Source organism: Pristis pectinata, chromosome 29 (genome assembly GCF_009764475.1).
Source record: "Pristis pectinata isolate sPriPec2 chromosome 29, sPriPec2.1.pri, whole genome shotgun sequence".
Classification (NCBI taxonomy): Eukaryota; Metazoa; Chordata; class Chondrichthyes; order Rhinopristiformes; family Pristidae; genus Pristis; species Pristis pectinata.
This window is the reverse complement of record NC_067433.1, coordinates 2,120,504-2,401,031: the sequence shown is the minus strand read 5'-3', so window position 1 is coordinate 2,401,031 and position 280,528 is coordinate 2,120,504. Positions and strand designations below refer to the sequence as shown.

The 280,528-nt window shown below is 48.2% G+C and overlaps 5 protein-coding genes across 11 annotated transcripts; 1 reads left to right on the top strand and 4 right to left on the bottom strand.

Moving 5' to 3' along the window:
- Positions 1–9,252: 9,252 nt before the first annotated feature.
- On the bottom strand, positions 9,253–63,981 carry LOC127584436 (vinexin-like). 2 transcript variants are annotated; one of them, XM_052041247.1, is made up of 21 exons: positions 63,745–63,981; positions 47,346–47,404; positions 45,953–46,204; positions 44,741–44,822; positions 43,601–43,749; positions 41,013–41,076; positions 39,751–39,792; positions 39,236–39,314; positions 34,946–35,060; positions 32,894–32,947; positions 32,574–32,672; positions 29,484–29,530; positions 24,128–24,273; positions 23,237–23,310; positions 20,346–20,392; positions 19,659–19,773; positions 19,274–19,399; positions 12,614–13,765; positions 11,461–11,567; positions 10,337–10,443; positions 9,253–10,232 (listed from the first exon to the last, which is right to left on the bottom strand). In XM_052041247.1, exons 2-21 carry the CDS (start codon positions 47,355–47,357, stop codon positions 10,171–10,173), a joined length of 2,931 nt encoding a protein of 976 aa, XP_051897207.1. In that variant the 5' UTR covers positions 47,358–47,404; positions 63,745–63,981; the 3' UTR covers positions 9,253–10,170. The 2 variants fall into 2 exon arrangements, with proteins under 2 accessions (XP_051897207.1, XP_051897208.1); XM_052041248.1 differs by lacking the exon at positions 45,953–46,204 and having other exon boundaries at positions 63,745–63,980.
- Positions 63,982–75,153: 11,172 nt separating this feature from the next.
- Positions 75,154–101,416, bottom strand: LOC127584269 (serine/threonine-protein phosphatase 2B catalytic subunit gamma isoform-like). Of its 3 annotated transcripts, XR_007958368.1 has the most exons (15): positions 101,263–101,397; positions 91,388–91,585; positions 90,498–90,622; positions 89,153–89,264; positions 87,277–87,422; positions 86,214–86,353; positions 83,982–84,059; positions 81,884–81,978; positions 81,604–81,729; positions 81,168–81,233; positions 80,418–80,499; positions 80,056–80,153; positions 79,644–79,673; positions 77,888–78,423; positions 75,179–76,926 (listed from the first exon to the last, which is right to left on the bottom strand). XR_007958368.1 is itself a non-coding variant. In XM_052040917.1 (14 exons), exons 1-14 carry the CDS (start codon positions 101,321–101,323, stop codon positions 78,041–78,043), a joined length of 1,740 nt encoding a protein of 579 aa, XP_051896877.1. In that variant the 5' UTR covers positions 101,324–101,397; the 3' UTR covers positions 75,179–78,040. The 3 variants fall into 3 exon arrangements, 2 of the variants coding, with proteins under 2 accessions (XP_051896878.1, XP_051896877.1); XM_052040917.1 differs by having other exon boundaries at positions 75,179–78,423; XM_052040918.1 differs by lacking the exon at positions 79,644–79,673 and having other exon boundaries at positions 75,154–78,423; positions 101,263–101,416.
- Positions 101,417–111,546: 10,130 nt separating this feature from the next.
- slc39a14 (solute carrier family 39 member 14) lies at positions 111,547–151,665 on the bottom strand. 3 transcript variants are annotated; one of them, XM_052041271.1, is made up of 10 exons: positions 151,605–151,665; positions 141,015–141,156; positions 139,442–139,667; positions 136,822–137,008; positions 136,094–136,263; positions 123,310–123,432; positions 117,255–117,443; positions 116,153–116,363; positions 115,548–115,732; positions 111,547–114,783 (listed from the first exon to the last, which is right to left on the bottom strand). In XM_052041271.1, the coding sequence occupies exons 3-10, from the start codon at positions 139,664–139,666 to the stop codon at positions 114,640–114,642; spliced, it is 1,434 nt and encodes a 477-aa protein (XP_051897231.1). In that variant the 5' UTR covers position 139,667; positions 141,015–141,156; positions 151,605–151,665; the 3' UTR covers positions 111,547–114,639. The 3 variants fall into 3 exon arrangements, with proteins under 3 accessions (XP_051897231.1, XP_051897229.1, XP_051897228.1); XM_052041269.1 differs by lacking the exons at positions 136,094–136,263; positions 151,605–151,665 and adding exons at positions 125,925–126,094; positions 151,302–151,381; XM_052041268.1 differs by lacking the exons at positions 136,094–136,263; positions 151,605–151,665 and adding exons at positions 125,925–126,094; positions 151,242–151,364.
- A 4,387-nt stretch (positions 151,666–156,052) lies between these two features.
- piwil2 (piwi-like RNA-mediated gene silencing 2) lies at positions 156,053–227,375 on the bottom strand. Of its 2 annotated transcripts, none has more exons than XM_052041266.1 (23): positions 227,333–227,375; positions 225,743–225,969; positions 221,563–221,671; positions 217,502–217,628; positions 216,587–216,787; positions 214,764–214,874; positions 213,985–214,102; positions 212,369–212,493; positions 203,087–203,167; positions 199,490–199,603; positions 196,518–196,706; positions 194,249–194,333; positions 184,672–184,761; positions 183,234–183,374; positions 182,334–182,447; positions 178,677–178,865; positions 177,873–177,974; positions 175,050–175,166; positions 170,534–170,622; positions 168,035–168,140; positions 166,803–167,059; positions 165,287–165,394; positions 156,053–163,557 (listed from the first exon to the last, which is right to left on the bottom strand). In XM_052041266.1, the coding sequence occupies exons 2-23, from the start codon at positions 225,959–225,961 to the stop codon at positions 163,401–163,403; spliced, it is 2,949 nt and encodes a 982-aa protein (XP_051897226.1). In that variant the 5' UTR covers positions 225,962–225,969; positions 227,333–227,375; the 3' UTR covers positions 156,053–163,400. The 2 variants fall into 2 exon arrangements, with proteins under 2 accessions (XP_051897226.1, XP_051897227.1); XM_052041267.1 differs by lacking the exon at positions 227,333–227,375 and adding an exon at positions 219,975–220,023 and having other exon boundaries at positions 225,743–225,766.
- A 3,955-nt stretch (positions 227,376–231,330) lies between these two features.
- Positions 231,331–266,440, top strand: dbnlb (drebrin-like b). The gene is made up of 16 exons (XM_052040725.1): positions 231,331–231,481; positions 248,061–248,116; positions 249,511–249,623; positions 250,152–250,226; positions 252,146–252,304; positions 252,827–252,904; positions 253,616–253,767; positions 254,589–254,643; positions 255,809–255,883; positions 256,913–257,024; positions 258,917–259,009; positions 260,125–260,190; positions 262,517–262,629; positions 262,778–262,891; positions 263,611–263,731; positions 264,869–266,440. The coding sequence occupies exons 1-16, from the start codon at positions 231,399–231,401 to the stop codon at positions 265,009–265,011; spliced, it is 1,608 nt and encodes a 535-aa protein (XP_051896685.1). The 5' UTR covers positions 231,331–231,398; the 3' UTR covers positions 265,012–266,440.
- The last annotated feature ends 14,088 nt before the right edge of the window (positions 266,441–280,528 follow it).

The window sequence follows — 280,528 nt, the reverse complement described above, 5'->3', positions numbered from 1 at the left end:
GATACAAACAAGCTCCAGGGCAAACCTTGAACCTTGGCTTGGTGCTGGCTTGTTTTGGGATGTGTCTGCTGTGTGATCTCAGGGCCATTTCTCTGAGGAACATTTGCTGCATCAACACCTCACACCATGGTGGGAGGTGCCCACTAGACAACAGTTCCCAGTGTTTCCTCCTCCTTGGGTCCATCGCCCTGCCTCATTCCATTCTCCCTCCCCCCTGCTCTGAAATACCGGACTGTCAACCCACAGGGTCCCAGGAGAAATTGGGGAAATTTGATAAATTTGAGCAGGCCACGGGTAACTTTGTAAATAGAGCTGGTTCCCCAGGGCCTCGAAGGAAGGGAGCCCGGCCGGGCTGGAACCTGCTAACAGTCTCTCTCCGTGAGGCCGGCCTGGAGATGAATGTCACCTTACCGGTTCCACCAACGTTCTGAGAATGAGTTGAATGTAATCCAGCCTCACCCACTGACACAAAGGCAACACTCAGCAAGTCAGGCAGCTCCTGTGAAGAGGAAAACAGTTAACGGTAAACTCAATTACCCTTATTACATCTGGGAAAAGTCAGAGATTAAAGGGTTATAAGCAACCAGTGGTGGGGCGGGGGTGCAAGAGGGAAGTGGTTAACGCCTGGAGTTGTTGAACACAGTGTTGGGATGTGCCCCGTCAGAAGATGAGATGCTGTTCGGCAACCTCATTGGAACAGTGTAGGAAGTGTGTCAGAGGATCAAGGGAGCAGATGACCAGAAACTTGGGTAGCGTGGAGGTAATTGGGTTTGTAAATTACCCCTCAGTGAATCAGAATCAAAGGGGAAATTGGATTGATGGGATTGCTTTGGGATCTAGCATTGACGATGGACTGAATGTCCTCTGTCGTAATATGGAAAGGGGAATTGATGAGGGGTTAAATTGCAGGGGTACAGGGTAATAAGGAGAGGGGGAATGGGATTACTCCCCTAGGTGCTGGCATAGACCCGAGGGGCCCAATGGCCTGCTTCAGTCTCCCAATCTGTGCTGGTTTCCTGGAGTATTGAGATCACATTGCGGGCTCCAGCTTGTGGTGGACAATGAAACTGCTGCTGTACCTGGAATGTTGGAGGCCCAGGAGAGTGGGACGGAGGTGGTCACAGGTCCACAGGAGGGGACGTGGGGAGGTGAGGGGGTATTTTGGAGGGAATGGTCCCTTGGCAGTGCCGAAAGGAGAGAGGGGGTGGCAGATGATCCATTGGGTGAAGACTGGGAGAATCCCACTGTGGTTGCGGAGAGCATTGGAAGTGAAGGGAAACAGCCGAGAGCCCTTCAGCCTCGGTTGGGGTAAAGGCAGAAGCTGACAGGAGGGGCTGTGTCTGGGTGGATGGTGAGAAACCTCCCCCCACAACAGAGACATCTACAACCAGAGGGCAGAGGTTGAGGGAGAGGGGTTAGAGGGGACCTGAGGGAGGGAGAACATTTTCCCCAGAGGGGGTTGGAATCTGGAATGCACTGCCTGAGGGGGTGGTGGAGGCAGAGACACAACACAGGGAGTTGTGGAGACACGAGGGAGTGCGGAAGCTGGAAATCTGAAGCAACTCAGTGGGTCAGTCAGCATCTATGGAGGGAAATGAATCCAAGACCCTTCATCGGGACATTGGAGCAGTGGGTAGAGCAGCTGCCTCGCAGCGCCAGAGACTCGGGTTCGACCCTGACCTCCGGCGCTGTCTGCGTGGGCTTCCTCTGGAAGCTCCAGTTTCCTCCCACATCTTGAGTTTGTGCAAAAACCGTATCTTTAAGTCCTGATGAAGGGTCTCAGCCCGAAATGTCGACTGTTCGTTTCCCTCCATAGATGCTGCCTGACCTGCTGAGTTCCTCCAGCATTTCGTGCGTGTAGCGGAGAGTTGTGGACACAGCTCAGCACAGAAACCAGCCTCCCCTCCGTGGACTCTGGCTACACTTCTCGCTGCCTCGGTAAAGCAGCCAACATAATCAAAGACCCCACCCAACCTGGACATTCTCTCTTCTCCCTCGTCCCATTGGGCAGAAGATACAAAAGCCCGAAAGCACGTACCACCAGGCTCAAGGACAGCTTCTATCCCACTGTTATAAGACCATTGAATGGTTCCCTAATATGATAAGATGGACTCTTGACCTCACAATCTACCTTGTTATGGCTTGCACCTTATTGTCTGCCTGCACTGCACTTTCTCTGGAACTGTAACACTTTATTCTGCATTCTGTATTGTTTTACCCTGTACTACCTCGATGCACTGTGTAATGATTGATATGTACAAAGAGTATGCAAGACAAGTTTTTTACTGTACCTCAGTACAAGTGACAATAATAAACTAATTTACCAGTTTAAGTATCTGGACAAGTATCTGAATCATGAAGGCAGAGAAAACCATGGACCAAGTGCCAATAAATGGCATCAGTGTAGATAGGTCCTTGGTGGTCAGAATGAGCAATGAGGGCCGAAGGGCCTGTTTCTATGCAGTTTTACTCTCTATCAGAACCTCTGGTAGTTGGCGTTGTCAGAACACATGTAAGAGTGATGGAGAAACTGAGAGAATGGGATTGGGCCCTTCTCAGAAATGGCATCATTAGGTGTGGGAGGCGATGGTTTATGGTTGAATTTGGTTGCCGCACACCCCAGGCAGGTCGAGCCACTGAGGAAGGAGATACCAAACCATGAACACAGGGAAACTTAAGAAATTCTAGTGAATTGCAGCGGGTTACAGGTAACAGATTTGTAAAAGAAACAGCGGTTTCCCTGTTCAGCCTGAGAACAGGAAGTGAGAAGCAGTGATAATGCCTCAGCTTGATTCCACACCTCCCACTGAGACGGGTACAGTTTAGACCCACACAGTTTCTCACAACACCACCTATGATTTGGGAAAGGTGCTGGGGGGGGGGGGTGGGTGGTGGAGGGTCGGGGTTGGGGGGGGGGGGGGCTCAAAGGAGCCATTTACTGTATCTACTGCATTCGGTGCTCCAAGTGTGGCATCCTCCACATTGGTGAGACCAAAAGCAGACTAGGTGACCGTTTCGCAGAACACCTGCGCTCCGTCCGTAACCGCGACCTGCATCTCCCCGTTGCCGGTCGCTTCAACTCCCCCTCCCCCACACTATCACTGATATGTCAGTCCTCGACCTCCTCCACTGCCAGGAGAATTCCAAGCGCAAACTGGAGGAACAGTACTTTATTTTTCGTCTTGGAACCTTGCAGCCTAACGGCATGAATATTGAATTCTCCCACATTAAGTAATCCCCACAACTCCCTCCCCCCACCACCCCAAACCAGGCTTCTCCTCTTCTTCCCTTTCCTCACCTTTTTTTTCCTACCTTTTCCTCCTTACCTTTGACGCCTCCTCCAGCGGATCTGCTCTCCCCTCCTCCCCCGCACCTGCCCATCCCTGTCTCTTACCTGCAACTACCTATCACCTCCCTGTGCCCACCCCGCCTCCCCTCTTTTGTCCACCTATCACTGCTCTGCTTTTCCCTCCTATATACTGGGCTTCCCCTTTTCCTATCCTCAGTCCTGAAGAAGGGTCCTGACCCGAAACGTCGACCGCCTGCTTTTCTCCGCGGATGCTGCCTGGCCTGCTGAGTCCCTCCAGCATCATCTGCAGTGCTTTGTTTCTCGAGCCATTTACTGTAACAGGAAGAGATTGCTTCAGCCGCCATCCCACCGGTTGGTCGGACTGTACCAGGAGCAGGGACCTTTGTGAGGAGACCGGCCAACGTGGAGAGTGACGATAGGAGCAAGCAGGAAAAGGCAACATGCAAATTAATGGAGGTTCAATGTGAGAGGATGGGGGAGCTCCCAACAGGAGAACGTTCCTGGTCAGAGAAGGCACAGTAACAACAGACTGAAGGATGGTAAAATTCCAACAATTCAGCACCCGGCTCAGTCATTGATCTGGAATCTGAGCCGAGGGTCCAGAGTGCGGGGCATGTATCCGGAGCTGAAGGTCTGGAATGCAGCTGGAGCTGGGATCTGGAGCACCAGGGGTCACGAGCCTGGGTGTGTCTGTGGCCAGACACAGGGTCTGGGGTGCCGGAAGGGTGTGTGTCTGGAGCCAGAAGTAATTGGTTTATTATTGTCTTGTTTGCGGGCCATCCAGACGGATCATTCCTTATAAGGTAAGATTTCTTTATCAGTCGCATGTACATCGAAACACACAGTGAGATGCATCTTCTGCGTAGAGTGTTCTGGGGGCAGCCCGCAAGTGTCGCCACGCTTCCGGCACCAACACAGCACGCCCACAACTTCCTAACCCGTACGTCTTTGGAATGTGGGAGGAAACCGGAGCACCCGGAGGAAACCCACACAGACACTGGGAGAATGTACAAACTCCTTACAGACAGCGGCAGGAATTGAACCCGGGTCGCTGGCGCTGTAATAGCGTTACACTAACCGCTACACTACTGTGCCTGCCCATAAGTACATAAGTACTCTGGAGTGTGGCTGAAGCTGTCAGCTGGAGTGCTTGTATCTTTCCTTAAGCTTGGTAGGTTCACGGGAAGGTTTATTACACTGATGTGTCACGCGTTAAAAAGTGGAATAACAGTATGTTTGGGTATTAATTGAGTAACATCCAATAGTTCAGAAAATCTGTCAAATCAGCTCCACCAAGTTCCCAAAGGTGCTGGATTATTGGAGTTTTACTGCAATCGTCTAAAGAACCAAAGAGGAAACAGGAGTTTCCTTCACCGTGGGACGGGCTGTGGGACGGGCTGTGTTGTGGGGCGGGACAGGCCGTGGGACGGGCTGTGTTGTGGGGTGGGACGGGCCGTGGGACGGGCTGTGTTGTGGGGTGGGACGGGCTGTGGGACGGGCTGTGTTGTGGGGCGGGACGGGCCGTGGGACAGGCTGTGTTGTGGGGTGGGACGGGCTGTGGGATGGGCTGTGTTGTGGGGTGGGACAGGCCGTGGGACGGGCTGTGTTGTGGGGCGGGACGGGCCGTGGGACGGGCCGTGGGATGGGCTGTGTTGTGGGGCGGGACGGGCCGTGGGACGGGCTGTGGGACAGGCTGTGTTGTGGGGCGGGATGGGCCGTGGGACGGGCTGTGTGGTGGGGTGGGACGGGCCGTGGGATGGGCTGTGTTGTGGGGCGGGACGGGCCGTGGGACGGGCCATGGGACGGGCTGTGTTGTGGGGCGGGACGGGCCGTGGGATGGGCTGTGTTGTGGGGCGGGACGGGCCGTGGGACGGGCTGTGTTGTGGGGCGGGACGGGCCGTGGGACGGGCCGTGGGATGGGCTGTGTTGTGGGGCGGGACGGGCCGTGGGACGGGCTGTGTTGTGGGGTGGGACGGGCCGTGGGACAGGCTGTGGTCCAGGGTGTGGAAGCAGATTTTCTAAAGGGAGGTGGATAAAGACAAAACAGAAATTTCTGCAAGGCTGTGGGTGAGTGCAGGGGGAGGGGAGAAATTGAAGAGCCCTTTCAAAGGTCCAGCACAGTCAGGATGGGCAGAATGGCCTCTTCCTGTGCAGTGGACTTTTATGAGAAACATGGTGTTGGTATTAGTTTATTGTCACGTGTACTGAAATACAGTGAAAAGATTTGTCTGCGTGCCACCCAGGCAGATCATTCCATGCAGTGCATCGAGGTAGTAAAAGGTCAACAGAATGCACTGGGCTTGTGTGAGGAGGGAGCTGAGGGTAAGGCTGGGACCCACACTAGGCAAGGATGCCTTCATCTGACAGAAATCGGTAGGGAATCCTCAGACAGTGTCTGGGCGACACAGTGGCGCAGCAGGTAGTGCTGCTGCCTCCCAGCTCCAGGGACCCAGGTTCGATCCTGACCTCCGGCGCTGTCTGAGTGGAGTTTGCATGTTGTCCCTGTGACCACGTGGGTTTCCTCTGGGTGCTCCAGTTTCCACCCACATCCCAGAGACGTGCGGGTTGGAGGGTTAATTGGCCACTGTAAATTGCTCCCAGTGCGTAGATGAGTGGTGGAATCAGGGGAGAGGGAGAGTGGGGGGAATAAAATGGGATCAGTGTTAATGGTGTTTGATGCTCAGCATGGAATTGATGGGCTGAAGGGCCTGTGATTCTGTGACTTTCATCGAGTTCATTATTATTGTGGGATCTTGCTGTGTGCAAAATGTCTGTCGTGCCTCCTACGTTAGATCAGTGACGAAGACATACTTTGCTGGCTGCGAGGTACTTCAGGACACTGGGATTTTTGCACGGTCCTCCCTCCCTCCTTGGCAGAGAGGCGGAAATATCACCAGTCAAGGGGAACAGAGAGCAGAGGGAGCCACAGGCTGTGTTCACAGGAAGCTGAAAGTCTCTCAACCATTGCCAGCATAAGGCCACATTCTCTGACATAACATCCTCACACAGCACACAGAGCAGCACTCGTTCCTGTCTCACTGGGTACTCTGCACAGGGAGAGGCAGAGAACTTCACTTCAGAGTCCATGGGCGCTCTCGACCTCAGGGCTGGGCTCCTGTTGACTGAGGTCAGGAGTCCGGGCGTTGGGCAGGGTGTTCCAGGATTTGGACCCACCCGCGATTCATTTCCAAGTCAACTTGCACATAAGGCATCAACAATGTGCTGGGGAGCTCAGCGGGTCGAGCAGCATCTGTGGGAGGAAAGAAGTTCTCGACGTTTTGGGTCGAAACCTGCATCCCACAGATGCTGCCTGACCCGCTGAGTTCCTCCAGCACATTGTGTGTTGATAAAAGTTAAAGCATCTGCAGTCCCTTGTGTCTCCATTGTACAAAGGGGCTGTTCCTGTGCCTTTGTTAAGACCTCCGGCCTGGTTAGGAGGTGTAACCTGCATCCTAAGACCAAGTGTGCGCCGGGGTCTCCGATATCGAGGGCTGAACTCCCCACCAAGCTCCAGAAACCACAGCAGGCAGTTGAAGAGCAGAACAGAGTTCTTGGCATTCCCTCCTGGAGTGAAGAGGTGGGAACCTACCACCCCCACAGGGACGGCCTTGGATAATCAAGGCTGCCTCACCATCACACCTTCAGAGCCGCACAGAGGAGCCAAATCAACGCAACCATCCTGTCATCTCATCCGAGCTTCTGCTGTGAGAGCAGAGTCAGCAAGCACACACTCGTGTGTTCAGTTCTGGGCCTCTCCCTTTAGGAAGGACCTCAAGGCTTTGGAGAGGATGAAGGGGAGAGTGGCCCCACGAATGGGGAAGGTCGGTTTGTGCGGAGATATTGGAGAAGCTGGAGATTTGTGTTCGTAAAATCCAGGATGAGCAGTTGAGTGGCCTTCACCTGTGCTGACCCATTCGTCATTTTAGTTTGAGATGATTAACAAGTGTTTTAAGTTTTGAGGATGTTTTACTGGCATGAACGCAGAGATTCCAACATTTCCCCACAGGCCCCCTCTACTGACAGCAGACAGAGCAAGGGAGATGAGGTCCCAGTACCTGTCAGTGCTGCCACCATTGTCCAACAGACTCGTAACCTGGCGCCCCAGCAAAGGTCTCTCTCTACGTATACATGGTTCCCTTTCCTCCCTCATTCTACTGACTTCCTGCTGCCTCCCTCTCACATCTGCCCCTCTCTCTCTCTCCCTCTCTCTCACACACCCTCCCTCTCTCTCTCTCCCTCTCTCACACCCTCTCTCTCTCACACCCTCCCTCTCTCTCTCACACCCTCTCTCTCACACCCTCCCTCTCTCACACCCTCCCTCTCTCACACCCTCCCTCTCTCTCTCACACCCTCTCTCTCACACCCTCCCTCTCTCTCTCACCCTCCCTCACACTCTCTCTCTCACCCTCTCTCTCTCTCACCCTCTCTCTCTCTCACCCTCTCTCTCTCACACCCTCCCTCTCTCTCACACTCTCTCTCTCTCACACTCCCTCTCTCTCTCACACCCTCCCTCTCTCTCTCTCACCCTCCCTCTCTCTCTCTCTCACACCCTCTCTCTCTCTCACACCCTCTCTCTCTCTCTCTCACACCCTCCCTCTCTCACACACCCTCTCTCTCTCTCACACCCTCTCTCTCTCTCACCCTCTCTCTCTCACACCCTCCCTCTCCCTCTCTCTCTCTCACACCCTCCCTCTCTCTCACACCCTCCCTCTCTCTCTCACACCCTCCCTCTCTCTCTCACCCTCCCTCTCTCTCTCACACTCTCTCTCACACACTCTCTCTCACACCCTCTCTCTCTCACACTCTCTCTCACACCCTCCCTCTCTCTCACACACCCTCTCTCTCTCACTCTCTCTCACACTCTCTCTCTCACACCCTCCCTCTCTCTCTCACCCTCCCTCTCTCTCTCACACTCTCTCTCTCACACCCTCCCTCTCTCTCACACTCTCTCTCACACTCTCTCTCTCACACCCTCCCTCTCTCTCTCACCCTCCCTCTCTCTCTCACACTCTCTCTCTCTCACCCTCCCTCTCTCTCTACCTCTGGTATTTCATTGTCCCTTTTTCTGTCTGAGCCGTTCTCACTGTCGTGGGAAGGTCCCTGGAGTTGTGTGTAGGTTGTACGACCACCAGTAAAGCTGTGATTGGACAGGGGTGACCTTACACGGTGGGCAGAATCTACCCCCACCCCCCCCACCCGCCCTCAGGAGGAGGTCTCCCATCTCCTGTTGTTTCATGGGTTTCATTTACAACCTTGCAGGAAACATCCCAACGTTCCTGACCCCACCAACCCCTCAGGTCCCCCTGCCCCAGGCTCAACCTTCCCTACACTGGACATCTCGTACATCTTCACCGTTGGCAGCCGCCTGCTGTCTGCGCCTTAAACTCTACAAGTCCCTCCATAAATCTCATCACCTTTCTCCCATCGGTACAGTGGCTCAGGAGCAGAGCCGCTGCCTCCCAGCTCCAGTGACTCGGGTTCGATCCTGACCTCCGGCGCTGTCTGTGTGGAGTTTGCACGTTCTTCCTGTGACCGCACGGGCTTCCCCCGGGTGCTCCGGTTCCCTCCCACATCCCAACAACGTTCTGGTAGGTTAATCGTTGCTGCAAATTACTCCTTAATGTAGATCGAAGGTAAAAGGAAACAATGAGTTGATGGGCTTGTGAGGGGTTCCGGGGAAATGAGAGGGCAATGGGACTGATGGGTTACTCCCCTGACAGCTGGCATCAGATGGGCTGAATGGCCTATGTTACAAGAATCTCCCTCAGTGAAGGAGCGTCTGGTCCTCCCCTGAGATCCTTCCGGTTGAAACTTTGTTTGGGAACTGTGCTGTCCGAAGGTTGTTCTGCCCTGAGACTTGTGATCGTGCAGGGAGTCCGACTGTCTACAGGGGGTTGCCAGTCTCCCAGTCAGCTCGCCGTATTACTGATGAGAGGAAAGAATTTGATTCTGACATCGTTTTATTGAAAAGCAGCAGGGATTTTACAGGTTGAAGCTGATTCAGGCACCGGGCGCCCACACGGAGGAGAGGGCCGATCACTCCTGTGTCCGGCGTTCTCCCAACGTCTGGGATCGTCCTTTGCTTTCTGCACACCTGCCACCTGCTCAGTGCAGTGTCCGGCTGCACTGCTGGTCACTGCTCCCCACTCCCCGGGTTCGAGCCTTCCCCACCCCAACCCTCCCCTCCCTTCCCCTCTCCCAACAAGGTGGAATCCCCGGATCCTCCGTGAGATCCGCAGCCCATTAATGTCGATGAGCTGCTCCCGTCGGGTACTGACCCTGGCAGGAGGTAGATGACCTCTCGCTGATGGATGCCACAGTGGCCAGTCTCTGAGTGGACTCTGCTGTGACTGCTCCCTGCCCCTCTGGAGCGAGTCAACCCTTGCCCGGGGACGGTGGGGTCAGCAAGGAAGTTGGGGAGGGGGGTCAGTGGGTGTTTGGTGGGACTACACTCCACCCCTGCCCAACAGCCCCATCCTACGGGGGGGGAGGGGGGGAGTGAGGGCAGCTGATCAAAGCTGGTGTACGCCCACACTGGGGGCGAAGCTAGATTCGGATGGACGTCACAGGTCAGTGGGTGGGGAAGCCCGCTGCCTGTGGAGAGATTGGCAGAGAGAGGGAGAGAGAGAAACAGAAAGAGATAAGAACAGACAGAGAAGGAGAGAGGGGGTTAGAAAGATAACGAGAAAGAAAGAGATAAATAGAAAGTGAGATATGGGAACAGATAGAGAAGGGAGAGAGAGACAGAATGGGGGGGGGGAAAATGGAGAAGGTGAGAGGCATAGAGGGCGCGGGGGCGAGGGACGGAGACTGAGTGACGGCTCAGCCTGTGTCCCGGACATCCTGTGGCCGGCGGAGGGTCACACCGGCTGTACGTAGTTCCCAGGGAAGGTTCCGAAGCCGTTAGTCCGTCGCGACGTTCCTGTCGGGGAGAAGCGAGAGGTCCTGGTGAGCGAATGAGAGTGTTCGGTTTGCAGCCCCAGTCCTGCCCCAATGCCCCGATCCAGACACGGTCGCACCCCTTACCCACAAACCAGCCATCGTCACATTTCTCCAGGACGTCCACCAGGTCTCCTTCCCTCAGCTCCAGTTCGTCGGTGTTCAGAGGCTGGTAGTTGTAGAGCGCCCGGTACCTGGAACGGCGACAGGGGTCAACAGCTTCACAGCACCAGACCAAGCACCCCAAACAGGCTCTCCTGCAGGAAACCTGCAGCCTTCCCCCACTCCCCTCCCGCTGTCCCTCCCTCGATACCCGGAACACCAACACCAGGACCCCAATGGGTCAGTCCCTCCCCCAGACCCCTTCATTAGAGCTGTACGTCACAGAAACAGGCCCTTCGGCCCATCATATCCATGCCAACCCTTTAACCCGTCTACACTAGTCCCATTTTCCTGCACTGGGACTGCATCTTTCCACACTTTGTCTACTTATTTCCGTCTAAATGTCTTAAACACAGTGACCGCATCTGACACCACCCTCCCCTCTCGCAGCACGTTCCAGGTATCACCCAGTCTCTGTGTAAACAAAAAACAACTTGCCCCTCAGATACCCTTTAAATCTCCTTTCTTCACCTTAAACCCACGCCGCCTTGTTTTTGATACCCCTCCATGGACAAAGATTTTGACTATCTCCCCTAATCTTCCATCAGATCACCCCTCAGCCTCCTTCGCTCCAAGGAAAGCAGTCCCAGCCTGTCCAGTCTCCAATCCAGGCGACACCCTGGGGAATCTCCTCTGCACCCTCTCCAGTGCAGCCACGTCCTTCCTACAGTGTGGTGACCAGACCTGCACACAAAGCTCCAAGTGTGGCCCCTCTCTCCACCCTCCCATAGAATTCCAACCCCGCTCCCTGAGCCGTCAGCAGGACACCCTTCCTCCCCTGGCCCACTCTCTGGGACTTGCCCTTCCCCTTGGCTTCCTCAGTGGGACGGCCTTCCCTCCGAGCCCCTCGGTGGGACAACCTCTCCTTTGGGGCAGCCCTACTGTCGATGGTTGGACCTGAACTCTCTGGTTTCTGCAGAAGGTGCCCCGCCCCACTGGGCATTTAAAGGTAAATACACTGGTCCCAGCCCGACCCCCACCTCTAAAACCCCCCCCCACCGTCACTCCCCAGAACGTACGGGAGATCAGCGAAGGAAATGATTACTCACGGGCTCCAGCTAACACCAGCGGCAGACTGCGGCGCCATCGACTGGCTTCCTATTGGCTTGGCGGACATTATGCGGGACTGCAGGTTGGGGTCAGAGGGCATCTGGCACTGTCCAATGAGCAGAGAGGAGGGGTTACTCCAGGAGAGAATAGAAGGTGTGACCACATGATGCAGGCAGGCTCAGACAACACTCGGAGGCTGGAGTGGGGTCTCTGTGAGAGCAGGGAGCACAACTGGACAGGATTCCCCATCAGAGCCAGGCTCTTCTCCCAAGCGCCGGTCCTTGTAATTCGGGAATCACCAGCCCCTCCCACCCCACCTACCCACCTCGGGTCACACAGACCTGCTCCCACGCCCTCTTCCCTTCCCCACCCCCATCTGTCTACGGCTGGTGGAGCAGATGGGTTTACAGGGCAGTCCCGTACAACACCATGTTCAGCCCCTCTTCTAAAAGCTGAAGGGGCTGCTCCCCAACTTCTGTCCACACTCCTGATGCCCCAGAGGGAGGAGGATTCTCCTCAGCCTCTCCTGACTGACCGGTGGCCATTAATGGCTGCAGGCAGTGTGAGGTGGTCATCCAGCCCCTCTGCCCATGGAGACACAGCAGCCGCTGGCACACCTGAGGTTGCAGTCGAAGGTTGGTACCTCATACTGCAGAGGGCTGTGATGGTCTATTTCCGGAGACACAAGAGACTGCAGATGCTGGAATCTGGGGCAACACACAGTCTGCTGGAGGAACTCAGCGGGTCGAGCAGCATCTGTGGGGGGAGAGGAATTGTCGACGTTTCGGGTCAAAACTCAGATGCCGTCCTGATGCAAGGTTTCGATCTGAAACATCGACCATCCCTTCCCCCCCATAGGTGCTGTTCAACCTGCTGAGTTCCTCCAGCAGATGTTTGTTGCCCCATTATTGGTATTAACATTAAGATCATGACTGCCACTTTCAGGGGTGCACAGTGAGAGGCAAACTCAGCCCGTGGTCACAGGCACAACCCACACCTCCCTGCCTGCTGGAAACATTCCAGAATGATCTGGTGTGTTGGGTCTTCAGTATTTATTCTTGGATTTCTGTCAAGGTTTGTGAGTTTTGGTGGGCTTTTTTTTGGTAATGAGTGAAGTTTGAAACTTTAATTATTTTCAGTTGAAGGCCTTACCTGGGGTGGGTGTGGAGCAGAGGATGTGGTTGCCATGGTTACTGGACTTGGGCCAGCCTGTGGAGTTTTCTGCAGGGACCAGGTGGGACGGGCAGGTGGGGAGCCCGTGTGCTGGTTGGTTGGCAAAACCAGTGCTGAGTGCTGATTGGTGAGTGATGCAGGAAGTGACGGCTGATTGGCTTGTAGTCTAGTCATTGAAAGTGAGGAATCCACATTTGGGCTTGTAGGTGAAACGTGGGAGTAGGGCTGGGCTCGGGAGGTGGTGTGGATCTGGGCTTGGGGTGTTGGTGCGGAGGTGGGATAGTGCTGGGATGTGGGGGTTGGTGCGGAGGTGGGATAGTGCTGGGCTTTGGCTATTGGTGAGGTGTTGAAGCAGAGCTGGGTTTGGGGAATAGGTGAGACTTTTGGGTTAGCTTGGATTGTGGGGTTTGGTGTGTTGGGGAAGTGGTGGGCTTGGGAGGTCGGTGAGGTGGTACGGTAGGGCTGGGTTTGGGGAGTGGGTGAGGCGTTGGGATAGTGATGGGCTTGGGAGGTTTGTGAGGCATTGGGGTAAGACTGGATTGGGGAGGTTAGTGCGTTGGCATGGTGCAGGTTTATGTGAGTTGGTGAGGTGTTGGGGTAGGGCTGGGCTTTGGAGGTCGGTGAGGTGCTATGGTAGGACTGGGTTGTGGGGCTTGGTGAGGGGTTGGGGTGGTGCAGGTTTTTGGGAGTTAGTGATGTGTTGGTGGTGGGCTGGGCTTGGGAAGTTGCTGAGGTGCTGGAGTAGGGCTGGACTTTGGTAGCTGGCAAAGGGCTGGTGTAGGGCTGGTTTGGGCTTGTCATTGAAATGGGGGGTTGGAACTTGGTGGTGGGGCTTGGTGAGGTGTTGGAGAAGGGCTGGGATGGGGGCATCATTGGGGTGCTGGGGTGGAGCTTGGTGGTGGGACTTGATGAGGTGTTGGGGTAGGAATGGGTGCTGGGGCTTGGCGAGGTGTTGGGGAAAATGGGATTTGGGGAGGTTGGTCCAATAGAAAATTCACTGGAGACTTTGATCTTTGGCCACTTCACCACCTGCACATAGTTAGCTGGAAAGATGCCTTGTCGATTGGTCCCAGTTATTCTACCCTCGAGCCAATTGTCGTCAACTTGTCTGATGAGTGAGATAGTTTCACCCTGAAAAACAAACAAATCAGAGGATGGACATCTCAACATGTACCTTCTCTACCCTGCCCACTTCCCCCTCTGTAACATTTCTGACTCAACGATCACCTGGTTAAACCATCATCCGCACCTTTACCTTTCGGGTTGAAAATTGCAGCACCACCCTCAGGCCATCCTCATCGACTTGTCATCCAAAGCCCCAGTTCCAAACTTGCCCCGTTCTATTCCATCCATCACCTGCCCTTCTATCACCAGTGCTCACCAATTTACATTGGCCTCTGGCGGCATCACACCGGTTTGAAAATCTTTCTTTTGTTTTCAGCTGCTGCTCCATCCCTACAATCTCTACCACCTCTATGCTCAATGTTCAGGTGGGTTGGATGGATCCAATAAAAAAGAGGGCAGTTGGAATATGAAATAGGCAGTGTTGTGAGGGGGGAAGATGTGCTTAAAAACAGGAGCAAATGAGGCAAACAATTGAACTGAGTACCACAGAGGGGCTCTGGGAGGGAATTGGAAGAGCCAACATATGGGTCGGTTGTTGAGAAGTGAAGAATAACGGTAACGGAAGGGGATTTCAACTCCTCTAAATGAACTGTGTCCACAGCAGAGCCAAAGCTGCAGCATCCTTGATGTGCATTCAGAAGAAATGTTGTTAGCTGGTAGGTAGCAACCCTAGCGAGCCATGGGGCTAGTTTTAGGGAATGAAGGTGGGAGGGTTTAGAGGTATTGATCATAGTTGGTTAGGTTTGGAAGCGTTACACTAAAGCACAAAGAAAGACCAGGACTGAGGATTCCTGGTGGGATAAGGTTTTTACTGGACTGAGATATGATTTATCTGGAAACAGCTTTGTGAAGGTGTCGGAGCAGCGAGACGCGTTCAAGCATAAGAACATGGCTGTCAATGGTATAGATGTAAATGCAGGCAATGTGGTTGACAGTGAGGGAGAAGTTACAGGCTGTAGAAAGGTAGTAATGGATAGGTTAGGTGGGCATAAGCGTGGCAAAGGAATTGAATCTGAAAGGTGTGGGAGACTGCATTTGGGAAAGGCACATTGTAAATGGTAGAATACCAATTACAGAGGAACAGAGAGAGTCCATGTCCTCCGTTCTCTGTAGTTAGTGCTTAGTTCACACTGGAGTACACTTCCTGGTCTACACACATCTTACTTAGACTACACTGTTCACAGTTCAATGTGCATGGAAGGCAAAGAGTGGTTGTTGAAGGGTCGTATTCTGCATGGAGGTTGGTGACCAGTGGTGTACCTTAGGGATCTGTTCTGGGACCCTTACTCTTTGTGATTTTTATAAACAACCTGGATGAGGAAGTGGAGGGATGGGTTAGTAAGTTTGCAGATGACACAAAGGTTAGAGGTGTTGTGGATAGTGTGGAGGGCTGTCAGAGGTTACAGCGGGACATAGATAGGAATCAAAGTTGGGCTGAGAAGTGGCAGATGCAGTTCAACACAGATAAGTGTGAAGTGGTTCATTTTGGTAGGTCAAATATGATGGCAGAATATAGTATTAATGGTGGGTCCGAGTCCATAGGATGCTCAAAGCAGCTGCACAGGTTGAGTCTGTGGTTAAGAAGGCATACGGTGTATTCATCAATCGTGGAATTGAATTTAGGAGCCGAGAGGTATTGTTGCAGCTATATAGGACCCTGGTCAGACCCCACTTAGAGTACTGTGCTCATTTCTGGTTGCCTCACTACAGGAAGGATGTGGAAGCCATAGAAAGGGTGCAGAGGGGATTTACAAGGATGCTGCCTGGAATGCGGGGCATGCCTTATGAAAGGAGGTTGAGGGAACTCAGCTTTTTCTCCTTGGAGCGACGGAGGATGAGGGGGGACCTGATAGAGGTGTATAAGATGATGAGAGGCATTGATCATGTGGATAGTCAGAGGCTTTTCCCCGGGGCTGAAATGGATGCCACAACAGGACACAGGTTTAAGATGCTGGGGAGTAGGTACAGAGGAGATGTCAGGGGTAAGTTTTTTACTCAGAGAGCGGTGGGTACGTAGAATGGGCTGCCAGCAACGGTGGTGGAGGCTGATACGATAGGATCTTTTAAGAGACTGTTGGATAGGTACATGGAGCTGAGAAAAATAGAGGGCTATGGGTAAGCCCAGTAATTTCTAGGGTAGGGACATATTCGGCACAGCTTTGTGGGCCAAAGGGCCTGAATTGTGCTGTAGGTTTTTCTATGTTTCTTATCACCGTACATCAAGTGGCAAATGGAATTTAATTCAACAGGTGTGAGGTCATGCATTTGGAAACAGGTGACACGGCGAAGGTATACAAGGTAGATCACGAAGGATCCGAAGGAATCAGGTGGTTGTGTGATATTAGTCGTTGTGGAATACAAGAGCAGGTCATGCTGAACGTGTACAAAACAGCAGCGGCACCTGGAGTAGTGTGGACAGCCCAGGCACAGAGAGGGTGAATTAGCACAGGAGATGGTGCAGTGGAGATGTGTGGAGGTGTTGGAAGGGCTGAAGAATTCTCGTTATGAGGAAGGAACCAGATGGCTGGGGTTGTTTTCTTTGGAACAGCAGATGCCAAGAGGAGATTAAATCTAAGTTTATATAATTATCAGAGTCCAAGACAGACCTGATTCCCTCAGCAGGAAGGTCAGTAACCAGGGGGATAGATTTAAGTGAATTGATGGAAGGGTTTGAGGGGAATTGAGGAGAACTTGTTCCAGTCAGTGAGAGGTGGGGTGTCTGGAGCCCATTGGAAAAGGTGGTGGAGGCAGAAACCTTCAGACATACGGAAGGTACCTGGATGTCCACAAACTGTTGTGGTCTCCGGGGTGACAGAGCAAGAGCTGGGAGTGGGGATCGTCTTTCTCAGCCAACACTGTGTCATCAGTCTCATAAATTACTGTGATTTTATATGCCAAGCTCTTGCCTCATGATTCACAGATCATTAAAATTAGAACACAAGTTTTACAAGGACCTGAAAGTACAAACTTGCCTTGACCACAACAGGAGGACTGTGCAGAGTTTGGTCTCAGTGTCACAGACCATCGATGCCCCACAGAACCAGGTTCCTCACTCACACTCCACACTGACCATCTGACACTCATTTATACTGATCCCACTTTTTATTCTCCAAGTAAACCTCACATGGGACCGCACCACCCTGGTGATTGAGGAGGTTTGAGGGGAAGCCTCTTTAACCAGAGAGTGTGGATCTCACTCCTACAGGGCAGAGCAGATGAAAGCGGAGTTACTTTCAGGAGAAGCTGTGGTAGACAATTAAAGTGCAAGGGCCACGATGAGGTAGATTGGGAGATCAAGAGTTCATCTTTAGCACGTGAGAGGTCCATTTAAGAGTCTTATAACAGCGAGATAGAAGCTGTCCTTGAGTCTGGTGGCACGTGTTTTTAGGCCTTTGTATCTTCTACCTGATGGGAGGGGGAGAAGAGAGAATGACCAGGATGGGAGGGGTCCTTGATTATGTCGGCTGCTTTCCCGAGGCAGCGGGAAGTGTAGACGTGGAGGGAAGCAGATACAAAGTCCACGGAGGGGAGGCTGGTTTCTGTGACAGACTGGGCTATGTTCACAACTGTCTGCAGTTTCTTGCAGTTTTCGGCAGAGCAGTTGCCATACCAAGGACTGGTATGAATGGGTGCTTGATGGTCAGTGTGGACAATGGGCCGAAGGGTCTGTTTCTGAGCTGTGTGACTCTAATTCAATGTTACCCAGAGTATGGGGGTCCTGTGTAGCACACACCTCCCCCTGACTGATCCCACTACTGGTCACCTCAGTGTTCTGTGCAGTCCTTAGAGCTCACGCGGGGCATCGACACCGAGTGCTCGGACTCGTGGGTTCCTGGACCCCACCAGTGTACGCAGCCCAGTCCCACATCGGGCAGAACCCGGCGCACACGGATTTAGTGAACCAGTTGACATGATGAATACAGGAACAGGCACCATGCAGTGTAATCGATCTAAGTCCTGTCACAAGCAGGTAAACAAATTATATCTGTATCTCTTGGGAGTTTGGAAGGACAAGGAGTGACCTTATTGAAACATTTAAGATCCTGAGGAGTAGATCTTGAGATGTTTCCACCAGTGGGACAGTGTTGACCAAGGGGACAGAGTTACATGATAAGGGGCTGGTGAGGATTGTAGGAACTACTTCTTGCAGAGAGTGGTACCTCTGTACCCCAGGGATGGTGGAGACCAGATCACTGGGGGTACTCCTTGTTAAAGAGATGAATTGTTGAAAGAGGGTTGTGGGGAACCAGCACAGGGGAGGAGACGAGGCTTGGGGCAGCTCAGCCATGGTTGTATCGAAGGGCAGGGTAGGCTTGAGGGGCCGAGTGGCCGCTCCTGTTCTTCTGTTCTTGAGTATGCAGCCCATTCACAAACCTGTGACTGAACCTCTGCTCCCACCAACACAATGTGTTGTGCAAGTCCGTGCCATGTCAATCCCCACATCTCCACCAGAAGGAGCTGAATTCACACAGGCCAGGACAGGCTGCGGGAACTTCCAACTGCAGAGAGTGGGAGAGAAAGGAAATGGGCAGAGTTGGAGAAACAGAGAAAGAGGCATCTGAGACAAACAGAGACAGGCGGAGAAAGACAAAGGCACAGACTACAGGAGACACGCAGAGGCAGGAATACAGAGAGTGAGAGAGATAGGTGGAGACAAACAGAGGGAGCGAGAGAGGGACACACACACACACACCTCTCTCTCACACACGCACACACCTCTCTCTCTCTCTCTCTCACACACACACACACCTCTCTCACACACACACACACACACACACACACCTCTCTCACACACACATTTCTTTCACACACACCTCTCTCTCTCTCTCTCTCACACACACACAGGGGAGGGGAGAGGAACGGACAGTAAGACACACACACAGAAGTCTGCAGACAGGCAGAGATACGGAGAGCAAAACACAGTTGGAATCAAACCAGAAATTTTCAAAGGTTTAGTCCAAATTCCTTGTGTTTGTCCTTCATGATTCTACTAATGAAACCCAGGGTCCCATCTGATTTTTAAGCAGCTTTCTCAATGCCTTCAACGTTTGCCGCCCACCTCCAGCTCTCTCTTTAAACTTATTAATTGACTTTATTGTCTCTTATTCTTTCCAGTGCTGTACGTCACTGGTCTGACCCTGTCCTCCTGATGTCTGCCACTTTCCTTCTCATTGTTTAGCACAATTCTGAATTCCTTATCACCTGTGAGCTTTGCAACTTACCCTGCCTACCTGTGTCCGGGTCGCTAACCCTTTCGAAGGAGCAAAGGTCCCGGAAGCCCTCTGTGTTTCCCTCTGCTATGAAAAATAATCGTTCACCTTCCATCTGTAGCTCGGTAATTTAATAACCACATCGCCTTTGCCCTTTTAGTCCCAAGGGCTTCAATGTTGTTCGGTGAGCTGGGTGCTAGTTACACAGAAGCACATACAGGCACACGCGCACACAGGAAGATGGAGAACATGCGACAACACAGGCGTGGCACACACTCAGCCACAGACGGTAAAAACCACCCACCTTGCGGAAGGACAGCTCCATATTTGAGTCTCCTTTGAAGTTGAAGGTAGCTTGAGCTTCTCCATACTCCACAAGATGCATGGGAGGGCTTTTAATTGGGGTCGGTCTCTCATTGGCAGGAATAATCTGAAATGGAAAAGAACAGGAATAGGGTTTGTGAGATCCAAGCTGTCAACTACGAGGGATTCCTCACTGCACAAGCACGGTGTCCAATACACTGCCACTCATCCAGCTACCTTCCACTCTACTGCAGAGGGCCATAGGCCACCAGCGAGAACCTAATACTCCACTAGGAACCGTGAAGTGTCCAATAGTCTACTGGAGCTCCCAGCCACCTGCTTCTCTGAGAATGGAACACAGTGTAAGAGAAGGAGGGGTGCTGTACCTCAACGTAAGATGTGGGGAAGATTCCGAGTCTCCCATGATGCTCTCCCTTCATCCAGTTTTGGTCGAGGACTTTGTGAATATAAACAACATCTCCCTTTTGAAGTGTGAGTTCTCTGCAGAACAAAGGCCAGAGTTAGGGTGAGATGTCACACAATGCAGGGTGTGGGAGGTAACGGTGCACAGAGCTTCGTCAACAAGATCCTGAGGAAGTGAAAGGTTGTCCTGAGAGTGTTCTCAGAGCACAAGTGAGGGAGGGAGGGAGAGAGAGAGAGAGAAGGTGAGGGTGCCTCAGGGAAAGGGCCTCGAGGAGGGTGATGGAGACGGAGACTGTGAATCTTAAAGGGTGAAGGTTGGGGCTCAGTCAGGGATGGGACCCAGCTTAGGGGTTCTGGGTGTCGGGTGGGGTGGGGAGCCCTCAAAGGAAGGGAGGGCAAGAGAGATAAAGAGAGGGAGAAAGGTAGCATGGAAGAGGAGTGGGAGAGACCTGCAGCCTTAGAGGGAGGTTTGCCTTAGAGGGATTTTCTCTGAATCAACCTTGCAGGTCTGCATCCGAAAAGCATTGGTCTCTTAACTCTCCCTCTCTCTGATCTGAATGGGCATCAGGTGCAGTGAGAGGCTCACTCATGGAGAGACTGCCACCAGCTTCCCACCTCCCACCTCACCATTGCCCACCTGCGCCACTTACTTCGGAGACTGGGCTTGGAAGTCAAACTTCGCCCGCGCTGCCTTCATCTGTGGGAAGAACACGGAGGTGATCAGGAGAAAGGTCCATGGGGAATTTTACTCAGTGTACGCAGTAACGTCACGTCCTCGTAAATCCACTCAGCTACGTTAGAGTCAGGAGTCACACAGCATGGGTCCATTCCAGCCACAGAGTACACATTCGCACCAATCCAAACTAATTCCATTTTATTGTCTCCACGTTCCCCCGGATTCTACCACTCATCTCCACACCAGGAGCACTTCACAGTGATTGATTAACCTACCAGCCCGCACGCCTTTGGGAATGTGAGATGCAGGGTTTCAATCTGCTGAGTTCCTCCAGCAGATTGTTTGTTGCTGCAGATTCCAGCACCTGTGGTCTCCTGTGTCTCCGCATGCCTTTGGGATGCAGGAGGGAACCGGAGCACCCTGAGGAAACCCATGCCGTCACAGGGAGAATGTGCAAACTCCACACAGTCAGCACCGGAGATTAGGATTGAACCTGGGTCACTGGAGCCGTGAGTTAGCGACTTTACAACTGCACCATTCTGACGTCCCACTGTTCCATCAAACACTCCTGAGCAGGGACAACATAGTAAAACTCCCTCTGCACTCTCCAATAAAACACTCCTGGGAACTTCTGATGCTCCTTGTAGCAATCATACAGATACTGGTCCTCGCTGGGTTAAGACAGGGCTCTGCTCCTGAGAACGGTTCATAACCCGAATAGTTTGCAAGTTGGAAATATGGCTGCCCAGCAATGTACTTAAAGAAAATGTAGACCAACCAAGGGCAACGTGTAGTTAAACCAGGGCAGTAACTCAGCTATTCAGATTTCTCTGCAAGGTGCGACGATATTGCCACAGACTGAGTTCCCACCCAGCAGAAGATGCCTGCAGGAGCCGGCAAATCCATCCCACCGGTCTCCCAAATACCCGTTCGTATGTACAGGCTGTACATAGGTTGGGTGTTCATAACCTGGGGAGGACTGTACATTGTCTTAAAGAATGCAGCTGCTGGTTCACAAAGGGAGGCCACTTAAGAGATTTAATTGGAAACTGACAAGGCAATCTCTTCTATTGATACTTGTAAAATACTTTATCAAACAATGTAACATCCATTGACACTTTAAGGCTATTGAAACTAGGCATTGTATATGGGACATAGTGATTCTGTACCATTGTAACTACACAGGGAAAACAATAAGTAAATGTTCATGTTATTTGACCCTCATTGAAATTGTTCATTTCTGACTTGGAGAGATCAGTTTACAGACAGTTTTCAGGAGTAAAACCCTTACATAACCTGGGGACTGCCTGTAATTCACTTACATTCAGCTAAGAAGTGAGGTAGATTCCTGTTTTATCCATCACCACTACACTGAGGGCTTCAGCCTGGATTGTGTGGCCACATCTCAGAAACCGAAGTGAGGGTTACTCCCTGATTGAAGGATTCTCAGATTATGAGAAAGAGACTTTGGATAGAGAGAGGAGAAATCTTTTGGACCATGAGTTGAGAACCTGTGGGATTCAGTCACGGAGTTAGTGACTGAAGCAGAGAGCAGGACAACACTTAAGCAATGGTTAGAGAGGTGTCTGAGGGATGGGGGGGGGGTAACAAGATAGGGGAACAGGGCAGATACCTGGGATGAGAACACTATTTTGAGGATGGGGCTGTATCAGGACATGGGCATTTATGCCCAGTTACTTTGGGTAACTCAACCCTTCAGATTTCTCTTCAAGATGCAATGACATTGCCACAAACTGAGTTCCCAGACGGCAGAAGATGCCTGTGGCTCCACAGCCACTGGCAAATCCATCCCTTTGGTCTCCCAAATGCAGGTTCATATACACCGGCATGAGTACATAATTGGGTACACAGTCTCCATGGTAACACTGGCAACAGCTGGTGGGCTTGGCAGGTTTCCTTTTCCAAAGACAATGGGAATTAGTTCTTCCCTGGTGGCAACCATAGCTCACTGGCATTCAGTTTCCTAACCCACGGTGTGATTCAACCCAGGGGTACACCATCACTGCCCGTTACCCTGCCTGCCAGCCATGAGGCAGGGCACCGCCTCAGGGGTAGATCCAGACAGACAGTCCTTTCAGGTGAGACAGAGATTCACCTGCACCTCCCTTAATATCATCAACTGCACTTGGTGCCCCAAGTGTGGCCTCCTCCACATTGACGAGACCAAACGCAGACTAGGTGACCGTTTCACAGAACACCTGCGCTCTGTCCGTAACCGCGACCTGCATCTCCCCGTTGCCGGTCACTTCAACTCCCCCTCCCACCCTATCACCGATACGTTAGTCCTCGGCCTCCTCCACTGCCAGGAGAATTCCAAGCGCAAACTGGAGGAACAGCACCTCGTTTTCCGTCTTGGAACCTTGCAGCCTAACGGCATGAACATTGAATTCTCCCACTTTAGGTGATCCCCACCCCCCCTTCCCCACAACCCCCCCCCCCCCACAACCAGGCTTCTCCTCTTCCCTTTCCTCACCTCTTTTTTTTCTCCCCCTTTTTCTTTCTCTCCCTGCCTTAGACCCCTCCCCCTGTGGATCTGCTCTCCCCTCCTCCCCCGCACCTGCCCATCACTATCTCTTACCTGCATCTCCCTATCACCACCCTGTGCCCACCCCACCTCCCCTCTTCTGTCCACCTATCACTGCTCTGCTTTTCCCTCCTATATATCGGGCTTCCCCTTTTCCTATCTTCAGTCCTGAAGCAGGGTCCTGACCCGAAACGTTGACCGCCTGCTTTTCACCGCGGATGCTGCCTGGCCTGCTGAGTCCCTCCAGCATCATCGTGTTTTTCATCCAGACAGACAGGTGGACAGTTGTCCCTCCTGCCCCACTCTGCTTCCGCCATTACCTTTGATATTTCTGAGTTGCTGGATCTGTCTGTTCCATCAGGACTGTTCCCATTGTGCCCAGAACTCCAAGGTCCTACACAAGGAGAGAAGGAAGGTGAGAGCGAGAGAGAGCGAGAGAGAGAGAGAGAGAGAGAGAGAGAGAGAGAGAGAGAGAGAGAGAGAGAGAGAGAGAGAGAGAGAGAGAGAGAGAGAGAAAGAGAGAGAGGGAGAGTTACACTCATCAACCTTTACATGAGCTGTTAACCTGGCTCATCTCTCAGCTACACCGGGTGGAGTGTGGGAGTTCTGCTGGTTACCTGGGACAATGCTTCTCCCTCAAACAATCATTAAAACAGGGGACCGGGTCTTTGCTGATTGTGGATTTTTCTGTGTGCAAATTGGCTGCTGAACCTCCCACAACATTTCTTCTTCTTAGGCAGTTGCTCAGGATCGAGGATGACCTACATCCACTCTGGTCCGTGGTCTCTGAGATGGCTGACAGGGCCCACAGATGGGTTTGCTCCTTCTGCTGCTTAAGCAGAGTGTCCATGTGCTCCTGATACATGGCCTCGAGGTTCTCAGTGCCATCCCGGACACTCCTTGTCAGTGATCAGAGATTGTCAGGAGTCAACTGCAATGTTGCATTCCTTCAAAGAGGCCGTGAGCACATCCTTGAACATCTGCCTTTGTCTGCCTCGTAATCCCTTCCCAGAGCTTGGAATAGAATGTCTCTTTGGTGAGTCTGGTGTTGGACATGTGAGGGATGCGACCAGCTCAGTAGAGCTGACTGACCGTAACTAGGACATTGACCTGGGACAGGAGGAAGACATTGGTCCCCTTGTCCACCTACAAACCTACAGCAACTAAGGTGATACAAAGTGCCGTAGAAATCCAACTTTGTTTCTGCCTACCTTTTGAGGATAAGGGGTGATCTGTCCTATCTTCTCCAGGATGATCTCTTCCCTGAATGTTCCTGTTGCTGGGCAACACAGCACACTGGTCATTGGCCTGGTGATTGACAACTGACCTCCCCCAACCGTGAGGTGAGGTCATTGCCCTGGAGAAAGATGAGGAGAACAAAGTTTAGGGATTTAGATCTCACCCTGCTCACTGCTATTGGTGACATTCCAGTCCTGAGGCCCAACCGTCTCCACAGTCTCTTCATCTACACCACAGGGAAAACCTCCACAAACACTGAGAGAATTCAGGAATTTGCTGCAGGAAATTTGGCCAAAACCATTATTCCGGGATGGGGCTGGACTTAACTCAGAACATGGATAGAAACTTGGGAATCATGGGCTACACTAAAGGTAGCAGTGGACTGGTCACAGCATCTGCAGTTCCCATGGCAACTGCTCTGCCCAAGACCGCAAGAAATCACAGAGAGTTGTTGACACAGCCCAGTCCGTCACAGAAACCAGCCTCCCCTCCATCGACTCTGTCTACACTTCCCGCTGCCTCAGGAAAGCAGTCAACGTAATCAAAGACCCCTCCCACCCCAGCTATTCTCTCTCCTTCCCTCTCCCATCGTGCAGATGATACAAAAGCCTGAAAGCACGTACCACCAGGCTCAAGGACAGCTTCTACCCACTGTTATAAGACTCTTGAATGCACCTCTTATACAATAAAGATGAACTCTTGATCTCTCAGTCTACTTCGTTGTGGCCCTTGCGCCTTATTTGTCTGCCTGCACTGCACTTTCTCTGTAACTGTAACACTATTTTCTACATTCTGTTATTGTTCTTCCTTTTTTGTCTTATTTACGTACGGAATGATCTGTCTGGATGGCACGCAGACAAAGCTTTTCACTGCATCTCGGTACGTGTGACAATAATGAACTAACTACCGTAAGACTTCATTTCAATTCTGTGTGTAAAAGCATTGATTAACAGGAGTTAACACAAGGATTATAATATGGTTAAGCTGAGTTATGGCACTTATAAGAAGGGGAAATCATGTTAGACAAATCTACAAGAGCTTTTTGAAGAGGTTGCGTCAAGGGAAACCAGTGGCTGTAATATATCAAAAGATTTAATGGAATTTGCACAAACGGTTCCTCATATAAAAGTGGGCTCATGGGGCAGTGGGTAACAGATTGGTCAAAGGATGGAACACAGAGAGAAGGAATAAACCCGTTATTTTTGGGAGGGCAGACTGTAGCTCCTGCAGAACCACAAGGAGTGGTCTTTGCCCCCAGTTATTCACACTTTATATCAACAACTTGGGTGCAAATTCAGGGTGTGACATAGGCAGGATTGACAGCACAAGGTTAGGCAGGAAAACAAATTTTGAAGAGGACACGGAGTGTCTGCAAAGGGATTTAGAAAGTGAGGTTAAGCAGGAGGGTGAAATCTAATGTGGGAACATATGAACTTCTGCAGTTTGGTCAGAAGAACACGGAAGCAGAGTGTCCTGGGAATTCCGGTGTGCTGGATTAGATTTCCACCAAGGACCATCTCAGTGGTGGGATCCCAGCTGCAAATATTTCCATATCCCAAAATAGTCTGGACTGAGCCTGAGTTTGGGGGCTGGGCTGGGTGAGGACCAACATGGTCTCCATTGTGGCCTGTGCATTGGTCCAGGACAAGCACAGGGGCAAAGATGGGGAGGAGGGTGGTCTTGGGCTGGCCAGGAGGGGTGAAGATTGCAGCCAATGGTCAGGGAGGAGAGGGCAAAGATTGTGGCTGAGGAATGGGGAAGAAAAAGTGAAGATACTTGGGGAGGAGGAGGTGAAGACGGAGGACAAGGATGAATGATCAGTCAGGTGGAGGAGATGGCTGGTGGAGATTGAGGCCTCCATCAAGAACCTCGAGGAATCGTAGAGGGGGAAGGACTGGAGGATCGAGCTGAGTTGATCATAGATTCAGGACATTGGGAGTTTCGGTGCATTAGAGGTTGGGGCATGGGCTTCGGTGAATTGGGTGCTTCACTGGGGGAGATGGGAGGTTGGAGGCCAGTGTGAGGAGGGTGCCAGAAGAGTGAAGGAGAAGGAAGGGACTTGCCTGAGTGGGATCCCTGCCCTGTATTCTGGTGTTAAGTCCTGGATGAACTGGGAGTGACCGCCACGGCCTAAGTCTCCCTTCACTGGCTTCAGGGTTTCTAATAGTAACAGGGTTTCTGGGCAGGTGTTGTAACTGGTGAGAGCATTGCTAGTGTTGGTGTTTGGAGGGTTCTAGGTCATAGAGTCATACAGCACGGAAACAGGCCCTTTGGCCCAACTGGCCCATGCCAACCAAGATGCCCATCCAAGCTGGTCCCATTTGCCAGCATTTGGCCCATAACCTTCTAAACCTTATCTATCCATGTACCTGTCTAACTGTCTTTGAAAAGTTGTTATTGTACCTGCCTCAACCACTTCCTCTGGCAGCTCGTTCCATATGGATACCACCCTTTGTGTAAAAAAGTTGCCCCTCAAGCTCCTCTTAAATCATTCCCCTCTCACCTTAAACCTATGCCCTCTAGTTCTTGATTCCCCAACCCTGGGAAAAAAGACTGAGTGCATTCACCCTGTCTCTGCCCCTCATGATTTTATACAGCTCTATAAGATCAATTCTCAGTCTCCTACACTCCAAGGAATAAAGTCCTAGCCTGTCTGACCTCTCCCTATAACTCAGTCCGTCAAGTCCTGGCGGCATCCTTGTAAATCTTTTCTGCTGGACCTTGTGGTGCAGGAAATAAACGTGCAGGTAAAACCCATCGTTAGGAAACCAAAAGCTAAATTCTTGCAAAGGAATTGGAGCACAAGAGCAGGGAGATTTGCTGAGACTGTACAGGGCAGTGGACAGGGCACATCTAAAGTACCGTGTGCAGTTTTGGCCTCAGTACCTACAGTGAGATTGCTGGGCCTTAACTGACTGGGGTTTAGATGAATGAGGTTATCTCACTGAGGTGCACTGTTCCGGAGGGAAGGTGCGGAGCTTGGGCTGGGAGTCTGTCGCTGGGGGAGGGGGCTGGCAGAGGATAGGGGGTTGGCTGTTCAGTACAGAGATAAGACCATAAGACAAAGGAGCAGAAGTCGGCCATTCGGCCCATCGAGTCTGCTCCGCCATTCTATCATGAGCTGATCCATTCTCCCATTTAGCCCCACTCCCCCGCCTTCTCACCACAACCTTTGATGCCCTGGCTACTCAGATACCTATCAATCTCTGCCTTAAATACACCCAATGACTTTGCCTCCACAGCTGCCCGTGGCAACAAATTCCACAGATAAGGAGTCATCGGACTGGGCAAGGATAGGGGGTCAGTTATGAAGTTTATGAGTGTGAAGCCAACTCAAGAAGCCCTGTGTCTTGGCAGTCAGCATCAATCCAACGTTGGAGCTGCTTTCCAAATAAAAGATCAAAACAATTTGTACTTGTTCAGACGAAGCACAATTTCAGTGAATCGTTCCTGGTACTTTAACCCTTGGAGTACCAATGTCATGGAAATAAACCACTCCCTCCCAGGCCAATAGATCCTTCCTGATCTGCGGTGTCCGGAACCACTGACAGTGTGTGGCCAAACCAGGAGCTTCTGTCCATGACAGCCTTAACCATCATTTTCTCTACCCGACACCATTATGAATATCCATCAGCTGCACAGTGAAGTGGGGCCTTAGGTTGGTGGGTTGTCACTACCTGAAGAGTCTGTGTCACATATTACACCCTATTGGCTGTTTGACCTGTGTGTGCCACTCAAATGAGGACCAACAGTGTGAATGATTGTGGGTCTTGTTTCCTTGGTGATTTCAGTCCAAGTGGGTTCGTGTACACCTCAACTATAAAACCCACACCACACTTCGAACTCCAATCCTTCCTGTTCACTCTGAAGAGGGAGACCGCACATTTGTGTGCATTGGTTCAGTCTCCATTGAATTAACTGCTGTGATTTACGGAGCTAACAGTGCTGATGTCCTTGTGACATCGGGAAATGGTGTTTGAATTTCTATCCCACCCAGTTTGAAGGGTTTACAGAGGGAAAGGTCATGGACCCAACACAGATCTTTGGGGGGAGCCACAGTCACATCCCGTCAGTGTAAAAGATCAAGATGCTGGAGGAACTCAGCGGGTCAGGCAGCATCTGTGGAGGGAAGTGGACAGAGGGGAGGCTGCCTATCACTCCTCCTCACCTGGATCCACCGATCGCCTCCCAGCTCTTGCTCCACGCCTTCCCCTCACCTCTTTATACCAGCTATCTCCCTTCTACCTTTCAGTCCGGATGAAGGGTCTCAACCCGGAACGTTGACCATCCATCTCCCTCCACAGAAGCTGCCTGACCTTCTGAGTTCCTGTGTCCACACTCTGCCCCTTACCCTCCCCTCGCTGCGCTCACTCCACAGCCAACAGTTTACCGTCAGCTCCACACACTTCAACTTCAGCCAAACACCCTGATGAGACGTTATCAGATGCCCATGGAGCAGTGCCCAGTGCCCAGCTGTAGCCCAGCTCCTGTAAACCCGACCATCAAACAGGTTGTCCACACAAAGCCCCTCCGCGCTCCCAGGTCAGAGGCTCCTGAGAGGACATCCTGCCATCAGCTGCTCAGCTCCCATGCATCCCTCAACATATCCTTCCATCTGGGCCAGTGTTACCCAGGCTGCCTCCAACAGTGAGGAACCTGCCCTCCGATGTGGGATTTGAAAGGATGCGATAATGTGTATCACATCATTCACTGACACACCCACTACCCCTGACTGTAACATTGACACACTCCACACCGTCCACTGTAACACTGACACACCCCAAACCCCTCACTGTAACACTGACACACCCCACACCCTTCACTGTAACACTGATACACCCCACACCCCTCACTGTAACTCTGACACAGCCCGCACCCCTCACTGTAACACTGACACACCCCACACCCCTCACTGTAACACTGATACACCCCGCACCCCTCACTGTAACACTGACACACCCCACACCCCCCACTGTAACACTGATACACCCCACACCCCTCACTGTAACACCCTGATACACTCCGCACTGCGTCTTTGCACGGTTGCTGGACTAGGGCAGCGTTGTACGTGTGGCAGTTGTCATTCGGTGAGGTGTAACTGGAAGGGGAACGTACAGACAATGAGAAATGTTTGGTGAGGATGCGTCTGCGAGGCTGTCTGTGTGGGGCTGGGTCATTGTGAACTTGGAGAGGAGACCTGATGAAGCAACACTTGTGCTCAGCTGTGAATGTCCATCGCCGGGCTCACTGGCGATTGAGCCCTGCCCTTCCTTCCCTGCCCATGCCCACACCCACGCCCACACCCACACCATACCTGCGCCAACTTACCTGGTGCTCTGAGGGTCTCCTCCCTGCTGCCGGCACTCCGAGCTCCCCTGGAAAAGAGCAGACAAAGACGTGTTGGAAAATCCGAGCTTGGAACCCAGGGGAGACAGGGCGGAATGACTGGAATGGGGAATTCTTGGAAGTTGTCAGTCGGTGACACTGTCAGCCAGCATGTCTGCACAGGGTCCTAAGCTCCTCCCTGTATCACAGCTTCAAAATCTTAAACTAATTCCTTTAGCATATGATGCAGTCAGTCACTTGCCTCAGTTCCACAATAGCCGCACTCATTGACACCAAATCCTTAATCCTTGTGGTCTCTACTCTGGGTGTGTTTGGTGGGAGTGGGGAGGGAGCTTTACTCTGTGTCTAACCTGTGCTGGACGTGACCCGGTGAGGTTTGACGGGTCGATGCAGAGGGAGCTTTTCTCTGCATCTATCGCATGCTGTACCTGACGAGAATGTTTGATAAAGCGGCATAGAAGAGGTTTACTCTGCCTCGGGAGTGTTTAACTGCACAGTGTAGCCAGAACTTTGCTCAAGTCGAGTCGAGTTTATTGTCATCTGCAGCAACACTGTGAGGTACAGGTACAATGAAACTCTAGTCTAGGTGCAAGAGTTCTCCTGCAAAAAGTCACCTCTCTCTCTGCACCTAGTCCTTGCCGTACCTTCGCCGGGAGTTTCTGATTGGGACAGCATTTTTTTAAAATTTGTTCATTTCTCGGGATGTGGGGATTTATTGCTCATTCCCAGCTGCCTTTGGAGCAGTGGCGGTGAGTGGCCACCTTCAACCTCTGCCGTCCTCGTGGTGAAGGTGTGGCCACAGTGGAGGGGTCCTGCATTGAGACCCAGCCATACTGAAGGAAAGGCAATGTATTTGCAAGTCAGGATGGTGCACAACTTGGAGAGAACAAGGAGGTGGTGGCGTTCCCAAGCACCTTGTCCTTCTCGGTGGCAGAGGTCACAGGTTTGGGAGATGCTGTGGGATGATCTCAGCCAGTAACTGTTGTGTGTCTGTAGATGTCCCAGACTGCAGCCCTGTGTGCTGGCGGTGCAGAGGGTGACTGTTTCTGGTGGTGAGGGGTAGCAGGCAAGCAGGTACTTTGTCCTGGATGGTGCTCAAGTGTTGGAGATGGACTCATCCAAGGAATTCCAGCACACTGTTACCTTGTGCCTTCCCAGCCTGTGACCTGCTCTGGCAGCGACAGTGTTTATGTGCTGGTCCATTTAAAGGTTTGGTCAGTGGTGAACCCCGGGGCACTGATATGGAGAACTCAGCAATGGGAATGCCATTGAATGTCAATGGTAGATGTTTCTCTGGAGATGTTCATTGCCTGGCATTAGTGACGTGAATGTTACTTGCCACATATCAGCCCAAGCCTGGATGTTGTTTGGGTCTTTCCGTAGGCAGACCCGGGCTGCTTTACTTGCCCAGGAGCTGTGAATGGAGTTGAACATTGTGCAATCGTCAGTGAAGATCCCTTTTTCTGACCTTCTGATGGAAGAAAGGCCCCTGAAGTAGCTGAAGATATTCGGGCCCAGGACACTGCCCTGAGGAACTCCTGGGGATGGGCTGATTCACCCCCTACAACCATAATCACCCTCCTTTGTACAAGGTGAGACCCCAGCTGCTGGAGACTTTTCCCCTTGATACCCATTGACCAGTTTTACCAAGCCTCTCTGATGTCACCTATTCAAATGCTGCCTTGGGTCGGGGAAGTCACTCCCTCCTCACCTCCTTGGCCCTTTGGTCCATGTCTGGACTCAGGCTGTGGTGAAGTCTGGAGCTGTAGTCCTGGCAAAACCCAGGGTGGGCATCGGTGAGCCGGTTTTTAGTGAGTAAGTGCTACTGGCTGGCGTAGAGGCAGCTTTGTTCTGTATCTGGAGTAAAAAACGAGCTGCTGGAGGAACTCAGCGGGTCAGTCAGCATCTGTGGAGGGGAATAGACAGTTGACGTTTCAGATTGAGACCCCCACAGATGCTGCCTGACCTGCTGAGTTCCTCCAGCAGCTGGTTTGTTGCTCCAGATTGCAGCGTCTGCAGTCTCCTGTGTCTCCATTGTAACCCATGCTGTGTGCAGCCAGCCCTGCTGAGCAAATCAGTTGATTCAGAATTGACTCAGGAGGACTTCTCCTTCCAACACTGAGCTGACCAGCAGGATGCCAACCGTACGGACCCTGTAAACCATGTTCTGACTGAGCCTGGGCCCTGCTGAGTGAGAGACACGATACAACCGTATCTGAGTGAAGCAGGTGCAGTCGGTTAGTACCTGAAGAAGGGGAAGTGTAGTGAGGGGCGCTGTGAGGGACCCAGAGCCAAATAAACCACAGGCTTCAGCAAGACTTGGCATCCATTTCTGCCAGATTTAGCAAACCAGAGAGGGGATTTGTGCAACTTGGCCATTTTAGAGAAGCAATTTCAAACAAAATTTGACATTGCGCAAAAGGAGGAGATATTGGGGCATGACCAGAGATCTGGCCAAAGTCAGCGGTTTAACTGAGGGTTTTAAGGAAGGAGAGTGGGGAAGGGGCAGCAGAGGGGTCACTGAGCTTGGGATCTCGGCAGCAGAAGACATGCGCCAAGGGTGGTGAGATGTACGTTGGGTAATCGAACAGCCAGAATTGGAGGATCTCGGAGGTTATAGCAGGGAAGAGGGTGCAGACACAGGGAAGAGGGTGCAGATGCAGGGAAGAGGTTGCAGACGCAGGGAAAAGGTTGCAGACGCAGGGAAAAGGTTGCAGACGCAGGGAAGAGGGTGCAGACACTGGGAAGAGGGTGCAGACACTGGGAAGAGGGTGCAGACACAGGGAAGAGGGTGCAGACACTGGGAAGAGGGTGCAGACACAGGGAAGAGGGTGCAGACACTGGGAAGGTGAAGCCATGCAGGGACTGGTAACCAGCGGTGAGAATGTTAAAATCGAGGCTTTGTTGGAACGCTCAGTGGGCACAGGGGACGGATGAACAGAACCCAGTCCTGGTTGGGGCACAGAGACCAGCAGAGAGGGTAGAACGCGGGTGATCAACTTCCCTGCTGAGCTTTGGAGTTAACGTTGGAACCGTGCACCGTTGCCCAGGCGACACTCATGGCGACACTACCTGGGATCCACCGTCTCTCTGTGCCAGGCGCTGCTTGATGTTCTGGAGGTCGGAATCTAACTCGGCTTCCAGCTGGATCAGCTCCTCCTCCAGGGATGCCTGTGCCGAGAGGGAGAGGGATGGTCAGGGGGCTACAGTAGTGAAGAGCGGTCTTCGTTTGGAGCACCGTTGGGGACCTGCACTCACCCACACCAGCCGTGTCCTGCAGCTGGAACTCACCCCACAGAAAAGGTCCGCGGAACATTGTAGGAAGGTTCCAAACTGGGCAAGAGGATTAGGGGGGAGCGGTGCGGTGATGACCATTCAGAACTGGGTCTTACCTCAACGGAGGAAACCTGGCTCCTGGTTGAAGAACTGGCCACTGGTGACTCCGTCTGTCAACAAGAGAAGGGAATGAGGACTGGGGGTGGTTGTCTGAGAGCCATTCCAAGCAGGAGACACTTGCACCCAACCCCAGCACCCTGTGGCACTCCCTAATGTTAATCCATCTCCCTCACACTGTCACCCACCAACTCCTCGCCCCCAGTGCCCTGAGCACTGGTTGTATCTCTCCTGGGTCAAGCACCCAGGCCTTGTGCCAGGCCATCATGTCCCTCATCTTAACCCCTCTGCCAAGGGAAACAAAACCTTTTCACGTACTTTATTTAGACCCCTCAATTTTATACACCACAATTAAGTCTCCCCACAAAAAGAACCCCAGTCTGTCTCATCTCTGCACATAGCTAGAACGTTCCAATTCCAGCCATTTCTCCATAAATCTCCGGGTCACCCTCTCCAGTACAGTCACGTTATTCCTGTGATGTGGGAGCAGAACAGCGTGCAGTATTCAAACTGTGGTGTAACTCGGGTTTTAGACAGATTAACCATAATCCCCCATCTATGATATGCCTTGGCTAGCGAAGGAAGGTACCCTGTGCGCTTTCTTAACTGCCCTGTTAATCTGTGCCGCCACCCCTGAGGATTTGTGGACCCACCCCCCCCAAGGCTCCCGTTCCTCCCCATTACTCCCCATATCCATCCAAATATTACCATATTGCTTTTATGACACGGAAGGAGGACATTCTGCCCATCGAGTCTATGCCAGCTCACAGAGCAATCCCATTGCCCCATTTATTCCCCCATAATCCATTCTCCCCACTTTCCCATCAACCCCTGCCCCCAATTCCACCGCTCAGACACACACACAAGGGGTAACACAGTGGCCGATTACCCCACCAACCCAACCCTTGGGATGTGGGAGGAATCAGGAGTAGGTACAGGTAAATGGGATTAGTATGGACAGGTATGATGTTCAGCATGGACATGATGGGCTGAAGGGCCTCTCTCTGAGCTGTGTGGCTCCACGTGGAAACCCACGGTCACAGGGAGAACGTGCAAACTCCACACGGACAGCACCGGAGGTTGGGATTGAACCAGTGTCTCTGGTGCTGTGATGTAGTGGCTCTACTAGCTGCGTCCTTGTGAGGCCATAGCTTCTACTCTCCCCATGTTCTTCAGCCCTGCAAGTGCACCACCGCACCTCTCTGAATTATATTCCAATTGCCATTTATCTGCCCAGCATCAACATCGTCTCCAGTCTGAACCCTTCCTCTCACTGCCAACCACACAGATAATTTTTGCATCATCTGCAAATGACTCTATCAACTTTTCCTACATTTAGGTCTAAATCGTTGACGTATGTTACAAAACACAAAGCACTGAGTCCGGAGCCCTGTGCAGCCTCACGGCTAACAGCCATCCAGTCACAAAATCACCCGTCAGCCATTCCCCAATCGACATGAGTCCAGCTTCCTCACACTGTCACACCGAAATCCCTCCCTCACAACACCCTCAGCATTTCGGTTTTGTAGCCTTGAAGTCACAGTCCCTCCCGAGGGAGAGAAGGAAAGGGAGACGGTGACAGAGAGAGGTCTGTGCGTTGTGTGTGTGTGTGTGTGTGTGTGTGTGTGTGCGCGCGTGCGCACGCGCTGTGTGTGTTGTGTCTGTGTCTGTCTCTGTGTGTATTGTGTGTGTCTGTGTGCGTGCATGTGCTGTGCATCGTGTGTCTGTCTGTCTTTGTGTGTGTGTCTGTGTGCGTGTGTCTGTGGTGTGTCTGTATGTCTCTGTGTGTATTGTGTGTGTGTGTGTGTGTGTGTGTGTGTGTGTGGTGTGTCGGTCTGCCTCTGTGTGTATTGTGTGTATTGCGTGTGTGTGTGTGTGTGTCTGTCTGTCTGTCTCTGTGTGTATTGTGTGTGTGTGTGTGTGTGTGTGTGTGTGTGTGTGTGTGTGTGTGTGTGTGTGTGTGTGTATGTGTGTGTGTGAAAGAGAGAGAGACGGACAGGGACGGAGAGGAACAGAGTCGGTGACGGAGGGAGTGGGGAGCACACACTGACCTGTTGATCCTGCTGCAGAACTGAACAGTGTCCCGGCTCGTAGTTGAAGATACTGTTGTGCTTTGCCTGCAGCCTGTGGCTTTCGTTGGGCAGTCCTCCTGGTCCCAACTCCCTCCTGTAGCCCAGGGAGGAAATGCCAAATAACGTGTTATGGTTGCTTGGGGAGGCGAGAGTGAGTCTGCGTGTGTGTTTGTGAAACTCTGCATCTCACAACATGTTGAGACTGCCGTCTCTGGCAGGGCTCAAAGCAAACACATAGCTCACATTCCAGAGCCACTGTTTCATAGTTATTGTGAGAAGCAGCAATTCAGACACTTACTTCAGCGCCAGCTCCCCCTCCACTGGCCCAGGTGGCTTAAAGGGACCTAACCCACCTCTGTCAGGACAGGAAGCCGTTCAGCTCGAGCCCGGACCGGGGTGTTGGAGGGGTGGGATGGAGGGGCAGAGAGGTAGGGGAGTGGGAGGAGTGAGCGGGTAGGAAGGAATCAGGAAAGGGGGCAGGACTGGGAAGCAGGAGAAGGAACTGGGTGGGAGGAAAGAGCGGGGGCGGGGGGGGAACATTAGACAGAGAGCAGGAGAGGCCAATCGGCCCTTCAAACTGCTCTGCTGGTCAGTAAGACCATGGCTGATCCAGTCTTGGCCTCAGAACCACTTCCCTGCTCTCCCACACTCACTGACTCTAAGCCTGTCCGTCTCTGCCTTGAATACGGTTATACAACACAGAAACAGGCCCTTCAGCGCAACTGATCCCTGCTGATCGAGATACCTACCTGTGCTACTCCCACTTGCCTGCTGTTGGCCCATATCCCTCCAAACCTTTCCTGCCCACGAACTTATCTAAATGTCTTCTAAACATTGTACCCACCTCTACCACTTCCCCTGGCAGCCCGTTCCATACACCCACCACCCTCTGTGTGAAAAAGTTGTTCTCGGGGTCCCCTTTAAATCTTTCCCCTCTCACCTTAAACCTGTGCCTCTAGTTTCAGACTCGCCTACCCTGGGAAGTAGACTGTGACCCTCCACCTTATCTCTGCCCCTCATGATTTTATAAACTCTACAAGGTCGTCCGCTCCAGGGAAAACAGTTCCAGCCTGTCCAATCGCTCCTTATAACTCAAGCCCTCCAACCCTGTCAATCTTTCCTTCACCGTCTTGAACTGAATCACATCCTCTAGCGCAGTGACCAGAACTGCACACAGCACTGCCAGTGCAGCCTCATCTGTACAACTGTGACATGACATGCCAACTCTCGGTCAATGAGGGCAAGCACACCAAACGCCTTCTTCACCCCTATGCCTGTCTGTTCCACCACTTTCAGGGGACTATGTATTCAGTGACTCCACCTCCACAGACCCGGAGTGAAAGTTCCAGATTCAAAGCCCTCTGAGAAGAAATATCTCCCCATCTGTGTCTTAAATGGGTGGCCCCTCGCTCTGAAACTACATGCTACTTCTAGAAACCCCCACCAGGGGAAACATCCCTACCTGTCCATCCCCCTCAGAACCTCATGTTTCAGTAAGATCACCCTCATCCCTCCAAACTCCAGTGAGGACAGGCCCAACCTTCTCAACCGTTCTTCCTACGTCAGCTCCTCCACCCCAGGGAACAGCCCTGGGATCCCTGCACTGCCGCCAATGAAGCACGTCCTTCCTTCAGTATGGGAGACCAGAGCTGCGCACACAGCTCCAGGTGTGGTCTCACCAAAACTTCTCCCTAGTCCTTCCAATAAAGGCCAACATTCTGTTAGTGTTGCTAAACCTACAGCCCACCCTTGGCGTCTCACACGCCAGCACCCCAGACCCCTTTGTTCCATAATATTTTGTATTCCTCCCAATTTATCTTTTCATCCTTCCTTCCAGAGTGAAGAACCTCACATTTTCCCCATCCTTGCCCACTCACCTGACCTGCCTATGTCACTCTGCAGGCTCTCTGTAACCCTCCCCCATCTTTGTGTTACCAGCAAACCTGGCCACGCCACACTTGGCTCATTAGCATGGACTGTAAATAGTTGAGTTCCCAGCACTGAACCCGTTAATTAGTGACTCCAGTCCTGTCCCCTATCTATGCCACTGTGTCACCCCGCGACCTCATGCCCTTGTGCAGTGACCTTTGGTGTGATTCCCTATCCAACTGGTTATTACATCCACAAGATGCTATGGACCAAGTGCTGATACGTGGGTTTAGTGTAGATTGGTACTTGATGGCCAGCGTGGACATGTTAATACTGTATTGCTCTGACTCGAGCAAACTAAACACAATTCCCTTCGTGGAATCACGTTCACCTGCTTGATTGTCCGGTGATTTCCCAAATGTCCTGCTCTTCCCTGCTTAATAATGGACTCCAGCATTTTCCCAATGAATAGTTTCCTGTCTTCTGTCTCCCTCCTTCCCTGAATCATGGTGTTACATTTACAGTTTTCTGATCCTCTGGGACCTCTCCAGAATCCGGGGAATCTCTGCAGCCACTTCCTTTCAGACCTGAGTATGCAGATTGTCGGGACCAGGGGACTTGCCCGCTTTTAGTTCCAATGGTACTTATTCTCCAGAGGTCGAGATTGTTCGAAGTTCCTTCCTCTTCAGCCACTTCATTATTCATTGTTACTGGAACACTTTAGTGTCTTCCACCATGAAGACTGACCCAAAATAATTCCTTGGAATCTCTCCTGTTTTTCTATTTCCGGCTATTAATCCCTGGACTCAATTCTGTAGGAGACCAACATTTACCACAGCTAAATGTATATAACTCCCTTCCTCGTGCAGAGGGCGGCAAGTACATGGAACGAGCTGCCAGGGGAAGTGGTTGAGGCAACTACAATAACAAAGACGCTTGGACAGGAATGTGGATAGGAAAGGTTTGGAGGGATGTGGGTGAAACACGGGCAAATGAAACCAGTTTAGATAGGAATCTTTGTAGGCATGGACGAGCTGTGCCGAAGGGCCTGTTTCTGTGCTGTGTTACTCTATGGATCTATAACTTTCAAAGTTTTTGCTGTCTGCTTTTATTCTCAGTCTTTTCTAGTTTACTCTCATTATCTATAACTTTTTTAAAGTCAGCCTTTGCTGGTCTCTAAAAATTTCCCAATCATCTGACCTGCCAATAACCTTCGTCAACACTGTGGCCTTAACTTCCCTTGGTAGGCGATGGGTGGTCCTCGCAGAACCTTCCTTCCTCACTGGAATGTACCTTTGCTGAGATTTATGAAATCTCTCCTTCAGTGTCTGTCACTGTTGATCTACTGTCTAACTCTTTAATCTATTTCCCAATCCACTTCGGCCATCTCTGCCTTCATACCACTGGAATTGTCTTTGTGTAAGTTCAGGACACTCGCTTCCAGACCCAAGTTTGAAAGGGATTTTGAAATTCTTCCATACTATGAGCATTCTCTCCCAGGAGATCCTTTACTATGAGATCATTCGTTAATCCTGCCTCATTGCACAACATCGAAGAAGCCTCTGGCTTGTGAGAGGGGGAAGGAAGGGGCAGGAGAGAAGGGATGGAGGAGAGGGAGAGGAGAGGGAGGAGGAAGGGGGAGGGAGGTTGAGAGGAGGAGTGGTAAGGAGGGTGGGGAGGGAAGGAGGAATGAGAGGAAGTGAATGGAGGAACGTGTGGGGGATGACGGTAGGAGTGGCGGGGTGGAGGGATCAGGGGAGGCGGGGTATGGGAAGTGGGAAGTAGGGGAAGGAGGGGTTGGAGGAAGGGAGGGTAGGAGGGAGGAGGGAGAGGGGGTGGGAGGTGTCGTTGATGGAAGGAGGGAGGCATGGAGGGAGTGAATGTGGGAGGAGGGTGAGAGAGTGGATGGCGTGGAAGGAAAGAGGAGGGAAGGAGGGAATGTCGGATGCAGGGGGGGTTGGCAGTGTGAGGGACGGTGGGGGGAGGGGGAGGGTGGCTGGGAGGAAAACATGTTATAGATTGAAGCCCCAGTATCCTGACTTGAGTCACAGAGTCACACAGCACGGAAACAGGCCCTGCGGCCCAACTGGTCCATGCCAACCAAGATGCCCATCCAGGCTGGTCCCATTTGCCCAGGTGTGGCCCATGACCTTCTGAACCTTGTGGGGATTGAGATCCCACCTGTTTCCAGGGATTTAAGTCCCAGCTCTCTTGCCTCCACAGAGTTTTATCACACATAACTTTTCCACATTGATGGAACCGTCCATTCCACAATGATCCACACAGGTTCAGGTGTGGACAATACCACACTGACACACACAGGCCCTGCAGACCAGCTCACACTGCCGTCCCGTCCATCCCGTCCCATCCCCAGTGACTGCACCTCGGGAAGGAACCTACCATTCGGAGAAGAGGCCGAGGTCATCCAGTGCACTGTCAGGTGTCAGGTCCCCGTCGGACAGCTCCACCGATCGTGGCCCTGCGGAGAGAGGCACCGAGTGAAGTGAGCTGTGGTTGGGGGTGGGGGGGGGGGGTGATCTGGACCGTGTCACAGTCAGGGAGACAGTACAACGGGATGGTTCACTTCACTGAACAAAACCCAACAGACCCGTGACAATGGGGGGGGCGGCATAAGTCATGGATGTGTGTGACACCCTGCTGGGGGAGTGGGGGAAACGGTGGGGGAGGGGGGTCAGTGGGGGGAGGGGACGGGGGGTCAGTGTGGGGGTACAGGGTGGGTCAGAGGGGGGGAGGAGACAGGGGGTCAGTGGGGGGGAGGGGACAGAGGGATTTGTTTCATTTGGCATCACAGTCAGCACAACATTGTGGGCCGAAGGGCCTGTTGCTGTGCTGTACTGTTCCGTGTTCTATGTTCTATGTTCCATGTACCAGCAATAACTGAGGCTGAAACTTACTGTCCGATGGACCAGTGACGTCATCGGTTTCGAAGTGATCCCCTGTAACAACAGGACACAGAGCAACACACGGGTCAACACAAAGCCATTCAAATTATCTCGACAGTGCCAAGTTTTCCTGACCTTCTCCCCGGAAACCCTTCACAGGTGGCTCTTCCCTCTGCAATCCCCTCCCCACCTTAAATAAGGATGAAGGAAAGGCAGAGCAGAGGGAGAGAAAGATGTCAGGACAGAGAGGGAGGTGTTGGGAAGTTGAGCAGAAGGGTTACAGGGAGCAGTGAATGCCAGCGTGTCCTTAACATGATCGCTCAGTCAACCCTTCCCAAACCCAGAGTTCACGGCCAGAGCAGAACTACTCTCGGAGACTGGGTCAGAATTCACATGGACAACTAGTCATGGATCACGAGCAGTTCAAGCTCACTCTCCTTATAAATTCTATTCTATCATCTCATTGTTGGAGAACCATCACACACAATCCTTCAGTTGATAAAGAAATGAGATGTTGAGCCAAAGAAGTTCACTTATCCAAACAGAACCAGAGAAGGACATCCACTTCCCCTTCAACCAACAAACAAGGCCTGGGTCTGAGTCCATGAACCTTTGCAGAAAGTCCCTGGAGTTCAGTGTTCACATCGGCTGGGCAGGTACGTGCAGGGAGATCCAGGTCTGCCGCAGTGATTGAACCTGGGCTCACAATGAGGCAGTGACGCAGTACTGAGGGAGCCCCTCATCATCAGAGGGCTGGTACTGAGGGAGCCCCTCATCGTCAGAGGGCTGGTACTGAGGGAGCACCATACTGAGGGAGTGTCACTGTGGGAGAGACAGTACTGAGGGAGTGCCACACTGTGGTGGGGGGGGGGGGGCGGTACTGAGGGAGGGGCAGTGTTTATTCCACAATATCACTAACCCGGATTATCATTTGACCTTTGATGCTGTGGGCGTTCACACTGAGGAAATCAGCCGTGTGCTTCCTTGACGAGCTCCCTCAGCCCGTCCCGTCACCTCGTGCGCTGCCTCAGCCCGTCCCATCACCTCGCGCGCTGCCTCAGCCCGTCCCATCACCTCGCGCGCTCCCTCAGCCCGTCCCGTCACCGAGCTTCACTGAAGCTTTGGGTTGACCTGTGGGATGAGCTGCGAGCTCAGCCTCTCCTTCAGCAATCTCCTCCCTTCCCTTCCCTTCCCCCCACCTCCTCCTCCTCACTCCCCCCTCGCCACCCATCCTTCCCCCCCTCCCCGCCCAGATTCTCCGTGTGAGCAGGTACCTGTGGGCTTGCAGTGAATCTGGCTGAACATCTTCTTGTACCAGTCCCTTGGCTTGTTCACACTCTGTCCAACACCGAGAGCACGGGGAGCGGTGAACATTGAGCAGAGGCAGAGCGAGGGGAATAAAGAGAGAGAGAGTGAGAGAGAATCAGAGAGATTAGAGGGTAAGCAGAGCCAGAGAGAGAGGAGAAAGAGAGATAAAAAGACAGGGGGACAGAGGGAGGCCAGAGAGAGAGAGAGAGAGACAGAGAGACAGAGAGAGAGAGAGAGAGAGAGAGACAGAGAGACAGAGAGAGACAGAGAGAGAGAGACAGACAGAGAGGAGAAAGAGAGATAAAAAGAGAGGGGGACAGAGGGAGGCCAGAGAGAGAGAGAGAGAGAGAGAGAGAGAGAGAGAGAGAGAGAGAGAGAGAGAGAGAGAGAGAGAGGGAAACAGATAAAGAGAAAGGGGGAAGAAAGAGAGTGGGAAATGAGGGGAGAGCCGGAGGGGAGAGAAACCGGAGAGGTGCGAAAGGGAGAGAGGAAGGAGGTGGGAAGCAGTGAGAACGTTGCAGAGTGAGGGGGGGAATAGGGAGGGGGGATGGCAGGTAGAGCGGGAGAGAGAGAGGAAGCAGAGAGAAAGAGAGAGGGTGTGAGATCCAGAGGGAGGAGGAGGAAAGGAGTTGGAAAGTAGGAGAGAGAGAGAGAGAGGGAGGAGACAGGAAGAGATTCAGGCAGGAACAGGGGGAATGGGTGTGGGGAATGTGGGAAGGAGGGAGCAAGAAACAGAGGGTGCAAGGAGACATTGAGAGGGAGAGGAAGAGGGAGGGATGGAGGGTGGAAGGGAGGGAGAGGGAAGGGGGGGAGAGACATACAGAGAGTCAGTAACATTCCCCCTCACACACCTTACTCTGTTATCTCTGCTCCCCGAACTTTGAAGAGACCCTGGCCCCTCCCCTTAGCCAAGGAACGTTGTTTGCCATTAAATGTCTGATAAAGGACCTGACGAGCAGAGATCCATTGGAACTGTCCCCAGAAGGTGCAGTCGTACCGTGAAATCCCAACACGGACATCAGCTGTGGACAGAAATCCCAGTAGGCCCCGGGTCTGTCTCTCTCCATGTCCCCCTCCCTCCCTCCCCCTCACTAGTTGTCCCTTCCTCAACAGGAGGTCTCTCTGTACAGGTGCAGTCCCTCTCTGTACAGGAGTAGTCCCTCCCTGTACAGGTGTAGTCCCTCTCTGTACAGGTGTAGTCCCTCCCTGTACAGGAGTAGTCCCTCCCTGTACAGGTGTAGTCCCTCTCTGTACAGGTGCAGTCCCTCTCTGTACAGGTGTAGTCCCTCTCTGTACAGGTGTAGTCCCTCCCTGTACAGGTGCAGTTCCCCTCTGTACAGGTGTAGTCCCTCTCTGTACAGGTGTAGTCCCCCTCTGTACAGGTGCAGTCCCTCTCTGTACAGGAGTAGTCCCTCCCTGTACAGGTGTAGTCCCTCTCTGTACAGGTGTAGTCCCGCTCTGTACAGGTGCAGTCCCTCTCTGTACAGGTGCAGTCCCTCTCTGTACAGGAGTAGTCCCTCCCTGTACAGGTGTAGTCCCCCTCTGTACAGGTGTAGTCCCTCCCTGTACAGGTGTAGTCCCGCTCTGTACAGGTGCAGTCCCTCTCTGTACAGGTGTAGTCCCTCTCTGTACAGGTACAGTCCCTCTGTACAGGTGTAGTCCCCCTCTGTACAGGTGTAGTCCCTCTTTGTACAGGTGCAGTCCCTCTGTACAGGTGCAGTTCCCCTCTGTACAGGTGTAGTCCCTCTCTGTACAGGTGTAGTCCCTCCCTGTACAGGTGTAGTCCCCCTCTGTACAGGTGTAGTCCCTCCCTGTACAGGTGTAGTCCCGCTCTGTATAGGTGCAGTCCCTCTCTGTACAGGTGTAGTCCCTCTCTGTACAGGTACAGTCCCTCTGTACAGGTGTAGTCCCCCTCTGTACAGGTGCAGTCCCTCTTTGTACAGGTGCAGTCCCTCTGTACAGGTGCAGTTCCCCTCTGTACAGGTGTAGTCCCTCTCTGTACAGGTGCAGTTCCCCTCTGTACAGGTGTAGTCCCTCTCTGTACAGGTGTAGTCCCCCTCTGTACAGGTGCAGTCCCTCTCTGTACAGGTGCAGTCCCTCTCTGTACAGGTGCAGTCCCTCTGTACAGGTGTAGTCCCTCTCTGTACAGGTGTAGTCCCCCTCTGTACAGGTGCAGTCCCTCTCTGTACAGGTGCAGTCCCTCTCTGTACAGGTGTAGTCCCCCTCTGTACAGGTGCAGTCCCTCTCTGTACAGGTGTAGTCCCTCTCTGTACAGGTGTAGTCCCCCTCTGTACAGGTGCAGTCCCTCTCTGTACAGGTGCGGTCCCCCTCTGCTGAGGTTGTGCCGTACACGGTCTCCTCACGGGCATCTCTCCTGGTACTGCTGTTCCCTCACAGAGGGGGAGCAGGCAGTGACCCACAGTCAAGGGGATCTGAGTTCAGCAATTTCATGAGTTGCTTAGTTTGATATACTAAGACCTGCTGAAGCCTGTGGTCTAAGGGTCAGCACACTAATGGGTCTCACCACGCGATCCCAGTCCCCCAGCTCACTTACCGGCCTGGAGGCTATCGGCATTCCCGCTTCATCTACTGGACCAGCCCCATCGTATTTTACCCAGATCCTTTCCTGTGCGGATTTGTTTGCCTTGTACGTTGTTCCAGGCTCCACCTCGGGGTGTGGATGACAGCCATAGGGCACAGTCCCTTCCAGGGATGAGACAACCCAGTCATGAATACACCTCCCGCTACACCATCCCATCAAACATCCCAGGGCTGTTCAGGGGGAGTTCTACACCACTGGCTACACACAGAGTAAAATCCCTCTGCACTGTCCCTGGCAGTATCCCAGTGACACACAAGAGTACCAGAAAACAGGAGCAGGAGGAGGCCACTCAGCCCCTCAAGGCTGCCCTGCCATTCACTGTGATCACTGGCCTCAACACCTCTTCTGTACCAGTTCTTTCAAATATTTATCCATCTACATCTTAAGTATATATGCCATGATCTGGCTCCACCACCCTCGGGGACAGAGAGTTCCGAGAATCACCCCCCTCTGAGAGAAGACATTTCTACCCACCCTAGTTTAAATGATCGGCCTCTTACTTTGTAACTATGTCCCCTTGTTCACCTCTCTCCCGCCCATGAAAACATCCCAACATCCACTCTATCAAAGCCCTCTTAGGATTTACCAGGATCTTATATGCTTGAATAGAGTAATCTTTCACACACATTAGACGCAGAGTAAAGCTCCTTCATAACTGTCCCATCAAATATTCCCAGCACTGGTTGGATATAGAGTAAAGCTCCCTCTACACTGTCCCATAAGATACCCCCATGGTTAGCAAGCAGACCCAGGTCAACACAGATTAGTTCCTTCCACATTGTCCCACTAAATGTCCTCAGGGCAGTGTAGAAGGCAGATCCACAACATGGCTCAGATGCAGAGCAAAGCTGCCATCGAATATTCCCAGTGCAAGTACAGGAAGAGGGAGCTGAAGAATCATAAAATCTTATAAGGAGCAGGAGGCCTGCACTCCAAAGCTATCTCCTAATCAATGAGCTGATAATCCAACACCACCAGACACCCATTCCCGCGATTCCCTTGGACCCCAAAAATCTAATGGTCTTAATTCACCAACTTGAATGCAATGTGCCCTAAAGCTGACCTTAGCCCGTTGTCCAAGTTGTCACGTACCTGTAGTGAATACTGCATCCGTGTCTCCAGGGGGAGACGGTGGGCTCAACACATGTCTTCCAACCCCATTAATCACTGGAACCTGAGTGGAGAGGGAGAGGGTGGTGAGACAAGAGTAGGGTGAGGGAGGAGGGGGAGAGGGTAGGAGACATGGGAGGAGAGAGAGAGAGAGAGAGAGAGAGAGAGAAGGGACAGTGAAGAGAGAGGGAGCAGGTGAGTGAGGGGCTGGTGAAAGGGGGGGGAGAAACAGAGAAAAGAAAGAGATGGAAACGGAACGGTGAAGGAGAACGAGAGAGAGTAAAGTGGAGGGGAGGAGGGAGAATGAGAGAGAGTAAAGTGGAGGGGAGGAGGGAGAACGAGAGAGAGTAAAGTGGAGGGGAGGAGGGAGAACGAGAGAGAGTAAAGTGGAGGGGAGGAGGGAGAACGAGAGAGAGTAAAGTGGAGGGGAGGAGGGAGAACGAGAGAGAGTAAAGTGGAGGGGAGGAGGGAGAACGAGAGAGAGTAAAGTGGAGGGGAGGAGGGAGAACGAGAGAGAGTAAAGTGGAGGGGAGGAGGGAGAACGAGAGAGAGTAAAGTGGAGGGGAGGAGGGAGAACGAGAGAGAGTAAAGTGGAGGGGAGGAGGGAGAACGAGAGAGAGTAAAGTGGAGGGGAGGAGGGAGAACGAGAGAGAGTAAAGTGGAGGGGAGGAGGGAGAACGAGAGAGAGTAAAGTGGAGGGGAGGAGGGAGAACGAGAGAGAGTAAAGTGGAGGGGAGGAGGGAGAACGAGAGAGAGTAAAGTGGAGGGGAGGAGGGAGAACGAGAGAGAGTAAAGTGGAGGGGAAGAGGGAGAACGAGAGAGAGGGGCAACGGGAAAAGCACAGAACACCAGAGAGGGAGGAGATGGGCAGATTGAGAGGATAAAAAGCACTCGACAGAGACCTTAAAAGTGAAAGGCAGGAGCAGAAAGGGAGAGATGAGGTACAGAGAGACGATCAACAAAGAAAGGGAAATAATTATGAGAAATGATGAGGATAGTGAGAGACGTGCAGCCACCAGCACTCCCCTCAGTGTGGACAGTTACAGCCCAAAGCCCACCGGTTATGTACCCTGCTTTATACCCGTACTTGTTAACCATGCGGCCCAGTGTTATAGTCACAGACCTGTGTACACCAGCACTGCACTCCGTGTTACACAGGGACAGAGGCTGAGCTCCCGTACTCTGTGTTCCTACCTGCAATGATTCGGACTGGCAGACGCTGCCTGTCACCGGGGTCACTGGGAGCTCCTTATTCAGCTCTGTCTGAAGCCCCCCAGGGGTGAAGTCATCGAGTGCGGGAGGGTCCTTTGTGTCAGGACAGCATTGGGTGATCGGGTCTAACCGGACAGGCGTCCGTTTCTGGAAGGTTCCACTTGCTTGCTCCACCAGCTGGACAGTTGTGTGCTTGGAAATCAGAAATACTTTGTTCTGCAATGCAGGAGCATCCTACAAAAAGATCGGAATTAGGGGCTGAGTGACAGCAGGAACACCAAGCTGTTGGTCAGCCTGTTCTGACCAGTGGGGGGAGAACTTCCTTTTACCTTTTAACTAAACTTACAATATCTCCTGTCATCCAGGGTTCCTGAACCTTGCCGTTCTTACCTCTCATCCTTACAGGAACATGCTGGTCCTGAACTCTAACCAGATAACAATCATGTCAGATGTGGATTTAGCCCCACTCCCAATCTACTCTCCCCAGCTCCTGCCTAACACTGTTGTAATTAGCACCCTAATTAAGCACTTTCACCCAAGGACCCAGTCTTATCATCTTAAAACTTACAAAATTATGATCACTGTTCCCAAAATGCTCCCCCACTGAAATTTCGATCACCTGGCCAGGCTCGTTCCCCAACACAAGGTCGAGTACGGCCCCATCCCTGGTTGGACTACCTACATTTTGTTTCATGAAACCTTCCTGGATGCACCTAACAAATTCTGCCCCATCAAAGCCCCTGGCACAAGGGGAGTCCCAGTCAATATTGGGGAGGTTAAAATCACCCACTACAACAACCCTGTTTTTACATCTTTCCATGATCTGCCTGCACATCTGTTCCTCTGTCTCCCGCTGGCTATTGAGGTGCCTGTAGCATTATCCCAGTAGAGTGATTGCACCTTTCTCATTCCTGAGCTCTATCCGTATGGTCTCTGCCCTCCACGGTATCCTCTCCCTCTGGCGTGACGTTCTCCCTAATCAGCATTGCGACTCTTCGACCTCTTTTATATCTCTCTCTGTCACATCTATAATACCTGTACCCTGGATTGTGGAGCTGCCAGTCCTGCCCTGCTCTCAGTCAAGTTGCTGTAATGGCTGCAATATTGTCGTTCCTTGTACTGACCCAGGCTCTCGCATCTGCTTTACTTGTTATACTCGCTCTTATTGATCTTATGTGTTAACGCAGGAACCAGCAATGTTCTCCGCTAGGATAGGAATCAGCAGACCCAGGAACCGGATCCAGGAGGAGTGTTCCCTGTTGTGGGAGCAAGCAGTACTGGTGTTTAGGGAAGGAAGGAATGAAAGCCCTGTCCCTCCTGGCACGGGACAGTTGGATAAATGTGTTGAAGCCTTGAGCCTGAGGTGTTCACTTACCTGTGACTGCATGTTGTGGAGTCCAGCGCGTGTTCCCGCTCACAAGCTCTGTTACACACCTGCCCAGAGCAACACCAAAGGGGAGAAGCATGAGAACATAGCAGCCAGGCAAATGCAGAGTCAGGATGTCTCCCCTACCCCGTCCAACACCCACCAACCCCAGTCGGGCAATAAACAGAGGAAAGGAAACATACATCAGTATTCTCAGTGGTCCCGTTGTCTCACAGCCTAGTTTGTTCTCAGTCATAATCATCCCTCTCTCTCTCTCTCACACACACACACACACACACACACACACACACACACACACACACACACACACACACACACACACACACACACACACACGGCGATCATGGAATAGTCATCCAGGGACCAGGATTAGTGATTCAGAGACAGGGGCTAGTAATCCAGAGGCTAGGACTAATAATCTAGGGACTGGGATTAATCATCCAGTAATTGGGTTTTGTAATCCAGAGGGATCAGTAAACCAGAGACCCGAATTAGTAATCCAGTTCACAAGATCACAAGACATGGCAGCAGAAGTAGGCCATTCAGCCCATCGAGTCTGCTCCAAAGAAAAGGAAGTTCAGCAAATTATCCTGATTTTTCACCTGCCTGTCCTTCTTGCCATCCTCACTGCACACTGTCTTACACTTGTTTCTATAAACCTCCTCCCTTACCCTAACATCTTGTATCCTATCATCCTGGTTTCCATCCCCCTGCCAGATGTTTCCGTCCCCCTGCCAGTTACAAGGGATTGGTAATCCAAAGACACTAGACTAGTAATCCAGAGATCACAGGAACACAGGAAAATAGGAGCAGGAGTAGGCCACTCGGCCCCTCAAACCTGCCCCACCATTCAATGTGACCATGGCTGATCTATGCTGGTCTCAGCTCCTCTCCTGTCCTTGTTTCCCTGAACCCTCAGTTCCTTGATCTTTCAAATGTTTATGTCTCCACCTTGAATACCTCTCATGATCTGGCCTCCACCAACCACAAGGACACACTCACTGCCCTCTGAGATGAGGCATTTCTACCCACCTCAGTTTTAAACAACAGGTCCCCTATTTTGTAACTATGTCCCCCTGTGCATGACTGTCTCACTTGTGAAAACATCTCAGTATCTACTCCATCTAAGCCCCTCGGGATGTAGCAGGATCCGTAATCCACAAATACAGGTCTGTGAACTCGCAGTCATCCACAGATGGTGGACTAGTAATCCAGTGACCAGGTTATTAATCCGGAAACACTGGGGCTGACCTGAGACTGACAGTGTTGTAGACACCGCTCAGTGCGTTGCAGAGTGAACTCCGTACATGTTCTGGATGTGGCTCAAAGCCAAGGCGTTCTCACAGGTAGACGGTCACTGTCCCATTCACCAGGATCTCCCAGTGACCAGTACAGGAGGCCTTTCTGCACCAAGGCTATTCTCATATCAATTCTTAGGCTTTCTTACACACAGGTCATTTCGCCCATCGTCAAAACCAGCTCTCAGAGCATTCCCATTAGTCAAAGTCGAGTTTACTGTCATCTGCACAAGTCCATGTGTGCGCGGGTGCAATGAAAAACTTACTTACAGCAGCACCACAGGCACACAGCATCAGATAAGCAGCGTTCACAAGAAAAACATAAATTATACATAAATTATACACAATTTTTTACAAGAAAGAACACATTTCCAACAAAAAAAGTCCATTTTAGTGCAAAGTGATCAAAGTGGCCATAGTGTTGTTATACTGAGGCAGTGATCAGGGTTGTGCTGGTTGGTTCAAGAACTGAATGGTTGAAGGGAAGTAGCTGTTCCTGAACCTGGTGGTGTGGGGACTTCAGGCTTCTGTACCTCCTGCCGGATGGGAGCTGTGGGAAGATGGCACGGCCCGGGTAGTGGGGATCCCTGATGATGATGATGACGGACAGACGGATGGACGGACGGACGGATGGACGGATGGACGGATGGATGACCTCATTTCCCCACCGACTTCCATTTACTTAACCTGTTCTCTCTCACATTTCCATTGACTCCTCCTGACCCTCCTGCCATTGATCCACACACCAGGGCTCATCTAACCTACTGACCCGCTCGTCTTTGGGACGTGGGGGGGGAACCGGTGCACCCAAGAGAAACCCACGCGGTCACAGGGAGAAAGTGCAAACTCCACACAGACAGCACCGGAAGGCACGCCAGCAGCTCTACTTCATTAGGAGTTTGAGGAGATTTAGTATGTCGCCAAAGACTCTTACAAATTTCTACAGATGTACGGTGGAGAGAATTCTGACTGGTTGCATCACCGCCTGGTACGGAGGCTCCAATGTGCAGGATCGCAAGAGGCTGCAGAGGGTTGTAGACTCAGCCAGCTCCATCACGGGCACAGCCCTCCCCACCATCGAGGACATCTTCAAGAGGCGGTACCTCAAGAAGGCGGCATCCATCACTGAGGACCTTCACCATCCGTGACATGCCCTCTTCTCATTACTACCATCGGGGAGGAGGTACAGGAGCCTGAAGACCCACACCCAACGATTCAGGATCAGCTTCTTCCCCTCCATCAGATTTCTGAACAGTCCATGAACCCATGAAAGCTACCTCGTTATTCATTTTTTTTGCACTATTTATTTATTTTGTAATTCACAGATTTTTACGTCTTGCACCGTACTGCTGCCGCAAAACAACACATTTCACGTCATAAGTCAGTGATAATAAATCTGGTTCTGATTGTGACTGGAGGTGGGGATTGAACCTAGGTCTCTGGAGCAGAGCAGTTTGGTTTCTGTAAGTCACTGAATGATCCATCCCTCATCCATTCCGACAACGCTCTCTGCCTCAGTGCACCGATAAACCAGTGGCGATCTGGAGATGGAGGCATCTCCCAGTGTGGATGTGTTACAGTACGAAGTGGACTCTCTCTACTGTGGGCAGGGTGGGCCAGCCTCCACGTGAAGGCACAGAACGTGTGATCTTCCGAGATCCCAATCACTTCAAACTGGGTCAGCCCGTGGAGGGCATAATTAATGAAACTGACCCAGATGTCAGCAGGAGGTGAGGTGCAGCAGATGAAAGGGTTGGGATGTAATGACTCATCAGTGTGAGTATTTTTATTCTGTACAGGGAAGCTTTAATTAAATCCTGACTCAGGGTAATTAATGTGTTAGTGACCAAGTAGGCCAATTATTACTGAATTTAGTTCTAGATTAAGTTACTGATTCAGTTTAATCATTAATCTCTTCCCAGCCTCTCTCCAAAGAGGAATTGTAAACTCCATTCACAGCACGGTATTAATCCGGTGATAAAAACAGGGAAAGTGCCTCAGAGTTTAAATGGATAAACTGAGCTTTGGAGGGGAAGTAAATGGAGAATTCCATAGCCCCAGGTATCCCTGTGGATGACCAATGCCTCAAGGTAGCAGCTTTTAAACAGGTCCCATCAAACTTTCCTGGACTTGGACCAAGAGGACTGAATTTCAATCACCAGAAACCCCCTCCCTACTCCCAGTGACTGTGCGCGCCAGAGTCAACGAGGCAAGATCTAAACACTGTGCAAGTTCTGCCTCTGACCTGTGCTAAAACTGAAGTGTCGCCATTCTCTGCCCTGAGCCTCATTGGCACCATCTCCTGTTCACATTAACCCTCCGACGACTGACCCACACTGGCTCCTTGTCTCCCCCTTGTGCTCAGATCCCGCCATGGGCTCGTTCCTTCTGCAACACTCCAGCTCTACAAATCTCCAACATGACACAACAGCAAGGCACTTCGGGACATTTTACTGTGTGAAAAGCACTCTATAAACATTTCAACATTTAAAAGATACTTGGACAGGAAAGGTTTAGAGGGTTATGGGCCAAACATGGGCAAATGGGCCTAGCTTAGGTGGGTATCTTGGTCGGCATGGACCAGTTGGGCCGAAGGGCCTGTTTCTGTGCTGTATTGCACAATGACTCTAACTAATTGTTATTGCCAAGGCCTCTCTGCCGGTACAGCTCTGGCACCTTGTATCTCCAATGTTAATCGCTTCACCATCAGATGCTCCAGTCATCTGTCTAACTGGATGTACAATCGTAGGCACCCGAATCACCACGACAGTGTAGCAACACCGTGACCACTTCGCACTACAATGGACTTTGTTTTATTTTGTTCTAATTGTGTTCTTTCTTGTAAAAGCTCCGTATAATTTATGTTTAATTTATGCTTTTCTTGTGAATGCTGCTTAAGTGACGCTCTGTGCCTGTGATGCTGCTGCAGGTAAGTTTTTCATTGCTCCTGTGCACACATGGACTTGTGCAGATGACAGTAAACTCGACTTTGACTTTGACTTTTACCGCTGTGACTTAGTTTCTTCTCTGAAGACTCCAGGATGTCACCCTTTCAGCAAGGAGTATTCAGACAGTTAATAGTGGGCATTACAGGAGTAAATGTTAATCATCACCAAGTTGATGCCATCTATAAAAGAGTTAATTACTTTATAGTAGTGAGTTAGTGCCGGGTGTGCTGTCTTCCAAAGGGACAGGGAGGGAGGTAGAGGACGTGGCGGAGTGGCTTTGCTGATCAGGGACAGTGTCACAGCTGTAGAAAGGGAGGATGTCCTGGAGGGATCGTCCACTGAGTCAGTGTGGGTGGAAGTCAGAAACAGGAAGGGAGCAATCACTCTGTTGGGAGTATTCTACAGATCCCCCCCCCCCCCCCCCAGTAGCAGCAGAGAATCTGAGGAGCAGATCGGGAGGCAGATTTTGGAGAGGTGCAAAAATAACAGGGTTGTTGTCATGGGTGATTTCAACTTCTCGAATATTGATTGGCACCTCTTAGTGTAAAGGGGTTTGTTCGGTGTGTACAGGAAGGATTCCTGACACAGTATGTAGACAGGCCGACTAGAGGAGAGGCCACACTGGACCTGGTACTGGGCAATGAGCCTGATCAGGTTTCAGATCTCTCGGTGGGAGAGCATTTTGGAGATAGTGACCATAACTCCTTGACCTTTACCATAGCCTTGGAGAGGGATAGGAGCAGATGATATGGGAAAGTATTTAACTGGGGGAGGGGGAATTATGATGCTATTAGGCAGGAACTTGGGAGCGTAAATTGGGCACAGATGTTCTTGGGGAAGTGCACAGCGGAAATGTGGAGTTGTTTAAGGAATACTTGCATGGGGTTCTGGATAGGTTTGTCCCATTGAGGCAGGGTAAGGATGGTAGAGTGAAGGGGCCGTGGTTGACAAGAGATGTAGAGTATCTTGTGAAGAGGAAGAAAGAAGCTTACCTAAGGTTTAGAAAGCAAGGATCAGAGTGGGCTCTTGAGAGTTACAAGGTAGCCAGGAAGGAGCTTAAGAATGGACAGGAGAGCTAGAAGGGGGCATGAGAAGGCCTTGGTGAGTAGGATTAAGGAAAACCCCAAGGCGTTCTACACGTATGTGAAGAACAGGATGATGCCTAGAGTGAGGGTAGGAGCGATCAGGGATAAAAGGGGAAACATGTGCCTGGAATCAGAAGAGGTAGGGGAGGTCCTTAATGAATACTTGGCTTCAGTATTCACCTGGGAGAGAGACCTTGACATTTGTGAGGATGGTGTGCAACAGGCTGATACACTGGGGCATGTCGACGTGAGGATAGAGGATGTGCTGGAACTTTTGAAAAACATTAGGATAGATAAGTCACCGGGGCCGGATGGGATATATCCAAGGATATTACGGGAAGTGAGGGAAGAGATTGCTGCGCCTTTGGCGATGACCTTTGCGTCCTCACTGGCCACAGGAGTAGTGCTGGATGATTCGAGGGTGGCAAATGTTGATCCTTTGTTCAAGAAAGGGAGTAGGGATAACCCTGGGAATTACAGACCAGTGAGTCTTACTTCAGTGGTGGGAAAATTACTGGAGAAGATTCTAGAGACAGGATTTATGGGCATTTGGAGAAGCACAGGCTGATTAGGGACAGTCAGCATGGCTTTGTGAGGGGCAGGTCGTGCCTCACGAGCCTGATTGAATTCTTTGAGGATGTGACAAAGCACATTGATGAAGGTAGAGCAGTGGATGCGGTGTACATGGATTTCAGTAAGGCGTTTGATAGGGTTCCTCATGGAAGGCTTATTCAGAAAGTCAGGAGGCATGGGCTCCAGGGAAACGTGGCTACGTGGATTCAGAACTGGCTTGTCCATAGAAGACAGGGGGTGGTGGTAGATGGAGCGTATTTTGCCTGGAGGTCGGTGACCAGCGGTGTTCCGCAGGGATCTGTTCTGGGACCCCTGCTCTTTGTGATTTTTATAAATGACTTGAATGTTGATGTGACGGGGGGGGGGGGGGGGGGGGGGTCAGTAAGTCTGCAGATGACACGAAGGCTGGTGGTGTTGTGGATAGTGTAGAAGGTTGCTGTAGGTTACAACAGGACATTGATAGAATGCAGACCTGGGCTGAAAAGTGGCAGATGGAGTTCAACCCAGATAAGTGTGAAGTGATACACTTCAGGAGATTGAATTTGAAGGCAGAATATAAGGTTAATGTCAGGACTCTTAGCAGTGTGGAGGAACAGAGGGATCTTGGTGTCCATATCCATAGATCCCTCAAGGTTGCTGCGCAGGTTGATACATTTGTTAAGGCGGCATATGGAGTGTTGGCCTTCATTAGTCGGGGGATTGAGCTCAAGAGCCGCGAGGTGATGTTGCAGTTCCATGAAACTCCAGTTAGACCACACTTGGAGTGTTGTGTTCAGTTCTGGTCGCCTCACTACAGGAAGGATGTGGAAGCTTGGAGGTATAGGGGGGATGTCAGGGGTAAGTCTTTTACACAGAGAGTGGTGGGTGTGTGGAACACACTGCTGGCAGAGGTGGTGGGGGCAGATACATTAGGGACATTTAAGAGACTCTTAGATAGCCACGTGAATGATATTAAAATGGAAGGCTATGTGGGAGGGAAGGGTTAGATAGATCTTAGAGCAGGATAAAATGTTGGCACAACATCATGGGCTGAAGGGCCCGTACTGTGCTGTAGTGTTCTATATGTTCTATGTTACCACCTTGTTCATGTCTAAAACAGGAACATAATACTGTCCATTTCTGAACTGTATATATATCAGATGGTTAATGCTGTACAGTCCAAGTTGTTATATATATCAGTGAGTTAGTAATTCTAAATAGTGTTTTTCATCAGTGGGTTAGTGCTGTGTAGTTCTGTGTGGTTCTGTACATCAGTGGGTTAGTGCTGTAGATCGCAGGGTTAAGCCTGTGCAGAGCAGGGTGGTCCCTGTGCAGTTGGTGAGCGGCTGATTTACTGTGCCCCGTGTTATTGTGCTGTTGTTCCAAGATCTGTTTCTGTTTGAGCCCTGTCATTCCCATTGGTTGGATCCGGGAATTGTGTGCAGATTTCCAAAGGCCAGTATTACTCATTCTTTTCCATAACACCAAGCCAAACCACTCTATCCCCTGTTGCTAGGAGACTTGGCCTTCTTGGAGAATGGTTCTGGGATGGCTAAGTCCGGGAGGGGGAGGGTGACTGAGTCACCATCTCTTCAGCTGAAAAGGCAAAAGTAAATAATCTTTGGGCTCACTGGCTCAGGACGTCCCACTGTCTCACAATCAACGGAGTATGCTTCACGGTTACACACTGTCCTGATGTAGGACAGCAAGCTCCCAGAACCTTCGCTGTGACAGTGGCTAGGTAATTGGTCAATGTGGCGAGGACAGAGCGATTAATATTAGGGGCTGGGGGGAGCTCCCTGGACTTCTCCAGGTATTCCCACAGGATCTTTTCCATTCATGAGGCATCAGGTTAACATTTTTTTCCAAAGGTGGGACAGCTGGCAGTGTAGCAGCCCATGAGTACTGTACCTGCATGTCAGCCCTGACTACTGGCTCGAGTCTCTGGGGGGTGTTGGACATGGTATCTGACACAGTCAAAGGACTGACAGAAAATCCCAGGTCTAGATCTCCATCGAAACGAGGAGCACACAGGGTAGGGTAAGGCAAAAAAGGAAAGCTTATGAGAAATACCAAGAGTTTAACTCTGCAGAGACCCTGGGGGAGTGTGGAAGGTGTGGGAAGGAAATTAAAATAGAAATCAAGAAGTGCATCTAAATGTGTCTCAGTTACCCTCCGAGGCAACTCCATCAGGACCTAACAAACCTGTGACCTGTACCTCCATCTACGAGTTTGCAGATGACACCACCATAGTGGGCCAACTCTCAAATAATGATGAGTCAGAGCACAGGAAGGAGATAGAGAGCCTCGTGACATGGTGTCAACAACCTTTCCCTCAATGTCAGCAAAACAAAAGAGCAGGTCATTGACTTCAGAAATGGGGGAGGTGCATATACTCTTGTTTACATCAACGGTGCTGAGGTCAAGAGGCTCGAGAGCTTCAAGTTCCTAGGAGTGAACATCACCATCACCAATAGTCCTGGTCCAACCACGTAGATGCCATAGCCAAGAAAGCTCACTGGTGCCTCTGCTTCCTCAGGAAGCTAAAGAAATTCAGCAGGTCCCCTTTGAACCTCACCAATTTTCATCGATGCACCATAGAAAGCATCCTATCTGGATGCATCATGGCTTGGTATGGAATTTTTCTGTCCATGACTGCAAGAAACTACAGAGAGTTGTGGACACAGCTCAGCATGTCACGGACACCAGCCTCCCCTCCATGGACTCTGTCTACACTTCTCATTGCCTTGGTAAAACAGCCAACATAATCAAAGACCCCACCCACCCCAGACATTCTCTCTTCTCCCCCCTCCCATCAGGCAGAGGATACAAAAGCCTGAAAGCACGGACCACCAGGCTCAAGGACAGCTTCTATCCTACTGTTATAAGACTATTGAACGGTTCCCTAATACAATAAGATGGACTCTTGACCTCACAATCTACCTCACTACATTTTCTCTGCAGCTGTAACACTTTATTCTACATTCTGTTATTGTTTTCCCTTGTACAACCTCGATGCACTGATGTGATGAAATGATCTGTATGGACGACATGCAAAACAAAGCTTTTCAGTTACTATTGTCACTCGTACATGTGACAGTAATAAACCAATTTACCAGGAAGGTCAGGGGCACCAGGAGTGTGGGAGCAGCTCCACTTCAAATTCCCTAACGTGCTGTGCACTGACCTCACTTGGCATTATATTGCTGTTGCTGAGTCTAAATGTTGGGGCACCCACCCCAGCAGCCCAGTGGGGGCACTTTCACCAGAAGGACTGCAACAATTCGAGAAGACAGCTCACCACCGCCTTCTTCAGGGCAATAAGTACCGCTTCACCCAGCAATGCCCAGATCCCGCGGGATGAATAAATAGATAATCAAGTAAGGAGGGTTCATGAACTAAAACTGTCAAGTAATATCAGGAAAAACCTTTAAATAAAAACAGAACTGCCTGACATACCCAACGGAGTAGGCAGCATTTGTGGAGAGAGACATGGGTGAACGTTTCAGGTCATTGACCATTCACCAGAGCTGGAAACACAAGAAAACTGGTGTGGTTTAAGTTGGAGACAAAGTGTCTGGGTTGGAGAGGGCAGAAAATGTCCATGGTAGGTGGAGACCAAGAGTGACCAGGTTCTGAGCTCTGCATTTGAGGGAAATCTGAAATCAAAGAGAATGTTGGAAAACACAACTGATCAGGCAGCATCTGTGGAGAGAGACAATCTGGGTTAATATTATGGATGGGTGACCTTCTATCAGAACAGGACAGTTCTGACACAGAAAAGGCTGGTTATCTGAAATTGTTGAATTCAGTATTGAGTCCCAAGGACTGCGACATTTGCATATGGAAGATGGGTGCAGTTCCTCAAGATTACACCGGGCTTCATTGGAACAGTGTTGGAGGCCAAAGACCGAGGTCAGGGTGGGAACTAAAGTGACAGGGTCACTTTATGGACTGAATGGAGTTGTTCTGCAAAGAAGTACAAAGCCGTATAAAACCTTGGTTCAGCCAGATTAGGAGTATTGTGTGCCGTTCTGGTCGCCCCAATACAGGAAGGATGTGGAGGCTTTGGAGAGGGTGCAGAAGAGGTTCACCAGGATGTTCCCTGGATTAGAGAGCATGAGCTGTAAGGAGAGGTTGGACAAACTTGGATTGTTTTCTCTGGAGTGTCAGAGGCTGAGGGGAGTCCTGACAGAAGTTTATAAAACTATGAGAGGCATAGATAGGGTAGACAGTCGGAATCTTTTCCCCAAAGACAAGAGGGCGTAGCTTTAAGATGAGAGGGGGAAAGTTTAAAGGAGATGTGTGGGGCAAAGGTTTTGTTTTTCCACAGAGAGTGGTGGGTGCCTGGAACGGGCTGCCAGGGGTGGTGGTGGAGGCAGATACGACAGTGGCAGTTAAGAGGCTTTTAGACAGGCGCATGAATATGCAGGGAATGGAGAGATGTGGACCATGTGCAGGCAGAAGGGGCATCATGATCAGCACAGGTATTATGGGCCGAAGGGCCTGTTCCTGTGCTGTACTGGTCTATGGTTAAGTCAGACAGACTGCATTTGGTTTCTCCAGTGTGGTGGAGATCACATTGGCATCACCGAAAGCAGTGACACTACGGAAGATGTGCAAGCGAATCACTGCTTCATTGGAAGGACTTCCGGGTCCCTGGATGGTGAGAAGGGAAGAGGGGAAGGGACAGGTTCTGCATCTCCTGCAGCTGCACGGGAGAGCAGCTGGTGGAGATGGAGGAGTGAATCAGGAGTAACAGGGAATGCTCCCTTCACCATGCTGACAGAGAGGAGAAGGGAAGATGTTTCTGCTGGGGGTATCTTGTTAAAGGTGAGGGAGATCATGAAGGATGATCTGCAGAAACCGGAGGTAGGTGGGTGGGGGGTGAGGACAGGGGAACCCTCTCCAACCTCTGGCTGGGAGGTGAGAGCAGGAGAGTGAGAGTTGGGACAAATGTGGGTGAGAGCCCTGTCACTCATGGCAGAGGGGAAGTCAGGGTTAAAGATAAGGGAGACTTCTCAGAAGCAATGCTTGGGAAAGTCTCTTCGTCAGAGCAGATGCCACAGGGACAGAGGAACAAAGAATAGAACGGAATCTTGCCAGGAAACAGGGTGGGAGGAAATCTAGTCAAGGTACCGATGGGAGTATGAAATAAAAATAGAAAATGCTGGAAAGGGCAGGTAGTATCTGTGGAAGGAGAAACAGAGGTAATGTTTCAGGTCCCAGACCTGCTCCTATTTCAGATTTCCTGTTTCTGTTTTATGGTTTTGCTTTGCTGAACGAGTCCGTGGGCTTGCAATGGATGCTGGTCGCCAACCTTCCCCCTGAGATGGCAATAAGAAGTCAGAAAGGGAAAGGGAGGGGTTCCCGGGACTGTGTGAAAGGGAGATCAGGCCGCAAAGGTATTGAAATGTTTTGAGTTCTGCATGAGTGCAGGAAGTGGGCATTAATGCAGCCATCAGTGTACTAGGAAATGGGACAAAGCCAGGCTGTTTCTGTGCCCTATGCCTCTATGGGGCTGAGTCAACCTAGGAAGAAGTGAGTTCCGTGGGCAAGGATGAAACAGAGGGCCAGGCTGCGTGGTGCTGTGGGGCTTGGAGAGCATGTAGAAGCGGCTGTGTGAGGTTGGAGGTTTGAGACCAGAGACTCTGCAGGGAAGATCTCCTGAGGAAAGTTAGATCACGACTGATGTTCAGTGGTGTGGTCCTGTCCAGTGGGAGGTACCCGAGAGCTGACGTTCTGCCGTTGTAAGGTGGAGGCAAGTTCACAAAACCACAATGGCATCGCCCTCGTCAGCAGGCTTGATGACAATGCTGGGGTTGGTCACTGGCAAGCGGAGTGCCCCAAATTCAGAGGAGGACAGGTCAGAGTGAGCAAGGGAGGTGGAAAAATTGAGACAGTCAGTGTCATGTCAGCAGTTAGCAACGAACAAGAAAACCTTTCGGTGTTCTACAAATATATGAAAGCGAAAAGGTTAACAAGGAAAGTATCGTGTTAGTGACTGAAGCGAGGGTGGAGGTGGACGACAAGTTTTCAGTTCATTCCATCTGTCTCCAGAGGTTTTAGAGGCATTGATAGTAAAGAGTCATTGAGTCACACAGCACGGAAACAGGCCCTTCAGTCCAACTGCTCCGTGCCGACCAAGATGCCCATCTAAACCAGTCCCATTTACCTGTGTTTGGCCCACATCCCTCTAAACCTTCCCTATCCATGTATCTGTCCAAGTATCTTATAAATGTTGTTAATGTACCCACCTCAACCACTTCCTCTGGCAGCTTGTTCCATATACACCCCCCACCCCACGCATGAAGAAGTTGCCCGTTCTCCCCGTGACTGCTTGGGTTTCCTCCGGGTGCTCCGGTTTCCTCCCACATTCCAAAGACGTACGGGTTAGGAAGTTGTGGGCATGCTGTGTTGGTGCCAGAAGAGTGGCGACACTTGCGGGCTGCCCCCAGCACATTCTCAGTAACGCAAAAAGACGCAGTTCACTGTGTGTTTCAATGTACATGTGACTAATAAATAAACATCTTAAATATCTTAACATCTTAAATCTCTCCCCTCTCACCTTAAACCTATGCCCTCTAGTTCTTCATGTTCCAACCCTGGGAGAATTCACCCTATACACGGTACACATTCACACTACCCACGCTCCTCATGATTTTGTACAGCTCTATAAGGTCACTCCTCAGTCTCCTACGCCAAGGAATAAAGGAATAAAGTCCCAGCCTGCCCAACCTCTCCCCATAACTCAGGCCCTCGAGACCTGGCAACATTCTCCTACATCTTCCTTACACACTTTCCAGCTTAGAGTGAAAGAGGGAGAATGTGAAGTATTGGGAGAGGTAAACACAGTGAGAGACGCCATATTAATGGGTCTTAAAGTGAACAAGTTGCCAGATCTGGTGAAATATATCCCATGTTCATAAGAGAAGCAAGAAGGGGCAGGAGGAGAGGTGGTTGAGAAGGCATTTATTGGCTGAGGCACCGAGTTCAAGAGCAGGGAGTTGATGTTTGAACTGTACAAAGACTATCTGTGCTACAGTGAATGTGGGCACAACCCTGGGTGGGTGTGAGAGCACTAGAGTGTGTGCACAGCCCTGGATGGGTGTGAGAGCACTAGAGTGGAGGCACAGGAGAGTTACAAGGACGTTGTCCGGGGTGCGGAATTATTCTTACTGCTGCTTCTTTTTCTTATGTTCCCACAGGAGACTGGCCAGACTGAGAAAGGAGATGGAGGGGAGATTTAACTGAGTGTATAAAGTTATGAGAAGCCTCGTCAAGAGGAACAGGAAGGAGCTACTGCCCTGATCAAGAGAGATCGGTAGCTTGGATTTAAGGGAAATGCCAGAAGGATCAGAAGAGAATTGAGATTTTGTTTTCACCAGAGTAGCAGATACCTGCCCATGAGGGCAGTGGAGACAGAGCCCCTCCTCACATTGCGAAAGAACTTGGATCAACACTTGATGGATCAGCAGCAAAGAACAAGGGAGTGGGAGAAACCTAAACAGCGCAATATTTTGCCAGCATGGACGTAATGGGCTCAATGGCCTCTTCCTGCAATGATACAGGTTCCTTGGTGAGACCTTGGTGAGTATTGGGGCAGTTTGGTCTCTACCCAACAATGGATCTACTCGCCATAGAAGAGGTGAACCAAGGCTCACCCAACTGATTCCTGGGAGGGCAGGGCTGTTGTAGATTAGATTAGTTTATTGTCACACACACAAATTCCTTGTTCTCATGAAGCTCACACAGTAAACAGTGTACGTGGTGATACTAAACGCGATAACAAATACAGCGACGAGTGTAATACAGCAGGATGGTGCAAAGACTGTGGTGCAATCAAAGTAGTGCAAAAAAACAGGAGAAATTGGGTTGACTACAGCTGTTTTGAAGAATGAGAGGGGATCTAAAGGGAACGTACAATCCTGAAGGGGCTGGGTGTTTCCCTGGGCTGGGGAATCGAACACAAGGGGTCATAGTCTCAGATTACAGGATAAAACAGTTAGGACTGAGATGAGGAGAAACTTCTTCACTCAGAGGCTGCTGAGCCTGAGGAATTCTCTGCCTCAGAAGTGTGTGGAGGCCAAGTCACCAAATATATCTTAAGAAGGAGGCAGTTAGATTTCTGGGCATAAGGGGAAACGGGGGCTAAGGGGAGAGAGCTGGAATGTGGTCGTGATAGAGAAGAGCAGCTATGATCGCGTTAAACTGAAGGCTGAAAGGCCCCCTCCTGTGTCTGTGATTCTGAGGTGAGTCACCACTGCCTCCTCAAGGGCATTAAGTGTTGGTCACACCACTGAGATCCACGTTCAAAACAGAGTGAAATGAAACTTTGATGAAATTTTCACGGCAACAACTTGATTATTAACTGAGGTCATGGTTACTGGGGCACATTAACAAGCAGTGGCCTCACTTCATGGACTAGAACATGAAAACATCTCACAAACTAGGTAACTAGTTAACCAATTACTTTTCTTTTACCATAACTTTCTCATTTAATGGCTAATCTCTCATTAATGCACGTTCTCTCTGTGACCGCGGGTTTCCCCCGGGTGCTCCGGTTTCCTCCCACATCCAGGTCGGTGGGTTAATTGGCTGCTGTAAATTGACCCCAGTGTGTGGGTGAGGGGTAGGATCTGGGGGCAGTTGATGGGAATGTGGGGAGAACGGGATTAGTGTGGGATTAATGTAAATGGGTGTCTGTGGTCAGCAGGGAGTGGGTGGACCGAAGGGCCTGTTTCAGTGCTGTGTCTGTGGCAGAGGTGGGGCACAGAGTGGGAGGGTGTGTCAGGGTTAGAGAAAGTGTTGGAAGGAAAGGGATAAACCAAGGGCGGTGGCTGCCTGTGTGCTGCAGAATGGGGTCTCCTGCCTCTGGGTCAGAGACAGTTCAAGTCCTGCTCCTGCCCCTGGGTCAGAGAGCTGATGGTTCAAGTCCCACTCCTGCCTCTGGGTCAGAGAGCTGACGGTTCAAGTCCCACTCCTGCCTCTGGGTCAGAGAGCTGATGGTTCAAGTCCCACTCCTGCCCCTGGGTCAGAGAGCCGATGGTTCAAGTCCCACTCCCGCTTCTGGGCCAGAGAACCGACGGTTCAAGTCCCACTCCTGCCCCTGGGTCAGAGAGCCGATGGTTCAAGTCCCACTCCTGCCCCTGGGTCAGAGAGCTGACGGTTCAAGTCCCACTCCTGCCTCTGGGTCAGAGAGCCGATGGTTCAAGTCCCACTCCCGCTTCTGGGCCAGAGAACCGATGGTTCAAGTCCCACTCCTGCCTCTGGGTCAGAGAGCTGACGGTTCAAGTCCCACTCCAGAGACACGAGGACAGAAGAAACCCAGACTGATGCCACAGTGCAACACAGAGGAGAGGCAGCACTGTCTGAGGTACCGCCCTTCAGATGAGAATCTCGTGGAGATCCAAATTGTTTTGAAGAGCAGAGGAAATCTCCCTGATGGCAGCATCACCACTGGTTGTGGGATCTTGCTGTGCACACATTCACTGACATACTTCTATCACACTACACTGGGTGCAAGGCAGTTTGTGGTGTCCCTAGGCAGTGAAAAGTGCTACAGAAGTGAAAGTCATTCTTCCTTTGAAACCCACGGGTTCACCCTGTCTGCAGTGAGGGCCTCTGGGTGCTCAGAGACCAACCAGCTCAGCCCGTCAGCATTAATTTGAGTCTCTGGATAATTATCCAGTTGATGTGGGAGTCCACCTGCTCATCTCCCTCCTCCACACTGGGTCTGGTCTTGCCCAGGGACCTCAATCAGCCTATCCCCAACAGCAGGTCATACACTGGTCAACAACACCCTGCACTGTTGAAGAGCACCATCGATTGAAGACAACACACACACACACACACACACACACACACACACACACACACACACACACACACAGAAACACACGCACATAGGAACACACACACACATGCATAAACACACACACACAGAAAACTGCACACACAAACACACACACACACAACAGATTCGAACATACAAGTGCAACACAGATGTAAGCACACACTAATGTACAATTTCATACACACAGTCAAAACCACACACACATACCAACGCAGACAAACACACACACAAATACCTATGTATGCACAGACACACATGACCAGGGACACAAACACACACACCAACACATACACATTAATGTAAACACATCATTCACATAACCACAGACACATACGTGTACAATACCATATCATGCATATGGAACCACAGACAAACATACACACAAATGCACACGCACAAATACCTATGTATACAAGACACGGGCACCGACACTGACAGACACATGAAGTGACACACACAGTGCGACAGACACACACCCTGTCACGGTGCAGCTTAATGTGAGTCAGACACTGTTTGTTGATCAGACTGACAGACCTCTGGAAACAGTAGAGCGGCAGCCCAGCCAAACACATTCTTCCCCAAACCAGCAGTGGAAACTATAAAAACATTTCCTTTGAGTCCTGAATTTTGGATAAAACATTCACTTACAGTTGCTCTGATGAAGCCTTAGTCCAGCTGAGCTCAGCAGACAGTGTTTGCTTCTCCTATCCTCAAGCTCTTTCTCCCTCCAGCAGCCGGGCTAAAGTCCTCTGATCAAGTTCACGTTTTGACTGGAGCTCTTTTCTGTCACTCATGAAGGTCAGTTCGTGAGGGCGTGTATGTGGTGTGTGTGTGTGTGTGTGTGTGTGTGTGTGTGTGTGTGTGTGTGTGTGTGTGTGTGTGTGTGTGTGTGTGTGTGTGTGTGAGAGAGAGAGAGAGAGAGAGAGAGAGAGAGAGAGAGAGAGAGAGAGTAAAAGACTTTGCAGCCACTGCACTCAGCTGGAGTCCACAGTAGCTCGGGGAGTTACTTGCATCCGATCTGGCTCTGGCACAGGGCACTGAGCTGGGCTTTAACCCACTCCGTGCTTCACTGACCAGCTGAGATGGGAATCTCTTCCATTCCTGCCTCCCAGTGATCTCAAGCCAATCCTCTTCCGGTGTGGACCAGTTCTCCGCAGAGGGGCGGCTGTTGGCATTGGTGAAGCAATGAGGAGTAAACGCCAGCTGCCCAACGACATGCAGAGTGATGGTGTCCAACGAGCCAACACGGTGCCGACTGGGGTCAGTGGAGGCTGTGTCATCACCCTCCGCCTGTCCCGGCACCCACCGCCTGTCCCAGCAGCCTCCGCCTGTCCCGGCACCCCCTCCTGACCCATCAGCCTCTGCCTGTCCCGTCACCCCCTCCCCATCACCCACCTCATTCAATGGAGTGGAAATGAATCATCCCCACACACTGCCTAAGAGGAAGACTATTTCACTGTGACAGCCATCAACTCCCTGCACCAATGACGGTGGATTCCCTCTCTCTTGCTTACAGAGCGGAGGCCGAGGGTGGTCCCCAACCTTGCTCCCCCTCCGCCCCCGGCACTGACACTCAGGGTGGTGGCAACGTTCCCCAGTCCCACCCCGATCTGGCTCTCTGGTGCTCTGACGTACAGGCAGGCTGCCTGGGGACATTACACCACTCCTGCTAGTCAGGAAATAGTTAAACTCAAGATACAACTCATTCTGAATTTAAATGAGAGCACCCCCTTCATACAGGAGTAGTGCGCAGGGGTCGGATCAGGACTGGCATTTAGAAAGTATGACTGTGGGGGAGAAGCCAGAGATAATCCCCTCCCAAAACACTAGTGGGACAGAGGGTTCAATCGAGAGAGCCACACCCAGTGACCAGCATCCTTATGGCTGCGTCTGTGACAGCACAGCACTGACGTCTCAGGATTGAGTGAGCCTAACAAGGACTCAGTGTCCCAGCACCGACTGTGTGTACATCAGGCACTGAATGTCCCAGAGATGACTGCATTGACTCCTAGTACTGACTCTGTGTGCGTGTTCGTGTGTGTGTGTGTGCGCGTGCGTGCATGTGTGTCTGTGTGCATGTGTGTGTACATGCATGTGTGTGTGTGTGCATGCGTGTGTATGTATGTGTGTGTGCATCTGTGTGCACGTCTGTGTGTGTGCGCACATGTGTGTGTGTGTGTGTGTGTGTGTAACAGGGACTGAGTGTACCAGCCCTGACTGTGTATAACAGGAAAAAGTGTCACAGCCACTATATGTTACAGGACTAAGTGTCCCAGTGAATTGTCTTCACAAATGCAATTAAATATTGCAGAAATACTCAAAGAGGTAATTGTTCAACACACTGAAACTGTGTACATGTCGAGACTTTAAACTCCTGCTGCGGATGGAACACTCCGGACTGTAACAATATTACGTTGTTACGAAGCCGGCACACTACTTTACTGTTCAATGGGGACCCACACACGGATACAGGGAACAGTATGCTCATCCTGACTGGACACTCAGAGTTAGTACTGGGACACAATCATTTACACATACTGCTTCACTTCAACTCCAGAAGCCAAATACGGATGGAAAAGACTTACACATATCTCCTCTTCATCAAGAGTTCTGCAGGGACAGATCCCATTGTAGTGGCAGAGTTATTTAGGAAGAAATTAGCCAAGCAATGTTTCATACTGAGTCTGGAACACTGACTCCCAGAGAGCTTCAGTGACTGTTGTGATGGACCTTTCAGCTCAAGCCGAGTGGTATGAAGGAATGAGACTGTTTGACACCACTCTGCTACATGAAGAATGTGAAGTGTGTAGATTGAAACTGGGGAATCATCATTGGGAACAACCTTCTAGTCAGCTGTGATTTGCACAGATAGATCTCAGATATCACACAGGGACCTTGATCAGCTGGGTAAGTGGGCTGAGGATCGGCTAATGGTGTTCAATTCAGATAAGTGCAAGGTGTCAAACCAGGATAGGACTTGTACAGTGAATGGTAGGGCCCTGGGGAGTCTTGTGTCTTGGAGGGACCTAGGGGTGCAAGGACGTGGTTCGCTGAAGGCTGTGTCACAAGTAGGCAGGGTGGTGAAGGAGGCGTCTGGCACGCTGACCTTCATCAGTCGGCATGCAGTTGGGACATTATCTTGCAGTTATACAAAATGCTGGTGAGGCCACCCTTGGAGTACTGTGTTCTGTTATAGGAAAAACCTCATTAACAGTGCAAAGCAGATTTACATGAATGTTGCCAGGACTTGAGACTCGAATCCTAGGGAGAGGTTGGGCAGGCTAGGACTTTATTCCTTGCAGTGTAGGATACTGAGGCGTGACCTTATAGGGGTGTATAAAATCATGAGGGGCGTAGAGGGTGAATGCACACAGCCTTCTTTCCCTTTTTCCCTACCAAACCTGCTCCCCTTCGTACTTTGCCTGTAACCTATTCTCTCTCACACGCCCACTGAAGGGTGTTGGGGGCAACAAGGAGAGATCTGAAGGTGAACAAGGACGTGAGTTTGGAATAAGGAGGTTTGACAGAAAAACATCCAATGAAAGCAAAACTAAAATTATCTACTAAATAACTAAAACTATTATAAACTAAAACTACGTTTATCAATAAACAGAGAAACGGCTTGATTAGAATCATAGGTTAAGATGGGAGATGATACCATGATACCAACAAGAAGTGATGTCGTCGTACCAACATGGCCCCGGCTGTAGAGTGACCTGCAACGTTTGAGAGGGGGCAGTTGAGGTGTCAGTGGCACCCATGGCTCTGCAGGCAGCATTAGACCTTCATCAGAGGCAAACCCTTCAGCTCTCACTCCAGAGACTAGAGCCTGTAACTGGGCCAACACACCCAGGGCAGTACTGGTGGAGCCAACCGTCGGAGGGACAGTGCTGAGTGAGGGTTACCAGAGGGGCAGTAGTGAGGAGGATGAAAAGCACGATGACGCTGGAGGAACTCAGCAGGCCAGGCAGCATCCGTGGAGAAAAGCAGGCGGTCCTGACCCAAAACGTTGACCGCCTGCTTTTCTCCACGGGTGCTGCCTGGCCTGCTGAGTTCCTCCAGCATCATCGTGTTTTTCATCTAGATCCCAGCATCTGTAGCCCTTTGTTCCTTGGCAGTGAGGAGGATCTGCACTTATAGAGTGCGACACCCTTAGAGGGGCAGTACGGAGGGAGGGTCACACTGTGGGAGGGGCAGTACTGAGGGAGAGTCACACTGTGGGACGGGCAGCCGAGGGTACTGGCCGGTCAGCCTGCCTGCCCGTCTTCCGTGCTTACGTGTGCGCGTAGGTGTCGTTGGAACGGGAGCACGCGGTCTCCGCGAGCACCCTGGCCGAGTTCCGCGCTCAGTGGGCCCCTCAGGGGATCGCGTGTGTCATGGACGAGACCAATATGATTTTGATATAAAGTATTGAGTGTTGCGGTAGGGGGCGTGGTGTTGAGTGGGTATTAGTTTTGCCTCGCTTCTTTCTGTATTAGATGTGCTGTATTAGATGTTGGGTGTTTTTTGTAGCGTTTTTAGTGAATAAACGTTTTGTAAAAATAAAAGGGGCGGTACTGAGGGGGGGTCACACTGTGGGAGGGGCAGTACTGAGGGGGGTCACACTGTGGGAGGGGTGGTACTGAGGGGGGTCACACTGTGGGAGGGGTGGTACTGAGGGAGGGTCACACTGTGGGAGGGGTGGTACTGAGGGAGGGTCACACTGTGGCAGGGGGGGTACTGATGGCCACATTTCGCGGCCCGTGTCCGGCTGCTGTACGCCGCCGCGGGGAGCCTCGTCAAGGTCAACGGGTCCTTGACGGTGCCCTTTCGCTTCGGGAGGGGGGCGCGTCAGGGGTGCCCCATGTCGGGGCAGTTGAACTCGGTCTGCGCGGAACCGTTCCTGTGCCTCCTTCGGAGGCGTCTGATGGGTCTGGTGCTGTGCGAGCCGGTGACGGAGGTCGTCCTCTCGGCTTACGCCGACGACGTCCTCCTGGCGGTCACCGACCCGGCGGACCTGTGGAGGGTGCGCGAGTGCCAGCGGGTCTACTCGGCCGCGTCCTCCGCCAGGATCAACTGGGCGAGGCATTCGGGCCTGCTGGTGGGGCCGTGGCAGGCGGACTCCCTGCCGGAGGAGTTGCGGCCCTTCGAGTGGAGCACGACGCACCTCCTCTACCTGGGGGCCTACCTGTCCCCAGCCGAGGGCTCCTGGCCGGCGAACTGGCAGGAGTTGGGGGCGAAAGTCTCCGCCCGTCTGGGGCACTGGTCGGGTCTGCTCCGGGCGATCTCGTACCGGGGCAGGGCGCTGGTCATCAACCAGCTGGTGGCCTCCATGCTGTGGTACCGGCTGGCCACGCTGGTGCCGCCCAACGTCTTCGTCGCCACCACCCAGAGGAGGTTGACGGACTTCTTCTGGGGCGGCCGGAGGCACTGGGTCTCCGCGGCGGTACTGAGTCTGCTGTCGGCGGAGGGGGGTCAGTCGCTGGTGTGCGTGCGCACCCAGCTGGCGGCCCTCCGCCTCCGGGCGCTGCAGAGGTACCTGTACGCAGAGGATCCCCCGCGGTGGCACGCGCTGGCCACCTACTTCCTCCGCCGGGGACGCTGCCTCCGGGAGGGGGCGCGTCTCCCGGCGGCGGGCGGCGGCCGAGCCGCCCCGCGGGAACTGCCCAGGTTCTACCGGGATCTGATGCGGGTGTGGGGCGCGGTGTCGCGCGGTGAGCGCGCGGCTGCTCCCCCTCCGGTCGCGGCGGGCACCGGGCCGGCCCCGCCGGAGTTGCTGGTCGGGCCCAGGGCCCGGCGTCTCTCGCGGGAGGCGGCGCAGCACAACCTGAGCCGCCTGGCGGACACGCCGACGGTGCCGTTCCGCGAGGCGCCGAGGCGGTTCTTGTACGGGCTGCTCCTGCACACCTTTCACTTCCTCGCCCTGGTCTGCCGGCCGGACACGCCGTGGCAGTCCGTCTTGCCGGCGGGCGGCGAGGGCGGTCCCCAGTGGGGGTCTCTCTACGTGGGAGTCCTCCCGCTGTACATCGGGGACCTGGGGTGGAGGGTGTTGCACCGGGCCGTGCCGTGCAACCGGTTCCTGAGCCGGTTCACCGACACCCCAGCCACCTGTCACTTCTGAGGCCGGGAGGAGACGGTGTACCGCGCGTACGCGGAGTGCGAGAGGTTGCAGCCCCTCTTCAAGTATCTGCGGGGGCTGCTGCTGAAGTTCTGGTTGCACTTCAGCCCAGTGCTGTTGGTCTACGGGCACCCGGTGCGGCGCGGGGAGGGGCTCGCGGCGCATCTCCTGGTGGGTCTCCTGCTGGGCCTGGCCAAGCTGGCCATCCACGGGACGCAGCGGCGGGCGGCCGAGGCTCCCAGCAGGTCGGCCTGCCTGCCCGTCTTCCGCGCTTACGTGCGCGCGCGGGTGCGCCTAGGGAGGGAGCACGCGGTTTCCGCGGGCACCCTAGCCGAGTTCCACGCTCGGTGGGCCCCTCAGGGGATCGCGTGTGTCATGGATGGTACGGACGCGATTCTTATTTGAAGTGTCACGTTGACGGGTGTAGAGTGTGTATTTGTTTCGGTACGTGTGTGTTTCGGTAGTATTAGTTTGCATTCTCTACCGTAGTATGTCGTTGCGTAGTTTCTTCTTTTCTGTATCAGATGTCGTGTATTGACACTGGTTGTCTTTTGTAGTGCTTTTAGTGAATAAATGTTTATTATTAAAAAAAAGGGTCACACTGTGGGAGGGGTGGTACTGAGGGAGCACCTCCCTGCTGGAGAGACATCACAGAAGAAGCTCTGCATTATTGGAAGGGCAATACTGATGGAGCTCAGGGAAGGCTGACTATAAGCAGTCACTGTTTATTTATGGTAAGGATTACTTAATATGTAACCATGAGTGAGTCACTGTTATTCAGGCTAGGGTTAGTCACTGTGTAACTGTAAGATTACTGTTAATCAGGGTTAAAGAGCACTTTCTGTGTGCCAGCACAGAGTCACTGTTATTTAGCAAAAGCCCATTCACAGTGTACTATTTTTTAGCAGGGTTAGGGGATTTTGGTGAGGTTGGAGCAACAGTAGGTAGGGTCAGTGGGGGAAACACTGTCCAAAGAGTCATCGAGTCTCCAGGGAACGGGAATGTTACAGGCATTGATATTATAGAGTCACAGAGTAATACAGCACAGGCCCTTCGGCCCAACTGGCACATGCCAACCAAGGTGCCCACCTAAGCTGGTTGCATTTGCCCTGGCTTGGCCTGAATCCCTCTAAACTTTTCCTATCCATGTACTTGCCCAGGTGTCTTTTGAATGTTGTTATTGTAGCTGCCTCAACCACTCCCTCTGGCAGCTCGTTCCATGTACGCACCACCCTCTGCGTGAAGAAGTTCCCTTTTAAATCTTTCCCCGCTCACTTTAAACCGATGTCCCCTAGTTTTTGGTTCCCTTTGCCAGGTTGTGAGTGTGATGCCATGGTTTATAAATGACAACAGGACCAGGGGACCAGCAGGCTGACTACGAAGGGCAGGCAGGCAGTGTACGAGTCCCCAGCTCCATCTCGCCCTATTGGATACCAGTGTCGGTGATGGTTCCTCTGGGGACTGTGGTATCATAAGTGGCTCAGCTGTGTGGGAGGGAGGGAGAGCAAGAGCCCATCAGTGACAGGGGATTCAATAGCCAGGAGATACTGTGGCTATAGACGTGACTCCAGGGTGGGATATATGTTGCGTGACTGATGACATCCTTGACCACCGGTACCAGGGCCGAGGACGTCATTACTGAGACAATATACACAGCAGCCTGAAGCAAGAGGGTGCAAGCAGAAGCCGTCGTCCACATTAGGAGCAGGAATGAGGTCCTGCAAGTATGCTTTAGAGAACAGTGAAGGTGATTAAAAAGAGCCTGAAAGGTTGTTATTTTAGGATTAAGATGACTCCCGGTGAGATCCTAAGATGACTCCCGGTGCTACCTGCCAATGCACAAAGCAACGAGTGGCTGAGGGGGTGCTGCACGAGGGACAGTTTCAGATTTCGCAGAGTTTGCTACCGTTTCTCAAAGCAGCGAATCGTGTGCACGTCAGACAGGTCACACTTCAGCAGGAACAACATCCTTGCAGGGGGTTTGCTGGGGCTTTGGGGGAAGGTCCTCACTAGAGATGGGAGTCAGGAGGGAGAGGAACGAAGCTGGACGTTAAAGTTAGAAATATGGTGAACAAAGTGGCAGGAGCGGAAGCGGGCAGCACATAGGCTCAGAGCGCAGAAAAATGTCAAAAGATCAAACTTAAAACGTTGTAGCTAAAGGCGACAAGATGGATGAATTCATTAGTGATAAGTGATCTAATCACCAGCATAGAATATGCTGGCAGGGTGACCAAAACCAGAAAGTAAATATTCCAGGGTGTGTGAGTCAGTGAGTACAGGTCAAAAGGAAGTGAAGCAGTACTATCGATAGGGGATAATGTCAGACCTGTGGTTAAAAAGGATCTTAGCTTCGCAGATTGTGATGGAGAATTAGAATCTGTTTGGGTGGAACCGAGAGACAGCAGGGGGTCCTAAACATTGGTGGAAGTTGTTCATAAGCCTCTAAATAGACAAACAGTAGCAAGATGTGGAGGAAATGGGGGAACTGGAGGTGCACGGACTGGGGATAATAATCGTCACAGACAACTTAAATCAACATGTAGACAGGGAAAATCAAATTAGTGCTACAACGTAGAGGATGGATTCCTGGAATGTACCAGATGGATTTCTCAATTAGTATTCTGAGGAACTGACTAGGGAAAAGACTATTCTTGATCTAGCACAGAGCAACGGGAAAGGGTTAATATTCTTAATCTAGGAAAAGGTAACCATAAACAGTAGAATTTTACATTCATTTACATTTTACATTCAGATTGCAAGTGATGTAATTCAATCTTAACCAGGGTCTGCAACTAAACAAAGGGAACCGTGAATGTATGAGGGGCAGTGTGGCTGTGGTAGACTAAGAAATCACATTAAAGGGTGTGTCAACGGACAGGAAACGTCTAGGGTCTAAAGGAATAATTTGAAACAAATACATATTCCTTTAAGGCACAAACAGAAAAAATGGTCCAACTACAGCAGAAACCAAAGATTGTATTAAAGGAAAAGGTTTATAAAGTTACCAGTAAAGAGTAGCAAGCCTGATAATCTTAGAATTCAGCAATGGATGACAAAGGAATTAGAATATGAAGGTAAGCTACTGAGAAACATGAAAAGAGGCCGTAAGAGTTTCTGAGAACAGAAAAAAAGAAGACGGCGAGGGCACATGTAGGTCACTTACAGGCAGAGACGGGAGACAATGATGTGGAATGGGAGAGGAGTTAAACAGATTCTTTCACACAAGACACAACACCTCCTATCACCCACTCTACCACCTCCAGACATCCTGGAGAATGAAGGGTCCAGTGCAAATGGGAAATGAAAGAATAAAGTATTAGCAGAGAAAGAGAGAAGTTAATGAGCCTGAAAACTGACAAGACCCAAGGACCCGATGATCTACATCCCAGAGGTTTGAAAGAGGTGGATATGGAGAGAGTGGGTGCTCTGGTTATCTACTTCCAAAATTCCACAGGTTCTGGAATGGTTCCAGCAGATTGGAGAGGAGCAAATGCGACCCCACCATTTAAGAAAGGTAGGAGAGAGAAAACGGGGGACTGCCAGCTTATCAGCCTGACGTCAAGTGCGAGGAAAATGCTTTTATTTATCATCTATATTAATGGGGGTAATACATCAGTGTGATTCGAGAGTTGGTGAACAGGAATAAACAGATTGACAGGCTGGGACTAGTGGGGTACCACAGATATCGGTGCTTGGGCCCCAGCAATTCACAGTCCACACCAACGATCTGGCTCATGGGACCAATTTCCGATGATGATATGAACAGTGATGAAAATGAAGGAAGCTTCAAAGGCGTAGAGGCGAGCTGAGTAAGTGGTAAACTGCACTTCTGATGGAGTACAATATGGAAGAATGCTTCAGTGAAAATAAAACAGAAATGCTTTTTAAATGTTGAGCGATTCAGAACTGCTGATGGTCTAAAAGGTCTGTGTGTCCTTGTGCGCAAGTTACTGAAAGCTAACATACAGATGTAGTGGGCAGTTAGGAAGGCAGATCGTATGTTGGTCTCTATCGCTGGTGGATTTGAGTACAAAGGGGTTATGTTGCCTTATGACAATTCTATAGTCTTTGTGAGACCATGCCTCGAGTACAATCATTTCCTCATCTAGAAAAGGATTTACTTGCTACAGAAGAAAGGCAGCGAGACTCTCCCCTCTGGTTCCTGGATTGATGACGGTGTGATACAAAGAGATTGAGGAGGCTAGACCTGAATTCTCCAGGGTTTACAATGAGAGGTGACCTCACTAACAGGATAGCTGAAGGGAGATTGTTATCCCTGGCTAATTAGTCTGGAACCCAGGGGCCAGCATCTTAAAGGGGGAGGCTATTTAAGATTGAAATAAGAAGAAACTTCTTGACTCAAAGGGTTGTGAACCTTTGGAATTCTCTTTGCTGCTGGGCTATGTAGTCAAAGTCAGAGATTGATTGATTTCTGGATATTAAAGGAATCAAGGGATACAGGAGAGGACAGGAGGTACATCAGCCATGATCTTGTTGCGTGGAAGGCAGGCTACTTCTGCCCTATTTCTTATACTCTATTCATTTTTTTGGGACGTGGGCATTGTTGGCAAGGGTGGCATTTATTCCCCACCTCTAACTGACCTTGAGACGGTGGAGGTGAACAGCTGCAGTCCCTGGTGAAGGTGCTCCCACAAAGCCGTTAGTTCAGAAGTTTCAGAGGTTGGTTCCGGTGACAATGACAGAGTGCCAAGTCAGGATGGTATGTGATGTGGAGAGCTGCCTCGTCCTTTTTGATGGTAGAGGTTACAGGCTTGGGAGGTCCTGCCTGGGGAAGTAACTGCAGTGCATTTTGTAGCTGGTGCTCCCCGGAGCACAGGGCAACAGTAATGAGGGAATGAAAGATGAAGGTGATGGACAGGTGCCAATCAAAAAGCTGCCTAGCCCTGGATGGCATTCCTGAGGTCTCGGTCTTGGTCTTAACTCTATCACCATTCTTATGCATAAAGTCCCAGTTAGGATTAATCAACTGATGTGAAAAAAAGCACTCTTACTCATTTGCTATTCCAGTCATCAGTACAATGGGGACAAAGGAACAATCGAGAACATACCAATCCTGCGCCTCCCTTTGTGCTCCCAACACACAATCTCCCTCCTTTAGCCTCTCATGCCCCAATAAACACGTACATACATCATTCCTTTCACTGGTGATCACCCCAGTATCACTTGGCCACTTACACCCTTCGGTGTTGACCAGTCACATCTCCATGAGGTGGTTGGGTTGACTTGCCTTCTCCAGATTCTGAGTTCAGTAAACGAGACAATACGCAGCAGGTTGCTGCCGTTGTGCACTTAAACACCAAGGGTGCTCTCACATGTGCCGGGAAAGCACTGCGTAATCCCCTGAAACAACTTGGCCAAGTCCCTCTGCTGAGATGGCTGCTCCTTTAGACTGGTACAATGTAGCAACACTTATGTTACTGGACTAGTGATCCAGAGAACTCAAATTCAAAACCTACAGTGACAATCTGAGAATTGGAACTGAGTTTGAAAGATCCGGCATTGGGACGTGAGTGTAAAGCTGCTGTAAAATCCCACCTGGTTCACTAATATCCTTTAGGGAAGGAAACCTGCTGTCCTTCCCATGTCTTGACCAGTCCCACCACATCTGGCTGCCTGCAGTGGCCACAACTCCCTGCTGTATCAGATACAAGGAAGGACTACATACACAAGCTTTGCAGCATCTCCCAAGTCCTGAGAATGAATGTAATGAGTCAGCAGGAGGAAGGGCCCCTGAGTTAACAAACACAGTGGAATAAAACTCTGGATACCTGGTGACAGAAGCTTGAACACAACTCCAGGCTGGCTGAGTGCCACAGTCTTTGGGAGTGCAGGTGTCTACAACCGAGGCTGCTCGCACGTGGATCCTGATCTGGAAGCACTTCACAAATCACAGGTTCGGTTTTAAAGCACAGAACTGGAACACGGACTCAGAGATTGTTCTAATGAAACCAAATTTATTTTTAATGCACATTTTGTTACAAGAAAAGTCTTATTGCTGTGCTAAGTTGGAAACCATTACAGTTTTCTCAGTGCATTTATGGAAACACAAGTTAATGAAACACTTTTTAAACAACAGTATCAATGCAGATTTGTTCTCCAGAGGGGAGTTGCTACTTCAACCCCAAGAACGATTACTGCACATTTAAAAATTCTGGAAACAGTAGAACTCTTCCTTTAAAAAAAAACAAAAATTGATCACATTCTTGATGAATTGGAAGCCAAGTATTTGAGATTGGTTCAGGTTCCCTAAAGGACCTTAACGCACCATTTTGAGTTATTCCTGAGGAGATTCTGAATTTCAGCCTAACTGATCAGCCCCCTAAAGTCTCTGTGACCTGCTTAAACACGCACATCAGATTGGGCCCTGAAGCCTGTCTTAGATATTGTTTTAGGGGTGGTGGGTGGAACTGGAAGAAGATGCTTTCAGTGAATTTAGTGCCATTAACTTAATCTCGGAGCGGCGGTGGAACTGTAGCCACGGTTGCCTCCAGGTGATTGGAGGGTTCCGAGGCTGGGCCAAGAATTCCACTTGGACCAAGTTTTTGTGCACCTGCTTTGATGGGAAGAACAAAAGAAGATCCAAACTCTGTTGGTATTAACTTATAGCTTTCTCCTTGTCTCAACAGAAAACAGACAAACTGGTTGTTCTAGAAACCTGTCAATTGATTAGAATGGAGTTTGCTGATTTTGGGTCAGGTGAACTGCTGTGGGACTGTGCACTTATCTAAAAGCAGCTTTGGTCAGTTTAAGTCAAGAGATGTCACGATATATCTTTGCATAGTTAAATACAAATAAGAGGAAGCAGTTGACGGCCATCTCTTCACTGCCTGTTGCAAACTTGGGAACCTCAATTTCAGTTATTCATCAAATCATTGAGAGTCAGTGCCAGTATAGTTGGACAGACTGAACACCAGAGCAGGAACTCAATGGATAACTGATGCAACAAATGATACTACATCAGTCTGACCCTGTGCCATCTGTCTGCCTGTCTGTTGTACAAGCACCAGCCTGGCTCAAACACAACCCCTGCCACTCTGTTGTCTTTGTAGTTGTCTGCACCGATGCCACACAATTTCATTCTACAGATCTCTCTCACTAGTAAGGGTTGCATAATTGCAGCTCATCAAGCGCACAAAGCAAGCACCAATTCCCAAATGTTAATGTTAGAATACAAATAGCAAAGTCTGGAGTTCACATATCCCTGGGCATCTGAGAGGGGACACATTAATGCCCAAGGTGAAAATCTTCAGTTCTGTAGATCCCACACTGAAACATCAAGCTGCCTTTCCCCTCTCGGCTGTGTATTTCTCAGTACTTGGCTTTGCAGAAGTACTTGAACAGGTTTGTTCCGTTGAGACTACATTGGACTACTGGGACACCATCAACAGAAGGACTACAGTAGGATCAGAGAGAAGCCTCAGAGTGACTCAGAAGGGCCAACCAACAATGCACTAATCAATTCTTCTGCACGCACTCTGGAGTCTCAACACCACTGAGAAAGAGCTGGCAGCATCCAGCAGTCAGGTGAAACACAACTCTGTGGCTGAGTGTACCACTCCCCCTTTGCAGATGAGCTTTAAGTGGATATACCAAGCCAGACCACTGAGAGAATAAAACTAACCTGTCAACTTAGTCCAGCTGGCATATCTCCCTGCAGACGAGCTCTACCAGAAGTCCTGTCCACCCCTCTCTGCCAGGAGGCTACAAATTAGCTGAAAATAATTTTATGAGAGATACTTTAATAATAAAAAATCAACACAGCCCTGCCACCCTGTGTACCTTGAAATAAAAAGGGCATATTGGTATTTCAATTGCCTTTGTGCTCCCTGACACCGTCTCACGGAAACACAGCAGCACTGGAACTTGCTCTCTCTCCTCTCCAACACACATCCCCAACAGAGAGTCCCCATAGTCCTGAGCTCCCCAACTCAGGGCCTGTGGATCGAGATCAAGCAATGGATCCACTCATTCCATAATAAAGGGCGAAGAAGGACAGTGGGACTTGGGTGATGCAATTTGTGGCACAAGCAACATTTTAAAAAATATTGTTCATTAAAAACCTGTGTGGAACAAAAGCTCTGCACAAACTTACGGTCAACTTAAAACAACTGGAGCTAAAGTTTGAAAAAATCTCATGCATTCCCAGTTTGGGATCAAGTGCCCTTGTGATTGGGTTGTAAAGAAACAGGAGGTGCTTAAAGCAAATAAAGCCTAGAGGCGTAGTGGAGACATAGAGGGACTCGTGAGTGGCAAAAGTTGATTAATCCAGATGGATCCACAGATATGGGGATTGGTGGGGGGGAAACACTACTTGCTCCTTATGGCTATGTGGCATCTGGATTGCCAAATGAATGATCAGACTTTACAAATGCAGGTTCCATTCCTGCCACTACCAAATCTTTCACCCTGAGGGTTCAGTCCTCCAAGGATAGGTGAGCAACTACCAAATTACTGGAGTGCTAGAGTGGAGGAAAGATAGGATGGGCAGGCAAAGGAAACATTCAAGATAACGTCCATCCCCGTCCTCACCCCCAATAGCGATCCAGACTGGGAAGTAATGACCATGGGTCATCCTATGACTTAATGAGGTCTGTGCATAACCAAGAGTTATTTTAGATCAAATTCTCCCGATCCATGACACTTCAGTCCAACAGAGCCTTTCTTCTGACGTACCGCATACACTTGGCATCATTTGCTGTTGATTGCTGGAACCAAGGGGCTGGTCAGTTGTTTGCATTCCAAGAGATTCCCATCTTGCAAACGGTTACAATAAATAAATAGGCCCTTGATGCACCTGTGAGATGGGGCGAGCAGTTAGTGTGCCACTTATCCTTTGCCTTTTCCCTTGTCAATCTTGGTATTTGGCATACTAGAACGTGGCTTTTGTTCAGTGAGCTGGGGACTTGCTTGCGATCGGCGGCTGATGACGTTCTGAGACCGTCCTGACACCTGGCCGGTGGGAGACTCTGACTGTGCTGCCGCTGAGTTCTGTTGTCGTGCGCTGGCTGTGGAAGTCTGGCTGCTTCGCTTCGACTGGCCCTGGGTCCGAGACTGAATCCAAGATGGACCCTGGGTCTGGGAACGACCCTGGGCTATAGCCTGAGTTGAGCCCTCATCCTTCACGTTCAGCCTGCGTGGAGGCATCCTCTCGTTAACTCGGTCCAAACCCCTGGCCTGTTCAAAGCTGATACTCGCCGCAGAACCTTTTCCTTGGAAACAGACACAGAGACAAAGCAAGATATAAGGCACCAGGATCACTTGCCCTCCTAGCAGAACCCTCTTGTAATTCAATGTTTCAGGAGCAGCTTCTTCCCCTCCGCCATCAGATTTCTGAACGGTCCATGGACCCGTGAACACTACCTCGTTATTCCTTTTATTTGCACTATTTATTTTGTAATTTATAGTAGTTTTTATGTCTTTGCACTGTACTGCTGCCGCAAAACAACACATTTCATGTCATATATATCAGTGATAATATATCTGATTCTGAAAGCCTTCTCGTTATCCCTTTGGGCCTATACATTAAAGACAATCAACACACTCTAACACCTGAAGTAAGTGAGGATACATGCCCATGTTTATTGCCATGTGGTAAGCTTGAAAGTAGTTTTTCAGATTGTGGATTCAAGGGTATTGGTCACATAACTGGTTACAAGACTCAAGGCTCCACATTTTTAATAGAGAAACCTTCACTTGCCTCCTTTAAATACCCATAAAGGAACATCTCAACCAGGACTGGTGAGGAACCAGGCTGAGCACCGATACAATTTGGCATCCTGACCTACCAATGTGCTTTTAAAATCTATCCTGTTCAAAAATTAAATGCAGTTATATCAAGAGATGAGCAATGGGGTTTAAATGGGAGGGGATGAAAGTTCACAGGTAGGGCAGTGATCCGAAGGTGTGGAGACAATAACAGTCCAGGCTGCTGAGGGTCCCTATCCAATTAGTTGATTATTCCCACTTTAAACCCCGTACAAACTCGCTTGCCCTACCTGGGCTGGACCCTCATGCTACTCTGGTCCCAAATCAATGCCCCAGCTCTTGCATGTCTTCAGGACCAGAGGAGACAGGCAATAAATGCTGGCTCAACTCAATTTGAGAAGTAAGTGAAAGAGAAACCTCTATAATAGTTTGCAGCAGTTTTCCTGTTATAGCCTTAGAACCGTGCAAAGTTAAAATGAAACAGAGAATTGGAACCTCTGCAGCCAAACAAGTGGGAATTGGTCTCAAACGATGCCAGAAAATTAACCCACTTGACTATGGGCTAGGAGATTCTTTCTGTTGTTCAGATGCCAAAGAAAACACACACGCACACTAATCTTCATGCACTGATTAGCTGAATGGGTTTGGGGCAAACTTGGATCCAAAATAACAAGGCAAAGGCACAGGGTGAGCAAGGCACAATCACCAACATGCATGCACATACCTTTATTAGACAGCGTTGCATCAGTTAAAGCTTCAGAGTGAATGCCAGCATGAAATCAGAGAGGAAAGCAGAGAGATCAGTAAATATCATCATTTAATAAACGTAACCATCTGCTCGGAACGGAGTATGGAGGCCCACAGGGAGACAGCAAAGGGTAGGGGGTAAGAAGGCGAGTGGTGAACAATGCTGAGGGTAGGGACATTGAGGAGTGCAGGGACAGGTGGGGAGGGGTAGGGTGGTACCAGGGATGAGGGGCAGGCGGGGGGAGCAGCACCTGGGGCGAGGGAATAGTGCAGAGGCCAGATGGCCTGTGAGGACAAAGCAGTGCTGAGGGCAAGGATGCCGATGTCAGGGCGACCTGTGTGGAGGACTGAGCTTGTGGCTCTGCTGGGCATGGTCGAGATGCCCTAACCTTGCTGCAGGCTCGGTTTCCCTCCTGTCAGGGCACCAAGGGGCAGGTTGCCGGACGGCGTCAAGCCTTTTAACGTCAGCACATTTTCATGCTCTTCTCTGTGAACAGCACAAAACAAGAATCAGTAAATATTTGTAGCCACCAAACTCCTCACTCTTACCAAAAGTCATAAAACCATGTATACCGTTTACTCTGTGAGCTTCATGTACGCAAGGAATTTTATTGCACCCTGCTGTATATGACAATAAAATAATTTAGTCTAATCTAATCTAATAGCACACAAACACACTTCACTATCTAAACCCAGCTTTACAATCCCAGCATACTGATCAGTGAACTATACAAACACATTGCCAGAATACCTGAGCACTGCAAAGACCCTGGCCATTTTGCCGATTGCACGGATCTTATTCTTGATGACTTCCTTGCGATCTTGTTGAGAAGCTGAGATAGAGAGGTACAGAAAAGCATGAATCGGGAACAGAGCACCAACTACATTTTAAAGCAAGATGCAAAATGTAAACTGCACCTAGCAACTTCCTGGGTCACAGTGCAATCAGAGCTGGCACTGAACAGCTTTGTATAAACTTAGAGAGAACTGCAGGGTAAGAGATCAACTGAGATCCACTCTTTGAATATACCAAACTCAACTCAAACTGTATCACTCCATGCAGATGTAAGGCCACTCCAATGTACTAATTTGTTAAAATCGTTCTTTCTCCTAACACTGCAGTCCGGGAACAGCGGTTAAAAGGTACCTCGATTTGCTCTGCCTAGTTAGTACTTCTATTTCTTGCATTAGTCAGCAATTATGCCGCAGTTGTTCATTATTGTCTGTGAAGCACTGTGGCTGGTTCTGAAGCCATGAAAGGTGGTTAAAATGTGAGTTTGTTCCTCATTCAATGCTAAGGTTGGTCTGTAACCAAAGGGCAACAAGAAGTGATATAACGGACAACCAACCTGCAGCTAGTCCAGTTGTTGATCAGTTCATCAGTGCTGCCTGCAAACCACTTCTGCCCTCCACCCTTGCCCTGCAACATGCTCATGTCTAAAACTGTTCATGTATCCTGCATACTCCCTTCAAGTACTGGTTGTGTTAAACTTGTACTCACCATCATCCTCACCCAGTAGCTCGTCATCGGAGCAGACATTGAGGATACTAACCAACATATCTGTAACTGTGAAAGAAACCAGATGCAACTCAGTACAGGAACACTGAATGAAGCCTTACCCACAATGTCTACAGCTACACACCAGATCAGGTGCATGCTACAATATTAGACACAGTGTGGCAACTGGCCACAGGTCACCCAGACCAACCAGAACATCATCCCCCACCCTGCCACAACCACTTCCCCCTGCCCCCTCTAACAAACTGACCCAACTCCGAAGTCCTTTCTCCAGAGTGCACCCCCCCTTCACCACCCTCTCATGCTGGTCCCATTCCTCCCTCCCCTCCCATCCCTCTGTAGACTCTGGGTATGCTCACACCCATTTCCCCAACATGAAAAGGAACCAAATTATCTGTAAACCCAACACATCACTTGCCTTTTTCACCAACAAATGGCAGAGACCAGGAGAAGACATCCATGAAGTTTGGCAGCCAGTAGGGGTGTGGAGAGCAGTTAAACTGCCTAATATTCATGACATTATTTTCATATTTCAATACAGCAGCTGTGGAGAGAGATGGAAAATGCCCACCAATAATTTAGTGCAGACGGAATACTGCCACTGGGCTCATCATCCCTTACTGCATTGCAACCAGAAATCTCTGGCTAACTGTGGCACGACAAGCATGAATAATTCAAGCTTTTGTCTTGAACCTCACCTTTGTTATTATAGACATCCAGGTAATTTGGTGCGGAGAATATCGTTATTAATGATGGGAAGCCAGTCACCTGGTTTTTCCTATACATTCGGTATCTGTGAACATGGGAATCAAATGTTAATACAATCACTTCAGAGATCAAGGGAGGATTGGAGGTGGTCTCAGGTGGTCTAGCTGCTGCATTGAAACTAACAGGGAATGGGCACCTGCACCAAAGTGAGGGGGGGGAGCAGCTCTCAGCACTGGAGCAAGTGGTAGATGGACCCTGGAACAAGAGTGAGCGGTGAACAGGACCCTTCACTACAGAGACTAGGAAATGAACTCCTGACTTACAGCGAGGAAAGAATGGGCTCCCGCATCAGAGCAACCAGGGAACAGCTCTGGAAATAAGGGCCCTTGCATGGAGTGAGCAGAGAATGGGTTCCTGTACTAGAGTTTTTTGGAGAATGGGTCCCTGCACAGGAGTGAAACACAAGTAGGCTCTAGAACTAGAGTTAGCAGAGAAAGGGCTCCTGGTTCTTGCAACAGACTGAACAGGAAATGGGCTCCTTCACTAGACAAAGACTCCTGCAATGGAGCTAGTGGGGAACGGTCTCCTGCAATGGAATGACTGGAGAATGGTCTTGAGAAAAAGACCTAGCAGGGAAGTGACCCCTGCTCTGGAGCAATCAGGGGAAGGGGCTGCTGCACTAAGATCAAGCAGGAAACGAGCTCCAGCAACAAATCATTACAGGAATGAACAACATTACCACAGTGAGGGATGAATGGGTTGCAGCACTGAAGTGAGCAGGGAATATGCTGCTGCCATCGAGCGAGTACTGAATGTGGGCTCTGAGACAAGACAAGGTGGGAAAAGGGGAGTGGTCTCCTGCACTACTGTGGAAGGGGAATGGTTACTGCATGTGCACAAGAGGGGACTGGAGACTGCGACCAGAGGGCGTGGAGAAACAGCTCTCGCACTACAATGACTGGGAACGGACTTGAGCACGAGAGCAAACAGCTCCTCAGTGGAGTGAGCAGGGAATGGACTATACAGCTGTGATGTGATCTCTCTCTTCATTTTGCTCCCTAGTGTAGTGGTTAGTGTAACGCTATTACAGTGCAAGTGACCTGGGTTCAATTCCGGTCGTCGTCTGTACATTCTCCCCGTGTCTGTATGGGCTTCCTCCCACATTCCAAAAGACGTACGGGTTAGGGAGTTGTGGGCATGCTATGTTGGCGCCGGAAGCGTGGTGACATTTGCGGGCTGCCCCCAGAACACTCTATGCAAAAGATGCATCTCACTGTGTGTTTCAATGTACACGTGACTAATGAAGAAATCTGATCTTATCTTCCTTCAGCATTTGTGTCAACTATTTCTCTCCTGCTGATGAAAATGTGTATTCTCCGTAGTCAGTTGGGGAGAGAACCTCCTGGTCTAAAGAAGCTGCATGTTTGACCCTTGGAACAGTGGAGTAATTTATAAAGATGGGCTCTGCTGCATTATAGGAACCATAGCATACAAATGTGCCCACAGCAAGATGCCATGGTCAGCATGAGTTACAGGATAAATATCAGTCAGGCCACCAGAGAGAATGGCCCTGCTTGAATGTGAATGTTACCATTGGATCTTTTATATTTATTAGGTAGGCAATGGAGCTAAAGATTAATGTCCCAGCCAAAAGATGGCACTCCCAACAATGCAGCTGAGTGTTTCTGGCTGAATGTCTCTGACAGTGAAGGAACTATAATGAGGAGGGTAGGCAAGGAGCAGCAGTCTCTTGTTCAGTGTCGAAGCTTTTAATTCTTCATTTACAGTTGTTACAGATAGATGCGTGCAGCTCAGTTATACAGCGGCTGGGCAGCACGAGCTGCCACCTTCCCTGCACACCCTGACCGGGGAGGCAGAGGAGACAGCGGGGACTTTCACTGGCCCCCTCTCAACCAATCCCCATTCTCTGAAGGTCAGCACATGCTTAAGGTTGGAGGGGAGGGGAGATGGGGCAAATTCCCTACCTGCCAATCAGATCTGCCTCTTGGCACCATGGACAGCAAAAACCAGCAAGGAATAAATAAAACATTCAGGCTCCCACCTTGCTCAGGAGAAGGCATTGCTTACCCGGCATCCTGAGCCTCATGTGCACGGATTACTGATAACAAGTTGTTGTGTTGCAAAAATTTGCAAACTGCGGCATAACTGCAAAGGAGACACAAGTAGTGTTAGGGCATGAGGACAGCTCGGCCACAAATTTAGCCAGCCCCATGTTCAGAATTCCATTTCCTTCAGCACTAAGCCTGCGTCCAAATCAAATTTCAAAAAAAGTCCCTAATAAAACTTTGTTGCTGTGCTGAAGCAGGTCAAAGTGGGATCGAGACCAAGTGAGGAAAAGGGAAAACCAGTGCAAATATTCAACACAGGAACAGGATAAAGCCAGCTAGTTCCTGAGCCTGCTCTGCAACAGATTATCATTTCCGGTTACAAATCTTTCAAAATTCAGCCAAAAGTACCATCCTGAAATGGCACCAAAACCAATTTGGTATACGTACAGTTCTGCTGTGCCCTAATCCTTGCTGAGGACACATCCTAAACCACACCTGTATATCTACACTTGATCTGGCCTTATATTTTGACAGCATTTTGGACAGCATTACTGTCAGGGCTTGTTGGTTGTGGTTTGTGAAGGGATGGTTGTAGGGGGCAGGGAGGATGGTGCAGAAGTAAGACAGCTAGGCTTGCTGCTCCTAAGCAGCAACCGACTGTACAATGCTACCAAGCCTCAACAAGGCAGCTAGGTGCTGACAATATATCACCCCACCCTCCTCTTCCAAATCATAGGCTATTAGACAGCAGCGGCTATCACAGTCTAACCTTGTTTCTTCTCCCAGAAGAAGATTTAAAAGTGCATTCCCATAGTACAAAGAGTGATGACTAGGGGAGAGAGAACAAGAGCAAGGGTGCACTACTGCATTCAGAGCACTGTGATCAGTGCTGGACACCCAACCTCAGGGAAGTTTGGACATGAAGGGTGATGCAGCACCAGTTCACCAAATAATACCAGGACTGAAGACTAGACTTGAGTGAGGAAGGTTAGGGAGTAACATGTTAGGGAAGATGATTAAAGGAATTTACTTAAAAACAGGAAATACTGAAAATACTCAAGTCAGGCAGCATCTACAGATATCAATAAGAAGTCAACAGTTTGAAAAGTTAACTCTTTCTCTCTCCATAGATGTTTTCCGACCCACTGAGTGCTTTCTGCTTTTATTTCCGATTTTCAGCACTGTTTTGCTTTGGGGCTGATAGAGAAGAGACAGACAAATTATATCCACTGATGGAGAGTCAGAAAAAGGAGGCTTGCTCTTAAATTTAGAGCAGGTTGTTCAAGGCTGATGTCAGGAATCACTTCTTCACACCAAGGGCAGTAGACATCTGGAGCTCTCTGCCCCTAAAAAGCTGGAGCTGGGAGGTACAGGGAGTCAATCAACATTTTCAAAACTAAGACTGAAAGATGCTGGTTGGGTAAAGGTATCTTGGGTGAAGGAACCAAGGTGAATGGAGCCAAGATACTAAATACACTGAATAGCAGAACAGGCTCAAAGAACTGAAGGCTACCTCTTGTTATCATTGGTGATCCAACAATTAATCAGAATCAGATTTATTATCACTGACTTATATGATATGAAATTTGTTGTTTTGCGACAGCAGTACAGTGCAAAGACATAAAACTATTATAACTTACAAAAATAAATAAATAGTGCAAAAGAAAAGGAACAATGAGTAATATGTTCATCAGCCATTCAGAAATCTGATGGCGGAGGGGAAGAAGCTGTTCCTGAATCATTGAGTGTGGGTCTTCAGGCTCCTGTACCTCCTCCCCAATGGTAGTACCGAGAAGAGGGCATGTCCCGGGTGGTGAGGGTCCTTAGTGATGCATGCCTCTATGAATTGAAATGCGCTGATAAACTGGGTACATCAGAGACATACTGTCAAGCAATAAGAGGGATTTAATCAACAGAGTTATGGATAGGGGTGATGACAACAATTCTTCCCTGTGGGAGTGGACTCCAGAACAAGTGGAACTGATCTCAGGATGTCACAGAGCAAGTTAGGAAGGTGCAGTGTGTGAGCCTCAGAAGAGCTGTTGCTAAGTCAATTAAGGGAGAGAGCACGTAGGGAAAAAGAGCAGAATATGGTTTACAACAAGGTGGCAGAGGAAGCTCAGGGCTCCAGAATCAGAGGCACAGGACTGGAGGATGACCTGATATAATCTGTGCAGACTGGGGTTAGATTAGCTGGCCCCTGTCATCGGGCAAAGCCGCCCTCCACATCCCCTCATTCTCACGCACAAACCTAAAGAAGTAGGAGCAGCCTCGTACAGTGTTATGACTGAAGTGTTCTGGTGTCTTCTCGCTGCCATAGTCCTCAGTTGGGTCTGACCACAGCAAATCACACATGGGACCAAAGGCTGGTGGCTCTTTAAATCTGTCTAACTAAAAGATGAGATGCAGCATTAAAAGAAAATGGACCTGCAATTACAGAGTGTACTTTACAATATCAGGCTCCACCCCAAATGCCTCACCAACAATGAAGCTTTCATTTGATGTGCAGACTCTGTTACAATTGTGGCTACACACACATGATCCCATAAATTGGGCTGGGGCTATGGCAGTCTGAAGGAACGTGGGGTGTGGGGGACGTGGAGAAGTAGTGAATAATTGCCAGGAATGGAGAACTGCGGATAATTGTGGGAAGAGAGGAGGATTAGAGCATGGAATGGGCATGAAGCTTGCAATCCATCATCAGTTAATTAATAAAATGGAGACAGCAAGTCTCTGGTGATCTGAAACCAAGGGGGGAGGGGGACAAACAGCAGCCAGTACAGGTCAAATGTATCCAGAGACCTTTACTTTGGGTAAATGGGGAAAGCTTGATTATATGGGGGGAACCTAGGGGAAACAAGGGGAGAGAAGTTGATTCTCCATGTGTTTTGAGAGGAGGATTGCAGGCTAGATGGGCAGCACAGCGTCATTGTACTTCAGAGACACAGGAGAGTGCAGGTAGTCTTAGAGTGTTGCAGCACCCCTCTCCTATCCCACTCCAGCCCCTTCATTCCACCTCCGCTCCCTACTCAGACTCTATTCTCTCTCAGTTCACTCTCCTGCCAAACTCCATACCTTCCCCACCCCCAGGTTCCGCCCATCTCACTCTGCATCCAAAGCAACTCTCCCAATTCTCCAGGGCTCCCCCACCCTTCTTCCCAGGTTTACTGAGACTCCAGAAAGAGGTTCAAAACCAAGGAAGTGAATCTGCCTCTTCCCACAGTGGGATGGAGCTGGTGACCGAGATAAACTGCTTCCCACTGACTTGCTCCTTCTGGACATCCTGTCCCGGCTTCACGAACACTTGTACTTACTCTCCTAATGTCATCTAGACTGTGGATGTCGGGTGACAAGCCCCCGTGCAGGCAGAGGAACTGGTGATTTACGAGTGCAGCCAGAGGCAGACAGTCAAACGCACCCATGCAGACATTGTATAGATTGTCTGAGTACTTGATTCTACCTGGAAAGAGGATGCAATAATATAAGCAACATTAACACACATCTACTATCTTCTGACAGACTGATGACTCAGCACCCCATCACTGATGACTCAGCACCCCATCACTGATGACTCAGCACCCCAGCTTCCTTACTTCACTCCCTCTTCCTTGCTGTCTATTCCCTTGAGTGAACTGTTTGTCACACATGGACATCCTCCATCTTACAGGGCTCCAGAGGCATCATCCGAACATTTGGCTGAGCATTGCTCCTTGATGAATCTTCACTAATTTCTAAAATCAAAAAGATTAAAAGTACAATTTTAACCCTGGCTCTATTATCTGAATGCTCTCCATCTCCTTCTGCCTTGCTCCAATTATCTCCCACACTCTAACCCCCACTGTATTGAGGTTTAAAACTCTACTTACTTGCATCCTATTACTCTGTACTCATAGATTTACATTGGGTTGACTAAAGTCTTGATTTTACAATTCCCATCCTTTGGCTCAAATTCATTTGTCACCTCTAAATCTCCATAATCTGCTCCAATCCAGCAACTCTCTAAAACAGTTACACTCCTCTAATTCCAACCTCTGACAATTCTAGTTTTTAATTAACCCACCAGTGGTGGCCATGGACCAGTTGCCTCGTTTCTAAGATCTGGAATTACTGCCTTAGATCTCTCAATCTTTCTCTCTCCTGCTTAAAACTAAAGTCTAAGACAAACTGTTGGTCATCCGTCCTGCTGTCATGGCTCAGAGTTAAAATCTTTCTTTTAATGCTCCTGCACAGTGCACTGAGCTGTTTAACTACACATTTAGTTCCTGTGAATCCAGCTCAGAAGAGTACGTGCCATCTGGACATTTTGTGTACTGCTGTGCAATTTTTTAAAAGAAACTGCCCATTTTACAGAAGAAACCCCTTCATAAATGAGAGGGTGCTGGAATAGTGAGTGTCAGTAAAACTGGATTAAAATCCTTATTAAGCATTGATGCCACTGTGCGTAGCAGCGAAGGAGATTTTTTGATCTCACTACCTCGATAGCTACCATCACTGCAGGAGAGACTAAAAATACCAGATGAAAATTACCATATTCCTATAAAAGCCTGCCAGGCAGCCTGGATTCATTCTGCACGTGCTTCACATTCCTCTTAAAAGAACTGCCCGATCAGGATCAGAAATGGTGGTGCCTCACAAATATACACACTTCAGTTCCCTGGTTTCATATCTCAATGTTGCCTGATCCAAGCTCTGCTAAGTTTACAGTTCCTCTGGTGGAAGTGGGGAAAAAGGTGGTCCACCGGGAGAGGAGATGCTTTATGGGGAAGGGAGGGGTCCATAAAGGGAAGAATGTGATCTGTGAGGAAATGAAGAAGGTGGGTAATTATGAAGGATGAATACATGTTCTAAGAGCTATGGTTAACGAGATGGTTCAGTGTGTCTAGGAAAAGACTGTAACTAGAATTTTCCCACCACACAGCTTAAAGCACTCTGCCTTGTGTACAGTTTGCCCCAACAGAGGAGCTGACAGCACAATATAACGTTACGTGTAACAAGAGCTGCCAAGTCCCAGACACCAGTCCCACACTGTAAACTGGGACACCCAGTTTGTGGCCACATCCATTCCTGTCTGGTTCCTTTCTTTCTTGCCATGGACAAATGGTTTGGCATCCCAAGTGAATTATTGGACATTCAGGCTGGGGACAGACCTAGCTTGGACAAGGTTTCAGTCGGTACATTAAATATACTCACATTCTTGCTTGAATGTGAAGTACTCAGTGAGGTGTCTGCACTCGTGGTTTCCCCGGAGCAGGAACAAGGTGCTTGCATGGTGAATCTTCAGGACCCAGAGAATCAGCACACACTACAGGAAAAAACATCAAAAAAGAATTAGGCAGAAATAGATGAATGCTTAAGCACTTGTGGAGCCTTTCAAGGGTGGAAGGTAAGAGTAACCAGGCAAATGGATTAACATGTAGTTAGTAAACCAATGACAATGTTAGGGTCTATATTAACATCATTCGAGGTATAATCAGTAACACAGAGCAATGGGGGAGAGGGATTACAGAGAGACAGTGGGAGAGAACTGGTATAGCACCAGTAGAGATGGTAAGTGGAGGGATTACTCAGTGATAGTGTGAGGGAGTTAACATCTGTAGAAATACAGTCAGTGACATAGGATGCTGGAAGAGAGGGGTTATTGAGTGATAGTGGGATTGAACTGGAATAGCACAAGTAAAGATAGTAACAGTTGGGTACAGGGTTTGGGGCTAGGAAGGGAGCTATATTAACATTAATGGGTGTGAGGGATAACTAAGTGACAGAGTAAGAGAGATGCAAAAATTCCCTCTGTGAGTATTTTGCCAATTCCCCTGATAAAGTTACCACTGAACCTGCTTCCACAACCTCTTATGCATTAATGAAAGATCTTTGTTGGAGTGTTCCCATCCAGTACCTGAAACCTCATCATGACTCACCATCCAGCACCTTGTGTGAAGTTAATCCCGTTCCCTCACACTGTCACTCAGTAAGTCCTATATTCAATACCATGTATTACTAACTTCCTGTTAATCAAGCTCCCTCACATTCACTCCACATCCCTACTCCTATCGACATATTACTGATTTTATCTCTACTGATATTAATGCAGCTCCCTTGCTGTCACTCAGAGATCCTCATTACCCTCAAATGCATGATGTTGAGACTCTAACTTGCTGTGTTCTGCTTGTAATTTGAAAAAAACACAGAACTTAAAATGTACAGCAACTCAGTCATGACCTGAAGAGAGCAGATAAGTTGATGTCTTTCGTGAAGTCCAATATTTTGCCCCACGATTAGCATCTAGCTTTTCTTTCAATCAGCGAGTGTTAGCTTTTTGGTATTTAAAGACTCAGTAACTCTGGCTCTGTTGTAGATTTGAGCCTAGGCACAGCTTAATGTAAAGCACATAAACCTTAATGCAATTTGTTTGAAATGTGACATTAAAAACCCTCCCAGAAGAGGCAGAGGAATGAATGACTATGGCTGCTCTGAAGAGAATGGTTAATGACTTCCCTGTGCCTTCTGTGCGGACAGGATTGCAGGTTCCAGACCTCACCTCAATGCTGAAGTAACCCCGATCCACATAATCTCCAAGGAATAGATAGTGTGTGCTGCTGGGTTCTCCACCAATTTCAAATAGCTTCAGCAAGTCAAAGAATTGGCCATGAATGTCGCCACAGACTGAAGGAAAGAGAGGGAATAAGTCAAGTGAGTGAGGACACAAACCCCAGGGTGCTTGAACCTATAGACAGACAAGGTTTTCTGAGGAGGAGAGAGGAGTGCAAGAATGGGGAATGGGGGTGGGGGGGGCGGGGGAGGGAGGAGAGATACGTGCATGGCTGAGAAGCGAGACAGCCTGTGGAGGATGGGAGGGCTGCAAGATTATGGTGGCAGGGAGTGCAGTGAGGATGGGAGGGTTAGGAATAGGAAGGGTTGTGAAGAGAATTATGGTATCAGGGAAGTTGTGTGGCAAGTCTACATTGACGGGGTGCGAGGTGGCGGGGCAGGTGGGATAATGAGGGAGTGAGGTGGTGAGACAGAGGGATTTGAGGTGAGGGTGTGCGGTGAAGTCGGGGTGGCGAGGTGGGTGGCTGGTGAGATCCAGTGACAAGGTGAGGGGATGCCGGCAGAGGCTGGCAAGCCAGGTATTGGCAAGGTGGGAGGTGGGGGGCTGGGGGTGGGTGTGAGGAAGCAGGAGCAGCAAGGCACGTGGTTGGCAAAGTGGGAGGGCAGAAGTGGTGAGGTGAGGGGTGGTGAGGCAGCAATACCTCACTATTTCTTACCTCCCACTTTGCCAACCACAAGCCTTTAGACAAGTGTTGGCAAAACAATGGTAGTGATGTGTGTGGGGGGGGGGGGGGGGGGGCGGGAGGTGGGGGCTGTAGCGAAGGCGAGGTCGGGAAGCGAGGATGGGAAAGCATCAGGCTGGAGGTTGACCCCGCACACCTGTGATAGGTGCTTCCACCTCAATCAGAGTCCTCTCTTTACGAAAGACTGCAGCTCCGTCTTCAATGATCTTGATGGCAGCTTCTTCCTCCAGCCGCCCTTCTTTAATGAAATGAGCTTTGAGGACCTCGAACCTGGGTTTGCCCTCGAAGTAAATGTCTTGCATGGTCAAGCGGCGGGCTGGTGGTAAGGGAACACCTGGAAGAGAGTTAGAGTAGACCTTGACCACTCCCATAGCGTGAGATCACTTTACTCTGCACACCAGCCCAAGGTAACTGAGCAGACAAACAATTTTACATTTATAAAGATAGTCAGTTTCCCAGGATTGTTAAAACACCTCACAGATAACCAGCGACTTTGGAATGTAGATGTTGTTGCAATGTAGGAAACGCAGCAGCCTATCCTGCATGCTCCTACAAACAATAATGTCATCATAACCAAATAATAAGCTTGTGATTTTGTCTGGTGGTTCAATGCTAGCCAGGATACTGCTGAGATCTACTCTACTTCTTGAGTGCAGTAGGCTCCTCTGTGAGAGAGCTGACAACACTTTGCTTTAGCATCCTATCTCAAAGTCAAAGTCAAGGTTGTTGCCATATGGACAAGTACACGTATACACAGGTGCAATGAAAAACTTGCAGCAGTATCACAGGCACATAGAATCAGAGACACAACACTCACGAGAGAAACATAAATTAAAATAAATTATACAATTTTTACAAGAAAGAACATCTGAAGGATAGCACTCTTAATATGCAGCATTCCTTCAAAGGTGCGTTACTTCTCTAGTAATACCACTCTGACAGTACAGTCCTCCCTCAGTACTGTGCTGAAATGTTGACATGGATTATAGCGTTAGAATTGTGGTTGAAAAGGATCAAAAACAGTCAAACGTGAAGACATTAACACATGAGGATTTATTTTAGGGAGCTGAAAAGGAATCCAACTGAGATGGATTGAAATCAAAGCTCAGTTTAAAACTATATGTGATTTTGAAGGACAGGTTTGATTTGAGAGTGTTGCTCTGAATGCACGGTACTCAGGGTGTGGAGTCTGCTGAATAAGGGGACTTCAGTGAGGCAGGGGCAACAGTGAACAGATGAATGGGGGCAATTCAACACTGGCACATTGGTAGAAGGTGGGATGAGGTCCCCCAAGTAGATTTTAGGGAGTGAGGAAAGATGTTAAAAAACAGGACCTCAAAGGCAGTAATCTCCCAGTGCCACAGGTACAGAGAGAGGAGGATAGAGCAAATGAGTGATTGCTGGAGAGACGAGAGGCAGCTGTACAAGGTGAACAGTTTACACCTAAACAGGACAATATCCTCACAGTGGGGGTTACGAATGCTTTTCGGGATGGTTTAAATAAGCTTGGCAGAGGGATAAAAACCTGAGGGGAATGTTAGGAGGGAAAGAAACAAGCTCGAAGAAGCAGTTAGACACATTGTAAGCGCAATAAGTAGACAGTGGAAAAAAGGCATGAAGAAAGTCAGAGTACCAAAAAGTGTTAAAAGGCCAAATGTAAATGTACTATATCTAACTGCAAGCTGCACCTGCAATCAGGTGGATGAAGCAGTGGTAAGAATAGTCCTAACTGGCATTACAGACACATGGCTGCTGGTAACCAACTAAAAAATCACGTGTGGAAACGACACGGTAAGAAGTTACCTCAGATCTAAGAGTTAAGGGGCACTTGGGAAAGACTGACCATAATATGATAGAGTTTTACATGAAGTTTGAAGGTGATATAGTTCTATTTGAAATCAGGATTTTCAATCTAAACAAAGGAAACAGTGAAGGTATGAGGTTGGCTGTAGTAGATAAACCACATGAAAGGGTGTGTCAGTGGACAGGCATTAAAAATAAACACGACTTGCAACAAATACTCATTCCTTTTAAGGCACAAAAACGCAACAGAAAAAGGAGTCCAACCATGGATTACAGGAGTACCTACAGATTGAATTAAATTTAAGGAAACATGTACTAAGTTTCCAATAAAAAAACCAGAGGATCGGGAGTGTTTTAGAATTCAACAAAGGACGACCAAGAAATTGATAAAGAGGAAAAGAGAATGTGAGAGCAAACTAGCAAGCAACTGAGGGATTCTGGAGAATTTATAATCAGGAGTAAGAAAATTGCAGAGAAATGAAACAAACCCTTTGTCATGTCTTCAAGGAAGGCGCAAAAAATTCTGGAAAAACATTGGTCCAATGCAAATGAAGAAATAAAGAAGAAATGTAATAGTCAAGTAATACTGCTAGATGAGTTAATAAGCCTCACAACGGCAGACATTGCTGCAGGAGGGGCAGGTGATGCTTGAGGGTGGGTGGGTGGGCGGGTGGATGGTTTGGGAGGTGCTGCACTTCCTCTGCTGTTTTCCCTGTGTTTCCGTAAATTTCCAAAAAAGAGACTTGAAGTTCTCAATGTCATCCCTGATGCTCTTTCCAGTTTCACAGCCACAGACCAGAGATTCCTAAAAGTTGGTGACAATGCCACAATTTTTCAAGGAGGCTTTGAGAATGTTCTTGATACATTTGGTATCAGGTGTGCAAATGATGTGACCTCTCAAGAGAGGCGAGACAGTTTGAGTCTACGTTCCTTGGAGTTTAGAAGAATGAGGGGTGACCTTATTCTAAGGGGACTTGGCAAGGTAGACATGGAGATGCTTTCACTAGCAGGAGAGTCATGAACAAGGGAACATATACGGACCCTATCATTTAAAACTGAGGTGCATAGAAACTTCTTCTCTCAGAGGGTAGTGGGTCTCTGGAATTCTCTGCCCGAGGGTCATGGAGACTGGATCAGTAGATATATTTCATGTGGAGATAGATAAATATTTGAAAGATCGAGGGATTGTGGGTTATGGCGAACTGGCATGGGAGTTGAGGTCAGTACAGATCAGCTATGATCATATAGAATAGCAGGGCAGACCAGGGGCCTGGTGACCTGCTCCTATTTTCTATGGTTCTTGTGCAGTTAGAGGCTCGACATAAAGGATGTCAGCCTGGGGTGGAAGCAAATATTGTCAGGATAAGCAAACAAATGGATTATTAGTGTTGATGGTACCTCTCCAGTGCTTTGAAATGTCCATTGTTGGTAGTCCATGTCCCCACAGTTTGCAGAAGAGTGGGATCTCTGTTGCCCAGCAGACCATGAGCTCACTGCTGGGTCTGAGGCCTTGATCTTTGAATGCTCTTTTCCTTGGATAGTCATCGACTGCGCTGGTGTGCTAGAGACAGTGGTGAATGTCATTATCAATAACTACCCTCACTGAAAGGTGGCTACTGAGATATGGAAAGTGGTTCATGATTTCCAGTGTCTCATCACAGAGGTGGTGTTGTGTAGTGGGGGCGGCCTGGAAGAGGATCTTTCTTTTGCAGCTGTTTAATGTAGGGCCCATTCTCTCATACATGTCAGCGAACAAGTCAGCAATAACTGACAGCTGTGCTTCCAAGCGTACAATGTGTCACCTGCACACTCCAGCTCGATGATTGACGTAGGCATGACCTTGGTTCTTAGTGGAGGTGACAGAGGTTAATGGTTGCCAGTGTAGATTCGCTCCACTCCAGCTGAAAGCTTGTTGGATGTGAAATGCAGCCAGAAAGATTGAGCAGAGGGTCAGAGGCATGACACACCCATACTAGACCTGAGTCTCCACTGGACCTGTTAATCTTTCAAGTCATCATATAGCAGATTTAAATGAAGACAAAGCTCTGAGGGTGGCCAACACTGGAATGGATTCTCCACAGTCCCACTTGGTTGACAAAGACTTCTGTAAAATCTGTGAAGGCAACGTATAATACCTCTGCTTGGAAATTGTAATAGAGTGAAGATCATGTACATTGTACCTCTTGATTGAATGTAATGCACATGACAAAGCCTGGCAATGGCTTTCCCCATGGCACACAACAGGCACTTAATGTAGATATTGCAATCAGATTTGCCTTCTTTCTTGAAAATCATCACCTTATCTCTGCAGTCCTCTGGCATGTCCTCTTCTTCTCCGTTGAGGAAGTTAAGAAGTGACAAAATTCCTCTCCACCAAGTTTTACAATTCAGCAGGCAAACCATCTGCTCTTGAGGCCATGTTATTTTTCAGTTGGCACATGGCTTTTTTGTTTCCTGCCAGCTCGGGCAGCAGTGAGACCAGACTGAACAGTGAGCTGTCAGATGGAGTAAAAGACACTCACTTCGAGGACAGAGTCTTGGTGAAGGAGTTCCTTGAGGTGCTGACAACTTTAATAAGCTCCGTGCTGTTCTTGGTATTGGTATTGGTTTATTATTGTCACTTGTACTGAGGTACAGTGAAAAGCTTGTCTTACAAACCGATCGTACAGGTCAATTCATTACACAGTGCAGTTACATTGAGTTAGTACAGAGTGCATTGATGTAGTACAGGTAAAAACAATAACAGTACAGAGTAATGTGTCACAGCTACAGAGAAAGTGCAGTGCAATAAGGTGCAAGGTCACAACAAGGTAGTTCGTGAGGTCAGAGTCCATCTCATTGTATAAAGGAACCATTCAATAGCCTTATCACAGTGGGGTAGAAGCTGTCCTTAAGTCTGGTGGTACGTGCCCTCAAGCTCCTGTATCTTCTACCCGATGGAAGAGGAGAGAAGAGAGAATGTCCTGGGTGGGTGGGGTCTTTGATCATGCTGGCTGCTACACCAAGACAGCGAAAGGTAAAGACAGAGTCCAAGGAGGGGAGGCTGGTGTCCGTGATGCGCTGGGCTGTGTCCACAGCTCTCTGCAGCTTCTTGCGGTCTTGGGCAGAGCAGTTCCCGTACCAAGCCGTGATACATCCAGATAGGATGCTTTCTATGGTGCACTGGTAAAAGTTGGTGAGAGTCAAAGGGGACAAACCAAATTTCTTTGGCCTCCTGAGGAAGTAGAGGCGCCGGTGAGCTTTCTTAGCCATGGCATCTACGTGATTTGACCAGGAAAGGCTGTTGGTGATGTTCACTCCCAGGAACTTGAAGGTGTCAACCCTCCCGACCTCAGCACCATTGATGTAGACAGGTGCATGTACACCGCCCCCTTTCCTGAAGTCAATGACCAGCTCTTTAGTTTTGTTGACTGGTTCTCAGCAGGGTGGGCTCTAAGGTGTTGAACATTGACGGTCTTGACTGTGCTGAAGAGTTCATGCACACTGTGAGTTTCAGCTGGCCGCTGGGTTTCCCTTTCCACCACCACCTCTTACTTAGGTCATGAGATTTTTGTCGGACCTTGGCTTTCAGGTGCCTGTAGAGCTGTTTTTCCCCCATAAGATGGAGATTCCAATCAAAGAAGCTTTGTGTTTGTGAGTAATCAGCTCCCAAATCTCCTGGTCCTTCTCATTAAAAGGGTCCTTTTTTTGTGGAGAAGTCAAGTCTCTTCATAGGTACCAAACATGATGAATTTCAGAGGAGTCCAGGCAAATCATCACGGGCATAGATAAGGTGAGTGGTCAGTCTTTTGTCCCGGGGTAGCGGAGTTGAAAACTAGAGGGCATAGGTTTAAGGTGAGAGGGGACAGGTTTAAAAGGAATCTAAGGGGCAGATTTTCATACAAGAGGGTGGTGTGTATATGGAACAAACTGCCACAGGAAATAGTAGAGGTGGAATTACAATGTTTAAAAGATAGGTACAGAGATAGGAAAGGTATTGGTATTGGTTTATTATTGTCACTTGTACCGAGGTACAGTGAAAAACTTGTCTTGCATACCAATCGTACAGATCAAATCATTACACAGTGCATTGAGGTAGTACAGGGTAAAAACAATAACAGAATACAGAGTAAAGTGTCACAGCTACAGGGAAGTGCATTGCAGGTAGACAATAAGGTGCAAGGTCATAACAAGGTAGATTGTGGGGGGTCAAGAGTCCATCTCACTGTATAAAGGATTAGAGGATATAGGCCAAATGCAGGCAAATGAGATTAGCTCAGGTAGGAAACTTGGGGCCTGTATACGTGCAGTATAACCCTATGACTCTATGACACTATGGATATTCTCCAGTTCACGTTGATCTAGAATCATTCGGTTGCCTTTGAGCCACTAACAAGCTTGCTCTTTAGACTGTTAACACTGATTTTCTTATGGTCACCATTGTTTTGGGGCAAGATTGATGGGAGATAACAGACCAATTAGGCTGTGGTTTGTCGATCAATCATCGTCACCCAACTAACAACAGTGACGTGGACTTCTTTGTGGCCTTTTGCTTGGGAAATTACATAACAGGCGCCAGAGCCTGAATCAGGGAGGTTACCACAAGATCTCATTTTTAATCCTTTGACAAAATAGGGTGTTGATTCTGACAAGGTCTTGTTCTGAACATTTTATCAGAAGGAAGACTCCATTAGATTTGGCTTTTTCTAGTTCTTTGTCAGCACTCCCTTGCAGAGGATTCCTATGATATTGAAGTCACCCAGGAGAATCAGTACATTTTCCTCTTAGACATGGATCCATATTTTCTCAGGGCTGATGAAGAAATCCTCCTCAGTCTCATCCAGGTCAGGGGCATATGGGCTGATGACCATAATGTGCTGGTTCCATGTTAAGAAAACTAGAGGGTCATGAAATGTTTGCTTACCCCACTGGGAAAACAGCCGAGGTCCAGATGAGCTCGTCCAGATGGCTAAACCAACCCATAAAGACGACATTCCTCATTAAATTTGACCATCTAGATGATGGTATATACACCACTCTATACCTTGAGCTTTCTTCTCCTGCCCTTTGTGTCTCACTGAAGGCAGTGGTGTTGAGTCTTGTCAGGCTCAGGTCAAATAACCAGGATCCCTACTGCACCTATCTTCAGGAACGAAGAGGATGCTACCACAATCATAAGAACAGAGGAGGGGTAGAGTGACCGGATTGGATACAACAGGCAGAAGGATGGCAACTCATAGGTTGAGACTTCTCAAAAAGAAGTGATCTGGTCCGGCTGAGAAGCATCTCAAGTTCCATTGAGAAAACAGGGTGGCTATAATCTTCCATTTCTTAGATTTGCCAGAGGACTGTCTACTCCCCAGTTCAATAAAGGGAAAGAAAAACTATGGAAAAAGTCTAGAGATCTCGATCATGTAACTAAATTAGTTGTCATTATGAATGAAATGTTGTAGTAAATGCTAACCAATGAAGATTTACTAAAGCCTGTTTGACAAATATGATGGAGTTCTTTGAACCAGTAACAGAGGTTAACGGTAGTGGTGTGGTTTCAGTTGTGGATCTGGGACTTCTATGAAGCGTTTGATACAGTGCCAAGACAGGCTTGTCAGCAACATTAAGTAACATAGAATGCACAAATACAAAGTTATAGAAGGGACTGGCAGTGGTGAATGTTGACCAGAGGAAACTTTCTTCTGGAACAGACATCAGAACCATTGTTCAAAGTTCAAAAAGGGCGGATGATACAATACCCAGAACTACAGGACTGAGAAAGATAACTACGGGACTTCAGGAAACCACATGCAAACTGGAAAAATAGCCAGAAAAGTGGCAGATGAAATGAATTCCAAATAGACTGTTTCTATGTCATAAAATTCTGTCAAATGTCTAGAGTACACAACTCTACTTCCAAAATATATACATGTTCCTCTACTGATGAAATGGAAACAGATGAGGACGTGACCAGGGAGTCCGGGGGGAAAGCTGAAGTATTGAGGAGATTGGGAGGGGAGGACAGACAAGAGATTATATGAGGGGTGAAGACTGGGTGGGGAGGGTGGCAGAGGATGGAGGGGATGGAGATTGGGCAGGGGAACGTGCATGAGGTTAAAGGTTGGGCAGGGGGAAGGTGGGGAGAGGGAGGGATGGTGGATGGGTTGGTAAGGAAGGGGTGGTGGTTTGGCAGGAGGGGTGGAGAGGGATTGGAGGGTGGGTGGGGGTGGGAAGGTGGATGGGGATGGAGAGAATGTAGGTTGGGCAGTATGGAGCAGGTGATCGTTGGGCAGGAGGGGTGCAGGAAGGGATGTTAGGTGGGGAGGGGGTGGAGGGTGGGTAGTAGAGAGGTTGTGGGTTGGGAGGAACAGATGGTGGGAGGTGGAGGATGGTGCAAGGGGGAAGGTGGGGAGAGGGAGGGATGGAGGGTGGTTAGGAAGGGAGGGGTTGAGGGTGGGGGGGTTAAGGGTGGGTAAGGAGGGAGGGTTGAGGGAGGCTGGGTAGGTAGGGAGGGAGGTAGGGAGGGAGGGAGGGAGGTGCAGAGTCGGTGAGGAAGGGATGGAGGATGGTTAGGTAGGGAGGGGTTAAGGGTAGGGAGGGGTTAAGAGCCGGGAGGGAGGGTCAGGAAAGAGGAAGGTAGGGAGGGTCGGGAGGGAGAGAGGTGGAGGAGGCGAGTTGGGAGCTGGAGGGTTGGAACAATGTTGGTAAGGGAAGTTGGCAAGCCAGATCCGTAACTTTGGGATGAGGATTGGCTCCGAGGGTGGGGTCGGTCCGGCTGGGGAGCCAAGTGGTGCTGGGCACAAGCTGCGGCTGCAGAGGTGCCGCCTCCCCTCCCTCTGGGAAGGGGCGGTGCGGTGGCGACTCTGGACGCACGTGGGGGGTGGCGGGGGGAACGTTGGTGGTGGAGGGTGGGTGGGCGGACAGGAGGGAGGCTGGGAGAGGGAGGAGGGGGAGGGAGGAGGGGGAGGGGGAGGGAGGGGGAGGGGGAGGGGGGAGGGGGAGGGAGGGGGAGGGAGGGGGAGGGGGGAGGGGGAGGGAGGGGGAGGGAGGGGGAGGGGGGAGGGGGAGGGAGGGGGAGGGGGAGGGAGGAGGGGGGGGAGGGAGGAGGGGGAGGGAGGGGGAGGGGGAGGGAGGGGGAGGGAGGGGGGGAGGGAGGGAGGGGGAGGGGGGGAGGGAGGGAGGGGGAGGGAGGGGGGGAGGGAGGGAGGGAGGGGGAGGGAGGGGGGGAGGGAGGGAGGGGGAGGGAGGGGGGGAGGGAGGGAGGGGGAGGGAGGGGGGGAGGGAGGGGGGGGAGGGAGGGGGGGGAGGGGGGGGAGAGAGGGGGGGGAGGGGGGGGAGAGAGGGGGGGAGGGAGGGGGAGGGAGGGAGTTGAGGGTGGGAGATGGGATGGGGAGGAGGGATGTAGGGAGAGGGAGGGGTGAGGGATGGAGGGGGAGGGGTGGGGGGGAGGGGGAGGGAGGGGGGAGGGAGGGGGAGGGAGGGGGGAGGGAGGGGGGAGGAGGAGGGGAGGAGGAGGGGGAGGGAGGGAGGAGGGGGAGGGAGGAGGGGGAGGGAGGAGGGGGAGGGAGGAGGGGGAGGGGAGGAGGAGGGAGGGGGGAGGAGGAGGGAGGGGGAGAGATAGAGGGAGGGAGATGGGATGGGGAGGAGGGATGTAGGGAGAGGGAGGGGTGAGGGATGGAGGGGGAGGGGTGGGGGGGAGGAGGAGGGAGGGGGAGGGAGGGGGGAGGAGGAGGGGGAGGGAGGGGGGAGGAGGAGGGAGGAGGGAGGGGGAGGGAGGGGGAGAGATAGAGGGAGGGAGTTGAGGGTGGGAGATGGGATGGGGAGGAGGGATGTAGGGAGGGATGGAGGGGTAGGGATGGAGGGGTAGGGATGGAGGGAGGAGGGATGGAGGGGGGAGGGGGAGGGAGGGGGAGGGAGGGGGAGAGATAGAGGGAGGGAGTTGAGGGTGGGAGATGGGATGGGGAGGAGGGATGTAGGGGTAGGGATGGAGGGGGAGGGGTGGGGGGGAGGAGGAGGGAGGAGGAGGGAGGGGGAGGGAGGGGGGAGGGAGGAGGGGGAGGGAGGGGGGAGGAGGAGGGAGGGGGAGAGATAGAGGGAGGGAGTTGAGGGTGGGAGATGGGATGGGGAGGAGGGATGTAGGGAGGGATGGAGGGGTAGGGATGGAGGGAGGAGGGATGGAGGGGGGAGGAGGGCGGGAGGTGGTCAGTCGGCCCCGCCCCTCACGCCTGCCGCCGGTACCTTTCATCACCCTGTCGACGGTGGATTGCGGGAGGCCCCGGCCCTCCGAAGCCGCCGCCATGTCGCGGTGAGCGGGCTCGGGGCAGCCGGGCTCCGCGCACAGCCCGCCGGGAGCTGTAGTCCGCCCGCCGCCGATCCTCAGCCTCCGCCTACAGCTCCCAGCAGGCGCCGCGCAGGCCGTGAGTGCGCATGCTCGGAAGGCCAGCTATGGCCAGGGCATGAGCCAGGCTGGTTATGGCCGTGGATGGAACATCATTGAAACCAGCAGCCGTCCTAAAACATCTGTCCCTTCCATCTGCAGACCCTCCTCCCATCCTGACGATCACCAGAAACTCTCTCCCATCAATTCTGTGGGGGCACCTTCCCCAGCAGGGCACCAGCAGGGCAGCAGTGCTTCCAGAAGCAGCTGGCCCCAACCTCTTCAGGGGCAGTTGGGGAAAGGACAATAAATGCTGGTCCTGCCACAGACACCCCCCCCCCCCCCCCCCCCCCCCCCCCCCCCCCCGCTCAGCTTGGACATCCGGCTGCACCATCATGCCCATTACCGGTCTTGGCATTGTGGCGCTGGAGATTGTGGACCCTGGGAATATGAACCTTCGGGCAGCTCCAGTAACAGGAGGCACAAGAGACTGCAGATGTTGGAATCTGGAGCCAAAGAACAAACTGCTGGAAAATCTCAGCAGGTCGGGCAGCATCTGTGCAGGGAAGTGGGTTGAGATTTTGGGCCAAGAGTCTTCATCTGGACCCTTCACCTCAATACATTATCAGTGCTAATTGATGGTGGTGTGGCAGTATGCTGGGCCGTTCACCTTCCTGGTACTGATGGCCAATCTGAGCTCTACAGGTGAGAGTGTGTCCATGAGGTGACCCTTGGTATGAGATGCTGGTGTGGCACCATCAACATAGAGCAACCCCTTGATAAGGACCTAGCACACTTTGGTCTTAAATCTCAGGTGGGCATGTCTGAACAGCTTTCTATCCATTCAGCTGTGTAAGTAGACACCATCTGTGGATGAGTTGAAGAGGCATGACAAGAGCATGCAAACAATGTGACTTCATTGGAGTCGACTGAAAATAATTAAAGTCTTGATCCTGGAGACATTGACCTAGGATGCTGACATTGTTTTGCTTATTCTGCTGGTGGATTTGGAGGATGTGGTGGAGAGAGCCTGGTGGTACCTATCTGGTGTTATGAGGTGTCTCCTGTATTTATTCCTCATTCTGAAGCAATCTGATTGGTTCTCACAGGCTGTATTTTTCACATATATGAGTGGTAAATGTGCCAGTATGAGAGAAGTTGATTTTCATTCAAAGACCGTAAGATATGACAGCCACATGCAACACCCTACCAGGGCAGAACAAACCAAGAGTATTCACTGCCTAGTCTGGCACTGGGGGTGCTCATAAGCAAGCAACAAAATAGAAACAAACCTGTGTCTTCCATCTCCCCACATGGGCTACCTTTTTGGTCTCCAGTAAATCCTATTTTCTTTGTTATTCTCTTGCCCTTTGTCTATTTATAAAATATCTTTGGGAATCCATTATCCATCAGTATCTATCTAACTTTCTTTCTAATTTGATTTTTAGTTTCACCATTGAAAAACAATTAAAACGGGTTCTGATGAAGGGTCCCTGACCCGAAACATTAACTGGTTTCTCTTTCCACAGATGCTGCTTGACTGGCTGAGTTCTTCCAGCATTTCTGTTTTTGTTTTAATTTCACCAATGTGTCCTGGCTTTGTGGAGTTTCATCTCTCAGTATCTGCTGTGTTCCTTTTTTGCCTTATCCTTCCCCATATATTTTCTGACATCTAAGGGGGTCTACATTTGGAAGACCCACACCTTTTCTCAATGGGAACATATTTGATCTGAAACCTTTCTCCCACTGATCCCACTGAATATCAGACCATAAGCAACAGAAGCAGAAGTAGGCTTCTCCTGCCACGCATTAAGGTCATAGCTGATGTTTTTTTTACCCCATATCCCTGGATCCTTCAACATCTAAAAATCTATCAAACTGTCCTGAAAGTATCTGAGTTTCCTTAGTTTTCATGGGTAGAGAATTTTGAAGGTTCACCACTCTCTGGGTGAGAAATTTCTTATCTCTGTCCTGATTGGTCAACTGCTGACCCCTGCCAGGGGAATCATCAACTCTGCAACTGCCTTGAGAATGTTGAACGTTTCAATGATGTTGCCTGTCCTTCTGTGAAACTCAGAAAAGCAGAGTCCAACCTGTTTAATGTCTCTTCAGATAACAAACCCTCCCCAACTCTGGAATCAATCTGGTGAATTAATACTTTATTCATCACTTCAGCCGACTGCACTCCCCACATCTACTGCACTACCCAACCATAAGACCATGAGATATAGGAGCAGAATTAGCCCATTCGGCCCATCGAGTCTGCTCCGCCATTCAATCATGGCTGATTTATTTTAAACCCTTTCTCCCATCTTCTCCCCGTAACCCTTTATCAATCAAGAACCTATCAACCTCTGGCTTAAGTACACCCAATGACTTGGCCCCCACAGCTCTCTTGTGGCAACGAATTCCACAGATTCACCACCTCTGGCTGAAGAAATTCCTCCTCATCTCAGTTTTAAAGGGACATCCCTTTATTCTGAGGCTGTGCCCTCAGATCCTAGACTCTCCCACTGATGGAAACATCGTCTCCACATCCACTCTATCCAGGCCTTTCAGTATCCGGTAGGGATCAATGAGATCCCCCCCTCATCCTCCTGAACTTCTTTGCTGAGGTACAGGCCCGGTATTCTCCTTTCCATTCTCCTTTTGTTATATATCTTCCTGATAAAATTGGCCTTGCCCCAACCTACTCCAGCTCGACTTTTCATGTCTCCATATCTTTGTTAATTCTAACAGAATTATGATTTGCTGCCTTTCCACTTGTCCAGATTCATTGCTCCAACAGGGGCCAGAATGCCCCATGTCCAGCGATGAGTTTGCAATGTACCAGTCAGCAGTCCTCCAGAATGCACCTTTGGAATTCTACACGCCTTTGTGTGTGTAACGTGGAGTTGTGTAACTGCCCGGTGAGGGTGCACAGACCCGCATTCTGTTAGGGATGATCAGCCTCAAGCCTGAGACTGAGCCGCCTGCAGCTACTCTGGTCTCTGCTGCCTCCAAATGGATAATGTGTAAACTTTGCCTCAGGGCAGTAGTGTCCTTGTGTCCCTTCAAGGAATATCTTCCAAAACCTTTTGTAGCCCCTTCCTCTCCTGATTCCCAGCTGTGTTGGAGATCCACAGGGACCCACTTTCCTCCATTATCAAAGTTGGGATGTTATGTTGCAACTTCACAAAACACTGCTTAGTCCACACTTGTGTACAGTTCTGGACACCTCACTATGGGAAGGATGTGGCTGCACTGGAGAGAGGGCAGAGGTGGTTCACAAGGATGTTGGTTGGATTGGAGGTTATGGGGAGAGATTGGATAGACTCAGTGTTTCCCCTGGAGCAAAGGTGAGGGGTGACCTGAGGTATATAAGATGGTGAGAAGCAATAGACCGGGTAATTAGTGAGAGTTGTTTTCCTATGGTAGGGGTATCAAAAGCAAGAGGGCATAGGTTTGTGAGAGGAAGGGGAGTTAAGGGGATCTGAGGGGAAAGTTTTTGTGGCACGGAGAGTGGGTGATACCTGGAACGTGCTGCCAGAGCAGGTGGTGAAATCAGATACAAACTCTGTGAAGAGTCGTTTAGACAGGCACTTAAATAGACAAGGCATAGGCGGATACAGTCCTAATGTGAGTCAGCAGGGATGTGGTGGGCCAAAGGGCCTGTTTCTATGCTGTACAGCTCTATAACAAGCCACAATTCCACGTGAACCAAGTGTCCACAGCTGGAAGTGAGAGTGTGATTCAAACAGATCTCAAGCAGTCATTGTTTCACCAACTCTCAGAACCAATCCACCAGCTGCTGGGGTTATTGCAGCAGGCATCACACCTACAGCCACTGCACTGAACACTTCAGTCCCAGTGAGGTGGCCGTAGCCCAATGGGCAGCATCCTTGCCTTGTGTTCAAGCTCCAGTCCGGAGAACGGAGCACCGGAATAACAGGCTGAGGGACTGCTGCACTGTTGGAGGAGCAATACCAAGGCTGGGCTGCACTGGTGGAGGGCTGCAGTACTGCACGGGTGCTACTGATAGGGCGTGCCAAGGGCTGCAGGGATGACTAGTTACCTACTGTTGGATGGGTGACATTAGGGGGTACTGCACTTTCAAGTGACAGTGCAGAGGGACAGTTGCAACGCCAGACACGCTGTCTTTCTTGGATAGGGGTTTAAGAATCCGCTGTCCTATTTTTGCAGGGGGAGCTCTCTCTAAAGACCAGTGTTTATATCATTAATCACTGCAATAAAAGATTGGTGGGAGTGGGTAGGTCCTGGAAGGAGGGGAGTCGCAGATGCTACAATAGCCCCATAGGAAATGAAGCTGCCATTATGCACGCAGTCTATTAATGGCTCCAGACCGTGGGGTGTGGAGGTGGGGGACGTCTCTGGAGCCTGATTTGGTCTCAAATGTCCACCGTGATTTCAGGCAGTCTACTTGACTGTACTGAGAATGGGTATCATCTGCCACCCTGCACCACCTGCCTGGTTGACTGAGGGCACTGGAAACATCTAGGTTCTCCTAATCGACAACAGAGAATGCCGGAAAAATGCAGCAGGTCAGGCAGCATTCCTGGGGAGAGAAGCAGAGTCAATGTTTCAGGTCAAGGATGCTTCATCAGAAGGGAAATGTGAGAAGACAAGTGTGTGTTAAGTTGCAGAGACAGGGAGGGAAGGAGAGAACAGAGGGAGGGACTGTGATACATCAACCAAAGTGGTCAAGGTAACAATTACTTTACAAACCAGTAGATGGAACAAGAATGATACAAAGACAGATTGAAACAAAGCTACATCTGTGGAAAACAAATGGGTTTAGAAGAAACTGAATATTAGTTTTGGATTAATTATGAGCGACATAGGTAGGGTAGGCAGTCAGAATCTTTCCCAGGATAGAAATGTCAAACACCACAGGACGTGCCTTTAAGATTTTGGGGTGGGTGGGGGGGGGGGGGGGGGAGTTTTGTGATGTGAGAGGCAAGTTTTTTATGCAAATAGCGGTAGGTACCTGGAACAGGTCACCAGGGGCAGTGGTGGGAGCAGGCAGCTTGGTGCAGTTTAAGAGGCTTTTAGACAGACACATGAATATGAAGGGAAGGGAGGGATGTGGATGATACACAGGAGGAGGATGTTTAGTATAAATTGGCGTCAAGATCGGCACAACGTCGTGGGCCGAATGGCCTGTCCCGTGCTGACTGTTCAAGCCCCATGGGTTGTAACGTGACCAGCCAGAAGATTAGATGCTGTTCCTCAGGGTTGTGCTGTATCGCAGCAAACAAGGGGTGGAAGATGGAGGGGTTAGAGGAGAAATGGGAAGTTGAATTGAAGAGACAGGCTCCTGTGGACTGAATAGACGTGTTCTGCAAAGTCACCACCCAATCTGTGTTTCGGTTCAGTGACGTAGAGGAGACCACATCGTAAGCATCGGATGTAGCAGACTGTAACAAGTGCATGTGAATTTCTGCTTCACCTGCGATGACTGTTTGGGTCCAAGCTGCACTTGTCTCTTTGTGGGATAAATGGAACAGTCCTTGTTTCTATTCGGGCTCCCTCCCTCCCTCCCCCGTTACGTAGGTGGCTGTGGTGGTGCTGCTTCCTGCACCTGTATACAGCTCCAATATTACATCACCTTTGATGCCAATTTCCACCCTATGCTCATTCTTACCTGGTCCACTTCGGACTCTTCACTTCGTTGACATCTGCACAGTTTTTCTCGCAGGGAGAGGGAATCAAAAACTAAAGGGCACAGGTTTAAGGTGAGAGGGGAAAGATTTAAAAGGGACCCGAGGGACAACCTTTTCACACAGAGAGTGGTGAGTGTGTGGAACGAGCTGCCAGAGGAAGTGGTAGAGGCGGGTACATTAACAACATTTAAAAGACACTTGGACAGGTACATGGATCGGAAAGGTTTAGAGGGATATGGGCCAAATGCAGGCAGATGGGACTGGCTTAGACGGGAATCTTGGTTGGCATGGACGAGTTGGGCTGAAGGTCCTGTTCCTGTGCAGGTTTATTCTATGACATCTCTAGCTCCACCTCGCTATAGATAAGCCACCTAGAAATCCATGCTCCCACCCGTAACAAGTGTCTCCTGCCGTCATCTCCAAAGGCTTGGCTCTTAATCCATGTATTTCGGATTGCACAGAGGAATACAGTGCATGTTATATTAACACAGTTTAGGAACTATCTTAGTCATAAAATGCAGTTCAGCCAACTAAATTGTTATCACAATTAAGGTGTGAAGTTCAAAACAGCCTTCCCTTCTGCAAAAACCAGGCCCATCTGGGGAGAGCGGTGCTTGGATATAATCGTCAGGCCCTGTTGTGGCAGGACAGAACACAGGTCACATGATAATAATCTCTCAATGAGAGGTTCCTGAGTCAGGTGACAATGCAAATTTGTCAGCAAATCTCCGGTTCGTTTAGGAAACCCAATTAATTTGTTATAGTCACCGGTCCCTAATGAATATCCTGAGAAGTAGAACCAGTTTGATTAATCCCAAGTGCCTAAACCCTTACCACCTGGAGCACGTACCCAGTCAATCTAATGTCTTTGTCAGGACACTGGGAGTGAATCCAGCTATTGGTTTTAGCAACCTAGGCAGAAAGGGCCCGCTCACCTGGGAGAGGAAGGCAGGTGTGAAAGCCCGAAGTCACTTAATCACCTGCGCAATGAAAGTTTGTAGTAAACCTGAAGAAAGGGTTTTAAATGTTGAGACTGGTGGGGGGGGGGGGTGGTGGTGGAGGATGTCCTGAAATCCCACTGAAACCACCTCACGGACTTTGTGCTTTTAGTCTTGCCCCAGTGCTTGTCAAACAGCTTTAACTAACTAAACCCACTCCAGTGTTCTTCCACTCAGCCGTCCACCTAATTTCCTTCTCCTTTTGTTCACCTTTCCCATCCCCTCCCCACCTGGTTCCACCTATAACCCACCAGCCTCTATCCCATCCCCTACGTACTGCTATGTACTGACAACTGTTCCTTTGCTCTTAGATCTGATGCAGGGGCTCAACCTGAAACATCAACCGGTTGCACTATGGTCCGGGATAGCAATTTGAATGCACAGGAATGTAAGAAGCTGCAGAGAGCAGTGGACTGAGCCCAATACATCACAGGCACATCCCTCCCCACCATCGGGGGTATCTACAGGAGGCGCTGCCTCAAGAAGGCAACATCCATCATCAAACATCCCCACCATACGGGCCGTGCCATCTTCTCACAGCTCCCATTGGACAGGAGGTACAGAAGCCGGAAGTCCCACACCATCAAGTTCAGGAACAGCTCCTTCCCTTCAACCATTCGGTTCTTGTAGCGACTGGCAAAATTCTAATCACTAGAGTTTAGCAACACTGTGACCACTTTGCACTAAAATGGACTATTTTTTTCCTGTTTTTTTCTTGAAAAAATTGTATATAATTTATGTTTAATGTGTTTTTCTTGTGAACACTGCTGCAAGTAAGTTTTTCATTGCACCTGTGCACACACTGACTTGTGCAGATGACAATAAACTGGGCTTTGACTCACACCCTTTGCCTCTACAAATGCTCCTTGATCTGCTGAGTTCTTCCAGCATTCTGGTTTTTGTTCCAGTTTCCAACACCTGCAGCCTTTTTTCCCCCAGATTTCCAGCATCTGCAGGTTTTTGACTTTCATCTTTTACTAACCACCCGGTACTGTAACCTGAGCCAGTGACGCTGCTCTGGGACAAGGAAAGGGGAGAGGCACCCTACCCCAGTGCCACTGATCCCGAGTGCTGTGGTCAGTAGAGAGAGAACACAACCAGGTTCAGCCATTCAACAATTCAGGCTGAAGTCCTTGAAGCTGCAAAGGAAAGGAAGCACGACCTTGTCTCCCCCGTACAGAGACGTCCCAGCAGTGAACAAATAATTGTGTTCAGGTAGTTAGAGAACGACGAGAGTCAAAGCACTAGATGCTGGAAATCCAAAATAAAGATACAGGATGCTGGAAACACTCAGCAGGTCAGGCAGCGTCTGTGGAGAGAGGAACAGAGCTAATATTTAAGGTTGAAAATAAAGTTCTTTTAATTACAGTTAGTTAAAGCTGTTGGACAAACACTGGGGAGAGATGAAAAATCCAAAGTCAGTGAGGAGGTTTCAGAGGGATTTCAGGATATCCTCTCACCTCAAGTCTCAGCATTTGAAACACTTTCTTTGGTTTCATTGTAAACTTTTTGCCATCAGCAGGTCTTCATTGTACAGGTCATTAAAGCGACAACTAAGATGGAGCGGCCATGATGTTTGGATGAAAGACGAACGTCTGCCGAAACAAATCTTCTACTCCCAGCTTAAAGTAGGCAAACGTAAAAGAGGCGGACAACAGAAGAGATTCAAAGATGTCTTAAAAGCCAACATGAAGAAATGCAACCTCGACATCAACGATTGGGAAACCAATGCCGAGGACAGGAAACTCTGGCAAACCATCATCTGAGAAGGAACAGCAACTTTCGAAGCCGACAGATGTGCAGAATTAGAGGAACAGAAGAAAATGGAAAGAGAGGCAGTAACACCGAAAGCCTGACCTGCCGTCTGGAACTACCTGTCCTGAATGCGGAAGAACTTTCAGAGCCAAGATTGGACTCATAAGCCACTTGAGAGCCCATAAATAGATCAACGGAACGAAGACCATCATCCTCGACCTAGAGGGATGGCCACAACGATGAGGAAATTGACAGCAGACTTATGCTCCTTGTTATTCTGGCTTCTTCAACTTGCAGATAAAGGCAAGATCGACTGGGTAGCAGCATTACAAGGGCAGAGATACATACACAACATAGTACGTACAGCACAGGAACAGGATCTTCAGCCCACCATGCCTGTGCCAACCATGATGCCAATCCAGACTAATCCCATCTGCCTGGACACGGTTATATTCCCTCCATTCCCTGCCCGTTCATGTGCCTGTCTAAATTTGGGAGTGTAATGACTGTAAGTGTCAGGGTTCAAAAAGGACAGGAGATTCAGGGTTTTATAAACAGGAGCAAAGGATGTCATGATGAGCCTTCATACTCCTCACTGGAGTAATGTGCCTGTTCTAAGTGTTACATTTTAGGAAAGATGTGAAAGTCTTAGGGAGCGTATTAGGGATTGACTAAAATGATTCCAGGGAGGAGGGAACTGTGGTTATGTGAATTAGGGTTGTGCTTGGGGGAAAAAGGAGACTGAGAGGGGATCTGATAAGAGGGGTGCAAAATCATGAAGGTCCAGGCAGTGTTGACAGAGACTTCGTTGCCGATGGAGGAGGAAGTCAAGAACCAGGGGACATGGGATGAAGGTGATTGGCAAAAGGACCAAAAGTGACTTGATGACATGGAGCAAAACCTTTTCAGGCAGCGAGTGGTTGGGGTCTGGAATGCAGGGCCTGGGGGCAGAGGAGGAGCAAGAGTAGTGGGGGCAGATTGAATGTGGCCTTCAAAAGGAAGCTGGTTCAGTGTCTGAAGGGAAGGAATTTGCAGGGCACCAGGGAGAAAACTGGATGGGGGTTGGGGAGTGGGACTCTTGCATTAAACTGCTCTGGACTCAATGGGCCAAATGGCCTTGTACCATGCTGTAACAATGCCGTGATTCTGGGGAAAGCAAGGAATGAGGGTAAACTTTGTAAATCACTGGTTAGGTGTCAGCTGGAAGTCTGCAGCCAGTTCTGGACTTTGCAGGATGTTTGGAGAGGGTACAGAGAAAAGTTAGCAGAACAGTCCCCAGGATAAAGGATTGGAAGCTGGGTCCGTTCTCCAGGCGGGAGACAGCTAAGATTGCACATGTAGACAATTTGGAATAAAAATAGATGATGTCAGGTCAGGCAGCAACTAGGGGGAGAGAAACAGAGGTAACAGTTCAATTTGAGGTTTTTACAGATATTCAAAGCTGAGTGGCTTTGAGAGGCAGAAGCTGTTCTCGCTAGCTAGAAAACTGGGATCCAGATCTATGTTTGGGAGGGACCCAGGGAGGATGGAGAATATTCTGTTCAGCACAATGAACCGAGCAGGAAGGCCATTGCAGAAAGTGAGGTGAAAGCAGAACCCACAGGAATTTGGAAATACTCAGTGTTGTGAAGAAATAACAGGAGTTGGACTAACGGGAGAGCAGGCACAGGTACAATGGGCCGAATGGCTTCCATTTGAGCACTGAGTGTCCATGATTCAAAGACATCAGTCAGAATTCAGCTCACCTTTATTTAACTTTCTACCCCAACATTCTACAATTCACAATGTATAACCTAATCCATCGCCAGCGTGGTGTGTATTAATTTGGCATCAGTCTTTCCGAACACACAGCATACAATGTGACACAAAGGACCAGAACCCCTGTAGTCAGTCCTGAGGTTTTTATAGCAGATTGGGTCAGGTTCCAGACTGATGAAGATGGGTTCATTCCAAGCATGCCAGAGGTTGAGGCGCAGAGTTGGAGAATCCCACAAACCTCCTGGGGTGAGCAAGTCTCCCAAAGTCCTCCTTCCTGGATCAGCGACCCTCCTACTGACATCCCAGCCCCCTGTCGAATGTGGAGGCTTTGACTCATTGCCTTGATGTGATCCTCTCAGCAGTGGATTATTGCAGAGAAACACCCCTTCACAGACCCTAGTACTGGTGTTTTACAAAAGTAACAAATAAATAGCATTTGGTAATTCTGTTTAAAAATCACACTATCCGCATCTAGCACGTCGTCGTAATACTTCTCGGTTTTACTGAGATATTGCATTTAAACAGCACAGCTGGGCCAAAGCTGGTTTCATCCCTGTTGGGCCTCTCATCCTCAGTCTCAGGGTAAGTTACACAACTTCAGCCCCCTTTAGTTCAGGCCAATGGACTGAGGGAATCTTTACAGGGATTTTGGACGTGGGGACTGGACAAAGACAACCAGCATTTGGTTTAAACATCATGGAATAGCAGTACACCCCTACCTCACCACCACCACCACCTCCACACACCCACTGCTGGATGTATGGTAATATCACACCACCACCCTCTCACTCAGCAGACGATACAGCACAGACCCTCCGTACATATCACACACTCTCTTTTGTTTTCTGTAGACAGTAGGTATTGCATTGTCTCTATAATAACATACTGTGCTATTGCTCTCTGTATCAAATATATTGCACAAAGGGCCCTGATATTTTTGGATCAAACTATCACTAGGTTGTATATTTAGACTATCAACTACGAAAGGGAACAACGAACAAGTACGTTGCAGTAGATGCTGTTCTTCCAGAAGAGTCACCGGATCACTGCTAGCCTTAACCATTCTATAGTTTGTGCCCAAAATTCCCCAGAGCATCCACTCCTTTCCCCGGTGACTCAGTTCCTAGAAGACAATGACAATGCACCAGCCTGCAGGCTCACAAACAGCTGGCCAACTGGCTCGCTGTACGCTGGGCTTCAGGGAATTAGTTCCAATGGCCAAGCAGATTCACACAAGGAGTTGAGATCTGCAAGATTCAGGGTGAATGGGGTCAGAGAGAAGGATCTGACTCTGCCAGTTACACAGTCACTCTTTGAATGCCAGATTCTGCTGTCAGTTTTGGATTTCTAAAGCTATATTAATAATGAATGCTGGCCATGTAAACGTCACACTGTAGTTGCACCCTTCCAACTACAGTGGAAACAAGTCAGACAACGTCTGTGGATAGACAGAGTTAACGTTCCAGGTCGAAGATACTTTCTCAAAACTGGGAGAATGTCCATTTGTAGCTTGCTTGGGTCCAGGAGCCTCCACTTCCCTTTCCCCAGTGATCTCACCGTCTGAGGCAGTGTTGTCCGGCCCTGCGTGACCAGTCCCTGTGGTCAGAGCCTCCTGCAGTCAGCCAGTCATGCTCCTGTGCTGTTCAGTCCCCAGGGTAACCCTGCCTGCACTGTTCCACTCTGTCCACTCCCACTCTGACCCATCTGTCTGTGGCTTCTTGCACTGTTTCAGTGAGGCCCATCACAAGCTTGAGGAACAACTTCTCTTCTTCTGTCTGAGCACGTTGCAGCCTTCTGGACCTAGTATTGAATTCTTCAGGCAACTCGCGCTCTCTTTCTGCTACAGGTCATGTGAGTGTGATATGGGTTCAGTCGTCCCCCTCTCCATTAGCACACCCTGACCTAATACTTGCAACACATCACCCTGCATTGCCACCCTCTTTAACTGCCCCATCAACATCCCCACAGCAACCCTGGCCCAACCTATCACAGATATTCCCTTTCTCCCATCCACCCCTCTCTCCATCTTCTCCGTGACATCAAACTAACCCTCTCTCTTTCCCAGTTCTAACAAGGGTCTTCGACCTGAAATGTTAACTCTGGGTTTCTCTCCACAGATGCTGCCTGACCTGCCGAGTGTTTCAACCATTTCCTTCCTTGTGGCCCATCACAGTGCTGGTCAGGCAGAGAGCAGCGCCCAGCCCAGTGGCCATGAGTGAGCGTAGCAGCATGGGGAAAGTGTGAAGACCAGTGGCAGGAAGGGCACAGGTCCCATAGAACAGTACGGCACAGTGCGGGTCCTCCGGCCCATGCTCCGTTCTTTGGATAAACAGAAACAGACTCATTCTGACCCAGGAAGCAGCGGACAGGTACAATCACATCCCCTGCACAGGGGAAGGGGTCAGTGGACAAACCGGGCAGAGTGGAGTGGGGGGCAGGGGGGTGGGGCAGAGCAGAGCAGGGGGCGGGGGGGGGGGTGCAGGGGGGAGCAGAGAAGGGGTAAGGGGCAGGAAAACCAACCACCAGCACCCAATTCCAACCCCACCATTTGGTTAGCAGCCCCTGGGATCGAGGGGCGGGCCCGTGAGCCTGAGTGAGGGGCCATGACCACTCTGAGAATTCCGGCACCACTGGGACCCAACGCAACTGCGGGAAGCTCGGGAATGGGTCCAGTTGAAGGTGAGACAAGGCTCCGTGATTTGGAGCCATCCTTTTGTGCTTGCATGTGTGGGAACCACCCTGTCCAGGGTCAGAATGTTTCGGCTTGGGTTTGACATGGAACAGACTCCCTTTAACACTGATTATGGTCAGGAAAATCTCCACCATGTCGGCTGTCGGACCTGTGAGCAAGCTGGAATGAGTTTGTTGCTAACTAACCTAATGATATACTCTGCGAAGGGCAGACTTCTACATGAGAGGCCACCTCAGCTGTGGCAGTGATGCACAGCCAGTGTCTGGAATTACTTGTGCATCTCTTCTGAATGCTTGGAGTCCTGCTCTGAGGGACAGGTGGCTCCACACTGTGCCGCCACCTCTGCGGAGATCCACTTGCCACGCTGCCTCCCTAGCCGATCTGGATGGCTCCCGAGTACATGGTGAGGAGCAGCATGATGGTAAACCCCGTCAGCAGGCCCGCGTTCTGGATCCCAAACACAACCAACGATTCTTCCCCGTCCTCTCCTTTGCTGACCTCGTTCATCTCGGGGAACTGTGGAGGCAGAGGGTGGGACAGAAGGTTCACAGGCTCACTCTCCCCATTCCCCAAATCCCCCATACAGGGTCCGATCCCTGGACCATTCCCAAGGACCTGTGGAAATCGCGCTGAGCTGTGATGAGCACTTGGGCCTGTATACCTTGCTCAAACGCTGATTTGAACTCAAGCCTGCGCAAATCACCCAGTGGCCTGCGCAAATCACCCAGTGGCCTGCGTAGATAGAGCATTGGCCTCAATAAAGACTCACAGACTCGGCCCCACCATGGAGACATCACAGCTCAGACAGTCTTTAGCCCTCTGGTACCCCTGGTACTCACCCCTACTCAAGCAGGATCCTAACTGCATAAACCCTCCCTGCTCCCAAATCCTTGCACAACCCCCCCAACCCCTCCCCCATTGCCTCAGCTGCCTCTCCGACCTGTCAACTGCTGCTCTAGTCTGTGCATCACTCACCAACTCTGCAACAGGACTGCACCACTCACACCTCTCAGTCTGACAGGCATCTCCTGCACTCAGTCCCAAACTTCATCCCTTTACCCCTCGCACTCTCCTCCGTACAGCCCCGGATCCCCTCTCTCCATACAACCAGACCCTCCCTTCCTTCCTTCCGTAATGACCCCCCGACCCTCCCTCCAACCCATGACCCTCTCTCCTGTTGTACAACCTGACCCTCCCTCCCTCCATAATGACCCTTGACCCCAGTATCGGCCCTGCTCAGCCCCTGGGCCTCGGTCAGAGACAGACCCACTGGCACTCACCATGTCTGCCAGGGCGATGTAGAGGAACATGCCCCCAGCCAGGGCGAAGATCCAGTTGGGGGAGAAGTGGCTGCCGGCGAGGATGCCGAAGGCCAGTCCGATGTAACAGCAGCAGGCTGACAGGAAGTTGAAGAAGAGGGCTTGTTGTAGGCTCATCCCGGCGTTCAGCAAGATCACAAAGTCACCTGGGGGGCAAGAGAGAGGGTGGTACCCAGAGTGTGGTGGGGAGGTGGGGAGGGCCCAGCCCACACTGGCCCCAGGGTCTGTGTCAGATCGACCAAAGTCCCCGTCCGTGTTAAATCACTCTGCCCCAATTTCCAAAGTCCTCTGGTCCTTACACCCCTCCCCGTCTCTGTGACTCCCTCCGGCCCCCAGCCCCTCCATAACCCCTCCGGCCCCCACACCCCTCCCTGTCTCCTTGACCCCCTCTCTGTCTCCATGACCACCTCCAGCCTCCGCACTCCTCCCCGTCTCCTACCCCCTCACCCCCCAGCCCCCCCCCCCCCCCCGTCTCCGTAACCCACACCCCTCCCAGTCTCTGTAACCCCTCCGGCCCCTCCCCCTCCCCGTGACCCCCTGGGTCTCCGAGCCCCAGGTCCACGCACCGAGCTCGTGGGGGAACTCCTCGCACAGGATGGCGACGGAAGTGCTGATTCCCTGGAAGACGGAGACGGTGAAGGAGGCGCCGATGGCCAGGCCGTCGATGAAGTTGTGCAGCCCGTCGCTGAGCGTGATCATCCAGGCCAGCGTGCCGATGTCCGAGTACTGGCTGCCCTTCAGCCAGTAACAGTCCCCGCGCTGTCCACGCTGCAGGTCCTGAGGGCAACACCGCCGTGTCAGGTGAAGGGTCCCGTCCCCCAACTGCCCGCCCTGCCGCACCCCGACCCCCCGCCCCACTGCACCCCACCCGCCCATCTCACCGCACCCCAACCCCCCGCCCTGACCCAACCGCCCCGCCATACCCCACCCGCCCACCTTGCCGCACCCCAACCCCCTGCCCTGCCGCACCCCAACCACCCACCTCACCGCACCCTAACTGCCCCACCGCACCCCAACCACTGCCACACAGGAACGCAGGAGGCTGCAGAGATCGGTGGACACAGCCCGGTCTGTCGTGGACACAGCCCTCCCCACCACTGACAGCATCTACAGGAGGCGCTGCCTCAAGAAGGTGGCATCTGTCATCAAAGATCCCCACCATCCAGGCTGTGCCATCTTCTCGCTGCTCCCGTCGGGCAGGAGGTATAGAAGCCTGAAGTCCCACACCACCAGGTTCAGGAACAGCTACTTCCCTTCAACCATTCGGTTCTTGAACCAACCGGCACAACCCTAACCCCCCCTCAGCAACAGGACTCTGTGCACCACCTCTTGCACCACCGTACACTTGTCTCTGATTGTGGTTTTTCATTAATATCTTGTTTTGCACAGTTTTTTGCTTCACTGTCACGTCTATCTGGAGTCTAACTGATGTCCTGTATGTGTTGTCTGTACTAACGTGCCTGTGGGTTGCTGCAAGTGTTTCATTGTACCTGTACCTCACTGTACTTCAGCACGTGACAATAAACTCAGCTTGAGGGTGGGACTCTCCCCCTGCACCCACTCCTCACCTACCCCCTAACCCCTCCCCAGTACCAGGACACTGCCCCCACCTGCCCTCCAACGTCCCACCGCTTGTGGTGCCTGTCCGGCAGCCCACCCCACACTGACCTGCACGGACAAGGCCCTGGTGACCACTGGCTCCCCCTCGGCCAGGCTCTGCTGCTCACAGTCCTCACTGCGGCTGCACGGCATCAGTCTCAGCTCTCCGTTCTGCAGTTTCTCCATCACTCCATCCTCCTGGTCATTCCTGCTGACCAGCTGCTGGGGGCAGCAGTGGCTGTGACCCTTCCCCAGGCCCTGGTGGAAGCAGCCGAGAGTGAGTTTGGCCTCGTCCTCTCCCCGCTGCCCCCTCCCCTCCCTCCCCAGCGAGGGGACCCCAAGGTGGTGGGGCACAGAGTGGCTTTGGAGAGAGGAGACCATGGACCAAGGATCACGTCCGTCTCCTCTACAGCGGTGGCGGTGTGGATTTACTCTGTCCGAGGCCCGAACACAGTGCGTGTTGCGGGATTCTTCCAGTCAGAGGGCCAGGCCATTCAACCCCTTTGTCCAGTGCTGTCTCCTCTGCTCCATGCAAAGCCTCTCCCACCCCTTTCCAATCCCACCCCCCACCCCTCTCTCCCTCAATGTTTCCAGAGGGAGCAAGTCCCGATTAGGGTCATGACTCCAAACGTCGACAATTCCTCTCCCTCCGCATATGCTGCTCGACCCGCTGAGTCCCTCCAGCAGATTGTTTGTTACTCCAAGTCCCACCTTCTTCTGCCTCTCCGGACTGGATTTGGGAATTGATGGCGGGAAGCAGGGACGGGACCATGAACTCGGAGTGTAGGGAGTCCCCGTGATGTGACGCTGGTTGGTGCGCTGGCTGCCAACTCCTGGCCCTCGGGATGCAGCTGGTGTGTGGGAACGGCTCAGAGACACCCCCAGGCCAATGGGCTGTCCTGGGCCCAATCAGGGCTCACACCTTCCAACAGCTGGGACAACAGGTGTAGCAGACCACCCCCTACCCCTCCCCACCTCAGCTTCCTCTCACAGCTCCCACTCAGCCCTCAGCTGGAGGGGAGCTTGGAAACAACACCCAGTCACGGGCAGCACCTCAAACTCCGCAGCATGGAGCCACTGTACCCCAAGTGTCGGCCACAGATCAGGGGGCTTGGAGCAACAGGATTGCTCTACCCAGGACTAACAGACACAACGGCCCACATGACTCCTTTCTCTGCCACGAAAATTCTAAGCTCCTACACTGATCTGACCTGGACCCAAGAAGAGGCAGCGCAGCCCCCACCCCCACTGTCAAGATTTGCCCCCGTTCCCATCAGCAAGATGAATCCCAGAAACACATTGCTGGGATTTAACCCTCAGATGCCCGGACCAACCCGACCACTGACCAACCTCCCTCCATCCCCGATCAACACTCGACTCCATCTCCCCCACCCCGACCACTGTCTGCAATGAGCCGGCGACAGAGGAAGCATTTCCTGCCCAACCCGTGGGTGACCCCTCTCCCACTAGGCCCCCCCCCGTGAACCGTACAGACAAACCATACGGAGAACATGGTGAATGCGCACGTCGGTCGGTCGTTCAGCGGATCGATGGCACGCGTGTCGGCAGAGCGACAACGCCATCTGACGCGAGCAATTTCACTTTTGGCATGGGACTTTGGGGTCTCGGGCGCTTTTAGGTCTCCACAGACCTTCCCGTGGATCTACAATTGTAAGCTGCTCGGTTTCTGTATTTTGACTAATGTGAATCAGCAGAGACGTTTATTGTACCGCACTGCGGTCGTTCTTGCTCCGTGCATACATAACAATTGGCGACAAAACAAGAACGGCCTCTCTACTTCAAGCACCCAGTCCATTTTGGGCCACAACTGTGGCAAAACCAACACCAGAAACCTGGCTGCAATGGAAGAAAACCTTCCAGGACAACACCGAACTTCTACCAGTTTTAACACTGACGGTGGAGCTGGAAGAAGCAATGAAACTCAAGCCGCTTAGCGTGCACTTGGGAGAAGTCGGGCAGAAATACTTCAACGCTCTGCACTTAACACAACAAAGCTGAATTGACCGGCACGTTGAGACTTTAGACACCATTTGGGGGATGCAGGACAACATGTTTACGGCATGCTTCAGGTTCTCGCAGCTGTGACAGACCCCTGACGAGAACGTAGATGATTTCATCACAAGATTAACTCTGGCTGTGCAGAAATGCAGATACAAAGATAGCCATCTGAACAAATTCGAAGAAGCGATGCTTATCCAAGTGTTGATTATCGGAGTCTATGAGGAGAAGTCACGCAAGAACCTCCTGTCTGAAAAGCATGACTTACCCTGGGACAAAGCATGCTCCACAGCTCATCACAGGGAGGCAGTCAAGAGAGGCCTTACACAGATTCAACCACCCCCATCACCACTCATTCAGGCAGTACTGGAACGAGAGCCCCTCCCGAACACATCAATGTTTGCAGACCCACAGCTTCCAGTCAAAATCACGTCGGCCTTCACAGAGCTGCCATCTCTGTGGTGAAAGTCACGTCCAGAGGTCCCACTGCAAGCATCAAAAGACCATCTGCGGGTTCTATCAGAAGGTGGGGCACTGCGAGAAGGTGTGGTCCGCAATGCAACGCGCTGCGGGAAAGCGACAGAATTCCACCATCAACTCCACGTGAGGAGATGGCCGCTGCGAAGAAGTGGACACCATCTTCCAAACCCATGAACTGGGCAACCAGAACCAGCCTCCGTACTTGGTTATGCTTGCAGTGGACAACCAGCCTGTGAAATCTGAGCTGGAGACTGGGTCAGCCGTCACCTTGGTATGTGAATCATCTTTACGCCGGATTCTAAAACTACAACCTCCAAACTCTGTGTTCGTGCAGCTATACCGGCGACAGCATTGACGTACGGGACATATTCACGGCAGAAGCGGTCCACCACGGAGACCTGCTCCACTTACCGGTGCACGTTGTAGGGGGAGGCCAACAGCCTAATTTGCTGGGCAGGGACTGGATTAAAAACATTCCATTGGGCTATCCTACATCAGTCGTATCGGGGGAAGCCCTGCACTGAATACTCCGCTACGAAAGCACCAGCGTGTATTCCAAGCCGAGGCTTCGGGTCAATACCGTGGTCCGGTGGCAAAGTTCATCTTTAAGGAGAACTGCCAGTCGAAGGTTTACAAGGCCCGCCCAGTGCTGTGGGCCCGAAGGTGGAAGGAGAACCAGACCTCCTACAGAGAGCGGAGGTGACAGAGCCGGTGCAGTGCTCAGAGTGGGTGGCTCCAATCGTGCCCGTCCTCGGGTCTGATGGATCAGCGCGCATCTGCGGCGACTACAAACTGACCGCAAACCCTGCGACAAAACTGAACGCGTATCCACTGCCAGGGATCAAGGACTTGTGTCCATCCCTGTCGGGAGGCCAACAGTTCTCAACGCTAGACCTGAAACATGACTACAGCCAGGTCACCCTGGACGAAGGCTCCTGGGATGTTATGACAATCAATACACACAGGAGCCTGTGTCGGTACAAGCAGCTGCCAGTTGGAGTGAGTTCTGCACCTGGGATATTCCAATGCATTATTGATAATTTAGTGAAGGATGTTCCTCATGTCTGTGCTTACCTCGGTGATGTTTTATTAACCGGTACATCAGAGTCCCATTATCCTGAAACACTGGACAGAGAACTTTCCCGTTTAGAGGAAGCCGGCCTTACTCTAAAGAAGGAGAAATGCATGATTTTGGTCGACTCCCAAAACAGGTCTCCGTCCGCAGGAGCACAAAATCAAAGCCTTAAAGGAGGCTCCACGTCCACGAACCGTGACACAGTTACGCTCATTCCTGGGACAGGTCACACATTACAACTGGTTCTTGGATCAATCAGCTACAGTGTTAGAGCCCTGATCCCGACTACTCCAGAAGGACCAACACGGGGAGTGGTCAAGAAATGAGCAACAGGCATTGGAACAAATAAAAACCGCCCTCAGTTCTCCGTCCGTGTTGGTGCCTGACGATCCTGAAAAGCCCATAGTCAGGAAATGTGACGCCTCACCGTGTGGGGTGGGGGCCGCCCTCCTACATCGAACGCCTTGTGGAACGGAGATGCCCATTGCTGTCGCTTCAACGACAATGTCTCAGGCGGAGATGAATTATTCACAGCTCGACCGAGAAGCCCGAGCGATTATGTTTGGCATCAAGTGCTTCCATTTATACATATTAGGGCGGCCTCTGGAGATCCACACAGACCATAAGCCTCTGCTCAGCTTAATGGGGGAGACGCGAGGTATCCAACAAATGTCATCACCAAGATTACAACGATGGGCATTGACCTTTTCTGCTTACTCCTACACAATGAAGATACCACCAGAAACGAAAATGTCATTGCCGGCACCTTAAGCAGATTCCAATTGTTGAGGGCACAGCATCCAGCACCCCTCCGTTTGAGGTTGTTCACCCGCTACAAGGCCTAGACGAAACACCAATCAAAAGTCACCTCATTAGGCGGTGGACAGCCCGTGATCCACTCCTATCACACGGCACGACAGATTGGGTGGCCCGCCTGCCCTTCACCCGAATTTCAACCATTTACAAATTGCCAACATTTACTGACCCACAGGGTGGCTGCATGTTCTGGGGCAGTCGAGTAGTGGTTCCCCCTCAAGGCTGCAAGTGCAGACTCCGCGATCTGCATGACGCTCACCCTGGGGTGGTCAGGATAAAGGCACTTGTGAGAAGCTGTGTGGTGGCTGAAAATGGACACCGATATTGAGAATGTGGTGCGTATCTGCCCTATTTGTCAGAAGGTGCAAAAAGCATTACCAAAGGCCCCCCTTAAACCATGGGCCTGGTTCGATTCCCCGTGGAACCGCATTCATATCAACTGTTTTAGAACGTCCTGGGGACATGTTTCTGGTTATTGTGGCTGCCCATTCAAAGTGGACAGAGGCGTTACCGACTGTACGTCGTGTTCCTCAACAAGTACTGGAACTAAACTACGGTCGGTCTTTGCCACGTTTGGTATTCTGGAAATGATCGTATCCGATAACAGCCCAGCTTTCCTGAGTGCAGGATTTAAGGAGTTTGTAGTGAAGAATGGTATTGGGCACCTGACATCGGCTCCATATCGTGCTGCTTCAAATGGCCCAGCTGAGTGAGCACTGCAAACAGTGGAACAGGGCCTTTCTGAACCAACACAGGGTGAGTTGATGACGAAATTAAACCGTTTCTTGTTCTATTACTGAATCCCTCAAACGAACTAACGGGCGCCTCCTGCGCTGAATGAATGTTCAAGCGCACTTTACACACCAGATGGAATCTCCTGATGACGGCCATCCAGGAACGAGTTTGCAGCAAACAAGAGGCCATGAAATAAAACTGTGACACCCACAATGGGCCGCCAACGTTTGGCGCCGACGACAAGGTCGACACTCAACTCACGCATGAAGGAAACTGGCAACTGGCTGTCGTCCGACACCATAACCGTCCAGCTGCAGAACTTGAATGGCCAGACGGACAAACTGTCAGGGAACATTTGGGTCACGTGCGCCAGCGAACTGACAAGAGGACCCAGTGAAGCCACAGGAGCGACCCCTGCCAATGAAGCTACCGTTCAAGGAGATGAACCACGGACGCTTCATCGAGAGGGGAACCTTCACAGCCCACCGACCTCGGCATTGGCTGATCAGGGAGACACCAAGAGAGAAGACCCCAACCGCACCCCCCCAACCCCCCCCACAGCGGTCTACGAGGGTGCGTCGGCCGGTCAACCGGCGGAAAAATCTTCTCAATGTTTCCCCATGTTCACCTGACCAATCTTCCCCTGCAGTTCCCTCCTGTGAGGGGAGGGGTGAACCGTACAGAGAATGCGGAGAATGCGCACGTGTGCACCTGTGCACATGCTGGTCAGTCGATCGTCCAGAGGATCGATGGTGCGCATGTGGCAGTACACATGCACACATAGGCCAGCCAATCGCTTGGCAGAGCAACAACACCCTCTGACGCATGCAACTTCACTTTAGGTGCAGGACTTTGGGGGCTCGTGTGATTTAGGTCTCCGCAGACCTTCTCGTAGATCTACAGTTGCGCACCGTTGTCGTTCTTGCTCTATGCATACGTAACACCCTGGACACCCACTGACTCCCAGCGACCCTGATCTCCCCCTGCCCCCCAGCGTACCTTCTGTTTGGGCTTCATGATCATCTTCAGGATCTTCTCTGTGAAGAAGAACAGATAGAACCCCCCGAACAACACCACCGATTTCGACACGTAGTCCGGCTTCTGGGGGTCAAACCCGAATGCCTGTGCAAGGACAAGACCTTGGTAAGAGAGGGACGGTCACTCAGCCAACATCACTGGACTTGGTCAAATTAAGATGAGCGGCTCTCAGCCTTCACTCATCGGGCACGGGGATTGACCCGACCTCTGGTCAAAGCAAAGTCCAAACAAAACAGGTCCAAGTGGGCAACCTGAACCACCTCAAGGGCTGGTGCCAGGGACGTGTGTCCCCGATGCAAACACATCCAATAACACACGGGCCCCAGGGTGTGTGTGGGGCAGCAGCCGGAGACAGGGGATGTGGTCACCAGGGAGGGGTGTGTGCACGTGCGGAGACCGCAGGAGAAGGTTGCTGGCTCTTCACCACTCCGGGGTGGACCCAGCCAACGGGGCACCCTTGTCTCTGGACCGTGTCCCTCCCGTCAACAGTGGGGAGAGCAGGTGGTCTCCGTCAGCTTCCCGTCAAAGCGCACAGTTCTCCGCCCCAACATGAAGAACAACCCACAGGATCGGCAGGTGGTCAAGTGTGAGTGGGGCTTCAAACCCCATTCCACCCCCCCCCCTTCACAGCCAAGGGCTCAGGGTGGGGGCCCCAGACAAAAGGGGTAATGCTGGAAGTGGGAGGGTGGGAAGCATGGGGTGGGGGTGTTGAGGTCTCGTAGACCTCCGCTGCCAAGAGCTGTGGGAGTGGCAGCTCGGACGCAGAACGAGGTTCCTCTTCCCGCCACGGACCGAGAGTCTCGAAAAGATAGAAAAGGAATACAACCTGACCGGTGGCGTCGACCTGTAGGCATCAACCCTCACCTGGAAACCAAAACAGTCGGAGCAGAAAGCAAACCACAATCAGGAATAACAAGACAGACCAAGCAAAAACGTCCCCTCACTCAGGGTGCGTGGAGAAGGTGCTGCCGGCTCTCAATGCCCAACTGTTGGTTGGTCATTGGGTATCACTCAGTCATCGATCCCCTCCTCCCCCATCCATCTTCTCTGGCTGACATGGCGGGGGGGGGGGGGGGGGGGGGGAGGGGGGGGTGCGGGTTCTATAGGGAATGTGGGGGTCCCGATGGGAGAGGGCGTTTCTTTCTGTGGGAGAAGCTAGAACCAAGGGTCAATGTTTAAAAATTAGGGATCGCTCGTTTAAGAAGAAAAATGTCTTCGGAAGGTCCTGAGCCTTTGGAACCCTTTGCCTCAAATGGTGGCGGGAGCAGAGACTGGGGATATTTTTAAGGCAGATAGTTGGTGAAGTGCGGGAGAGACAGGTTAGCAAGGGTAGATGGGAATGAGAAGGTTACAATCAAGTCAGCTGTGACCTTACTAAATGGGGAAGTAGGGATGATAGGCAGACTGGCCTCCTCCTGTTCTAATCTGGATGTTTGTATCCAGGGACCTCTCCACTGCACCCCCCTGCCCAGCCCAGGGCCCAGAACACACCCGACTCACCACCCCTGCCTGCAGCCGGGCTTTACAAAGGTTGGGCAGAACTTCCTGCTCCTGTAACATTTCCCTCCGCAGCCTTCTCCACTGCTAACAGACCCCAGTGATGTAGGTCACACACAGAGGCCCTTCAGCCCATTGTGGCCATGCCCACCAGAAGTAGAATGTTCCCACTTCCCCACTCCTGATCCCAGGTCCTGACTCCTCCGGGTCCTTTACAGATCCATTGGGGTGGTCTACCTCCCCCACCCCTTCCAGCAGCATGTTCCAGCTCTTTCCCACCTTCGGATATCTGTGTACAACCCTACCCCTCCTGCCCAGTCCCCCTGAGGATTCTAGAAGGCCACTTAGTCTGCAAGTGTTCTTGAAGTGAGCACCAGCTCCACCCACCGTGTTTACGTCTTTCTGTCCTCCCTCCGAAAAGGAAAGATTCTCACTCCGGTCCCCGAGCCTCACCCACCTGCCTGCTTCTGCCTAGTCCTCTGCACTGTTCAAGAGGAATGTTTAGTCCTCCTGAGGGCTCTGGAAGTCTACCCAGCCCTCTGGAGGGTTCTAGAAACCTGCCTAGCACTCATGGGGTTCTAGAAGACCGCCCAGTCCTCCCAAGAGTTCTAGGTCTGCCCAAGCCCTCTTGGGTGTTCTGGAACTCTGCTTAATCCTGAGGGGCATGAGCGTTCATGAAGTGAACATCAGTCAGCAACTCCTTTGGTCAATTTAGGTTACCGTTTCACCTCTGACCCCAAGGCTTCCAGAACTGCCTAAGAAGTGGGCTGCTGGCCTGGATTTGGGGATGAAGGGTGACCTCCAGACAGGGGTGACCCACACCCACACCCTCGTCCTTCATGGTGGGAAAGGTTGCAAGTTCGGGAGCTGCTATCGGACTAGCTCAGTGGCAGGGTGGCGGCGGACGGGCTATCAACAGAGCGAGCTGTAAGGAGAAACCTTGCTGTGTCCCTTCTTTGGGTTAGGGAAAGTGAGAGGTCAAAGGTTCTGGGCAACAAGGCCAAAGGTCAGGCAGGGATCGGCCTGAGCACATTCTCCACGCACAGCTTGTGTCAGAGAACCAGTGGCATCTACAGTACCTCTGGGATCAGCTGAAAGAGGGCGTTAGAGTAGAGCGTCCCGATTGCCAGGGCAATGAAATAGAGCAGCAGTCGCTTGTAAAAGGTTTTCCTCATGAATGGCACCACACTGGCCCCCAGCAGGGAGCAGAGCGAGATGACTGTCACGCAGAGAAAACCGTAACCCCAGACTGACGACCAACAGTCGAGAGACCAGGAGACGAAGAGCGAGGGGAGGTTATTCCATGGGAGGAGAGGAGACAGATAGAACAGGGGAAGGAGGGGGGGTAGAAAAAGAGAAAACCGTTAAATCAAATCAATCAATCAATTCAAGATGTCCCTTGCCCCCGTCAGACCTGTGACCGATGAACAACCACCTGGAGTTTGGCTCCGCTGAAGGTTAAGAGGTGGAGTTCAGTCCCGGCTGATTTCTCGAATAACATTTCATTGTCAGCTCCCTGGCATCGATTGCCCTGAAGTTGGGGTACATCTCTACATCCACCCCCCCAAAATGCACACTCTCACCCAGGGTTCAGGACCCTGGACTTACAAGGGAACATCTGTGCCTAAGTTCCAAGGACCCCTCCCACCCTGGACATTCTCTCTTCCCCCTTCCATCAGGCAGAAGATATAAAAGCTTGAGAGCACGTACCACCAGGCTCAAGGCCAGCTTCTATCCCGCTGTTATCAGACTCTTTAACGGACCTCTTGTGCGATAAAGAACTCTTAATCTCTCAATCTACCTCGTCATGGCCCTTGCACCTTATTGTCTACCTGCACTGCACTTTCTCCGTGACTGTAACACTATATTCTGCATTCTGTTATTGTTTTCCTTTTGTACTACCTCAACGAACTTATGTGTGGAACAATCTGTCTGGATGGCACCACACAAAGTTTTTCACTGTATCTCGGTACATGTGACAATAATAAACCAATTACCAGCTTCTAATCATCGACTCCAAGTGTTACGGACTCAGTGAAAGTCCCTTTAAGATAGAAAGTGTGTGTGTGTGTGTGTGTGTGGGGCGTGCTTACGTCAATAGAAGATAAAGGACGTAATGACGTTGTTGAAGAAGAAGAAGAAGGAGAGAGAGAGAGAAGGGAGAGAGACACCAGCCTGCTTGTTTTCTCTATCGATGGATGAGAAACAATAACTGTGTTTGCCACTGAAATCCATGTATGGAAGTTGGAAGTAATCCGGTGGAGTTCACTTTGTTGCTGACCTGTAGAAGGAACCAGGTATTTGTATGTGGACGACCACGGTTCGGATGCTTTTCGGGGTGAGGAAGTCACTACCGAGTAAACACTGAAGTGTCGTTTGGGTTCCATCGTGGAACATTTGGATTTCGTATGTACTCTCTCTATGTTTTTCTACATCTACATCTTATCTTCAGACAACGGTGGTTGTTGAAGAAGCCCTTGCTCATGTTTCACCTTATGGCTTGCGGAACTGAACTTTAAGAACCATTCAGGAACTGGGAGTTTTGGACTTTGTCACACACACACACACACGAAGAGTTTAGTTTTGGGGTTAACGTTCGAGGTTTAACATTCTTGAATTCTAACATACTAACATTTTTACTTTTATTTTACATATTATCATAAGTAGTGATTAATAAAATAGTTTTTAACACTGAATCATGCTCAGTGTGTTTCTTTTGTTGCTGGTTTGTGACAAAATTGGGGGCTCGTCCGGGATAGTTCCCAAGGTTAACGAGATTCGTCCGGGATCCAATCCAAAGGTTAACGAGTGTCATCTGGGATCGTTCCCCAGATTGACGAGATTTGTTCGGGATTCAATCCAAAGATTTTTGAGGGAGGTCTGATAAATTCTTTTTAATTGGCTTGTGTGTGTGGAAACCAGCAGCAATGGATATTAAGGCATTTTTGGAGTCACCAACCCAAAAAGGATTGGAGGTGGCGAAAAAGGATGATTTGATAAAGATTGCTACAAGGCTAAACCTTACAGAAGTAAAGCAGTCTATGAGAAAGGCAGATATTCAGAGACTGATAGCTGGCCATTATGTGGAAAAGAAGGTGTTTGAGAAGGAAGTGTTAAAACAGTTTCCTGGCAGTGAAATAGCAATTTCTGAGGCACAGGTGCAGCTGGCAAAGATAGAGGCTGAACGAGAGCAAAATAAATTAGAAGCTGAACGAGAACAAAAGAGATTAGAGGCTGAACGAGAGCAAACCCAGTTAAAGATAGAGGCTGATCTAGCAATGAAGCAGATGGAATTGAAGAGGATGGAGCTGGATAGTGAGGAGAAGGAAAAACAGAGGCAGCATGAGTTACAAATGAAGCGTAGGAGTTTGGAATCTGATTCTGAAGATGGTTTTTCAGCCAGTAGGGAGGTTCGATTAGTCCCTCCTTTTGAGGAAGATCAGGTTGATCAGTATTTCCAACATTTTGAAAAGGTTGCTGTGAGTTCAAACTGGCCAAGGAAAGGATGGGCTCTTATGGTACAGAGTGTGATTAAAGGTAAAGCTCAAAAAGCTTATTCTGCTTTGTCTGCTGAGGATGCAGCTGATTATACCAAGGTAAAACAAGCTATATTGAAGGCCTATGAATTGGTACCTGAAGCTTACAGACAAAAATTTAGAGACTTGAGGAAATCTGCAGATCAGACATATGGAATTTGCCAATGGAAAGAGAATATGTTTTGAACGATGGTACATGGCTAAAAACGTAGATGGGGATTTTGATAAATTGAAAGAATTGATATTAGTGGAAGACTTTAAAAGATGTGTTCCAGCTGAATTAACAACATATTTAAATGAAAAGGGAGTGGAAATTTTACAAGAAACTGCTAGGTTGGCAGACATTTATGCTTTAAATCCAAAATGGGGACAACCTAAAACCTTTCAAACGAGTTATAAGGACAATCCAGGTAAAGTGGAGATTAAATTGGGAGGTAATCAAAAAGGAAAAGATGAAAAGAAGCCAGGGCTGGAGAAACCTGTTGAGCGTACTTGTTATTACTGTAGGAAACCTGGCCATGTGATATCTAATTGTGCCCTTTTGAAGAAAAAGAAGGAAGCTGGGCCCAATGCTTGCTTTCAGGCAATTAAAAATCAAAAAGGTTTAGGAGATGCTGTTAAAGATCAGTCCTTGCAAGAGGGAAAAGCGGAAAAGTTGGAGGAGGTGAGAAAAGAATTCCGTTCGTATGTATCAGAGGGTTTTGTTTCACTGAATGATGAGTCACCCCAGGTGCCAGTGAAAATTCTTAAGAGATACTGGGGCTAGTCAATCTCTCTTGCTGGACAGTGTTTTAAATTTTGGTGAAGAAAGTGACACTGGTGAAGTAAATCTAGTACGAGGTGTTACAGGTGAGACCATGTCTGTCCCTTTTCACAGGGTGATTTTAAAGTCAAAGTTCGTAGAAGGACCAGTCGAGATAGGGATAAGACCTAGTTTGCCAGTGGAAGGAGTTTCTTTGTTATTGGGAAATGACCTTGCAGATGGAGAAAGTGATCCTGTGGTACAGTTAACAACCAAACCAAGGATTGATGAGTCTGAGAATGATCCAGATGTTTACCCATCATGTGCGGTGACTCGAGCTAGAGCTAAAGAATTAGCCAAGACAGACAGTCCGGTGCAGTCTGATGTGGTTCCTTGTGACAGTCCTAAACAGGAAGAAAATTATGATGCCTTATCTGAGACTTTTCTGTCTTCACTGGAGGATCAACATCCTTATAGTGAGCCTGAATTTAAAGATTTGTCTTTGTCGAGGAAGGATTTTATGGTGGAACAGACAAAGGACCCTGAATTGACAGAATTGAAAGAAAAAGCTCTCTCATGTGAGGAGATTGAAAAGTGCCAACTGGATACTATGTCAAAAATGGAGTGTTAATGAGGAAATGGAGACCTCCTCATGTTCCTGTTACTGAGGAATGGGAAGTTATTCATCAGGTTGTTCTTCCAAAAGTTTATAGGGATGAGATTTTAAACCTGGCCCACAGTATGCCTTTGGGTGGTCATTTTGGTGTGAATAAAACTGTAGGGAAGATCTTGAAACAATTCTATTGGCCTGGTTTGAGAAAAGATGTGGTGATGTTTTGTCGAACCTGCCACACATGTCAGATGGTAGGTAAACCAAATCAAAAACCCCCTGTGGCTCCTTTGAAACCAATTCCTGCTTTTGGTGAACCCTTTTCGAAGGTGATTGTGGACTGTGTTGGTCCATTACCAAAGTCTAAGACTGGAAATCAGTATTTGTTAACCATCATGTGTGCCACTTCTAGATTTCCAGAGGCAATACCCCTTAGAAATATTAAGGCCAAGACGGTGTCAAAGGCTCTTGTAAAATTTTTTTACCTTGTTTGGTTTGCCAAAAGAAATCCAATCTGATCAAGGTAGTAATTTTATGTCAAAAATTTTTCAACAAATAGTCTATGAGCTGGGAGCAAAGCAGATTGTATCATCTGCATATCACCCAGAATCTCAAGGAGCTCTGGAGAGATTTCATTCTACTCTCAAAAATATGCTGAAGACTTATTGCTTTGAAAACACCAAGGATTGGGACGAAGGTATCCATTTACTTTTGTTTGCCGTTAGAGAATCGATCCAGGAGTCAATAGGATTTAGTCCGTTTGAGCTTGTGTTTGGACATAGGGTGAGAGGACCTTTGGAGTTGTTAAGAGAGCAATGGGTAAATGAAGAAGTTCACTTGAGTCTGTTGAACTATGTCCAAAAATTTAAAACTCGGTTGGAGAGAGTCTGCCAGCTAGCGAGAGAGAATCTGAAAACAAGCCAGATAAGAATGAAGACATATTTTGATAGACGTGCTCGGCCTAGGACATTCGCAGTGGGGCAAAAGGTGTTGGTATTTTTCCCTAGCCAAAATAATCCCTTGCAAGCTCGTTTTTCTGGACCCTATGTTATTGAATCTCGAGTGACTGATCTAACATATATAATCAAAACACCAGATAGACGCAAGAAAAAACAACTCTGTCACGTAAACATGCTAAAACCTTATTATGAGAGGGATTCAGTTGTGGCCTTGGTGGATGGTGTAAAGGTTGTTTCTAGAATGCCTGATGTTGATGTTGAGGAAGGCCAATTTAGACCAAATATTGTTCCATCAAAACTAAAAAACCAAAATATCATGGAGAACCTTGAAACGAAGTTGGACCATTTACAAGTTTCACAAAAACAACAGATGAGAGAATTAATTTTAAAATTTAAAAATCTGTTCCCAGATGTTCCAAACAGAACATCGATAATTACCCATGATGTTGATGTTGGGGATGCAAAACCAATCAAACAACACCCATATCGAATGAATGTGGAAAAAAGTAAACTTGTTGATCAGGAAATAAAATACATGTTGGAAAATGATATTATTAGACATTCTACTTCAAATTGGAGTTCGCCCTGTGTTATTGTACCTAAACCTGATGGAACTGTTAGATTTTGCACAGATTACAGGAAAGTGAATGCTGTAACAAAGTCAGATGCTTACCCTATTCCTAGAGTGGATGATTGCATAGACAGAGTGGGAAAGGCAAAATTTCTTACAAAGATTGACCTATTAAAAGGGTACTGGTGTGTTCCATTAACAGATAGAGGAAGGGAGATTTCAGCCTTTGTAACCCCTTCTGGATTGTATGAATACAATGTTTTGCCATTTGGAATGAAAAATGCTCCGGCAACATTTCAAAGAATGATTAATTCAGTGATTCATGGGTTAAAACATACAGATGCCTACATTGACGACTTAGTGACTGGGAATGATACTTGGGAAGATCACATCTCTGCGTTAGAAAGGTTGTTTGAAAGACTTTCCAAGGCTAACCTTACAGTTAACTTGGCTAAAAGTGAATTTGGCCATGCCACTGTGACGTATCTTGGTTATGTTGTAGGTCAAGGCAAGCAAGCTCCTGTTCAGGCAAAAGTTCAAGCAATATCTGAGTTCCCTATTCCCACAGGTACGAGGACTGTTAGAAGATTTTTGGGAATGGTTGGATATTATCGAAAATTTTGTAAAAATTTTGCTGATATTGCTCTTCCCCTAACTAATCTTCTGAAGAAGGGAGTAAAGTTTGTTTGGACAGATTCTTGTCAAGAAGCATTTGAGAAGCTGAAAGCCATTTTATGCTACCATCCTGTGCTCAAAACACCTGACTTTGAAAAGCCATTTTCATTAGCAGTAGATGCCAGTGATGAAGCTGCAGGAGCTGTGTTGTTGCAGAAGGGTGACCTTGATGATATTGACCATCCTGTAGCTTACTTTTCAAAGAAATTTAATGAGCATCAAAAGAATTATTCCACCATAGAGAAAGAATTACTGTCGCTTGTTTTAGCCTTGCAACATTTCAGTGTATATGTTTGCACCGCTCAGAAACCATTGACTGTGTATACAGATCATAACCCATTGGTGTTTCTGAGCCGAGTCAAAAACAAGAACAGAAGGCTGTTAAACTGGAGTTTAATTTTGCAAGAGTTTGATCTCATGATAACTCACATTAAAGGCAAAGATAATGTGATTGCTGATTGTCTTTCGCGATGTTAAATGGGAAACATGTATCTGTACTAATCTGATAGTCTGTAGTTGTGTAGCATGATAATTATTAACATTACTAACTGTATGCGCGGTTAAAATTTTCTTGGAAAAATTTTTTTTAGGTGGGAGGTGTTACGGACTCAGTGAAAGTCCCTTTAAGATAGAAAGTGTGTGTGTATGTGTGTGTGGGGCGTGCTTACGTCAATAGAAGATAAAGGACGTAATGACGTTGTTGAAGAAGAAGAAGAAGGAGAGAGAGAGAGAAGGGAGAGAGACACCAGCCTGCTTGTTTTCTCTATCGATGGATGAGAAACAATAACTGTGTTTGCCACTGAAATCCATGTATGGAAGTTGGAAGTAATCCGGTGGAGTTCACTTTGTTGCTGACCTGTAGAAGGAACCAGGTATTTGTATGTGGACGACCACGGTTCGGATGCTTTTCGGGGTGAGGAAGTCACTACCGAGTAAACACTGAAGTGTCGTTTGGGTTCCATCGTGGAACATTTGGATTTCGTATGTACTCTCTCTATGTTTTTCTACATCTACATCTTATCTTCAGACAACGGTGGTTGTTGAAGAAGCCCTTGCTCATGTTTCACCTTATGGCTTGCGGAACTGAACTTTAAGAACCATTCAGGAACTGGGAGTTTTGGACTTTGTCACACACACACACACACGAAGAGTTTAGTTTTGGGGTTAACGTTCGAGGTTTAACATTCTTGAATTCTAACATACTAACATTTTTACTTTTATTTTACATATTATCATAAGTAGTGATTAATAAAATAGTTTTTAACACTGAATCATGCTCAGTGTGTTTCTTTTGTTGCTGGTTTGTGACACAAGTAGCGGGCCTCTAGTTTTAAGGTGTCCCCCTTTCCACCCACGCCCTACCAGAGGAGATGGGACTGGTAGTGGGTGCGTTGAGTAGGGAGTCACCGTAACCTGGGACCTGCCCACGGCAACACCAGTGAGGCCTCGGGCCCACTCCACAAATCAGGTGGAAAGTTGGACAGAGCGTTGGGGATGGAATTCAATCCCAACAAGTGTGAGGTGATGCATTTTGGGAAGTCAAATAGGGGTCGGACACATCTGGTAAATGGTAGGGCTCGAAGGAATCCTGATGAACAGGGGGACCTAGGAATCCAAATCCATAATTCCCAGAAAGTGGCAACACAGGTAGATGGGGGTGGGGGGTGAAGGCACATGGCATGTTTCATAGGATGGGGCACAGAATACAAAAGTTGGGACGTTAAGTTGTAACTTTACAAAATACCGTTAAGACCACACTTGAGTATTGTGTGCAGTTCTGGTCGCCACACTATACGAGGGATGTGGCTGCACTGGAGAGGGTGCAGAGGAGATTCCCCAGGATGTTGCCTGGATTGGAGTTATGGGGAGAGATCGGACAGGCTGGGACTGTTTTCCCTGGAGCGGAGGAGGCTGAGGGGTGACTGACAGAGGTGTATAAGATTATGAGATAGGGTGGGCAGTCAAAATCTCGTTCACCCCCAAGGTTGGGGTATCAAACACAACACAGGTTTAAGATGAGTTTTAAAGAAGAACTGAGGGATAAGTTCTTTTCCCCACAGAGACTGGGTGATATCTAGAACTCGCTGCCAGAGGTGGTGGAGGAATCGGACACAATGATGACATTTAAGAGACATTTAGACAGAGATTTAAATTGGCAAGGCATAGAAGGATACAGACCTAATGCGTGCAAATGGGATTAGCGTAGATGGGCAAAAAGGTCAGCATGGACGTATGGGCCGAAGGTCCTGTTTCTGTGCTGTACAATTCCAGGTTCCACATGGTAAACTGGCACCCAGCACCCCACTCCTGTTACCAGGGTGGGGGCAGCCCCCAAAGCCCCACCCAGCACCACACTCCTGTTACTGGGGTGGGGGCAGCACCACAGCCCACACTCAGTGGACGTGCGGGATGGGGAGGGGCTGCTGCTGAGATGGTGAAACTCAGGGAGCCCGTGTGATGAGGGGGTTCGGTGGGGGTGGGAAGGACTTTGCCTTCCCCAGTGCCCCAAGCTGGCTGGGAAGTCCAGGCAGTTGGCAATGCTCAACGAGGTGGTACAGGAGCCTGAAGACCCACACTCATGTTTCAGGAACAGCTTCTTCCCCTCCACCATCAGATTCCTGAACGGTCCGTGAACCCATGAACACTACCTCGTTATTCCTTTTCTTGCACTATTTAGTTTTGTAATTTATGGTAATTTCATGTCTTGCACTGTACTCCTGCCGCAAAACACACACATCAGTGATAATAAACCAGATTCTGATGCAGAACACGACCCACACACCCTGAGATACACCAGTGGGAGCTGTGTAAGGGAATACAGTCATCCCTTGCACCCCGTGTGACTCACACCCACAAGTTGCTGGTTAAATCTCCAGACTGGTGCACTGACCTGGGAATGGTTGATATGTGTTTCATGCTGGGGACTAAAAGGTCAATTTTCAGCTGCACAACACGAACAGAAAATCAGTGTTGTGCAAACAAGTTCCCAGGCAACTGTTCTTCTCCACTCCTAACTCCTCTAATGATCTTAAGACCTCATTCATATTACCTCCTAATCTCCTACAGCTGGCAATACAAGCCCAGTCATGTGCCCTGTCACTACCACTTAACTCTTCTGTTCCAGTCTCATTTGGAAGCCAATTGGGGAATTGCTGCTTTTACAATTTGTGGACTCACTCCCACAGGAGCGATGTGTTAGTCAAGAAATCGCGCCGGTCCAGTCACAGAGCAGATGGAGAAACAACGCTGGTCACTGGGTTTCAGGTGGGAGAGTCTGGCCTGGTACCAGTCCCAAGGTGTGGTGCCTGTGATCCAATTACAAGAGTCAGGTATTGGCTCCACATTGGTGAAGGAAGCCACTTTAGGTTAGAGCTTTGATGTGAGATCTGCCCATGTGTGAGGCAATTCTCAGAGGAGGGCATAAGTAGGGAGGCAGTGGAGAAGCCTCATTCTAGGCCGAGCTTTGCCCAACCGATCTCATATCCCCGCAGAGACACGCTGAGATTACCAAAGGGTGAGGGGCTCGATGGGCAGTCTCTCAGACCGCCTGAAACCCATTGAAGCAGCTGTTGCCAATACTATTGGAATGAGCTTCGACACTCTGTCACCTACAGCGTGGCCCCGTGCTATACACAAACACTCAGTACGCACGTCACATGGATGCTGAGCTCTTCATTTAGAAGTTTAGCCCTAACTCCACTCACTCAGGTCAAAGGTCTTAACACCAACCCCCACACGGGTCAAAGGTCTTAAGCCCAATACACATTCAGGTCAAAGGTCTTAACGCCAACCCACTCACCCAGATCAAAGGTCTTAATCCCAACCCACACTCAGGTCAAAGGTCTTAACCCCAACCCACACACTCATGTCAAAAGGTCTTAACCCCAACTTCCTCACCCAGGTCAGAGTGTCTTAACCCCAACCCATACACCCAGGAGACAGGACACTGTAATAGTGGGTGGATGTTGCAATGGGTGCCACAGTGAGCTCAGTAACACCAGACACACACACACACACACACACACACAGGTAGAGCTGGCCCGCAGGTACACAGAGTGTGGAAGTGGTTACCAGGCGGTCTCCTGGTGACCTGGTAATTGTCTCCCAATAAAGCTCAGCAGAGGAGGTGAGAGGGGAGTTGCTCGTGTACTGCACCTCTGGAATCAACTGCAAAATGGCGGTGGACATCAGGGTGCCGATCGCCAGGGCGACAAAGTAGGTGAGGACCCTGTGGAAATAACGCTTTCCCTGGCACAGGGTGACCGTGGCTCCGAGCAGTGAGCTGAGGTTTATCACCGATACGCTGACAAAGCCAAGGCCCCAAACTGTGCACAACGAAAGCAGTCGTTGACGTGTTACTTCAAAGACATCGCTAACCCAACCAGACCAACATTCACTCTTCTGGAGATCCCCGGGACACAGCGATCCACTGGAGAGGCAGTCACTGCTGCAAAACTGGCAAAGGACAGATGAACTGTACACAGCAAGCTCCCACAAACTGTAGCACATAATGACCAGATAATCAGCTCCATTGGTGAGAGAGCTGGGGGGATAAACAATAGCCAGAGGCAGCAGGAGAGATCCCACCCAACTTCCAATGATGGCCCAGGGTTTATCCACACCTGACTAGCAAGCATCCAGTCTCAGTGTGCCCCTCCCTCAGTACCTCCCGTCCCACAATGTGCCCCTCCCTGAGTACTGCCCCTCCCACAGTGTGGCACTCCCTCAGTACTGCCCCTCCCACAGTGTGGCACTCCCTCAGTACTGTCCCTCCCACAGTGTGACCCTCCCTCAGTACAGTGATGGGAAAGGACAGAGAATGAGGTGGGGAGAGGGTAACGGGGGTACTTTCACCAGGCTCTGTTCTCCCTCAGGTGACGTACCTTCAGCGGTCGTGGGCTTCAACCCCACAGTCTCCTCGTCCTCCTCATTCTCCTGGTTTTCCAACGCACAGGCACCGCTCTCCAGCTGTTGCAGGATGGTGGGACAGATGTGTGTGAAGGTGGTCCCGTCGATCCTGCTGCTGTTGCTCAGGTTGTGCACTGCAAAGATCTCCGAGGAGGAGAGGCACTGAGAGAGGAGAGAGAGAGAGAGGGAGGTGTCAGCCTCCATCAGTCCACAGCTACGAGAGCCACCCTTGCCTTGGCTCCCCTCTCCTCTCTCCCATTAACAAGGGATGCAGAGGAGGTGGTCTTCCATGGGCTGGGAGGTACCAAGGGAACACCACGAGGCTTCAAAGGCGGAACACTGGATGTTCTGGGAGGGAATTCCACAGGGAAAGTGTGCAGAGATCAGGAGCAAAGAGTGGAGTGAGACTGCAGGACAGCAAAGGTCACATGGGTGGGCAGTGAGAGGCCAAGGAATGATCCCTGGACAATGTCCTGGGTTGTGAAGAGAATTCACTGGTTCTCTAGGAGGCCTGAGATGGTCATGGGTTGCAGAGCTGGGGAGAGGAGATGGTCAGCGGGGAAATGGAGCAAGTGCTGGAAGTGATTTGGAATTTCAGCAATCGGGGAGTCACGGAGTGGACCTCAGGCAGGTGAGGTTCGACCTTCTCCATCGCCGAGGCGGCGGGCAATTGGTACTTGCTGCCAGACATGGGAAACGTCTCCCAACCGTCCACAGGAGATACAGCAGCCTGGGTCACAGAGCAGGTCCCTGGTCAGGTGACAGCTTGGCCAAGTAGGGAGAATTTGACACGTGCCCCAGGGGTGAATGATCTGCAGAGTTTGGGGAGGGAGCTCCAAGGGAGGGAGACCCGTGGGAGGGAAACCCGGGGGAGGGCCAGCACTGGTGGAGTAATTACACCAGGGAAGTTCTCTGGAGGAGCGCAGACGTTGCACGGGACTCGAGACGGGTCCGTGGTGCAGCCGCTGCCTCTCAGCTCCAGCACCTCCGCCTCCGGCGCTGTCTGTGTGGAGCCTGCACGTTCTTCCTGTGACCGCGGGGGTTTCCTCCAGGTGCTCCGGTTTCCTCCCACATCTCAAAAGTCAGTGGGTTAAATCATCCGCTGTAAACTGCCCCCAGGGTGTGGGTGAGTGGGAGAATCTGGGGGGGGAGTGGGGGTGGTGGTTGATGGGAATGTGGGGAGAATGAAATGAGGTTGGTGCAAGTGGGTGGTTGATGGTCGGTACGGACTCGGTGGGCCGAAGGGCCTGTTTCTGCGCGGTGTGAGTGTGACAGGCGACGTCATGACGGGGAGCAGGTGGAACCACGAAGTCAATGCAGTTGTTAAAAATATGGCGTCGTTTAACGGGGGCAGCGGAGCAAAGGGCTGCAGTGTGAGGGAGGGAGGATGGGGAGGGACGGAGGATGGTGTGAGGGAGGACAGTGGGGGGAGAGAGGGTGGACGGGGGGGAGGGGGGAGAGGGGGTGGACGGGGGGGGAGGGGGAAAGGGCTGGACGGGGGAGGGGGGAAAGGGGGCGGACGGGGGAGGGGGGGAAGAGGGGGCGGAAGGGGGGGGGGAGAGGGGGAGGGGGGAGAGGGGGAGGGGGGAGAGGGGGAGGGGGAGAGGGGGAGGGGGAGAGGGGGAGGGGGAGAGGGGGAGGGGGAGAGGGGGAGAGGGGGGAGGGGGGAGAGGGGGGAGGGGGGAGAGGGGGAGGGGGGAGAGGGGGAGGGGGAGAGGGGGAGGGGGAGAGGGGGAGGGGGAGAGGGGGAGAGGGGGGAGGGGGAGAGGGGGAGGGGGAGGGGGAGGGGGGAGGGGGAGGGGGAGGGGGAGGGGAGGGGGAGGGGGAGGGGGAGGGGGGGAGGGGGAGGGGGGGGAGGGGGAGGGGGGAGAGGGGGAGGGGGGAGAGGGGGAGGGGGGAGAGGGGGAGGGGGGAGAGGGGGAGGGGGAGAGGATGAGGGGAGAGAGGGGGAGGGGTGAGAGGATGAGGGGGAGGGGAGGGAGGGGGAGGGGGGGAGGGGGAGGGGGGGAGGGGGAGGGGGGGGAGGGGGAGGGGGAGAGGGGGAGGGGGAGAGGGGGAGGGGGAGAGGGGGAGAGGGGGAGGGGGAGAGGGAGGGGGGAGAGGGGGAGGGGGAGAAGGGGGAGGGGGAGAGGGGGAGGGGGAGGGGGAGAGGGGGAGGGGGGAGAGGGGGAGGGGGGAGAGGGGGAGGGGGGCAGAGGGGAGGGGGAGAGGGGGAGGGGGAGAGGGGGAGGGGGGAGAGGGGGAGGGGGGAGAGGGGGAGGGGGGAGAGGGGGAGGGGGGAGAGGGGAGGGGGAGAGGGGGAGGAGAGAGGGGAGGGGGGAGAGGGGGAGGGGGAGAGGGGGAGGGGGGAGAGGGGGAGGGGAGGGGGAGGGGGAGAGGGGGGCGGACGGGGGGGGAGAGGGGACGAGGGGGTGGACGGGGGGAGGGGGTGGACGGGGGAGGGGGGGAAGGGGGGTGGACGGGTGGGGGGGGAAGGGGGGAGGACGGGTGGAGGGGGGGAAGGGGGGAGGACGGGTGGAGGGGGGGGAAGGGGGGAGAGAGGGTGGACGGGGGGGTGGGGGGAGAGGGAAGAGGGAAGAGGGAGGTGGTAACTACCTTGGAGAGACTTCCATTGCCCGTCCCAGCCAGTATCTTGGTGCTTCCAACACCCACATCCAGTCGGTTCAGGAGAGCCTTCAGCTGGTGCAGCGCCAGGACCTCGTTGTCCCCGTAGCGGTTGAGCAGGTCGCGGAGAAAGGCAGCCGGCAGCACTGTTGCGTTCCTCTGCGCCCCAGTGGCCCCCAGCAGGAACACCAGCCCACACACCAGACACAAGTACATGCTGTAACACAGAGGGAGGCAGGTGAGGCAGGCTGTGCAATCCCCTCAGACCAAGGGCGATGCCCACTGTCCAATCACCAGCAGCCACTTCACAGACTGAGGAAAGTGACACCCAGTGGGCAGAGCTGGGAAATGCACCGTGACTGTTGACATAAAAATTAATAATGGGAGATAATGAGTGACCACAGGAAGCGAGAGAGCTGTAGCATTGCCTCCAGTGGGAGCGATAACCAGGTTTGCATGGGACTGATGTGTGCAGCACTCCCCATCCCAGGTACCCGAAGTGTTTGGAGCTCTGGAGCCCAGCTACCTGATCCAAGCCCAACGGGATCTTACTTTGTATCAAGGTTGATGCATTGTTCATAAAACAAACAGCTTTTGGCTTGGGTTCGGCAGTACTTTATCCAGCTCAGGCTTAACGGTGTGGATCCTTTGTTCCTGACCAACAACTGGTGTTTCATCAACAGATCGATGGCATTTTACAACCAGGACTGAGATGGAGGATCAGCCACCATTGTGTTGAATGGGGTAGCAGGTGTGATGGACCAAATGGCCAGCCCCGGTCCCATTTCCTACGTTTCTATACCACATGTACATTGGGCCAGGGGAACGAAATCCTTGGAGCTTGGGTTGGGTTAGGTTTGGTGGGGGCTGGGTCAGAGCGATCCCTGGTTACAGCGAAGGACGTGGAGGGTCTGTAATAGGCGGGGGCTGAAGTAGGAATGGAGAGCTGCGGCGGGGAAGGTTTGTTCAATACAGAGGGTCTGACAGCAGGAACAAGCAGAAGATACATGAGGGCAGAGGAGCAGGGCGCGGGGGGGGGGGGGGTGGTCGCAGGGCACCGGGGGTGCAGGGGCATGGGGGGAAATGCTGGAACTGCGAGATCGAGGACACCTGGAAATCCGAAACAACCAAAAATGCTGGAAGAAAGACCAGCAGGTCAGGCAGCATCCGTGGAGAGAGAAAGCTTCGGTTAATGTTACAGGTCACTAAGCTAACTGGTCAGTTCTGATATAAACAGGAAAGGCCGGTTATCTGGTGAATTCAGTGCTGAGTCCGGAGGCTGCAGTGGGACCCGGTGGAAGGTGAGACATGTTCCTTGGGCTAACATTGGGCCTCGTCAGAACCGTGTGAACAGCCAAAGGCAGAGAAGGTCAATTAGTGGATGGGACGGGGGAGTGGACGGGAAGCTCAGGCCCCACAACCCCCACAGACTGAACATAGGAGCTCCACCTGATCTGTGTTTGGTTTCTCTGGAGGAGGCCACAGTGCGAGTAGGAAACTCGACTGGAAGTGCGAGAGTCTCGCTGCTTCTCCTGGGATCTAAGACAATCGTGAATCCACTTGCCTGCTCTGGTGCCTTGCACGGTCTTGCGAGGACCTGCGAGCTCCCGCACCGGGACAGGAGTCGGTGTCGGACGGTCAGGCAGCGCTGGGACCTCGGCGCGAGACTGCTGATGGAAGTGGGACTGATCCTTACATTGGCCGAGCTGCTGAGAACAGGAAAACACATTAAAGAGCCGGTATAGAACCTCAGACTCTCCAAGTCCCGCTGAAACCCAAGCCAGCACTCACCAACCAACCCACTACACTGTCACGTGGGTGAGACCTGGGGCACAGCTGGGGGGCTCACTCAAAGATAACCAGAGCAATGAGGGCCTCACCCACCTCCACTGCCAATGACCATCCTCCTGACAAAGGCAACATCTGCCAATGAACTGCCAGGTCCCGGACCAGACGAGTGTAAGCCATTCACACATTTTCTGTACAGTTTGTTTGCTTCACAGTGTAGAGGGAACTTTCCCCTGTATCCAACCCATACTGACCCTGCCCTGGGAGTGTGTGTGGTGGGACAGTGCACAGGGAACTTTATTCTCTACCCAACCCAGTGACAATCAAGGGGCCTCTTTTAGGGAGAACAGTTCCAACTGTTGACCCTTGGACTGTTGTGGAGCGCTGGTGGTGTTGGAGTGTCATCACGTCCAGGTTGGCTGGGTCACAGTGACCACTGTGAAAATTCTCCCACTGTGCCGAACATTAACCCCTAATGGCCCATCACTACAGCAGGCACAACTCTTCCTGGGAGACCAACCCATTTGGATCTCCCTATTCAGAGGAACAGGGAATTCCAGAGAAGCTTCCTCACCCAAAGAGTAGTGGGAATGTGAAACATTCTCCCATTGGGAGCTGCTGAAGTGAAATGGTGAGATATTTTGGTGGGAGAAGGGAACAGATGCATCGGTCAAGAGACATAAGTGTGAATGAAAGATACAAGGCAGCATTGACTGGTTGGGCCGTGACCCGTCCCTGGGATGGGACTGCATTGTTGCCAACCTCCCACCAAGAGGGAAGGGGTCAAGGGGCACCATTCTCGTTCTGAGGATCCTCAGCCTCGAGGATGATTTACTTCCAATGTGGGATTCACACACTTTTCCATGGATGGGGCAGGAGGCAGATGAATCGGTGGGTGGGCGGGTTGCTTGAGAGGCGGAGCCTCCGAGTGCTCCCAATGCTGGGGCCCGAGGTTCTCAATGCCATCCTGAATGTTCCTTCTTCACCGAGCGGCCACGGGTCAGAGATTCCCGGGGTCAGAGGGAATGTTGCATGTCCTTCAAAGTGGCTTCAGCAAATCCTCAGATCTGTTCCTCTGACCTGCCTGGCAACGTCTTCACATAAAGATGATGGCAATTATGGCGTCTGGGAGATTCCCAGGTAAATCCTCCTCTTCACGGCCACAGGCGATGAGATTGTGGATGTGGGAGTGAAATGCCTCACTGGCTGATTTTAGAACTTCTGCGGGAATACCATCTAATCCCAAGGCCTTGTTGTACTTCCAGTTGGGAGGTGGCTTTTTCCCATCAGTCCAGAGTGGATGCAAGGCACAACAGGGTAGGTTGCTGTGGGACAGAATCATGTGTCTGACATCAAGGACAGAGCAGCGTTGAAGTGTTCCAGAGAATGTCGGCTGCCTCTCCGTCTTTGACAGATTCACCTCCGTCCCTGGCTCTCGGGTCAAACACTGACCAATGTAGGCCATTCGGCCCATCAGACTGCAACTCTCTGTGTGGGTCGCCTGTCACATCATCACCCTCATGCAAGGAGCTTTATCAGCAACACTTTCAGCCCCAGTCCAGAGGACTCATCAGCATCTGTGCCGAACCCACTCCAAGTCTGTGCAAATCCTCTTTACCTCAACTGGTGGCCCAGTGCTGCTGCTGCCCAGTCTCGGGATGTGGGTGCTGCTGGTAAAGGCAGCATTCAGTCCCAACTCTCGTGACTGGGCCTCTGCAGAGAACAGTTTAAGGATCAACCACAACGTGCAGGTCCAGAGTCACATGTGGACCGGATAAGGTAGGGAGCAGATTCCCGCCCTGGTCGACATTGGTGAACACAGTGCACCTTCACACAACAGATTCACCACTGCTTCTTCTTAAAAACAGCAGGAATCTTGAACTCCCGTTCCATCACTGTGTAACTCCAGGGTACAGTACTGTTGGGTAAAGGTCTGCGCTACCATAACATGTGACACAGCACTGGCTCTGTATAATCCCAGGGTACAGTACGTGCAGGTACAGATCTGTTCCTGTACAATAGTACAGTATTGACCCTGTCTAACCCCAGGGTACAGTATGCATGGGTACATCTCTATTAATTTACAATACACAACTATTGCGCCGTCCCTGTATAACCCCAGAGTACAGATCTGTTCTTGTATAAGGTACAGTACCTGTGAGGACGGGACTGTCGCTGTATACCACTGGGGTACGGTACTGGCAGGGATGGGTCTGTCGCTGTATACCACTGGGGTACGGTACCGGCGGGGACGGGTCTGTCGCTGTATACCACTGGGGTACGGTACCGGCGGGGACGGGTCTGTCGCTGTATAACACCAGGGTACAGTACCGGCGGGGATGGGTCTGTCGCTGTATAACACCAGGGTACAGTACCGGCGGGGATGGGTCTGTCGCTGTATAACACCAGGGTACAGTACCGGCGGGGACGGGTCTGTCACTGTATAACACCAGGGTACAGTACCGGCAGGGACGAGTCTGTCGCTGTATACCACTGGAGTATGGTACCGGCGGGGACGGGTCTGTCGCTGTAAAACACCGGGGTACAGTACCGGTGGGGACGGGTGTCACTGTACAACACTGTGCGCCCTCCCTCTCCACAATTAGACCAGCACAAGCAGCCACAAGTCACAGCAGAAATTACCCACTTGCCTTTAAACTGCAGGATTCAGTTCTTCCAAAGTGTGAACACCCCTCAGAACAAACGACTCACATTTGATGTAACTCACTAATTTTGAAGTCTCTCACTCAGCCTGTGAAACAGATGCCACACATCAGCAATGCAGTGACTCATTAACCTGCTTCCAGTGAGGTGGGTTGTGGGACAAATATCAACACCAAAAAATCTACTGCTGGCAGAACTCACTTTGTCAAGCAGCACGAGGTCCTGATGCAGGGTCTCAACCTGAAACGCTGACCATCCCTTTGCCTCCACAGATGCTGCCTGACCTACTGAGTTCTTGCAGTAGTTTAATTTTAGTTTCAGGCTCCAGCATCTGCAGTCTTGTGTGTCTCTGTAAATATTGACAGTCCTGACAACCTCAACCTGATAATCTCAACGTAGTCCTGTCAGAGGGGCGGTGCTGGGGGAGCGCCGCACCACGGGAGAGGCAGCACTGGAGAAGCGCTGCACCGCAGGAGGGGTGGTCTTTTGGCGGAAGTGTTAAACCAAAGCTCCATTAGCTGTCTTGCGAGATGTAGGACATCCCAGTGCACCATTATGGAGAATCAGGCAAGCTCTCCCTGGTGCCAAGTTCAATGTTGTCTCAACAATTTTGTTTTAAAAAGTACTGATGACTTGGCTGTGGTCACATCGGGATCCGTGGGAGTTTACTCAGCACAACCTGGCAACTGCATCTGCTACATTCCGTCAGTGGCCACATTTCAATAGTCCTCATTGAGTACGCTGTTGGCTCCACAGTCAAATAGTCAACCGATGACCAAGTTCCCCACCAGCGTCAGTGAGTGCTTTGTGACTGTCCAGATCCTCACAGACAATCATCTCTCTGCCTCCATCTTCACTGGACACAGACCAATGATCCATTCCTCTGGGGAGCCAGGAGCCTTCAGCCAACCTTGTTGAAGTCCTGGCCCCCACTACGAAAGGGGGTAAATTCCTTCTCCTGCTGGGGTTTTGAACGTCTGGAGCAGATCCACTGAGGAAAAGTCATGGCCAATTCCTCAGGCATCCTCCAACATGTAGTCTGTTGTGTGGCGTCACTAACACCATCTCTTGACAATGCAACAGGTACACAATAGGGGGCTTGAAACAATGGTGACTCCTCAATCACATCATCCACGACAGTGTGAGATCTATGTGATGTCCACATTACCCGTGTCAGGCACTGCTGACTGCTGGTCTGACTGTGGCTTAACGTGACCAATCATCTCCATCCAGACTGGATCATTTTGAAGACAGTGCTGCCTGAGAAAGCTTCCCCAAGCACCATAAATCCACCAAATACAACTCAGCAGGAAACTCAAAATCCCATCACTACTGTTGAAGCAGATTGGCTGGCCTTGGAAGGGCGCAGCAACGTCAGCAGATAGTGCCGCTACCTCTCAGCTCCAGTGACCTGGCGCTGTCTGTGTGGAGTTTGCACGTTCTCCCTGTGACTGTGTGTGTTTCCCTCAGGTACTCTGATTTCCTCCCACGTCCCAAAGGCGTGCGGGTCAGTGGGTTAACTGGCCACTGTAAGTTACCCCCAGGGTGTGGGTGAGGGGTAGAATCTGGGGGGAGTTGAGAATGTGGGGAGAATAAATGTAGAATTGGCATAGATGGACAGTTGATGGTCAGCACGGACTCAGTGGGCCGAAGGGCCTGTTTCTGTGCTGTATATCTCCATGACTTTCTGACATGATAGAAGAACCAATCCACAGACATCTCTGGGTCCACACCCAATGCCAGCAGGGCTGGTATGATGCAAAAGATGCTGAGATCAAATATCCAGGTTAGGAAGTTTGCTCTGAGGGGTAACAACCTCCACCCCAGAGAAACAGCAACCTCCGGAAGGCCCCAGGAGGATTCAGGGAATCACAACCAGCTGGTGGATGGGGTACCTGAGACAACTCACTCACAATACAACCCGGGGAGTTTCTTCAGTGTGACTGAGGGCTGAGCTCTTGTGGATTTAAATATCCAGTCCAAGATGCCCTCGGATCAGCCACTGGGGCCATCTGCTGTGCCAGACACACTGTCACCAGCACCACTTGCAGAAGACCCGCACAGCCAGTCAGCATCTGACGGCAACACCACCAACAATGAAGCAATGATCGACCAATGTCGGCTGTGGCAGACAGGACCTTCCCTGCACCCGACTAAAGCACTCTCACCCAGACAACTGTTTCTTTCTCCGTGGTCAAGGACGAAGCGCTCAACAGGATGAGGGGAAATGTTTGAAGGAGACACACAAAGTGAAAATTAACAAGTGGACCACCAGAAAGTGAGAACCACTGGACAAGGTTACAGCATCACCATGAGGGAGAGAGTCACATCACATCTTGTAAACAACAGCTTGGCATGGAAGGACGCAAAAGAAACGAGACCCAGACAAACCCCCACCTCCCCTTGATCACCATCTGCTGGAGACCCCATTGCTCACAGATCGAAATCTCCAGCATCAGCACACTCACCTTCAGTTGTTGCATGGATGGGGGAGTTCTTGGACAAGCGATGGTTGGCGATGACTCTGTCAGTGGATGTGGGATGTTGAGATGCTGAAAGTCACTGCGTGAGCACACCAGCATGTTAATATTTCTCCACCCCCCCCCCCCCCACTAACCAATACCCACACTCTGCAACCCTTCGCCGACCTGAGGTGGACATGGTTGAGAACTTCAAGACACTAGGTGAACATATCACCAACAATTTGTCCTGGTGCAGATATGTAGACACTATGGCCAAGAAAGCTCACCAACTTCCTCAGCAAGTTAATGAAGTTCAGCACATCCCCATTGACCCTCACCAATTTTTACATATCCACCATAAAAAGCATCCTATCTGGATGCATCACAGCTTGGTATAGCAACTGCTCTGCCCAAGACCATACGAAACTGCAAAGAGTTGTGGACATAGCTCAGCACATCACGGAAACCAGCCTCCCCTCCATTGTCTCGGTCTTCTCACTGCCTCAGGAAAGCAGCCAGCATAATCAAAGACCCCTCCCACCCCGGACATTCTCTCTTCTCCCTCCTTCCGTTAGGCAGAAGACACAAAAGCTTGAGAACACGTACCACCAGGCTCAAGGACAGCTTCTATCCTGCTGTTACAAGACTCTTGAACGGACCTGTTATACAATAAAGATGAACTCTCAAACTACCCCACCATGGCCTTGCACCTTATTGTCTACCTCCACGGCACTCTCTCTGTTACCGTAACACTATATTCTACATTCTGTTTTATCTTTTCCTTTGTACTAACTCGATGTACTTATGTATGGAATGATCTGTCTGGACGGCAAGCAAATATTTTCACTGTGACAATAATAAACCAATTACCTTCCCACTCCCAAGCACTCCCCTTCTCCCAGTGCCCACCCTGTGCTCAGCACCTCACAGACACAGTGCCCAGAGACAACCCCCCTCCCCCAGCCATTCACACACCAGCCTCCTCCCCTCTGCCAATCAGAAGCTCCTCCTGGGGAGAGTTCATCAGGAGAATGAGTGCCGTGCTAGGTGAAAGGACGGAGGGGGGAGATGGAGTCTCTCAGCGAGGGGATTCCAACACCGATGGATCAGCCGAGATGGGCTTTGATGTCTCTGTTGTACAACAGCAGACAGAGCAGAAACCAGAAGCTGCCAGATATAGAACAGCTGGAGCCATTACCATAACAACACACCACAGGCCCTAGTTAAACACCGCGAGGTTTTCCTGCCAGCTCAAGGATGCAATTAAAAACCTCCTCAGCGTTCTAGAACAGACCAGAGGCCATGAGAGCAGGAAAGCATTAAATGGCTCTCGTCCTCTCTCACCTGGCAGTACCTCAGCTGCACTCAAACCCAGCCCAGCCAAGCACATCCCCACGACCTCATTCACCAGATGAGGGAGATCAGCTGAGTTCAAATCATCGATATTCTCAATCGGTTCCAAACACTGCGACAGACCCGTCCCCACCGGTACTGTACCCCAGTGTAACACAGCGACAGACCCATCCCCACCGGTTCTGTACCCCGGTGTTATACAGCGACAGACCCATCCCCACCGGTACTGTACCCCAGTGTTATACAGCGACAGACCAGTCCCCACCGGTACCGTATCCCAGTGTTATACAGTGACAGACCCGTCCCCACCGGTACTGTACCCCGGTGTTATACAGCGACAGACCCATCCCCACCGGTACTGTATCCCAGTGTTATACAGTGACAGACCCGTCCCCACCGGTACTGTACCCTGGTGTTATACAGCGACAGACCAGTCCCCACCGGTACCGTATCCCAGTGTTATACAGTGACAGACCCGTCCCCACCGGTACTGTACCCTGGTGTCATACAGCAACAGACCAGTCCCCACCGGTACCGTATCCCAGTGTTATACAGTGACAGACCCGTCCCCACCGCTACCGTACCCCCGTGTTATACAGCGACAGACCCGTCCCCACCGGTAATGTACCCCGGTGTTATACAGTGATGACCCGTCCCCACTGGTACAGTACCCCAGTGTTATACAGCGACAGACCAGTCCCCACCGGTACCGTATCCCAGTGTTATACAGTGACAGACCCGTCCCCACCGGTACTGTACCCTGGTGTTATACAGCGACAGACCAGTCCCCACCGGTACCGTATCCCAGTGTTATACAGTGACAGACCCGTCCCCACCGCTACCGTACCCCCGTGTTATACAGCGACAGACCCGTCCCCACCGGTAATGTACCCCGGTGTTATACAGCGACAGACCCATCCCCACCGGTACTGTACCCTGGTGTTATACGGTGATGACCCGTCCCCACCGGTACTGTACCCCAGGGTTGTACAGTAACAGACCCATCCCCACCAGCACTGTACCCTGGTGTTATACAGTGACAGACCTGTCCCCATCAGTACTGTACCCCAGTGTTATACAGTGACAGACCCATCTCTATCAGTACTGTACTCGTGTTATATAGCGACAGACCCATCCCCACCGGTACTGTACCCTAGTGTTATACAGCGACAGACTCATCCCCACCAGTACTGTACCCCAGTGTAATACAATGACAGACTTGTCCCCACCAGCACTGTATCCCAGTATTATACAGTAACTGACCCATTGCCACGAGTACTGTACCCACATTATACAGTGACAGATCCGTCCCCCCAGTACGGTACCCCAGTGTTCACAGAGACAGACCCGTCCCCACCGGTACTGTGCCTCGGTGTTATGCAGCGACAGACCCGTCCCCACCGGTACTGTGCCCCAGTGTTATACAGCGACAGACCCATCCCCACTAGTACTGTACCCCAGTGTTATACAGCGACAGACCCATCCCCACTAGCACTGTACCCCGGCATTATACAGCGACAGACCCATCCCCACTAGAACTGTACCCCAGTGTTATACAGCGACAGACCCATCCCCACTAGCACTGTACCCCGGCATTATACAGCGACAGACCCATCCCTACCAGTACCAGGGCTGCTGACGTGTGGGAGTATCCTTGGAGATGGAGGCTATTGAGGCTGCCAGGAGTGGCTCACATCAGGCTCTCTGTACGGCGACAGAGGTCTGTTAAACAGACAAGTGCCAAGCGAAGTGTGGAAACCTGGACTGTAGCCACAAGATAACAGCAGGTCAAGGCGATGCTGGCACCACTGACTCTCAGTATCCTTGGAAAGAGAAAGTCAACAGGACCTGGCATCAGCCCAGGGTCCACTGAACAGGCTGAGAGAAACACAAGGTGGTGATTGCAGGCGCAGCCTGGGTCAGATATAGAGTGAAGCTCCCTCGACAAGGCATCAAAAATCAAACACCGCAGATGTTGGAAATCTGAAACCAAACCTGAAAACGCTGGAAACTCTCCACAGATCGGGCAGCGTCTCTGGAGAGAGAAACAGACTAAATGTTTCAGGTTGGACGGCTTTTATCAGGGAGCTTTGTGAGCTCTGTGAGCTCTGAAGGAGGTTGTCTGACCAGAACTGTTAACGGTTTCTCTCTCCACAGATACTGCCCAGCCTGTTGAATGTTTGCTGTGTTCTCCGTTTTATTTCAAAGCTTTCTCTACACCATCCTATCAACCTCTCCCAGGGCAGGGACGGCATGGATTAGATACAGAGCAAAGCTCCTTCTACACCGTCCCATCACACATGCCCAACATAAGAACTGCATGGGTTAGACACAGAGTGAAACGCCCTTTACACAGTCCCATCACAAAACTCCCAGGACTAGACACAGAATGAAGCTCCCCCTACATCATCCGGTCACACACTCCCAGGGTACGGGTTTGACAGAGTGAAGCTCCGTCTGAAAGAGGGGGGTGAACAGCCAGAGGTCACAGTCCACGTGGGTATTAACGACATTGGTGAGAAGAGATGAGGTCCTACAAAAGGAATTTAGTGAGATACGCAGAAGGTTAAAAAGCAGGAACTCCAGGGTTGTAATCCCAGGACTACTCCCTGTGCCACGTGCTAGCGAGTGTAGGAATAGTAAAATAGGACAGATGAATGTGTTACTAAAGAGCTGATGCAGAAGGGACGACTTCAGGTAATGTATCGATGGGATCTCTTCTGGGAGAGGAGTGACCTGTACAAGAGGGCAGGATGCTCCTGAACTGGAGGGGGACCAATATCCTTGATGGCAGTGTAATGTTGTTCCCCTATTCAAGAAGGGGCTGTAGGGACAAGTCAGTGAGCCTTACCTCAATGGCACAGGAATCAGTGGAAAAGCAAATTCCACAGGATAGGAATTATGTTCACTTGGAAAGGCAGAGACTGATTCAGGGAGTCAGCTCGGTGAGGCTCCCTCCGCACCGTCCCGTCACACACTCCCGGGGTCACACACCCAGGGCCGGGTGGGGGTACCGGGGGAAGGTCCCGTCACACACCCAGGGCCGGGTGGGGGTACCGGGGGAAGGTCCCGTCACACACCCAGGGCCGGGTGGGGGTACCGGGGGAAGGTCCCGTCACACACCCAGGGCCGGGTGGGGGTACCGGGGGAAGGTCCCGTCACACACCCAGGGCCGGGTGGGGGTACCGGGGGAAGGTCCCGTCACACACCCAGGGCCGGGTGGGGGTACCGGGGGAAGGTCCCGTCACACACCCAGGGCCGGGTGGGGGTACCGGGGGAAGGTCCCGTCACACACCCAGGGCCGGGTGGGGGTACCGGGGGAAGGTCCCGTCACACACCCAGGGCCGGGTGGGGGTACCGGGGGAAGGTCCCGTCACACACCCAGGGCCGGGTGGGGTACCGGGGGTGCCTGCGCCCAGGCGCCGACATCAGCGACACGTTTACATCCCCCGGCCTCCGCCCGGCCCGGCCTCTCCCCCCGCGGGCTCTGTCTCCCACGTGGCCGGCCGCCCTCCCGCACCTACCCCGGGGCGGCCGCCCTCCCGCAGGGCTGGGGGCTGCTGCGGCTGGAGGAAGCACCTGACCTTGCGGGCGCTCCGGCTCCGGGTCTCCGCTGCCGCCAACGATGGGTCGCTGACAGGGTATGTAACCTGCGCTGCGTCGGCCGACCAATCGCAGCGCGCCTCGAGGCCCCGCCTCTTAAAGTGACAGTCCACCCTCGGGGACAGGACCCTCTGGGACTCGCTGCTCCATCCCTGCAAGCTGGACACCCCAACCACGGGAAAACCGGTGCAGCAAACACCCCCAGATCAACGTCACTTTCAGGGACAGCACGATCAGCCCCAATCCCATCAATAAAATCCTATCTGCATTCCCACCATACTGACCTTGCAGCGGTATCTGCCTGCGATGCACTTTCACTGCCAAAGATCCCAAAGCAAACAGGAGACGCCACGTCAGCCGGCCTCAAGCTAGTTCAAAAACAGAGGTTTTCAGGTGAGGTTTAAAGGAGGAAAGGCGAGATGGAGCTGAAGGAAGGGAACGCCACCTCTGACAGCGGTGATTTAATGTGGAGGCGGTTGAGAAACTTGAATTGGAGGATCACAGATACCCCAGAGGGTGGAGGAGATTACAGAGACAGAAAGAGGGCGACCTTTTTTATTTCAAAAATAAGCATTATTTATAAACATAAATACAAGAAATACAGAGAAAAACTGCACGGCTGTCTTTATATTCATAGTGTCGCTCAGTCCATTGGGGGGGGGGGGGGGGAGAGAAGAGAGGAAATTCTACGTTACTGTCCAGCCTGTGACAACAGGCACAATGTAATGGGATTGATTCTTGCCTGTCCTCTGATACAGCCTAGTACAGCGGTTGGGTCTTAACATTGGTATAATATTTGCACATTCTGTGTGCAGAGCAGCATTGCCACTCACATGGCTTCCTGGGCTGATACAGACTTCAAATGTTTTAGAGGCTTCTACAGAAGGCTTAGACCAGGGAAGGGAGATCTCATTGAAACCGACCAGATAGTGATAGAGTAGACGTGGAGAGGTTGTTTCCATCAGCAGGAGAATCCAGGATCCAAGGGCACAGCCTCAGAATAAAGGGAGGTCCCTTTAAAATTGAGATGAGGAGGAATTTCTTCAGCCAGAGTGTGGTGAATCTGTGGAATTCGTTGCCACAAGTCTAGGTGTATTTGAAGCAGAGATTGATAAGATTGGTAAGGGGGTTAAGGGGAAAAGGTGGGAGAATGGGGTTTTAAAAAAATCAGCCACGACTGAATGACAGAGCAGACTCAATGGGCTGAATGGCCTAATTCTGCTTCCATATGTTATGGTCTTATGGATTTGAACACAAGGATAGCATAATGTAGGCACTGAAAAACACTGATGCCGGAAACCTGGAGCAACAATCTGCTAGAGGAGCTCAGCCCACCACCAATGCTGCTCGACCCACTGAGTTCCTCCAGCAGATCGTTTGCTGCCCCAGATGTCCAGCGTCTGCAGCCTCCTGTGACCTTGTTGGACCACGGCCACACTTCCAATTGTATGGATGACCAGTGTGGGTTTGTTGAAGACAAGCACAGAAAAAACAGGTTGAACAACAGAAACAAGGTCAAGCTGGATTTACTATCCACACACACAGTGCCAAACACACCAACCCATCCAGTACCCACATCAAGTCAACAATTTCTTTCCCCTGCTTATCTAATCTCCAAAATTTTCAAATCATTATCTCCACCACCATCTCCTTCATTGGCAGCTTTCTCTCTGAGACAGTTGTTCATGCTCTCTCACATTTAAACTTGTTCCTGCTGCCAAACCAGCAAACAGCAGGAAACAGTCTTATTGCTCCGATGTTTTAATGGTCCCAACCCCACTGTCCACAGCTGCACTGTTTTCTGGTCCCTGACCCACACTGGGGCTGGGATGGTGGTCTGGTAGAAAGGGTGGGGAGTTTAATGTTAAAGCAGAGTGCACCTCTAACAGGAGGATCCAGCCTGGAGAATGGAGGGAGCTCTGTACCACTCCCTCTACATCACTTGTCAGTGAGATTCAGAAGAAGGAGCAGCCACGTTTACCTGCTTTACTGGTTCAATATTCAGCAGGATGATCTGGTCACCATTGCATTGCTGTTAGTGCCGTCAATTTGGCTGCCATGTCTTCTACACTGTGCTGTAAAAAGTCAGTAACTGTCTGGGGAAGCATTGAGCAATGTCTGATCATCTCATTCAAGTGTGGCTTTCCAAAGAGAGTTGGAGAAATATTCAGTGGCGTAAAAGTTACAGGGATTCAGAGCATTGAATACAGGAGTTGGGATGTTATGTTGCAGTTGTACAAGACATAGGTGAGGCTGCGCTCGGGAACATTGTGGTCAGTTTTGGTCACTGTGTTATAGGAAAGACATCAGTAAACTGGAAGGAATGCAGCGATGATTTAGGAGAATGTTGCCAGGACTCGAGGGCCTGAGCCAGAGGGAGAGGTTGGGCAGGCTAGGACTTTATTCCTTGAAACATAGGAGACAGAGCGGTGACCTTATAGAGGTGTGTAAAATCATAAGGGGCATAGATAGGGTGAATGCACAATCTTTTTCCCAGGGTAGGGGAGTCTAAAACTAGAGGGGGTAGGTTTAAGGTGAGAGGGGAAAGATTTAGAAAGGGACCAGAGGGGCAAATTCTTCATGCAGAGGGTTGAGAGTATCTGGAACAAGCTGCCAGAGGTGGTTGAGGCAGGTACAATAACAACATTTAAGAGACATTTGGACATGGATAGGAAAGGTTTAGAGGGATATGCAGCAAGCACATGCAAATAGGACTAGCTTGGATAAGCATCTTGGTTGGGCTGAAGGGCCTGTACGACTCTATATAAGACCAACACAAAGAGCTATCACAACTTCGATGAGCTGATTAGCTTTTTTTCTGTTCTGTAATGATTTGAAACACAGAAGTTTTCTTTCTGAAAAGACCACAGGCTGTTCCCTCTCCAATGTTCTCAGAGGGATGGGAGTCCAAACACTGCACAGCCTCCAACAGCCAACTGACTGGGGTTTTTATAAAGGCTCAGCCCTGGTGCACATCTTTAACTTTGTACACCTGCTGTGACCGAGTCTGTGCCTCTGTTGTAACATTCCTTCCTCCGAAGATAAATTACTCCAGTCCCACTCCTGCCAGTTCCAGAAATCAGAGACTGGAGCAGGGGCTGCAACGGGCTTGCAAAGCAGCCCAGGACTTGTGTCTGTGCTGGGATAAAGATTAAATAAGGAGCGGGCTGACAAAGGCAAACTGCCCTCTCTGGCAACTGAAAAAACCTGCAGATGTTGGAAATCTGAAATAAAATAGAAAATGCTGGAAACACTCAGTGGGCCAGGCAGCATCTGTGGAGAGAGAAACAGAGTTAATGTTTCAGGTCTGAGACCATTTGTCATAACTTTTTTTACTTTCCCAATAAATGGATTAAGAACTTTACTCCTGGGATTTGAGTCAGGTTTGTGCACGTTCAGTACATGACTGGTTGGGGCTGGAATCTCACTAACACCTGTGGTTTTACCAACCCAAGCCACATAAGTGTATTTTTCAGTTTTAAGTTAATCAAACTACATCATCCTCCTCAGACATCATGCCACTCCCCACACCCACCCATTACTTGTCTGGCACCACAGAGCACAACACACACCCTGGGTGGGGAAGTCAACGGTCATCCATGTCCATCCAGTGCTCAGTAGCACCATCACAGACCAAGTCTTAGGAGTTAATAACACATCATGTAACTATGTTCAATTCTGCTGAAACAGGTCTTTGCAATGAGATCAGAGCTTTGACGAGAAATGAAGTGCTGTTTAAAGAAAGTGCTCCATTCTTCCTTTACACAGCAGTGCGAGCCCACCGAGACTTGGGAGCGGGAGTCACGGAAACGAGAAAAGCGTGGTGGGTAGGTGAGGTGGAGTCAGAGGTCCAATGGACAAGTGCGGAGCTTGGGGTTAACTAAACTTTAAGAGATAAACAGATAACATGCAGTGTTCAGAGTCTCGTTTAATCTCAAAAAACAGACAGAAAACAAAATGGGTAACTTAAGGACCCAAAAATACAACAAACATTATTACAATATTCCTCAGTTGGCAGGTGCTCAGTATGACAATATCTCTGCAAGCTTAGCATATTTAATTTCTAACTTTTCCTTGTTCTGATAAAAGGTCATGCCTTAAGTGTGAACTGGTTTTTCCTCTCTCCACAGACGCTGCTCGACCTGCTGAGCACTTCTACTGTTCTCCGCTTTTACTTCGTAGGAGCACGAGCATTTTGTGACTGAGGAGCTGACAGGACAAAAAACCCAGGAGAGAAGGGACAGAAGTGAGCAAAGTACAGTCAGCTTGCCTGGGAAGAGCAGGTTTAGTGAATTACAGACGTGGAAAGACTGGGCCAGGACCTTCAGTGACTTCAGATCTTCACCATCAGAAGCTACCAGACTGTCTCCGGCATCTTTGATTAATCAACACTCCATAAGGATGGTAGATGGTGAATAGGCGACTACAAATCTAGCAATCCCACGAAAATTGGACACTGGGATCTAAGACTCACGCAGGGAAGGGAGATACCTACTGAGGACAGGGCACTAAATGGTGCAGCTTTTGCAGAGGGTGCAGTAGATTTAAAAAGGTGGGGTAAGCACTTTACAAGGCCAGCTGATATATAGTCCAACAGGTCTAGTGAGACAGGGTAAATGGGCTGAGAAGCAGATCTCTGGAAAGAATGAGCTATCCACATTTCCAGCAACCCAAATTTATTCCCCCCTTCTCCTCCTTCCCCCCCCCCCCAAGCATCACAATTTTACCCACTTCAAATTTACATCCAATTTTGTGTTGTTTTACCATCCTGAAAGCTTTCAATGTACTCCATGGCAGTGTTATCAAAAGCCCTGACAGCCAAGTAGAGCAGCTGATGTTAAGCCAAAAACCTGCTTGAAAAGGAGCTTCTTAAAGGGGAGAGGAGCAGTAGGAACTGTAAATGAGATGCTGGTAGATCATCAGGTTAGTGAGGACAGGAGCGACATCCATGGCTCTGATAGCTGCTAGATCAGTAGATACTCTGGAGACCCACTGAATAATTAAACGGACAGGTTTTAAATTCCACACTTTAATCAGGCTGTGAATGGATGTCACTCTGTGACTCAGAAGGCCCAGCAAAGTCCTTTAACCTGTCACTTCCTACAGAACTTGAAAGGTTTTATCAAGATGGGAAGTGAAAAAAAATGCAGCTACTGGAAACTTGAAAGAAAAGCAGAAAAGCACATTTCAGGGTGAAGAACCTTCTGTTCTGATGATTCCTTTCCACAGATGCTGTGCGCTTCCAGAATTTTCTCCCATGTAGGTTTGATTTACTCCCTCAGAGTCCAGTAATTTGAACTGCTGAGACATGTAATCAGGTCTGTCAAATGTCACAATGGGGGCAACATTTATCTTCTATTTACCGAGCCAGCCTTCGAGGTCCTGCTCCAAAATCAGTCAAAGGAAGGGTGGTGTGCTTGCAGTGCATCTCTTGCTCATCTTTGCAGATGGGAACTCCACTCTCTTCTACCCGCACTGCACACCCCTAAGATCTAGAGCCCTTCCCCGGAACACTGACCAGCCAAGAGGACGTGTATAAAGCACACTGCTGTGACCACAAGGTGAACAGCGTTCTCAGAGAACTTCGTCCAACTATCTTTAAGACTGAGGAAGTTGGTATCATGGACTTTTTGGTCAGCTTCAGTTGCTGTGGCAAGTAGTTTTCTGAAGAAGAACTTTAGAACAAACCATTGTGCAACTGAATAAAGTCAGCTACATTTAGCCAATTTGCTTTCCTAAAGAACATTTAAAATAAAAACCAGCTGGTTCCTTAATGACAATTCAATAGTTTTATGGTCACCTTTAACAAGAGCAGTTTATCTGCAGATCAGTTACTAGTTAGCTTGGGCACCAAGCTTTGAGGAAGAGAGAGAAAGGTTCTCTGCTCTTCCACCATAAAGAATATCCTAAAGCAGTTACTCCTGCAACACACAAGGTATTACCCTCAAGCTGCTCCTGTCATGGAGCCCATGGACAAGTCACAGGAAGACTTCACACAGCTGGACTCCAGCTCCAGAACCAAAACACCAGTGATCAACTTGTGACACAAGATGGAAATGGTCACAGGGAATGACAGTAGCAGACCTAAAGCAATCTGCTGAATAGCACAACACAGTCAGCCTGCTGATGGCAGTAGTTCCCAGAGAGTAAGCCTTTCACAAGGCTCTGTCTGAAACAGTCAGCGACTTACCTCAATTCTATGGAATTGATGAAGAATAGGTTTAAATCTAATGGCAAAAAAACTGCCAGGAGAAGAGGAACAATATTTTATTTATGCAACAAATTTATTTTTCCTCAAACTCGCTCTCTGAAAGGATGGTGGAAACAGATTCAACAGTAACTTTCAAAGGGGAATTAGATAAATCAATCCAAAACAGAACCAGTTGCATGGCTGGAAAGAATAGAACTGAATAACTTTCTCAGAAGAGTCTGCAAGCATACGATGGGCTGAATAGCCTGATGCAGTGTGCAATTCCAGCTGATAGGTAAACGCAAGCTGACCTGTGATGATCTTTCCAACTTAAAATTGATGTCAATTGTACAGCAAAGTTAAGGTTTAGATGCTGAAGGAATTGGTAGGCAAACCCTTCTAAACATTGAACAATGCCACGTGTATTGACAGAAAGGGAAAAGAGGAACTTCCTCGTGTGCAAGAATGCAGCACTTACCACAGTATTTAAGCAGTTGGAGCATCAAAAAACAAATCAAACTAAACACAATCCACTAAAAATATAAAGTGGTGTAAACTAGGAACATACAACTATTTTGTAATTAAATCAGTAATTTAAACTAGTTAAATCAATTGGTTTAAAACTAGTAAATTAATTAACCAAATTTTAGTTAATTAGATATCAAAACAAGGTTAGACTGAGATGCCATAGAAGAGACCGAGGAAATCACCAGTTCAAGCCACTGTAAGCCCAGCAAGTTAAAGGAACACCAACTTGAGTTGTACTAGAGTTCAGCAGACATTGGGAGCCATCAGGGGGATGAGAGTCACTGGATGTGGGGGAGCTATAACCATAAAAAGGGAGAAAAGATCTAGCTCAGAAAATCAAATTAGTATGGGTGAAATTCAAGCTAGATAACAAGGGGTAGAAGACTGCTGGGTGAGCAACAGCCCCCCTGTCTCCAAAATATCAATAGTGTTGGTCACAAGCTAGAGGGGAGAGAGAGAAAGGAGAGAAGGTAGTGCCAGGGGCCAGTTTATGCAGCAGTGGGGGAACATGCTTGAATCTGCTATTGATAATGTGATAACATTTTGAAAATCAAAACCTGCTTGGGTAGGACTAGTATAGTTGAAGGGCAAATAATGTTTGAAAACATTAAAGGCTTTTTGAAATGTAATTAGTTATGGGAAAAGCAGATTTTCAGAAGGTATAAAAGTGCAGAGATACAAAATTAGATTGCACCAAATTTGGGATCAATAGACTGGGGACATGGTTCAATGGACAGAAAACAGTCAGAATACATGGGTCCTTTTTAGGTTGGAACTGTTTAAAGTCTTTTTTTTTAAAAAAGGTGAAATGTCAGAAGGTTCCCTGTGAACAAAGTGAACATACAAGTACAGCTAGAAAATAGGAAGTAAAGTTGTGTGGTGGTCTTTGTACTCCAGTCCTCTCGACTGAAGACGAGTTAGGAAATCTTGCTATTACTGTACAGGGCTTAAAGGCCACACCTGGAGCCTTCCATACATTTCTGGTCTCCTTATCTAATGGAAGGTACAAATGCCTTAGGGGTGCAACGAAAATTTGCTAGGTCAATTTCTGGGCTGAGGGGATTGTTCTGTGAAGTACAATCCCCTTAGCCCAGAAATTGAGATTTTAGTAAAATAGCCCAACAATCTCTTGTTTAAATGTATGATAATGTGGTCTCATTGAAAGATGGAATAGACTTAAGGGACAACAGTAGATGCTGAGCAGCTTCCCCGACGCAAGAGGTTACAGGTCCGAAACATTGTCTCAGGATGTCTGGCCACTTGGGACTAAGCTGAGAAATTTCTTTATTCAGCAGCTTCTAAATATATGAAATTCTTTGCTCTGGATAACAATGGGTGTCCAGTCCTCAAGAGTATCCATATCAGAGGTAGATTATTAACTGAAAGTCAAAGGAAACAGGCAGAGAGTGGAGCAGAGCCCAAGAATCAGATAAAGTAGTACAAACAGAGGGCTTGTGGGGATGAATTAACTGCTCCCATTTTGTTTGTTCTTATTTAAGCAATAGCTCTACCACTGGCAGAGTTACTGCCCGGCAGCACCAGCCACCAAGGTTCACTCCTGACCTCCAGTGATGTCTGTGTGGAGTTTGCACATTCTCCCAGTGACTGGTTTCCTCCCAAAAGATGTGTGTCAATAGATTAATTGGCCATTGTAACCTGCCCCTGGTAAGTAGGGAGTGGTAGAATCTGGGGGAAACTGATGGCAACATGCAGAGTAAAACAGAATTAATGTAAATGGATGCTTAGTCTTGGCAGACTCAGTGGACTGAAGGGGCAGTTTCCATGCTGTACAACTCTTAATGTCCAGCCACTGACCTGGCTGGGTCATTGTGAAGCTCTGCACCACCAGGCTGCCCCTGATCAGGCATGAAGACAATTCCCTGGGTTTTCTGTGGGTGCAGAGCCTAGTTTCCTTTTAGCTTGCTTCCCAGATAAGTTGGCTCCCAGATGGCCTTCCTGGAGTTGAAACAATCTTTAATTGCAGAGTTCGCAGTCTGGGACAAGACCAAGGTAGATCCTCAGATCCAGCCACATTTCCCAGCGAGGTCTGGAGCAGGAAGGTTGTAAGCAGCTGCTGGGATCTGTCCGATTCTGCTGCAAGTTCCTCAGACGACGGGAATGGCTGGGTAATTGTGACCAGGGGAGCTTCCAGTTTTTCTATTCTGGCATAAACTTGTTGGTGAGAATTTGGTTTTCCCTCAGAGGATTCCTAATTCTTCGCCCAGATTCTTTGGCATTAAGTATGGCAAGGATAAACAAGGAGAGCCAGAGAGCATCAGCTGATAGGAAGCATTCTGTGGTATAATCTCTGCCCAATATCCAGGGGTGGGCCAGCATGACATACAGTAGGTGGATTAATCTCTATTCCAACCACACTACAACTGCACACAGGTCCTCCCCAGCTTACAAACACCCAACTTATGTACAGCCTGTACACAAGCATGAGCATTTGGGAGACCAGTGGGATGGATTTATGGGTTACAGGCATCTTCTGCTGTGTGGGAACTCTGTTCATAACCACATTTCTGACTTGTGAATTGTTCCGGTTACCAACAGCTCACAAGAATGGAGCCCTGCCGTAATGTGGGAAAGACCTGTACTTTAAAATGCTTTGCATTGACACTACCTGCAATGCAGTTGCAATCTAAAAACCTGGAGGCGGTGTTTAATTAAATGGTAGCAATGTAGTGGGAGGAGAATGACAAAGTTTGGGTGTTTACACTTCAGGGTTACTGACTGCATCTTTGCATTATTACAAAGCACTCAGTGAAATCTCACTCTTCCTGGACCATTCAGGAACCACGCGCTGTCCCAAACACAGATCAGGTAATGCACAACACAAGGTACATCTTTACTGCTGGGTCTAAATCCAACAGCACTATGGGAACACCTTCACTAGAAGGACTGCAGTGGTTTAAGGTGGCAACTAGGGATGGGCATTAAATGCTGGCCTTGCCACAGAAGCTGTGGGGGGGGGGGGGGGTGAAGAAAAGTCTTATATAAACTATCTGAATAAGGGAGGACATTTGATTGAAGTAACCCCTAGCCAAGGACACTGGACAGTTAGCTGCACAATGCTCACACCCATATATTACACAACACAATCATGCCACAGCTTATTAACACATCAGCAACCATCTGGGCTCAGGTTTGCAAGTGAGGCATTTACAGGATTAAACTTTCAAATGAAAATTTTGCAATTTTTTTTGAAATTTGCTTCAGAAATGAAATTAACTTAGGATAAATACTGAACAAAGCAGCAGCACCATGGGAAAGCAGTCACAACTGTAAACCAACAGTTCCAGTAAGGCAGAAACATTTTAGTGGGGTCAGCAAAGTGCTAAGATGTTTCTTTTATCCATTTGAGCTTGGTTACAGTCACTTTGCTCTCAACTACTTCAGGAGGAGGAGGATTTGCGATTGGATGGACACAGGTTGGCAATGAGGAAATGAGAGTTCTTGAGCAGCAAATGCAGGACAATATTTAATACTGTGGTGAGATTAGAGTCGCTAAGAGGGAAAATATTTTTTCCTGTTGGTGGAAGTCAAATTGGCCTTCACTAATATAGGAATAGGACATTTAAGAACTGGAAAATCCTTTATTTTATGTGGATCAGATTCCAGCAAACATCCCCTGTAAACTGTTTCTGCGACTTATTAATTTTCCTCACTTCTGAGGATTTTGGATGTGTGGATCAGGCTGACTCCAATCCACAGAAGTTCCTGAGTGAGAGCTGACCCTGGTTCTGATAGGGGTGGGTATGATACAAGGGTTAGGGAGACCTCTGGACTAGGAGTACTGAAGAGGAATTTTGCATTTCTCATCCCTCCTCAAATGGTCTGAATTTGTTTTCTGCCTCTTCCTGAGGTCAGAAGACCAATGAATGCCCAGAGTCTCAATGAGAGTACATCATAGTTGTGTGGGATCTAGTCGATGGACGAGTGGGTTCTTTCTTGCATCTTACTGCAGAAACACTCAGCTAAACAGGTAGCAGATGTAAAGGCAAAGACTGTCCTGAAATATTAACTGTTTCTCTCTGCAGACATTGCCAGACTCGAACATAGTGACTGGTTTCTGTTTCCATTCCAGACGTTTGTCTCCAGACCATTCAGCTTGGAAAGCGTGCACAATACTTGCCGGGAACAGAGTAAATGAATGCTACAAATATGCAACAGAAAACTTAAAAGCCTGGACCGAATTGAGCATCAGTGAGTGCAGTGAGGCATTTTGAGGAATGGAGAGTTTGAGAGTGAAGTATGAGACACATTGGTACTTTCTGATCTATGCAGAACAGACAGGAATAAAAGTGGCCAATACTCCAAGTCCCAATGCTGATCTCAACCTGATCAAGGTATGGAGGCAGTGGTGGGGTGGATTGAGCAGTCACAACTGAAAATGAAACACTCAGCTAAACTAGTGTTAAGCCATTCTTACATCCAGAATTAACTCATTCTTACCTCCCGCAGGTCAGGCTGGGAGGGGGGCTAGGAGTGCGTACAGCCAATGAGCTTGTTCACTGCTCTGTGAGATCACATCACACTCTTGATGCTGCTCTGGGTAAACTAAATGCTGGAGTCCCCCATCCCCTGCACTCCCTCCTCCCCTCAAAATAGTGCCAGGGAGGTCAGTTAAAAATTTCAAAACCAGAGATTGACAGATTTGTTAGACAAGGAGTTGAGGAATTATGGAACCAAGATGGGTGGAGAATAAAGATATAGATAAGGCACAATCTAATTAAACAGCCCAACAGGCTTGAAAGCCTGAACAGTCAAATGTCATTGATATGCTCCTTGGTCTTGTGGGACTCAATTTATATCCTGTCTAACAAGGTGAAGATGTGGGGGGTCCTGGAGGCTGCAGTCAGAGGAATCGGTTCAGAAACTGAAGGTAGTTCAAAGTGGAAAATTTCTCAGGATAAACTGGGCACTCACTGTGGTTTCCGCCTCTTCTGCAGCAGAACCTTGCGCCTGTCCTTCCGAATAAATCAGAGTTTTGGCATATTTGAAGAACATGGCAACTTCTGCCTGAGCCACACTTTTGAGCTTTAAAGTCCAGCCCGTTGCTTGGGAGCACCCATTTTAACTGCCAACACTTATCCTGAGTAAACAGGCAGATTCAGACCAGCCATTGTGTTTGTTTCCTCATTAGCTCGTTCCATCATTTCCTTCCAACCATGTGTTACTCAGGACACAAAAATCGCTTCAAATCAAAATTACTTCTGCAGCCAAAATAAGCAAAACAAGGTTTGGGGCAGAAAATAATCCCCTTTCCACCCTGAGCAGGGGTCCCATCCCCATTGCTCCCTGCGATGGGCCACTGTCCCAGAGGTTTCCTGTTTGCATCAAGTATTGTCTGATGGCTTCACAGGTAAAATAGTAGCTCAGAGAGCAGGGCAGATGGCTCCTGGTGCAGGGACTGGCCGCACAGGAAGGCCAGCTTATGAGCGTACTTGCAGGGCGCTGGCACACGGATCGTGCCCGACCAGTTCCAGTACAGGTGGCACAGCTTGAAGGTGAGCCTGCAACACAAAGAAACAGGTGGCAGGGTTCCACTGGGATAAATGGATGATTGAGCTGACTGCTCGCAGCAAGCAGTCCTGGTACCAAAGGCTCTTAGAGTCACAGAGATGTACAGCACCAAAACAGACCCAGCAGCCCAACTCATCCATGCTGACCAAAGTGCCTTCTTGCTTTCCTGTGTTTGGCCCACATCCCTCTAAACCTTTCCTATCCATGAACTTGTCCAAGTGTCTTTTAAACATTGTAATGGTACCCAGCTCTGCCACTTCCTGTGTAATGATTTACCCATGGGATGTGGGTATTGTCAACAAGGTCAGGGTTTACGGCCCACAAAGTGCCCTTGAGAAGGTGGTAGTGAGTTGCCTATTTCAATCGCTGGGTACTGAAGAGATTACCACAATTACAATTAAGGACTTGCAGATTTGATCCCATCACAATGAAAAAAAAAATTGTGATATGATTCCAAGGCAAGATGTTTTGAACCGTGGATGGGAGTTTAGAGGTGATGGTATCCCAGTTTCTCTGGCCCTTCTAGCTACTGTGGCATGCATCACATCCTGAACATTTCCCAAAGCGTTCCACAATCAATGAATTAGTTTTGAAGTGTAATCACTGGGGCAGTGTGAGAAACACAACAGCAAACTTCACAAACCATTAAAGATGTTAATTGAAGGGTAAATATTAACGAGATGCTGGGGAAAACCCTGCTACACGAATAGCAATGTGGGATTTTTTTCTTTTAAAATCCACCTGAGAGCATGGCTGGGGCTTCAATCTGCACAACAGTGCCTCTAACAGTGCTGCAGTCCCCATGTGTTGGCCTGTATTATGTGTCCACATCTCTAGAACCCATAACCTCCAAACAAAAACGTTGAGCTATAACTGCATGAGACCACTGGCTGGAACTTGGGTCAGTGGAGGATTTGGGGGTTAGAGGGTGGTAAATAAATTTAACAGTAATATTGCTTCTCATTTCCTCCCCTCAGCTGATATGGTTACATTGCAGAGACTATAACCCACAAAGCACGTGAAAGTACAGCATAACTACATGATTTAGGATTTACATGCAAATTCAATATTTGATGTACAAATCATTAGGTTTGTTCAATTTATATTCGGTTCTTACATAGAACAGAAGAGCAGAGGAACAGGCCCTCTGGCCCATGATGTCTGTGTCAACCACGATGCCAAATTAAACTAATCCCTTCAGCCTGCACGTGATCCATATCCCTCCATTTAGTTCTTGTTTATCTGAACTCTGCATAAATCCTATTAAAATTCTTATGACTTGCACCTTGCCAACAAAACATTACTACCTAATGAGACTTTGATTTCCTTTCTCTCCCCCCCACCCCCATCATAACTCCAGATGCGTTTACTTGTTGTTCCATGTAAACATGTCGTGCTTTAATTGTACCTTCCTGCCAGCGAGAGCGTTGGAGCACTTCAATTCTGCATTTACCAGCACCCTGATCAGAAAATCCTATGGCTCGACCAGCCCTGCTTCCTGCTCTCTGTTACAGAGAGACAGGATTCACAAATTTCAACTGGCATCTGAATTTGTACAGTTGATATACATATCTATCAACCATTTGGTAAATAATGCAGTTAAACTTTCCCTGCATCAAAAGATTGCTCAATGTTGACTCTCTAGATGACAACACACTATAATGTGTAAAAATATAAAGCTCATTTAATTTGAACTTTGTCCACCATCTCCCAGCTTACCTCTGAATGTGGTCAGGGTTGAGGTTCAGAGTGTTGAATACACAGATATAACGCGTGGGCATCCCACAACCCCATCGAACAGTGTGTGCCAGCAGGAAGAATTCAGTCCTTCAAAACAGAAAAAGCACAAGGAATATCAAGCTGATGTTTAAGGTCTGTGCACAGTGGGCAGCAGAGAATGTGGTCAGGCATTCAGCAGTTGCTGGACATCCAGCTAAGGAATCCTTAGGCTGGAGACAAGAGGCAAGACTTCTATATTTAATGCACCATCTAGAAGTCCCTGGTGTGGCCAACACATATTGTTCTACATCTGCATTGATTGGTTCAATATAAATCGAACAGGTGGCACAGTGCTATTATAGCCATGTACTCCCACCACCAGAGACCTGGGTTCAATCCTGACCTTCGGCACTGTCTGTGTGGAGTATGCATGTACTCCCCAGGACGACATGGGATTCCCCCCCCCAACCCCCTCCGGTGTTCCAGCTTCCTCCCACATGGGAGGATAGGTTAATTGCCCCTAGTGTGTAGGTGAGGGGTAGAATCTGGAGGATTTGGGAGAACCAAAGGACTAATACAAGACTGTGCAAATGGGTGGCTGATGGCCAGTGTAGCTTTGATGGACTGAAGGGCCTGTGTCTATGCTGCATCTCTCTGACTCGATAATTCTGTGCTTTGATGGCAATGGATAAATCCAGATCCAGGATGTGGTTTGAACTGGCCAAGTTTTCATGCAAACCAACAGAATCCTGCAATGTTCAAGGCACAAAAAACAGTTCCATTGCCTCAATACTTCAGTGGGATGACCCAGATTCAGCAGCTGTTGGGAGAGTACTGCTTCTTTTCACAGGCCTGCTCTTACCTCTTGCATTGTGGACTATTGTGCAGTTTTGGCCACCTATTATGGGAAAGAGGTTATTAAACTAGAAAGAATGCAGAAGAGATTTACCAGCATGTTGCCTGGACTTGGGGGCCTGAGTTACAAGGAGAGGTTGTGTAGACTCCTGTAGGAGATGGAGGGGTGACGATAGAGGTATACAGATCATGAGGGGTATAGACAGGGTGAAAGCACAGTCTTTTTCCCCCAGGGAGGGGGTGCTAAAAACAAGAGGGCATAGGTTTAAGATCAGAGGTGAGAGATTTAAAAGGGACATCAGGGGCAGCTTCTTCATGCAAAGGACGGTGCTTATTTGGAATGAGCTGCCAGAAATAGTGGTTGAGGCGGGCATATTAGCAATGTTTAAAAGCCATCTACATAAGGACATGGACAGGAGAGGTTTAGAGGGCTCTGGATCAATTGCAGGCAGGTGGGACTAGCTCTCTGGGCGACAGAGTCAGCATGGACCAGTTGGGCCAAAGGGACTGTTTCCCTGCTACAAGACTATGACTGTCCATTACTGGGAAAACCAAGGGCTAGGAGAGTGAGAGCCAAAAGGCTCCATCGAGACGGCCTTTGCACTATGAAGACCACAGGAGAGTGGTTCTATGAACCAAAGTTCAAAGAACTGAAGCTCACCATTCCTTGCTAGTGATAGTGTGATCGAGCACAGTACCGGGAGGTGGAACCTCCAATCTCCCTGACTCGGTTTTTGCATACAAGTTGGTGCCAATCCTCTTCTGTACCACGATCACCATCATCTTGGGGTGGTAGTCACTGAACACCTCAAAGCACTTCAGGAACTGCGGAATCTCGTAATCTGTCACCGTGCTTAACAAGCCATCGGATACTCCGTCCCGGTACACAGCAATCTTATCCGGCAGGCAGTGGTTTATCTGCACACACAGATATACTGTTGAAGTTAAAGCTGCTCAGCATCTTTAACTGATGCCTGGACAGTGAGGACTGACACACACTGTGTGTGGTGAAGGCCATGGACTGATGTGCTGTCACCCACTGAGCCAGGCATCTCTCTACCAATCATGGACAGTGCTCGAGCTGTGTGTGCGAGTGTGCATGGACATGAAAGTGAGTTAGTTAGGGTGGGGGGTAGAGAAAACAAGACAAAGCAACCAAGCCAGAGTGAAAGGAAAAATAAAACCAGAGGGAACAAAAGATAACACATCCAGATTAAAGGTGGTGAAACAAAAATTATACATTCTGAGCATCAATGTTCCCAAGCTCAACTTATACCAGTTACGTGTCCCCTGATGCCAATCCTTTCCTTTGAGAGGTGTACTTTCACTCAGGATTGAGGGCTTCTGTCTCACAGCTCAACTGACACCAGGGTTCAATCCTGACCTCCAGTGTTGTCCACATGGAATCTGCACACCCCTCCCGTGACCCTGTGGGTTTCTTTCCCCTGGGTGCTCTGGTTTCCTCCCATATCACAAAGACCTAGGTTAACTGGCCACTGTGAATTACCCCTAGTGCGTGGGTGAGTGGTGGTGATTCATATGAATGTGGGGAGAATCACATAAAATGGGATGAGTGTTAATGGTTCTGTGAAGGTCAGCATGGATTCAATGGGCTGAAGGGCCTATTTCCAGGCTGTACAATTCCATGACTCCAGCATAAGCACATTAACCAACTGATGTTCAATGCTGATGAAATGAAAATAAATGGAATTCTAACAACGATAAAGCTCTGCACAGTGAGAAAGCCAAAGCATTCCACTGAAAGCAGACAGACACGAGGTAGATGAGTGAATTGGACCAACTTTCTTCCATTGTCATTACATGTGAGAAAATTTCTCCTACAGCACTGTGTCAAACACATTCTACTCATTTGCTTGAAGTACAAATTATTACCTCATAATACTTCTTCAAGGATGCCACCATACAGATCTTTAAGCCATCGATGATTTCCTGTTTGGGCATCTGAAACACCACCCTCGAAAACCACTTGGTCATTGCCCTGGGAGCAGGAACAGGTCAGATGCAATCAATTCATAATCTAGATTCAATCAGCACCACACATGAGCAGTTATAGTGTACATTAGGACAGAGGCTAATTACTCGATAAGCAGTCAGATATCTGGACAATTGGTCAGCCCATGACTATTGAACAAGTTCAAATCCCACCACAACAGCAGAGATTAAAATTCAAGTAATGAATTTGCAGTGAAAGACCAGCATCAGTGATGGTGATCATGTAACTGTTGAATTGTCACAAAACTCACCCACCCCAGACATCTCTTCTCCCGCCTCCCATCAGGCAAAAGATACAAAAGCCTAAAAGCACATACCACCAGGCTCAAGGACAGCTTCTATCCCGCTGTTATAAGACTCTTGAACAGTCCTCTTGTACAATAAGATGGACTCTTAACCTCACAAGCTACCTCATTATGACCTTGCACCTTATTGTCTACCTGCACTGCACTTTCTCTGTAACACTTTATTCTGCATTGTTATTGTTTTCCTTGTTCTACCTCATTACACTGTTGCAATGAGACGATCTGTATGGATGGCATGCAAAACCTTGGTACATGTGACAATAACAACCCAATTTTTCAGATTTCTAGCATCACTTTCTGGCAATTTAGAAGATAATTATTTTGCTTCCCCTTTAGATGTTCTCTTGAAACAGACCCAAGATCTGTCACAGGAAGAGATTACCAGGTGCACAGGAGGAAAAGATTAGAAGATGTGCTGAAAGCCTCCTTGAAGAAACATAACGTTCTTTGACTCTGACCACTCAACGTGGAGAGGGCACATTCAGGACAGTATTGAGAACCACATCCATGTATTGGTGGTGCACAGAAGCCACCTTGTACGGTGTAGAAAGAACAAACTGCCTCACCAACCATCCACCTGCCTGATCAGCCACCTCCTGCCACAGTGATGGAAGTGTTCAATTCTCACATTGGCTTCAGCCACCTCATAACCCAAAAAACTGAGTGGAGTTAAGCCATCCTTGATCCTGAGGAACTGCCCAAGATGACGACAGGTCTTCCAAATTAACATTTTGTTCCCTTACTTGTCCCTTTAAATCACCCTCTTTCATCTTGTATCATCCCGTTTATCATTTAATCTCTCCTGACATTTACCCAAGTACACTTCACTTTCATTTGCATCTCTGCATCTTCAAAACTATTCACGCCCAATACCTTGACTCTAATGAAAGGTTCTGACATCGAGAAATCTCTATTGTTCTTTCTAGCATTTTACTTCTTGCATTTTTAGCATTTTTCTATCATCAAATTTTTTGCATTGTTTTTTTATTTTACAAAATATTGTTGCTGTTCAGTAATAGCAAGGAAGTCAAATCAGGAATGCTGATGTACAGGAATGCTGATTATCCAAACATCACGTAACAAGCTAAGGACACCCTGGTAAGACCATACCTAGAATACTGTGTACAGGTCTGGTCTCCCTATCTAAGGATTTACTTGAGATTAAAGGGAGTGCAGCAAAGGTTCACCAGATTCATTCCTGGGATTGGATGGGGCTCAAGGGGCACCCTTGTCTGCGAGGAGCGATTAACTAGATTTATAAGCTCTAGGGTTTAGAAGAACTAGAAATGACATCATTAAGACTTAGAGAATTCTTAGGTGCTTGACAAGGTAGATGAGAGGATGACAATATAGAACCAGGGCCACAGTCTTAAGACACGAAACTGGGTCATTCAAGACAGAAAAACAGATGAAATTTCTTCACACAGAAGCAAATGTTTGGAATTCTCCACCCAAGCAGGTCGTGGAGGTTCAGTCACCAAGTACATTCAGGACAGCGACTGAGCGTCCACAACCCGCTTGGGTAGAGAATTAATCTTTGGATGTGGATGGAATCAAGGAATAAGAGGGTGAGGGAGGATTCAGTGAAAGATCAGCCACGACCTCACTGAATGGCAGAGCTGAATCATCTCCTCCTGCTTCTATTTTGTAAATTAATCATTAAACTGTCCCAGCAGCAGATTGCTGCCTGAAGATCAGAAAGCGATAAAGGAAAGAGGAGACAGAGACACATAAGTACACAGAAGGAATTCCGCACAGGCTTGAGTTCACAATTGAGAGCACAGACACAGTGGGATGGGAATGGGGTGAAACCGAGAGACAGGCATATCAACAGGGGAAAAAGGGGGGGAGTGTAGGGGGAGACAAAGATACCGAGGGGTATAGCCTGCTGCTGGGTGAGAAGAGAGACTATATTTAACTCTGGACTCTTCTTTCCCTGACTGTGGGGCCACAGAATCAGAGCATTTAAAGTGATCCAGTCAGAGCAGATTATAGAATGTGTCCTCAAGATGATGAACTGCTTCAGTAATTGCAGTGAAGATCTCACAGGAAATAAAATGGCAGGAGTACTTACTTATTTAAGCTGGCAACAAATCCAACAACAGACTGCTTCCCCCTCACAGGATCATGGTACACATCAACTCCTATCACCATCAGCTGCTTCTAAAATGGGGCAGATACAGAGATAAGACAGTCAGTATGGCTCTCTGTTACACACCAGACTTGGACAACATGGCGAGTGACTAACAGGAGAGAGGGAGGGCTATCGTTCGAGATTTCTTTTATTTATCCAATTTCAACCAGTTGTCTAATATGATTAACGAATTGAAGTTACCCAACCTCCAACCTAAAGACTCCACCTCACGTTTAAGGTCACGAGTCCAAGACACACACCAGAGATTTGAGCACACAATCTCAGCTGAGACACTGGACACCATGCCTTTCAGTTGAGACATTAAACTGAAACCTCATCTTCACTCATCAGGTGGGCATAAAAAATCCCACATCATTATTCATTATCCCTTCAGTGCCTGGTACAGTATTTAAACCTCAATCAACATCACCAAAACTTGATCTCAGCACTTATCCAATTGTTTGTGGGGTCCAGTTATACTGGCCACAGCATCTCCTACAACAGTGACTACACTTCCAAATTTCAATGGCTGAACAGCTCATTGGGATGTCGAGGTTGTGAAGATCACAGAAATGCACATCACGCTTTCAGATTATAGTGAGGGTTTACATCACTTGAGAACAGTACAGCAACTGGATATCAATGACTTGGCCTCTCAGTAACAAGCGTTGGATGGGAAAGGAGTGTAGCCATAAGAGCCATTCATTGAGGCACAGCAGCCTGAAATAGCAATCCGGTGCGTGCTGGGTGCTCTCAAGTGAATTGCTCAAACAGAGAGAGGTTATGGATGCAATGGGAGGAGAGGGACCTTGATACAATTGATGTCACTAAAGGAGGTAGTGATGAGTAAACTAGTGGGCCTAAAGGTACACAAGTCCCCTGGTCCTGATGGGATGCATCCCAGGATACTGAAAGAAATGGCAGAACTTATAGTAGAGGGGTTTGTGATAAATTTACCAAAATACTCTGGACAGGTCCTGGCAGATTGGAAGACAGCGAATGTCATGCCACTGTTTAAAAAAGGCTGTAGGCAAAAGGCAGGTAACCATAGACCAGTTAGCTTAACGTCTGTAGTCAGGAAGATGCTTGAAGCTATCATTAAGGAAGAAATAGTGAGACATCTGGATAGAAGTGGTTCCATCAGGCAGACACAGCATGGATTCAGGAAGGGCAGGCTTGACGAACTTACTGGAGTTCTTTGAGCATGTAATGAACGCAGTGCATAAAGGGGAACAGGTGAATGTTGTATACTTGCATTTCCAGAAGGTGTTCAATAAGGTGTTGCATAAAAGACTTATCCATAAGATAAGGATGCATGGAGTTGGGGGTAATGTATCAGTATAGATAGAGGATTGGTTAACCAATAGAAGGCAGAGGGTTAGGATAAATGGGTGTTTCTCTGGTTCGCGATCAGTGGTGACCGGGCTGCTGCAGGGGTCGGTGCTGGGACCACAACTGTTCACAATGTGCATTAATGATTTGGAAGGGACTGAGTGTAGCATTTGTTTGCTGATGACACTAAATTGAGTGGAAAAGCAAATTGTGCAGAGGATGCGGAGAGTCTGCAGAGAGATAGAGACAGGTTAAGTGAGTGGGCAAGGGTCTGGCAGATGGAGTGCAATGTTGGTAAATGTGAGGTCATCCACTTTGGAAGGAAAAAAATAGAAGATCAGTTTATTATTTAAATGGTGAAAGATTGCAGCATGCTGGTATACAGAGAGACTTGGGAGTGCTTATGAATGAATTGCAAAAGGTTGGTTTGTGGGGCAATAAGTTATCAAGGCATATGGAATGTTGGCCTTCATTGCTAGAGGGACTGAATTTAAGGGCAGGGAGGTTGTGCTGCAACTGTACAGCGTACTGGTGAGGCTGCACCTGGAGTACTGTGTGAAGTTCTTGTCTCCTTACTGGAAGGATATACTGGCTTTGGAGGTGGTGCAGAGGAGGTTCACCAGGTTGATTCTGGAGACAAGGGGGTTAGCCCACGAGGAGATTGAGTCACCTGGGATTCAGAAGAATGAGAGGGGATCTTATAGAAACACATAAAATTATGAAAGGGAAAGATAAGATAGAGGTAGAAAAAGGTTGTTTCCGCTGGTAGGTGAGACTAGACCTAGGGGACATAGCCTCAAGATTCGGGGGACAGATTTAGGATGAAGGTGAGGAGAAACTGCTTCCCCTAGAGAGTAGTGAATCTGTGGAATTCTCTGCCCAGGGAAGCGGTAGAGGCTACCTCATTAAATATATTTAAGACACAGTAATATAGATTTTTCCATAGTAGGGGAATTAAGGGTTATGGGGAAAAAAGGGTTATGGGGAAAAAGGCAGGCAGGTGGATCTGAGTCCATGGCCAGATCAGCCATGATCTTATTGAATGGCAGAGCAGGCACAACAGGCCAGATGGCCTCTTCCTGCTCCTATTTTTAATGAAGCAATCAAATTTCAAGGCAAAGGAGTGAAAGGTCAGTTGAGAGGAGTAACTCTTCAATTCAGTCCTGTCACTGAATATGACTCAGAAGTTTGCAGTTCTGACTTGTTTCCTCTGGTTGCTCCAAACTGCTTCACAGTCAATGAAAGACTTCAGACAAAGTTGCAGTATATGAAATGTAGTAGAATTTATACATGACAAGTTCGCTGCCACTGTGACAGGTGCTGTAGCAGATTGGCAGTCCCTCATCAGGGAGAAATCTGATAAGCAAACTTTATTGTTTAGCCATTGACAGGAACAGTTCAAAGTCTTAATTTGTTCCTGAAGATTAGCATTTATTTATGGCAAGAGGATAAAGTGCAGACTGTTTCCAGAGATCAAGGCCACACACGGGTGAAAGGAATATATTGGGTGATAAGGATATTGCCCACCTTGCCACTTTCCTCCACCATAAGAATTTCATTTTCAAAAGTCAAGCAGGCTTTAGCTTTAAACCTTGCAAAAAGGGGTAGTGAGTAGCCCAGTCAATGCTTGTTTCCAGGACATGAGCATTTGTATTTCTGGTCAACACAGTACTTCAGGCACTTCCTGGGTTTAAGCCAACTTTTTGGGTAGACCATCCATATTGAGTGACCGCTTCATCAAGCACCTTTGCTCCATCCGCCGCAACAGCCAGGACCACCCAGTGGCCACCCACTTCAATTCCACATCCCACTCCCATGCTGACATGTCTATCCATGGCCTCCTACTGCCACGCTGAGGTCAGCCGCAGGTTGGAGGAACAACACTTCATATTCCGCCTTGTGAGTCTCCAACCTGATGGCCTCAACATTGATTTCTCTAACTTCCGTTAACAACCCCTTTTTTTTTCTCCCCCCCCCCCCCATCTTCCTGTGGCTCCCTTCCCCCACCTTGATGACCTGCCCATCTCCTCTCAATCCTTTATTCCATGGTTCACAGCCCTGTCCTACCAGATTTTTCTTCTTCAGCCCTTTGCCTCTTCTACCTGTCACCTCTCAGCTCATTATATCTCCCCCCCCCCCCCAATACACCTACCTCCCCCCTGAACTTACTTACACTCTGCCTGCCTGTGCTCATCCCCCTCCCCCCACCTTATTCTGGCTTCTGCCCTCTTCTCTTCCAGTCCTGATGAAGGTCTTGGCTTGAATCATTGACTATTTCCCTCCATAGATGCTGCCTGACCTGCTGAGTTCCTCCAGATTTCAGCATCTGGAAAATTTCTGTCTCTTTTTTGTGCATTGTTCCAGCATTAGGTGATTTACATTTGTAGGCCGCCTTATGTCATTAAAGCAATGCAAAGCATTGGTTACAAGAGTATTACAGTGAATCTGCATTTAAAAATCAAAAAAGTTTGGTAGGAATAGGGTCATTTAAGAAACCACATTAACAATAGGGAGTGGCAGAAATATTCAGGCATTATTTCACCATGGTGACAGACAGGTGGATGTTACATTGGATGATGGGATGAGTAATGAAATAAGTTAATTTGAAAACTCAAAAAGGGAATGAAACCTCTGGTTCAAATGGATTGTATCCATGCATTTTAAAAGAACCTAGAAAATAAAGAGATGCATTATAATACAAACCTAATAATTAGAAAAAGGTGTAGTTGACAGAGGACTAGTGGACAGCTGATGTAACCCTTTCTGTAGGAGAGGGAAGACCATGTAAAAATGAAATGTATAAAAATAAAAAACAGCATGGATTTCAAAAAGGAAAATCTTGTTTGAACAACCTTATTGATATTTTAAGGTGTTGACAGATAACCCTGATGTAATATATCCAGATTTTTGAAACACCTTGGATAAGGTACCTCATAAGAGACTAAAAGACGGCATGTCACACTCCCTCAGCCTAATTGTATGCACCCGTTCTGGAATGAAATTTCTATCCCACAACTAGCAGCGTGTGTTAATCACTGTTGGCAGTGGCTGTCCTATAGCACAGCAACACCTGTACCCAAAACAAAGAAGTGAATGATGCTGGAGCCCAACCCCACACACTCACCAATGGTACGTCCACACCCCACAGCTCTCCACCCAGTTTACAATTAATCTGCAGTAGGATCTTTTGACAGATGCTTCGCATTCGTGCGGTCTGAGAGATAGTCTTCACATTAATCACCTGGCAAGAACAACAGTCAGTGCAATTACTGAATAACAAATTTCACGTCAACACTTTATATAAACATCAGGGTATATTATTGTCACATGTACCAAAATACAGTGAAAAGGTTTGTTTGGATGCCATCCAGACAGATAATGTCATACACAGTACATCACGGTAGTAAAAAGAATGCAGAATATAGTATTATAGTTACAAAGAAAGTGCAATACAGGTACACAAACAAGGTGCAAAGGCTGCAACAAGGTAGAACGGGAGATCAAGAGTTCATTAATTAGTGTATGAGAGGTTTGTTCCAAGAGCCCGATAACAGGGGGATAGAAGCTGTCCTTGAGGCTGGTGGTACACGTTCAAGCTTTTGTATCTTCTGCCTGACAGGAGGGGGAAGAAGAGAGAATGACCAAGGTGGGAGGAGTCCTTGATTAAGTTGGCTGTTTTCCTGAGACAGCAGGAAGTGTAGGAGTCAGAGCAATACAGCATGGATACAGGCCTTTTGGCCCAACCAGTCCATGCCGACCACAGTGCCCACCCAGCTAGTCCCAATTTCCTGCCTTCGGCCGATATTCCTCCAAGCCCCGCCCCTCCAAGTGCTTCTTAAATGATAACAATTGTACCTGCCTCACCCACCTCCTCTGGCAGCTTGGTCCATATACCCACCACCCTATGTGAAAAAGCTGCCCCTCAGGTCCCTCTTAAATCTTTCCCCTCACTCTGAACTTGTGCCTAGTTTTGGGCTCCCCTACCTTGAGGAAAAGACTGTTAGCATCCATCTTGTAGAAATGTTTAAAATTATGAGAGGCATAGACAAGGTCACCCCTGATTCTCTTACATTCCAAGGAATAAAGACCCAGCCTGGCCGACCTCTCCCTGTAACTTCGGCCCCCCGAGTCCTGGCAACATCCTCAAATCTTCTCTGCACTCTTCCCAATTTAACCACATCCCTCTTACAGGGTGCGGCCTCACTAACATAGTGTCTCAACTCCTATACTCACTGCCCTGACTGAAGGCCAGTGTGCTAAACCTTTTTCACCATCCTGTCTACCAGTGACACTGCTTTCAACATATTATGCACTTGTACTCCTTGGTCCCATTGCACTCCCTTGTGCCCTACCATTCACAGTATAAATCCTAAACTGATTTGACTTTCCAAAATGCATCACCTCACACTTCTCTGTATTGAAATCCATTTGCCACTCCCCAGCTGATCAAGATCCCTGTAATCTATGAAACCTTCACTATCAACAATACCTCCTAATTTCAAGTCATCCGCAAACTTACTGATCAAGCCTTGTGCATTCACATCCAAATCATTTATATAAATAACCAATAATAAGGGTCTCAACACCAACTGACCCTGGAGACAGAAGTGGGAAGAGGATTGCAGCATACAAACTCCAGCCTTTATGTCTCAGGTGACAGCCTTTTGTTTCATTGAGGCTAGAGCAGCAAAGACCTGGAAACTGAGATGCACAAAATCACTAAAGGTAAAATCCCCAATTGGCAAGGCCATGCAAAGACAGAATATTGGCTCCAAACCCATAGCAATCCAATGCAAAAATCAGCAATGTTGCTTTAAAATTTACACAGAACCTTTATTAGGTCACAGTTGAAGAACTGTGCAAAATTCTCACTTCTGTATGACACAGACGACATTGAAACAAAAATGGGAGCAGAGAAATTAGTCATAGAACGATACAGCACAGAAACAGACCCTTTGGCCCCCAAGGATTATAAGCAAATTAAGAAGATAGGAGCATATATACGAAAGCCACAAATAGATCAAAACAGCATTTGAGGAATTTAAAGACAGACCAGTGGGACAGGGTAAAATAGTGTGGGTGAAGCAAATCTCAACAATGCCTTTGAAATGAAGGTTTAACATAATGAAGGAATAGATTGTTAAGGGGCAAAAGATAAGCTGGAGGCTTCTGGGGAGCAATATCAACAGCAGAAACTGGCTGGGCCTCCGCCTTGATTCTATGTAATCCTTCAAGCAGTACAACCTCTGATCATTATTGTCCTCAACCATTATATCTAATTCCCTGCTCAATCTGCTCTGCACACTACTTTGACCACTGCTTGGCTCTGATCCGAGATGAATCACACGATTTGCAGTGATCTTTGCCCCTCTGTCCACCCAGATTCTCCTGCAGTTGATCAGTCTGTTGTCTACTACAGTTATTTCCACTTCTGTATCATGTGCAAACTTGTTTTGTTGCCGCTTTCATTTCCCACTAATGGGCTACGGAATAAAGGCAGCTGAATAGGGTTGTGGCAAAGAGCAGCTATGACCAAACCAAATATCCCAAGGGACTGAACAGTCTACTTTTGCTCCTTTAAATAGCAATGGCCCAACACTAATCCCAAGGCACTGTGCTTCAATGGACAAGGTAGAGAGAGAGAGCCTTGCATTTTTAAGGCATCAGGCCAGTCCTGATGAAGGGTGTTGACCCAAAACAAACTGTTTATTTCCCCTCCATAGATACTCCTGACCTTCTGAGTTCCTCCAGCATTTTGTGTGTGTTGCCTTGCATTTTGAAAGTGCCTTTCATGTCCATTTCAGGACAGCCTAACAGTTTACAGTCAGAGCATTTTAATGTATTCTGTTGCAATGCAACAAAATACAGTGCCAATGACACCAACATGAATTCACCTCTAGGGGTAAGGATAAAGGATTTCCCTCCCGTCCACAAGTTGAGCTCTTACCTGTGAAGATACTGGAGATTGTACACAACACAATTTCTTAATGGCGTGGTAAAGGTCATCACGGTTACCAGTCACAATACACACCACAATCTTAACTGAACTCTGAGAAAATGAAACAAGTGCAACATATTTAAAAAGTCAAACAGATATGGAACCGGACCAAGTCAACATTCCACTTTTGAAGTTTTACACTCGATAAGGGGACAGACACTAGAGCTAGGGTTGGGGATGTGGGAAAGAGAAGGGAGAGGAGCAATGTCACAGAATCACTCCAATTCAGCACTGATCGGTGTTCATCCTCATACCCTTCTTGTACCAATCTCATTCTTCCTTTCCCTTCCCACAATCCAGTGGATGGGAAAAAAACTTTGATGTTCTGATCCCTTTCCAATTCGCAGAAGGTCACCAAGTAATTAACTTAGTCGTACAGCAATTGTTACGATTAGTGCTTGGCAATATTTCACACTCAGCTACAGGACAAACATCTAGAGCACCTGTTTTGGTGGTGGATGTGATTAATGTCAGGGAGGAATTGGGAGAATTCTGTTGTGATGGGAGGTTATTCCCAGGACAGAGGGAATCCCAATTTAACATCTTCTCTTTGAGGCTGCCTTTTGGTCAAGTGGACCAAAAGGGAGAATCAGCAACCGAGAATGCAAACCACCATTCAGGCTTATAACAGTACCACTGAACTCCTTTAGGATATAGACATCTTGCACAATACATGGCACAGATTGGTAGGTTTGGATTTTAAAACATGTTGCAGTTGAGGTGCAAAAGTGCAAAGAGCAACCTGCAACGTACATTGCTCTCCAGGTGTGACTGAAGTGTTCGGATATACGTCTGGGTCCGGTCATCCTTCAGCTCGACGTATGCAGGCTGCAGGAAGGTCATTCCGATGGGCTCTGCCACATTTGACATCAAGCTGACCAGGTCCTTGGCATGTGTGACACTTTGCTTTGGGAAAAAGAGAGCCCAGCAATGCATTGAAGCCTGTGTGCAAAGCAACAAAGCAAATGTGCACACCATTAGAATTAGTCTAATGAGTTCATTCCCCTCACACCCCCTCACCCTTCCTCACCAACCTTGGTCTCCCCAGTATGATTAAATTCTCAGTCTTGTATAGAATTGCTACAAGAAACTTTTAATATTAGAGGGCATAATAATCCTTCTAGTACCTGCTCTTGCCCAAGTGACTCCTCAGTGTTAGTTTCATTAATTGTGGCTCAGTCATGAGCATTCTTACCCAAGTCAGTAGGCCTGGGACCCCACTCCATAGATCTGGGCACAAAAATTACTGTAGTGTTGAGGGAGCACCACACTGTGTCAGAGATGCAGTCGTTTGGAAGTGATGCACCAACACAGACTGGATACTGCCTTTCCTACATTACAACAGTGACTTCAAGGTGCACCATTGGGCAGGTAGTGTTAGTGAGGTGGACCAGGAGAAGAGGAGGAGTGCTGTCATGAGTCTGTTTATTATGATTGATCAAACAGTCAAATGCACCCTACACCAAACTTCACCACATCTCTAAACCCTGCTCTGTTCACTGTGGGTGGTGAGGACAGTTTGATCAATCATCCTCTCAATACTACACGAGGGAAGGGCAAGTCAAACACTCAAAACTGCATCCCATTCAAAACTGTATAGTACATTGTTGAAACTATTGCATAAAAATAAAGGCCATTTCAGATCCAGCACAGTGTGGAGAGAAAGGGGTTAATTAGTAATTTGTAGTTCAGGGGCATAGGGAACAAGAGCTTGGAATAGAATATTTACATAAAGACAGTTACAGCTCAATTTGAAACCAGGTTCTTAAATCGAAGCAAAACAAACTATGCAGGTATGAGGCTGAGTTGTCTGCATAAAAGCAGAATAGAAATAATGTCCCATCATGAATAACAAGAGTTAAAAAACAGAACATGCTACAAATACTCAGGTCAGAAAACATCCATGGGAAAGGGAGGTAAACTTTCACGCAAATGATCTTTGATCAGGCCTCAAAATTAGGAAAATGTGTGTTTTAATTATAGAGAAGGGGTAGGGCTGGAAGGAACAAATGATAGGGTGAAAGCCAAGAGAGACTGATGTAAAGGGTCTTGACATCAGCTGAAAGAGGGTGAGGAAGGCTTGTCAGCTGCACATGATATGTCTGAATGAGATGTAAATTGAGGGACATAAATGAGCAGAGGGGCAGGAAAATGCAGCAACACTACAGTTGCTGCAAATCTGAAATATAGATATATATATATATATATATATATATATATATAAAAAAAAGAGGTCAGGCAGCATCTGGTGAGACAAAAATAAGTTTACAAATTAATGGTTTTTCCATCAGAAAAGTTTCTGAAATTCAGTGTTGCTTAGCTGGAAAATCAAAATGCCATTCCTCAAGCTTACTTTGGGTTTCACTGGAACACCAAGAGCAGAGAGGTCAGAGCGGGCGTGGTGGAAAGTTAAAGTGGTAGGCAACAGGGAGCTCATGATCACTTTGTGAACCAAACTAAAGCAGCAACTCTGAATCTTTCCAGCATACAGGAGACCACAACATGAGTGCTGAACGCAGTATGCTAAATAGGAAGCAGGAATAAGGGGGTGAAAAGGTTACTGCGGCAACACAGGAATGCACATTTGAGGTTACAGACAGATCAGCCATGAATTCATTAAATGGCAGAGAATAATTCAGGGATCCAACAGAATCTTACTGCTCCTAATTCACAAGTCTACGAAGACAAGAATCCAGTGAACTGCTGCTTCACCCGGGAAGGAGGAAAAAGGGCACGACTTGCCACTTATCAGTTCATGCTGCTGTCTGGCTTTTGCTGCATACAGCATCAGAATTATCATCACCTACTTGTTTGTGAAATGTGTTGTTTTGCAGCAGTACAGTGCAAAGACATAAAAATACTATAAATTACAAAATAAGTAGTGCAAAAAAAAAGGAATAACAAGGCAGTGTTTCACGGACCATTCAGAAATCTGATGGTGGAGGGGAAGAAGCTGTTCCTGAATAGTTGAGTGTGGGTCTTCAGGCTCCCGTCCCTCCTCCCCGATGGTAGTACTGAGAATGGTAGGGTCCTTAGTGATGGATGCCACCTTTTTGAGGCACTGCCTCTTGAAAATGTCCTCAGTGGTGGGGAGGTTCGTGCCTGTGATGGTGCTGGCCAAATCTGCAACCCTCTGCAGACATGGATTGCTTCATTCACTAAGGAACTGCGAATAGAACTGAACATTGTGCAACCAGAGAACATCCCCACTTTAGACTTGATGATGGAAGAAAAGTAATTGGTTGAGGAGCTACAGGTGGTTGAGCCTGGAACATTACCTTGAGGAACTTCTACAGCGATGCCCTGGAATGATGCACCTACAGCAACCACAACCATCATTTTTTGTGCAAGGAATGACACCAGCTAAAGGAGCATTTTCCCCTTGCACCACTGATGTGGTTTTAAACCAGGGCTGCTCGATGCCACGCTCAGTCAAATGCTGCTGTGATGTGGGGCAGCTACTCCCACATTGCCTTCAGAAGTAAGATCTTTAATCTGTTACAAGGTCTGGTCTCTGAAACTCAAGATGGGCACTGTCAAGGAAATCTTTGGAGCATTATGTTCCACTTGACAGCAGGGTCAATAACATTTTCCATTACTTTGCTGATGACTTGGAATAAGCCAGATTGGATTTGTCCTGCTTTTTTGTGAACTGTACAAACTTGGGTTATCTTCCACAATGTTAGGTAGATGACAGTACTCTAACTATTCTGTTGCAGCTTGACTAGAGGTGCAGCTAGTTCTGGAGAGTATCTTCAGTACTCCTGCTTGGTTGTTGTCTTATCCCTTAATCATTGATAAATCCAGTGCTTCACCCATTTCTTTACATCCTGTGGAGTAAATCAAATCTGCTGAGAATTGGCTTCTGGGGTGGTGTGGGTCTTAGGAAGAAGCCAAGATGGATCATCTGCTTGGCATGGTTGTGAATGCTTCAGCCTTTTCATTGGTACTCACATGCTGGGCCCCACCACTGCTGAAGGGTGGGATGTTTTTGGAGACACGACACCATATTAGCTGTTTAATTGTCACCGAAAAGACTTTTCCAATTGGGACAAAAACTTTTAAGCAGCAAAACCCTTGAACTCCTGATAGAAATTTGTACTCAGCAGTTCCATGTGATGGTATTTCTGGGTTGGTGCTCAAGGAAGAAACTGTCATAATTACAGTGGATAGATGGATAAAGGGAAAGATGAGGTATTTATTAAACTAATTAGGGCCAAGGACATTCCTGGAGGACAAATGCCATCACAGACAAATTGGACCAAATGACCCATTTCCACAGTGTGCTTGATAAGTGAACAGAGTTCATCAACAATACTTAACCAAGCTAAAATTTGACCTATCACAGGGCTCCAGTCAATTCCACTGATGCAACTGTCCAAGGGTTGCACCCACCCCTGTACAACTTACCGCAGAGATTACTTTCTCCCGGGCAACCTCTCTTGACCAGTTGACATCAGGCCCACTAGGAAATGACTTGTGTCGAAGGATGATCTTCTCAGGAGGTAACACTCTTGCCTCAGTCTGTTAAGAGAACTCGACAAAAAAAATGTAAGTAGAAAAATTACTGGAGATCATGAGCCAGTTGTTCAGTCGCAGAGTGCAACATTCTACAGCAGGGTTGGCTTCTTTAAAAAGGTAAAGACATTCTCTGTATAGAAAATACTCCATGTGCTCCCTCACCTTTCCAGATGGGGCTCAGTGGCTAATACACCAGCTTTTAAGTTGGGAGATCATGTATTGAAGTTAAAACTTGGATGGCCCCATGGGGAGAGGGGAATGGCCAGCCCTGGGGTGGGGCTGGGGGAGGGATGGGGAAGGATTGCAATACCTGAGGAACGTCTCACTAAAGATCAAAAAATAAAACCAAGACCTGATCTGCCCTCTCAGGCTGACGGAAGAGTCAAGGACACTATGTTGGGGAGAACTCACCTGCTCCTTTCCAAGCCTCTTTCCCAGACTTTCTGAAGAATTCCAAACCCAAAGCAGCAAGTGGACTGTCAACCCCCCTGCCAAGCTAAGACTAGCCCAAAGTGGTTGTGGAGGACAGTTCCCTCACAGACTTTCCCTCACTCTGTGGGTATGTTGCAATCCCTTCACCCTAGGAGGAATCGGCAATGGTACTCCCAGCTCTTTGTTGCATCACATGGCATGAAGGACCTTGAACACTGTACAAGAGGTCAGAAGGAGAGGGATTTTCCTTACTCCACACTGGGGATATATGTTCATCTTTTGGCAGCTTTGTCCTACACCTCTGCAAAGATCCAACCTGACAGCTGCTTCACAACAGGACAAAGCACAAAGACCCACCGTATAAATATCATCATCAATGACGAGACCCCAGAGGGCCAGCTCCTCCCGGGCACTGGCATTTTTCTTGATGTTGTTCAGGAGTTTTCTCAAAGCCAGCTGGTGCTGTTCAGGACTCAGATTAACCTGTGCAGCCATGTCCTGCAAAATCAAAGGAAACCCTGAAATCAGAACCATAAGCAGCACAGAAGAATATATCCACACATCGTTATTCAGAAAACCATTTTCTATTTAAATAAACATCACAGTGAAGGCTGCGTGATTGTCACAAATTTCCAGCTAAATGAAGTGGCTACATTTCAAATGAGTTGTTAAACTGAGACCACCCCACTAGCTCCCATCTGTTCTATTCCAAAGCATTAGAGACAAGAACGGAAGTTCTCTGCTTCGTAGACAAAATTCATCCCTTAAATAGGTTACATGGTTTATATCACATTTCAGTTTGTAGGATCATGCTATGTGGAAACTGCTCATCATATTTTCTAATTACAGTAGTGACTAGTTTAAAAAACCTCGCTAGTGTGAAACACTTTGGGATGTTGGGATAATCAATGCTGTACATACGTAGGTCTTTCTGGAAGATTTTAGCCACTTCCTTTCAGAGTACATCTAAGCCATCATGGGTTAGAACAATTATTACTTAACCACTGGGCAGAAGAGTGCTAGAAACACACTCAGCAGGTCCTTGTGGTAAGATCATCAGGAACAAGCAGAAGGTCGTCAATCCCTTGTGCCTGCTCTGTCTTTCAGAAGATCATAACTAAATCTGTGCCTCAAGTACATATCCCACAGGTTCACAAAACCCTGAAAGTCCAAAAATCTTATTAGGATCTAGTGACTTGCCCACCTTTAGTCAGTGGCAATTTTTCCCCTGGTGCCTTTTCCCTCAATGATAGTGACAGGTTGGACTTTCCTGTCTTTGAACTGTGTTGGAACAGTATAGAAAGCCAATGTAAATTCAATTTGGGCACATGGCAATCTTTGGGAATCTGTACTGAATTCAATAATTTCAGATAACCAGCCTTTCCTGTTTGTCAGAACAATACAAGTTCTTCTATACAGTTTCAAGCTAGCTCATTGGGACATCTGCAGTGTCCTCCACCAGGTAGGTGGAAAAATTATAACTTTTATTCATCAAATACAATAATAATGAATTCATTACATTACCCCATTCTGGTGGGTTCAACTCAGGAAACTCCTGGGCAGTCCCTCCTATCTGTATGGGAAGAATCCAGGCTCATTTTGTTTTGGCTTCCCTTTTACTGCATCCTGTTACTTAGAAAGCCCTTTTCTATTTTGGCAAACAACACAATGTGTGCTCAGTGATGGCCCTAGAGAAGCTTACAAGTGTCTTGTTAAATTCCTGAGATTAGATAACATCTTGTTCACCACCTTTTGTCCAGGAGTCTCTCACCCAACTTTGTAAATGGTTACCTACCCTCATTGCACGGAAATCCTTCTTCATTTGTTCAGGTATACCAGTCATGTAGGACAGCTCAGGCACAAGGAGAATTTCATTCTGGATTAACTAAATGTAAAAAAAAGCATTTTATACATACTGAAAATTAAAAACTTAATCAGTCTTCATATCGAAACTAACTTATCCACAATAACTGGACAATTCAAGTCTCACTTCTGAAGTAACAACATGCAATTTTAGGCTGGATGTCAAGCCTCAGAATGTGTACACAGGTGGTTTACTGGAAGGGATCAGGGTTGGTGGACTTCTGCTTGAAGGGAGGGAACTGGGATTGTCTCCTTAAAACAGAGGAGATTTAACAGAAATCAAAGCAGAAGAAAAATGCAGGTTCAAAACAAAAAATTCTGAAATTAAAAAAAACTGGAAATTTTGGACATACTCAGCAGGCCAAACAATGGCTATGGAGAGGGAAACAAGGGTTAACAGAGGTTGCTGACTTTCACAAGGAGGGGAAGACTGAGAACACAACTGTATTTCAAGTTGCAGAGAGACGGTGGGTGGACAAAGGGACAAACACTGCGCAGCATGAGGCAGGGAGAGAGTTATGTAGACACGGTGCATCAGGTGACAGTCACCCCCCCTTAGAGCAGGTACATCTGAGGTTCAGGAGGCAGATAGAATGGTGACTGTCAGGGGAGGGAAGAGGAAGAAGAAGTCAGGCAGCCAGACAGAGCAGAGAACGCCGGAGGCTGTTCCCCTCAGTAACAAGTTTTCTGCCTTGGAAGCTGTTGAGGGGGATGACCTGCAGGGGCCTAGCTGCAGTTACCAGGTCTCTGGCACTGGGACTGGTACTGCTGCTCAGAAGGGAAGGGTAGGAAAGAGACATGTGGTAGTGATAGGGGACTCAATAGTCAGGGAAACAGATAGGAGGTTCTGTGGCAGTGAGCATGAATCCTGGATGGTATGTTGCCTCCCAGGTGCCAGGGTCCGGGATGTCACCGATCAGGTCCACAGGATTCTTGAGCGGGAGGGAGAGCAGCCAGAAGTTGTGGTCCATATTGGCACCAACAACATAGGTAGGAAGAGGGATGAGGTCCCGAAGAGTGAGTTCAGGGAGCTCAGCAGAAAATTGAGGAACAGGACCTCAAGGGTAGCAATCTCGGGATTGCTGCCAATGCCAGGTGATAGTGAAGGCAGGAATAGGAGGAAGTGGCAGGTAAATGTGTGGCTGAGAAGCTGGTGCAGGAGGGAGGGTTTTAGATTTCTGGATCATTGGGATCTCTTCTTGGGAAGGTGGGACCTGTACAGAGAGGATGGGTTACACCTGAACCAGAAGGGGGCCAATATCCTTGCGGCGAGATTTGCTAGGGTGGTTCGGGAGGGTTTAAACTAGTTTGTGAGGGGGAAGGGAACTGGAGGAGTAGGTCAGAGGAAGAAGGGAATGGGGAAAAGTTAGATCAAACAGGTAGAGAGGCTTTGGGGAAGGAGAAGCAGAATACAGGCTATAAAAGTAGTAAGGTAGATGGACTGAAGTGTGTTTACTTAAATGCAAGAAGTGTCAGGAATAAGGGGGATGAACTGAGGGCTTGGATAAGTATGGGGGACTATGATATTGTGGCTATTACTGAGACGTGGCTGACGTCAGGAGAGGAGTGGATATTGAATATTCCTGGTTTTCGGTGTTTTAAGAGGGATAGGGAAGGGGGGAGAAGAGGAGGAGGGGTGGCGATACTGGTCAGGGACACTGTTACGGCTGTGGAAAAGATGGATGTCGTAGAAGGATCATCTCTAGAGTCTGTATGGGTGGAATTAAGTAACAAGAAAGGAGCAGTTACTCTACTAGGAGTATTTTATAGGCCCCCCAGTAGCAGTAGAGATATAGAGGAGCAGATTGGCAGGCAGTGTTTGGAGAGAAGCAAAAATAACAGGGTTGTTATAATGGGAGACTTCAACTTCCCAAATATAGACTGGAACCTGCTTAGTGCCAAAGGTTTAGATGGGACGGAATTTGTTAAGTGTCCAGGAGGGATTCCTGACACAGTATGTTGACAGACCGACTAGAGGGAATGCCATGTTAGATCTAGTTTTAGGAAATGAACCGGGACAGGTGAAAGATCTATTGGTGGGTGAGCATTTGGGGGACAGTGACCATTACTCCACAACCTTTAAAATTGTCATGGACAGGGACAGGTGCAGAGAGGACAAGAGGTTTTTCCAACTGGGGAAGGACAAACTATGAGGCTATAAGGAGAGAACTTGGAGTGTAAATTGGGATGTCCTTTTTGAAGGGAAATGTACCATGGAGATGTGGTCGATGTTCAGGGATCTTATGCAGGATGTTAGGGATAAATATGTCCCGGTGAGGCGGAGAAGGAATGGCAGGGTGAAGGAACCGTGGGTGACGAGAGAGGTGGAACGACTTGTTAGGGAGAAGAAGGTAGCATACGTGAGGTATAAGCAGCAAGGTTCAGACAGGGCCCGTGAGGAATATAGGGTAGCGAGGAAGGAACTTAAGAAAGGGCTGAGGAGAGCTAAAAGGGGACATGAAAAGTCTTTGGCTAGTAGGGTTAAGGAAAATCCCAAGGCCTTTTTCAAGTACGTGAAGGGTAGGAGGATGGCTAGGGTAAAGGTAGGTCCGATTAAGGACAAAGGTGGGAGAATTTGCCTGGAGGCGGCGGAAGTGGGAGAAGTTCTCAATGAGTACTTCTCTTCGGTATTCACCAGGGAGAGGAGTCTTGATGATGCGGAAGGGAGTGCTGGTAGGGGTAATGTTCGAGGTTGTAGATATCAAGAGAGAGAGAGGATGTGTTGAAGTTGTTAAATAATATTAAGACAGATAAATCTCCGGGGCCTGACGGGATTTTCCCCAGGCTGCTTCGAGAGGCTAGGGAGGAGATTGTTGAACCGCTGGTAAGGATCTTTGAGTCCTCGTTGTCCACGGGGATGGTGCCAGAGGATTGGAGGGTTGCCAATGTTGTCCCCTTGTTCAAAAAGGTAATAGGGATAGGCCAGGGAATTATAGACCAGTGAGTCTCACGTCTGTGGTGGGTAAGCTGTTAGAAAGGATTCTAAGGGATAGGATTTATGAACACCTTGAGAATCATGGACTGATTAGGGACAGCCAGCATGGCTTTGTGAAGGGAAGATCTTGCCTCACAAGCCTGATAGAGTTCTTTGAGGAGGTGACCAGGAAGATTGATGAGGGAAGTGCGGTGGATGTGGTTTACATGGATTTTAGTAAGGCGTTTGATAAGGTTCCTCATGGTAGTCTTCTTCAGAGGGTCAGAGGCCAAGGGATCCAAGGAAGCTTGGCTGTGTGGATTAGGAATTGGCTTGCATGTAGAAAGCAGAGGGTTGTGATGGAAGGAGTGCCCTCGGATTGGAAGGCAGTGACTAGTGGTGTCCCGCAGGGATCGGTTCTGGAACCTCTACTTTTTGTGATATTTATGGATGACTTAGATGAGGGGGTGGAGGGCTGGGTTAGTAAGTTTGCGGACGACACTAAGATAGGCGGTGTTGTGGATAGTGTGGAGGGCTGTCGGAGCTTACAGAGGGATATCGATAGGATGCAGAGCTGGGCTGACAAGTGGCAGATGAAGTTCAATCCGGAGAAGTGTGAGGTGGTACACTTTGGAAGGACAAACTCCAGGGCAGAGTACTGGGTGAATGGCAAGGTACTTGGCAGTGTGGAGGAGCAGAGGGATCTGGGGGTTCATATTCACAGTTCATTGAAAGTTGCCTCACAGGTGGAAAGAGCAGTTAAGAAGGCCAATGGGATGTTGGCTTTCATAAACTCAATCCCGCGATTTAAGAGCCGTGAGGTGATGATGCAGCTTTACAAAACTCTAGTTAGGCCACACTTAGAGTACTGTGTTCAGTTCTGGTTGCCTCATTATAGGAAGGATGTGGAGGCATTGGAGAGGGTGCAGAGGAGATTTACCAGGATGCTGCCTGGATTAGAGTGTATTGAATATGAGGAGAGGCTTAAGGTGCTAGGGCTTTATTCACTGGAAAGGAGGAGGATGAGAGGAGATATGATAGAGGTATATAAAATACCGAGAGGAATAGATAGAGTAGACAGTCAGCGCCTCCTTCCCAGGGCACCAATGCTCAAGACGAGAGGGCATGGCTTTAAGGTTATGGGTGGGAGGTTCAGGGGAGATGTCAGGGGGAGGTTTTTCACCCAGAGAGTGGTTGGTGCATGGAATGCACTGCCTGGGGTGGTGGTGGAGGCAGATACATTGAACAGGTTCAAGAGCTTGTTGGATAGGCATATGGAGGAGTGTGGGATGGGGGGGATATGCGGGAGGAAGGGGTTAGGTAGTGTGAGGGTGGTTTGATGGACGGCACAACATGGTGGGCAGAAGGGCCTGTTTTGTGCTGTATGGTTCTACGGTCTGTGATACTGCAGAGACCAAAGTTGTCCACGTGACAAAAATACTGTCCAAAAGGACGATGAATGATTGTTAGTCATTGTTACCTTTCTGGAGGAGTGTAAAAAGAGGGAGATGAGTTAAGGCAGGAGAGAGGAAAAATACAATGCAGGAACCATGAGATACAGAACATAGCAGTTACGGCAAATCGGAAATACAAGGGAAAGCTGGAAATATTCAAAATCAAATGTTGAAAATATTGGAAATATTCATAATCAAAGAACCCAACTACCCAGAACATCCTCTCTTCTCTCCTCTTCCATCAGGTAGAATATACAGGAGCCCGAGGGCACGTACCACCAGACTTAAGGACAGCTTCTACCCCACTGTGATAAGACTATTGAACGGTTCCTTTATACAATGAGATGGACTCTGACCTCACGAACTACATGTTGTGACCTTGCACCTTATTGCACTACATTTTCTCTGTAGCTGTGACACTTTACTCTGTACTGTTATTGTTTTTACCTGTACTACATCAATGCACTCTGTACTAACTCAATGTAACTGCACTGTGTAATAAATTGACCTGTGCGATCGGTTTGTAAGACAAGCTTTTCACTGTACCTCGGTACAAGTGATAATAATAAACCAATACCAAATATTCAACAGATCAGGCAGCATCTGAGGAAAGAGACAATGTTACAGGTAAACAACTTTGCATCAAAACTGGTCAGTTCCAACAAACAGGAAAGGTTGGTTATCTGAAATTACTGAATTCAGTACAGATTACCAAAGGTTGCCACATGCCCAAATTGAGTTTACATTGTTGGAACAGTATAGAAAGCCAAAGTTCAAAAGACAGGGAAGTCCAAGTGGGAGTAGGTAGTAAATGAAAGTAACAGGCAACTGGAATCACAAGGTCACCCTTACAGATTGAACAGAGGTGCTCTGTAAAGTGACCACCAAATCAGAATTTGATTTCTCCAATGTAGTGGAGACCTCTGAACACTTAAGCAGTACACTAAACAGGAAATGCAAGTGAATTGCTGCTTCATCTGAAAAGACTGTTTGGGAGATAGGAAGGAAATAGTTAAAAGGGCAGATGTTGCAATTACATAGGAAGTTCCACAAGGAGAGCGGTTGGGTGAGAGGGAAGAGTGAACCAGGGATCTGCAGTGGGAACAGGCCCTTTGGAATGTTGAGAGGGGAAGAAAGTGGAAAGTACGTCCGGTGAAGGAAAGCCTCGTTGAAGTTGGTGGAAATTATGGATGTGTTGAACATGGAGGTTGGTGAGGTGGAAAGAGAGGACAAGAGAAACCTTTTACTTGTTCTTGCTGGGAGGAGAGGGATGAGAGCAGGGGTGCAGGATAAAGAGGGAACACGGTCAATAGCCCTACTATGATAAAAGGAGGTGCCACAGGAAAAAGGCAGACATCTCAGAACCAAAATCTGTCATCAGAACAAGACAAACTGGGAAAATGGAATTGGGTCCTTACAGAAAGCAGGGTGGGACGAAGTGTGGTGAAGATAATTGTGGGATTGTGATGTACAGTATACTGGATGCTAACTTATCCCCAGAGATGGGAGTAGAGAAGGCAAGAAAGGGAATGAAATCAGACATGAACGACATGAGAGAGCAGGGTTGAAATTGGCAGCATTGACATTTTGGGTTCTATACAAGTGCGTGAAGGATCACTAACACAGTTGTCAAAAAGGGACGAGGGCTGAGGAGATCTGAAACTAGAACCAGTGTATCCCATGAAGAAACAGGTATAGCTTGGGCAAGTTCCCATAACCATACCTTTGATTTAGAAAAAAAAGAGTAGAGCTGTTCAATGATTCAGCCTACAGATGACAATGGTTGTGAAGGGGAATGGTTGGGTCTCTGTTCCAGGAAGAAAGGAAGGACCCAGACCATTACGGTGTAGAATGGAGGTTTATGGCAAAGCCAAGCCAGTTGGGGCCAAGAATCTGTCAAAATAGCAACTGTTGTGGGTGGGAAAGAACTGGACGGTGGGAGAAAGGAGTTCTGTGGGACAAGACAGGCTGAAGCAATGTTTATCATGATAGGCCTGCCTGTGGATCTTGGGGAGGAGGTAGAAGCATGGTGTGTGTGTGGTAGAGAAATTATGAGACGAAGCTATGGAGGTAGATCTCCCAAGGAAATTGAGTCAGTAACCGCCTGGGAGACGACAGCCTGATGCTCAATGATAGGGTCACATTCCAATCAGAGATATGAGGTGGGGTCTGCGCGCAAACATTTTGCCTCTGTGAAGTAGAGGTCAGTTCACCAAACCACAACAGCATCATCCTTGTCAGCAGGTTTGATGACAACGTTGGGATTGATCCTTGGTGAATAGAGCAAGTTAAAGTGGGCAAGGGTTGTGGAAAAATTGAGATAGTCAAAGCCTTATTAACAGTTAGCAATGAATGGATCTATAGAGGGTAGGGAGACAGAGGGAGTGGGCTGCATTTGGTGCCTGCAATATGTTCTGTTCTGCATTTGGAGAAATCAAATGTGGACTGAGTGACTACTTAGCAGAACACTGCCATTCAATCTGCAAAAGTGACCCTGAGCTTTCAGTTGCCAGCCACTTTAATTCGCCATTCCACTCCAACCCCATCTTTGGGCTTCATGGTCCAACAAAGGCCAACAAATGCTCTAGGAACAGCACGTCATCTTCCACCTTTGCATATTATAGCTAGCAGGACTCAATACAGAATTCAGCAATTTCAGGTACCCAAGCTTTTCTGTTTGTGCCAGAGCTAGCCAATTCTGATGAAAGGTCATCTACCTGTTACGTTAACAGATTCTCTCTCTACAGATGCTAACCAATTTGCTCATTATTTCTAGCATTCTCTTATTTCAGGATTTCCAGTGCTGGTGAGTTCTCCCTCTCCACTGCCCTCATTCATCGCCTATTTACACTCCTACACAAAGATCAACTTTGAATTAACAACACCCACCAGCCTCTCAGAGGGAACCAGCAGCACAAGTCTCACCTGGACAATGTTGGTCTTCACCCATCACAGAGACTTCCTTCGTTCTCCCCACCCAAGCCTCTCTGCAGCTTATAACATGCTTGCTCTCTCACTTTTCTACTCCTGATGAAGTGTCTTTGACCTGAAAAAACGAATTTGGTTTCTCTCTCCACAGACACTGCCTGACCTACTGAGTACTTTAGTATTTTCTGCTTACATTATAGGAAATTTAACACAAACAAAATTACAAATGGTTTTAATAAACAGTTTCTAGTGGCAGTAAGGTTAACAGATGACATAGATTTAAGACGAATGGCAAAAGGAGCAGAGGGGAGATTAGTTTTTAAAAAGAGCAAGTTTGAGAGATCTGGAATGTACTGCTTTGCAAGGGTAGTGGAAGCAGATTCAGTTAGAATTATTGGCCAGATTTGGATAAACTTCCAAACAAGAAACACTGAAGGAGCTGTATGAAGGGAATGGGGGGGGGGGGGGGGGGGCGCGAAATCTAATTGGAAGTAAAAACAGAAAAATGCTGGAAATACTCAGTAGGTCAGGCCTCATCTGCAGAAAGAGAAACAGAACAAATGTTTCAGGTGAGAACTAATTGGAAACCCTTTTAAAGCACCAGCACAGGTAAAATGGATTGAAATGCCTCCTCCTGTCCTGCAAAATTCTGTCCCTGAGGGAGTCCCGAGGAATAAGGAGCAAAGTCCAAACAAAGCTTCTACAAAGTGATATCCCTACAGCCAGTCTTGTCATCTCATGGATGGGTAAGCTGCACTTTGTGTGGCAGGTAGTCTGGACACAAACTGGTGCAAGAATCAATGTTAAATGGGTAGTCAGACAGAATTGGTGTTAGCAGGTTGTGGGAAGTGCTCTATTGACTTGAGTTAGCAGCTCATCATCCATCCAGGCATGTTACACATTCCTTGGGACTCTACATTCAACTTCAGATAACTAGTCTTTATTTGGTGGGAACTCAAATAGCACAGCATAATTTTAGTTTAACCCCTAGGTTAGTGGCACCGTAATTCATGACAGGACCTTCATCCAATGGGTCTCTCGCCCAGAGGGAAAACCACTTTGTACTGACACTTCTAATGCTGCAACCCACATAGGAAGCCATTTAGGACCAGAGTCCATGCTAGCTCACAGAGTTGCCCCATTCCCCACTAACCCTACCTGCCATTCACTCTCCCCATATTCCCATCAATCCCCTCCACATTTTACCCCTCACACTAGGGCCAATTTACAGCTGCCAATTAAATACCAACCACAAGCCTTTGGGATGTGGGAGGAAACCAGCACAGCTGGGGAAACCCACATGGTGTAGTATGAAAGGCCAGGGGTCAGATGACAGTGACAACACTACTGGCCCCCATGGTCGGATGATAGCATTGCCTATCAGGTCGGAAACTATACCACTGTCAATCAGGGGTCTGGCTCCACCCCATTAGGTAAACACCTTTGTCTTGCTGGACCACTCGGATTAGTCTGTGCGAGCACCTTTGTTCCTGGGCACATCTACTATTGGCCCATTTAAAACACCTTTGTCCTTGCTGGGCCACCCAGCCCCCCAGCAGCATAAAAGTGCTGCATGTTTGGTTTTCCTTTCTCTTTCTGTCTCCGAGGATGTTGAGGTGAGCTGTGCACTACTTCAGGGCAGTTAGTTAAGGACTCCCGAGACCAAAGAGCCAATGTTTGTCCAGCATCAGGGTGTCCAAACATTGTATTGTTTATTCCTTGATCATTTGTACCCAGTTATTTTGTGTGTGTGTGTGTGTGTGTGTGTGTGTGTGCGCGCGCGCCTCACCCTCTGTAGTTATTTTCCTCCACATTAGTGATCTCCTGCTTGAGAGTGTGCATCTGTTCCCATTCATTCTGTCCCCGCGTTTGTCTTTGTTAATAAACCATTTTTAAATTACAAGACTGTGTCCAGACCTTTATCTTTAAGATACCAAAAGAACCTTTCTCACAACACATGGTCACAAAGAGATCATGCAAACTCCACAAAGCACCAGAAGTCAGGATTGAACCCAGGTCTCTGAAGTTGTGAGGCAGTTGGTGTACCCGCTGCGCCACCATGCTGCCCTCCCCACTCTATCACATTAGGGTTAGTGGCGGCAAACAAGGAATTCTACCCAACACACCTGAGGGAGGGTGGGGGAGGGAAACTAAAGGGTAAAGAATGGGGTTTGGGATAACCCTACAGCTCTGGCAAAGATCCTACACTGTACCTGTCCCTGTGGTCCTTGTCTCTGCTTCGGTCGATGTACGAGGAGAGGCTGGTTCAGATCCTGGATGCTAATCCCATAGGTTTTGCTGCAATAGCAAATTCAACAGGTCAATGACAACACCAAATAGCACCGAGACAGTTCAACACCACCTCATAGCTTGGCTCTCTGAACTCCAGATCAAATCTCTGCATTTTAAGACAAGGCAGCTTCAGCCAGTGTCAGGGTGTGAAATTCTTGAAAGGGTTTGTGCATCAGGGGTCATAGAAGCAGCTAGAGTTAAACTGAAAACACTGGAGATCCAGAAAAAGCAAACCTTGGCAACAGAACACGAGTCAGCGAGGCACAGTTATGTGGACCGTATCACAACTTTGACTAAATGAAGTAATCAGATCATTTTCCCTTTACAGATATTGTGGATACATATTAAAATCACAAAACATGACAGTGCATGTTCCTCCTGTCCCAGGACCACATTCCAAATTGTATACGTCAAATATTTGTTTCAGACACCCCAGTACTGCAGGCTCACATTGTACCGCAAGGTAGGTTGATTACTATTTCACATGCATGATGCTGCTGACTCTGGTAACTGGTTTATTATTGTCACATGTACCGAGATGCAATGAAAAGCTTTTGATTGCATGCCATCCAGACAGATCATTCCAAACACAAAGTACATTGAGGTAGAAAAAAAGGGGAAAAAATGCAGAATATAGTGTTACAGTTACAGAGAAAATGCAGTGTAGGTAGGCAAATAAGGTGCAAGGGCGGAGATTAAGAGTTCACTGTACAAGAGGTCTGTTCAAGAATCTGATAACAGTGGGATAGAAGCTGTCCTTGAGCCTGGTGGTACATGCTCTCAAGCTTTTGTATCTTCTGCCTGATGGAAAGGGCGAGGGGTGGGGGGGGGCAGTGGGCAGGGTAAAGAGAAGAGAACGACTGAGGTAGGAGTCCTTGATTATGTTGGCTGCTTTCCCAAGTCAGTGTAGACAGGGTCAAGAGGGGAAGCTGGTTTTTGTGATAGACTGGGTTGTGTTCACAGCTCCACAATTTCTTGCAGTCTTGAGCAGAACAGTTGGCATACTAAGCTATGATGCATCCAGATAGGATGCTTCCCATGATGCACCTGTAAGAATTGGTGAGGGTCATCAGGGAATGCCAAATTTCCTTAGCCTTCTGAGGAAGTAGAAGCAATGGTGTGCTTTCTTGGCCATAACGTCTACGTGGTTGGACCAAGACAAATAGTTGGTGATATTTACACACAAGAACTTGAAGCTCCATATTATCTCCAACTCAGCACCATTGATACAGACAGGGGCATGTACTCCACCTCATTTCCTGAAGTGGATGACCAGTGCTTTTGTTTTGCTGACATTCAGGGAAAGGTTGTTGTCTTGACACCACGCCACTAGGCTCTCCTTCCTGTGCTCCATCTCGTCATTGTTTGAGATCTGGACCACTATGGTGGTGTCATCTGCAAACTTTAAATAGCATTAGAGCAGAATCTGGCCACATCGTTGTGAGTGTATAGGAAGTAAACCAAGGTGCAGGGCACTAGTGTTGAGGATAATCATGGTGGAGGTGTTGCTGCCTATCCTTACTGACTCCAGTCTGTTGGTCAAGAAATCAGGGATCCAGCTGCAGAGGGAGATGCTGAGTGCTGTCTCAGAGTCTGGAGAGGAGTTTGTTTGGGACTATGGTATGGAGGGCAGAGCTATAGTCAATAAACAGGAGTCTGATGTATGTGCCTTTGTTATCCAGATGTTCCAGAGATGAGTGTAGAGCCATGGAGATGGTGTCTGCCATGAACCTGTTTCAGTGGTAGGTGAAATGCAATTGGTTGAGGTCGCCTGGGAGGCTCGAGTTGATGCACGCCAGCCTCTTGAAACACTTCACCATGGTGGATGTCAGAGCCAGCGGGCGGTAGTCATTAAGGCACGTTACCTTGTTTTTCTTTGGCACTGGGAGGACAGCAGCCTTCTTAAAGCAGGAGGGAACCTCCGGTTGGAGCAGGGAGAAGTTAAAGATAACCGAATACTCTCGCCAGCTGATCCGCAAAGGATCCAAGGACATAGCCAGTGTCCACAAACAGTCTGGCTGACTTGTGACTCCTAACCCATCCCAGGTAGTTTGCTGTTAAATGTCCTCTGAAAGGGCCCAGCAAGCCACTCAGTTGTAGATGGCTCACCACCAAACTCTGGGGCAATAAATACTGACCTTGTCACTGACATTCAGATCCTGAAAAAAGAACAAATAATCAAATGCTGACCTGTAATATTCACAGAAGGTAATGCTTTTCCCATCAGCCATGCGGAAGGAGCTCGTCGGAGCCTTATCCCAGTCAATGTCATCGATACGGTAGGTGCGATTGTTATATTTGGTCATGATGACGCTGCCCACCAGCTGTTTCGTACAATCATCCTGGAAGTTCTCGCTGCTTTTCTGGTATATAACTTGCCTACAGAGGAAAGCATTGCCCACAGACTGAACAATAAGTGGGAAGCAGTTGCTTAATACAAAGATAGACCCATGAGAGAGGAAGGAACAATGGGTATGCTGATAGGATGGAGATGAAGCTGGCTCTAGGGGGAGTATAAACAATGGTGGACCAGATGGGCTGAACGGCCTGTTTCACTCTGCAAGCATGAAGCACTTAATGCATATTTCAGTGTTTGGAGCGTAGGGGTGAGAAGGGGGAGTAGTTGACGGGAGGAACAAGAAACCCAAATGGGTTTCAGGAGGAAACTTGACAAGGTTTGCATTAACAGCCAGAATTCAAGGTTATTAGAAATGCACTAGGGTTTCAGCAAAAGGTTCCTCCTGTTTGAAACCACTACTGTGCTACTTACCCCATGTCATTACAATGGATGATTGTTAACAAACACAGAACTAGCATTAGTAATCAGACAGAAGGCCAACCAGTTCAAGACTCATCAACATTCTTTAGCACCCAATTCCATATAACCATCTTTGCTTCATGTCATTCAATAGCTTATCAAACTAAAATCTATTAATTTCAATTTTCAAAGCTCCAAGTGATCCTCACCAACATCTTTCTTCTGGGGCAGGGAGTGGGGAAGAAAGATTTCTACCACCTGTTCTATGAAAAATTGCTTCCTAATTTCATTAGCTCCAGTTTAGGACTTTCACAGTGAACGGTAGGGCCTGGGGAGTGTTGTAGAACAGAGGGACCTAGTAGTACAAGTACATAGTTCCCTGAAAGTGGCACCACAGTTAAACAGGATGGTGAAAACACATTTGACATGCTGGTCTTCAGTCAGGGCATAGAGTATAGGAATTGGGATGTTATGTTGCAGTTGTACAAGATGTAGGTAAAGCCATGCTTGGAGTGTTGTGTACAGTTTTAGTTACTGTTATACCACACCCTCACACCACCCCACACCCCCCACTATAGGAAAGACATTAAGCTGGAAAGAATGCAAAGATTTACAAGAATGTTGCCAAGACTTGAGGGTTTTAGGGGGAGGATGGGCAGGCTAGGACTTTATTCCATGGAGTGTAGGGGACTGAGGAGTGATCTTATAAAAGATGTACAGTCATGAGGGGCAGAGACAAGATACACAGATAGTACACAATTTCTTTCTCAGGGAATGTGAATCAAATACTTGAGGCCATACATTTAAGGCAAGGGGAAAGATTAAAAGGGACCAGAGAGGCAACTTCTTCACGCAGGGGGTGGTGCACATATGAAATGTGCAGTTGTACACTTTGGAAGCAGAAATAAGCGGGCAGATTATTATCTAGAAGGAGAGAAAATTCAAAGTACAGAAGTACAAAGGGACTTGGGGTACTCATGCAGGATACCTTAAAGGTTAACCACCAGGTCGGATCGGTGGTAAAGAAAGCGAATGCTATGTTGGCATTCATTTCGAGAGGTATAGCGTATAAAAGTAAGGAAGTGTTGATGAGGCTCTATGGGGCACTAGTGAGGCCTCATTTGGAATATTGTGTGCAGTTTTGGGCCCCACATCTTAGGAAGGATGTGCTGACGTTGGAGAGGGTTCAGAGGAGATTTACGAGGATGATTCCAGGAATGAAAGGGCTTACGTATGATGAGTGTTTGTTGGCTCTTGGACTGTACTCACTGGAGTACAGAAGAATGAGAGGGGACCTCATAGCGACATTTAAAATGTTGATAGGAAAGGACGGAGTAGATGTGGCTAGGCTGTTTCCCTTGGTGGGCGAGTCTAGGACCAGAGGGCACAATCTTAGAATTAGAGGGTACAGTTTCAAAACAGAGATGAGGAGAAATTTCTTTAGCCAGAGGGTGGTGAATTTGTGGAACTCCTTGCCACGTACAACAGTGGAGGCCAGATCAGTGGGGGCATTCAAGGAGGAGATAGATAGATATCTAAATAGTCAGGGTATCAAGGGATATGGGGATAAGGCCGGAAATTGGGATTAGAATAGGGTTTTTTTTTTGTTTCCCCCCCTCCATTCCCCATTTCTCATTTCTTTTTTCCCTTTTCCTTGGAGCAGACTCGATGGGCCGAATGGCCTGCTTCTGCTCCCTTGTCTTGTGATCTTGTGAAATGAGCTGCCAGAAAAAGTGGCTGAGGTGGGTACAAATACAATGTTCAAAACATTTGGACAGTACATGGATAAGACAGACTTGGAGGGATATTGGCCAAACATGGGCAAATGCCATGAGCTTAGATGGGCATCTTGGTCACCATGGACCAGTTGGACCAAAAGGGCCCCTTTTCTATGCTGTATGACTGTTTAGGATTCTGTTCTTGAATCAGATAGTTTCCCTTCATTCACCCCAGCAAATAGAGTCAAAGTGTGGAGACAGGTCCTTCAAATCTGTGCCTACCATCAACAAATACTTTTAACATCTCAACCAGATCACCCCTAAATCTTCTGAATGCTAGGCAATACAAGATTATCTTTATGTAATCTGTCCTCCAAAGTTAGCCTGAGAAACAAAAATTAACAAGGTCAGAAAGCCTTGATTGGTGCAAGACGAGCTGAAGACAGTCTGCCAGGGAAATTATCTTCTCCCTTCCCCTGGGATCATGGGTTTAGTGCTGCCCGCTAACCCAGAAAGCAAACACTCACAGGAGAACTAACTACTTGAACAGAGATCACAAGAGTGTTTTTTTTAAAAAAAAGTTTTGGGAAGTCCAGTAATAGATCAAGAGAGGATAAAACAAATTACAAAGACAACATCTTGAAGCAACAAACAGATACAAATTAAGAACTTAAACAGATACTCACAAAACATCAATAACAGAGTCATTCCGGATTACTTTATGGGATAGATCGACCAGTAACATCAATCCCACATCTGTCCGACGAATGCTGGCTGAGTATCCAGGCCATATCTGCAGCCTGCACAACAAAACAAAACTTGTCATTAGAAGGGAGGAAAACCTGTAATTATTCTCGGTCCAGATGCTCACAATTATTGCCCATGCCTATCTGCTGGCCTTGTGATTGGCAGGTTTTATATGGACATACAAATCAGGACCAGGAGAGACCACTCAGTATTACCGCCTGTTCCATCATTCAATATCATAGCTCATTTGACCAGATAAGCCTAGCTTATCCAACCAGTCCCAAGCTAGCCCACCTAGTCCAGCATTAGTCCAGTAAACCTTTTCCAAACTGCTTCCAAAGCATTAACATCCTTCCTCAAATAAGGAGGCCAATACTCTGCATAGTACTCCAGATCTGGTCTCACTAATTTCCTAGAAAACAGCAGCATCTTTTGTAAGCTGCTCCCATGGCAATAAATAACATTCTGTTAGCTTTCCCCATTACTTGCTACATCTGCATACTAGCCTTGTGAATAATGCACCAGGACATCCAGATCAGTCTGCATCTTGGAGTTCTGCAATCTCTCACCATTTAGATAATATGCCAAAATAGATAATTCGGCATTTACCCACATTATGCTCCATTTACCAAATATGTAAATATTCACAAAATCAACCCAGCTTCCCTCTGATCTCACATCCTTTTCACAACTGACTTTCCTACTTTTTTAAAAAAATTATCAGCAAACTTGGCAACCATACCTTCAGTGCCTTCATCCAAGTCATTTATATAAAAAGTAAAAAGGCCACAGTACCACTTGTTACATCATATCAACTGGAAGATCCATACCCGACTACCACCTTTCTCATTAACCAGCCAATTTTCTATCCATGCCGATGTTTTAACTCCTACACCACTAGTTTTAATTTTCCTTCCCACTATTTCCCATGACTCTCAGATTAGCATTACAATAGCCAAGGCCAACAAGTAATACTCCAACTTCAGCTGAACTTGGGGAAAAAAACTCAGTTCTTTGTCTTACAGTTAATATCTTCAATCCAAATTTTCATTTAAACAACCTTTCCTGCTTAATTTCCAAGCTTTCACTTAAAGCGTAAAGGCAAAAACCAAAGGAGCAATGTTTGAATTTCACTGTTTAATTCCCTCAAAAAAAGTACTAATTTACATCAATGTGCAAAACTACATAATGCCACATCCTTGCTCACTCCAACTAGATGATGTTTCCTAAAACTTGTTGCGCTATTTTTAGTTAGGGAATTGATGACTAGAGTAGTTCTTAAGATGTAAAAGCTAGCAAGAGGCGGGCTTGCAAAGGCACAGAAAATAATTATTAGAATGGAAAAGTTAATCTGGTTAAACTGTAAACTGAAAATTAGCATCAGCAGGGTGGTATATGTAGGAAGTACTTGGCAGTCACTGAGACGGCAGCTGGATCCTGTAGTTTCAAAGGCTTCTTTCTATTGAAAAATTATGACAAAGAAGTGGCTTCTTCTGCACTATTCTAACCAGCTACACATGCCCTCGGGTATTGTATTAATCTACAAATGATACAATACATTCATTCATTCTCGTTTGCTCCCTGGAGCTGCTAGGATGTTTCCTCATGACTCAACAGTACAGCACAGGAACAGGCCCTTCAGCCCACAATGTTGTACCAAACTAATTAAACTAATGATGCTTAAATTAATCCTTTATGCCTGCACATGGTCCATATCCCTCCATATTCCCATGCCTATCCAAGAGCCTTTCAAATGCCTCTATCGTATCTGCCTCCACCACCACCTCCGGCAGCATATTCCAGGTAACCACCACTCTGCAAAACAAAAACCTCGCCCTGCACATCTCCTTTGAACTTTCCCCTTCTCACCTTAAATGCATGTCCTTTAGTATTAGACATTTGAAATTAGTAATTGAATACAATCATATGTATCAGTAATTTTAAAGCAACAAACTGGAAACCATAGGCTTATTTTGGAATAAAGTGAATTACAAAATACGAGAGGAGTTTTCAAAAGCAGATTGGGAAAACAGATTTTAAAAAAGGTATGAGAGGCAGTGGTAGACATTTAAATACATTTTGTAATTCTCACTGAACATAATCTGTGGCAAACTAAAGGAGGTTGATAATAGACAAAGAAAAGTCTTAAAGTTGCAAAGAACAATAGTAAGCCTCAACACTGGGAGAATGTTATAAACTAGCAAAAGAACATGCAAGATTTTATCAGTGCACAAACAGAGTAGCAAAACTAAACCTTGGTTCCTAAGAAGACTAGACAGACTTATTGCCAAGAAATGGCTGCAATATTAAACAAATATTCTAAAACTATGGATAAGGTGGCACTAAAAACTCAAAAATAGCAGATAATTGAGGGGCAAAAGATAGTGGAGGATTTTAGAATAATTGATATCACTAGAAAAAAAAAACAAAAAAATGGGGCCAAGAACCAACAAATCCTCAGGATCCAATAGTCTGCATCCTGGGATTCAAAAAGAGAGGGAGGTGCTAAGACAGTCATTGTCTTTGATTGTCACTGGGGAAAAATTTCAATCCATTATTAAATGTGTCATACAGCATTCAAAGAGGTGTCTGTATCTAATGAAAGGGAAAACATGTTCAGCCACCAAGTGCATTAAGAATTCTCAGAGGGTGTAATGTGCAGGGTTACATTTCCTCTCAGGCAATACCCTGTAACTGAGGATGCCTTACTTCCACTAGTTGTGTGTTCTGAGATGGTTGATGAAGCTAATGTGTAGAAGAGGGGCAAACAGCTGTCCACTCCTGCTGCTTTTGCAGGGCCTCCACATGCCTCTGACAGTCCTCCCAAATGCATCAATCAATCTTTATCAGAATTATATCCCATCAACTGAGCAAAATGGACTCATACACAACAAAATTCAGAAGAATGAGTGGTGATATCATGGAAACATACAAGATTCTGAGGAGACTTGAGAGGACAGATGATTCTCCCAGTAGAGTTAAGAGGACACCAGATAAACAGTCAGCCATTTGAAGACAGACAAGGAGGAAGTTCTTCACTGAGATTGCAAATCTTTCAACTTCTCTAGTGAGCTAAAGTCCTCAGTCTGTTTATATACAAGGCTGAGACAGCCTTTAGTCTAAATGGGAATCCATGATTTTATTGGGTGCATAGGTGGTTTCAGGACTAGTACCCCATTCCTGCTCTTAGTATTAATATCCTTATAGGAGAGTGGACATTGGCATAACTACAGTCGAGAGCCAAGGCTGTCCCAACCCCAGTAACTGAGCAATGTGCATATTGTCACTCAGTGAACCAGAGGAGAGGATGGGCCTCACATTCAACATCTGTAAGAACAAGGTACTCATTCAACCTCCCTCTGCTACAGCACTGCCTTTCAAAAATAAAAGGTCCACTGAGATCCTGGGGAAAGCAGACCACTTGCCATACCTCATGAGCCACCTCTCAGCAAAGGCTGGCATTAATTAAAACCCAAATCATGAGTTGAAGCCCCTCATCCTCACTCCTGAGTGCCCCCAGGACAAAGTACGCTTACCTGTACTGAGGGAGAAAATTAGCATTTGTTGGGTCATAGAAATTTCTTCCAATTAACTTTAATTCCAGAATTCTCATTGCTCTGTATGCATAAAAAGAAAAGCAGTGCATGTGATACAATGATCCACTTATTCTCCCACATATATAGTGGGGGGAAAAGTCAACAGTCTCATCACTCAGCAGACACCATCAAAACACACACTGATAAAGAGAGTCAGACTGTTCACGTGGTTGAAATTGTTCCAAACCCAATGTGCCACTGACTGGTATTGAACCAGCCTAAATCACTCCTCCTGCCTAGTCTCCATACCAGAGTTTCTGCTGCTGTGGTAAATCACTTCAGATTTCCTCCTAAATTCTGGGTTGGTGCAATGATTCCTTCAAACCTCACCATTAATTTCTAAATGCATGCAAGGGGCACAAGGTAAGTGTGCTGAGGGGCAGGAGTCCAGATGGACCATTAGGTGTCAGGGGATGGGTAAGATGGTCGACTGCTCATCAGGGAATCAGAGTGGCTTACCCAAAATCACCTTGGGTTTCATTTGTCTGGCTGCAATGTGGCTGCTTGGATGCAGCAATCACCGTCACTCCCTTGGGTGGCAGTGTTGCAACAGGTAGTGCTGCTGCCTCACCGTTCCAGTGATCAGGGTTTAATCCTAACCTCTGGTACAATCTGTGTGGAGTTTGTATGTTCTCCCTGTGAGTGCATGGGCTTTACCCAGATAATCCAGTGCCTTCCCATATCCCAAAGACCTACTGTTGGGAGGTTAATTGGCTCCCGTAAATTGCTCCTGGTGTGTAGGTGGGTGAAATGAGAGTCAAAGTGGAGTTGGTGGACATTTGAGAGAGAATAGGTTACAGAGATATCAGTGGGGAATGGAATGGATGGGATTGCTCTGAAAGCCAACATGGACTCAATGGGCCTAATGATGTTCTATAAAAATATGAGCAGTGAATTGCATATCCCTGCAACGTAGTTAATTTGCACTGCTCAACAGCTACCAATACATTTCCTTCCCTGGGGAGAAGAGAGCTGTTCCATTGGGATGGACTTCATTTGAATCATCCTGGCAAGTTGCATAAATAGGGTTGTAGATGTGGCTTTAAATTAAATGAGGCAGGAGGGCTTCACAAATGGATGTTTAATAAATCAAAAGGAAACAAGAGTGCGATGGCACAGGATAGTGAGGGGGAAAGTGGACAAGCAAAGTATGACACTGGGACAAAATGTGAACAAGAGAATGTAGCACAGATCAAATCCAAGTTAGTAAAAAAAAGATAAAAAACAAAGTTTAATGGTCTTTATTTGAACACACATAGCATTCACAATTAGACAAGTTGACAGCATAGAAAGGAACATATGAATATGATACAATAGCTGTTACAGGAACATGGTTGCTGGGTGAGCAGGACTATGTGGACTGTTCCAGGATACGCCATGTTCCAAAAGAACAGGTCAAAAGGGAAAGGATGTGTGGATAGCACTGTTAATCAAGCCAGGTACCAGAGCAATGTTGAGTTGTGGTAATAGAGGCAGCGGACAGCAACGTAAAATTGGTTTGGGTTGAAATCATGAACAAGACAAAGACAATATGGGTAAGAGTAGTCTATAGGACCGAAAGTGTGACCTTTTGATATGGAAAATAAATGAGTATCTAGGGCATGTTTGAAGGAACCTACAATTGTCATGGGAGATTTTAGTCTACAAATTGACTGGATGAACCAAACTGGCAAGGGTATTGTAGAAAAGTGGTGAATCAGGGATTGTTTTTTAGAACAGTATGTTACGGAACCTGCCCAAGAACAGGCTATTTTAGATTTGATCATGCGTAATGAGGAAACACTTATAGGAGCTCTGTGGTTAAAGACCCTTTAGGAGGTAGTGACCACAATATTACAGCACTCCAAATGCAGTTTCAGGGTGAAGACCATAGGACCAAAACAAAAGGTCAAGGACAAGGTATACAAGGTGGCAAGGGCTGGTGGAAAAGCCAAGGGCTTGGATGGCACAGAATTTGTTAAGTGTGTCCAGAAAAATACAATACATGTAGATGGCCCTACTTGGGGGGGGGGGGGGGGGTTACAGGGGAGGTGGTAGGGGTAGGAAGGAAAGAGGCAGGGGGCAACATGATCTCCACTTGGGAAACGAGGCTGAGCGAGTGACTGAAGTGCAACTTTGGGACAAGTGACCATAATTCAATTAGTTCCAAAATAATTATGGAAAAAAAAATGGCAAACCACAAGTCGCTAGAGGAACAAACAAAATGCTGGAGGAACTTAGCAGGTCAGGCAGCATCTATGGAGGGAAATGAACAAACTTGTTCATTAGCCCACATTCCTGTCCCCACCCTGCCTTTGTTTAATTTACTCACCTGCCTATCACTATATGCACATCACTGCTGGCTCTGGATACCAACTCCCACCCCCACTATAACTGGGCACCCACTTCTCCACTCTCAGTCCAGGTGAGGGTCTTAGCCCAAAATGTCATCAGTTCATTTCCCTCCACAGATGCTGACTGGCTTGCTGAGTTTCTCCAGCGACTTGTGGTTTGCTTCAGATTCCAGCAGTTTTTCTGTACCTCCATGGAAGATAGAACTGGTCCATAAGTTAAAAGTCCCAAATTGGGACGAGGGTAATTTTCATGGTATTAGACAGGGACTTGCAAAGGTTGATTGGGGGAAGCTATTTGCAGGTAAAGGGACATCTGGCAAGTGGGAGGCTTTTAAAAGCAAGATAACAAGGATTCAGGGACAGCATGTTCCTTTTAGAGTGAAGGGCACAGCTGGCAGGATTAGGGAATCCTGGTTAATAAAGGACATTTGAGGATCTGGTCAGATTAGGCAGTTGAGATCAAGCAAATCTGTTGAGGAGTAAAAGGAATGCAGGAGTAAACTTCAGAGGAAAAAAAATCAGGAAGGCAAAAAGACAAAAGATAGCCTCGGCAGATAAGGTTAAGGAGAATCCCAAGAGATTTACAAGTACATCAAGAGCAAAAGGGTAACCAGGGAGATAATAGGTTCCCTTAAGGATTGGTGTGGTCATCTATGTGTGGAGCCACAGGAGATGAGACAGGTCTTAAATGAATACTTATCTTTATTTACCATGGAGAAGGTCATGGAAGCTGGGGAATTCAGGGAAGAGAATAGGGATGTTTTGAAACACATCTACACTAAAAAGAGAGCTGCTGGCAGTCTTAAAGCACATAATGTAGACAAATCCTTGGGGCCGGACCAAATGTATCCCAGGACGTTGTGGAAAGCCAGGGAAGAAATTGCTAAGGCCCTGGCAAGGATATTTGTATCGTTGTTAGCCATGGGCGAGGTACCAGAAGACTGGAGGGTGGATAACGTTGTGCTTTTATTTAGAGGCTGCAAGGACAAGCCAGGGAAGTATGGACAAGTGAGTCTAACAGTGGTGGGAAAGTTACTGGAGGGGATTCTGAGAGACAGGATCTATCTGCATTTGGAAAGGCAATGACTGATTAGGGATAATTAGTGGCATCGTAGGTAGACAGGGTGGTGAAGGTGGCTTTTCGCACACTGGCTTTCATCAGTCAGGGCATTGAGTATAGAAGTTGGGATGTTACATTGCAGTTGTACATGATATTGGTGAGGCCACATTAAGCTAGAAAGAGTGCAGAGGAGATTTACAAGGATGTTGCCAGGACTCAAGGGACTGAGTTATGGAGAAAGGTTGAACAGAACATAGAACAGTACAAGCTCTTCAGCCTATGATATTGAGTTAACCAATAAAAACCTACTCCACAATCAATCTAACCCTTCCCTGCTACAGAGCCAATAACCCTCCATTTTTCTTACATCCATATACCTATTTAAGAGTCTTTTAAATGTCCCTATTTTATCAGCTTCCATCACCACCCCCAGCAGTGCATTCCAGGCACCCACCGCTCTTAAAAAAAAACCTACCTCTGACATGTCCCCTAAGCTTTCTTCCACTCACCAATAACAGATGTCCTCTGGTATTGGCCATTGCTGCCCTGGGAAAAAGGTGCTGGCTGTCCACTATCTATGTCTCTCAATCTTATACGGCCCTATCAAGTTACCTCTCATCCGCCATCGCTCTAAAGAGAAAAGCCCTAGCTCACTTAACCTTTCCTCATAAGACATGTTCTCTAATCCAGGCAGCACCCTGGTAAATCTCCTCTGCACCCTCTAAAGCTTCCACATCCTTCCTATAATGAGGTGACCAGAACTGAACACAATACTCCAAGTGTGGTCTAACCAGAGTTTCATAGAGCTGCAACATTACCTTGCAGCTCTTGAACTCAATCCCCCAACTAATGAAGACCAGCACACCATATGCCTTCTTAACCACCCTATCAACTTGTGCTGCGATTTGAGGGATCTGTGGACTTAGATCCCAAGATCCCTCTTTTCCACCACACTGCTAAGAATCCTGCCATTAACCTTGTATTCTGTCTTCAAATTCAATCTTCCAAAGTGTATCACTTCACATTTTTCTAGATTGAACGCCGCCACTTCTCCACCCAACTCTGCATCCTGTCTATATCCCATTGTAACCTGTGACAACCTTCTACACTATCCTTAACACCTCCAACCTTCGTGTCATCTGCAAACTTAGTAACCCACCCTTCCACTTTTTCATCCAAGTCATTTATAAAATCAAAGAGCAGGGGTCCCAGAACAGATTCCCACAGAATACCACTGGTCACCGACCTCCAGGCAGAATACACTTCATCTACAACCACTCTCTGCCTTCTGTGGGCAAGCCAATTCCAAATCCACACAGTCAAGTCTCCATGGATCCCATGCCTCATGACTTTCTGGATGAGCCTACTATGGGAAACCTTGCCTTACTAAAAACCATATACACCACATTCACTGCTTTACCTTCAATTTATTTTGTCACCTCCTCGAAAAACTCAATTAGGCTCAGGAGGCACAACCTGCCCCTCACAAAGCAACATTGACTATCCCTAATAAGACTATGCTTCTCCAAATGCTTGTAAATCCTGTTCCTAAGAATCCCCTCCAATAGTTTGCTCACCACTGATGTAAGACTCACTGGTCTATAATTCCCAGGATTATCCCTTTTACCTTTCTTGAACACTGGAACAATGTTTGCCATCCTCCAGTCCTCCGAAACCACTCCTGTGGCCAGGGAGGCTGCAAAGATCATCAACTCCCCTCCACAGACTCTGTCTATACTTCTTGCCGCCTCAGTGAAGCAGCCAGCATAATCAAAGATCCCACTCACCTAAGGCATACTCTCTTCTCCCCCCTCCCATCAGGCAGAAGATACAAAAGCCTGAAAACATACCACCAGGCTCAAGGACAGCCTTTTATCCTGCTGTTACAAGATTATTGAACAGTTCCCTAGTTCGATAAAATGAACTAGCTCATAATCTACCTCACTATGACCTTGCACCTTATTGTGTACTGCACTTTCCTGCATTCTCTATTGCTCTACCGCATACTACCTCAATGCAGTGTGTAATGAATTGATCTGTATGAACGGTATGCAAGACAAGTTTTTCACTGTACCTCAGTGCAAGTGACAATAATAAACCAATTCCAATCTCTTCCCTCAGTTCCCATAGTAACCTGAGGTATATCCGATCCAGCCCTGGGGACTTATCTACCCTATTTTTTTGTTAAACTCTCATCAACCATGGTTTTTCACTACCATCCTTTCCCTGTCTCAGTGGGACAAATCTATCCAGAACCCCATGTAAGTGGTCCCTAAACAACCTCCACGTTTCTGCTATGCATTTCCCCGAGAACATCTGTTCCCAAGTTACACTCCAAAGTTCCTGTCTAATACCATCGTAATTAGCCCTCCCCCAGTTAAATACTTTCCCATATCATCTGCTCCTATCCTTGTATATGGATATGCTAAAGGTCAGGGAGTTGTGGTCACTATCTCTGAAATACTCACCCACCAAGAGGTCTGTCACCTGACCAGGTACATTGCCTAGCACTAGATCCAGTATGGCCTCTCCTCTAGTCAGCCTGTCCACATACTGTGTCAGGAATCTTTCCGGGACACACCTAACAAATTCTGCCCCATCTGGAGGTGCCAATCAATATGAGGGAAGTTGAAGTCACCCATGACAACAACCCAGTTATTCTTCCACCTTTCCAAAATCTGTCTACTTATCTGCTTCTCAGTGTCCCAGTGACTATTAGGGGGCCTACAAGAATATCCAAATAGGGTGATTGCTCCCTTCCTGTTTCTGACTTCTACCCCCACTGACTCAGTAGATGCTCCCCTCATGATATCATCCCTTTCTGCAGCTGTGATACTACCCCTGATTAGAAATGCCACTCCCTGCCCTCTTATCTCTCCCTATCCCTTTTGAAACATCTAAACCCCAGAATATCAAGCAGCCAATCCTACCCTTGTGACAGCCAAGTCTCTAATGGCCGTATCATTGTAATTCCATGTACTGATCCATGCTCGAAGTCCACCACCCTTATTCTTAATAAATCTCACATTAAACACATTTTAACCCATCCAACTGACTGCACTCATGCCCTATCCATTACCCATCCTTCTTCAGTCTCACTGCACAATGCATCTATCTTTACACCAACTGCTCCATCATCTGACCTAACACTCTGGTTCCCATCCCCTACCAACCTAGTTTAAACCCTCCCCAACAGCTCCAGCAAACCTGCCTGCAAGAACATCAGTCCCTCGAGTTCAGGTGTAACCCATCCCTTTTGTTACAGGTCGTCCCTTCCCCAGAAGAATCCCAATGATCCACAAATCTGAAACCCTGCCTCCAGCACCAACTTTTCAGCCACATTCATCTGCCATATCTTCCTATTCTTACCCTCACTGGCACATGGCATAGGCAGCAATCCAGAGATTACTACCCTTGAGTCCTACTTCTTAGCTTCCTAACTCCCTATATTCCCTCTTCAGGACCTCATCCCTTAGGTCCTGGTTGCAGGTTGGGACTTTTTTTCCCCTCCATGGAGTGTAGAATAAGGGGTGATCTCATTGAGGTGTTTAAAATTATGAGGGCATAGATAGGGTGAACGCACAGTTTCCCAGGGTTGGGGAAAATCAAGGACTAGAAGGCATAGGTTTAAGGTGAGAGGGGAGAGATTTAATAGGAACCAGAGGAGCAACTTTTCCAGCCAGGGATTGGTCAGTATATGGAATGAGCTGCCAGAGGAAGTGGTTGAGGCAGGTACATTAACAACATTCAAAAGGCATTTGGACAGGTACATGGATAGGAAAGGTTTAAGAGGGGTATGGGCCAAACACAGCCAAATGGAACTAGCTTAGATGGGAATCTTGGTTGCATGGACGAATTGGGCTGAAGGGCCTGTTTCCGTGCTGAATGATTCCGACAGACGACATGACTTTGTGTGTGGGAAAGTGTCTCACGAATTTGATTCATTTTGTTTTGAAGAGGTGACCAAGGGGATTGACAAAAGGTAGGGCAGAAGACATTGTCTGCTTGGACTTTAGCAAGGTCAAGGTCAAAACAAGGTCCCGAATGGTAGGCTGGTCTGGAAGGTTAGATCACATTGGATGAGAGTGAGCTAACCAACTGGACACAAAATTGGCTTAGTGGCAAGAATCAGAGGGTGGTAGTGGAGGGTTGTTTTTCAGATTGGAGGCCTGTAACCAATGGTGTGCTGCAGGCTCCACTGTTGTTTGTCATCTATATTAATGATTTGGATGAGAATGTAGTTTGCATGGTTAGAAAGTCTGCAGGACACCAAAATTGATGGTGGAGTAGACAATGAAGAGGGTTATCCATGATTACAACAGGACCTAGATCAACTGGGAGAGTAGGTGAAGGAATGCCAGATGGAATTTAACTTGGACAAGAGCAGTGTTACATTTTGGGAATCAGGGAAAGACATACACAGCAAATGGCAGGGCTCTGGAGAGTGTTGTAGAACAGAGAAACTGAGGGATACAAGTGCAGAGTTCCCTGAAAGAAGTGACACAGGCAGAAAAGGTGAAGGAATTTAGCACACTTCCCTTCATCTGTCATGGCAGTGAGTACAAGAGTTGGGATTTCACATTACTGCTGTGCAGAGACCTGGTGTATTGTGTCCAGTTTTGGTCTCCTAGCTACACAAAGGACAAGATTAAGTTGGAGAGAATGCAGGAAAGATTCAGAAGGACATTGTCGAGACTGGAGGTCTTGAGTTACAAGGAGAGACTGGATAGGCTGGGATTATTTTCCCTGGAGTGAAGGAGGCTGAGGTGTGATCTTATAGGAAGTTTATAAAATCTTGAAGGGCATATGGTGAATGGTCAATCTTTTTCCCCCAGGGTAGGAGATTCAAGTCTAGAGGGAATAGGCTTAAGGTGAGGGGAAAGATTTAAGGGAACCTGAGGGGCATGATTTGCCACAGAGGGCAGTGGGTATATGGAAACTGCTGCCAAAGGAAGTGCTAGATGTGAATACAATTACCATGTTGTATAAACCCACGATCATGTCTGACATTGGAGAATATGCAAATAATTATTGGACTAACAAACTGGTACAATTTGCCTTCACACAATGGACACCCACTTCCCCATATCACAGTCATCAACTGTATAAAAATATGACAAACTTCCCTTCTTCATCCAAACCCTCAGACCATTCAAAACCCTGTCTCCATGGGATGTTTCAAACAGAGGAGGCACTGATGGCAGATAGTCCTGCTTATCTCTGGCAAGACTCTGACCTTGAGTGCTGGAGAAATTGACACTGGAGGGAGAAGTAAGGAATGATTTGAAAACATGGATGAGAATGTTGAAGGCCCTAGGTCAGTGTGGACAGGGGTAATTGATCATTCTTTACACTATAGTGGGATCACCCTTTGTAGCACAGGATCAGTTAATTGTAAAATTGGACTTGTTGACACAATAGATAGGAATTTTCTTTAATTACCAAAGTAGCTGCCTCTGGTCTTTGGCCAAACTGCCTCAAAGCCCAGCAATTAGTATCCCAATCACATTTCCTCTCCAACCTGCTTTAAAAATAAATTATGCAACACACTTTGTTTTAAAGATAGTAAAATCCACATCCATTTTGTTTTTAAGGGAATGTGGAATGCTTATTTACTGATTAAACAAGGCAGAAACAAATCAAAAAGACTGCAAATACTGGAAGTCTGTAATAAAACAGAAAAAAAAAGTCACTGGAAACACTCAGTGATTCAGTTGAAGACTCTTCACCAGCTCTGTTTCTCTTGCCACAGATGCTGCCTGACCTGCTGAGTGTTTCCAGCAATTTCTGTTTTTGTAGGAGAGAAATAAAGAAATGGTACCACACTACCTTCTGAACACCACATTGTAGTAGGGAATGCAGAGGTCAGAGTTCGGCTGCAGGACCTTGGTCATTTGGATTTGAATGTTCACCTCTGCCCCATCTGTTTTTCTTTGTGATTTGAGGTTGATCACCTAGAACGAAACAAAATTAATACCTCAAATAAAAACAAAAGTACTAGAAATACTCAGCAAGACAGGCAGCATTTGTGGAAAGTGGAACAATAATCTTTCTTCAGATGGTCAGTGATCCACAAAATGGAACAGCCCAGCTTCAAAATTGCTCCTCAGGAGTCTAACTCTGGGGTCGTTACCCAACATTGAATCAACATAACACAACACTATCCTTCAAGTTAGCAGCTGCTTTCTGTATTTGTGTTGCCTTACTGAATAGTGTTATTATGGAAAGGAATGGTTTAAACGAAATACCCATTAGAAAATAACTTAAAATTTTACCACTCAAGTGATCCTGTGCAATGAAAAGTGACTCATCACCTTTGGGCCTTGATTTTAAAATTCTCATCATAGTTTTCAAAACTCTCCATGGCTTCTCCCTACCTTGTGTCTCCTTAAGCTCTGGAGCCTTCAAGATCTATGTTTTCCAAATACAATTTCACATCCATTTACAATACTTAACAAATATCATTTCCAGTCACCATGCCTTCAGATGTCTCAGCCTCAAGCTCTTAACTTTTCTTCATCCTAATCACCCCACCTTTCTGCCTCTTTCTTTAGCATGCCAATTTAAAGTCATCTCTTTGGTTTAATATCTTACATGGCTTAGCTGATTACACTCCAGTGAACTTCCATGGCACGCTACCTGCCATTAATATTTAAGACACTTGACCTTAATTTGAGATTTGGATGCATGAGCAACATTCCCTGCCTACTTTTTAAACTGAAGGAGTTCCTAACCCCTGTAACTGATACACTGATCCCCATATCCAAAATATTAACAAACCACTTTTCAGTTACAGTCTGAATTTTTTTTGAAAAATGAGGATGTTTTAAACATGATAGGGAGGATAGGTCATTAAGTGCAGTCCACTGAATCACTAATAACTCAGATGATTTTAACAATACTGGAGGAAAATCTTTCCAAACTACACTGATAAAATCGGAGAGATTATCAAAGTACTAGATCTGGCCTTCTGTCTTATAAACTTATTCTTAGAGATTGTGGAAACCTGGGAATATTTTATGTTTACATGCGAGAGAAAGGACATTCCGAACCACCTCACAGACAGTTAAGTATTTTGCAAGTGGTTACAACTGTAAGGATTGCAAATGCTGCAGACAATTTGTGAAGTGTACTCACCACTGAGGTTAACTGGTATATTAGCAGTTTTTATTTCAGGATAAATATCAGTCACGTAAAGAAACCTACCAGCAACTCTTGCAAATAGTGTCATTTACCAATGCTCGAGGAGATGGATGGGGAACTTAGTTTTACATTCTGCCTGAAAAACTGCACCTCATTAGTACTGGCACCAAATCATGGGCCTGGATTCCATGCTTAAGCTTCTGGAATAACTCGGGGGAAAAAGAACTCGGTTGACACATGCACCACTTTAACAGGAGGATAGAAATAGCAGTCAGTAAACACAATGTAAACTGTGGGCATACCTCAGGGAGTTTCACAGGCAGGTAAAGTATGGTTCCATCAAAAGCAGTGACCAGGCCAGTAACTTGCCGGTGCTCCCTCAACATTCCAAAGCGAATATTCCGACATTCTACATCAGGGCTGAACAAAACAGTAAAGTTTGCAGAAATGAAAATGCACCAAGATGTTGTGTTGAAACTAATAGGAGAATATAATGTGCATTCTCAGCCACAATAAGCACCGAATAAGGTTAGAATCAGCGCAAATGTGACCACGGACTCCATTTTCACATTTCAGTATCATTTCTTTGATTACGACTATCAGTAAAAATGTGATTCACATTTTTCTCTGCTGTTTTAATGTATAGCCAGCTGTTAGTACCAGACACAGATCTTAAATGCACAAACTTAAGGGACAACTGATGATTGGGATACATTGAACAACAGGGTTAATTTACATTGCAGGGAAATGCAAGCCTAAACATTTGGTGCTATTGCAGTCACTGGGTACACTCATGCCACAACTTCAGTTCTCTTCTCTTACTTTTGTCTCTTTCTCTTTTGTTTTTTGTTTTACGTTTATATTATTTTTCATTTCCAACTGTGGCTGCAGTCTATGCGTCTCCTCACCACAACCAAAGGCCTCTCTGGACAGTAGACCTCATTAGTAAAACTGACCCATGAACGTGAATCCCATTGCCCAAAAGGTCTTGTGCAGAAAATAAAACAAGGTTCCCAGTGCAAGCTCCAAGACACAAAGGGAAACTTGCGCTCTACCACATGATGCTAACAATGTCACGTACCTGAAGGTGACATGGTATTGATACACAGCTTCATTTCTGCAGTATATTTTGACATAGTTTGCTGCCAGAGGTATGGCTGTTCCAGATGACCCCTTCTTCACAACTGGCTCCCTAAATAAAACACACAAGGAATGAAAATGGCCTAGCAATGCAAAATTCTCCTTCAACTTAAGCTGTCGACCAATAGCCTCAAGTACCCAGTAAGCAAGAGTAAAGCGAGTCATGACATAAACCTCCCCAGAACATCTGTAAGATACATGCTTCCATTGCAGAGGAATCAAAATATAATATAGGTTAATAATAAGTCCAAAAGGGAATTCAAGAGAAACTTCTCTCCAGAGAATTGTGAGAATATGGAACTCACTCCCAGAGGGAGTGATCAAGTCAAAAGAGATGCTATGAAGAGACGCCAAATAAATGTACAAGGGGAAAAAGGAATAGAAGGATACATTTAAAGGATGAAATGAGGAGGGGTGAAGAGGATCATTTGGAGCATAAACACTGGCTTGGAGCATTCCTGGGCTATACATTCTTAGTATTCAGAGGTACAAGGGATGATTGATAGGCTGCCTGGAAACTATTGAGGCCAGGCCACTGCACTCAGAACAAGCTGCGGCTGCACTGGGTTTGGGTTTCAGTTTCGGTACACGCACCACTACATTAGCTCCAATGTGCAGATTCTGCAAAGGCAGATGCTGCCACCAGCAGGTAGGAAGCCCAGTAACATCAAACACCCTATGCAGTCATATTAAGGGCTGTTTAAGACCCCGTGGGTCAAATCCAAAGCAAAAGCTGCTCAATGAAATAACCAGAGGAAGAGAGGTTTAATACACGGGAGCAATGGTATCCAATTGTTTTAAGTGCTTTATTTCTTTAAATTCCAGGAACTGAAAGCTTGGCTCTTTATACAAGATGTACTTCAGCCTACTGTATCATTTAATAAAATCACAGCTGATATTTTACCTCAGCACCATTTTCCTGCTTCAACCTGCAAACCCTTAATATTTAAAAATCTACCCACTGCTGTCTTTAATATATCCAGCAACTGAATCCCCCGCAATCCTCCTGGGTAGGATCACACCCCACTGGGTGAAGAAATACAAAAAAAAGTTGGAGGAACTCAGCGGGTCAGGCAGCATCTGTGGAGGGAAATGGGTAGTTGATGTCTTGGGTCGAGACCCTTCATCCGAAGGATCTCGACCTGAAACATCGACTGCCCATTTCCCTCCATAGATGCCGCCTGACCCACCAAATTCCTCCAGCTTTTTGTGCATTGCTCCAGATTGCCAGCATCTGCAGTCTTTTGTACCTCCACTGGGTGAAGAAATATCTTCTCATCTCTGCCCTGAATAGCTGACCCTTTAATTTTGTCAGTAACCCATGGTTCTGGACCTTCATCATCACCACAGCTACAGTGTCAAGTCCTGTGAGAAACTTGTATGCATCAATGAGATCACATCTCAATTTTCTAAACATATGAATGTAAAGGCCCCAGTCTGATCAATCTCCCCTCACATGTGGAACCTGCCATCCCAGGAATCCCCTCCTTCAATCACAAGGATATCCTTCAAGGTTAGGAGGCTAAAGCTTGCACAACACTCCAGCTGTGGTTTGATCAGGAGCTATACAACCGTAGCAAGAATTCCCTCCACCCCTCAAGACTCATGGCTCGGATGCAGTTGGCACCTCGACTATAGGAGCCATCAATCATGGCCTATTCATGCCACAAACAAACAATCTGCACCTCACCTCTCCCCCCCCAACCCAATGGTAAATCACACGCCACCCACAGCAGTACAGTGTGCTTAGTTCCAGCAACTCACCCACGGGTTTCTTTTCCCACTGTTCCAGCAACATCCTGACTGCGAGAGAATCGTTGGTCCCCTGATGAAAGCACAGCTGAGGAAGGGAGGAGTCTGCTCCTCCCCAGCAAGCCTTGCCCGATCTCCAAGCTCTTCACGTGAGATGCAAGCTCCTCAACGTTGCACAGGGATGGCTCAGGAACCATGCCTCTACCTCTGAAACTTGGGGAGTGAGGAAATACAGTGCAAGATAATTATACGCACACACACACGCACAAAAATCAAATCACCATCCCGGTCAGGGCTGGGTCCGGAATTTCATATTGCCAGGTTGTTTAGGATTACAATTTGAGACTAACGTGATCTTCCATATTCTTGTGCATGCATACATAGTTTCTTCAGTTGTGTACTTTGCCATTCTACTTGTATGTCCTTCCAACATAGGGGGCCATTTGGCCATCACCTCTGCTGGTTCTCAGAGCAGTCCTATTCCACCCCCACACCCCCCCACCCCAACTTATTTCCCTGTAACTACTGCCTCAAGTGCCCAACAACTCCACTGATTCTCCCACCAGAAATAATTGAGTGGCCAATTAACCTACCAATCTGCACATCTTTGGAACACAAGAGATTGGGGGAAACCCACCTCACACTGTGCCCATTATTTACCTGTCAAAACATTCAGCATCTTTGGATTTTGCCAGACTAATACTTCACACTCCTTCATGGAACAACAATCTCCCATACCAACAAAGCCCACAGAAGGAACCACACCTCACAGATCCTCTCCCCAATCTTGCTTCCCAAAGCAAGAAGCAAAGCAGTGCAAGAACAGGTTGCCTCGACTGGAGCTTCTGACTAACTGCAATTCTCAGCAGTGCCAGCATCAATGCCAGGTCAAAAACAGCAGATAGTTGGTCACACAACTCTCCTTACCCAACTTGTTCATAGCTCCAATGTGGTGTTGCTCCCGATGGAAAGGCATCCCCAGTTGCTTGTTCTACTTCACGTTTAAATCCTCCTAATAGGTCACTGGATATTCCTCTACTTAAGATCCCTCTGCCTGCAAGGGGGAAAGGAATTAAAATTCAATAAAGTCATATTACTGTACAGAAATAATATGAAAGGATTAAATGGGGAGATTCTGGTTATTCATAATTCCCTTAACCAGATACACAAAATCATGAGGGCATAGACAAGGTGAATGGTCAGTATTCCCCCCTCCCCTCCCCACCAGGGTAGGGGAATCTAAAACTAGGGGGCAATAAGTTCAAGGTGAGAGGGGAAAGATTTAAAGGGGACCTGAGAGAATGTTTTCGATACAGAGGGTGGTGGGTACATGGAAAGGGCTGCTAGAGGAAGTGGTAGAGGCGGGTACAATTACAATGCTTAAAAAAACATTTAGACAGGTACATGGATGAGAAAGGTTTAGAGGGATATGGGCCAAATGCGGCAAATTGCACCAGCTCAGGTAGGCAACTTGGTCAGCATGGACAAGTTGGGCCGAAGGGCCTCTTTTTATGCTGTACAACTCTAAAGTTTAAGTCATCTAGCCTAAGAATCTACAAGCCCTTAACCTCTCCTTTCAGAGGAGTCTTCAAAATTTCTCTTTGACTGAACTTTTAGTCACCTGTCCTAATGTCACATTGTGGTTTGGTGTCAAATTCTGTCTGATTTGCACTCCTGTGAAGGCTTTAGGAAATGTTACTATGTTTGTGGCACTTTATACTACTACTGAAGTGCTAATATGAGGCACTTTTCCTCACACACAGTATATTTTAGGAGGAAGGAAAATGAAGCCAGCTGATACAAGAACAGAAAAACAAGAAATAGGAGGCGGCGGCCATCTGGCCCATCAAGCCTGCTCTACCATTCAATAAGATCATGGCCAATCTGGCCATGGACTCAGATCCACCTACCTGCCTTTTCCCCATAACCCTCAATTCCCCTACTATGCAAAAACCTATCTAATTGTGTCTTAAATTTAATGAGGTAGCCTCTACTGCTTCCCTGGGCAGAGAATTCCACAGAGTCACTACTCTCTGGGAAAAGCAGTTTCTCCTCATCTCCATCCCAAATCTATTCCCCCTATCTTGAGGCTATGTCCCCTAGTTTTAAATCTCACCTACCAGTGGAAACAACCTTCTTGCCTCTATCTTATCTTTCCCTTTCATAATTTTGTGTGTTTCTTCTGAATTCCAGCGAGTATAGTCCCAGGCGACTCACTCTCCTCTCATAGGCTAACACCCTCATCTCCAGAATCAACCTGGTGAACCTCCTCTGCACTGCCTCCGAAGCCAGTATATTCCTCCTCGAGTGAGAAGGCCAGAACTGCACACAGTGCTCCAGGTGCAACCTCACCAGTACCCTGTACATTTGCAGCACAACCTCCCTGCTCTTAAATTCAATCCCTCTAGCAATTTGTCTTCTGATAACCTGTTGCACCTGCAAACCAACCCTTTGCGATTCATGCACAAGCACTCCCAAGTCCCTCTGCACAACAGCATGCTGCAATCTTTCACCATTTGAATAATAAATTGATCTTCTATTTTTTCCCTTCCAAAGTGGATGACCTCACATTTACCAACATTGCACTCCATCTGCCAGACCCTTGCCCACTCACTTAACCTGTCTCTATCTCTCTGCAGACTCTCCGCATCCTCTGCACAATTTGCTTTTCCACTCAATTTAGTGTCATCAGCAAACTTAAATATGCTACACTCAGTCCCTTCCAAATCATTAATGCACATTGTGAACAGTTGTGGTCCCAGCACCGACCCCTGCAGCACCCCGGTCACCACTGATCGCGAACCAGAGAAACACCCATTTATCCTAACCCTCTGCCTTCTATTGGTTAACCAATCCTCTATCCATACTGATACATTACCCCCAAATCCATGCATCCTTATCTTATGGATAAGTATTTTAGGCAACACCTTATTGAACACCTTCTGGAAATGCAAGTATACAACATTCACCTGTTCCCCTCTATGCACTGCATTCATTACATGCTCAAAGAACTCCAGTAAGTTTGTCAAGACTGCCCTTCCTGAATCCATACTGTGTCTGCTTGATGGAACCACTTCTATCCAGATGTCTCGCTATTTCTTCCTTAATGATAGCTTCAAGCATCTTCCTGACTACAGATGTTAAGCTAACTGGCCTATAGTTACCTGCCTTTTGCCTACAGCCTTTTTTAAAAAGTGGCATGACATTCACTGTCTTTCAATCCGCCAGGACCTGCCCAGAGTATTTTGGTAAATTATCATAAACACCTCTACTACAACTTCCACCATTTCTTTCAGTACCCTGGGATGCATCCCATCAGGACCAGGGGACATCTACCTTTCGGCCCACTAGTTTCTCATCACTACCTCTTTAGTGACAGCAATCGTATCGAAGTCCTCACCTCCCATCGCATCCATAACATCTCTTTAGCATGTTCGACATGTCCTCCACTGTGAAGATTGACACAAAATAGTCATTCAAGACCACAGCCATTTCCACATTACCCAATATTAATTCCCCCTTCATCTTCCAAGGGACCAACATTCACTTCAGCCACCCTCTTTCACTTTATACAATTATAAAAACTTTTACTGTTTTTATATTTTCTGCTAGTTTACTTTCATAATCTATCTTCCCTTATTGCTTGCTTAGTGGTTCTTTGTCGCTTTTTAATGTTTTCCCAATCTTCCAGTTTCCCACTACTCTTGGTGACTTTCTATGTATGAGCTTTCAGTTGGATGCCTTCTTTTACTTCCTTAGTTATCCAAGGCTGGCTCTCCCCACTCTTACTGTCCTCACTTTTAACTGGAATATACTTTTGTTGAGCACCATGAAAAATCTCTGAAAGTCTTCCACTGTTTCTCAACTGTCCCCACTATACAATCTGTGTTTCCAGTCTACGCTAGCCAACTCCTCCCTTGTTTAGGCATAGTACACTGGTTTTAGATCAAATTATTGCACCCTTCATTTGCATGAGAAATTCAATCATACTATGATCAGTCTTTTCAAGAGGATCGCTAACTACAAGATCGCTAATTTTACCTGTCTCATTGCACAGGACCAGATCTAAGATTGTATTTTCCCTTGTAGGTTCACTAACATGCTGTTCAAGAAAGTCATCACAGATGCATTCTATGAAGTGATCCAAGAGTCATAAACAGAATTAGAGTCATAAATAAAATCATTATTTGGGATATGATCCTGGAATTTTAGGATGAGTGCTTGATATAGGACAATTAGATTAAACAATCCACTGCTGTGAACCAAGCAGATTCTAAGGTAACTGAAAAGATACCATCCCTCTGGGTGACAGCTGTAAATGCTCCAAGTGGGCATGGGTTCGATGGCCATCTACAGTAACAGCCAGCACTTTGTCTCGTCTGTTGCCATTCTCACTACCTCATCCACAAGGATTATCTTCTTTTATAGGCAGTGCACGAGAGCCAACAGTAATAGCCCAGGTCCGAGGTAGGCACCAAACACAAGCGTCAAACAAGACCGACTAGCACAGTGTACAAGTCACCTAGATTTATATTTTGCATCTCTTATAACTGTGCTACTTCTAATAACTAACGTGTAGTCAATTCTTCTTTGGTTATTTCTGCTTCCCCATTTGCCTCTGTGCTCCCTTCGCAATGAAGCCTCTCATGGGTTTAACCAGACTCATTGCCCCTAGGTAGACCAATAACTAATTAATACCAAGAATAAAAAGCCTTTGGCATTTTTCTTCATCTCTCTTCACACACAACCAAGAATCTTTGATAAACTGGGTCTGGTCTTGGTTGTGAAGATTTGTGGGAGGATGCTAATCTGCAGCATGAACACCAGCATCATAGTTGGGCTAAATGGTCTGTGTGGCGAGTCAGTGCAACTCTGTAGAAGATGCAGCTTTCATTGACTACTAGGGTGGGGATGGGTTTACACTGTGGGGTTGTGCTTTTCACTGACAACCAGTAAGGCATCACCCAATACTTGCAGCTGGTTCTTACCTACGACTGGAACAGAGGTCCTCCTGCTGAGGTGATCTCCTCGGCCATAAGCTCCAAACTGTGGCAGTGAGGCAAGACCACGCAGCAGTTCACCTGAACGGCCCAGTGACTGGGAAAACAGGCAGACAGTTAGGGAGAAAGAACTTGCCCAGAGCTGTTGAAAGGTGCAACAGAAATTCATCCCCGACCACATCATAGACTATACCATACTTTAGAATATCAAACAAGGAAAGGCACAATTGAATTTCTTTGCTTCATTATGACCAAATAATCAATTTTAGTCCAGTCTGCTGAAAAATTAAATCTAAATCTGGACACTAGAGCGAACTCGATTTGCAAGGGCAAGTGAGATCTTGATTACAATGTCATCTGTAAAACGGTATCTCTGGATCACAGGCTCAACATGTACAACAGATAAGCTGCTTATGACATGCAGCCAGATCACCCCTTCAAATGAAAAACACCATGATGCTGGAGGAACTCAGCAGGCTAGACAGCATCTGTGGAGAAAAGTGGCAGTCAACCTGCTTGTCTCCACAGATGCTGCCTGGCCTGCTGAGTTCCTCCAACATCATAGTGTTTTTCATGTAGATATTCCAGCATTTGCAGTCCTTTGTTTCTCCACCCCTTCAAATTGTATCCAATAGTGGTGGGCAACAATATGTAAAAGGAGTCCTGGCAACAGTTTCCCAAGATCTCTAGGAGGGCACGGACAGGGATAGAGTGTATGCGTATGCTCACGCTGGGGTGGGTGGTAAAAATCAGTGGAGCGGAAGCATACCTGCTATTTCATAAATGGACAACTGACCGTTTCAGTTGCCAATGAAAACAATTACAATTCACCACAGGTACACAGCCTGAAATGCCAAAAGAGCAAAGGTAAATTTCAAAGTACAAGCAGCATGGAATCAGAGTGGCAATTTCCAACTTGAAGAATTAATCCAGAACTACCATGAGGAGGGAGGTTAACTAGAGGGCACAGATAAAGTTTGTTAGGCAAAAGTATTGCAATTTTTTTCCCCTCTTTAAAAAGCAAATCATTGTGAACTGGAATGTACTGTCTGAAAGGAGGGGAGAAGCAGATTCAACAGAAACTTTCAAAAGAACTGAATAAATATTTAAAAAACTAAAATTTGCAGTGCTGCAGACTGTAATCAGGGGAATGGGCTAATAAAATATTTGTAACCCATATTACATTGCGTATAGCTCAGTACAAATACCCAAATATGCGCCCATTAGCCATGTGAGCTTTGACACAAGTCCTGCACTACAAATTAAGGGGAGTAGGCAACTTGGTCTCTCATGCCTGCTCTGCCATTTAATAAGATCATGACTGATCTGATTGTAAATCTTAACTCTGCATTCTGATTTCGCAATGCAAAACTTTTATCCCTTTGCATCTCAATCTATTTCTGCCTTAAAAGGTGCTCTCCTTTCACCACCCTTGGAGGGAGAAAGTTCCAAAGATGAGAATGGTTGAACCATTTACTCAAAGCATGAGTAAAAATAGCTTGGACAGCCAGTAAAAAAAAGTCATTGAGCCAGTCTCAGGGGATTGGCCAACCTTGCTTAAAAGAGTAGCAAAAAGTAAAAAACTGCAGATGCTGGAAATGCAAAAACAAAGTCAGAAAATGCTGGAAGTACTCAGCAGTTCAGGCTGCACAGAGTCAGAGCACTACAGCACAGAAACAGGCCCTTGTGCCCATCTAGTCCATACCATCCTGGTTTTCTGCCTAGTCCTATCTAACTGCACCCAGACCATAAGCCTTCATACTTCTCTCATTCATGTACCTATCCAAACTGCTCTTAAATGTTACAACTGAACCCATATCCACCAATTCCACTGGCAGCTCATTCCACACTCACACCACCCTCTGAGTGAAGAAGTTTCCCCTCAGATTTCCCTTAAATATTTCACCTTTCACCATAAACTTGTGCCTCTATTTCTAGTCTCACCCAACCAGGAGGGAAAAACCCTGCATGCATTCACCATATCTATACCCCTCAATTTTGTATACTTCTACAAGATCTCCCCTCATTCTCTTGCGTTCCAGGGAATAAAGTCCTAACGTATTCAACCTATCCCTGTAACTCAGGTCCTCAAGTCCCAGCAACATCTGTGCAAATTTTCTCTGCACTCTTTCAAGCTCATTGATCTCTTTCCTGTAGGTAGGTGACCAGAACGGCATGCAATACTCCAAATTTGGCCTCACCAACGTCTTATACAACTTCAACATAACATCCCAACTCTTGTACTCAATGCCTTGATTTACGAGGGCCAATGTGCCAAAAGCTCTTCATGACCCTATCTACCTACGATGCCACTTTTAAGGAACTATGGATCTGTATTCCCAGGTCCCTTTGTTCTACCGCACACCTCAGTGCCCGACCATTCACTGTGCAAGTCTTACCCTGGTTTGTCCTCCCAAAGTGCAACACCTCACACTTGTCTGCTTTAAATTCCATCTGCCATTTTTCAGCCCAATTTCCTAGCTGATCCAGATCACACCGCAAGCTTTGATAGCCTTCCTCACTGTCCACTGCGCCGCCAATCTTGGTGTCATCTGCAGATTTGCTGATCCAGTTTAGCACATCATCATCTAAATTATTAATATAGATGATAAACAACAACAGACAAAAACAGACCCTTGCAACACACCCCTAGTCACAGGCCTCCAATCAGAGAGAGAACCATCTACCACCACCCTTTGGCTTCTCCTGCACATGGAGAGAGAAGCAGAGTTAATGAATAAGACACTTCATCAGAACCCAACACAGTCTGTTCAAATCAATCTTAAATCTAACCTCAGGATATCAATGTTGACATCAACCAAACCCAATATGTTCTATGCACTGCCTGAAAATATTAGGTGTGACTTTATTGAGTTCTATATAATCATGAGGAGAATAGACAAGGTAAATGGTCAGAGTCCTTTCCCCGGGGTAGGAGAGTCCAAAACTAGAGGGCATAGGTTTAAAGTGAGGGAGGAAAGATTTAGAAGGGACCCACGGGCAATTTTTTTCCCCCACACATAGGGTGGTGGGTATATGGGACGAGCTGCCAGTGGAAGTGGTAGAGGCAGGAAAAATTGCAACATTTAAAAGACACTTGGACAGGTACATGGGTAGGAAAGGCTTAGAGGGATATGGGCCAAACGTGGGCAAATGGGACTAGCTCAGATAGGTAACTTGATTGGTATGGATGAGTTGGGCCAAAGGGCCAGTTTCCATGCTGTAAAGCCCTGTGACTCTTTGACAGTATTGTTGAGATAGACAGAGAGCTTGAATGTGTGTTATTCCCACATTAAAATAGAGATTGCATTTCAACAGCCCTTCATTGGCTTTGAACTTCTGAAACATCCCAAAGTCGTGAAATGCAAGTTCCTTTATTCAGTGTTTCCTTCCTTAGCCTGGTGAATTTTCACACATGATTAAACAACTATACCCATGGCGGTCTCCTGCATCCTTAAATACTTTGACTTTCTTGTGTAGCAGTTTGATAGATAAAAGAGAGACTTTTAGCCTAAATTTTCATAATTTTATGCACCGATTTAATATTCCCTCAGTCTCCTCTGTTACAAATAGAAGCCTTGCCAATCACTCCCTGTAGCTAAAATTCTGCAGTCAAAGAATCGTACAGCACAGGATCAGGTCTCTTGGTCCGCCACTAGTCATGGTGGAGGCAGGTACGTGAACAACTTTAAAAAGGCACTTGGACATGTACATGGATAGGAAAGGTTAAGAAGGACATGGGCCAAATGGGACTAGCTTAGATGGGCATCTTGGTCAGCATGGACCAGCTGGACTGAAGGACTTGTTTCCGTGCCGTATGACTAGTCCAATTTACTGTATTTGGTCTGTAACTTCCTATGCCTTGGTGAATCTCGTGCTTGTCTAGAAGCTTTTTACATGTTGAGAGCTCTGAACTATCTTTAAAGAGCTCCTCTATACCCTCGCTAGTACAATCACATCCTCTTGTAATGCAATGACCAGAACTGCACAGCTCTGGTGATAATTCTGCAGATATTCTTCTTTTAAGAGATTATATATTCTAATGTTCATGTTTTTGAATGCTGTACATCAGATCAATGAAGGCAGAAATCTCCGAAGCATTCATATTTCTAAGCAAGAGATCTATGGTGTGCCATTTTCAGATTTCCTGAAAACATTACAAGTGTACCTGGTAAGTCAGTGTAGGATACACTACAGGTTGTGTGGGTTGCCGTACATCATCTCCCGATAACTCAGGCCTCAGAGGTCTCACACTGGGAAACGCTCTCCCTCGTGCTATCTCTGCTTCAAATTCTGGCAGTGGCCGTTGTCGAGGTCCATATAAATGTGGGTCAATCACTGTACGAGGCAGGCCACCTCGGTAAGGGAATCTAGCCCGATCAGACATCTAGCCACCTGTGAAACAAAGCATCCTCATTACAAGCTCATATTCTACTGTTTAATTTGTGTAGGAAGTACCATTTCCTGAGCCACATTTATTCATTTGTGTTGGCAGTAACACAGCAGATAGCATTCACATCCGAGTCACAAATTCAAGTCCCATTCGAGAGATTCCAACTCAAAATCCAGGTTGACACTTCCAACACAGTTCTGAGACAGTAGTCCCCTGGCAGACCATCACAGGTTCAGTTATGGTGGAACACTGCTTTGCTGTGGTAGCCTTCCTTCAGATGAGACACTACACTGAGAGCCTATCTGCCCTTATCATAGCAACAAAGATCATGTTGAGAAAGAGCAGGATATCCCATGATATCCTGAACCAAATTTCATCCTTCAATAAACACTAGAAACTTTTATCCCAACAAAGTGCATTGCTCCCCATGTTGCACAATGCTCAAACTAATTCATTGTCTAAAAAGTTTTTGCTGACGTTCAAAGGCGCTGAAAGGCACCATGAAAATGCAAGTCTGTCCCTTCCATTACTACCTGCAACCACAAACACATTACTCATCAGGGTGTACAGAAATCAGTTTGTTTGCCTAAACAAGCAACACCAAACAACCACCCCAAGGTCATTCATCCTTTCCCATGCCCCATCAATCAAGGGCCTTTCTTACCCCATCTCATCTAACCCATGTCCCACCAGAGATTCTCCCTCTACCATTACCTTAACATTCCATCTCCTAGCCTGGTCATAGGGAGAAGGCAGAAGAATGGGACTGAGGGCAAAAAAAAGTTCAGCCATGATTGAATGGCAGAGCAGACTCAATGAGCCGAATGGCCTAATTCTGCTCCTATATCTTATGGTCCTATAAACCACCACTTGCCCCTCTCCACCACTCCTGTTGTGAACAGTTAACTCCCATCCCACAAGCTTTATAACCCACCCCACCTACCACCAGGGCCTTAAAGTGCTTCCTCTCCCATCTGAGCCACCACCCAATTTAGCCCCACCTGCCCCCGACTCCACTATCACAGACCCCCGTCCCTCCCTCCCTCCCACCAACCTGAGCTCTGCCCACCTGGACCCTCAGTCAACCCAAGGGGTCAATCAAGTCCTGCCCACACCCCTGCAATCTAGGAGTGGGTCAACCACCCCATGCCCCCACTCCCCACCCGTGGGGCGTCAACCGGCCCTTCCTCCCCCACCTGTGGGGCGTCGACCGGCCCTTGCCCGCCCCTCCCTCCTTGGGAGGGGGGGGCGTCCACCGGCCCTTCCTCCCCCACCTGTGGGGCGTCAACCGGCCCTTGCCTCCCTCCCACTCATCTGGGGGTTCGACCGACCCGACCCGACCCACCGCCACCGCTCTGACCCCACCTGCCCGCCACCGCTTGCTTGGCTCCACGACACCAGATGGCGCCGCCCCCTTTCTTATTGGAGGAGGTCGCCCGTCGATCAGACTTTTCCAGTTTACGAATTTCCCGCCCTCCTTTTCAATCTTGATTGGCTGCAGGACAGGGCGGGGTTTGGTCCACGATTGGTCGACGCTGCTGTCACTCAGGTAATGTCACGTGGGAGTGCTGCCCGGCCTGGCACGTGGTGCGAGGGCTCTGCCCGGGTCCCACCTGAGCCGCTTCACCCATCAAACGGTCTATTCACCGGCATTGTGTTTGCCTGGGAATCCTCCCTCCAACCCTCTATGCACTTGACCGTTTTGCATTGGTTTATTCTCTTGTGTGCTTTTGAGAGCTTACTTTCATTTATAGGCTATCTTTAATGTACTGGGGCTTTCCACAAGTGTTGCAAATAAAATGCAATAGAAACAGGAAATGCTCAGCAGGTCAGACCACACTTGAGGACAGAGAAATAGACTTGTTCCAGATAGACGCTGAGGACTTCTTACGTTCTCTGATTTTCGTTCGGGGGGCAGAACGGTGGCACAACATGTAGAGCTGTTGCCTCAAAGATCCAGAGACCCGGATTCAATCCTGATCTCCAGTGCTGTCTGTGTGGAAGTTTACAAGTTCTCCCTGTGGCCATGTGTGTTTTCCTGGGTGCTCTGGTTTCTTCCCACATTCCGAAAGAAGTGCAGGTTGGTAGGTTAATTGGTGACTTTAGAGTACCCCTGGTGTATCTGTTTGGTGGGACAATTGTGTGTTGATGGGGGGAGGTTGGTGTCAATGGGCATGTGTGAAGGAAGGGGTTGTAGGGAAATAAGTGAGGGGATGGGATTTCTCTAATGGCTGGAATAGATTCAATGGGCAGAATGGCCTTTTACACCAAATGAAAATATGAATAGAAAAACATGAAATTTCGAGTGTATGGAGTGTTTTGCTTTTGGAAAAGCTATATTGCTAAGATGATACCAGAAATGAGAAGTTACAAATGGGAAAGATTTAAAAACCTGATACCTCTTTATACACTCCATGGAGATTTCAGGACAAAGGATCAGGTGGGAAAACGGATTTGAGAAAAGAATCACTGTGAGTTTATTGAGTGGCAGAGTGGTCTCAAGGGGTTAAATAGCCCATTTTGCTCCCATTTCTTATGTTCTCAGGACAAACGCTTCAGGAAGGAGTTTTGTATTTCTTTAAATCATAAGAACATTATGCACAGTTCCAATTTATGTGTCATAAAAAGAATATAAAAGCATTAGTCAAGATTCACCAGAAATTTACTAGAATTACAGCGGAAAGGTGAAGTTACAGATACTGCGAAAAATTGTAAAAAGCTGAGACTATTTCTCAAATAGAGATTGAAGGGGAACTTGGTAGTATTCTTTAGAAATATGAAAAGGTTAGATAGGCAGACTGAGAATAATGTTTTGTTTCCTTCTGCAATCTCTCAGGATCAAGAATGACTTGTTTCCACCCAAGTCCTGTGGCTCTGAGGTGGCTGATGAGATCAATGTGGAAACTGTGGGCTCTGCTAAGATAGAGCTAATGGTTTTTTGGGATGTGTTGTCCTCTTTCTGGGTTCTCTATGTTCCTGATGCATGCATGAGGCTCTTAGTACCATCTCGAATGCTCCTTCTCCATTTTAAGCAGTCATAGACCAGGGATTTACAAGAATGTGTGGGGATGTTAAACTTTCTCAAGGAGGAATTGAGAAAATCCTTGACCTTTTCCTCTATCCACCTGGTAATCTCTTGCACTCTATTTCAAGCTCAAGTGCAGCAAGTTTCAGGAGTCTGCTGTTGGGCATGTGAGCAGCGTGGTCTGTCCAATAGAGCTGACTGAATGTAATTAATTGAAATTGGAATATTATTGTCACATGTACCAAGGTACAGCGAAACTCTTGTCTTGCATACCGTTCATACAGATCAATTCATTACACAGTACATTGAGGTAGTACAAGGTAAAACAATAACAGAATGCAGATTAAAGTGTGACAGCTGCAGAGAAAGTGCAGTGCAGGTAGATGATAAGGTGCAAGGTCATAACAAGGTAGATTGTGAGGTCAAGGATCCATCTTATTGTACTAGGGAACCATTCAATAGTCTTATAACAGCAGGATAAAGCTGTCCTTGAGCCTGGTGGTATGTGCTTGTATCTTCTGACCAATGGGAGAGAAGAGAGAATGTCCAGGGTGGGTGGGGTCTTTGATTATGCTGGCTGCTTTACTGAGGCAGCGAGAAGTTTACACAAGAGTCCATGGAGGGGGGGCAACACACACAAAATGATGAAATCATGATGAAGGGTCTCGATCCGAAACGTCGACTGTTTATTTCCCTCTGTAGATGCTGCCTGACCTGCTGAGTTCCTCCAGCATTTTGTGTGTGTTGCCCCAGATTCTAGCATCTGCAATATCTCTTGTGTGTCCATGGAGGGGAGGCTGGTTTCCATGATGTGCTAAGCTGTGTCCACAACTCTGCAGTTTCTTGCAGTCACGGGCAAAGCAGTTGCCATACCAAGCCGTGATGCATCCAGATAGGATGCCTTCTATGATGCATCAATAAAAACTAGCAAGGGTCAATGGGGACATGCCAAATTTCTGTAGTCTCTTGAGGAAGCAGATGCGCTTTCTTGGCCATGGCATCTACATGGTTGGACCAGACAGGCTATTGGTGATGTCCACTCCTAGGAACTTGAGCTCTCAACCCTCTCGACCTCAGCACCGTTGATGTAGGCAGGAGCATGTGCACAGCCCCGCTTCCTGAAGTCAATGACCGCTCTTTTGTTTTGCTGATATTGAGGGAAAGGTTGTTATCATGACACCATGTTACCAGGCTCTCTATCTCTTTCCTGTACTCCAATTCATCATTATTTGAGATACGACCCACTACGGTGGTATCATCTGGAAACTTGTAGATGGAGTTAGAGCAGAATCTGGCCACGCAGTCATGAATGTATAGTGAGTAGTGTAGGGGGCTGAGGACACAGCCCTATGAAGCACCAGTGTTGAGAATAATCGTGGTGGAGGTGTTGCTGCCTATCCTTACTGATTGCGATCCGTTGGTCAGGAAGTCAAGGATCCACTTGCAGAGGGAGGTGTTGAGTCCCAGGTCTTAGAGTTCGGTGATGAGCTTGCTTGGAATTATAATATTGAAGGCAGAGCTGTAGGCCGTCAGAACTGGGAATGTTGGCCTGAGATGTGACTTTGATGATGGTTTGCTTATCCTACTTACGGCTGAAAACCTCAAGTCCAAGCATCAGGAACACCTCCCAAGCTCCATGCCTAGGTAATTAACTCCTGCCCTATCTGCAGTAGAGTCTGTAGGTCCCACCTTGGCCTCATCAGCTACCTGGACTGGAAGCCTATCTCAAGGAACTGATTTAGAGGAAATTCTGAAAGTCCCTCCCGAACAGCACTGTGGGAACACTTTCATCAACAGGACTGCAGCGGTTCAAGGTTACACATGGATGGCATCCAAAACAAAGTTTTTCACTGTACCACGGTACATGTGGCAATAATAATTCCAATCACCTTCTCAAGGTCATTTAGGGATTATGCAATATTTTCTTCCCAAACTATACATCATTCATAAAATAGGGTAATACAGTATAGAACGTTGTATTGGATACCAAGCATATCATTATTTTTTCTTGCAATATTTGCAGGGTGTCAACATGGCCTCAACTTTCCAGTCCCGAACAATCCCTCAGTGTTAAGTTTCAGAAGTTTTGGATAGGACCCAGTCCGTGAGTGTTCCATGCTGGCAGGACCCTGACCTCTCGCCGCAGAGTTTGCATCGGTCTGCAGCACGCAGTGGGTGAGAAATGCTGGATTTGCGGCGCCATTCAAACGCAAATCACTAACTTTAGCAAAGGCATCCACACACCTAACAGGAGCTGAGAACTGCGCATGCGTATCGGGGGCGGCTGGTGGGGGTTTGCGCGCATGCGCGGCGAGGACAGGTGGAGGGCGGGCGGGCTTTGTGCGCAGGCGCAGGCGGGCGGCTCCAGGCCGGAAGCGGTGGCTGGTGGCTCGAGTGCAGCGGGAGATGGCGGTGAACCTGAGCAGGAACGGGCCGGCGCTGCAGGCCGCCTACCGGGATGTGGTGAACGACAAGACGGCCACCGACTGGTGAGCAGGGAGCTGAAGGGGCTGGGGATACGGGGCCGGACCGAGGGGTTCCGGGCTGTCACTGACCGGGAGCCGGGTGGGATCCGGGGGTGGAGCTTGTAACCTAGCGGGGGAGGGGCCTGTGATCATCCTCTGCCCCCACCCTGGGGAGAGCCTGACCCCCTCCCACCCTGGGGAGAGCTTGTCGAATCCCTCCCACCCTGGGGAGAGCCTGTGACCCCCCCCCACCCCACCCTGGGGAGAGCCTGTGACCCCCCCACCCCACCCTGGGGAGAGCCTGTGACCCCCCCCACCCCACCCTGGGGAGAGCTTGTCTAATCCCCCCACCCTGGGGAGAGCCTGTGACCCCCCACCCCACCCTGGGGAGAGCTTGTCTAATCCCCCCACCCTGGGGAGAGCCTGTGACCCCCCCACCCCACCCTGGGGAGAGCTTGTCTAATCCCCCCACCCTGGGGAGAGCCTGTGACCCCCCCACCCCACCCTGGGGAGAGCTTGTCTAATCCCCCCACCCTGGGGAGAGCCTGTGGCCCCCTCACACCCCCACCTTGGGGAGAGCCTGTGGCCCCCTCAAACCCCCACCCTGGGGAGAGCCTGGCCCCCTCACCCCACCCACCCTGGGGAGAGCCTGTGACCCCCCCCCCCCCCCCACACACACACACCAGCCTGTGATCACTCTCTGCCCCCACTGTCGAGGAGCCATAAGCACTCCTCTATCTCCCTCATCCTGTGAGTTAGGAGGAGGATAAAAAGGCTTTAAATGGATTTAGACGAAGCAAGTGTGTGGGCAAGAGCGTGATAAGTGCAATATAATGTGAAGTTGAAAATATAAAAAAAACCTGCAGATGCTGTAAATGTAAAATAGCAAAGCGAAATGCTACCCAGCAGGTCAGGCTCCCTTTGTGGGAAAGAAATAGAATCAGCCTTTCAGGTCAGAGACTCTTTGTCAGAACTGGGAAGGAGACAAAAGCTCGTTAATCTGTTGGGAGGGTGGGGAAGGTGGGTTGTCTCTGATAGGGTAAAACTGGGGTGACCATGGGAATTAGCTGTGAATAAGGTTATCTGGGCAATGAGAGAATGGGAGCAGTTTGAGGGTGAGAATGTATTCAGAAGAATGTAGGATATGCAAAATGCAGAGCAGGAAGACATGCCCAGCAGGTAAAGGTGGACATGTCCTCCACTTCCAATGGGAAAAAAGGGGGAAAAAACAAACAGTATGAGCCAATATTACAGATGACCGATACAGACCAAGAAATCAAGTTACTGAGGTTGTAGAAGTCAATATTAAATCCAGAAGGCTGCAACGTGACCAGACGATGATGTTCGATGTGCTCTTGTTCCTCAAGCTTACGTTGGGCCTTACTGTGAGAGTGCAGGAGGCCACAAGCCCATAGGTTGGAGTGGGATAGGGAATTAAAGTGGCAGCAACGGAAGCATGGTTCCCCTGTGGACTGAATGCAGGTGTTCCGCAATATGATCACCCAATCTGTGTTCGGTTTCTCCAGTGTAGAGGAGGCCACGTTGTGAACACTGAATGCTGTGCACTAGATTGGAAGAAGTGCAAGTGAATCGCTGCTTCACCTGGAAAGACTGTTCAGGTCCCTGATGGCAAGAAGGGAACAAGTGTAGTATTGCCTGCAGTTGCAAGGGAAGTGCTGAGAGAATTGGAGTGATTGGTGGGGATGGAAAGTTGGACCATGGAATTGTGAAGGGAATAGTCCCTATGAAATGCTGAAAGAGGAGGAGAGGGCAAGATGTACCTGGTGGTGAATTATCTTTGAAAGTGGTGAAATTGCTGAGACTGATCTGTTGAATGGATTGGGTGGTGAGGACCAGGGATCTCTATCCTTCTGTTCCAGAAGAAAGGGCTGAGAGCAGAGGTGTGGCAAATGGATGAAATGCGGTCGAGGGCTTTGTTAACAACAGTGGAGGAGAAGCCACAGTTCAAGGTGAAGGAAGACATTTTTTTGAGGAGCGTGTACAGAAAGTCTCATGACAAGGTGGAGGAACTGGGAGAATGGAACAGAGTCCTTGCAGGAGGTAGAACAGGATGAAGAATAATTGAGATAGTTGTGGGATTTGGTCGGCTTGTAATGGATGTGAGTCGCTAGCTTATCTCTTGAAATGGAGACGGATCCAGAAAAAGAAGAGTCATTGACTGTGATCGGAGATTGATCACGTGAAGTTGAGAACAGGGTAGAAATTGGCAGGAAAAGTAATCAGACTGTTGAGTTCTGCATAAATGCAGAAGGCAGCACCAGTGCAGTCATTGATATACTGGAGAAAGAGTTGAGGAAATGGCCCTGGGTAAGATTGAAACAAAGACTGTTCCACATTTCCCACAAAAACACGGTTATAGCTTGGGCCTATGCGAGTGCCCATAGCTACACCTTTGAACTGGAGAAAGTAAATGGAGTTGAAGGAGAAGTTGTTCAATATGAGAACGTTCATTCCGGTGAATGAGTGTGTTGGTGCAGGGGAACTGGTTGGGCCTCTGCTCAAGGAAGAAGCCGAGGGCTCGCAGACTGTTGTGATGTGGGATGGAGGTGTAAAGGGATTAGATGTCCAGGGTAAAGATGTTGCGACCAGGGAATTGGAAATGGCCAAAGTGGTGGAAGGCATCAGAATTGGAAGGAACTGGACCAGAGGAGAAAGGATAGATTCAAGACAGGAAGAGATGTTCAGTGGGGCAAGAGCAGGCTGAAACAATGGGTCTGCCAGGGTGGTCCTGTTTGTGGATTTTGGCCAGGGGATAGAAGTGGGCTGTGTGAGGCTGGGACACCATAAGACTGGCAGCTGTGGAGTGAAGATATCCTGAGGAAATGAGGTCCACAATTGGGTGACCATGGCCTGAGGTGTTTGATAATGGGGCCATGCTCCAGAGGGACGTATAAGAAGGTGTTTGAGTGCTAATGCCTGGCCTCTGAGAGATAGAGGTCAGTTCATCAGACCACAACAGCACTACTCTTGTCAGCAGGTTTGATGACAATGTCAGGGGTTGGTTCTTGTGAAGGCAGTGTTGTAAGTTCACGAGGGGACAGGTTGGAGTGAGTTCACGAGGGAGTAGGTTGGAGACACCCCCTCCCCCACCCTCCGTGCTGCTTAACAAGCTTCTTTTCTCACCTTCCCTGTTCTCATGCAGGGTTCTTGACCTGAAATTTTAATTTTGTTTCTCTTCCTATAGATGTGTCCTGCCCTGAGTATTACCAGCATTTTCTGTTTTTAATTTTACAATGTGAAGGTATCCACTTTGGTTGCCATGGATATTCAAAGGGGACTTGGTGTCCTTATACCTTAGCCACTGAAAGCTAACGTGCAGGTTCAGCTAGCAAGAAGGAACATAAATGATATGCTGGTCTTTATTACAAGAAGATTTGAATACTGGAGTAAAGCTATTCTTCCTGCAATTATATAGGGTGTTGGTGAGACCACTACTGGAGTACTGTGAACAGTTTTGGTTTCCTTACCCAAAGGACCCATAATGTTGATGAATAGTGGGACAGGCTTGAATGGCCAAGGGCTGCAGCTCCTATTTCTTGTGTTTTGACTGCAGTCTAGATACTTTCTTTGAGGAAGCAGGGCAGAGAAATTGAACTTCCTGGATGATCAAAACGGGAATGGACTGGAACATATAAAATATGTCAAATTGTTTAATGCATAAAAACCAAGCTGATTGTGGAAATTTCAGAGGGGAAGTAAAAAGGGACCTAAGAAAAGCTTGTCAGAAAACACAAGAGGTTCCAGATTATTCTTGTGGACTCTGAGTGTGATAGGGCTTTAAAAGAGGCTGGACTGATCTGAGACAAACGGCAAATCCACTCACGGAGGCAGCAAACATGGCTGAAGTATTGGTTGAGTACTCTACATTCGTCTTTATCCTGGTTTGGCAAAGGAAAATATAGTTGAGATTCTGGATGGGCTAAAAGTTGATGAAGAGGAACATCTAGCTATCTGCACTTAATGGGTAAATCACCTGATGCAGGTGGAACAGACCTAGCCTTGGTTGCTAAAGGCAGTTGCAGAGTCCTTGGCTGCATATGTCAAATCATTTACTGCTTCAGGCATGGTGCCTGATGTCCAAAACATTGCAAATTTTACATCCTTGTTCAAAAATGGTGTAGGAATAAAGCACAAACCAGCCAGGGGAAGGTTCTAGAAACGAGTCAGATCAGAACTAGTAGCCTTGTTAATGTGTTTGGCTTGATTATAGAAAGTCAGTATGGATTTGTTAAAGGCAAGTGATGTGTAACTGATGTGATAAGGGTTTTTTGATGAAGTTACGGAAAGGATCAATGAGGAAAGTGTAGTTGATGAGGTAAGTGTGATCAAGGGCCATATAGTAAGTAGGCTTGTCAGCAAGAGGGAAGGCTATGGATAAACAGGGCTGTAGCAGCACCAGTAGAACATTGATTAAGCAACAGGAAACAGTAGTAGTGAGTTTGTTTTTCAGGCTGGGAGGCAGTGTGCAGCAGAGTTCCTTGGGGGTTTGATATTATGACCACTGCTTTCCTCAGTGTATATAAATGACTTGTCTGTATTGTGGACAAATTCCAAATTTACAGATACCATTCTTGGGGGCATAGGGAGCAAGAAAGTAGCAGACTACAAGAGGATATAAGCAGGTAGAATGGGCAGTCAGGTGCCAATTGAAATTCAACACTGAGAATTGTGAAGTGTTATATTTTGGTCCAAAGCATGGGAGGAGCCAATGTGAATTAGAGGGCACAATTCTAAACGAAGTACAGGAGCTGAGAGATTTGGGTGTATATGTGAATCGTGTTGAAAGTGGCAGGGCAGGTTGAGAAGGTGGTTAGAAATGTATTGGGGATGTTGAACTTTACAAATAAAGACATAAGAACACGAGCAAGGAAATCACAATGATTTTCATAAATACTGGTTCAACGTCATTGGAGTATTGTATCCAGGTCTGGTCACCACATTTTGGGAAGGATGTGAAACCCCTAGAGAGGGTGCAGAGGAGATCAACTAAAATGATTCCAGGGAGGAGGAATATCTTTGTTACATGGATCGACTGAAGAAATTGGTACAACACAAAGTGCTAGAGGAACTCAGCAGGTCAGGCAGTATCTATGGACGTTTCGGGTGAAACCCTTCATCGGGACCTGAAACAGCAACTGTTTACTGCCTGACCTGCCGAGTTCCTCCAGCATCTTGTGTGTATTGCTCCAGATTCCAGCATCTCCAGAATCTCTTGTTACTCTGGAGAAATTGGTGTTCACCCTGGAACAGAGGAGGTTGTGAAGAATGTTTATGAAGGCTGTACACAGAGAAACTGTTCCCAATGGCGGGGTCAAGGACCTGATTATGGTAATTTCAGAGGGGAAGTAAAAAATGAAATAGGAGAGACATGACAAAAGTTGAGCAAAAGAGCCAAATATGACACTAGAGAAAACTTAGTGGAGTAAATAATTATGGTCTGGAATGCACTGCCTGGGATAGTAGGAGCATTCAAAAAAGAGCAAGAGAATTTGAAAGGGAAGAATTTGGCAGGACAGTGGGGAAATAGTGAGGGAATGGGACTAGTTGATTGCCTTTACATATATAGCCAGTACAGACCAATGGGCTAAGTGGCTCCTTCTGTGTTGTAACCATTCTTTGATTCTGTGTGAATTATAAGATGTCTTTGATCTGGTGTATGGGGTGGGTGCATAGTTGTTCTTGGATGTGGAGGTTGGGGTGCAGTTGTACTTAGGAATGCTGGAGGTGACGGGCGATTGCAACAGAACACTAATCGCTGCAACCATAGATTTTGGATTCTCTGGGTTGATGTAAAACTTATTTAGATTAGGCCTCACTTAAAATTCTTGATAATGATGTGATTCATCTGACTTGGGTGATCTTTTCAGTCCGAGGGTTAAGATCTAGAGGGGTCTCCAGAGATGATGAGTTGCACGATTACCCTAGGGCAATACTTCCTCAGCACTGTCCTTGCAGGGCTATGCTCTAGGGCAGTGTAGGTCATACAACCTTTGATTTATTTATTTTAGAAGATGTAGATTTTCCGACACTTATTACCCATCACTTAACTGTCCTTGAGAAGCTGGATGTTGGTGAGCCACCTTCTTGGACCATTATCTGAAGATATTCCCACAATGCTATAGGACAGGAAGTTCCCAAATTTAGAACCAGTGAAGATGAATGCAGAAACACTTCCGAGTCAGGATGGTGAATGACTTGGAAAGAGGATGGGCATTTGGTGGAATTCCATGTGCCTGCTGCCCTCTGCCCAGGGACAATCCAAGAGTGTGGTCTGCACTTAGACAATGGACTTGGAAAATTGCTGGAGAAAGAGAGGACTGAACAAACCTTGTATCGTTGATATGCTGAGAAAGATTGTGTGTGAAGTTGAGACCCGAACAATGCACCAAAAGAGGGAGGGAGGAAAAGGATGTATGTGGATTGTGTCATTGCAGTTCCATTGGAATGAAACCTAGTACTGACGTGTATTGAAAAGTTGCAAATGATCAACCTATGCAGTTTAGCAAGGGATTTGTGAAATAAGGAACATGTTCTCCGTAGAAATGGGGAAGAGCAGTAAATCCGGAAGCAGTGCGATAATTGGTGAATTCAGCGGATCAGAATGTGCTTATTTTCTTCTGCTTGTTGTTTTCATTCTATAGTACAAGATCTTGCAGTTTAAATTCCCACTTTTTTGTATATCATTGTCCTTGACCTTATCTGAACTGAGCAACATCTCAGACCCCTCGAGTCCTGTCTCTTGAGCAAGGCTCGACCGTACAACGCTTATGTGCACTTCCTGATTGGTGTCCATTCCAACATCTATTTGCCATGCCTGAGTAGTTTTCCGTGGTGCATTAAGAATGCTGTACAAATTGATTTTGGGATTTTTTTGTTTAATACTGCAAAGTTATATCATTTACAGCACAAGAGACTATTCTACCCATCATCAGTCTGCTGGTGCATATGCACCATGCAAGATTCCTCCAGCCATTCTCCACCTCAGCCTGTAAATGTTTTCTCTTCTGTAAAGTAACAATCAGCCTTGATCGTATTGAGGATAGAGCAGGTGTGAGAATCAATAGGCCAAATCTGACTTCCTTATCTCCTTGTGTTCTTTTCATCATTGTACATTTATCCATTTCCCCTTAAATGAAGCTTGTCTCAACCACTCCCTGTGAGAGCAAGTTCCTCATTCTTCCCAATCTGGATAAAGAAGTTTCTTGTGGATTTCCTGTTGGATTTATTAGGGATTGTCTTGTATTAATGGTCCTTTATATTTCTCTTGCCACAACTGGAAAGATCCTCCCATAACTTTAAAACCTTTTCATTTACTACTTAGCCTTGCTTCTTCCAGAGATAAGAGTCTTAGGTTTATAGATTTATACTTTTAGCAAACTTGGGCCTGTTGCTTCATGCATTGCATATTAGCTAAACCTGTAGAGATTTCAAAGTTGAACTTGTGAAACAATGCTTAAATATTTCTGTAGTGTTTCACACACAGGTAATAAATGTGCAAAGGAAAACAATTCAACAATGAGCCTAAGATAAAAATCTCATTGTTTCCTGGAGCTCAATGGTATCACTGAATCCTTAGATACTCTCCCAGCTTGGATTTAAGTCCCTTCGAGATACAGAGCACTTTCAATTCCAGCCAATACCTGCTGGCTGTCACTACTGGCCACGTGTTGTTAAGGAGCTTTATCATTGTTTGCTCTCGTCCAGCCTACACAATGAAGTTCCTGCACTGATGATAAACGAGATGTGCAAGTAAAGTCCACCTCAAATGAGAGGAACATGCACCCAATGTGTTGAAGTGCTTCACAGCTCAAGAGCACTGCAAAGATACACTGAGATAAGTGGCTGGTTAATCCATTGTTTTTCCTTTCTGATTTTGGTTAAAGTTTAAACATAATCTCTGATAGTAGAAGAAATCCTTTCTTCCTTACTGTTATGGAATATTTTCAGTTCATCCAAGAAGACAGATGGTGCCTCTGTTAGCATGTCATCTGAATAACAGCACCTTTCTGTTACATCAAAGCGTTAGCTTGTTATGGTTTCAGGCTTCTCTTTGGAGCTGAGTGCTTTGGTGCACTGAGCCAAAGCTGATGCTCTGAAGGAATGACGTGAGAAGGCAGTTTTCTGTAAAATGATTTTCAAGTAGTGGAGGGATCATTTACATAATCTGTTTAAAACCAGTGCAGGATTTTGTGTTGAATGCAAAGGTCCAGATAGAAAATATCAGGACAGTACAGCTCATTCGATGCGAGGTCTCCTTGACACAGGGCACCAGGACCACCAGAAGTAGGACTGGAGTCACCCCAGTCCTGAAACACTCCTGCCTGCTGAATGTTCAGCGCTGCTGGGGAAGCTGAGCAGGCAGTTTCACTGGGCTTCCAAAGAATGGGGCTGCAGCAGGCAAATACCTGAGCTTTGCTCACTGTGCATAATCCTCTCCATGTTTTCTGAATGCATTCCAGAGTTTCATGCCTATAGGGCATTTCTTTCAAAGGCAATCAACTGTGTTTTATAAAATTAGTCATTACAAACAAATATTCAGCTTTCCTCTTTATATACTTTCCACTTCATGTTCATTTCCTCTCTTCCATGCTGCTTTTTCCCTACAATTTAAGGCATGTTCTTTCCTTCTGTTTTCTCTAACTTCTCGAACTTGCTCACACAATGACAAAGTGTATGTTTGCTTAGTTTTAAACTGCAACATGGGTAGACTAAATCTGTTTGTTTCTGCAAGTTTGCTTGCTTGACTAGGCCGGGCTGTCTATCTAATGCTGCTCATCAATTCAACGTGGGTCTTGATCCAAAACATCATATGTCTACTTCCCTCTCTAGTTGCTGACTGACTGACCACTGAGTTCCTCCAGCTTTGTGTGTTGCTGCCTCTGCACTCTCTTATGTCTCTAGTATCTGTATATTGCTTGTTGTTTTAAATTCCCACCATGTCCCCTCCACTCCTGGAACTAAAGTCACTCCAGCCTCAATCATCAAGGTGACACTGACATCCAAGGCATCATCAATACATGAGATTTTGAGTCCTGTTTTTGACATCTGCGAGACATCATTGCCACCATTGCTACCTTGACAGTAAAGATACTCAAGGAGACTCTGAAAAATAGTGGGTCACAATTCGGGAAGCACCTCTCAGTGAGATACCAATGATGAAATTTGCTATCACCAGAGCACTAGCAGAGATTTTTGTCTTCAAAATAATGATCAAGACCTCAATCTTGGTAGAAGACATCAACCTGGCAGCTGTGATTCCTGCTCTCTTGTACACTTCTGAGATGTAGACTATCTACAGCAGGCATCTGAATGTGCTGGAGTACCATCAGTGCTCTCTCTCCAAAGTCCTCCAAATCCTCTGGCAGCTTAAGTGAACCAATTTCGGTATCCTCTCCCTAGACAATGTCCTTGGGGCTTTTACTTATCAAGAAGGCAGATGGAATGTTGGCCTTCATTGCTAGAGGGATTGAATTTAAGAGCAGGGAGGTTATACTGTAACCGTACAGGGTACTGGTGAGGCTGCTCCTGGAGTACTGTGTGCAGTTCTGGTCTCCTTGCGTGAGAAAAGATATACTGGCTTTGGAGGCGGTACGGAGGAGGTTCACTGGGTTGATTCCAGAGATGAAGGGTTAGTCTATGAGGAGAGATTGAGTCACCTGGGACTATACTTGCTGGAATTCATAAGAATGAGAGGGGATTTTATAGAAACATATAAAATTATGAAAGGGATAGATAAGATAGAGGCAAGAAGGTTGTTTCCACTGGTAGGTGAGACTAGAACGAGGGGACATAGCCTCAAGGTACGGGGGAATAGATTTAGGATGGAGATGAGGAGAAACTGCTTTTCCCAGAGAGTAGTGAGTCTGTGGAATTCTCTGCCCAGGGAAGCAGTAGAGGCTACCTCATTAAATATACTTAAGACATGGTTAGATAGAATAGTATTACATAGTAGGGGAATTAAGGGTTAAGGAGGAAAGGCAGGTAGGTGGAGCTGAGTTCATGACCAGATCAGCCATGATCTTATTGAATGGCGAAGCAGGCTTGATGGGCCAGATGGCTGCCTGCTGCTCCTATTTCTTACGTACTAACTCAGCCTGCTCCAACGTGATGGGTACATTTGCCTGAAATCAGCTGGACTTGTGGGAAGAGAATCAAAGTCGAGTTTATTGCCATGTGCACGTACAGGTGCAAAGGAAAACTAACGTGCAGCAGCATCACAGGCACATAGCATCATATAAGCAGCATTCACAAGAAAAACAAAGTTAAACGTAAATAAAGCACAATTTTATGAGAAAAAACACAATTAGAAAAAAAAGTCCATTTTAGTGCAACATGATCACAGTGGTCGTAGTGTTGCTAAACTCTAGTGATTAGGATTGTGCCGGTTGGTTCAAGAACCAAATGGTTGAAGGGAAGTAGCTGTTCCTGAACCTGATGGTGTGGGACTTCAGGCTTCTGTACCTCCTGCCCAATGGGAGCTGCGAGAAGGTGGCATGGTCTGGATGGTGGGGATCTTTGATAGATGTTGCCTACTTGAGGCAGCGCCTCCTGTAGATACTAACCGATGGGGAGGGATGCACCTGTGATGTATTGGGCAGAGTCCACTACTCTCTGCAGTCTCTTCTGTTCCTGTGCTTTTTAATTGCTGTACCAGACCATGATGTAATCGGTCAGGATACTTTCAACAGTACATCTGTAGAAGTTTGTTAGTGTTCAGTGACAAGCTGAACCTCCTAAACTTCCTAAGAAAGCAAAGACACTGGCGTGCTTTCCTAGTGACTGCATCTATGTGCTGGGCCTAGGACAGGTCATCCGATTATGTTAACACCCAGGAATTTAAAGCTGTTGACTCTCTCCGCTGACTTATTTTCTTCCTCCGCCCCCCCCCCCCCCCCATCCCACAATGCAGACTGACCCATGTTCCCTCTCCTTCCCCTTCCTGAAGTCAACAATCAGCTCTTTAGTTTTATTGACGTTGAGTGAGAGGTTGTTCCAGCACCTCTCAGCCAGGTGCGTTCAGGATGGCCCTGAGGTCCTTGAGGCCCTTCATCAGGAATATGCAGAAGTGCAGCATAAACGGTGAAAGAACTGATTCCCTCTCAAGCTACCAATCCACCTGCCTGACAAGTACGCCCACCTGTGACAGCACTTGGGGTTTCCTTATTGGCCTTAGTGGACACCTCAGAACCCACAAACATGGAGTGGAAACAAGTTATCCTCGAGCCCAACGTACTGCCTAAGAAGTAGTAGAATTCCACTGCTTAAATGTTGAATTACTAGTTCTGTCTGTCATCTGCATGGCAGTATTTTGTGTTACAAGGTTGCACTGTAATGAAACTTGGCTTTATTTGTAATCCTATCCCTTTCCCTACACCTCCTCAGCTACTCTGGTGTTTTGCAGCACTCTGTGGATTTGTGCAATTGTACGTTTCGTATATCTATTTTCCTTCACTTTTATTTATGCGTGAAATAGATATGTTTTCATTTCTGTGGAGCATTTATCCATAACATGGAGGCCATTAGGCCCTTAAAACCTGTGCTGACACTCTGCAAGACCAATGCAGTCAATCCTATTTCCCAGCTTTTCCCCTACATCATTAATACAATGCATTGGTGAGGTGAGATCAGATCAGGAGTACTGTCTACAATATCTGCATCTTTATTTAAGGAAGAATTTTAATCTATTGGAAACAGTTCCGAGAAGGTTTGTCAGACGAATACCTAAATGGGTTGGTGTTTTATGAGAAAAGATTGAAAAGGCTAGGCTTGGACCCACTAGAGTTAAGAAGAGTGAGAGGTGACTTGGTTAACACACATAAGATCTTGATGGTCCTGGACGGTGGATTTGAGAAAGATATTCCTTCATTTTGGAGGATCTTGAACTAGGGGACCATATTTAAAAATAAGGGGTTTGCCATCTAAGGCAGATGAGCACTTTTTTCTTTGTTCAGAAGTTTTAGAGTTTTTGGAACTGCTTTCCTCAGAGGAAGAAGGCAGTCTTTGAATATTTTTGAGATATATATTTGATAAACAAATATTTGAAAGGTTATTGTGAGTAAACTGGAATGTAGAGTTGAGGTTAGAAATCAGATTAGCCATAATCTTACTGGTGTAGCAAGTTTGATGAGCTGAATAGCCTACTCCTAATTTGTATGCTGTACTTAATTCCTCAAGTATCTGCCCACTTCTCTTTAAAGGTAACATATTTATTTCAAATCAGGCAGTTAATGCCGAATTATGTCAGCTGGCTGCGTGAAAACTCTTCCTTGTGTTTGCCCCTTCTGGTTCTGGAACCTTGGCTCTTTTGCCAATGGAAAAAGTTATTTACTCTGTCTAGATCCTTGAAATTTTGAGCACTTCTTTCAAGGCAACCCTTAATTTCTGCGTAAAGAGAACAGCCCCTGTTTATCCATGTACGCACTTTCATAGGGTCATTCTATTCTTGGGTTTTCACATCCTTTCTCCGGTATAATTGAGTTTTAAGATAAGATTTCTTTATTAGTCACGTACATCAAAACACAGTGAAATGCATCTTTTGCGTAGTGTTCTGGAGGCAGCCCGCAAGTGTCGCCACGCTTCCGGTGCCAACATAGCATGCCCACAACTTCCTACCCTGTACGTCTTTGGAATGTGGGAGGAAACTGGAGCACCCGGAGGAAACCCACACAGACACAGGGAGAACGTACAAACTCCTTACAGACAGCGGCCGGAATTGAACCTGGGTCACTGGCGCTGTAATAGCGTTACGCTAACCGCTACACTACAGTGCCTTGGGAGTTTTGGGGTGGCCAGTGTACTGACTGCCATCCAGTAGCTTGCACTGTTGGGTCCTCCCTCACTACTGGTGCTTAAGTGACCCAGTACTCTAAGTGTGATGTTTAAAATGATAAAGGGATTTGAAAGGCTAGATAGAGGGAAACTAATCTTTCTGATGGTTGAGTCTAGAACAAAGAGACATGAAGTTAGGATCATGAAGTACTTATTCATACAAAACATAGTGAAAACCCAGAAAATCCTCCCCAAGCAGGTTGAAAACTGTGGGGATTAATTGGAAATTTTAAACTTGACGTTGAAGTAATTTTTTGTTAGATCAGAGTATTATGGCTTATAGAAACGCATGAGCAGATTAAGTTAATGTGAAAATCATCTGAGGCTAATGTTTATGGTGTGGTTTAGAGGGGTTGAATGCCTTATTCCTGTGTGCCTGGCTAAAAGGGGCTTTAGTGGCCTCCTATTACCAGGTGAATAGCTTAAGGGGATGTATTTCCTCTTCCTGTAACAGGCTTGAATTTGGATGGCTATCCTGAGTGACGGGCCTGCCCCACGATGCTGAATTGCTTGCATTCCTGACGTTATTCTCCACAAGCTTGAAGTCAGCTAGGTATCTCAGCTACATAGCTGTAGACAGAGCTAGTCTGTGTGACCACAGGTTATTTTTCACTTATCAGTCAGGTGTTGGCTGACGAAAGCTGGGCTTGTTGACACCTGCTCAACAGCCATTTAACTGCATTTGTCTATAGGGCCGCAGAACCAATCCCTTTTTATATAATGTAATTAGCTACAGTTCCTTAGTTTAGAGTATTTAATTAGTTGACTGGTAAATGATCCAAAAGCAGCTTTGTCCTGCAGGTCACTTCAATGACTAGGCATCTAAAGAAGGAGCTTGTGTTTATGTGGCCACGGGAGATCCCAAACTGCATTAAAAGGAAGTAGTTTTGAACCACAGTGCTTCTGGATTCTGAAATGCGTTTTGGAAGTCTTGTGTCTTTCACTGACCTTGGAGGTCTGTAGTCTGACGTCCGTCTTAAAGCTTACAAGCAGCTTGGTAAAATTGCAAGCAATTCTAACTAACCCGAGTGACCTCTTGAGGCGGCAGCAAAAGCATGAGAGGGTGAAAAGGGGAAACTATTTTCTTACATTTGCTCTTTTTTTACCACCCCCCCACAAATGCACACACCCCTTCCAATTCACAGTACTAGCTTTATGTTGCAATGATAATGCTTTGGGCCCTTGCTATTTACCTTCCACACCCAAGTGGCTCAAGTTTCTGTATCCTTTGCAGTGGCTCATTAGCCACTGGTGAAGTTCCCGAAGACTGGAATATTGTTCTGTTGTTCAAGAAGGGTAGCAAGGACAAGCCAGGAAACTATAGGCTGGTCAGCCTGATGTCCGTAGTGGGGAAGTTACTGAAGGGAAATTCTGAGAAGCAGGATCTACCAGCATTTATATAGACAGTCTGACTAGGAGAAGTCAGCATGGCTTTGTGGGTGGAAAGTCGCGCTTTAACGACTCTTTAGAAGTTCTTTGAAGACTTAACCAAAAAGGTGGATGATGGTAGGGCAGTGGATGTTGTCTATTTGGACTTTAGCAAGGTCTTTGACAAGGTCCAACATGGTAGGCTGGTCGAGAAGGTTAGGTTGGATTCAAAATTGGCTTGGAAGTAGGAAGCAGAGGGTGATGAATTGAAGGTTTGTTTCTTGGAATGGAGACCAATGACTAATGGTGTGCCACAGGGGTCGGTGTTGGGACTCTTGTTATTCGATAGTTATATAAATGATTTGGATGTGAATGCACAAGGCTTGATCAGTAAGTTTGCAGGTGACATAAAATTAGGAGGTATTGTTGATAGTGAAGAAGGTTTCATAGATTACAGGGATCTTGATCAGCTGGGGAAGTGGCAATGGATTCAATACAGATAAGTGTGAGGTGATGCATTTGGAAAGTCAACCAGCTTAGGACTTGTGCTATGAATGGTAGGGCACTAGGGAGTGTAATGGAACAGAAGGACCGAGGAGTACCAGTGCATAGGTCGTTGAAAGCGGTGGTCACAGGTAGACGGTTGTGAAAAAGGTGTTTGGAATGCTGACCTTCAGTCAGGGCAGTGAGTATAAAGTTGGGACATTACATTGCAGTTGTATAAGGCATTGGTGAGGCCTCACTTGGAGTACTGCGTACAGTTTTGGTCAACCTGTTATAGGAAAGACATGGTTAAATTGGAAAGACTGCAGGATATTTCCAGGACTAGAGGGCCTGAGTTACAGGGAAAGGTTGACCAAGGAATACTTAGAACATGGGGGAATGAGGGGCGACCTTATAGGAAAAATGTAAAATTATGAGAGGTATAGATCGGGTGGATGGTAATGGTCTTTCCCCAGGGTAGGGGAGTCCAGAACTAGGGGGCATAGGTTTAGGGTGAGAGGGGAAAGATTTAAAAGGGACCTGAGGGGCAACTCTCTCATGCAGAGGGAGGTGAGTATATGGAACGAGCTGCCAATGGAAGTGGTTCAGGAAGGTACAATAGTATCATTTAAGAAGCACTTGGAGCAGCAGGGCTTGAAGGGATGTGGGCCGAATGTGGGAAGATGGGACTAGCTGGATGGGCACTGTGGTCAGCATGGACTGGTTGGGCTGAAGGGCCTGTATCCATGCTGTATTGCTCTATGACTTATTCCATTACTTCAATCTGTCTTGTCCTGTGCAGTTAGTCCCCATACGAGAAGCAGGAGCTGATCGTTCAGAGTTATGAAGAGGAGTGGTCTTCTCACCTTGGGCAGTGAGTGTGGAATCTGTTAAATCTCAGTGGGATTGATGCAATCAGCAAATTAGAAGGGAATGCAGAGACTCCAGTATTCAGCTGAGGAATGTTGGCTAACGTGCTGTGTACAAGACTGGCTTGTGGTTGAAAGGGATGTGAATTGCCACCAACGTCTGGACTCATTCCCAGATTTGGCCTTTGTGGTGGTGGGGGAAGGGTGTGTTGTGTTTGCTTTATTCCTTCCTTCCTCCACTAATAAGGGCAGATGTCACACTCAGGATTCCTGTGCTGCTTGATAGTGAGCACATGAATTAACTCCCTGTCCTTCCCTTAATGATCTTGATACAACGTTTTTGGCAATCTCTTGGGGTTGAAGGGTGATTTACTTCCACTTCAGTTTTGGGTGATATCAATGTGAACCTGCAGAATCTGCCATAGGTAGGCAGGATCTGCTTGACACTGTGCAAGGTGGTGCACTTCTGTTCCTCTAGACTTCTGTCTGTTCTGACAAGAAGTCTCTTCTCCTGTCCTGCTAGTCTCTTGTCATGACTGAGCTCGGAGTGGAGTGCTTGCTTTGGGAGTTTTGTTTTGGACGCTGGAATGCTGAGTCGAGTCCAGTGTATTGTCATAGGAATAATACAGGAATAATGAAAAAAAACACCATTTGGAGCTGGCTGAGTGTGATGTTGGTTGGGAAAGGATGCTGATGTTGGTTTACCTACCTTGCCCATAGATTTGGAGCATTTTAGTTGGTCAATATTTCCAAAGTATACAGGTAGGCAACGATCACAGCTATGTTAGACCACGAGGTCAGTGCTAGGTTGAGAACTTTGTCTTTACTCCTTTCCCTTAGATGGTCAAAGCCTGTGCTGATACACTGAATGAATATATATATATATTTTTTATATGAGATAGAGATCTTTACATTGACCCCCAATCACCTGTGTGAATGCCTTTTATCAAAACTGTCTACAAGAAAATAGTACTGTGGGTGTTACTGTATTCCAGCACCCAGAGGAAGCCTAAACATCTTGATTTCTGTTGCAGGGCTCTTTTTACTTATGAGGGGAACAGCAATGATCTGCGAGTGGCTGGAACTGGAGGTGAGGATCACTCAAACTCACTGTTGTTTGTTATCGGTTACATGACATTTTATTAGTAGGTGATTCTGATTGCATTGACCTGGTACAAATTTGATTCAGTTGCTGTACCTTTGCTCCTCTTGTTGAGGTGAATTGCTCTCCCTGATGGTATTGATACAATGAACTATCAGTCCAGAGATAGGAAGTGGCTCTATTTATTTGTCCTTCAATAAAATCGTGCAACAAATTGCAACTGGAGGCTGAGGGAATTGAAGTTGAGTCCTAAGTTTAGGCCAGACTTGTGTGCTAGCTTGCTGTTTAAAGCAATGGCATCTTCTCCAATGCCACCTCAAACCCAGAGCCTTGCTCAGGGACAGTTGAAGCTACACATATCTGCACAAATCTCATGTATTCGGCACCTAATATGCCTCTTGGATCCACTTCCTCCAAACTTGCCTTTGGTGCTCATTCTTAATGCCCCAAGCTGACTGCACGTTGTCTATTCATTAACTTCATCCCAGCCCAGAATCCCGAACTCTCTGATATCCTCTCCTATCTTTCCCATTTTTTTTAAACCAGGAGGTATCTCGTAGTCTTTGCCACATCTGTAATTTAGGAGATTATTTGGGTTCTCATTGTTGCCAACTCCAGCAAATGCAAGCCTAACCTGCCCAATGTTTCCTCATAAGACGGTACATCCATTCCAGTCCAGAAAACCACCTCTGCTTCCTTCAAATAATAATATACACAGTTCTCTTTCCAGAGACTCACCCATTCTCTACAGAACTGAAACATAACTTCCCCACTTTTGTATTCAATCTCTCTTACAATAAACATTAAGATTGTTAGCTTTCCTAATTACTTGCTGCAAGTGCATGCTAGTCTTTTGTGAATCATGTACGAGGGCACATAGATTGCTCTGTACCTTGCAATTCTGCACTCTTATAACAATTTCATCCAGTTCCCTGTTGAACATCGTTATTGAACGTTATATCCAAGGTAATCAGAGCTCATTGTGTTGAAAATATTTTATCTATTTTCTCCCTCTCTGGTTCTCTGCTGCACCAACCCACCACCTCCCTGTCTCCCCCCAGTGCCCATGTTGCTGGCCGATAGAACATATCAGAAGTTTGCAATTTCCTCCTGCGAAACGTTGGGTGGGATGAAGCCACTTTCTTTGGTTCTCACCACAACCCTTGCTCCCATGCTGCTGATTCCATCTTTGGCCACTTGCTCAGGCTGAATCACACTCCTGGCAGGCTGAGCTTCCTAGTTGGTCCTGAACTGAGTGACCCTTGGAAGGATCTACTCCACTGACCAATGATCATACTCCCATTCCACCCGCAGTTCCGTGGCTGTCGGCCTTTTCCTGTTGTGTTTCTTCTGATGATCTATGCTATTATTTGCTTTTTCAGATGGGGGCCTTGAGGAACTTGTGGAAGAGCTAAACAGTGGGAAGGTGATGTACGCTTTCTGCCGGGTGAAAGACCCCAATTCAGGGTTGCCCAAGTGTGTCCTGATTAACTGGGTAAGTTACTGTTCATTGACTGCACTCCACATCATTGGAGTACTGTACTTGATCCTGCTCCTATCTTCCGAAGACACTGTGTGCTCTCACCCCTCTGTAAAAGCTTAACATAGCATCATCTTTCATTGTGAGCTGGGGCAGGGAGCACAGCCGTGCAGTTTTATCAGTGGAGCTGTCCTGGCGTTGCATAGTGTCCCCATAGTGTTCTTTCCCTCTTCTGCCTGAAACCAGTTTTAGCAATCCTACTAGTGTACAGCCAAGGAAAGATGAATCCGTTCTTGCTTCTAATCTACACCCAATCTGTCTTCCCTGGGATTTGAGCATTTCATCATGGTAAAATTTTAATCCCCTTTAAAGTACTTAAATCCAGCAGGTCCTGTGGTTTCTACAGAAGCCATGCTTTTTAAAACTGTGCGTACTCAGGGAATCTGCCATGTAAAGCTGCAATAATTTGTACAGAGACAAGAATGACCATGATTATTTATCTCAGGTGGGTACATGTCTATTTACCTTGCCTTTTTTCTTTAGACAGGTGAAGGAGTGAAGGATGCCAGGAAAGGGCTGTGTGCCAATCATGTCAGCACGGTAGCCAACTTTCTAAAGGTAAGCTTTGCTCAAATTCTTCACATTGCCCTTTCCCACCCCACCTGCTGCTGAAACCATCAGCCATATCCTTGTTACCTCCAGACTAATCCAATCCTCCATACACCTACCATCCACTGTATTCTTGAGCCATTTTAAGGGTTCTGCTGCCCATATCCTATTATGCACCAAATCCCACTTAACCATCACCCCTTTGCTTGCTGAGCTGCTTTGAGTTCTGATCCAACACTGCTTTGATTTTTGAAGTTTTCAACCTTGTGTTCAGACCCCTCCACATCCAAACCCCATTCTGTCTCTATAACCTGTTCCTATCCAACGATCCTCTAAGCTATCTGTACTTCATTCTGGCTTCTGGGGTTATATTAATAGAATCCTAGATTGTACAGCATGGAAAAGGTCCCTTCAGTCCAACTCCTCCATGCAGACCATGGTGCCTGTCTGTGCTAATCCCATTTGCCTGCACTGGATCTGTATCCCTCTGCTCCTTTCCTATCCAAGTACCTGTCCAAATGCCTTTTAACTGTAATTCTATCCACCTCTACCACTTCCTCTGGCAGTTCCTTCCAGATAACCACCACCCTCTGTGTGGAAAAACTGGGCCCTCAGATCTCCTTTAAGTCTCTCCCTTTTCATCTTAAACCTATCCCCTCTAGTTTTAGACTCTACCGTCCTTGGAAAAAGGCTGTATATCCTATCTATGACCCTCATAATTGTGTAAACCTCTGAAGCCTCCTATATTTCAGTGAGATAAAGCCAGCCTATCCAATCTTGTATGTATAACCCTCCATTTATGGCAACATCCTGTGAATCTTTTCTGCACTCTTTCTGATGCTACCACAATCTTCCTGTAGTGTGGCAACAATACTCCAAGTGTGGCCTGACCAATGTTCTGTACAGCTGCAACATGACATCCCAACTCTTGTACTCCATGCCTTGGCCTATGAAGGCAAGCATGCCAAATGCCTTTTTCACTACCCTATCCATCTGTGTCGCCATTTTCAGGGAGCCATGAACTTGTACCCCAAGGTCCCTCTGTACATCAACACTCCTGAGGTCCCTGGCATTTACTGCATATGTCCTGTTAGTATTTGACATCCCAGAATGAACTACCTTACACTTATCTGGATTAAATTCTATCTGCCAGCACTCCACCCAACTTTCCAACTGATCTCTGTCCTTCTATCCTTTCACAACTTTCTTTGCTGTCTAATACTCCACCAATTTTTATGTCGTCGGTAAACTTACTAATCAGTCTGCCTGAATTCTCATCAAAGTCATTTGTGACAAAGAACAATGGCCCCAGCACCGATCCCTGCAGTACACCACTGCTTACAGACTTCTAGTCTGGAAAAATACCCTCCACCACTACCCTCTGCCTCCTATCACCAACCAATTTGGATCCAGTTTGCCAACACACCTTAGATCCATGTGCCCTAACCTTCTGGACCAGCCTACTGTGCAGGACCTTGTAAAAGGCCTTGATAAAGTCCATGTAAACCATGTTTACCGCCCTGCCTTCATCAATTTTCTTAGTTACCTCCTCAACAAAAAAACTCTATCAGATTTGTGAGACAATAGGATTTCCTCTGCATAAAACCATGCTGACTCCTAATCAATCCAAGTGAACATAAATCCTGTCCCTTAGAATTTTTTCCAATAATTTCCCTACTATTGATGTAAGGCTCTCCAGCCTGTAGTTTCCTGGTTTATCCCACCTGCCCTTTTTGAATAAGGGAACGATGTTAGCTACCATCGCCCTTTCTTTAAGATGCTCCTTAAAACCACCCTCTTTAACCAAGCTTTGTGAATGTGTCCTCTGTCCAGGGGGCTCATGTTACATCAATGCCCGTGAGAACAGGATGTCAGACGTAATCATCGAGAAGGTCGCCAAGGCCTCTGGTGCCATTATGCTTCCACAGCTCCCGCTTGATGCCCGTCATGTTACTATCAATGCCCGTGATGAACAGGATGTGGAGCCAGACGTAATCATCGAGAAGGTCGCCAAGGCCTCTGGTGCCAATTATAGCTTCCACAAGGAGAGCTCCCGCTTCCAAGATACAAACCCACAAGGACCTGTGGTGAGTTAATGTCCAAAATAAATAACACAGTGGGACGTCTGAATGATGATCAGAGATGCTTAGGGACTGTCAGTGTAATGATGGGAAATGAAGAGGAGGGGATTTTCATTCCTGAGTATTTTGGTTCTGAGCAGGGGTAGAGAAGCCTGTCCCATTCTGTAGGAGGCACTCGGCAGGCCTATCAATGGGTGGAGAAGCTGCAGGGTCAGCAGATGATGACCTGCCTATCTTCATGGCTAGTGAACATTATACAGTGCAAGTGGGCATTAGAAAGTGGAAACATATCAGACATTTAACTCACTTCCAGGTGAAGTTGTGAGCAGCAGTCTTCCAACCACAGTGTTCTGTGTTTTTTGGGTGTCTGCTGTACACAGCTTGACCACTGAGCATTAGTGGCTTGCGTTGTTTTGGTAGCTGAATATCCTGGTCAAATTTTATCCCTCCCTAACCCAGAGCTGGTGCTACATATCTTGCTGGGTTCAAGATGCAGACCTGCACTAACTATCTTCTCTCTTCATTCAGGGGTCTGTTTATAAGAAGACAAATGCAATGTCAGAAATCCGAAGTGTTGACAAGGAGAGCTTCTGGGCGCAGACGGAGGTGAGGCTTTATTTTGGCAGGGGATTGTTTTTAAAGAACAGATAAGCTGGTCATGTGACTTACAATCATCGACTCTAGTTTACCTCGGCTGTCCATCAGTGTAAACGGCTCAATCCTTGGATTGTGAGATCAAGTTCCACCACACCAGTCAGACAATCTGGATTCCATTCTAAAAGCTAATGGAGGTAAAACTGCCCACAAAGCAGTCAGTTAGTTATAGGATCCCCAAGCTGACTCCTGATGTTTCAGGGAAAGTCCTTGCTGATCTAGGCCTATTTGAGTCCAGACCCACAATGCACAGGTGAGTCAGTCGGTATGAAATCACAGCCATGCTGATCCAAGAAGGTCCACCAGCTCAGCAGAGCGATGGGCAACTAATGGCAGCCCACACCCCATTATTTTACAAAAATACCAATCACTGTTACTGATGATCTTAGACAGTGGTGCTGTGTAATCTGTGTTGTCTTCCCAAGCACGGTGTGTTATGTGGCCAGAACATCCCAACTCTCTGCCTCATGGAGCAGTCTGGACTCTCTCCTTGTGGGTGGCTGTATAGATTAGTGCCCCACAGTCTCTCCCCACATGCTGTAACCTACAGACTACTGCTTCCTGGCATCAGTGTTTGTCCCTTGGAAGTTTAATTGAGCCTTGGGATGTATTTCAAATTTGCTATGTCACAATCCCAAAATAACAGAGTCCCTTTCCCGTCAGAGAGATGAAGAGAAGCGAAGGGAAGAAGATAAAAAGAGGAAAGCACTGGAACAAGAAGGCTTGGAAAAGGAGCGGAAGGAGAGGGAGCGGAGAGAATCCGAGCTGAGGGAGAAGCAGTTTAGAGAGAAGTCCAGTCAGATTGACCAACAGAAGTAAGTCTGTCATCCTGTGTTCTTCCTTTCTGTGAATCTTGCTGAGTTTGAGCAAGAGCTGTAGGAAATGTATTGTGCTAGACATTCTTTTGTGTAATTGCTTAGAAACGGTCATAGTGGCCATAACTCCTGGATGATGATTCTCCGCTTGAGTTTCCTTTCACTCCTCTTTCAACTCAACCACTCTCAATGGGAGTGGGTTCCACATTGTCACTATTCTGTGGTTCAGGTGGTTCCTGAATTCTCTGCTGGATTTATTGATGTCTGTAATGGCCCATAGTAGTATATCTGTAAGCATTTTCTAATGATCAAACTGCTTTGGTAATCTGTTTCATTCTTACCAGCTCTCAATGCAATGGGACTGGTAGGGACATGGCTGCCTGACGTACCTGAGCTAGCACTGGAAATCGACCTGACCTTTCCCTTTTGAGCTAAGGATAGATTATAGGTTTTCTGATGTTCCCAGAAGAGTGCACTCGGCAGCTTACTAGAAGAAACATGGTGCTCCGAGTGGTTGTGCCTGTGAGCTCAGTGTCTTGCAGGTCATTAGAAGATCAGCCCCAATGGGTTGCAAATATTACAAACAATTCATGCTTGCCCATGGTTCTACCTGCTGCAGGTGGGTTACCTGCCATAATGTTAACAATGACTGATAAGTTTCACCAGTCTGAATATGACTGTTTGAATTGACTGGGTGCTGGTGTGTTTAATATGGATTATAAAACATATCTATAATGTTCCTCAATCAACAAACTGCTTTTTAAAACCTCTGACCAGCTAGTTGTCTTTGAATTCACTGATTATTTATCCCTCTGATACAGGCAGTTCCAGAAGAGACAAGAGTCTGAAAGCAGGGAGCATGAGAAGCAGCGCTGGGTGAGTGTGGCCATTCACTTGTGAGAACTCTTCTGTGTAACTGTAAATGTTCCCATGCCTCTGTGAAGGTAGTGAGCACTGAATGCCAGACTGACCTGAAAATGTTGGTCCGTGGAAAGGTGCATCTTTTAATTTTGTAACATATTGCTAAGAAAGAACATATTTTCTTTGTTTTGCATTCAGATTTCTAATACTTTGTTAACATTATCCTATAAAATATCCCAAGGTAAGATGCTGCATGGGTTAGAAGAACAGAGTGAGTATCTCTCTCCCACTAAATGCTTTCAGGCCAGGGACAGCACAGTTGAGATAGAGTAAAAATCCCTTCTACCCTTCTGATTAAACACTCTTGGGACAGGTACTGCATGGGTTAGAACAGAGAGTTGATCTCTCTCTACACTGTCCATCAAACATTCCCATGGCTTATGTGGAGTTGGCTTGATGCAGTTATGCTGGGACCTGTTAGATTACCTCATCGTAGTTTCAAGCATCACTGCAAATTGAGCCTGTAATCTAAGTTGACACTCCTATGCACTGTTGACTATTTCGAGAAAGTTGTGTGGTTTAGATGGTTTGTGCTCCCTGAGCTTGAGTTTTGTAAGGTCACGGCTCTCCGAGATCTGCTCAAACTGCCCACTCACACTTGAGCAAAGCAGACTTTCTTTCAACCAATTCTCCAAGGGCAGCTCAGTGGCACAGCTGGTAGAGCTGCTGCCTCGTGGCTCCAGTATCCTGCGTTTGATCCTGACCTCTGGTTCTTTCTGTGTGTTTCCCTAAGACTGTATTAGTTTCCCCCAGGTGCTCCGGTTTCCTCTGACATTTCTAAGACATTCATTATGGTGGGTTAATTGGCTGCTGTAAATTTCCCCGAGTGTTTGGGAGAATCTGGAGCGAGTTAATGGGAAGTTAGAAAACAAGATGAATGTAGAATTGGTGTGGGTTGGTGCTTTGTGGTCAGCGTAGACCCAATGGGCTAAAGGGCTTGTTTCCATGTTGTGTGGCTCTATGGCTTGAAACCTCAGTAACACTGCAGGTTTCAAGAGTTATATTAATTCTCCATGTTGCCTGGCATTTTATGTGGTCGGTCTTGGCCATCATTGCCTTGACAGCACTGTGTCTCAGGCACTGTGCTGCCTCTAATGGTGGTGTCTTGGTTGCTTTGCAGAATGAACAGGAGCAGGAATACCAAGCAGAGATGCGCAAGGGGTTCAAGAGAAGCCAGTCTGTCGAAAAGGCAACGGTATGCTGACTTAACCCGTTTCTGCGTGGTCTGTACATGGAAAGAGGATGTGGGGTGGTTAATGTGCAGGGAATTGGATGACAAGGAGGCACTTTCTTTTGCATTGGGGTAAAGCTGATGGGTGGGGACTTGAGCTTGGTTGTATGGGGAGATGCTGTGAAACTCTTCACCCACAGGGCACCTGGAGTTCCCTTCCACCACACACTGCTGAAAGTGGATAGAAAATGCCAAGGGGTTTGATAAATGTTTGTTAGTAGGAGTATTTAAGACTGTTCAATGCTTTTGAAGGGGAGTCACAGGTGTGGGAATTACGCCAGCTGCTGTGCATAGCAAGTGCTCCCAGTCAGCAGTGTGAGTGACGATCCCACAGTTTCTCATGGTATTGGCTGAGAGGGAGCACGGACACTGGGGTAACTCTCCCGCACTCGTAGTGCTTCCACATCTTTTATATCCACTTGAAAGAACAGAGAGCACCGTGATTTCATGTCCATTTCAACACTGTCCACTGAGACAGGTTGATCGTAGAATGCCGCACTGAATATGCTCAACCCGCAAGGATACGCACCAAGAACACAAACAGGAGCAGGAGTCAGCCACTCGGCCCCTCGTGCCTGCCACTATGACCATGGCTGATCTACGCTGGCCTCGACTCCTCTTCTGTGCCAGATCCCCAGAGCACTCAATTCCTCGATCTTTCAAATATTTCTCTCTCTCAATCTTAAATATATCTAATGATCTGGCCTCCACCATCCCTGGGGGAAAGAGAATTCCAGTGTAGGATTTGATCCCATAACCTGTAGGCTCATAAGACCGACTGACTGCAAGTTTGGCAGAGCCCCATGGAAGGTACTTTAGAGAAAATAGATTAAATGTGGCCAGTATTTTGGTTTAAATGGGCAGGGGTATTAGTCAAGGTGAAGAGGTGGGCTGAGTCATACCCGCTGTTCTGGATTCCACGTGCACACAAAGAGCTGCTCACTAATGCTTGTGATTCTCGCCTTTCACCATTTACTACTGATCTCTCCGCAGGAGGCGGCTTCCATTATTTCCCAGAGATCGGTGAATCCGAAGGAGCTGTTCAAGGAGCGGGAGCGTGGCAAGCTGGCAGATCCGTCTTCATTCAATGTGAGCACACAGCCAGGTAATGCAGAGGGAAAGTGACACCCTCGTTTTCTTCCTGCTATTCCACGGCCAGGATCCTCCTCAACTCACTTCGTTGGCAGAGGTTGCTTCTCAGGGAATGTTGTGAACTGTGCACGGTGTGGTCCGACTGGTTACTGAATGTAATGCAGTGCCCTCCTGATCTCTCACTACCCAGAAAAACATGCCAACCTGCTGCGTAAAATTAGTGAAACCAGCAACATTTATGGTGAATGCTCAGTGCTGAGCCCCACAGTTAGAATAGTCCAGCACCTTTTGCTCTCGCAGTTTGCAGTCACAAATGAGCAGGTCCATCCAATTCACTGTTCTTGTAGTTTGATTGTAACATTGGAGTTGTTAGATCTAACCACTGAACAGCTTGACCACCTTGGTTGAATCCGTCTTTAAAGCCGGTGGAAGCTCATCTTTTTGGTGTGAAGGTTGGGGATGGGATAGCCAAGTAGATCCCTGAGGCTAATTCTTGTGTACAATCCCCAACACCTTTCTCAATAGGTCTTTGATGTTACCTACTGTAGTTACTGAATTCTGTTGCCTACAGGTAGCACTGGGGCTACCACAGAGGGTGAGAAGTTGGCAGTCACTCACCCCAACCTTCTCCACTTCTCGAATTTTTCCTATTTGTAAATTTCTCCAAAATCCATGTTTGCCAGCCTTTCCACCAGTAGCAACAGATTCTCCCCATCTAAACTCCTTCTCATTTTGAACTTGTCTCTTAAATCCTAATACATCTTGCATTACAAACAGCTTAAGATGTTGCACACAGGCCTGGAAACTTCTCTAGTCAGACATCAGGGTATGTAGGATATTGTAACCGCTGGCTTATGCCATGCTTCATGCTCTCCGGACCCACAGCTGCCAAGGATGTCCTGTTGCACGGCGAATCCTGAGGTGGTGAGTCGTGCACTGACTCATGAATGCAAAATACATCGAGCTGCTTGGATATGTGCTGAGAGTTGTAGCAAATGGCGTGCACAGTTGCATTTCATGACCACAGTTCATAAGAATAGAATCTTATCTGGGCTGGATAATTTGTAAAAGAATCAAACTATTCAGTTGTAATGCTGCTAATTTCACCGTGCAATTGAGACATCAGGCAGGATGTGGTTACAGCTTGGCTTGTTTTCTGGTTGGTTGCTGATAAGCCCGAGTGCCTCATTCACCTCAAGTGTACTGGTTATCAACACAACCTTTCCTTGTTTGTCCCCTGTGCCTGCACTGGTGTGTCTTACCATGTTATGCTACCTTGTGTTTGCTTTGATGCTCGCATTTCCCTGGGCAAAAGCAGGGTTGAAAGTGTAGCCAGCCCTTCTGGGAGAGAGACTGATTCCAAAGATGTTACCTCCTTAGCCCTGGCTGCATGAATGCAAGGGCAGCTGATGCATGGGACCCTGGCTGCATGAATGCACAGGCAGCTGATGCATGGAACCCCTGCCGTCTCCAAGCTATGCACCTGGAACGATCACGCTGTTCCTCCACTGTCGCTCAGTCTGAACCCTGAACTCCTTGCCCAGCTACACCGTGGGATCACCTTCCCGACAGACTGCGGTGGTTTGAGACGGCTCACCACCATTACCAAGGGCAATTGGGGAATGGCTACAAATGCTGAGCTTGTCTTATGTTATTTTTAAAATAAACTCAGACCCACAGCATCTAGTTTGCCTTCAATATTGCAGATAACCTTGGGGTGTAATTTTGAAGTTAGCCTAATACTAGAGGGCAAAAAACGGAGCAGCTTATTCTTTCATTCACAGTGCTGGCCTCAAGTGTGCAGACCCTGGCTTTAAATCTGTTGCAGTGTTGCCTTGTACAGTGTTCTGACAGCGCAGCTTACTGTTCTGTTTCGTGCTTGTTTTATCTGCTTTTTTCTGCCAGGCAAGTTGAAGAGTCCTTTCCTGCAGTCGCGGAGCAGCCAGCTAGAGCCCCCTCCTTCGCCTGTCAGCTCAGCAGCCCAGCCAGCACCCCCAGGTTGGCATCTCCTCTTCCGGATTTTGAGTGGGGCTGGGGTAGCTAACAGTCAACGAGGGGAGTGGGGTTAAGGCTGAGACGAATGACATTCGGTTACTAAACCTATCGGCTCTTGCCAAAGTGTCTGTAATTGGAGTTGATGTGCTGGTTGTGTATGGCTGTCACTTGCATCTCTGCAAATGGGGTAACTTAATGCTGAAATGCTGGACCTTGTCGCATCTCAGCTTGTCAACCAGCCCCACAGGTTGGGTCATGTGAACCGGACTGCTCACTGTGTATCATTCATTTCCTTGAAGGTACCCACCAGAATTTAAACTGCACACTGGCCTTCTCTCGCCCTCTTTCTCTGACCCTATCCATTCCTATCACACTCCTGCTTAGCCAGCTTCGCCTTAAATGCATTTTGCTATGTGCTCATTAATCCCTGTGGTAGGACTCACTGGTTTCTGCGTAGAGACATTTCTCCTGAATTCCAGATTGGATTTATGCTGCCTTGTATTTCTCTGTAGTTCTGGACTTCCCTGCAAATGGAGCCAGCGTTACATGTAGCCTATAAAGCATTTTTAAAGGTGTCAATCAGGGTATACCGGCCTGTTCAATCTTTGTATAACCTCTGAATTCTGCAATCTTTTAGCATCTTCCCAGTGCCTTATAATCCATTTTGTAAAAGACTAGAACTGTGCGCAGTGCTACAAATGTGCTCTAACTGAAGTATATGGAAACCATGACAACATGTAATGCTGTATGGATTCTAGCCAAGGAATACAGAGACCAGAAATGTGCACGGTGCTCCAGGTGAGGTTATCCAAGCTACAAGGAAATGGTGCTCAGTGGGTTGTCAAAAGTCCACTGTAATGTCACAGCTTTTTCTGACCTTGCCTTCCACTTGGATAATTGGGGTGATAACCACGACTAGCAGTGACAGTGCAGTTTAAACACAGCCTGTCTGAAAATGACTGTATTTGCAGTGTTTGGTTCGTGAGTTTCATTAGCATGAGTGGTTGCTTTTCACCCCCTCTGATCGTAGATCTTTATGGCAAGTTCCATCCGGTCACACACTTAGACATCTTTGTGTTTGTTGACAACCTTATATTTTCACATGCGATCCTCACCAGAGAGTCCTCCGAATGTCCAGGAAAGGGTGGAAGCGGAGCCCGAGGAACCACAGACTGATCGGAACGGTACGTCATCTAGGTCTATGCAAGTATGTCTGTATGTGCTGTTGTGAGTGAAGTTTGAGGTCTCAAAGGACAAGGACCCTGAACACGGTCTTAGACTTAAATGATTTACTTACAAAGACAAACGTGGGGAAAAGGTAATGGGGGCGACACGCGCGTGCCGGTGATAGCGAGCGTGGGAAAATCGCAACAAGGGTAAGACACACACACACACACACACACACACACACACACACACACACACACACACACAACACACACACACACACACCACACACACACACACACACACACACTGAACTGGGTACAAACAATCAAGGAAAAGCAATACGCTACCCGCCACCCCTTGACTCAGTGCAGGCATGGCCCTATGCTACCAGGGATACTAACTAATTTCTCTTAAACAGTGCACAGCTTTACCAACAAGGCATCCCTCGGAGACGAGAGATGTGGCACTCTTCATAGTGCTGGAGGGCTGGGAGTCCAGCCCAGGCAGTTCAAACAGGCCAATGACCCAAGGCCAAGTACAAAGGTGCTTAAAGGAACCAATGGTCAGGTGTGCACTGATGGATGGGGTGGAGCCAACCCTTGATTGACAGTGGTGTCTTTTGACCAGGTAGGGGCAGTGCTGTCACACAAGAGCCACTACCCTCCACAATACACGTGCAATGCACTTTCCTTGGGAGGAAATGTTGCTTACAACTGTGAGGTTTTAGATGCAACATTGAGTATTATCCAGTCCCTCAAACCAGAATCAGGTTTATTATCACTGACGTCATGAAATTTGTTGTTCTGCGGCAATGCAAAGACATAGAGAAATAAAAATTACTATGTTACAAAAATAATAGTGCAAAATAGGAATAATGAGGTAGTGTTCCTGGACTGTTCAGAAATCCAGTGGAGGAGAAGCTGTTTCCTGAAATGTTATGTGTGGGTCTTCAGGCTCCTGTACCTCCTCCCCGATGGCAATAACGAGAAGAGGGCATGTCCTGGGTGGTGAGGGTCCTTAGTAATGGATGCCGCCACCTTGAGGCACCACCTCTTGAAGATGACCTCACTGGCGGGGAGGGTTTGTGCCCGTGATGGGAGCTGGCTGAGTCTATGGAATTGGTTTATTATTGTCACTTGTACCGAGGTACGGTGAAAAACTTGTCTTGCAGTTCGTACAGGTCAATTCATTACCAGGCTTGAGGTAGTACAGAGTAAAAACAATGACAGAATACAGAGAAAGTGTCACAGCTACAGGGAAGTGCAGTGCAGGTAGACAATAAGGTGCAAGGTCATAACAAGGTAGATTGTGAGGTCAAGAGTCCATTTCATCGTATAAGGGAACTGCTCAATAAGTGTTATCACATTGGGATAGAAGCTGTCCTTGAGCCTGGTGGTATGTGCCTTGTGCTCCTGTATCCTCTGCCTGATGGAGAAGGGAGAATGACACGGGTGGGTGGGGTCTTTGATTATGCTGGCTGCTTCGCCAAGGCAGCAAGAGGTATAGGCAGAGTACATGGAGGGGAGGCTGGTTTCCGTGGTGTGCTGAGCTGTGTCCACAACTCTCTGCAGTTTCTTGCGGTCTTGGGCAGAGCAGTTGCCATTACCAAGCCAAGAAATTTGCAAGTCTTTGGTGTATACCAAATTTCCTCAAACTCCTAACAGAGTAGAGCTGCTGGCGTGCCTCGTTGTGTTTACATCAATATGTTGGGGACCCCCAGTGACATCCTCTGACTGTAAACGTAACTCAATCCAGCTCCTTTGGGTGCCGGCAGTCAGTCATTGCAGTGACGGAATGAGGTTCAGTGTGGGTCCAGGGACAAGGAGAGAGGGGAATCTGCAGTTCAAGTGTGTTGGACTCAATGGTACAGATGCGCAGGACCATGTGCCCATGCTGATTGAACACTGGCTTCTGGCAGGTGGTTAGCTGCACACGTGCCACCGCTCTGAGTCTACGATGGAGGAGAGTTGGACAGGTGGAATGAAGAGGAGAGGCTGATGGCTAGCTATGGGGAAAAAAACTCGGAAGCTGGAAATCCGAAAACACAATAGTGCTGAAAATACTCAGGAGGTTAGGCAGCATCTGTGGAGAGGGAGACATGGTTAATGTTTCAGGTCAGATCTTTCAACGGACCTGACCTCTGCAAAGTACATTGACCTGAAATGTTATAACTGCTTCTCCCTCCACGGACACTGCTTTACCTGCTGAGTATTTCCAGCATTCTCTGTTTTTATTGGTTCACGGTGCTTATGGGGCTGCTGAGTGTATGGCTGGGTATTCCACCCCAGTTGGCTGTCAGCCTAATATTGCCTCTGCTCATGTTCTGGAAACCATCCGCAGCGGAGAAAGGCGAGAGCAAAGAAGGTTACAGCTGGCAGTTCCACCATTCTGAGACATTAGAGCACGGGATATCTACCAGGAGCCAGAGGAACAAGCAGGAGAGCAGCAACACTTAGAGCCTGTGAGTGCGGTAAGTGTGTCTGCCACAAGTTAACCAAAGTTGGCACCTCTTCACCCACCCTTCTCCCAGTGGACTGCCGGACAGCTGTCTAACTATGACATTATGCTGTGCTATCCTTTGGGTGTCTTACCTTTTTATAGGTACAGAATCACGAGCAGGCTGTTTGGCAGCTCCTGCTCATTCCCACGTTGGAGACGGTCATGGCTGAACCTCGGCAGTGCTTCAGAATCAGATCTGTCATCACGACACGTGATGTAAATGTGTTGTTTTGCAGCAGCAGTACAGTGCAAAGACGATTATTATAAATTACAAAAAGAAATAGTGCAAACAAAAAGGAATAATGAAGTAGTGTTCATGGATTCATGAACTAATCTCACATCTCTTGATTCCCTTAATATTCAGCATTGGTTAATCTCCCTTAACACATCCCTGCAGCCTGTGCCCTGCAGTTGGCTTGGCTGAGATATTACTGTGCATCTGGGACAGGTTTGTTACAAGGGAAATGTTTAACATTGTAGGGGATTTAATCAGAGTGATTAGATGCACTTTGTCCAGTGATTCTTTCAAGCTGAGAATTGCATGTTAGGCCTGGAGTATTGTGTTCAGTTTTACCTCCACACTTCAGAAGGTGCAGACAATTTATCACATGACCCCAGATGCAGGAAGCCTGAGCTCTTCTCTGCAGGGCCTTTGTTCATGGAGGGACTGGATCGAGGCGTTCAGAATTGTGACGAGGTTTCAATGGAGTTAATAGGGAGCCTGTTTCCAGTAGCTGGCAAGTTAATGGCCAGAGGGGACATTTCTAATTGGCAAAAGAATCACCAGAGGTTGTTGAGACTGTGGTTTTCTGATCTGGAATACTGACAGAAAGGTTGGTGGGGAACATTCAGATGGGAACTGGATCAACACTTGAAGGACATTTTTATTCAGTATTTCTCGATAATCATTTTCAAGTTTCCTGCTTCTCCATCAGGTCACTGAAGACCAGGCTGTCACTGAAGACCAGGCTGCCACTGAAGATCTTAATGTGTATGAAGCTGTGGATACCCAAATGCAGGGACTGTGTGCCAGGGCACTGTACGACTATCAGGCTGGTAGGTCCATTGCTACGTTCACACCAGTAGGGCTATTAGTCATGAACACCAGTGTGAAAAGAATCAGGCTAACCTTGTGCTTCCTGTTTCTTTGATTAATAATAACCCTGGTGGACTCTGAGCATGGTCTTACTGGATCGGTGTTGGCTCAACTGGGTTGGTGTAATGGGCACAGGAAGAACCAGTTTCATAGTCGGGTCTTGCATCCCAAGAGCTTCTGAAAGATGTCCAAGCCTTGATACGTGGGCAGGACTTCCCTGGGTGTGACCTTACCTGGGCTAAGGTGAGACCCAGAGCCCAGTATTAGGAGCTCTGATCATGGTGGTGGAATGGCCCAGTGAGGTGAGCTTGTGTTTGTGGAGTGAAGCCTGCAGAAGTTGGAGTGCCCATGGTCCGTTTCCACTTTGCAGCAAGGAGTTCCTGGAGTGTTGGATTTAAAACCTCTGCAGTAAACCTGAGGATGGCGAGGCACTGGAGGATTTCAACTCCTGGCTTTCCCAGGTGTCCCCAGGGCTGCAACTACCCATGTGATGTTATACCTCCCCTACACTCAGAAAGGAATGGATTCGTATAGGCAGAGTCTATTCTCCCCACGAGTCTGTTCTAACACCCCAGTGCTATCTAGTCATTTCCATTCCCCCGTCCAATTTTAGCAGGATTTAAATAGATCCAACCCAGTCGGCAAGATTCGGTGATGTGGCCTTCTGTCAACTCTTGCAAATTATTGCTCCCAGTTCCCAGATGAAGCAGCTTTCCCCCACATGTAGTGTTTAAGGGAAAGTGAAGAATTTATTTGAATGTTTCCTATGGTTTTACTCCAGGATGATCCTGGAGGATTGGTAATGCAGATATGTTGTTGGTGATGCTGGTTTAACAGGCCTGGGCTCGGCTAACTTCTCTCTCTCTCTCGCCCTCTCCCTCTCCCTCTCCCTCTCCTCTCCTCTCCCTCTCCCTCTCCCTCTCCCATCTCCCTCTCCCTCTCCCTCTCCCTCTCCCTCTCCTCTCCCTCTCCCTCGCCCTCTCCCTCTCCTCTCCCTCTCCCTCTCCCTCTCCCTCTCTCTCTCTCCTCTCTCCCACCTCCACCCTCACCACCCCCCGTTCCCTGCCCCTCACCTCCTCTCTCCCTGGCATACTCAGCTGACGATACAGAGATCTCCTTCGACCCTGATGACATCATCACCAACATCGAGCAGATTGATGAGGGCTGGTGGCGAGGCTACGCAGTGGATGGCACCTTCGGCATGTTTCCAGCCAACTACGTGGAGCTGCTGAACTGTTAGTGTGTGTGGCGCCCACCCTGGCCTGGGCTCCCTGTGCTTGGGGTCAACCAGACTCCAGACTCCAACCACAAGCCAAAGCTACACAGTGCCTCCAGCTTTCGTTCCCTCATTCTATTCCAGGCGGGGTCAGTTCGCGGCTGTCCTTCAGGGGCTTAGCACTGCCTTCTTAACTGCCAGAGGGGTGGGGCCATTATCGTTGCACAAAACTGCAGCTGTTCCTCACCCTCGACTAACCTGTGTCTCTCCTCCCACCCTGTCTTTCACACATTCCACCCCTGCCACCCAGCTCCAGCTCTGCGTGCGATCGGAGCCTGATTGCTCTCCGTGTTAGTGCCTTGTGACGCTGCGTTGAAGGCTGTGTCCACTTCCTACCTGCTCCCCTAGCCTACGAATGATGATTGTGTGGGGGGTGGTGGTAGTTTCAAGAGTTGGAAGACCAGCTCCTCCTTGGCAGGGTGGATGGACAGGGTGCTGGAGACTGCAAATCACTAACGAGGGCCCCTTCATCCAACCCCATGGGGGTCTGAAGCAACACACAAACTGCTGGAGGAACTCAGCAGGTCAGGCAGCATCCGTGGAGGGAGATGGACAGTCGAAATTTCAGGTCGAGCCCCTTCACCTGGACTGAGATGGAGGGGAGTGGGTTGATATGGAGAGGGAGGCGGTGGAGCAAGTGATAGTTGTTCCAGACTGCCGGCTCTTGCTCCACCCCTCTATACTGACTCTCCCCCCTCTTCCAGTCCAGATAAAGGGTCTCGACCTGAAACCGCTGACTGCCATCTCCCTCCACAGATGCTGCCTGACCCTGAGTTCCTCCAGCAGTTTGTTGCTCCAGATCCTGGTGTCTGCCATATGGGGTGTCTCCTACCTCACCCTGCCTCTTATTCCTCTCCCACCACTCCCTGCAGGCAGCGTTGCCCTATCTATGCCCACCCCCCCCCCCCCCCCCCCCCCCCCCCACCATCCTGAAATGAAAGGCTGTTTGCTGTGACCAGTGTTTAGGGTGGGGTGTTGAGGGAGAGCAAGGGGAGAGCACTGAGTGAATGAACAAGGAGGGTGGTCAATGGCCATGCACCCCATCCCCCTTGCCTGTCTCCTTGCAGCCCACCTGCTCCTGCATTTGCCTTTGGATTGAGGGTTGGATCGGGGAGGTGCTTCTGATTGGGAGATGGGGGCTTTCTCTGGGGTTTAGACTGATGCATCAATGGTTACCATCCTGATTTTTTTTTCTTCAGTGATTTATTTTGAATAAACTGCCAATCATGTGACCAAAATTAAAGCATGGTTTCCCTGAGTAGATCATCCCAGGGAGTGCAGGAGCCACTCTGAGTACAAGCCGATCGGATTCCTGCACCATTCCACACTTGTTCACACCACCCGTCTGCTTCCCTCGCTGCTCACTTTAATAAAGTATTTCTTTCTTTTGGCATTGGCCTCCCTGGTGCATTTGTGCAGAGGAGTTGTCAGTAGTTGGGGAGCAGAGCAGACACGCCACTGGGCAGCTTTGTTACCCTTGTTGGGTTGTGCCTGAGAAATCCCAAAATAAATCTGCCTTTCTACCAAGTTCTGACCCGTTGTAGTTGTGGCCAATGAATTACCTGTCGTTTCACATGGTGACCCTGCCACGCACAGATTATCTGCCAAGTTTCAAAATGAATGAACTGGCTGCAGCAGTGCCTTTGGAAGCCTTGTTCATCGAGCAATAGATATTGGCAAGGACATCCCTCAGCTCAGCTTCAGTGGAGACACAGGAGACGGCAGCTGCTGGCATCTGGAGCAGTGCACTGCTGGAGGAACTCGGTGGGGAAGGGGTGGAGCAAGAAGGGGTGTCCCACCCCACCCCCTCACTTCTCTGCACTGGCTCTCACCCCTCTACTCGAGTCCAGATGAAGGGTCAGCCTGCAATGTTGACCATTTCACTCCACAGATGCTGCCTGACCTACTGAGTTTTTCCAGCAGTTTGTTTTAGCAGATGAGACCTTCTTTAATACGGCACCTGAAAACCAGCTGCATTGCTTCCCCCCCCTCCGCAACGGGCTGCCCCCCACAACGGGCTGCCCCAGCTGTGCTGCTCCTCTGACCACAAGGCACTCAGTGCTGCTGCTCAGGCAGTGTGGCGATCCCTGCACGGAGCACGGATTTCTGGTGTGTGTCATGAAGTGCTGACACAGTGATCTGGTGACCAGTGTTTCCCAATGAACCAGCACAGACACACATAGATAATGGATGATACAGAAGGCAATTCGGCCCTTTGTGTATGTAGTGGTGATAAAAGGCCCCTCAGCCCTGCTGAGTTCACCCACTGCAGCTCACAGCTCCCCAAGTACACAAATAATTTTCTATTTTTTTATTTACCCTGTCAAAGTGTTTCACTGCAATGGGCAAGGTGGCTTAGTGGTTATGTTACTGGACTGATGAAAAGACCCAAGTCTGAATCTCAGAGAAAGGGGAGTTTTAATTTAAGCAATTAAATAAAAATCTAGAATAAAAAAATAAAATGTGGGAAAGGTTTAGAGGGATGTGGACAATTGGGACTTGCTTAGACGGGCATCTTGCTCAGCATGTTTCTGAAACTATCTGACTATAGTGACGTGGGTGATTGTCCCGCTTTATGTATTTCAATGAGCTTGCATCACTTGCAAAGCCAACAGCAGAACTCCAGCTGCAGTGCTACTGAATGGGATAACCTCACAGTGAGCCACACTCCATCCACTGTACCTGATACATTTGCTGTCCTGCATTTTGCATGAAGCCCCTGAGGCCAGGCCTTTCAGCCCACAATGTCTGCTCTGCCCCTTTGCAAATTTGTCGATGATACCACTGTACTGCTCCACATTGCCAGCAGCAGGAGTGAGCTACATCGGCTGGTTCAGCGGTGTCACAACAACCTCGCCACTCAGTGTCAGCAAGACCAAGGAATTGATTGTGGACTTCAGACAGGGGAGGTCAGGAGAACACACACTAGTCTTCATAAGGAGTCAGCGGAGGAAAGGGTGAGCAGCTTCAAGTTCCTGGGCATCAACATCTCAGAGGATCTATCCTGGACCCATAACATTGATGCAATCATGAAGAAGCCATGCCAGCTGCTCTACTTCATTAGGAGTTTGAGGAGACTTAGTATGTCAGCAAAGACTCTTGAAAATTTATACAGATGTACAGTGGAGAGCATTCTGACTGGTTGCATCACCATCCGGTATGGAGGCTCCAATGCACAGGATTGAAAACCTGCAGAGGGTTGTAGACCCAGCCAGCTCCATCCCGGGCACAACCCTCCCCACCATCGAGGACATCTTAAAGAGGTGGTGCCTCAAGAAGGTAGCATCCATCACTAAGGACCCTCACCATCCGGGACACACCCTCTTCTCGTTACTACCATCATGGAGGCGTTACAGGAGCCTGAAGACCCACACTCAATGATTCAGGAACAGCTTCTTCCCCTTCGCCATCAGATTTCTGAACGGTCCATGGACACTACCTCGTTATTCCTCTTTTGCACTATTTTTTTTGGTAACTTACAGTAATTTTATGTCTTGCACTGTACTGCTGCCGCAAAACAGCACATTTCACGACATATGTCATTGATAATAAACCTGATTCTGAAACTAGGCAATCCTCAAAATCAAAGTTGAGTTTATTGTCATATGCACGTCCATGTGTGCACGGGTGCAATGAAATACTTGCAGCAACATCACAGGCTCAAGAAAAACACAAATTATACAAAATGATACTAGAGCACAATTAGAACAAAATAAAAACAAAGTCCATCGTGCAAAGTGGTCATTGTCATGTGATACTGAGGCAGTGATTAGGGCTGTGCCGGTTGGTTCAAGAACCGAATGGTTGAAGGGAAGTAGCTGCTCCTGAACCTGGTGGTGTGGGACTTCAGGCTTCTGTACCTCCTGCCTGATGGGAGCTGTGAGAAGACGGCATAGCCTGGATGGTGGGGATCTTTGATGGTGGATGTTGCCTTCCTGAGGCAGCACCTCCTGTGGATACTACTGATCCTAGCCTTTTGCCCTCACACTGCTAATGCTTCTGTTGTGCAATGGGACCTAAACTTACAGGGCATAGAAAAGCAGAATTTAGCACAACTTGTGTGGGTGGGTGCTGCCCATTGGAAAACTCCTGTCACTGACAATGGAACTACTGGCTTTCCCGAATGGAAGCTGGGCATGTAGCTTGGACATCACTGCCTTACTGGAGTAATGTGTGGAATTAGCATCAGGGGGCAGCAGAGGTCCAGTCTCTTAAGCAAACCAAGAGCTGGCAGTGCACTGTTCGCAGTGTGTCCAGTGCAGACACAAACCCTGGCTGGGTATTCTGTCACTGTATGGTAGTGTCACACTGCTACATGCTGCAGTGTATGGTGGCCCTTCAATAGATCCTGTTTGCTTTCAGTGCAGTCAGATACCCACTTCTAGGACACTAACGTAGCTTTGCAAAATTCTTGACTGAATCACTGGTGGAGTGCAGGGGATTGCAGGATATGATTTCACTGGGATCTAAACTGAAAGGCTATAAAAACAAAAGGGGATGAATCCACAGCTTTGAGCACTGGGGGTGTACAAAGTATTTTATTGTGCAACATGGACTGGAATTCTCGAGGGTAACAGGTAGTGAGGTTACAAGAATTGATAAGCGAGGATTCACTTAAATATATCACAGAGAGGGCCGGCAACAGCTTGTATCTGATAATATTTGTGTAATATGTTATCACATAAAAATCTGCAACTTTCACTTCCTCATCTCTAATTTTGAGCCCTGCTTGTTGGGTTGAGTTGACCTGGAACCACAGGGTTGGAGTATGTGATAGTGTGTGGCTAAAACCTCAAGCTTGATTGATTTAGCACACCCAAGTGCTTTATTAAAGCCAATTATTCCGAGCTTATGAGAGAGTACAGTAAGTAATTGAGGAAATGTATTTCTGTAATGAAGCATGAAAATTCCTTATATGGAGAAAGGCCACTTGTACATACATGCAACCAAAATCTCCATTTCAGTTGTTGTACCTTACCACATAGTTTGAATCTTTAATTCCTTTAAAGTCAAAGAAATATTGCAATTTTGTCAGAAAGCAACTTTTCTCCCTACATTTGGGTCAGATCTACAGCACACCAACAAAACATTACAGCTCATTCATTATTTTCAAAGTGCAGTCTCCACTGTAATGTATGAAGAGGAACTAATTTGTGCACAGGCAAGGTCCCACAGACAGTAATGTGATCACTGAAGTCGTGATGTTGGATGATCTCAACCAGTGCTCTTTGTAACACCGTGCCATTGGTTCTCTTATCTGAGACAGCAGAGGGGTATTGGGTCATAATCCCATCCAAAAGAAGCCACCTTCAACATGCAGTGCAGCCTGAGAAACTGCTCCTCTAACACTGTAGCACTCCCTCAGTACTGCCCCTTCCACAGTGTGATACCCCCACAGTACTGCCCCTCCCACAGTGCAGCACTCCCTCAGTACCGCCCCTCCCACAGTGATGATCCCTCAGTACCGCCCCTACAACACTGCAGCATTGCACTGTGATTTGGAAATCGAATCATTACAGTTTATTCTGCATTCTGTTATTATTTTACTACATTGTACGACCTCAATGCACTGTGTAATGAATTGACCTGTAGGAGTGGTATGCAAGACAAGCTTTTCACTGTACCACAGTACAAGTGACAATAATAAACCAATACCAATTCCAAGCTCCAGTCTGTGGTCTTCTGGCTCAGAGATGAAAGCTTCTCACCAATCACCCTACCATGCAATGTGTCAGGGCATGGAACTTCCTCCCAAGGCCAATGGCTGAAGCTTGTGTCTTGGATGCATCAAGGGGATGCTGGCTAAACACTTGAGGGAGGAGGGAATAGAAGGGTATACTGCTGGGGTGAGATGGAGAGGTCAGGAGGAGGCTCATGATCACCAGAGGTTTAGGCACAGTGCTGTTGGGTCAGATAGTTTGTGAATTCGGTGCCCTGCAGGTTGATTTTGAATATCTTTGAATCCAACTGTACTCTCAGAATCGATCTTGCGTCATTCAAACCGCAGAGCAGTTTCCTGGAAGCCTCTGGAAAATTGTTGCTGAAATTTCAGGGGGTTCCCCACACACATATTTTTCAGTTCTCAGAATGAGGCCTGCCACCTTATTTCAGTGGGAAAGGTTCTTGGTTGAAATATTCGTCAAAATAATAAAAAGTACCTTGTCAAATTGATACAAAACAAAAGCTGGTGGAAAGTTTTACAGGTATTGAGAATTCATGTCAGAGCAAATAAATCAAGTTTTCCTATTGGAAATATGAAACACAGGGTCACTTCAAGATAGTTGTGTTTGATAAATCGAATGAAGTTAATTAGTGCAATAGATGTGGGGAGGGGAGGGGGAGCAGCAAATGTGACCAATCTAGATCTTCAAAGGCATTTGATAAGATTGCACACAAACAGTTGTTTCATAAATCAACGGTCCTCGGGATTGTGGGCTAACTCAGCTCCAATACATTTCAATTACAGGACAGAAAGCAAACACTGAATACCATGTTCATGCTGCCTGTTACTGCTGGGATTTCACATGGATCACTGTGAGCTGCTCAGGTATTTATAATTGTATCTCAGAAGTCGAGTTGAGTTTATTGTCAGACAAGAGACTGCAGATGCTACAATCTGGAGCAGCAAACGATCTGCTGGAAGAACTCAGCAGGTTGAAACCCTGCATCAGGGCCAGCTACTGAGGGCTGTGGTCAACCCCTTTCCTCCCACAGATGCTGTTCGACCCACTGTGTTCCTCCAGCAGATTGCCTCTGCTCGAGGTTATTGTCATGTGCACAAGTACGGTGAGGTACAGGTACAGTGAAACACTTGCAGCAGCATCACAGGCACAGAGGTACAGACAGCACACAGAATAGAAATTATACATAGAATATACCATTCAGTGCAAAATAAGAACAAAGACACAATGAAAGGCAAGTCCACGGTATTGGTCTGTAGTGGTGCGCAGAGTCCTGTTGCTGAGGTAGGGTTAGGGTTGTGCAGGTCGGTTCAAGAACCTGATGGTTGCAGGAAAGTCACTGTTCCTGAACCTGGTGGTGTGGGGACTTCAGGCTTCTGTACCTCCTGCCCCACGGTAGCTGTGAGAAGAAGGAGTGGCCGGGATGGTGGGGATCCCTGATGACAGACGCCACTTTTTTGAGGCAGCACCTCCTGTAGATGCTGTCAGTGGTGGGGAGGGATGTGCCCATGATGGACCAGGCTGTGTCCACTGCTCTCTGCAGCCTCTTGTGTTCCTGTGTGTTTGAATTGCCGAAATGACAGGATGTAACTTCTCCATGTTTGCAGTTAATTCAAGCTGTGAGGAGGAGGCAGAGTTTGCAGAGGATGTGGAAGGTCGTTGACCAGGTGGCAGAAGACATTGGATAACGTGAGGTGATCCACTTTGAAAGGAAGAATAAATGGAGAGGTTCCATGGGATGGTGGTGAGGTGGTTCCTTGGGGTGCAGAAAATGAATGTACAGGTAAAGCAAGCAGCTGCAAGACAGATGGCCTGTTCCACAAGGACATTAGAGTGGAGCAGTACAAGGCTTTGCTGAGACCACACCTGGAGCAGCTTGTCTCTCTGTCTCGACCAGACGACGGCACGGCGTGCATTTGCTGGATTGCTTCCTGCAGTGTTCCACCGTGACAGAGGACTGGAACCCCCTGGAGATAAGAAGAATGAGGGGTGATCTTGCTGAGACAAACACGATTGTGAGAGGGATTGAAAGGGTGGGTGTTGTTTCTCCATGACTCCTGAACCTGGGACTAGAGTCACATTGAGGATTGGGGGCAGCCAATTGGGAAAGGGTTCTTTGCTGAGAGGATTGTGAATCTTTGCAATTCACTTGGCCGCTGAGGACACTAAATGTTGAGCTTGACAAGGGTTTGGACAGCTGGGCAGGAGGTGGAGGTGGGGGAGTTACCATGGCATCACATCGAACGGAGGAGCAGAGTCCAGGGGTCGGATTGTATTTTCTCATGTTATGTTGGGTGTCAAGGGAGGGAGAGGGACCCTCACTGGGTGAATGAGAATGCATTCCTTTAACTCCACATTCCTTGAGCAAATGTGGCAGGAAGCTCAACAGAGAGCTACACAATCCCAGAAATGCACCCGGAGCTCGGCATCTGCCTCGGGAAGCGAGACCGGGAGCCAGGCACTGTCCACTGACGGCCGAGCATCGAGAACCTCTTGTCCTGCCCGCACCATTCCTTGTGGGACAAGCCGGAATTAACCTGGGGAATGTTACCATGTGGAGCAGGGGGTCTTCTTCCAGTGCTCCGGGGCTGACACCTACCTACCACTCTCAGAGGGACTCTCGTTACCACTCTGCTGCCCATGGGATCCTGCTGTTCCCAACCGACCCACTGACAGCAACCACGCTTACATAGGGAACCTCACATCCACCAGAGCCATGAGGCAGATGCGCAGGTAATATTTTGCACAGCAAGATCCCACAGAAAGTGACGGGAAAGTAACCAGATCACCTGTTTGTGTGACTAGAGTTGTAAATGTTAGCCCCAGGATCCAAAAGCCCTTGAACAATTGGCCACTGGATCTTTTCAATACGCCCTCATGAGCAGGCTTCACCTTGATTTAATGTTTCACTGGAGAGACAGATAAAACCACAAGCACGTTATCCGGTGAGTGTACACCACTTGCGTGGCCGTGGACAGAAACATTTATCGCCAGATAAGTGACATAATTAAACTGCAAAACACTTTCCTGGTCACCGTCTCCGCCACTTCCTGCTAATTGATCGTTTGACTGTAAATCACACTGATTAATTACTCAGAGTTCCTGTTTCAATCAGCTCCCAATCAAATAATCTGCCAGCTCTCAATGGTCAAACAGTTAAACACCTCCAATGCCAACAACAAATTGCATTTATATAGCGCCTGAAGTAGCTCCAAGGTGACTCACTGAACCGTGTGTGGAGATATCAGAAATCCAGATACAAAATACTGGAAACACTCAGCAGGTCAGGCAGCATCTGTGGGGAGAGGAGCAGTGTTTCAGGTCTGAGACCCTTCCTTGGATCTGGAGAGGAGAGAAAACCGGATAGTTTTGGGTTGTAGAGATGGGGTGGGGGTGGGGGGGGGTGGTAGAACAAAGGCAGTATCTGTGGTAGAGTGGGACCAGATGGGCTAATGTGGCAGTCAGAGGCACACTGGGCCGTGGATATACCCAGAGGGTCAGGCTGCACTAACAGACAAGGTAGCAGGACAGATAGTTGGAAGCTGTTTGTGTCTCAATGCCAGGGTACCAGGGTGGGTGGGGTTCTCTCTGTGCAAGGGGTTCCCATAGTTCTGGGGACCTCTTACTGTGATGGTGGGGTGGAGTTGAGTGTTCTAGTGATGCCCAGGAGCTGGGTAGGATCTGTTTCTCAGTGCTGGAGTTGAAGGTGGCAGGCATCTCAGGAACTCAGTGAAGTCAATACGACTGAGCATGGAGCCTAAATCCAAGACGTCAGTAGTAAATGAAGAGTTTCCTGAAGTCTACACTTCCCCTCTGGAGTACGGTATCTGACCCTGGTCCCTGAACTGCAGCAACAGAGGGAGAGACTGAGGGGAGAGAGAGCCAAGGAAACCTTAGTCCTCAAGGCTCCTGAGCAAAGGAGGAGGACTGGGATTGGTTACAGGGAGAGAGTGTGGATCCTGGGATTGGTTACAGGGAGAGAGTGTGGATCCTGGGATTGGTTACAGGGAGAGAGTGTGGATCCTGGGATTGGTTACAGGGAGAGAGTGTGGATCCTGGGATTGGTTACAGGGGGAGAGTGTGGATCCTGGGATTGGTTATACAGGAGAGGCTGCAGATACCAGGAAGTTATTGCAGAACTTGGGATTGAACAGAAGAAAAATAAACAGGTAGGCCATACTGCCCCTCAGTTCTGCTCCTGTATCCAATAAGATCAAGGTGGATCTTATACCTCAGCTGCACTTCCCTGCACTAATGCTTGACTTTCTAAAGATCTATCGATTTCTTCCTTGACAATACTCAGTGACTGAGCCTCCAGAGACACCAGAGGTACATGACACTCCTGACCCTGGTTCTAGACATCCCAAACTGTGGAATCATCAAGTCTGGATCTACTCTGTCAATCGCTGCAAACACTTTCTACATTTCACTAAATCACCTCTTCTAACTGAAGAACAAGTTCAAGTTCAAATTCGAGTTTACTGTCACAGGCCCAGTCTACTTAAACTCTCCACCAATGACAACCCACCATCTCAGGGTTGTTTACTGGAGATGCTATGGATCCCGGGATTCCTGGAGTGTGGCACAGTGGAGTAGTTGCTGGAGTTTGGTGCTTCGTGGCCTCAGAGACCCTGGAGCAGAGAGCAGACTGCTTGGCGGGGAGGGAAAAGCCAAGTTATCACAGGGATCATGAGCAGAATCTCTGGTGCAGACCTGGATAATTCTCTGACTGTGGACTCGGGGGGGCATGGGTTTAAGGTCAAGGTGGTGTGCACACGGCCTGTGGCGATCAGTCATACCTTGTGTTGAAAAGAGGCCGAAAATTCTGGAAATGCTCAGCAGGTCAGGCAGCATATGTGGAGGGAGAAACAGTTAAGTTTCATGTTGTCGACCGTTCGATAGAACTGGGCCTGAAATATTAGCTCTGCTTCTCCCTCCCTAGGTGCTGCCTGACCAGGTGAATATTTCCACCATTTCCCACAGGGAGCGCAGTTCCCAATCCCTGCAGTATTTTGCCAGTGAGTGCTCTGGGGCCAAGGTCTTTACCCCTCGGTGCTTACTTGTGTCCCACATCCAACTGATAGGGGAGGCCGTCAGAATCTTCTCCCCAGGGTAGGAATGTCAAACACCAGAGGACATGGTTTTATGGTTGGGAGGGGGCAAGTTTTTTACACAGAGAGTGGTGGGTGCCTGGAATGGGTCACCAGGGGCAGTGGTGGGAGCAGGCAGCTTGGTGGAGCTTAAGAGGCTTTTAGACAGACACATGAATATGAAGGGAATGGAGGAATATGGATGATACACAGGAGAAGGACATTTAGTATAAATTGGCATCAAGATCAGCACAACACCGTGGGCCGAATGGCCTGTCTGGTCCTGTACTGTTCTGTGTAACTCTCAAGGTGTTTGCAGTCATGGAGAAGGGAGCATATTTCTGCATGTCTCTCTGGGCCCTGGGCACTGTACCCTTTAAGAATGAAAATAAGCCTGATGTAACAGAATATTTCTCAAAAGAAAGCGCTCAATATTCCATTAATAACAAAAAAATAACAAACGGAAGTGAATGAAGCGGATGTAATGGTGTAAATGCTCAGTAATTTCGGAAGAGGTTTCGCGAATATTGAGGTCGGTTTTTACTGTGGATGGTATCTGCTGTCAATAAAACGTCTTTGGCTTTGTACAATGTCGTTCTCTCTGCTGTACACTCCCACGCAAGTTTCAGTTTTACTTTCCAGAGCTTGGTTTCTGAAGTTCACCGCTCCGCATTGTGCTCCGTCAGAGAGGACTGTTGCAGAGAATGAATCATAGGTTTCGTTCAAGACAATGTTCAAAGCATCAGCCTCACACCAAGCATCCTGGAAATTGAGAAATGACAAGATTCCTGGTTCTAAAGCGGAGGAGCCTGTGGCCAGTCTGTTCTCTGATGCAAGCTCTGTGATTTGAAGGTGTATTGATATTCAAACACAACTTCTCAATGGTAGTGTGGTTCATATAATGCTGGAAAAATAACCTCTGCCTCGGACACTGTCCCTCCTGCTGGTCCCCACATACTCCAGGGGTCTGGAGGCCTTATCCCAATCAACATGAGCTTTGACACCCCATCAGTGCTACGCCCTACCCAGTCGATGGGAATTTAAGCAGTCGATCCCAGTGTTATAGACACTCTTGCAGTTTATGCACAATACCCCAGTTCCCAGGAAGTTACTGATGCTGCCGTCATTCCTGGGACTCTGTAAACCCTACCCTGGTCTCCTTTCAGTTCATAGACAATATCCCAGTCTCTGGAGGTTTGTAGACAATATCCCAGTCTCTGGAGGTTTGTAGACAATATCCCAGTCTCTGGAGGTTTGTAGACAATATCCCAGTCTTTGGCGGTTCGTAGACAATATCCCATTTGGAGTTGAGAGATAATATCCCAATGTCTTGGAACTTGTAGACATTATCCCATACTCTGGCAGTTTCTATACAATGTCCCAATCTCTTTTTTTTACAAAAACAGGTTTACTACAAGTGCGCGGTACTATAACACTTCAACATGTTACATACCAGCAGCAATAGAAACACAACAAACAAGGCTCCAACGTTCAAACCTATTTATTAATAACTACTTGTAATTAAAAAAAAGTTAGCTATCAGACATTGACCAAAATAAACTGAAGTGTGTGTGTGGCTAGTTCCCAAACCGCCAAGTCTAGGAACAGTTCTCAAAGTCTTACGATGGGAAACCAGTTCAGTTCAGCGAGTCACAAAGCAAAATAATGAGCAAAGGCTTCTGGAAACCCCGCTAGAATGTGAAGAAGGAGTTTACGAATTTCACAAGTTCCACGTTGGAACCAATACGATGCCGTCTGGGACCCAGAGCCCCCACTTAAAAGGACGCTCACCAAATAGCGACCTGGTTCTCGTAACAAACAAGACACTACAAACTACACAATAACTAAACTTCAGCAAACTTAAAACATTTCCACCCTGATCCAGGAAGCAATTTATTCCCTGCAGTGCCCAACAGTCCTGGGACACCTGCATGGTGACATGTCCCAATCTCTGGGAGTTACAGACCATTTCCAGTTTGGGGATCCTACGGACATTGATAAATGGTTGATAGGACTACTAACATCAATTCTGTTAAAGTCATTTTGATTCTGTCATGCGTTCTCAGTGTGATTACTGGAATTGATAGGACAGAATTTGCATAAAACACAAAAGCTCTGCACATGTGTGGACCGACTGTGTGGCCAACTTACTCAGCTCCCTGAATCTACCGTGTGAATAGACCCACTATAACCAATGGTGCTTTGAGAGACTCTCATTTGCTGAATAAAGTTTTCCTGATTCCAGTTTGCACCGACCCTAAAAATGTCATGTCCCACACAGACGTCACCCTTCTCACCATCCCAGGGCTTAGGGCTTTATGGACCCCATCTCAAAATCTAGGAAGTGATATACATCCAAAACTAGAGTAGGTTATTGACCCCATCCAATTCTTCTGGAGTTTATAAACATCATACAACTTTCTCTCTTTACACCTCATCCTATTTCCCAATCACTGACAGAGAGTGGGCCTCATTCCTGTGTTTCTAGAAATTCTATCACAATGTCTAGCTTTCATTATTTAGTGGGTGGCTTTCAGAATTAATCTTTCCTGTTAACATTTTGCTTGTTCTTGTCCATGCAGGTAATGTGTGGTCTTTTCCTTCAGAATACCATTGGACATTTCTGATGTATCCAGGAGATGATTGGACTTGTCCCAATGTCACTGGGAGATGGATGGACCTGTCTCAATGTCTCTTGGAGTTGACCTGTCTTGAGATATCCTGGAGATAACTGAATGTTTTCTAGTGTTTATGTTGCTTATCTGATGCTGTGTGCCTGTGATGCTGCTGCAAGTAAGTTTTTCATTGCACCCGCGCACATGTGGACTTGTGCATGTGACAATAAACTCAGCTTTGTTAGGTCTGTCCCAATGAACTGAGACAGGCCCAGTGTGCCCAAGAGGTTATTGGATGCTTTCCACAAGGTGATTAGAGCAGTTCCAGTATCTTCTAGAGATGACTGGATCAGTACCAATATCTCCTGAAAGTGATTAGTCATGTCTCAGTGTCACTGGAAAATGGATAACCAATCCTAGAGATGTGTAGACCTGACCCAGTGTTTTCTGGCAATTGTTGTCCCATTGTCTATGGGGGTGATTGGACCTGTCCCCATGTCTACAGGATATGACTGGACCTGTCCAGTGTCTCCTGGAAAGAGCTGTACATTTTCTCATGTCTGCACAAGATGATCAGATGTATTGTGGCAACACAGGAGTCTGCAGACGCTGGAACCTGGAGCAACAAACAATCTGCTGGAGGAGCTCAGGGGGTCAAGCAGCATCGGTGGGAGGAAAGGAATCATTGACATTTTGGGTCAAAACCCTGCATCAGATTGTTTGTTGGACATATTGTGGTGTCCCTAGGAAATGATTGGATGCGTCCTTTATTCTCCTGGAGATGATTGAATACTCCCCAATATCTCCTAGAGATGATTGAACCTGCCCCAGTGCCTCTAGGACATAACTGGTCCTGTCCCAGTACCTCCACTGTCTCCTGGAGTGATCTATCCAAACCCCATGAGGACCGTGTTGCTTCAGGATGATGTAACCATGTTGCAGGTTCTAAGTCCAGGCTTACATCTTCACTGACAGCAGTTCTGGAATTGTCCTCTGTACATGAAATAATTTCAAACCCTTCCAGCAGAATTGAAACCAGGAAGGTTTAACATCAGTTGATAATTAAAAAGGAAGCAATAAGAGCAAGATCAGGCAAAGGGAGTTCCCTCTGTTGGAAGTTTGATCCCAATCTACCTGACAACTCCATTCCATGTAGCCAAGATTCCTCTGGCATCCTGCAAGCCTTAAGCAATATCATCAATAATAATGCCTTGTTTTGTTAAGCACAAGGTTGTTGGAATAGGGATAGACCAAACAGGTTGGAGTCAGACCTCAAGCATAGTTCCTCAGGGCAGTGTCCTGGACCCAAACATCTTCATCTGCTTCATCAGTGACCTTCCTTCCATAGTAAAATCTGAAGTGGGGATGTTCACTGATGATTGCACACTGTTCAATTCCCTTCACAACTCAGCCAATGAAGCAGCCCATGCCTGCAGGCAGCAAGAGCTGGACAACATTCGGGCATGGGCAAGCAACATTCATGCCACAAGGGGGTCAGGCAATCACCATCTCCAACAGAGAAAGATTAAGCATCTAGCCTTGACATTCTGTGGCATTACCATTGCCAGGTCCACCACCATTAATGTACTAAATGCCACCATTGACCAGAAACTCATCTGGTCCAGCCAGATGAATACTGATGCCAAAAGAGCAGGTCAGAGGCTGGGTGTCCTGTGGCAAATGACTCACCCAAGGTCTGCCCACCATCTACGAGGTGCATGAAAGGAGTGTGTGGAACACTCTCCGTTTGCCTGAATGAGCTCAGCTCCAACAACTCTCGGGAAGCTCAGCACCATCCAGGACAAAGCAGCCGGCTAGATTAGCACCCCATCTGCCTCCCTAAACACTCCCTGCCCCACCACCGGCACACAGTGGCGGAACTGTGGACCATATACAAAATGCACTACAGTTACTCACCCAGGCTTTTCGAACAACACCTCCCAAGCCCGTGACCTCCACCTCCGAAGAAGGCAAGGGTAGCAGGCGTATGGGAACGGCATCATCTGCAGGCACCTCTCTAAGTCCCACAACATGGCACAGGGAAAATTCATCACCCAGTCCTTCATTGTCACTGAGTCTGAGTCCTGCAACTCCC

Coding starts and splice junctions, on each gene's coding strand:
- LOC127584269 (XM_052040917.1), bottom strand. CDS start 101,323: ATGGCGGCGGCTTCGGAGGGCCGGGGCCTCCCGCAATCCACCGTCGAC. Junction 86,354..87,276: donor GTCTAGATGACATTAGGAGA/GTAAGTACAAGT, acceptor CTCATCTTTTAG/TTAGACAGATTTAAAGAGCC. Junction 81,730..81,883: donor GGATGTCTATAATAACAAAG/GTGAGGTTCAAG, acceptor CTCTCTCCACAG/CTGCTGTATTGAAATATGAA.
- piwil2 (XM_052041266.1), bottom strand. CDS start 225,961: ATGTCTGATCGGGCTAGATTCCCTTACCGAGGTGGCCTGCCTCGTACA. Junction 184,762..194,248: donor GACAAGGACCACAGGGACAG/GTACAGTGTAGG, acceptor TTTTACATTTAG/TTAATCCAGAATGAAATTCT. Junction 175,167..177,872: donor AATCTCCAGTATCTTCACAG/GTAAGAGCTCAA, acceptor TGTTCTTGCCAG/GTGATTAATGTGAAGACTAT.
- dbnlb (XM_052040725.1), top strand. CDS start 231,399: ATGGCGGTGAACCTGAGCAGGAACGGGCCGGCGCTGCAGGCCGCCTAC. Junction 249,624..250,151: donor AGTGTGTCCTGATTAACTGG/GTAAGTTACTGT, acceptor TTTTTTCTTTAG/ACAGGTGAAGGAGTGAAGGA. Junction 260,191..262,516: donor ACCACAGACTGATCGGAACG/GTACGTCATCTA, acceptor AACCATCCGCAG/CGGAGAAAGGCGAGAGCAAA.
- slc39a14 (XM_052041271.1), bottom strand. CDS start 139,666: ATGTACTTGTGTCTGGTGTGTGGGCTGGTGTTCCTGCTGGGGGCCACT. Junction 123,433..136,093: donor TTTTGCAGTTGATTCCAGAG/GTGCAGTACACG, acceptor GTCCTTGCACAG/GCATTCGGGTTTGACCCCCA. Junction 115,733..116,152: donor GGAGTTCCCCCACGAGCTCG/GTGCGTGGACCT, acceptor CTTGCCCCCCAG/GTGACTTTGTGATCTTGCTG.
- LOC127584436 (XM_052041247.1), bottom strand. Junction 24,274..29,483: donor GGAGACCCTCAGAGCACCAG/GTAAGTTGGCGC, acceptor ATCTTTCTCCAG/GGCAATGACCTCACCTCACG. Junction 19,774..20,345: donor TTCCAAGCCCAGTCTCCGAA/GTAAGTGGCGCA, acceptor TTTGTTCTGCAG/AGAACTCACACTTCAAAAGG.